At 42.4% G+C, this 288,358-nt stretch overlaps 1 protein-coding gene across 1 annotated transcript; it reads left to right on the plus strand.

Moving 5' to 3' along the window:
* Positions 1-38,695: 38,695 nt before the first annotated feature.
* On the plus strand, positions 38,696-199,193 carry LOC126162186 (sodium/potassium-transporting ATPase subunit beta-2). The gene is made up of 7 exons (XM_049918512.1): positions 38,696-38,950; positions 158,781-158,921; positions 172,709-172,828; positions 177,695-177,876; positions 179,431-179,538; positions 192,355-192,523; positions 197,585-199,193. Exons 1-7 carry the CDS (start codon positions 38,824-38,826, stop codon positions 197,686-197,688), a joined length of 951 nt encoding a protein of 316 aa, XP_049774469.1. The 5' UTR covers positions 38,696-38,823; the 3' UTR covers positions 197,689-199,193.
* The last annotated feature ends 89,165 nt before the right edge of the window (positions 199,194-288,358 follow it).

Raw genomic sequence — 288,358 nt, forward strand, 5'->3', positions numbered from 1 at the left:
ACTAGGACTACCAAAGATCATATTGATGCGCTCTTGGTTGGCGTGGCGGGGGGTAGGTGTGGAGGGGGTAAATGTTCGGGCTTGTGCAAATGTCCGGGGCTGTCGCTAACGTTTCCTGTTATATTGTAGATCTCTGAGGTTGCTGACAGTCCTAAACAAAAGACAGTCAATACGAATGTCAACGATGTGTACCGATCACAACTTCGGAGCGAAGATCAACTTATCTTGGTTATACTGCACACACAAACACACACACACACACACACACACACAAACGCGCCAGCGCAGTACCTTCCCTTGCGTGCCTGCCCATCGCATCACGTCGGTCAACCATGTCACGTCCACTGGTCGTGCCGCGGCAGAAAATTATAATGACCATGCGATTTAATATACGTGTGCGGTATGAAACTCTGGTGTTGACTTATTCCAGCGAGGCAAAAAAAAAAAAAAAAAAATCCCTGGGAGGTGCCGGAACGTCGTTCCGACGCATTCCGTCCGAAATTCAGCCCTGGGTATGTGGAAGGAACATCAGAGTATCTCTTAGTCTGTAAATATTCCTTTTTTGTTTTTATGGCAAGTTCTGCATCTTTGGGTATCTCCCCATCAGCGATCTGTCTGACTGAAGAATACACCACGGATATGTCAGTGTTTGCGTGGTGGGACACCATCGAGCGGTATGTGCTCATCTTGCAATCTGCTGGGAGCAGTCTCAGTGAGCTGTGTGTGTGGCGTTTGAGCTGTCAGACGTCAGGATGGCTTCACATCGTGGTGCTGAGGCCACGACCCGGCCCCTCCCGTTATTAGGGCGGAAGCGGCAGCTACACCCCTCTCGCTAGCTGCCTCGCTTTCAGCTGGGAGCTGCCCTGCTTCCAGTCGAGGGCCGACTCCGGGACCCTTATTAGCGCACACAGCAAGAACACACTGCGCTTGTTGGCACCGATTAGCGTGCTTTGTTAAACAGCTCCAGCAGCAAGTCAATTCTGAGTGCTTGAGCCCTTTACAAGCTTATTACGACTGTGTTGTCGGTACAGCTGTTACACAGAAATATTCAGTCAGTTACGTCCAATGGATAATCTCTGTTGTTCTCATTCCTATATTTAAAACTGCATCTATATTCTACGAATGACTAGAAACTGAGTAACAGAGAGTACTTTTGGAACCAAATATAAGGGTTTGTTCCCACTGATTGCGACAACGAGCAATAATTATTCATTTTTAGGGTTCTGTATCTCAATCTGTAAGAACGGGACCCTTTCAGGGTCACTCTGTTGTCCGTCTGTCAGATTCTTAAGAACCCTTTTTTAAGGGCAGGGTAGACTTATCGAGTTGAAATTTATGTCTCACAATAAAGTCTACTGTCCCTTTGCGGCGTAAAACATTTAAGCTTCTAAGCTAATGTGATCAAAAAAAATCTATGTTCTGACACTCACAAACTCACTCCTCAAAACCTGTAGGGTACTTCCCTTTGTCCTACATTCATGACATTTGACAAGGAGCAATTTTAGAGCACAAATAACGGAAAAATATCCAAAATTGTTAACTTGTAATTATATCACATTGATTTTTTTGTTACTTGTTATCTCCCTATCTGTCCGCCCTTCTGTTAAGGTACTTCTCACTGTAAGTTTTACATCAAGTTTTAAAGAAGCGTAACGCGAAATTGTAAGATAGACTCGGTCGTAGGTAAGACAGATGACGGACTTTGGTTTATTGGTAGAATAGCGGGAAAATGTACTCAGTCTACAACAGACATTACCGAGAAATACGACAATGCAGTGCCTGTGTTGTCCAGAGGTGCGTTGCAACGTTCCTTCGGACATGCATGCGTTATAATGCTCCCTGTAAAAATCTAGAAATATAATACAGCTCTCTATATATGTCGGAAGGGTATAAAATTTTAGTGGCTTGGGCGAAATCATAGACCACAAGGTTCAATTATGGGTCTGCTCCTATTCCTTATGTATACGAATGACTTTCTACATAACATATAACCCTCAGAATTCGTATTTCTTGCAGGTGATGCTAGTGTTTCGTAAATAATATTAGAGAGAAAGCAAACAGAAGAGTTCCGAAAGAATTAGCACAGGTCAGTGGCGGATACAAGAAGAACTCAAGAAGGGGGCGCTGAAGATATCTTGAACTACCTTTACTTTTACCGTAATAAAAAATAATCAGGTAACATGCCAAGTTTAAGAAAGTTTTATTTAAACTGATTATACACATTTACAAGACAATGCCGTCTTATGGTATAAAAAAGTTACAATTGTGGTTCTCTTCCGTAAGTGATGAATTCTATGTGCCTATTCTTCTTGGCAAATTGATTAATTACATGGTCAATAGGACAATCAATGTCAGGGTGAGTGTACAACAGAGCTAAGCCAGTAAGTCGATCCTCATTCATTGTCGACCTCAGCCATGTCTTTGTAGCCGCAATGTCGAAAAACTTCTTTCTACTGTAGCAGCAGATGCAGGTAAATAAGCAAATATTTTGTACAGCTTGTGCAAAGTAGGATAGTCAGATCTAGGACAAACATACAAAGCTTGCATAACATCATCACGCTCGTTAAGGGCGTTTACGCTCGTTCGCTTGCATTGAAGAATCTCTCTCATTAGTCTCTTTTTAATCACAAAGAGTGATTCTTCTTCAAAGAACGGGTGGCATTGCAGGCTGCCTCGCAAGGGGGTACAGGTAAACGTATGAAGTTGAAATTTATGTCACACGCTAAGGTCTACGGTCACTTTTCGGCACAAAAATTTAAGCTTCTAAATCAATGTAATCAAAAGATATGGTCATTTATGTCACGTATTCTGAAATCTTGCCAGTATCGATTTCGATAACAGGCAAAAATCGCTGAAATTCTCGATTCCTGGGTTGGAGGAATTATCTATATAGGGTCCTTCTTATTATTGCTTAAAAACAATTGAAGCGATATAGACCCCGCTGCGACAAGTAATTTAATACATGTCACATGGGCACTCATTTATAGGGAAATATCCCAAAAGTGAATGACAAATGTTGAACATGTGACGTTGCCAAATGACGTACCTCTCACCACGTGCGACGGTTAGGCTTTTGGATCCTACGCTCGCCGGTAGGGGGCGCTGCTACATATTGCTGCACAACGGTGCAAATTTCGAACACCTTTTGTAAATGTGATCTCCGGTAAACCAGAAGTTACAAAATTACTCTCCTTGCTGTAACCAAGCAAAAACTGTTCTTTATCTGTGTTTCTTTCCTTTTTTCCCTTCTTTTCTTCCTTTGCAGACATCATTTGCTAAAGAAAACGCAGGTCATTTAGTGATAACGACGGAAGTCGAAAGCTTAAACTCATTTACTTATAACGCAATGAGGTAGGTTTTTGTTGTAAAGTACTTTGCTATGAACCAGCGGAGACTCCGAGACCGGTAAATAAAATAATAAATCTTACCTCAATGTAAACACGTAACTGTCTAACGAGCTGAAAATAATACTGTCTGCCAGACGAAAGACTGGAATGCTGAGTCCCACACTCTAAAGTCTCGCACGTAGACCACACCGACTTGAATACTTGACTTGGGTTGGGATGAGACCGATAGGTTCAAACTCTGCACGTATGGCGACGCACGTGATCTGGAGACGTCACATGTTCAACATTTTTTATCCACTTTTGGGATGTGTCCCAACATTTGCGGCCCCATGTGTCTTGTAAAAAATTACTTGTACCAGCGGCGTCTGCATCGCCTCGTGGGGAACAACTGAGGAGCTACTCGACTGATTAGTAGTGGTTCCAATATTACGAAACCCGACGACGTCTAGGAGAGCGATGTGCTTACCCCAGGCCCATCCATATCGCATCCAGTGACGCCACTGGCAGAGGATGACACGGCGGTCGGTCGGTCCTAGCTGGCCCATTTAGGTCTCGAACAAGGAACTCTAAAGGAGCAGTTTGTTCGGGGCTGAAGAATATCAACAGGCGTCCATCTGAAAAGTGGTTTTCATGATTTCATGAGTAGCTATTCATTAGATATTAGACACGTTTCTTCCACTATATAGCAGTTAAGACTTTTGTGAATTTACGTTACACTTTTTCGCGAGGCAGGCGAGCCAATCATCTTTCGTGCTGCCCTTCTTCGATCGAAGGAAAGAAGAAAGATTAGGGTTTAGCGTTTCTTCGACATTAAGTTAATTAAAGACGGGGTATAAGCTGTAACTGGTGGTGGGGGAATACTGGTTGTGTTATTTTCAAAGGAACTATTACAACTTTCGTCTTGTGCGATTTACCGAATTCACGGATACCCTAAATCTGGATCACCAGACATCTGAACCACTTCCCTCCCGAATCCGAGTTTTATGTGTTAGCCACTGCGTCATCTCGCTCTGTGTTGTGTCACCATTGTACGTACCAGGTGTGGATCCCACATACTTCATCATCATATGCTTAACATGAAATATTGATCTCTGTTTAGTAATTTCCTTTTTCACGATTATGTGACGCATACACTTTGCTCACAAGCTTAAGATAATACAATGTGCAACTGTTCTCTTACTTCATTCCTTAATTTATCTGCAACCTTATGCAACTACCTGTACTGGTTGGTATTATGTTATTACATATTACCACTGTATATAAGACTTGGACCACCCCCTTTTTTGGTTACATGTTTCATACTGGTACCATTGTTTTCTGTACACAGGGCCTGAAGATGGCGTAGAAAATCGCCGAAACTGGTAGCCATATAAAACGAGTTTGGAAATTAGACGGCTGAAAAGTGTTTGATTTGACATCCTGTAGCGAGCAGCCGAGTCCCGCAACCATCTCTGAAAAGATGAATATACAGATACTTCATCATTATTCCATCAAAAACCGCATAAGCGTTTTGTGGGCAATATCTTTTAGTCTTTTGTATGAAGACCTCAGTTTCTCAGTAACCTACCAATAAAATGAAATCAGCCATAAGCTTTGTCTGCAGCATCCCCCTACATTGTGGTTGCCAGGATTTCGTACGGTTATGACTCATTACTCCTGTAATTAAAGATTTCAACATTTACCAGTTTAGTGAATTATACAAATCCATATACCTTTACATTAAGGACTAGTTGCCAGTCCTTGTACCATGCAGATATTTTGTCCAGATGTAACTCAAGATTACTAGAATTGTTAAGCGATGACTCTTGCGATGTGAAAAGTCAAATTACCGGCAGCGGTGGCCGTGCGGTTCTAGGCGCTCCAGTCCGGAGCCGCGCTGCTGCTACGGTCGCAGGTTCGAATCCTGCCTCGGGCATGGGTGTGTGTGATGTCCTTAGGTTAGTTAGGTTTAAGTAGTTGTAAGTTCTAGGGGACTGATGACGACAGCAGTTGAGTCCCATAGTGCTCAGAGCCATTTGAACCATTTTTTTTTATAATGTCAAATTACAAGAAATATTTTTCAATTAATCGTTAATAGCCCCGATACACTTCCAAGGGACACTTCAAGTATTAGTTTTGGACCTGTGAATCGTTCACTAACAAAGATGCTAAGGGTTGTTAGTCTAGCCGTAAACATGGCTAATATCACATATGAACGCAGTTTCTTTGATGGACGTCGGTGTGACTTCGAATCAAACGTTCTCCTGAACTCTATAAAGATTGAATCCACTTTTTATCGCTCTGCGTACCTCTTAAGCTAGTGGGGTTTGATATGATGGGTGTTTTCGGTGTCCATGGAGACAATCATTGTATTCAAACTCTGTATTATTCATTAAATTCTTTAAATGCTATGCAACGAATAAAACTATCATAAAAAAAACAGAAATATTAATTTTCAATACCCGGTACTGTAAAGTACAGGAACTCAGCCACTTAGTCCGGTTAGGACAAGACCTCATTTTCGAACACGAGAATCTACATGGTCAGCTGGAGGATTGCCAGTAATAACTGTCAGTCAGCCACCACAGTGATATTCTGAATGAAACTATATGTCTGACGTCAATTGTGGTTTTGACAAATGCATTTTGCTGAATAAACTTTTATGCGATAACGCTACCTCAAAGATAAAAGAGTGTTATATTTATTTAGTTATCACTGTTTTTCTTACAATCTCCGTGTAGAAATCATTGGAAGCGCTTTGTTGTAAGTAACTGTAGTGTCTACCTTTATATCATTTTCCCATTTATTAATTACCATTTAAGTTGACTTGCTCTTGAGTGTGCATTTGTATCTACGCATCTATAACGTAAATATCTCCTCCTTCGTTACTTTCTGCATGTGAAGGCTAATTTCAGGAACTACTGTGGGGATTTGAATACCATTTTCGCTAATAGATAGCCTTATTGATTAGGAATATTTCTGTATATAATTTATAATTACGTTAATGATGGGTGTGTAATACACGTATTGTTATCTGTTCCATATTTAATTGGGGTTTTGAGTGACGTTTCGTGGCCAAGGATGGAGATACGAGCTGGACAGTTACAGAGGAGGCGGTATCTGGCGGAAAAAGCAGTAAACAGACGCCATAACTCCAGAGAGCAGCGAAGGATGACCATAACCTATTTACATGTATGTACAGGGCGTTCCGAAAAGTCATGCCACCGAATTTTTGATTCTTTTCTCAATTTCGGCTGATGTATTGCTTGTCACGTATATTACTCGGTTGACTTTCCGCTTTGATGACGCAAGTTGCAACCACCTGTCGCAAGAGGGCTCTTGAACTGAAGTGTCTAACATGGCAGTGCAGAAAGTAACTAAATTGATTTTTGAGATGAAGCGTGCTGCAGTCGAGTTTCTAACCGCAGATAACGTGCTTCGAATTGAAATCCACATATGGACCACCTTCTCCTTGAACATGACGATACCAGGATCACACACGAACGCTGTAACATCTGCAGCAATCCGACGCCATGGGTTCACTGTCATCGATCATCCTCCATGCAGTCCCGACTTGGCCCCATCCCATTTTCACCTGTTTCCGAAACTTAAGGAACTCCGTCGAAGACTTTACTTTGATAGTGATGAAGTGGTGCAAGCAGGGGTGAAGTTGTGGTACCACCAATGAAGTCAAACAGTCTACAGTGACAGTGTCAACAAACTAGTCTCTCACTGGGAAAAATGTGTTCGTCGCCTGCGTTACTATGCTGAGAAATAACTATGTAGACAAGAGAAATAAAAATGAAGACTTTTAATAACGTTCATTTTATTTAAAAAGCTTTAAGAGTTTTCGCATAAAAATTTGGAGTCGTTGCTTTTCAGCACGCCCTCGTGCATATCATAAATTAAATTAGCCCACCGCCTTTCTCTGTCTGTATGTGAATGCTAATCTGACCGACTACTGTAGGTATGCTTTTTTAGTAATAGATGGACTGAGTCATGAGGAGGGTTTGTACGTATAAACCATTTCCGCTAGCCAGAGAGGTGGTCCGGCAGTAGATACAGAGTGCTGCCCACGCGTAGTTGGGACAGGTCGCCGCTACTAAATAATGGAATTGGGAGCACCAGCTGCGAGAATATGATAACATTGTCACAAATAAAAGTGTTTTGCATCATGGTTATAAATAATTTACAAATCAATAGTATTAATGAAATTAAATAATGATGTGGACATCATTAATTAAAAAATAAAAGCTCGAATTATATCCGGCCAACTTTGATGGGTGTGCTGCAGTGCAAGTCATTTACCTAGCGATGGTCGGGACGCTGATGGCGTAGCCGATTTCGGGTTGGAGTCAGCTGGCAGCATCTTGCGGTGACGAGGTCAGGGCCACAGCTGCGCTGGGTGTCCGGAGTGGGAGGTAGAGACGCTGAGAAACCATGTCTGATCAAGACTTTCGTCGAGATCCGCACATGGGCGTCTCCAGGTGAAATCTCTACTATCAGGTCTCCAAATCAAGTCCCCCACACCAGGACGATCTCTGCTCTAGCGTCCTGCGGAGATCTCTCCCTGGGCCTGACGGTGCACTCGACTGGTCAGCTCTTATTCTTCTTCTGGGCAATCAAATAATTTTGCAACATCTTTGTATACCGTCCACAATTCCATTGGGACAGAGACAATGTAAAAACGCCAAGACAGTTGTTCCCAGAGGGCATTCCTTCACTTGGTAGGTCACGTTACGTCTATTGAGTGTTGACGTCTCGTGTTCTGTGCTCGTGTAAACCGGCCATCTGTGAATTCGAAAAGCGCCCTTAAATCTGCAAACGTTTGCTTCCACTCCAGCCTAAGAATATTGGTGCGGATCGTTGACCAGTCTGTTAGCCATTACGATATACAGTAGAGGCTGAAGAGCGCACTGTGGCTTTCATCGGTTCCAAACTGAACAGCTATTACCGCTTCGGTTCCAGGCGGTTTTTGTGTCTGAGCGGCTGGATGAGTGCATCGTCTGGCCGATTATTACAGTAAGTGACTCTCTTAGCATCACTTAGCTGCTAATTATGCAATGCATTACATTTCACACTTTCTATATAGCAATAGAACAACTAGTAACTACTAAATAGAAAAGATAAGACGGTACCTTAGAACTTCTGAAACAAAATGCAAAGAGACTGACCTGACTACATTTCTGTTTACTACAGGAAAATTGTTAAAAGAGACAAGAATAGGAGAAAAGTGACCAAGATACACTCCTGGAAATTGAAATAAGAACACCGTGAATTCATTGTCCCAGGAAGGGGAAACTTTATTGACACATTCCTGGGGTCAGATACATCACATGATCACACTGACAGAACCACAGGCACATAGACACAGGCAACAGAGCATGCACAATGTCGGCACTAGTACAGTGTATATCCACCTTTCGCAGCAATGCAGGCTGCTATTCTTCCATGGAGACGATCGTAGAGATGCTGGATGTAGTCCTGTGGAACGGGTTGCCATGCCATTTCCACCTGGCGCCTCAGTTGGACCAGCGTTCGTGCTGGACGTGCAGACCGTGTGAGACGACGCTTCATCCAGTCCCAAACATGCTCAATGGGGGACAGATCCGGAGATCTTGCTGGCCAGGGTAGTTGACTTACACCTTCTAGAGCACGTTGGGTGGCACGGGATACATGCGGACGTGCATTGTCCTGTTGGAACAGCAAGTTCCCTTGCCGGTCTAGGAATGGTAGAACGATGGGTTCGATGACGGTTTGGATGTACCGTGCACTATTCAGTGTCCCCTCGACGATCACCAGTGGTGTACGGCCAGTGTAGGAGATCGCTCCCCACACCATGATGCCGGGTGTTGGCCCTGTGTGCCTCGGTCGTATGCAGTCCTGATTGTGGCGCTCACCTGCACGGCGCCAAACACGCATACGACCATCATTGGCACCAAGGCAGAAGCGACTCTCATCGCTGCAGACGACACGTCTCCATTCGTCCCTCCATTCACGCCTGTCGCGACACCACTGGAGGCGGGCTGCACGATGTTGGGGCGTGAGCGGAAGACGGCCTAACGGTGTGCGGGACCGTAGCCCAGCTTCATGGAGACGGTTGCGAATGGTCCTCGCCGATACCCCAGGAGCAACAGTGTCCCTAATTTGCTGGGAAGTGGCGGTGCGGTCCCCTACGGCACTGCGTAGGATCCTACGGTCTTGGCGTGCATCCGTGCGTCGCTGCGGTCCGGTCCCAGGTCGACGGGCACGTGCACCTTCCGCCGACCACTGGCGACAACATCGATGTACTGTGGAGACCTCACGCCCCACGTGTTGAGCAATTCGGCGGTACGTCCACCCGGCCTCCCGCATGCCCACTATACGCCCTCGCTCAAAGTCCGTCAACTGCACATACGGTTCCCATCCACGCTGTCGCGGCGTGCTACCTGTGTTAAGGCCGGTTCCCACTAGGGCTGCCGCGCGTCAAAACCGCGCGTCAGCGGCGTGGTTGCCATGGAAACGGCGTCAGCGGCAAGGCGCGGCGGGCTCTGCGTCGCGGTTTGACCATGTCGAACCGCTTCCGCTGCCGCGTGACGCGCCCCAGGTGCGCGCCGCCAATCACAGAACGCGCTGAGCGTGACGTCAGGTACGCAACCCCGGGCCACAAGAACTTTCGCCGAACCGCTGGCGCGGACGCGGTGGCACCTATGAAATACTTATCATCCGATTCCAAGGAAACTATTCGGTAGAAAAATTTGATTCTTGGGCATGTTACAGCCTGATATCTTCTCTCGATAAAGGGCCGAATTTCTTTCCGATATTCGTCGTGGTTACTTGCTGTATCGCATTTACGTAAACCTTTACACGAAATTTTAATGAGTGTGCAGAGGTAAAAACGCATTGCGTGGACTTTGCGTACAGTTCATTTTAGGTAATACATTATTGCGTATGAAATTTAGTCAACATATCGAAATTGTTTTTAAAGCTGAGAGCAGATCGATAGCTATCACCGTTCTCGAGATATTGAATGGTATGTCGGCGGACGGGCTGTGCGGTGACCGCGCGTGGGTCGCTCGCGACGCGACCGATACTTCGTCCTGCTCGTTGTAAACCATGTGGTTGTATCAACTGCAAATTTCGTAAACGGTTCAAGAAATCTAAAAGCGTTTTTTTGCAAACGATAACTTGTAAAAAGTCATGTATTTCGTTGCATGATAAATATCCAAAATCTGTTTATCTACCGAGATATGAAAGAAACTACAGTTTTTCAGAAGGGATAGATGATTTATTTTAAACAGCATTTAATAGCGTGTGTAATGAGAAGTTAAACAGAAACTAATTTGCTGGTATGTCATAAGATGTAATTTGCTAAGTATCTACAGCTACTGATTATTTCCTTTGGTAAGTAACAAACGTTTTTTTTCTTTATCGAGTGTACTTTATTGGTTCAAGACGCGTTTCGCCTTTTACTTTAAGGCATTTTCGGTGGAATCTAGAATGATTCAGTTTTGTTTTAAATGCATAACTGATTACTTACAGTGAATCGAGTTTTTGGCGGACATATACGTTTCCCCTCACCTGGTCACATGCTGGAGGTTGAACTAAAACTTATATTATGGAACATAAGCACATTTTCATGTTCGCTCTTTTTTCTTCTGTCACTAGCTGTAGACATTTTACCGAAAACACTGATTTGAAGTCGTAACTACAGTGTGTTCACCTCATGCCCCTTCCTGTTTGGTTTGTTTATGTACATGTTGCCAACCTAAAGAATTATATGCCGAAATTGTTTGTTTATTTCTGTTCTCCTTATATCTGTATATGTGTGGGGCTAGCCTGTGATAGTTATAGAAAGTTGAAAGTGAATGCAGTAGTTGTCAGACAGTGGTTGAAAGGTTTGGTGTTCAGCTGATTTCAGTTTTGGTTTAAATGTTTTGTGGAGGAGTGCATGGAAGACTAAATTCACTGCTTACATTAACAGATAAAATAGTAGAATAGCGTTTGAACAAATGATTATTATCAGAATACTATCACCCAACCCCTTTGTCCTCACTCTTTGACGCCTCATAATATGACCTGTCAACTTACCCCTCTTGTAGTCAAAGTTGTGCCGTAATTTCCTCTTCCTACTCTATTTAATTCCGTACCTCTTCTTTAGTTACACGATCCTCATATCTAATCCTCAGCATTCTTATTGATCACCACGTTTTGAAAGCGTCCATTGTCTTCTCGACAGAACTGTTCATCGCCCACGTTTCACTTACAAGGCTGCACTCCACACAAATACCTTCGTAAAATAGTACCCAGTCATTACAATTTATATTCCATGTGAACAAATTTTCTTTTTCAGAACGCTTTTCTTGTTATTCACAGTCTTCATTTTATATCCTCTCTACTTCTGCCTTCTCAATTACTGCTTCCCTTTCAAGTCATTGAAGTCTTAGAAATGCAGTTTGGTTTCTGTACAAGTTGTAGATAATCTTGTGTCCTTGTGTTTTATCGATGACATCTCCAGAGCTTCAAAGAATGTTTTAATTAAGATTGTCAAAACCTTTCTCTAAACATGCAAATGCTATAAACACAGTTTCGCTGTTCTTCAGTGTGTCTACTTAGTTAAGTGGTAGGATCAGAATTGCCTTGCGTGTTCAGACATCTCACAGGAATCTAACATTGTACTTACGTTAGTTTGTACAACCCCTCCCCCTCTCCTGTCTACATATTCCTTCCACTATGTAGCCTTCTCTTATTTGCTTAGTTCTGGCTTGCCAAATGAGTTCTTGACAGTTGTTTCTCCTTTGAGCAAAGTTTTCTTTGTTCTTTCTCATTTTCATTCCCTTATGTTTTCCAAGTGCAAAATCACATTGAAGTTTGGACTTTCTGTCAACATCATGTTTAGACATTTCTATTTCCAATGGCCTACTTTATTTGCTGCATTTTTATATTTTTCCCTCTTGTCAGATTTAATATTTCACGTTTTATCTAACGATTTCTACTGTACCTTCTTCCCGTTCTCATACTCTGCTGTATTCACCACTTCTTCTCTCAAAGATATCCATTCGTATTCTAGCGGATTCCTTCCTCTGTTTCAGTCAGTCGTTGCATTACGCTAACTTTAAGATTATCGAAAAACTGTGGGTATTGACTTATTCAAGTTCCATTTCCTTAATTTGCTACCGTTTACTGTCTCTTTAGTTGTAAACTGCAGCTCGTAACTAATAAAGTACTGTAGGTTTGCGTCTGCACCGGGAAATGTCTTATAATTTCAAATCTGGTTTCGAAAACTTTGTTTCAAATATGTATTATTCTTTAATGATTCTTAAGCAATGTGCTAGATCGTGAACAACGATGAACGGTAGTCATGAAATCTGTTTATGGTGAAATGAGAAAACATGCATAATGGAATATGTGAAAGAGTACATTGTATAGAAAATGAAAAATTGGTATGTCTTCACCCAACTAGATATAGTTTTTCAAACGCACCGCGCGTTTCAGTGGGTCCTGCCCCGTACCTCAGTGGCTGTCCGTCATTGGCTACCGCTAACGTCTGACGCTTCCAGATGGGAACGCCAATTCCGCGAGCCGCCGCGTCAACGCGGAAAACGCTTGCCGCTGCCGTTTCCGCACGCCGCGCTGCCGCGCTCTAGTGGGAACCGGCCTTTAAAGACTGCGATGGAGCTCCGTATGCCACGGCAAACTGGCTGACACTGACGGCGGCGGTGCACAAATGCTGCGCAGCTAGCGCCATTCGACGGCCAACACCGCGGTTCCTGGTGTGTCCGCTGTGCCGTGCGTGTGATCATTGCTTGTACAGCCCTCTCGCAGTGTCCAGAGCAAGTATGGTGGGTCTGACACACCGGTGTCAATGTGTTCTTTTTTCCATTTCCAGGAGTGTATATATGTATAAGGTATTCTGCTGACAATCCACAGGAAATGGTGGGATGTCAGTGTGACTTCCACACACATACTCGTCATAGGTGGATATGTAAATCGCGATTATGTCGCAGTTGGTAAATCATTAGAGTTGCAATTCTCCGTGACAGGTAACAATGGACAGCGCTCACTTACGACCACAACAAGGGATGCTTGCCGTACACGTCGTAACCCCTTCACAACTACGCCTAGCATCCGAGAACAAGTGGACTACTTGCAACATTCTGTGTCATCCCACAACATTGGTCAGAGACTAGCAGCAGCCGGACTAGGGTGTTACTGACACAAGCATAGATTGCCGTCAACACCACAAGACAGACTGTCGTGTTTGGATTGGTGCCATGACCGAGAAGCAGGGACTGCTGACGAATGACGTCATACTGTTTTTAGCGAGGGATCATTGTCCAGCGCCACACTGGATGATCGTAATTGATGAGTATTATTGCGATCTGGAGACAGGTCCCTCTCTTCCAGTGTTTTGTAGAGGAACAGCCGTGTTACTGCTGGCTAGCGGCGTCATAGTGTGGGGAGCCACAGGGTAGAACTTTAGGTCACTGCCGGTAGTGACTGAAGAAACTCTAACGGCATAATGGTATATCATGGATATCCTGCACCCTCATGTGTTATCTCTCATGCGACAGTATAGTGGTGCCACATTTCAAGAGGGCAGTGTTCGTCCGAAAAGGGCACATGTCTGCATGGTGCTGAGAATACAACTTGGACAGCAAGGCCCCGTGGATCCGTCCCCGACAGAACATATGTGGGACCAGCTAGGACGTCAACTCTGTCCCAAGTGCCAGAATCAAGAATATCAAAGACGAGTTACAACAGGTGCTTGCCTGAGGTGAGGATACAACGGCTGTGTTAGACCCTTCCCAACCGAAACAGTGCATGCATCCACATCTACATCTACATCTACATCCAAACTCCACAAGCCACCTGACGGTGTGTGGCGGAGGGTACCTAGAGTACCTCTATCGGTTCTCCCTTCTATTCCAGTCTCGTATTGTTCGTGAAAAGAAGGATTGTCGGTATGCTTCTGTGCGGGCTCTAATCTCTCTGATTTTATCCTCATGGTCTCTTCGCGAGATATACGTAGGAGGGAGCAATATACTGCTTGACTCTTCGGTGAAGGGATGTTCTCGACACTTTAACAAAAGCCCGTACCGAGCTACTGAGCGTCTCTCCTGCAGAGTCTTCCACTGGAGTTTATCTATCATCTCCGTAACGCTTTCGCGATTACTAAGTGATCCCGTAACGAAGCGCGCCGCTCTCCGTTGGATCTTCTCTATCTCCTCTATCAACCCTATCTGGTACGGATCCCACACTGCCGAGCAGTATTCAAGCAGTGGGCGAACAAGCGTACTGTAACCTACTTCCTTTGTTTTCGGATTGCTTTTCCTTAGGATTCTTCCTATGAATCTCAGTCTGGCATCTGCTTTACCAACGATCAACTTTATATGATCATTCCATTTTAAATCACTCCTAATGCGTACTCCCAGATAATTTATGGAATTAACTCCTTCCGGTTGCTGACCTGCTATTTTGTAGCTAAATGATAAGGGATCTATCTTTCTATGTATTAGCAGCACATTACACTTGTCTACGTTGAGATTCAATTGCCATTCCCTGCACCATGCGTCAATTCGCTGCAGATCCTCCTGTATTTCAGTGCAATTTTCCATTGTTACAACCTCTCGATACACCACAGCATCATCTGCAAAAAGCTTCAGTGAACTTCCGATGTCATCCACAAGGTGATTTATGTATATTGTGAATAGCAACGGTCCTATGACACTCCCCTGCGACACACCTGAAATCACTCTTACTTCGGAAGACTTCTCTCCATTGAGAATGATATGCTGCGTTCTGTTATCTAGGAACTTTTCAATCCAATCACACAATTGGTCTGATAGTCCATATGCTCTGACTTCTCTCTATTGAGAATGACATGCTGCGTTCTGTTATCTAGGAACTCTTCAATCCAATCACACAATTGGTCTGATAGTCCATATGCTCTTACTTTGTTCATTAAACGACTGTGGGGAACTGTATCGAACGCCTTGCGGAAGTCAAGAAACACGGCATCTACCTGTGAACGTCTTTTTCGAAACCCATGCTGATTCCTACAGAGTAGATTTCTAGTCTCCAGAAAAGTCATTATACTCGAACATAATACGTGTTCCAAAATTCTGCAACTGATCGACGTTAGAGATATAGGTCTATAGTTCTACACATCTGTTCGACGTCCCTTCTTGAAAACGGGGATGACCTGTGCCCTTTTCCAATCCTTTGGAACGCTACGCTCTTCTAGAGACCTACGGTACACCGCTGCAAGAAGGGGGGCAAGTTCCTTCGCGTACTCTGTGTAAAATCGAACTGGTATCCCATCAGGTCCAGCGGCCTTTCCTCTTTTGAACGATTTTAATTCTATACCTCTGTCGTCTAGTTCGATATCTACCATTTTGTCATCTGTGCGACAATCTAGAGAAGGAACTACAGTGAAGTCTTCCTCTGTGAAACAGCGTTGGAAAAAGACATTTAGTATTTCGGCCTTTAGTCTGTCATCCTCTATTTCAGTACCATTTTGGTCACAGAGTGTCTGGACATTTTGATTTGATCCACCTACGGCTTTGATATAAGACCAAAATTTCTGAGGATTTTCTGCCAAGTCAGTACATAGAACTTTACTTTCGAATTCATTGAATGCCTCTCGCATAGCCCTCCTCACACTACATTTTGCTTCGCGTAATTTTTGTTTGTGTGCAAGGCTTTGGCTATGTTTATATTTGCTGTGAAGTTCCCTTTGCTTCCGCAGCAGTTTTATAGCTCGGTTGTTGTACCACGGTGGCTCTTTTCCATCTCTTACGATCTTGCTTGGCACATACTCATCTAACGCATATTGTACGACGGTTTTGAACTTTGTCCACTGATCCTCAACACTATCTGTACTTGAGACAAAACTTTTGTGTTGAGCTGTCAGGTACTCTGTAATCTGCTTTTTGTCACTTTTGCTAAACAGAAAAATCTTCCTACCTTTTTTAATATTTCTATTTACGGCTGAAATCATCGATGCAGTAACCGCTTTATGATCGCTAATTCCCTGTTCTGCGTTAACTGTTTCAAATAGTTCGGGTCTGTTTGTCGCCAGAAGGTCTAATATGTTATCGCCACGAGTCGGTTCTCTGTTCAACTGCTCAGGGTAGTTTTCAGATGAAGCACTTAAAAAAATTTCACTGGATTCTTTGTCCCTGCCACCCGTTATGAACGTTTGAGTCTCCCAGTCTATATCCGGCAAATTAAAAGCTCCACCCAGAACTAAAACATGGCACACCAGAGGGATGCGACGTTGGCTCATACTGCCAAGTACTTTGTAGTTTTAACTAGATTTTGTAACCACTGAAATATTAAATGAGGGGACAAACTTCAGGCGATGATTCCCGACGGGAAAAGGAACATAGGAGTTCATATCAACGTACGTTTGGAAATGTACGGCGAGTCTGCAATATAGCAATTAGTATTCGTACAATACATTAGATTGTACGTACGTACACAGTCTTCGTGTGTTGACAACAGGAAATCCATAGGAAATAGCTGAATCATCATATTAGCAGCGGTTAGTACCAGTGTTTGTGCAAGGCTTTTTGGGGATCATCTCCTTGGACCACTTGTTTTGCCACAACGCCTCAACAGCCACGAATATGTGGAATTGCTACACAACATTTTGACTCATTTGCTGGAGAATGAGCCTTTAACAAAATGACAGGTAACGTGGCTGATGCGTGATGGACCACCAGCCCACTTCATTATCGTTGTTCGCCAACATCCAAGCAACATCTTGCCCTTGCGTGTGGCCATCTCAATCACCGGACTTAAACCCACTTGATTTTTACTTGCAGAAAAGAATTTTGTATCTCGAACCAATTGCTGATGTGCAGATCCTTGAATAGTATACCTGTGTAACCTGTTATGAAATATATTTACAGCCTGGAACATTCGAAAGAGTGAGGCAATCTATGTGACGTCTGAACGCTTGCTTTGTATCCCATGGCGGTCACGTTGGACATGGAAGAAATTAATATCATGTAAAATGTAATTGATTTAAGTACTTCATTGCTTTATTAAAGGCTCATCATTCATTTCTAGAAATATTTTGATATGAACTCCTTTGTTCCTTTTCTACGAGTACAAGGCTTTTAGTATTCGTTATATTCCTATCTCTGCATGCAGGTAGTAGTCTCGTCTAAGGAGCCATCACAGCTACATTTACCAATTAGTCGTTCATTTTGATGGTGTCGCCCACGTCGTTAGCCAAGTAACAACGCACCAAAACACCATAATAGAATATTTTGGCATATTTCTTCACGAACAAATGTGTCAACTTTGTTTGGTATGTTTTGCGGGATGTGCCTGCTGCATCACTGATGAAAGTAATGTCCTTCTACAATGGAACCCATTGAATGGCTCTTTCTGGTAGCCTGTTGGGTCTTTTCGGAACATCAATTTGTCAATCTGCCAAAGTTTTTTCGTGCACCCACCTCGAGGTTCAAACAGCGGGTTCAGTGGCTATGGTATCTGATAGCGACGTAGCTGTTGCTTGTCATTGTAGAAAAGCGGTATGATTTGCGCAGCTTGCGTGAAGGAATCTACACCGCCCAGAAATGCTGCCTCTGTCTGCCCAAGGAATAATACAGAAGGTTTGAAAACTATACAACCGGCTTCATGAGACTGTATCTTTTATGTGTATGAAGATAGAAACTTGGGTAAATTTAAATTCATGCATCGAAACTAAGAGTCTAGCTTGGCGCCAGTTGTAAGGCCCCCTTGTATGTGGGTACCAATAGAGGCCTCCCTGAGCAGCTAGCTGTTTCGTTACCCAATGTCCGTCGAGTTTTGTTGAAAATAACATACAACAAAATGCGTTTTGCGTTCTCCGTTTCAACAGTAGATGAGAAAATTTTGCTTTCTGTCTATTATAGTTATATTCACTCTCATTTGACGTATGGGACAATCTTGTGGGGAAATAATTGCTACTCAAAATGCTTATTTACAGCCCAGAAAAAAGCTGTCTGACTGATATGTAAAGTACCACCCAGAACTCACTGTAGGGAATTATTTATTAAACTTAATATTATGACCTTGCCATGTATGTACATATTTCAGTATCTCTTGTACATTAAAAAGAACTTGTCTAATTTTGATCTGAATTCTGATGTACATAGTTATAACACACGACACTGTAATGATGTAAGAAAAGACTACTGCTCATATACCAAAACTCTAAACAGCTTCAAACACACATCTGTAAAGCTATTTAATAAACTACCAGAGTCAGTTAAGAGTCTGGAGCTGAAAAAATTTAAGATATTTGTAAGAACTTTATTAATTCAAAATTGTTTTTATACAATGGAAGATACCTGTGAGCATACTTTCTAACATAGATTAATTATTTGTGTATTTATTGTCATTGTTGTTTGTACACTTATTAACGTTGCTTATACAAGCTTTACATCCCTGTAAATGTTTTGTTTTTGGGCAATAAAAATCAATCAATAAATCAATCAAACAGCTGCAATTCAGTTAGAACTGTATGCCATCGAGAGCATGGTACTGCACCTCCTACAATTCAGAGCATTCGATGACAGTACCAGACATATAAGAGGGGCGTTGAATAAGCTATGCAACTTTTTTTTCTCAGCCACTTTCGACTTCTGTATGACACCGCAAGGCCTCACATATGTCTGCACCCCCAAGAGCAGTTCAAGAAACATCATTGGACTGTTCTTCCTCACCCGCCCTACAACCCGAGTCTCGCACCTTCTGACTTCCATCTGTTTGGCCCGATGAACGATGCACTGCATGGGAAGCAGTAGGTGGATGACGGTAATGTTATTGATGCAGCAAGGCGTTGGATCCGATGTCGATCAGCAGAGTAACGCCATACAGGCATACAGGCCCTCCCAGTTAGGTGGCGAAGACCTTCGCATTGAATGGAGATTATGTTGAAAAATAGGATTTTGTAGCCAAAAGAATATGGAATAATATGTTGTACTGGAGTCCTGAATAAAACCAACCTGCTTTCAGAAATAAGTGTTGCATTACTTATTGAACGCCCCTTGTAAGTGGAAGTTGACAGTTCGTCCTCATGTGGTGATTCAAGAAGTACAGAACACACATTTAAACTTTCAACTAGCCATCATATGTTAACATAATTTCTACTGTCGTAATATATATTTACTTCTCACCACTTATTTTGTCCTCTGTGTATACCACAATATTTACTCGCACATAATATCACTTAAGTAACTTTTCCTATCAAAACGGTTGCTACATTTGTCTACTTTATTTGTACTTAATACTCATAGAATGTTCAATGCATATAATGTAATGTTAATTTTTTTTGTAAATTTTCCATTGTCAAACAGATGTGTATATTGTAATGTTTCTTTGGCACTGTTGCATTTGTCATTGTCTAGGGTCTATGGCGTTTGTAATATCATCATCTTTGTGTACAGTTTCCCCTGAGGCAAAAACGTTTTTGTGTGTGTGTGGTGAATTAAGCAATGTGACTGTACACAAAACAATGCAAACCAAATGCTGGAAACTAATTTTCGGTCACGAGTTTATATGTTAAGGCCTGAATCGACTTTTCTAACACCGTTAAATATAGATTTTGCGATGTTGAAATGTTTTACACGAATGGCCTCTGGAGATCGGCAGTTCCTGTTTCTGATTTAATTAGCACGATGACTGTTTCTCTTGAGTTAAATATAGGAAGGTTACAACTTGTTGGTCCGTCCAGTATTTCTCCTTATCCGTCACTCCATCGCTCCGGCCACATTAGCAGACATTTTTAAGAGCAAGTAGGAACCTGACAATGCAAGTACGTTTCAAAAACAGTGGATCGTTCACATGGGAGAGAATATCGAGCGTGGAAGAGGAAATTAGTGAGCTAGAACGACATTTCCGGAATCGAGATTGGAGTGTTTACCCGACCAATCAGAATCGGTAGTTGGAAATGATATCTGTGATATCAAAAACTCCGGATGGAAATAGCATCACACTACATAACTCATGTGTGTTGCTTTTTGGTTCTTCTTTGTAGCAAGGTGGTTGACGTCGGAGACAATGTTGTAATCTGTCAAAAAATACTAAGAACAGTTTATGTTACGGATGTCAGAGAAACACTTTGTAGAGAGTGTAGAAACTTGGCCGAGAAAGGTTTTACTTCTTGTCTGCTTCCCGATGATCGGGCTGCGGAATTCGAGTAGCTTCAGACGTAATTGCAGAATGGAGCGAGATGGTAAATGTAAATGTCGTGTGACTAGGGCCTCCAGTCGGGTAGATCGTTCGCCGGGTGCAAGTCTTTCGGTTTGACGCCACTTCGGCGACTTGCGCGTCGAAGCGAGATGGTGTAGTGATGGGAGAGGAGGGGAGCTGAGATGAAGTTCTATTCGAATATTACAATATTTTCCCTAAAATACTGCATCACAGAAAATTCCCTCAATAACACCACGGTAGATTTCTTATTCCTGCTCAGTTGCAGCTAATACTTCCCTTCAAACTGAAAACTGAAGGTGCTGTTACCTAGTTAGGAAGCTAAACGAATGTTTTCGATCGAACTGAAATCCTCATTTGCATGGAAGAATTTGAAACAGGAAGACCCATTAAGAGAAAACGTACATCGCATTTTGATAATCTACGATGTAAATGGACGGTCTGATTAGAATACGGAAAGCTCGATTGTACTGTGCATGATGACGGTAATCGCTATAACTCTTTTACACGACACTGGATTGATGTGTTGAACTTTAAACATGAAAGTACAAATCTGAAATTAATACAAAGCTTGGCGTACACTGAATAAGAGTAGAGCAGAACCGAGAGTGCACTGAAAGCAAAAGTGGGTTCTCGGGCAGTTAACGCCGAGGAACTAACTAAGCGACAGCTTAGCGCTGTTTTGCAATGATGGAGCCGCGCTGATAAGTCAGAAACCAGGACTTCAATTAACGACACGCGTCCCAGCTGCACTGGCAATACTTTTTATAGCGCCCGCTCTGCTCGTATTGTTTCTTATGACCAGCAGCATTATGGCGATCCATAACACGGTCGATGATGTGAATTATTTACAGCAGAGGGTAGCTCCAGTTTCCTGTTGCCTCTCCATTCTTCTACCAGATGGACTGAGGATTCAACCTTTATTACTCGTTCTTGCGGTGAAGAACAGAATGCTGCGCACCGAGAGTTTTTGATGAGAAGCAGCTGAATCAAAGCAGATTTGACATTCAGTGTTTTTAGTTTTTATGTAATATATTGTAGCAATAATTTCTATGTATATTTCATGATCCATCGAACTATGTCACTTGGCAATGATACATTATGCGAACATTGCCGACGTTCTTAAGATTTGCACATCAGTGTACTATCGTGCTTTTCCTGCGACTGTTTGAAACCTATGTATTATGAAGTGGCAAAGTTACGACAGTAGACAAAACCAACTGCCGACGCTATAAAACTTGTTGTTAATTTTCAGCAAATTTATTTGTTGTTCTGTTACATTGGAAGATGAAGCAGTAACAGTAAAAATCTGCAGTTGTTTTTGAAGAGATCAGTTTATTGAAAATGACTTCTCGCTTAGCAAAGTGTATGGTGAAACATGCAAGAGCAGAATATACCCTAGTATAAACATCTCATTTTCTAATATGTTTTCTGACTTGTCTGTAACGCACTGAAGTTTTTGGTTTGACTGCAAGTACTCTTATTGTACATCATGTCTGTGTCTAATGTGGTGTTCTCGTATCACACTACAGAGACCTTCAAGCCGTAGGATTTTGTGTAATTAATACATCTGTGACGACAGTCTACTCGACAATTGAATTGACAACTTTGAAATTTATATTATTTACCATGTAATCGAAAATCTGTCAGAGCTATCTAAATCTACTGTATCCGGAGTCATGGCAGTATTCGCTTTCTAAGTACGGTAGTGGTAGAAAAATTAACCTTACAGGTTGAGACAAAATGTAGTTGCAGACTGTTGTGACCCCTGTAACTTCTGCCACGAAAGTATTTATTAAGCTTAATTTACGTTTAGTGGTAGAGAACCCGCTTAGGACGAAGCAGCACGATGGAAACTACATGTAAAAGTGTAAAACAATTCATAGTGAAAATATGTGACCAGAATTTTCGTAGCGTTTGTGGGCCATACACAACTTAATTCTCTTTGGATGCAAGTCGAGTTATTCTACAAGCTGCAGTCACCGACGATCGACGTTACCTGACGGTTTGTATGTAGATCATTCGTGCAGAACTCCACTTTTTCCACCCATAGAGTCAAGCATGGTGGTAAATGTCATACTCACATCCAGGAACCCACCTTCCGTTACACTAAGCTCCACCTTTCACTTCTTGATGTAATTCTTCCTGTACTCCAGTTCTACCAGCACTGATTTGCAGCTGCTGTTAGGACAGGCCATCGCTTCAATTGTCATCTCTGTTCATAACGGTGTAATTTGATTGATGACACAGAAAGAAATCCACGTAGAGTTTACACGTGTTGCATGCCACTGCTGCCTGCATGGTAATCTTATGCACCTTTGGTGAATTTCCACTCCCAAGAACAACTCTTGCGGTTCTCTATGGTGCTTATAACACTATACATTTCATGATAATGAACATTACCAGCACTCAGTACTCAATATTTTGCGTTATGCTTGCGTAACTCTAACTATAATAAGACAAGTGCGACGTGTTAATGAATTAAGTTAACATACTTGTTACAAAAGAAGGAAGATTAGGGTGAACTCCCCGTCGGCATCGAGGTCATCAGAGACAAGGGAAAAGTTGGCATTCAGGAACGAGAAGTGAAGAATATCGGTCGTGCCCTTTCAAAGGAACCATCCCAGTATTCACGTTAATAGTGGCTCTGAGCACTATGGGACTTAACAGCTATGGTCATCAGTCCCCTAGAACTTAGAACTACTTAAACCTAACTAATCTAAGGACAGCACACAACACCCAGTCATCACGAGGCAGAGAAAATCCCTGACCCTGCCGGGAATCGAACCCGGGAACCCGGGCGTGGGAAGCGAGAACGCTACCACGTTAATAGTTTTAGGGAAATCACGGAAAACGTAAATCTTTATGACCAGACGGGGATTTGAACCGTCGTCCTCCCTAACACAAGTTTAGTTCCTTAACTATGTACCACCCCGCTAGCAACCTTGTTACAGCCAACAGGAATGCAAAATCTGTGACTATTACATTGAACGTGTGATGGCGTTTATGACATCTGGGACTTCACGGAATAAATGTTCATGTCCAAAATTTTATTGGCTAAGGAAGTAGAGAAGATGGCTGTGATCAAGAGAACAGGCCAATTTTCTGATCAGAATTCCAGAAGTCTTGTGTAGTAAATGAATGTGACACTGATGGTGATTTGTCCATGGAAATGTTAAGCTTAGCGGTCCTGTTAGGTTAGTTGAGTCGAATATGCGATGTGCTGGAACCGAGTTACCGTACTAATACAGCACAAAGTTACTGATAACTTACTCAAGCGACCATCACAGTCATCCAATGATACAAGCACAAACTTGACGCATTGCGCTGAAGAAGGGAAATGGAGGTTTCTCATTATTGCAGTATGTCACACGAACATCTGTAAAAATTGATCCGAAAATTTTGGTTCGGCTGTTGACTGGACAGAAAATACTCCCCTACTTCCGCAGCTGTGTTCCTATCTGTGGTGCATATTTGAGCATTGGATACCTATTGAAAATGGTTCAGCAACCGCGAGAAAAACTTTGGGTCGTGACCATATCACAACACAGCTTAACTTTTGTATTTTACAGCATAATTACACCATTACTGCAACATATCCCCCACTCTAACATGAATGTCTTATTTAGCGCCTTACCAAACATAGCCAATTTTTGTCATATTTGTATGTCAGATCAACCACATTTTTAAATGAGATATCCGACTGGTCATCAAAAGATTAATGTTTCATGTGCATTCATGGCGATTAAAAATCAAATGGAGTTTCCAGAAAGATTAAAATTAAACCACCTGACAGATATAAAATCCGTAAAATCCTAATCCTTGTCTTCCGGGAAGATCTCTTAACCAGATTTTCTAAGTAACTGAAAGCTATAGGCCATTGTAACTGAAAATGCATCAGCCTTAGGAAAAAATAAAAATAAAAACTTCCTTTGGAATTTACTGGTCGAGATGGCTTAGCGGTATGACGCCGAACTCTTGTTTGGGTGAAGAGAGGTTCATGTCCTTTTTGAACATACAGGGTGACAATTATTGTACTTGTATTGAAATTACAAGTCTCAAATTGACAACCGAAGATCAGGACAATGACAAAATATTATAACAGGTATATTACAGATATAACAAAATCCTATAGAAAAATTGACACAACTGTTGGGGTGCTACTGAAGCAAAGGGTCCAATTTCAAATTCACATCAGCACTCAGAATTAAACAAATATATTGGTAAAATGTGCAAAATAATGGTAAGACATGGAATATCTATTCTAATATAAAGGATGGAAATCTCAAAACATCTACACAGAAACCAGGGGTGGGGGATTTTCTGTCTGCCCAGGCGTGGAGTAACATCCATTTCCCGAGGCCGCATATCGCCCTGTCACTGTTCACCAACCTCTCTGGATCCTACAATTCGCTATTACTAGGCTGGTGTGGCAATAAAAGCTTTCAACACTACAGACTGCTGGAGGCAATTTCAAACCATCCTCTCACGTACATGCGTTTGGTACAAGAACATACAAGGCAAATGGGTACGAAGTGGCTTGTGTACGGGAAAATAAATGAGCAGAGATTGTTCTTCCCTTGAACTACTTAAACGTAACTAACCTAAGGACACCACACACATTCATGTGCGAGGCAGGATTCGAACCTGCAAACGTAGCGGTCGGGCGGTTCCAGACTGAAGCGCCTAGAACCGCCTGGCCACACCGGCCGGCACACCACTTGCATCTTACAATAAATAGATTAAATGTATTCGTAACTGCGATTATGGACAATCCTCAGCTATAGAATAGAATGAAATGACGACAGTGAAAATCCGTGCCAGACGGGGACTCGAACCCGGATTTCCTACTTATCGCGAGCGATCGCCTTATCATTTGGCTCTCCGTGCGCGATTTACGGCCACACCCAAACTTTCATATGTCGTCAACCCTGCGTCTACAGCCTATACTTATACATCCTTTATGTATATTCCCGTACGAGAGAGACATTTTTCTTGAATATGGCTTCCCCGGTGTCGGCGGATAAATACGACATTGCAGTGCCTATGTTATACTGAATTACTATGCAAAGTTCCTTTGGACATGCATCGTAATTCAGAATAAGACAGGCACTACAATATCGTATCGTATCGTATCGCTTGCATCTTAAGACGCGAAGTGCTCTTAATATTTATGAAACGGATTTAACTGAACCGTTTCAGTAGTTACGAAGTACATTACGTTTAAATATAGGCATGCGGTGTGGTTCAGTGGATGACTGAAAGAATTTATCTTTTAAGATTTGGGGTCGGATCCCCAATTGGTCCTCGGTTTCTTGGTTTCTCTCAATTATCCTTCTTTCATCTCCGACACTGATTTGCTAAAGTGAAAAATGCCAAGTTTCACCGTCGTACAAAGTTCATGTCAAAGTGGTTAAGGGACTCCGGAAAGGCTCAAAATCATGAAAAGTTCAATTTTTACTTTTTTGCGTTTTCTGAATCTGCAGACTATTACCTTTTAATAGATATATAATTTATTCAATTCCGAAGACTACAACTATTTTTAAATTTTTTTTGAAATGTGTTCTACATGGGCGTGACCCACTGTGGCGCTGTTAAACTGCTGTCAAATGGTGTTATTATTAACGTCCGTGCTCATCAGGTACATTTTAGTGATGTGAGATAAAGTATGTGTTGTGGCTAATCTATTTTCAGAGACTTAGCAGCACCTGAACTGTTGAAAAAGTGTATTCACGGAAAAACTCAAAACTCCAATGAAAGTGTAAATAGTGTTATATGGTCGAGAATCCCCAAGACTGTATTTGTTGGAATAGAAACACTTCACTTTGGTGTGTATGATGCTGTTGCGACTTTCAATGACGGCAACATTGTAAGGTGCAAGGTATTTAGAAATATGCGAATGAAGATAGGTTCTAACATGGTACGAGCGATGCTTGCTTTAGACAAGGAACGCCTTCGGGCTGCAGACAGGGCTGTAAAGAGTCTAGAAATACAAGCAAGAGTAAACAGGAGGAGGAACAAGAGGAAGCTGGAGGAGGAGTTTGCAGAGGATGAAGATAATCCATCCTATGGACCTGGAATGCACTAAAAAGTTAATCCAATCTTTGTCACTCGATTCCTAAAACTTTTATTTTCTCATACTAATTACATGTTTTCTAAGGATCTTCCAAACATATTTGTTTCAAACTTTCAGTAAATGTTACACAGTACCTTCTGCATAATTTAACACAGCCTTTTTCCAGAAAACTGTATATTTTTGAATATATAAATAAAAAATTGCAAAAAAATGTTGTGAATTTTCATTACAATTGGAAAAAAATCATGTTTAATAACTGAACTAAAATTATGTAAAATCCCTGTGTTAAGTTGTAGCCCATATTCCAATAAATAATCTGTAAAAAGTTCAACTTCCTATCTCAAATACTTTGTGAGGAAAGATGTAATTTATAAGCGTTATTTTAACATTGCAAGTATAGGGCGTTCCGGAGCCCCTTAAGTCAGCTATAATGCCGAAGACGACGAGGACGAAGGTAACTTGTGCATGATGTGTCACAGCTAAGTAACACAATTCGATGAAGCTTGGACCGTACATAGAAATAACTGCTACACTGTAGTACAGAAGGTAAATGAAAGAAACATGCAATGATACGAACAGAAATCATAATTTTATTGAAATACAAGAATTACCACGGATGGCAGTGGAAGCTGTGCAATGTGCTTCCATTTGGCCACAAGACTGGTAATGAGTTTTTGTGGTGGAGTGTTCCATTCTTCCACCAAGGCGGTTGACAACTGTCACATTTACATTGATGCATGTAGACTTCTTCCCAATGTGTCCCACACGTGCTCAATGCGATTGAAGGCTGTGAAACAGGCAAGCCAGTACAGTCATCGAATAACCTTTCTTTTCAAGAGCTTCTCCAGCTGCGGTGTCCGACATACTCGTGCGTTGTGATCCATAAAATTGGAAAGGAGTATAGTATCAAAATAACGTTGACCATTGAATCTACTGTGTTCAGAGATTTGTGATGAGGCCAAGAGTATAGAGACTGGACCAAGGAGGAGTGTGGGGTCACGTGCTCTTCTCGGATGAGAGCAGATTGAGTCTGCGTAGTGATTCTGGACGTACCCTCACACAGCGAGGGGTGGGAACACGTAAAGCACCCAGGAGCATTGTCGAACATGGTCGGCTAGGTCCTCCAAGTGGTGTGGGGTGGAGAGTCATAACGCTGCAGGGCCGTACTGACATCGCCATACTGACCTTCAAATCTTGAAACACGGTCAACGTTATTGTGCCACTGTACTAGTTACTCATGTTGTCTTTTCAAGGATGCATTCGGGGCTGTCTTCGTCTGGATGACAATGCGCGACCGCATCGAATAACGCGGGTGGAGGAGCGCGGAACTAGTGGATATTTCGCGAATGGAGTGACCCGCTCACTTCCCCAACTTAAATTCCATAAAGCACATGTGGGATGCGTTTGGAAGACGTATTGCAGCACGCCCAAGTGTACGAATAAACATTCAGCAGTTGTCAATCGCGCTACTGGAGGAATGGAACGCCCTACCACATGAACTCCTTACGAGTCTTTTGGGCAGCATGAGAGCACGTTACAGAGCGCGCATCACTGTCCGTGGTGATCGCACACCCTACTAAAAACCATGACCCGCGCTTTTTATTGTCCAGGGGACCCTCATAAATCTCCGTGAATTCAGTGTTATTGTTACTCTCCAATAAAACTTCATTTATCTTCGTTTCACTGCCTATTTCTTTCAGTTACGTTCTGTTCTATACTGTAGAATTTCTATCTGTGTTGTAATTTACATTGAGCTATGCTACTTGGCGGTGACACACCACGCAATAGGTATTTTCATCCTTTAGTTCTCCACACTAGTGTAATTAGCTAGAGCGAACACTTCTGTCTTGTTAAGTGGAAGAAGCAATCGATTCATTGTTGTCAATTTGTTTTCCCGTTTTTCACATCAAACTAACAATATTACTCTTACATTAAATTGAGTCACGATCTTCAAACCTTTCCATCACCTAAAGTTTTCGTGCACTTAAGGAACAAGATCTCTGTACAACCAACTAAATACAAAGCAAGTTTTATGTCCGCTGATGAGACAGAACATTCTAAACACTGCCCACTCCGATACTGTATGCTGCTTGTTGCCGTTCCAAGCACGTCTTGCGTTAAGGAAAGTATCAGAAGTAAGACGAATGGAGAATCACTATAGTGACGACACCGGTTGCAAGTGGGGAAACACACTGACATTAAGTGTCTCTGACAGAAGGGTCGCCGGCCGTTGTGGCCGAGCAGTTGTAGGTGCTTCAGTCTGGAACCGAGCGACCGCTACGGTCGCAGGTTCATATCCTGCCTCGGGCATGGATGTGTGTGATGTCCTTACGTTAGTTAGGTTTAAGTAGTTCAAAGTTCTAGGGGACGGACGACCTTAGATGTTAAGTCCCATAGTGCTCAGAGCCATTTGAACAGAAGGGTCATTCCGTGTCAACTCACCTAGGCCTCCATGCTCTACCATACGAGCTTTCGTTGAAACTTTTATGTGAACATTTGCGCATATCTCCAATGAACACTGACGAAGTTTAATATTCGTCGAAGCAGTACTAGCCGAGATATAGTCGCATGTTCGACTGATGCGCTACTTTGCGTTGATCGAACGTGAATTCCTTACGAATTGGAGCTGTTGTAGCTCGGGCAATATGTTTTTAAAAGAAATGAAATTTGGCCGACTTGTTCAACTTTATGTGTTCTCTTAAGAATTAATAATGAACAGAATTTTACAACCGATATTCAGCCAAAAGTTTAGGTGAAATCGCCCGAAAAAAATCGGCACCCAAAAAACTTACAATGTTTGGCTTCTTATATCTCAGAGACTAAAAGTATGAGGAACGTGAAACTTAGCATGTAGTAACCTAACAACACAAGGTTTTCAAATATAAAGTTTCATTTATGTGTCACTTTCCAATACTGAATAAATTAAGTGCAGAGTTGAAGATTTTGTGAAAAGTTCAAAAATGCTGTACTTTAGTCCTGGTTTTGCAAAAAGCTGTGTTCTATAAAGCTCTCCAAACTAGGTTTATTAGAAAGAGCATGATTGTTGATTATCCAGCGCGAGTTAAGTATTATAGATAATCTGAATCAAATTTGGGGACGAAAGTCGCGGCACAAAAAAATGTAAACTTTGGATTCTAATATCTCGCAGAGTCAAAGCATGCTGAACATGACACGTAATACGCAACAGCTCGGGAGCACAAGGGTTCAGAATACAATATTTCAATCACCTACTATTTTCCAATAATCTACAAATTTGTCGAAAAGATGATGATTTTTGTGAAAGTGAAATAGATAGTATATCTGACACTTCTTTTGCAAATACCGTTTTCTATTAAGGCTTCAAAATCATTCTCACTCGAAACAACGTGTTTTAAGCTCCCCCAGAACAATGGGCTTAATTTCCAATATGGGCTAACAATACTACATAAACTGAGGCCAAGTAGCCGGAAAAATCGCGCTGAGAATAAAGCTTTAATTTTGGCTTCTTATATCTCGTTGGTTAAAGGCATGATAAACATGAACCTTTGAACACAACAATTTAGCAACGTACGCTTTTCCAGTATAAAACTTCATTCACGTATTGCTTTCCAAGTTTCTACAATATCGTTTCAAACTTAAATTTCGAAAAATTTACAAAGATAGATCACATTCAATTTTCTCTAAGTAAATTTGTTTTCCATAACTGATTTCACAGTTGGGATGAGCGTGTTTTCAACCATCCAGAAAATCGCGTTCGATTTTCAAACGTGCGCTAGCAGTACCTGAAAAAGACGGACAAATTTGAGGGAATGTGCCACGATAGCAGGCTACGTCGCAACAAGCTGTTGTCCGTGTTTTGTTGCATGTGGTTTTTATTTTTAAATTGACAGGTCATGCCTCACTCTACTCGGTTGGTCCATGATGACATTGTCGTTATCGGTTCAAGAACATGAACCAGCAACCCCACCACCATAGAGGTCACGCTATTCCAGCCACAGAGGGGTTTCATCATCTACGTTCCAAAGCCTGCAATTTGGTTTGCTCATTGGGCACAAGTGCGAATATTCACATAAAATTTCATCGAAATCCTTGACGGTCGATGTTGTTCCGAAATTTGGAGATTTGACATGGAATGACGAAAAGGGCAGACTTTTACCATCCGACGCTCGACAACGAGTGTCTCGGCAATGACCGGTCGGTTTTTGGCGTGCTACTGTCGTGAGAAACTGTGGAAAATGGTTGAAGGACGGTGAAACCACTACTGGACGACAGGGTATTGGAGGTCCTCGTCTCATATGGAGCGTGGAGGCAGAATGCTTGCCTGCTCCGTAAAACAGAATAGGTGATCTGTGGCAGATACGGCGATAGAGTACAATGATGGTGCGAGCACAAGTGTTTGGGAACACGTGTTCAGCGCATTCCACAGGAAACGACCCCTATATGTTCCCATGTTGACCCAGAAAACATCGTAAATGATGACTGCAGCGGGCATGAGATCATCGAAATTGGGCCGTTGATCGCCTGGTCGAATGACTCACGTTTCTTCTTGCACCAGATCGATGCTCGTGACAGGGTACACTGTCGTCTAGATGAACGGCTCTCCACGAATGCTGTCCGGGGGTGGGGGCGGGGGGGGGGGGGGGCGCAGTATTACGCTAAGGGCATCATGCATATGGGCTTCCACGTGACCTACACAGTCTGACTGTCCCCCAATAACAATACCCGGCACATCGGCTACAAACAGGCAGATACGTAAAAAATTTCGATGACGAATGTCGATAATGAGTTTCACCATCCGAAACATTGGGACGAGACTGTTTTGGCAGCCTTAGGACACCTTTGAGGGAAGTGTTGCAATTCGAGTGATTTCTTCCTGTGCTTTGAACTTTCAGCCTCGCATACGAGCAGCAACATAAAGCTGCTATGTGATAACGTTTGTCACTTTTAATTTAATACATGTCAAGTGTTAAGCCGAGAACAGCTGACGTGCCCGCATTTGGAACGTGAGTGGTAATACGACACATTGTGAAACAGCGTCCAGCTGATTTATTTACACATTCGTAAAGACGCAGCTGTAAAAATAATTAAATATACACTTACTGACAGTTTTATAACATTACAGTATACCGTATCTCCTTGATTTTTTCCCCTACATATGACTGGCGTGTTACGTAATGTGAAACAGAACATTTCGGACTTGGTCTGCCTCAGAAATTTGAGATTTTAAGCCTTTATTTTATGCCGTATTTCCTCAACTGCTCTGCAGTGATTTTCACCAATCAGGGATACATCGCGAAGATTTTATCAGTACTGTGTGTAATAGAAGACTCGTCTCAAACAAAACACATTGCCGGGAAGAGAAATTATGTACGCTTCCATAAATTTTATTTATACAGACTAGCAGTTCCTGGCCACGCGTTGCTGTGAGGCAATCAGGTTAAGTAGAAAAGAAAGAAAAGAGAAAGCACACGTTTCTAAAATATATGAGAATTCGATATAAGTCCTAATCACCTCCTTCCCCCCCCCCCTCCCGTCTCGCCCATCTCCTCCTCCCCTTCTCTTTGTCCAACTCCTCTTTCCTCCTCCTTTCTCTGTCCATCACCTCCTCCCTTCTTTTCCAATCCCTCTTCACCCCCCGCCTCCCTTTCTGTACATCTCCTCCTGTCCCTCTCTCTCTCTCTCTCTCTCTCTCTCCCTTTCTCTGTCCATCACCTTCTCCCCATTTCTATGTCCATCTTCTCCTCTCCCCCCTCCCTCTCTCTCCATCTCCCTCTGCCCCCTCTCTCTTTACATCTCCCCCTTTCCGCTTTCTGTGTTCATTTTCTCTCGTCCCTCTATCCCTCTATTTTTTCAGATCTTGAGCCTTGTTTATTGTTACTGCAAATTCAGATTCTATAGTAGTATTCTAATCATAAGCTGATAGCCATATATACAACGTTCCTGTGTGTTAAAAGAACTATCTTATATTTCAGGGGACAATAGTGTGCACCAAAACAAGGCAAAAATGTCTTACGTACATGCGTCCTATAAAGCATACTTTCTGACATATGACACGTGAACACGTGTTCATGGGAGGTGCTCTTCTGATGTCATCCACGGCAATGCATTACTTGTCCTTCTACAAAAGACTACCCGATAATTAATGTTAATTACAACCACTGGAATGGAATACTGCGAGTTAGGAAGGCATCAGGAACATGTGGTTGCAAATACGAGCACCGTTGTTGCACTGACGCTCTGTGTCATACCAGCGTCAAAAGCGTGCTGGAATACTGCCGTGCAGTAGTGATGTAAACATTAATTGACTCAGTGGTCTGCAGTGAGTTGTTCCGTTTACGTTGTGTGATTGTACTGTAGTTTTGTTACAGCTGATTACTTTAGCGTACATTTCTACTAATTCCGAGTGAGTACCGTGATGTCTGGCCTACTTACAGGTCACGTTTAAAGTACATGTTACCGTGATGTTCGTGGTGTGATACAAAATGTTTTCTCTCTTGCAGATACTGTGACACAGCCTAGCAATCGAGACCTTTTATTTCACGAGCGAAATGATAGACATGATTTACTGCTATGATTTACCTGATGGAGTTAATCTGAGAGTCCGTAAACTGTACACTGAACGATTACTAGCACGCTAGGTACTATCTGTTAAGCTGTTCTCCCGATTGTTCCAGCGTCTTGCAGAAACACGTTCGGTAACACCCACCAAAGTAGACAGCGGAAAGCCTCGTTCAGTTCGCACGCCTGAAATGGAGAAGCGTGTTCTAGGTGCAGTGGACGACAATCCTGGAACCAGCGTGCGACGAATAGCAGCAGCTGAAGGTGTTGGCCATCCTCTGGTCTGGGCAATACACACGAAATCCCGGTGCAGCTGATATCATTTGTTCATTCCCTTTCTTTCCTTCCCACTTCCTCTTCAATTTACACAACCTTCATTTTCCTCCTTGTCACAAACTCGATAGCAATTCCTACTGTTGTCGATATTGACATCGCGTTTGCAGAAAACTTCTGAGATGAGCCAGGACCGCCTAAAAAAAGAAGATGCTGGATGAGCACTACCCGCAGCACGACAGTATTTTTAACAAACTGTCACATAGATTTGGATAATGATTTAATACCGGTACTCAATATTTCTTAGAAAAATTGCTGAACAGAATTTCGTTGTGTACTATTGTATTAAGCACAGAACTCTGTAGCGTTTAGAATTTGCGGTCTTCGTTATAACCGGACTCCGTAGGCAGTGGAGCTTGTATATGAAGCATCATGTTGTACTTCTACTATTTTCGACTCTCGAATAACTTCACCATCCATTACTGAAATAATTTCACTAAATAAGTTCGAAAATTGGAAAAGAAACGGACCGAAAGCAATTTTGCTCAGCAGGTACGAGATTATATTGATCATAACGTGACATACAATGAAAACATAACGTTTAATTTGCAGTAGTCTTAAATCTTAAACTTTATTCAGAAGTGTTTTTGTCATTCATTGCCTTAAGTATCATTCTGCGCTACGACAACCCAGCTGTTGCGAAGCTTTTCACTCCCGTGCACAACTGCTTTCTCAATAGTCCCTATTCTGTCAATAAATCTGACATGTGTGTCTCAGTAAATACCGAACAGCCGGCACACATAAGTGGTGTACGCCTACTCGTTTGCTCTTCGCGTAACACAACATAAAACATGATCCGACCCACATGCTGGTTCCGGTGAAACCTTACATCCCTTAGAGGTGAAAGGCCAGGTTAGAGGCAGACCAACATAATCGGTTGTCCTGCCAGGATTCCATACCCCGAACTTATACCGTTTCCAGACCTGCTCTTTACTGTGCAATAGAGTTGACTGTGATGTGGTTTTAAGCATCCTTTGCAAGTTTATGAACATTGCTTGACGACATTTAAGGAGCCATAGCAATGGAGGTAACTGGACACACGACAAGAGGACAGTCGTATCAAATGTACAAAGATAATCGCAGCACATGCCAAGACCGTACAAAACAACTTTTGTTAAATGTTTTTGTTTTGTCATTTTGGCCTGAGGACAAGATTTATACCACGAAACATGTCACTTCATTGAATAATATAAGTAGCTAACAATTTTATGACTGGTAGCGGTCTCTGAAAAACTTTCTCACGCATATAAATCACATATAGTAAAGCTAAGACCATTGAAGTCAATCTGCCGGTAGACCATGAAACGTAAGGTAAGGAAAGAATAAGAAAACATAATAGTTATTTAGACATTGCGCCTTTTGCTTTCTCTTTTCTTATGAGCTTTTTTTTGTTATAGAGGCTTTGCGTATATATTTTTCAGTTCTCAGTTATCTCAGTGCCCTCCATGACGCATCAGATGCAAGTCACATCCTAAACGCTCTGCAAAGCTTTGAATTCAGACCAAGATCGGCTTAATTCTTACCGTACGTTCAATGTTTAACCCTAACAATACCAAGACATTTTCCATAACGCCCACACGAAAAAATTAAAAAATAACATTCATTAATTGCTGTTGAATTACGTTAACAACATAGCTTTTAAAGAGCTGCTTATGTGTAAGTAATGACCATAACCCGAAAATACGCTTTACCACACTCTAAGCAGTATCAGAGCACAATCTGTAACGTGTACAAACGATTTCACAATCACCACAAAAATGTTTTAAAAATGCGAATTTAGTTCATTGTTGTTGACTTTTACTCGCAACATACTTTGTAAAGAGACACTGATGTGCAAGTAAGGCCCTGAACCTAGAAATATTGTGTACGACATTCCTTTGGTGAAAGTGACAATCACTACGCAGACTTAAATTTTTGGGTTAAATTTCACTGAAAAATTTAAAGCGTATATTGAATGTGGAAGTGGAATCCATTAAAAAGAGTATTTTTTCAGAATTTTAAAATGTAAAATAACTGACAGCATTACAATATTTTCAACAGGTGGACATAAAGTACCACCCCCGCAACCCCCCTCTTTTTGGTATTGCGAGGGTTAAGAGACGATATACAAGAACTCACATTTTGACCTAATTTCAGACTAAGATTCTACCTAAAAAAGCGCCGTTAGAGTTGTTTAGCTTCGACATCAGGCGGGATACGACACAATTTAACTTGTGGTTTTCTGTAAGAGTTTATCAGCCAGTTCTGCAAGATAGCAGCTGTTCTGGCCCGAAGAACACATCATCAGAAAAGTGACATAATTCTGCTGCCTAAGAAGTGAGATCATACCAGATGTCTGGAACAAGACTATCACTTAAAGCAGCCGACATATAAGAAGAAAACTTTCTTTGATAAATGATATCCCGTAGCCTCAAATACTGATATGGAAGTTAAAACAATGTACGATTGGGGTACACCAATGCTCAGAAGTAATTTTTGCTACGCAGAAAAAATAAAAAATGAAAACTTAGGGAACGTGGAACTTCAAAATATTTTCAAAATTTAGCCGTACAGGTAAAGTAGGAGAATGAAGAGGCACAAGAAATAATGGCATCCCCTTATCAGAGGAAGGAACGGGAAAATTTCACTACATGTTGAAGGAACAGGTAGAGAAATAAAGTTACAGGATTACACGAAGAGGGTGTTGTGTGATGTCCTTAGGTTAGGTAGGTTTAAGTAGTTCTAAGTTCTAGGGGACTGATGACCATAGATGTTAAGTCCCATAGTGCTCAGAGCCATTTGAACCATTTTTTTTATTACACGAAGAGATGAATAAGTGCAACGTAATATCGAAATTTGTAATGTATCGGATTTTGTTTAAGTCTTAATTTACGAAAAATTGTTACAATATGAAACACAGTATTACATAACCCAATCTCATTGTAAAATAAAGCAGTGCTTTCGTCTGTAGTTAAGATGGAGTTCTGTAATTCTGAATTCTAGTGAATGATTAACTGTTCATAGTAAATATTAATATGTGACTGGCTGGTTGTGAAGGAGGAAAGTAATGCGGATCGAAGAGTGAGTCTAGTGAGAATATTGCAGTGATGGATGTAAAACAGGCGTTATGCGGATTGGATTTAGCGTAGTATAAAATGAGAATTTTGGTAATCAAACCGTGATTATGGAGCTGACAGCAGCTGATTCAACGGATAGATATCTACACAGATTTATGGATTAGCGAGCTGCAGTGCCTTTGGAAGACAATACGTAATTTGTGAAGATGTGTGTCGACAGGCAGTAGTCAGCGGCTCACATTCAACGCGGATTTTGTTACTGAAGTTTATGAATTTTGTAACATACCTGGGAGTGTACTAGGAGTGTGAGAAGGAATAGGGATTTTATCAGCTAGTAAAGCGTCTGTGCGGGAGGGAGAAGATGGCTAAGGACGTGTCGCTGAGTTATCTGATAGGGTTGGTAGAACCTGACAAAAGTAAGATTAGATAGGGTATGGATTTTTGCTGTATAAGTTTTGATGAAAATTTGTAATTCGTATTCGACCCACGGCATTTTTCTGCGTCATTCATAATGAAGAGTTTTTAAATAAACTTACCAGTCGGCATTCTCTGGAAACTTAATCTCAGCTGTGATAGTATGTGTGATAATAAATTGAATCCGATATGACTTAAATAATGAAAAGTTGCACCAGTTACTTATTTTTCATGCTTATCACCACACGTTTCGAAAACTTGTTCATATTTTCAACTGCATTTATTCAAATAAATATTTTTTGTGATGTCTGTATATGTGATTTTTTTCCCTTACTTGCACTGTAGTTGTCTTTTTGAGGTTATACTGCAATCCGAAAATCGGACAAATAAACCTTGTGGCGTTTATTTTAAATGCTGATGTTAGATATAGAATTTTTGTTTCTTTACTTACAAGTATTGTGCCTCCACCATTACACAGAGTATCCCACACACGCAAATCGCCACTTCCGCTGTTTGCGTTTGTAGTCAAAACATACTGTATAGATATTACCACAGTATGGTTTCACAGAGAGGTGTCACATTACATAAATAACTTAGTCAATTATAAAATTTATTACATCATTATCGCCAATTCAGCTATGGATTATATTTCTGTTTTGTTGTAGATGTTGAGTAGAGTCTATGGGGAAATGTGCATATTTACGGAAATTACTACAGTTAGCACATGCAGAAGAAATCCGCTTTCTAGTTTGTCATTGAGAATTTCTTCTGCTTGCTTTATGTGGTGTACAAAAATTTCCATCTCCTCCATTAAATCCACTGTACGTGATTTTTGGAAGTGGTGGGTTCTCTTAAAACTTTTTGTAGGTTTTTGAAAGGGTGTCCAGTGTTTTCATGTGTGTTGCTATTGCTGATTTTGTAAATTGGTGATGTGTGTAACAGTTGATGTGTTCAGTGCATCTAATTTGGAAGTTCCTGCCAGTTTGTCCCATGTAGTAGAGTGACCAAGTTATACATGTGATTTTGTACATTCATGAGTTTAGAGAATTTATCTTTTTTTTATTATCTAAGGTTTGGACTAATTTCTGTTATAGTTTGTTGTTTGTGGAGAAAGCTACTTTCACTGTATTTGACCTAAGTAGGTTTGTTATTTTTTTAGAATTGTTACATTCATAACGTATGCTGAGCAAATATTTGGTTGTGTTATTGGTTCCTTCTAAAGATCCAGAAATTTCTTTCTTTTTTTGTTACTTGTTTCTCCATTTTACCTATCACTGAGCTAGGGAAGTCATTATCGACTGCAGTTTGTTTGATGATGTGTAATTCTTTCTCCCTGTCCTGGAATTTGATAGTTATGTGTAGGGTGGTAAAAGCTAAAGCAGCTTATCCTAATATTCTTATCTAAGGCTGATAGTTTCGTTGTTAGCTACCAGAGGTTATACCAGGATGGGAAACTGCTTGGCTTAAGGTCGGCAGTCTAAAGACTGACGAATTAAACCAATGTATGAACGAATTATTCGTGCAGTCCATCAGCAGAACAAAGCGAAAATCTTATTGTTATAGTAATCTTTATTGTAAATGGATCGTTAAATGTTCGGATGTTTGTTGACACATTTCTTGGCGTGAGCTCCTGAAGCAGCTTAAGGAAGGAGTGGATGCGTCTTACGAGCGGTGCGCGACGTCCACTCTCGTCCGCGAATGGTTCGCGCCCGCGGCCGCTCGATGGCAGCACCGGCGCGGCGGCGCTCTAAGCGGACATTGCGCACGCGTATTCGGCGACGAGCGGGCCTGATATAATATCCCCGCGCTCCCGGCAACCCTCTTGCACCTGGCCGGCTGTCCGAGAGGGTGCTGAACAGTTCTTGTCAGGAAACACACACAGGGGACAGACATGGCAGAGAAGCAAGTCGAGCAATTCTACGCACCGCCACCCAAGCTCGGAAAATGGGAAGCCTTTTCGATCTTCTTATGGAACCCCGAGACGCACCAATTCCTCGGCCGCACCGGCGCTAGTTGGGGTAAGTCTCTCTCACATTTCGCTTTCAGCCCTCTTTTGCATGTTGTACGGCAATATTATAGTGCAGCAATTCCGAAAACACTAGAATGCGATCCCGCTCGTGGTTTCCGCGCGAAAGCTCTGCTTCTTTTGGAGCAGGGGTGCAGAAAGTCCTGGAACAGAGGTGAGGAGTACTGTAGTGTGCTTATTCATCAACACAAAGATCAATCTAGAAAATATTTGACAACGAAATGCTTCTCATGTAGCGCCCGAGTGCGATTTAAGCAACAATTTTGTTTACAACATGCACAATAAGAACTTGGCAATAGCCTCTGTAACTGTCACTGGTTAGGAAGCGCTGTGTAACACGCTGTCATTTCTTTTGCATAGCTGTAACAATATAAACGCTGTAGACATTTTGCTTATAATATTTTCATGCGCTTTCAGCCAAAGCGCCTATCGCGCGCAGAAGAGGCAATTTCAGACTGGTGATACGATGCGAAGGACACAACTAGCTCTAGTGTGCGCTGTGCGCTGCAGTTTCACTTCAAAGTAGTTCATGCCATGCCGCCACTGACAGAGTCTGCCATGCACTGGTATTTGAACAAGAGCCCACGTCAGAAGCGCAATCGGTTGGTAACTGGCGGTTGACTTGTTTTAAGTCCCCTTTGCTTGTCCGAAATCGCTGCTTGCACCTACAAAGGAAAATGAAGATGAAAAGTTGGAATTTAAGATGTTATCGATAACTAGGTCACGAGTGATGAAGCGCTTGCTCGGAATCAGGTGAGGGTAGCGGCTGTATTCGATCGTAGTAACCAGTCAAGAATTTGCCTTAAAATATTTAGGGTATCCACGGTAAATCTGTATCATCGTGTTCATAATCTCTTTGTCACTCGATACAACTAAGTTATTTCCTTCAGAAAGAAGTTTCGTAATTCTTGCGCAACATACTCTATGCTCCTTCCGCGACTGGTTCGCACACGCACAGCAAGTATCCTACGACTCCGCCTTTATTCCTCTTCGTTTCACACTCTCATTACGCAAGCAATTAAGATTTGCTGGTCATGTATTGTAATTCGCTTCCTCTTTTACGTTAGAGTGAGCCAATAGAAGTGTCTGTGAATCACATATTTGTCAAAATTATGTAATATTTATAATCCGGATTGTCAGTCACTGCCCACAAAATTAAAAATCTTTTGCCGCCTATTACTTATGTATGAACAACCATTCTTGAGTACCTGCGCCAGGATAACTGGCACTCGTCACATGTAGCAATTATCTTATGCAATTGCCTTGCGAGTAAGGATTCCTATCTACGCAGACATGATTCAACTTTATAGTTACAATGAAAAATGTCTACCACATAATTTGATGATTCCAAAGCTTTCAAAAATACTAAACTGTATTCCCATTCTTCAGTGCTCTGTACACGCGCAAGTCAATACGGCTTAAGTGCTGGATCGGTACTGTTGGTCTCGACATGAATAGTCTGTGTGCCTGGTTCCAAAGCCCGCCCAACTGAGCAAGCTGGAGCAATTTTTAGGAATCTGGATGAGAAGGTTTTAGGAAGCACTGAAGTTAAGATGTTCTTCCGACTATTCGAATTTATATTTTTGTGATGTAGGTAGCGAGTGTAGGGGCAGCTCCTTCTACATCCTTGTCCATCGGACCCATGCTCCACCTCTAATCGTTATGCCGTGAACGATGTGTTAATCTCTTACTTCTCTTCCCATATTTTTCCTTTTACAATATTCCCCCCTCCACTGGTGTCTCTATTGTCCTCTCTTTTCGACCTGGTTCCACGGAATACCTTGCATCAATGTATCTCACTTACTGGTGGCGACTTTCCAGAATTATTTTTCCTTTCCAGTTCTTCGCTTTAGGTCTTCGCTTGGAATGTAATCGCTCATTTCGTTCTTAAAATGATAAAATGTTATAGTGCACCGCTTCTTAGTTATATTTATTCCTTTTATTTTTATTCCTTCAAAAAAAATGGTTCAAATGGCTCTGAGCACTATGGGACTTAACATCTGTGGTCATCAGTCCCCTAGAACTTAGAACTACTTAAACCTAACTAACCTAAGGACATCACACACATCCATGCCCGAGGCAGGATTCGAACCTGCGACCTAGCGGTCACGCAGTTCCAGACTGAAGCGCCTAGAACCGCAGGGCCACACCGGCCGGCTTTATTCCTTCAGTTCCTCGATAGCACAAGTTCGCTCAAATGCAGTACTGTGTTCCGAACGTGCAACAGCAGATTCATTTGCTTTACCTCTACATAAATTATACTAATATATTTTTGTATTAAGCAGCGAAATATTTTCCTTTCTTCGGAAATGTACTTCGCCGAATTCATAATACTGTACTTTTTTCCAGTTCTTTGAAATGTTTATATAGTGTATGGCAGTACTAAGAATATTATTGTTCAAGGCTCTGTTTACGGAAATTCTTTAATTTTTATCTTTTCCCATGAGTCAGCATATCGACCCAGGCGCTCAGCTGTTGAATACTCTCAACCAAGTATTCGACTTTGCTCTTTTGGAAAATTTTAACCATTACAGTAGTAATTTAGTGGATTATTGCTACAGAATAATGGTTGGCATACGGAGCGAGCGAGTAGATCGAGAGCTTTGAAATAATTTAGCATTTTTGAAAAGCAGTTGTACGGAGCGCGGAGGACCACATCAGTATGGAGACCTATGAAAATCCGGGAGAACTCTTGCAAAATGATTTGAGGCTCGAGATTATTAGCAGTGAACGCTCACAAATAGTTTTTCCGTTAATATTACTCTGGATGGTGAGAAATTTTCAGATACACAACTGATTTTAGATGTCCTCCAGGGGAACATGATACGACCGTCATTGTTCTCGTTTTATGATAATTAAGCGACCGATAATATTAGTTACGGTTTCAGACTTTGTACAAATTAGAGGGATGCCTATGAACGAGTGTTATCCGAAGAAATGGAAGTAATATCCACTGTGATTTTGATACACATCAGCCTTATGGAAAAATTTGCGTCTCCCGTCTCACGCAGAGATATGTTAAGTTGTGTGCTTCACAAAATATGAAAATATAGTGAGATTTGAGAACAATAGGAATGAATTGTAAATGTAGTCAGTGATTTTATTCAAATACCTAGGAGTAAAAATCTGTGAGAACACAAAGATCACAGCCGGCCGCTGGTGGCCGAGCGGTTCTAGGCGCTTCAGTCCGGAACCACGCAACTGCTACGGTCGCAGGTTCGAATCCTGCCTCGGGCATGGATGTGTGTGATGTCCTTAGGTTAGTTAGGCTTCAGTAGTTCTAAGTTCTAGGGGACTGATGACCTCAGATGTTAAGTCCCATAGTGCTCAGAGCCATTTGAACCATTTGAACAAAGATCACATAACCCATCGTAGGTACAGTACGTGAGTAGCTCAGATTTGTTGAGAGGGTGCTGAGAGACTGTACTTTGCCAAAGGAATTTCTTTCATAACACATCACATATATATGAATAATAGTTAAGTGCGTGGAAACTGTATCCCATAGAATTATGATAGCATATCGGACATACAGGTAATCGGATAGAAGGCGGATCTGTTTTACTGGCGAGAAACTGTAAGTGAAGTACCACATAATGTGGAGCAGAAAACACTTCATGAAAGACAAAAACACTGACGTACAAAATTTAAAGAAAGATGAAAGTTTCGCACCATGTGTCACTGCCAAGTAACATAACTCGATAAAACTTGGGCCGTACATAGAAATAACCGCTACAGTAGAGTAAAGAAGGTAACTGAAAAAAATACACAATGAGACGACCAGAAATGACATTGTTATTGAATGACAATAATAACATTGAAGTCATCGCGACCCATGTTGGTCCCCATGGACTTTATAAAAAGCGGGACATCGTTCTTAATAGGGTGTGCGGTCATCATGGATGGCAGTGCAACTTTCTCTCATGCTGGTCATTAGGCCGGTAAAGAGTTCTTGTGGTGGGGCGTTCCATTCTTCCACCAGAGTGGTTGACAACCGCTGAATGGTTTTGGTGCAAGTGGACGCACTACAATACGTCTTCCTACGCATACCACACATGCTCAATGGGATCCAAGTCAGGAGGACGACCAGGCCAGTCAGTTTCCCGAATATCCTCCGATTGCAGGAGCTCCTACACCTGCGTTGTTCGATACGATAGTCATCCACAAAAATGAAGTCAGGGCCGAATGAACCTCTGAAAAGACGCACGTCGGAAAGCAGTTCAGTGCCACAACAACGTAGACTTATGAGTGAAACGTGTTCAATGATTTGGAGGACAGTACGCCTGTGCAACATTGTGCCTCCGGCACCGTAAAACTAGGATCATGAAACGATCATGTTCAATAAAAGAGGCATTACGTTTTCGCACTTCTCGCCATATGAGGTTACGTGCAGCACTGTCGAACAATGGTGGCACTTGTGTTATGATGTGGGGAGGCGTAATGTTGGATGGGCGTACTGACCTCCAAATGATTGAACACTCACTGATCAAATTTATTTTGGCACTGTATTCCTCCACCATCTGCATTCGGCCCTTACTTCATATTTATGGTGACATCGGACAGCGAAGGCGGAGGAGCTGTTGGATAGTCGACGAATAGAATGTCCTGGCCATTCTCCCGTCTTCAGTCCCATCGGGCACGTGTGGGATGCATTGGAGAGACGTATTGCAACACGTCCACACGTACTATCGACCATCTAGCAGTGGTCAGCCGCTTTGGTGGAAGAATAGGATGCCCTGCGACATGAGGTCGTTACCAATCTTGTGGCCAGCATAGTAGCACGTTGCAGAGCATCCACTGCCGTCCGTGGTGATCACACACGCTATTATGAACTACGTCCCACCTTTCTTAATGCCCAGGGGACCGTCACGAATAGCGCTGGCGTAACTATTATTATTGTCTTTAAATAAAAGTATTATTTCTGTTTGTCTCATCGGGTGTTTCTTTGTGTTATCTTCTGCGCTATACTGTAGTACTTATTCCTATTTGTGGTCCAAGTTTCATTGAGCTGGTTATTCATCAGTGACGCATCATGCGAAAACTACTTTTGTTCTTAACTTTTGATCACCAGTGCATGCGCTTTTGAGTGTTCAGCTCAGTTGTTGCTTTCTCTCATCTGGCAAAAAATTACATCTAAAATTCAAACAACCGACATCCACGCTAGATTACTTATCTACCTACCACTTCTGTAAGTATCTCAAAGGTAAAATTAGCTTAGTAACAGCTTGCATAGAAGTAAATAAGTTGCCGTTCTCCCTACACTCTACCAGTGAATGAAACGCTATTAATTTGTGATACATTGTATAATGAAAATAATCGTCTAAGATTGATACGATGTGAATCTTCGGTGTGAAACTCGCCGCCCACGGCGAACACTTTTGCGGCCCATCCTTGTGAGTGATCGCAGTAGTGTTTTTTTCTACTCGCACGATGCTATCCAGTGCTGACATAATTGACAGCAGTGAAACAGTGTGTATGTGTCAACTGGTTGTATGAAATCAGATCAAGAAGATGGATAGCCGTAGAGACGTATTATAAATGAAATGAAGTGACTGAAGTTGGTCGACCTGTTGGTGTACCAACGCAAATTGTCCAATCTGTCTGCAATAAATAGTGCACCACTCGCAGCTATATAACATAGCGTAAGAAGAATGGTCGTACAAACGACAAAACTGACAGAGAACGGAGACGAGCTTCACCACGTGTCAATGACAGTCCACTTGGAAACCGACAGAAACTTCGGCTGTCATTGACTGCCCATCTATCTCAACAAGTTTCCGAGCGAACATTGTCAAGAGAAATGCATGTAATGAGTATTTAGAACCGGTGTGCTCGGGAAAGGCCATTGCTCACAGCGGCACCTGAAGCTGCACGTCTTCAGTGGTCCAAAAAAAATGCAGATACTGGACAGTGTCTGACTGGAATGTCGCTCGACGAATTGTGTATCGCCTCTTTTCACATGACGTAAGGCGACGAGCGCAGGCATTGTAGCTCCAATGTATGTCGAGTGTATCTCAGGACGGAACGGTTCTGTGGTGTTTGGGGATCGTTTCTTCTTCTATGACTTGGGCCTACTTATTCAGGGAACTGTGAAGATGAGCTAGGCTTCAGAATGAATTTTCTCTTTGCGGTGGAGTGTCTGATACTTTGGAACTTACTGGCAGTTTGAAACTGTGTGTCGGATCGGATCTCGGATCTGGGACGTTTTCCTTTCGCGAGAAAGCCCTCGTTAGGATGATTAATTCAGCATCAGTGTTGAAATCATGGCCCAGTCACTTTTCACTATGCAAAAAGCACTGACATTGACGCGTTTCGAAGCAGCAAACCAACATCATTAGAATTATTTTACAAGTGTCTTATGAAACCGATAAAACAAAGTTCTTGATGACCAAGTGTTGCCCTCTTTTGTACAACTTTGTGATGACTATTGTGTTGAGACTTCTATTATCTAAGATGTCAGTAATAGTTTTCGTGGGTGGATGTATATGTTATTGATTTGACAAACCTTTCGGAACCCTGTCGCCTCTCGATTGGCTGGCAAAATCACCCCCTATTCATCCCACGGAAATAGTCTGCAAGTGGGTGGAACCGTTGTCGTCAACGCCCCCCGCAGTTTGGTAAGTTCCCATCCTCGCCGGACTGAAGCCGTTGTCTAGACCAGAAGCAGTTGTATTACGTGATGTCTCCAGGTGGTTATACTTTGTCTGCTATGGTTATGTAGGAGTAGTGGAACTACCCTTTCAGTATTAGTTGACTAATAAATGGATTCATCCTGTACTGACTTCGTCACTACTTCTGTACATGAGGCAGAAGTCACATTGCTAATCTAGGTTTGAAGTTGACTACGTAATGTCGTTAATAAAACCACAAGCAGCTCCAGAGCCAAATAACAGTGATTTGTCTGAGTTGATTTGTCTGATGTGCGTTAACAGTAAACGTTTCTCTTTCATTAAACCAGAAAAAATGAGGTTATTCACGTTGCGACGATTAGTCGTGCCGTTAGTGTGAAAGGAAAGAAGAAAATATTAATTTTCTTTCAAAGATTCCAGTATTCTACGGTTCACAAATATTTCGGCTCTTTGCATTCAGTATTACCCAGTCGAAACTAAAATGGTACTACCTTTTTAGTATGCCTATTCCCTGCCGTGGACTCGAACTAAGAATGGAGGTTGCAGCACCTGTAGACGACAAGTCGGTCTGTCGTCGAAACAGAATTAAGAACTCTGGTGAACATTCGAAAGCACACCAATCACACCAAGCAAAAGTGAGAGATCAAATGGAAAATTGCCGACGAACTTCAAAAATTCAAAGAAAAATGACAGTTTTGCCGTGAACCTGCAATTCGTTGAAAATTCGAGTTATTGATCCACAGGAACCTACGACTCGGTATGGCCCTCGAGTCTGACATGCCTGATGTGGACGAAGCTGGACACTCTGCACGCGCCGAGCGGTTCTAGACGCTTCAGTCTGAAACCGCGCGACCGCTACGGTAGCAGCTTCGAATCCTGCCTCAGGCATGGATGTGTGTGATGTCCTTAGGTTAGTTAGGTTTAAGTAGTTCTAAGTTCTAGGGGACTGATGACCTCAGATGTTAAGTCCCATAGCGCTCAGAGCCGAACCATTTTTGAACACCGCACGCACTGTGGTGGACGGGTGTCTTCCATACGTAATCAGCATGGTTTCAGAAAACATCGTTCTTGTGCAACGCAGCTAGCTCTTTATTCGCACAAAGTAATGGCCGCTGTCGACAGGGGATCTCAAGTTGATTCCGTATTTCTAGATTTCCGGAAAGCTTTTGACACCGTTCCTCACAAGCGACTTCTAATCAAGCTGCGGGGGTATGGGGTATCGTCTCAGTTGTGCGACTGCATTCGTGATTTCCTGTCAGGAAGGTCGCAGTTCGTAGTAATAGACGGCAAATCATCGAGTAAAACTGAAGTGATATCAGGTGTTCCCCAGGGAACCGTCCTGGGACCTCTGCTGTTCCTGATCTATATAAATGACCTGGGTGACAATCCGAGCAGTTCTCTTAGGTTGTTCGCAGATGATGCTGTAATTTACCGTCTAGTAAGGTCATCCGAAGACCAGTATCAGTTGCAAAGCGATTTAGAAAAGATTGCTGTATGGTGTGGCAGGTAGCAGTTGACGCTAAATAACGAAAAGTGTGAGGTGATACACATGAGTTCCAAAAGAAATCCGTTGGAATTCGATTACTCGATAAATAGTACAATTCTCAAGGCTGTCAATTCAACTAACTACCTGGGTGTTAAAATTACGAACAACTTCAGTTGGAAAGAGCACATAGAAAATATTGTGGGGAAGGCGAGCCAAAGGTTGCGTTTCATTGGCAGGACACTTAGAAGATGCAACAAGTCCACTAAAGAGACAGCTTACACTACACTCGTTCGTCCTCTGTTAGAATATTGTTGCGCGGTGTGGTATCCTTACCAGGTGGGATTGACGGAGGACATCGAAAGGGTGCAAAAAAGGGCAGCTCGTTTTGCATTATCACGTAATAGGGGAGAGAGTGTGGCAGATATGATACGCGAGTTGGGATGGAAGTCATTAAAGCAAAGACGTTTTTCTTCGCGGCGAGATCTATTTACGAAATTTCAGTCACCAACTTTCTCTTCCGAATGCGAAAATATTTTGTTGAGCCCAACCTACATAGGTAGGAATGATCATCAAAATAAAATAAGAGAAATCAGAGCTCGAACAGAAAGGTTTAGGTGTTCGTTTTTCCCGCGCGCTGTTCGGGAGTGGAACGGTAGAGAGATAGTATGATTGTGGTTCGATGAACCCTCTGCCAAGCACTTAAATGTGAATAGCAGAGTAATGATGTAGATGTAGATGTAGATGACTCCTTTTAAAAGCTCGCCGCTCGGCTGACTTGGGCAGGCGGATACCTTAGGAGTGGCGGGTGCAGGTGCAGCCAGACAAACGACAAGCAGCAGCGCAGCGGAGAACGGAAGTAGCGTGGCGGCACTTCAGCGTGCCGTGGCGCGCGCCGCCCTCTCCAATCCGTCAATACCGGGGCAGCCGGCGCCTAGGCCGCCGCGGCCGCCGACGCACTATGGATCGGCCAGAGCGCTGCAGTGGGTCTCTGGCTGCACGGCCGAGGGGCGGGCACTGCGCCCGAGCAGCATTCTCCGACTCCCGTGCGGCCTATGTCCTTTATTGTTCTCTATACAAATGAATTAATGACTTTTAGCTGCTAGTGGGCATTGATTTTCATCAATGGAGAAATTGAAAGTTTCTGCCGACCGAGATTCGAACCAGGGTCTCCTGGTTACTAGGCAGATATTCTGACCACTGACCCACTTAGACACGGTGGTCATCGCAACTGCGCGGACTGCCCTAGCTCGCTTCCCGTCAAACGCAAATTCTCAACTTACCCGCATGCTACTGACGTGGCGCCCTGCCCATTGTCGTTACTCGCTGCGTTTCGCAGATTCCTATAAGAGTTGGAGCGTGGTGTGCATCTGCACTGAAGGTTTCTTTGATCAGCCTCGCCCTAATTATATATCTGCTGTCTGTTCTTTTCGGACATAGATCTGACGGGAGGTGTGCTGTGGTAGTCCAAATGGCCTGGTGGCAGTCGCATCTCCACTGGATACATCTAGCGGCATCGCCTTTATGCACCACGTGTGGCGTGTGAGGCACCGATGGCCATCCACTTGTCTGCGGCGAAGCGAGCGATATTTGCGTTTGGTTTTTTTTATCTTTATTCAATCTAATAATGTCATACATAATAACCCACCACCTTATACATTAGTGGGGCTTAAGATCTACAATACAATTCAGTGATATTAGCAGCACTTTCTAATTCTAATTTTAACCTTCTTACGTGCTACAGGGCCCGCAGCTCGTGGTCGTGCAGTAGCGTTCTCGCGTCCCACGCTCGGGTTCCCGGGTTCGATTCCCGGCGGGGTCAGGGATTTTCTCTGCCTCGTGATGGCTGGGTGTTGTGTGCTGTCCTTATGTTAGTTAGGTTTAAGTAGTTCTAAGTTCTAGGGGACTTATGACCACAGCAGCTGAGTCCCATAGTGCTCAGAGCCATTTGAACCATTTGAACGTGCTACAGGAAATGATAAGTTAGTTGTTCAATGGGTAAGAACTTATCTCTACTCTAATCTATTCTAGAAGCTACTTCCTGCAGCGTTACAGACGTGCCAGTCAATATATAAACCTGCTTTCTTTGGCCGTGCCTACCGAGCTAATCCCAGTTCAAATGGTTCAAATGGCTCTGAGCACTATGGGACTTAACATCTCAGGTCATCAGTCCCCTAGAACTTAGAACTACTTAAAGCTTACTAACCTAAGGACATCACACACATCCATGCCCGAGGCAGGATTCGAACCTGCGACCGTAGCGGTCGCGCGGTTCCAGACCGAAGCGCCTAGAACCACTCGGCCACCAGCGGCCGGCCTAATCCCAGTGGGCGTGCCCCTGGCACGCGGCTGGCCTTTGGAAAATCGTTGCAGGTTCGGTTTGGAGATGTTCTGATCTCCTTCCTACTGAAAATTGTCTATCTACTAAGTCATTATCGGTGTGCAGTTGTCAAGTCCGACATATCTGCGCACCTTCCCCTTGTTTCAGGACGTGGCTTATTCCTACCGTTACGGTGATTGGCCAATCCACGCCCTGGCGGAATGGGATAGGTCGCATTAAGTCATGTCGTGATCAATAGTTCATATATTTTCCCTTCGATATTCCCGCAGGACTTTTGCCGATACCTCACTGGCAAGGCGGTTTATGATCTCAAATGTGGTCGGGTTCCTGATTAAGTGATAGATGTCATTGTTTGGTAGCTGGTGCCTTAGGTCAGTGGCTACGTCATCGAAAATAGGGCACTCGTAGATCACGTGGTCCGGAGTGCCCATTTAAGCTCCGCAGTCACACGAGGGGGCAGCCCTTTTCCCAAACCGGCATAGATATGCCGGGTACGGTCCATGACCTGTGAGGAAGTGCAGCAGTCCCTTACTTGGTTGGAAGTGCGAGTGTTGGAGTCGTTCTTTGATGTTTAGCAGCGGTTGGTGAGTCCTTCTGCCTGTTTCCTCTCTGTCCCAGAGTTCTTGCCACAGTTCTTCTCCTCTTCTTTTGATTGCAAACTTATTCCCCACCCGCACCCCCAGAATGCTCTCGGTTTTGCCGTTTGGTTTACCAGATGTTGGAGTTCATCACAGACATGACTCCTGTGAGCATCACCGCACAAGTGCTTGTCTTCCGGATACGGACTATTTCCCGCCGGCGAAGATCCATTCAGTGACTTGGATTAGGTGGAACAGCGCCCACTACCTGTTTGATGGCGGTGACAAACAAGCCCTCGACTTCTGACAATACCTTAACTACCGACATCGTGCAGTTGTCGAGAACCCTAAATACCAAAATCATTTCTCGAACTCTGGAGTGCTTTCGGCAATCCCCCTTCGCAACTGGATCATCCATTCCAGGAGCAGCTGACATAGCTCCTTCCTTCATTTTACAGATTCGATCCCCTCAACGGTTATTGAACACACTTGCAAGTAGACCTGCATCGATGGTCTACTGATGCGTCGCCACAACATGGATATCCTCCCGCTGATGTCGAAAGCGTTTGCCAGTCTTTGCGAGGACGTCATGGTGCGAAGGAGACGGATTAAAAAACAAAAATAAAAAAATACCTCCCTGTATTCTCTGTTCCTGTTTTTAATAGGCGTTATTGACATCTTTATTCATAGGGGCTAACGCCTGAACTAGTGGAGCTTTTTGGGGGGCTTCTCCTTAAGTTTCGGGTAATAGTTTTGGTGGCTTTCGCTACTCCTCTTTTTTAGACTTGGGTGTATTTGGGACTTAAAAAATGTAGTCAGAGCATCTGTCCAGTAAGCAGGAGATACCACATACACTTCATTATTGTGCGGAGTGATGTCGAGGGTATAGTCATACATCACAGAAGAGTATATGTCTGAATCTGTTGTACGCCCCGCCGCCTCTTGGCTCTTCTTCGCGACCACTCCTCGGAGTAAATGAACACTGGCGAAACGATGGTGTAGTACCTGACAGCACACTGGACAAAAAGTTAAGTCACCCTCAGGACCCTCAGGAGACTTCACTCTAGCCATGATAATGGCTTCTATCCACGATAATGGACTCAGTTATGCGAGGAATAGCTTCCACAAGTTTATTCAGGTATACCACACCCAGCTGAAGCCGCTCATTGATGATAAGTTAACGCGGAGCTACCAAATTGCGGTGATTTTAATTGTCCCCAGCCAAATGCTTGCCCCAACTTATTCGATGTGAGCAGTTCGCCTGTCCTCAACTTCCAGGTAGAAGTGCTGCCAAACGGCAGCGAGGCAGTGGCTACCGCTGTAGGCGGTGTACGTGTCTTGTGTTCTGCGGGAACCCCGTCGAATGCGTGGCAGGGGAGCGCGCCAGGCACACGCCGACGCCACTCACTGCACCGTGTGCGGGGGATTACACTGTGGCCGGCCATTGGTGAGGGCTTCCCTTGTCACGCACCGCTGCCCCTGTTGCGTCGGGTTTCACCAACGTGTGCACTATTCACTTACCCAAAACTATCTGCAATGGCTGTAGAGTCTCGTTGATAGAAAATGGCTCTGAGCACTATGGGACTTAACATCTCAGGTCATCAGTCCCCTAGAACTTAGATGCAAAGATGTTAACTTCGTTGTTTTTGTTATGTTCGTACGTTATGTGCAATAACATAGATCAAGAGGCAACGTTATCTGCAGGATACTTTTACTAGTGTGGATTTATAGTGCAGTGTTTCATTTCACTCAAATGAACAAATGAAGTACCACACAGTTATGAAGTTCTTGTTTTGGACAGTTTATTGGCAATCTGTGTTACTTTTCGTCGAGGACGCGGTTGTCCATAGAAAGATGACAGCGTTAGAAACTCCTTACGAAAAGTGGAGATAGTTGTCGATGATCAGTGCCATTAAAAATATTGGCGTTTGAATCTATAAAAGGGCAGTTAAATGAAGAGGTGACAGATTGAAAAAAAAAAAAAGGATAAGTGCGAATATGACTCGCTCTCCGAGGATTCCGTATAAACTTAGTTATGTATTTAGACACTTCATCCATCCTGGGAATTGATAATTTCGACAATTCTTGCCTGTTATCGATATCGGTACTGGCAAGATATCAAAATATGTGTCGTAAATGGCTGTATCTTTTGTTTGCATTCACATAGAAGCTTAAACTTTTTACACCGCCCAAGGACTGTCAGAGACTGTCAGAGACTGTCAGAGACAGCAAAGGACTTGGAAAAGCAGTTGAACGGAATGGATGGTGTCTTGAAGGGAGGATATAAGATGAACATCAACAAAAGCAAAACAAGGATAATGGAATGTAGTCGAATTAAGTCGGGTGATGCTGAGGGAATTAGATTAGGAAATGAGACACTTAAAGTAGTAAAGGAGTTTTGCTATTTGGGGAGTAAAATAACTGATGATGGTCGAAGTAGAGAGGATATTAAATGTAGACTGGCAATGGCAAGGAAAGCGTTTCTGAAGAAGAGAAATTTGTTAACATCGAGTATAGATTTAAGTGTCAGGAAGTCATTTCTGAAAGTATTTGTATGGAGTGTAGCCATGTATGGAAGTGAAACATGGACGGTAAATAGTTTGGACAAGAAGAGAATAGAAGCTTTTGAAATGTGGTGCTACAGAAGAATGCTGAAGATTAGATGGGTAGATCACATAACTAATGAGGAAGTATTGAATAGGATTGGGGAGAAGAGAAGTTTCAAAAATGTCTCTGAGCACTATGGGACTTAACATCTATGGTCATCAGTCCCCTAGAACTTAGAACTACTTAAACCTAACTAACCTAAGGACAGCACACAACACCCAGCCATCAAGAGAAGTTTGTGGCACGACCAGAAGAAGGGATCGGTTGGTAGGACATGTTCTGAGGCATCAAGGGATCACCAATTTAGCATTGGAGGGCAGTGTGGAGGGTAAAAATCGTAGGGGGAGACCAAGAGATGAATATACTAAGCAAATTCAGAAGGATGTAGGTTGCAGTAGGTACTGGGAGATGAAGAAGCTTGCACAGGATAGAGTAGCATGGAGAGCTGCATCAAACCAGTCTCAGGACTGAAGACCACAACAACAACAACAAGGACTGTAGACTTTAGTGCTGACAAACGAGAATTTAAATTTCATACGTCTACCCATTCTCAGAAAACTGTGTCTTAACAGGCGGACTGGAGGCTGATGTTTGGTTGGATGATGGCGGATTTCTGGGTCAGGAAGAGAGATCCTATTGAAGTTTCATTGGGATAGGAGATTGAGGGTGTGCAGGTATAGGCAGAAGTCCGATATGGGAGGAATTGGCAAAACGATGAGGTTTTGGTATTCGAGTCTACAGGATGTATAGAATTTGCAAAGATGCTTCATGCGTTTAAAGAGAGAGGGGAACATTAGCAAATGGTTTATTGACTAAAAAGAAAGGCTGTTTTGTTGTTTATTAATAAATTCCACGAGTGAACCGTATTTGAAACGAAAATAAGTAATGGATAACACTTTCCAAATATTCAGTCGATTTTCACAATAGAAAAACGTAGAGATTTCTCGTATTTCTGAAATCGGGAAAAGGAATAAAACCCAAACCAATAACAATGGACGGTTATAAAAAATAGCAATACAGAAACATCCTATGCATAAGATTGATCATAATAAACATTTTTCCACTCTCGCGGCTCGTACGATCATTATTCTAACTTCGCTACTGTTCTTTCTACATCTCTTGAGAAAGATATGTTTGCTACTCAGAAACACGTGACCCGTACTGTACGCTGTACGTAGCAGGCGCTGACGCGAAAACATTGTGGTCTCTCGTGAGCTGCAACAGCTATTCGCTGTCACACAGAAATATATAGCCATGATATATCATTTAGCAAGACAGCTACAGTAACGAAACAATTTCCTGGAGTGCATCGTAACTGGAGGTCTCTTGATACATTGGCGGTAACAAATAAATCGCGGAGCAGGTCGGTTATTTAAACATATTGTCGACCTGAAATTCTTGCTGGCACGATTAGCTCCTTCCGAACTCAAATTCAGCTGTCGCAAAATCGAGGATGAAGAGGGTTCCACAAATAACTCTAAGGTAAAAGCGTTTCTTTGAAGCCGAAGCACTGACTTGTGACGGTCTAAACATCCAACAGACAAGATGAAACAGTTTCCGGGAAAAGCTAATGGTGACTCAGGATGACAGTGCGTCATTTAAGCAATATATTCCTCTATAATGAGCACGGTAAATTCGTAAACCTTATATCTTATAAACTCAACAATAATTCATGAAAAAAGTGTTTTGTCGCCAGAAGATATGTGATAATGTCGTTTCCATTTTAGTAAAGAGAGCCGACAAGAGAGGGAATCAGACGGCAATAGAGCGATTTGTGGAAGAAAATAAAGCACAGAATTTATCACATTGCCAATAAAATTTAGTTATGTAACGTGAGAAAGGTAAAGTTCCGTATTCTGGCCCTAAAGGTTCATTCGGGCCCGCCCGACCGCCATGTCACCCTCTGACAATAGCGTCATCGGATGCGGAATAAATGGGCATGTGGTCAGTACACTGCTCTCCTGATCGTTGTCGGGTTTCTGGGCCTTTGAACTCCTACTGATCGGTCGAGCAGTTCCTCAGTTGGCCTCTCGAGGCTGGGTGCAACCGAACAAGAAAGGAAGTCCCTGCCAGCACAGGAAATCGAATCCGAGTCCCCAGCGTGGCAATCAACAGCGCTGAGGCGAACTGTTTAGCTGTACGACCAATCTATATGAAGATAAAAGAAAAAAACAATGAAATAAAAATCGAAGAAATCACAAAAAGTATAAAACCCATCGATTTGCATTGAGGAAATGTTGCCGTTTTCAAATATGATGTACAAATATAATCGACGCGTTGCGGAAGCACTCAGCGAGTGTTTTTATTCCAGTACACATGCAAAACGACACGCAATATTCTTTTCACATAAACATCTCCAAATAAATGTCTGGGATGCCACCATCCATTTATGAAGGTGAGTCCAATGAAATCCTTAAATTTGTAATAACAAATCAAAATTTCGCACCGTTATCCTGTAAGTTGGTAAGCGTGCTACAAACAGCGTGCAGAATGGCCTGTAGGTGGCAGCATAGTGCAGATGCACATATATCGTCGCAGTATCAGTATAAAGATGGCCGCCCCACTTGCGACTTACACCAGGGAAGAATAGTGTTCTGTTATTCGGCTTTTGCGTAGTGAATGTGTGAAACCTATTGAAATTCATCAACGAATGAAGGTTCAGTACGGTGATGCATGTTTGTCACAGCAGCAAGTCTACGAATGCAGTAGGAAGTTCGCAAACAGTGTGACTTCAGTGGAAGATGATCCTCGTCCAGGTCGGGCACAACGGGTTGTGACTTCACAGAACATTGCTGCAGTTGAAGCCATAGTGAAGGATAACCGCCGAGTGACACTGAATGACATTGCAGCATGTTTACAGATTAGTCATGGGTCAGCACACCACATTGTGGATGATGTGCTCCAGTTTCACAAAGTGTCTGCAAGATCGATGCCACGGCAGCTCACTCCTGAAGTGAGAGAACGACGTGTTGATGCTTGTGAAGAACTTCTACGGCGCTTTGAACGATAAGGTGGTGGCTTCCTTGCAAGAATCGTTACTAGGGACGAAACCTGGGTTCACTTCCACGAACCGGAAACTAAGAGAGCGAGCGAGGAATGGCACCATTCCTCATCACCAAGTGATTTCCTTATATTTGGACCACGCAATGTAAGGAAAGGAGCTCAGTTCTGATGAAGAGGTACACCAAGCAGTGCATGAGTGTTTGCGCGGACTACCAAAACAATTTTTTTCTAAAGGAATTTATGCACTTTGTAAGCGCTAGAGGACTTGCATTGAGCGTGGGGGAGATTACGTTGAAAAGTGATACAGCTTTGTACTACTTCCTCACAATAAATAATATTTAAAAAAATATTTACGGTTTTCATTTGACTCACCTTCGTATTACATGTAACATAGTCAGATGATTGAGAACAGGACGGATGCGATGCAAGAGTAAATAAGTGAAATGTTGCTATACCGAAGACGAAATAAGGAGGTAAGATTTATTCTTCTTAATCTGCAGGAACTTGCAGGAAAATGTAGAATTTCTCTCTCCTGCTCTCTTTCTCTTAGGTACTACTATTTGAATTTCCATCTTTGCTTCATTCTCGAGTAATTAAATATGCGGCGTGGCTCACGGCAAGGTCACAGAATAATTTCCACGACAAGAAGATACTGTGGAGGAAAACAGAATTTCAGAATATGTTAGTGGTGTCGAAACTGGAAGTGTAAGTAATATTGTATCAAGGGCGTTAGACAGTCGGTAACTCATTATGCAACAACTCATACCGGTTTCAGAGATTAAAAAAAAAAATCTTGAAGGATGAATAGTCGCTCCATACGAAATAAAAAGAAGACAGTCGTAACTCCTTGAGCAATTATTCCCCTAGTTCTTACCATTATCTGAATTTAGTTTTACTCCTTCAGGATTACAACAACCTGTCTTGCCATTGTGAATCGTCAGCTTTGTCTATAAACTTCCGTCTGTACGTAATATTTGTGTCAACAGTGCTATAAAAAGATGCAGGATTTTCGTTGCAAGCAAGCCTAGACTGGATTAGTTCTTATCTGAGATAGGCGTTAATTTGGTTTTAAGTCACTGTTAGGTCCAGTTAAGTGTTTCTATTGTTAGATCGATTTTTGTTGTAGGTCACCACCGCCGCAAGGAAATTTCGCCACCATGTAGAAGAATTAAAATCCCACATATGCCATAAGCTAAGTCTAATTTTTAACTTGGATAGATTTATGAAGACAACCCACTCGGCGCGGCGTTATTTGTTCTTAATACGTGGCTTTATTAACAGTGGCTGTTGGATGCTTTTATTTAATGGTAAGAATTAACCTGTCTTAGACAATTATCGGTATCGTGTTTTCTCTTGAGGTAATTTAATATCTGGAGGCACGACAATTAACGTATTTTAAGTCGTCACTTATTGTATTGTATTGTATGTTAACCGGGGATCTAGAAACGACGGAGAGGCTCCGTCCCCACCGCAGCCGCAGTGGTCCACAACCCCACGACGACTACCGCAGATCACTTCACCCCTCCGCCACCCCACACCGAACCCAGGGTTATTGTGTGATTCGGCCCCCGGTGGACCCCCCAGGGAACGTCTCACACCAGACGAATGTAACCCTTATGTTTGCGTACGCGTACGTGGAGAACTTGTTTGCGCAGCAATCGCCGACATAGTGTAACTGAGGCGGAATAAGGGGAACCAGCCCGCATTTGCCGAGGCAGATTGAAAACCACCTAAAAACCATCCATAGACTGGCCGGTTCACCGGTCCTCGACACAAATCCGCCGACGGATTCGTGCCTGGGACCAGGCGCTCCTTCCCGCCCGGAAAGCCGTGCCTTAGACCGCACGGCCAACAGGGCGGGCTAAGTCGTCACGTAACTCCACGTTAACAGCAGATATGGAAACTCTGCAATATCTCTTCATTGCTCATTGCTGCAAGGAACAATTCTGGAAAATCATTATAAAGCAAAAATGCGAAATGAATTTGGTGTTAATTTGCGCATCCTTCATCTAGCGTTTCCTATGACACACTGTTCTTGTTAAAGCGAAGACATAATTTACAAAATTGTATTTAAATGATCATGATACTGGTCTGGCATACATTAAACGAAGTTGTCCATAACTGGAAGGTCTGTTAGGATTACAGAATGAGAAAATATTTACCATTTATTGTAGTGGAGCAGTTAGCATAATTTTCTGGCATTTATTAACTGAAACTGAAAAAAAAACATGTGAATAGAAATTAGAGGAGAGCATGACTCGTACGTCTTTGCTGCAAGCATAGCAGCAGATGCCATAACGGGGCCAAGATGCTCTGTACCGCACGTGAAGACCTCAGCAACATTGCTAACAGCGAAACAATCTACTCCGCTTCAGAGTATTTCAAAAGTATCGCCGAATTATTACTCGAAAGAATCAAAGGGTTAAAAGGCACTGCTGTGGAATTCCTGAAAGTTAGGGAAGGTAGACGACGTACGGAAATAGTTCGGATTACTTAACAACAAAATATGTCGTTCAGTAGGGAAATACACTGTGCGTCAGAAGCATGTAAATGACTACATTCACATCAGATTGTTTCCCAACACACTATAGTGTGTAGACTTAATACCGTGGTCAACGACATTCCCGAAGTTAAAGAACGGGGAGAAGAGCTGTCTCCTGTTCGGCTCTCATTATACGTTAAAATGGCTGTGTCAGAGGACTGGAAGTCAGCGATATTCGTAGAAAACGAACCATCAGTTTTAGAAATGTGATAAATAAAATCGCTGCCTAGTGAGCTCATAATTATATTATTTCTTCAGCTTGTCGCCATCAGATATTCTAACTTTCTTGGCAACGAAGAAGCTGATTCCTAAGCTACATGGCGTGGGACACTGCTCAGGCTGCGATTGTCTTGAGCGAGTCCATATCGTACCTTGTTTCAGTGTTGCGTGAAAGTCATTATATCTGTATAACTGATGAGCCTGCCTCTTGCCTCTGTAATGAACAGAGAGACAGCTTCCCTGCAGCTTGCCTGAGGGCAGCGTTCGCAGGTCCTTGCAACCTAGCAGTAACATGTATTAGGGGGGCAGAGTGGGACGGGTTTCCGGGGCCACACTCGTTAACGTCTTGCGCTGAGGTTAAGTAATCCGAGAGCGCACTTTAATTGTCGGGCAAGGACGCGTCTGCAGACGACGGACCCAGCCTGTCAGCTGTCGTCTGCCGTGCCTCGCAGCACGTGATGAGACGCGCGCGTCAGTCAATGTACAGCAACAACTCTCGCACAAATCACTCCGATTCCAACCGACACTCATTATTATTATTAGTATTATTATTGCGATGATAATTATCGTTGTGATATCGTCCAAAAATCGCGGAGCCACACCACAGATGTCAAAGCGCATCGATACCACAGACATTAGCGGTGTCTCGTTGCAGTCCTCTACGTCAAATGGGATAGGATCTCAGCACATGATCGCCCTCGCACAGAGGTCATTATAGAGCTGAGTGTGGAAGTTCGTGAGTTCGTGAGTTCAACTGAAGCAGTCGCCATCATCGAATAGGACTTAAGTGTTACTCAGGTCTCAGTTGGAAATATACTTTTGTAAAAGTTGAACATGTCCGCCCTCGGTAGCTGAGTGGTCAGCGCGACAGAATGTCAATCCTAAGGGTCCAGGTTCGATTCCCGGCTGGGTTGGAGATTTTCCCCGCTCAGGAAGTGGGTGTTGTGTTGTCCTAATCATCATCGTTTCATCCACATCGATGCGCATGTCACCAAAGTGGCGTCGAATCGAAAGACTTGCAACCGGCGTACGGTCTACCCGACGGGAGGACTTAGTCACACGACATTTACATTTAACGTTGAACATCATCCAAGGCGAGCCAAAAAGGACTTTACAGCTTTGGATAACTGAGATAACTTAAAGAATCGGTAGGTGTGTCATTTTGTAGCAAACAATCTCAAGATTGAGTCACGTAGTGCATCAGTACCACATTCCACCACCAGGAGGGGCAGCGTAGTGCACAGTTAAAATGGCTACTTCCACTGGTGCGTAGCGTGCTCGCTGCGTGTTTTATGTATCTGGATATGCTTGAAAACTTTTTAATACCACAGATCGATGAAGATGACCGAGGTGGGATGGTTTACTACCAGCAAGACCAACTCATTTCCTTACTGAAGTTCGAGGTTTCCTCTATAATCACTTCCCAGATCGGTGGATTGGCCGTGAAGGGCCAATCGCAAGGCCACCTTGCTGCCCAGACTTGAAACAACTGATCGAACGTATGCTGCCGTTGTACAAGTTACGCCCGATTAGCTGCAGCGATTGTGGGAAGAAACTGATCTTTGCCACATTACAAATGGTAGACACGTGGAACCAAAATGACACTTTCATGTGAAACGTGAGGTTGTTTGCTACAAAATGACAGATCTACCAATACTGTATGTCATCTCAATAAATTTCTATATCATTCCAAAGTTGTAAAGTTCTTTTTGACTCACTCTGTACTTCAGGAGTGGTTGAAATGGTTCAAATGGCTCTAAGCACCATGGGACTTAACATCTGAGGTCATCAGTCCCCTAGACTTAGAACTACTAAAACCCAACTAACCTAAGGACATCACACACATCCATGCCCGAGGCAAGATTCGAACTTGCGACTGTAGCAGCCGCGTGGTTCCATACTGCAGCGCCTAGAACCGCTCGGCCACAGCGGCCGGCTTCAGGAGGGGATTTTGTTAATTAGTGCATCAAGTGATGCTTTAATAGTCAGTGACAGTCGTAAATTATCAAGCACTCCTGTGGAACAGAATTGTATCGAGTTATAAAAATTCTTTTGACATTCATGTAATAAAGTGAACTAATATTTCATATGTTGTAGTTCAGATGTGCCATCTCCCAGAGCAAAGAACCCTGCTATGGCCGGACGACTGTAGTTTCGTTTGGTCATAAAAATCGTAAAACATCACATAACTGGTGTTAATGATTAAACTTTCATTCCATTCGGAACTGACGTCCAACATGAGTATGAGGTGTGATCTGCACGGGCACGGTTTGCCTCTTGTATCTGTCGCTGCCGCATCTTGAGGAATTGATACTGAAACCTGAAACACACGTTGTGACAGTAAATGAAGATCGCTGGCTGGAAGCTGCTATGAAAGCATACATACTATTAAAACGTGAACTTCCAGGAAAAACATAAATAACGTCCTCAAACCATGCACAGACACACACACACACACACACACACACACATACACACACAAAATGAAAATCACGTTGTCAGATCTAAAACTTTCGATGGGAAGGGAAGAAGCAGTGGAAAAATAATACAATAGATAGGTGCGACAGGGTGATCGCTGGACTAAATGAGATGAGCCACTCGGCAACTCACTTCATAAACTCTACGACACTGATCCCGTCGGCTAAGACAGAGTGCGGATCCCTACTTAAATTGTTTCTCTTGCTTATCACAATATAAAATGTACTCTGTTAAAATGTGGCTTACAGTGATTTTCACGCCACAGAGATGACAGACTGTGAGGAGGTAGGGGTGGGTTACCTGGGGATTCATCTCGCCGGAGTACGATGCCTTGTGTTGGGGGGACAGTGCCCAGTTCAGAGGCGGGTGAAGACGCTTCATTGCGCCGAAGTGGCTGGCATGAGGATCTCCACGGCCGAATAGCTGACTTCACCAACTGCTGCTCATCGTCCCTCACTGCCGGTCTTTCCTTCTCCCACAACTGCGTGGATTGCCGACTAAACAGCGAAACGATAGCCTGCAAGCGAATGAGCCGCTGTGTCACGTTGTGTTCCCTGCGGGCGTCCTTGGCGTCTTGGTCTGCTTGTTCATTTCCGCAAATTCCCACTTGTCCTCGTACCCAGCAGAATGATAAGTGCTTACGTCGCTGTTTTAAAATGTACAATTGGTCATGTATTAACGGGATCATTTTCTCTGCAGAGTACGTGTACTGCAACGATTGTAGGATCATGACTGAATCGGAGCAGAGGAGAAATTGTTTGCCCAGAAGACGATTCAAATGCTCCAATGCCTTCACGACTGCAAGGAGCCCTGTCATCGCTGTTCTCCCACCTGAGGCATCACTGCACCCCATCTTATCCGTTAATGCTACAGAAATACAGGTATTGGCCAACTCTTCCCTGATTCTCGTGTGTGAGCCTCCGGGTACTGCTTTTGTTCAGCACTCCGCGTCTCGATTACCAGAGCGCTCTGAATAAGCCATTGTCCGTCGGCATTACGCTTCCTGCGTTTCGGCAGCAGTCGGTAGTCGATACGGAAGCCGCAGAGCTGAGGTGGCGGGTGACGCGCGGCCAACTGGTCGCCTAGCTATCAACGGATGCTGGCGCGGCGGTCTGCGATAAAGCACTGGCCGTGCCGCAGCCGAGCAAAACAGCGACAGGCGGTGACGTCAGCCGTAGTTTTTATTCACCAGTTGAAAGTAACGACTCCATGTACAGCAGGACCGAGGAAGCCAGTCTTCTAAGGAATCAGTCCATCATCCTTCCTGTGATATTTGTGGAATTCAGATCCAGGAAACATCTGCAGCAGTTCTTCTTTCATTACTAATATCAGGTTGCAGACATGCGCAATGTAATGGATATTATGCAATGGCTGAAAACTTCTTTGTGTTTCTGTCACCTAAGATATCGTCGTCGTCTGCTCTCATTAGACCTGAGCTTTCTTGAGCAGCACCTGACTGACCCTGCTGTCATACACTGAAGCGCCAAAGAAACTGCTATAGGTATGCATATTCAAATGCGGAGATACGTATATAAACTGGCAGATACGGCGCTGCGGTCGGCACCGCCTATGTAAGGCAACAAGTGTCTGGCGCAGTTTTAGATCGGTTATTGCTGCTACAATGGCAGATGGTAAAGATATAAGTGAGTTTGAACGTGGTATTATAGTCGACGCACGAGCAATGGGACACAGCATCGCCGAGGTAGCGATGAAGTGGGGTTTTCCCGTACGATCATTTCACGAGTATTCCTTGAATATCAGGAATCCTATAAAACATCAAATTCCGACATCGCTGCTGCCGGAGAAAGATCCTGCAAGAACGGGACCAAAGACGACTGAGGAGAATCGTTTAATGTGATACAAGTGCAACCCTTCCGCAAATTGGTGAAGATTTCAGTTCTGAGCCATTCACAAGTGTCGGAGTGCGAAACATTCAATGAAACATCATCGATATGGGCCTTTGGAGCCGAAGGCCCACTTGTCTACTCTTGCTGACAGCATTGACACAAAGCTTTATGCCTCACCTGCACCCCTCAACACCGACATTGGACTGTTGATGACTGGAAACATGTTGCCTGGTCGGACGAGTCTCATTTCAAATCGTATCGGGGGGATGGACTTGTAAGAGTATGTAGGCAACCTCATGAACCCATGGACCCTACATGTCAGCAAGGGACTGTTGAAACTGGTGGAGCCTCTCTAATGGTGTAGGGCGTGTCAGTTGGAGTGATATGGGACCCCTAATACATCCAGATACGACTCGGACAGGTGACGCGTACATAAGCATCTGTCTGATCACCTGCATCCATTAATGCCCATTGTGCATACCGGCGGACTAGGGCGATTCCAGCAGAACAATACGCCTTTCCACCTCACACTTCCAGAAATGCTACATAGTGGCTCCAGGAATGCTCTTCTGAGTTTAAGCACTTCCGCTGCACACCGAACCCCCCAGACATGAACATTATTGAGCGTATCTGGGATGCCCTGCAACTTGATATTCAGAAGAGTTAACCACCCGCTCGTACTCTTACGAATTTATGGACAGCCCGGCAAGATTCATGGTGTCAATTCTCTCCAGCAGTACTTCAGACATTAGTCGAGTCCATACCACGTCGTGTTGCGGCACTTCTGCGTGATCGCTGGCCTTACACGATATCAGGCAGCGTATCAGTTTCTTTGGCTCGCCAGTGTATGTTATAAGTGATCGAGGGATCATAATACTGAAGCTGAAGAGAAGTCATTGAGAGAAAATCGTCCCCAAGATCGGAAAGCAAAAAACATGTACGCGTCGTCTTGCATATTACATCCACTGGTCAATGACACGTCCAACACTGAACATTGCATAATTTGTTTGACTAGGCTCATGTATAGTATTTATTAATCACCCCTGTTATCTTTTTAACGCCTGTAAGCATTGTGTTTAAGAATGCAAACTATACGCTTTGGATCTATTCTGTTTGTTGACCGATGGCAAAAATAATCAGACATCAAATGTTCATCGTAGCCTATTTGGGTCTGGACAGTGCTTTATCGTGTCTATACGGAAAGTAGAACGCTTTTTGTAAGGATACGGACAAATAGATTCATGCTCAATCGTCGTTACGTGCCTTTCGGCATTAATTTTAGGCGACAATGCTTTTCTTTTCTCATTAAAGAAAGAAAGGAAAGGAAGGAAGAAAGTTTCCAATTTAGCACCCTGTTGGCGTCCAAGTAATTAGGGAAGAAATGCAAGCTCGAATTTCGTAAGGACGGGGAAGAAACAGGACTCTACCTCGTTTAGCTGCAGGTAAAGAACTTAAGGGAATACGTATTACAGTCGACCAGTGAATTGGAAAGCTCGCAGGTTTTAAGTTACCTCTGTCGGTGCAATCTCCAATGGCAGAAAACAGTAAACTAAGCCCAGCAAAATATCTGCAAATATGTAGATGAACTATGTAAGTCGGGTTATTATCCAAGGCACATTCAGTGTACCCATACTTTAGTAAATGTTATACACACCTGCGCCTCTGTCGTACGACAGAATATTATTAGATAGTGAATAAACGGTCGCCATAATTTAACTGGTGATTTTGTTGCACTTTCACGTCTCTACTTCAACAAGGCAACTGTACATTGATTAATTCGGTGTCTTCTCGGTGCTTATCTAACTTTTTGTCCGGTTAACGACCTAACCTGTGAATCTTTCAGTGTACGTAGTCAACATGTGATCCTGAATGAAATTTTCACTCTGCACTGGCGTGTCAGATGATATGAAACTTCCTGACAAATTAAAATTGTATGTCGGATCGATACTCGAACTCGGGTCCTTTGCCTGTAGAGGACATCTGTCTACCACCCGAGCACGCCAAGGTCGATTCAGGACCCGTCCTCACAGCTGTACTTGCGCCAGTATCTCGTCTCCTACATTTCACACTTCACAGAAGTTCTTCTGCGAACCTTGCAAGACCAGAACTTCTGGAAGAAAGGATACTGTGGAGGGATTGCTTAGCCACAGCCTGGGGGTACGTTTCCAGAATGAAATTTTCACTCTGCAGCGGAGTGCGCCCTGATATGAATGATGATGATATGACTTCAGCGCACATTCCGCTGCAGAGTGAAAATTTCATTCTGGAAACATCGCCCAGACTGTGGCTAAGCCATGTCTCTGCAATATCCTTTCTTCCAGAAGTGCTAACCTTGCAAGGTTCGCAGGAGAAGTTTTGTGAAGTTTAGAAGGTAGGATACGAGGTACGGTAGGAAGTAAAGCTGTGAGGACGTGTCCTGAATCGTGCTTGGGTAGCTGAGTCACTGGAGCACTTGCACGAGGAAGGCAAAGGTCCCGAGTTCGAGTCTCGGTCTGGCACACAGTTTTAATCTGCTAGGCAGTTTCATGTGATCCTGAGTTTCAGTCTCTTGTTCCTCAGAGTACAATCCTCCAAAATTTCATTACTTCGGTAATTGGAGATGTAGCAGTTAAAAATTATGTGATGTAGTGTGCATTCATGCTTCTTTTTGTAGAAGCTTAATCCAATATTAGTGTGAACAGGGCCATGCATAATGCTGCATTTATTTAAACAAAGTCGCATTTGGGAAATAACTTCTGGACATTCTGCTTCATATTTTTTGAGCTTTCTATTCGTGACTTAGGGTGACGGCCGGAATAGTGCCTTAAACAAGGCAGAGTCCTACTTCCTTCTCCGTCCTTAAAAAAATTCGAGTTTGCACTTCTTCCTTAATGACTTGGACGTCAACAGTGCTCTAAATTGGAAACTTTCTTCGTTCCTTTCCTTTCTTTCATTTGTAAGAGAAGAAAAGCATTATCGCCTAAAATTAATACCGAGAGACACATAAAGACAATTCAGCATGAACCTGTTTGTCCGTATTCTTACAAAAAACCTTTTTACTTTGCGCTTAGACATGATAAAGGGCTGTCCAGACACACACAGGGAGTCCATTACTTAACGTGCAGTTTGCGTGACGGAAAGGCTCCAGGAAAGAGGAGAGCGCTGTGTAAGGCGATGGTCACGCACTGAGGCGTTTTATAAACATGACGCCGTTAACAGTGAGGACCTCGAGTAAAGGAAATAGCATTTAAGACGCTGCAGCTACTTAACTTTACTGCTCTGTCATTAGAGGTGCCTGTGAAATGTGCAGACGGCAACGCTGCAAAAATCGTAACCCATAAACATGGTAGTTAACACAGTTGGCAGGGGACTGAAATGGGAGGTTCCGGAAGCAGTGCTTCTTTCTTAACGCTAAACTTTGTTGGGAGAATTAAGAGAATCGATATTCGAGGGACACTGTACAACAGCTATGCTGCCTCTATAGTAAATATCGTGTAGAGGCTTTATGACTAAGAGGAAAGAGATTAGTGCTCGTGCCGATGCTAACAGACTTCCTTCTTTGTTCTGTACGCAAATGGAGTAGGATGTGAGATGGCTAATATTTATGCGAAGCTGTTTCCCTCATGCACAGTGAAGTTGCTTGTGGAGCATAGTTGTAGATGCAGACAGGAAGCAGGTAACCAAACAAGGTGATATTGCTTTAATTTTTTTTATTTGCAGTGTTACATTTACACGATCATGAGTTCCGCTTCAAAGTGCCATCATCAAATGTTTTAATGTTATACAGTGCCTAAGATGGCATACTGTCGTATTTAAAATACACTATAAGACACATTGTCTAAGGGTCAATATTGTTTAGTGGTATGGATTTACTTCTCGTCTTGGCAAGTATACGTGTAAAATGGTGAGAGGTATACTAATTACTAAATAGATAAAATCCTACCGGTTAACAAATAAAACCTGCAACTAAAGGCTTTGCTCTATTGAAGTCTGCAGTTTCAGGTCTCAGGAAGCGGAGCAAGATGCAAGTCAATGAGAATATAGTTCACACTTGGTTTATAATGATCAGCCATATCCCCAGCTAACGGCATGGAACATTAATCGTGCTTTCATTGTTTAGACAAATGCAGAAGGGCGTCGCGTTGTTCCGGTTTTTTCTCCGCCGACTTATTGCAACAGAAAGTATGTCTGTGTTGATGAATCGTGTTTGTATTTCCATATCCCCGGATGCTTACCATGACATCAGAGTGCGTTTAGTAGAGTGTCCGGAGCTTTTGGTTCTTCAGAGCGTCTGAGCCGCGATTGGGACATGGGTTAATGCTGTCACTAGCTATTTATACATGTTTCTTAGCACTCTAATACTGCCTTGCAGAATAACAATAATACTAATGATGAAAATCACAATAGTGCAATTATTTCGCAAATGACGAGAGAAAATGAGGAAATAACATGAACGAACGTGTAATAAGGGACGTCGAATAACATATGATCAGGAGACGTCATCATTAATTACAAGGAAATGCAACGGGCAATGGACTCCAAGTAGACTCAACATCTGAATTAAAGCAAATACTTCTCAAGCAAGAGCTGAAACAGGTAGAAATGTTGGCTGACACAGACTTCAGAATTTATTTTTATGCTGGTGAGTTGTTTATAATTAACTACAAAGTAAATATGAGCTACAGTTCACGTTCGACTCCCTGCTTCACAGAAAATCTTTGTGAAGGTTTAATGTACTCCATTATTCGAAAGAAAATTTGAAAGAGACGGAAGTTCCTCGTAAACGTGGTCGAAAAATCTGTTCGTCTTTCTGATATTTGATGGCCTTAAAAGTCTAGATATACATCACTTCTAACAGCAATTCCTGTCAGAGTCAGCAAGAAATTGCAATTCAGTATTTTGAAACGTAAGACATAACTGAAATGAGAATTGTTAAAACATGTACTTTTAAACTCTTACTATACTGTATGGGATACGTTAGTTTCATTTATATTTTTCCTAATAGGTACATGATTTTCTGTTTAGGTTTCTGGACGCCTAAGAATTATGGCGTCCATGTTTCAATCTTGTTATCTTCGAAAACATTCGTCCCACTTACATTTGCCTATTTTTTTTGACTGCCGTTTCATATACTGTATCATACAGAGTGAACATACATTTGAAACGTACAGGCACCCCCCCCCCCTCCCCCTCCCACGAGGTGGTATTCGAACCCACAGTCTTCACTTTGTGACACAGTGACACTAGAAAATGAATACAGAGGTCACCTGTCCACCAACTGGTGGAGACTGAAGCAAAGGGTGACACAACTCGGCATCGCTCGCATGTTAGGTCTCTGACACTCAGACCGAAAACGTTTTCCAGAAGTTGAAACAGTAAAATTCAAAAAGTCTATCACATGCTTGTGTTTATTTTGAGAACGTGCCAAGAGCGTCTGTAATATAGCCTTTTCATTTTTCTGTCATGAAACAGATTATGAGAATGTAAAGTTGCTTGTTCAGGTAGCATCCCAATTTGCCTTATCTCTTCGTAAGAGCTTATATCTAAAAGATACGCGGGTGCTAGAAAAATACTACGTAATCTTTCTCAAACAAGTGCTCTCCAACTTCTGTCAGTTGGCATCAGCGGAGTATATTTCCAAAGCTGTCCACTTAAGATTATGTTATCACATATTTTCTGTGGAATCGTTATCTTTTCGATTAACGTACCATGAGCTTCGAAGAATTAACGCTGTCCATATACAGTACATGTATCATATGCTGTGCTGCACTATTTACATGTAGTGTCTACATGAGGTAAACATTCACAGAGACAAAAATGCGAAAAAATTGTATGAACTATAAAGAACTCAGAATACGCGGTGCCGCTCTCGTCTGCAATTTGTCGCAGTGTACCTCTGCTTCCATACCATGCTTACCGTCACTCACATGCATCTCTATTAGGCTAAGTCATTTGATACACCCCGCTAGATAAATACCATGAACTCTTTTGGATACCGCATAGCTTTCATAAACTAGAACAGCAACATCATATTAGCTACTCACTTCTTACTGATTCTTACCTGTTGCCATGCCCACACCAATGCATCCCTTATTTTTTTACCTACGCACGCTCTGTATTCTGTTTTGAGACAGCTTTTAGAGACATTCCGCCCTATCTCTGTATCGTTTCTATAGCCTGTAGCCCGTACCCTACTTTGTCCTAACCACAATTAAGTTTCAGCACTCATATAACTTCCAGAACAAATCATCTTCATTCCCACTCCAACCTCCTTCTCTCCAACTATAGCAATCGACAACTTTCGCTCTTCGTCCTACTACAGCCTTGGATTGATGCACTAGGCTTCACCGAGCAGTCATGATCAACAAATTAAATATACTTTTTAAGAGCACTGCCTGTATATGACGAAGTCGGATCATTTTCGTCAGTGTGTCTCTAGCAATGGTGCATGGAAGTGAAATATGGATCATAGATCAACTGTAAGAAATTAAGTACAGAGACAATGTACGAATATACTAGGTGCACCTGAAAGGTTCGGTGATTCGTCTCAGAAACTAAAGAAAACAAGAGTTACAAACAAAATACCTCTGCCGGCCTTCGAAGTTATCGTAGTTAATTACAACACGTTTCTGACATCAGTTATAATACGGTTGGAAGCTGTTTGCAAACGCTTTTTGTGGAAACGACCCTAGCGCTGTGGTCACACGTTGTTGGATGTCCGCATCATTTCAGGAAATGAGACCTGGTACTACCAATACTATTCGAGGATCAAGCGACAGTCAATTGCATGGTGTTCATCGTCTTCCTCGTCTCCTATAGAAAGTCTGCTGATACAATTCAAAATTAAGACGATGTTGATCGTCAACAGAAAGGATTTCATCCATCATGAAAGGGAGGCGGGGAAGACGATGAACACCATGCCGGAGGATAGTAGTGTTTAACGTCCCGTCGACAACGAGGTCATTAGAGACGGAGCGCAAGCTCGGGTGATGGAAGGATGGGGAAGGAAATCGGCCGTGCCCTTTCAAAGGAACCATCCCGGCATTTGCCTGAAGCGATTTAGGGAAATCACGGAAAACCTAAATCAGGATGGCCGGAGACGGGATTGAACCGTCGTCCTCCCGAATGCGAGTCCAGTGTGAACACCATGCCACTGAGTGCCACTTGTTCTCCGGACCGTATTAGTAGCAGCAGGTCGCACCTCCTGTAGTGATGCAGATATCCGACAACGTGTGACCACTGTGCTTCGAGCAATTCCACAAGAAGCGTTTCTGACAATTTCCAATAGCTTTACGACCGATGTCAGAAGTGTATTGTGGCTGATGGTGATTACTTTGGAGAGTAGTAAATGTATTTTGTTTGTAAGTCTTGTTTCCATTATTTTCTGAGACCATTCACGGAACTTTACACAGGCACCTTGCAGCATGTAGCATGTAGCAGTGATAGTAGTATACTAAAAGTGCTAGTAGTAGTCACCATTTCTGAAGGCTGGCTTGATGCAGCTCTCCACGTTGGTCAATCTTGCGCAAGTCTGATAATATCTGCATAACTACTGCACTGTATGTCCATTTGAAACTGCTTAGCGTATTCATTCCTTGGTCTCCCTCTATAACTCTCCTCTTCAAACCTTCCTGACTTCCCACAATTACCAAATGAACTATTCCTGGATGCCTCAAAACGTGTCCTATTACCTTATACATTCTAAAAGCTTTATTCTTCCCACTGCGATTCGGTTGTTCTTCATTAATTACCAGATGCAACACCTAACCTTTAGCTCGTCAACATCGACGTTGGACTATTGATGACTGGAAACATTTTGCCTGGTCGGACGAGTCTCGTTTCAAATTTTATCGAACTCATGGACGTATACGGGTATGGAGACAACATTATGAAGCTATGGACCCTGCTTGTCAGCAGGGGACTGTTCAAACTGGAAAAGCCTCTGTTATGGCGTGGGGTGTGTGCAGTTGAAGTGATATGGGACCCCTCATGTGGGACTCTGACAGGTGACACGTACGTAAGCATCCTGTCTTATCACCTGCATCCATTGGTGTCCATTATGTAACCCGACGGACTTGAGCAATTCCAGCCAGACAATGTGACACCTTACACGTCCAGAATTGCCACAGAGTGACTCCAGGAACACTCTAATGTTCTAATGTGTGTGAATTCCTAAGGGAACAAACTGTTGAGGTCATCGGTCCCTAGACTTACACACTACTTAAACTAACTTATACCAAGAAGAGCATACACACCCATGCGCGAGGGAGGACTCGAACCTTCGTCGGGAGCTGCCGCGCATTCCTTGGCATGGGGCCTCAAACCGCGCGGCCACTCTGCACGGCCAGGAGCACTCTTCTGATTTTAAACACTTCCGCTGGACACCAAACTCCCCAGATATGAATATTATTGAACATATCTGCGATGCCTTGCAACATGCTGTTCAGAAGAGATCTCCACCCTCTCGTACTCTTACGGATTTATGGACAGCCCTGCAGGATTCATAGCCTCAATTCCCTCCAGTACTACTTCAGACATTATTTGAAACCATGCCATGTCGTGGCCGCGCGGGACTAGCCGAGCGGTCTATGGCGCTGCAGTCATTATCTGTGAGGCTGGTCCCGGCGGAGGTTCGAGTCCTCCCTCGTGCATGGGTGCGTGTGTTTGTCCTTAGGATAATTTAGGTCAAGTAGTGTGTAAGCTTAGGGACTGATGACCTTAGCAGCTACGTCCCATAAGATTAAAAAAAAATGCCATGTCGTGTTTCGGCACTTCTGCGTACTCGCGGAGGCTTTATCGATATTAGGCAGGTGTACCAGTTCCTTTGGCTCCTCAGCGTGGTTCTGCAGAGCAGTTTTCCTTTTGCTGCACCCACCCACGTGATGTGTAGCGTTATTTCCTCTCGCACAGGGGTCTCTCGGTGGAGCTGGTGCAGGTGGTAGCGCGGTGTGTGTGTGGGTCGGCCTTGAGGCGGCGCGGTGCGCTGCAGGCCTGGGCGCAGTGGCGCTGCCGGGTATCGATCGGCGCAACACGGCCGCCGCCGCTGTCCCCGCCTGCCCGTCGCTGTCTCTGTCCCGAGGCCGCGCCGCCGCAGCCGGCAGGGATAGCGCCCCGGGTCGTTGCTAGGGCGCCGCACCGCCAAACACCGGCGTATCCGTTATCGATACGTCATGCTTAACCTCAGGCTATCGACGTAGCCCAAGTGCCAGGGCTTACAGTCGTATTCTCTCCTTTAATCCATTGCTATCCAACAGTAGCATCCAGTGACACTTGAACCGGATTACTCCTTATCTTGACCGCGCCGAACAACTTTTGCTCCAGAACCAACATAAAATAAATATCAATGAAATGTTCAAATGTGTGTGAAATCTTATGGGACTTAACTGCTATGGTCATCAGTTCCTAAGCTTACACACTACTTAACCTAAATTAGCCTAAGGACAAACACACACACCCATGCCCTAGGGAGGACTCGAACCTCCGCTGGGACCAGCCGCACAGTCCCTGACTGCAGCGCCTCAGACCGCTCGGCTAATCCCGCGCGGCATCAACGAAATGTTCTGTAGCTATCGCGAGCGGGGGACGTTAACCAACATCACTGTCATTCTTGTAACTTTGTTCGTTGTGGATATACGAACAGCACAACGTCTTCTTTTGAGTAATAACCAACACCTTTTATTCGGTATTTGAGCGTATGGCACTGGTGGCCGGGAGGCCCCTCGCGGTGCGGTTCGGCCGCCGCTCCACAAATTCTTTAACGCCACTACGGCGAATTGCGAGTGAATGAGGATGAAATGATGATGAAAGACACACCCAGTCATCTCGAGGCAGAGAAAATCCCTGACCCCACCGGGAATCGAACCCGGGATCCCGTGCGCGGGAAGCGAGAACGCTACCGCAAGACGACGAGCTGCGGACTTTTATTCGGTAATCTACTTCTTCTCCTTAACACCTCTCTAAAAACTCATCACAGAGTACGATTTACGAAAACATGGTGTGATTAAAAACTTATCACAAAACTGACTTGGCTCTCCTACTACGAAGTGTAGGCATCCACGATAACTCAACTTGTCAGTTGCTAGAGATTTTTTTTTAAACTGAGTCGTCGGTTGACGTGGCTATCTACAAATTCCTCTCATGTGCCAACCTCTTCATCTCACAGTACCCCTTGCAACCTACGTCATCAATTATTTGCTGGATGTGTTCCAATCTCTTCCTTCCTCTGCATGTTCTACCCTCTACAACTCCATCTATTAACATGGAAGTTGTCACCGGATGTCTTAAAAGATTTACTATCATCCTGACCCTTCTGCTTGTCAGTGTTTTCCGTATATTCTTTTCTTCCCCGATTCTAGGGAGAACCTCCTCATACCTTGCCTTATCAGTCCACTTAATTTTCAGCATTCTTTTAGAGCACCACATCTCAAATGCTTCGATGCTCTTCTGTTCCGGTTTTCCCACAAGCCGTGTTTCACTAACATACGATGCTGTGCTCCAGACGTACATTCCCAGAAATTTCTTCCTCAAATTAAGGCCTGTATTTCATATGAGCAGACTTCTCTTTGCCAGTCTGCTTTTCCTGCCTTCATTGCTCCGTCCTTCATGGGTTCTTTTGGTGCCAAGATAGGAGAATTCCTTAACTTCATCTACTTCATGACCACCAACCCAGATGTTAAGTTTCTCGCTGTTCTCGTTTCTCCTACTTCTCATTACTTTCGTCTTTCTTCGATTTACTTTCAGTCCATATTATGTATTCATTAGTCTGTTCATTCCATTCAACACATCCCGAAATCCTTTTTCACTTTTGCTGAGTATACCGATGCCATCAGCTAATCTTTCCTTGAAAACTAATCGCCTTGAATTTTAATCCGACAGTTGAAACTGTCACTGCTTCTTCGATGTATAGGTTGAACAGTTGTGGCGAAAGACTACATCTCTGTCTTACACCATTTTTAATACGAGCAATTCGTTCTTGGTCTTCCCCTGTTTATTATTTCCGTTCGGTTCTTGTACATATTTTACGAGGGATTGCCCAGAAAGTAATGCACTGCATTTTTTTTCAACAATTCTTCATTGAACATAATGAGAATTACACACACGAAATAATGGTGATTTATCTGCACATCCTATTTTTCCGCGTAATCTCCATCCCGTTCTATGTTCTTCCTACAGCGCGCAACAAGGGCGTGTATGCCCTGTCGGTACCAATCCTTGATCTGGTGGCGGAGCCAGTGCTTCACTGTCTGAATCACCTCCTCATTGACCTCAAAATGTCTTCCACTAATAGCATCCTTTAATGGCCCAAACAAGTGGAAGTCCGATGGAGCCAGGTGAGGGCTGTCTGGTGCGACAGCCGTGGATGGTCTCCCCGGCCGCTGCAAATCACGGAGCTCCGCCCAACCGCCTTCTGATGACCTCACCCTCCGTGCCCAGCGACTAACTGTCTTCGGTCGACAGCAGATGCTCCATAGACTTTGCACAAGCGTTTGTGAATATTCCTCTGTTTCTTCCTCTGCATTGAGAAACTCAATGGCGGCACGTCGCTTGTAACGTACATTACCTACAGTTGCCATTTTGAAACTGTCCGGCAGCTACACTATCCGTCCGAAGTGATGGAAACTTGGCGCGCTCACTCAGGAGCCTTCAAAAAATACATACCTAACGTTCGCATTCGTAGCATTGTTTTCGGCTGAGAAAAAAAATGCAGTCATTAGTTTCTGGGCAATCCTCGATTACCCGTTTTTTTCTATAGCTTACCCCTATTTTTCTCAGAATTTCGAACATCTTGCACCATTTTACGATGTCAAATGCTTTTTCCAGGTCGACAAATCCTATGATCGTGTCTTGGTTTTTCTTCAGTCTTGTTTCCATTGTCAGCCGCAACGCCTGATGCTCATCTAACATATCCTCAACTTTCTTTTCCATTCTTATGTACATTATTCTTGTCAACAACTTGGATGCATGAGCTGTTACGCTGATTGTACGATAATTCTCGCTCTTGTCGGCTCTTGCAATATCCGGAATTGTGTGGATTAATTTTTTCCGGAAGCCAGATGGTATATCGCCAGTCTCATAATTTCTACACACTAACATGAACAGTCGTTTTGTTGCCACTTTCCCCCAATGATTTTAGAAATTCCGTTGGGGTGTTATCTATCACTTCTGCCTTATTTGATATAAAATATTTCAAAGCTCTTTTAAATTCTGATTCTAGCACTGCATCCCTTATCTCTTCCCCATCGACTCTGTTTCTTCTTCTTTAACGGCATTAGACAATTCCTCCCTTCATAGACGCCTTCAGTGTACTCTTTCCACCTATCTGCTATCAGTGGAATTCCCATTGCGATCTTAATGTTGCAGCCTTTGCTCTTAATTTCACCGAAGGCTGTTTGAATTTTCAGTATGCTGAGCTAGTCGTTCCGCTGAAAGTAAACAAAAGGGAAAACAAGGAAAATGCACATTCAGTCAACCATCTTCAGTTGAAGGTGTGTATGAGTACAATGTAGGTCAAAGAAGAGAAAGTAGACATGTTACTCATTTATGGAGAATGTAAGTAGTAATTGCAATTTTTTTCCTTTTTTTTTTTTTTTGACAACAGGGGTACGTTACTCTCTATATGAATAAAAACGTACTGGACATTTGGTACAGTGCTGCACTACTTTTAAACGACATGTTGAGTATAGTAAAAAACAGTCGTTGATTAAAAAGTACATTGACATTACTTCTCCTTTCCTGTGATTGAAGGTAAGCGTGACAAGATAAACACACTGCACTTGTCGAGGTAAGCCATATAAATGCTGAGTAATGAAACAACAAGATCTCTCGGCTTTATTTCAAACCAACTATTTTACAAGTCGCAAATTAATGTGGTGTTAAAAAAGTCAGGTATACACTTTTAATTTTCAGAATAAGTCCTAACTATCTGTGACAAAATAATTCATTGTTATTTGCGGCTGTACTTAAGTTATTACGCAATGTCATTTTTGGGTAACACCACGTCTGCAACGAGTTGAGAACCCTATTGTACTTGTCTGCACTAGAGGCAGAATCTGAAGAAAGAGCTTATGCGGTGGTCGGTCAGACTTGTTCGAATAGCACAAGCTTGCTGGTAGGCTAGTCAGTTTAAATGAAGCCATCAAAGCGGCACTGTGTTGATGTTACGTAACGGGCTGATAAGCGATGACTGCACTTACCAGCGGATCATCACACACAGCTCCGCTTATCTGCTCGCACTCTCGCTCTGAAATATTTTCGATGGCAGAATCAATATCGCTGCGGCGCTCAAAAACAGGGTTGATCCCTGCTTATTTGATTCCTTAGATGGAAAAAGATGGTTACATTTTAAATGACTCACTGTCTCACTGTTCTCGCTGTCTTCACAGCCATTACGTACGGACGACCTTGTGCAAGGAAGAAGAAGTAAATCAGGAGTCTCCAATTTTTAAAAAATCTCCTAGAGTAATTCTTATAGTGATGGGAAAACAACGGGACATGGATTAGCTGCCATCTTTTCAAACGGATCATTCCGAGTTAAGGGTAGCCGGACGGGGATATGAACCACTCTCCCCTTGAGTGCGGTCCCCAACACACGTCCAGCGTCTGAAACGCTGCGGCACACCTCGCTAGATCTCAGTAGCAGAATATGAAAGTTAGAACATACTACTGATCTGGACAATCCTACGTTCTCCCTACCTTTCGAGGAGATAAGCTACTGTTTTGGATTTCTGGGACCATCTCAGACACGGCGCCTAGACTGCACTGTTTGATGCTATTTTCAGTATAATTAATATAATTTGTTTAGAGATTTCATAATCGTGTTGATCAGTGTCCTTATAAAATTATTCTGAGATGATGTAAAAATTGCCAACAGCAGTGGAGTAAAATCTCGTTCCAATCTCCTGCTGCCTTACACATGCTGAAGCTCTCATTTCTGAAACTAATATGCATCGCTAGAGAACTAAGCGCCGGACTCCTCTAACAGTATTTCTTCAAGATTGGAAAGTATTCTCTGCTTAAAACAACAGTGCTTTCCACAAGATCACAGAGATCATTTCCAAAATCAGTTAAAGCATTTTAGCCGTACCGTTCATGAAACAAGTGTAAAACTGACGCTCTCTCATTAAGAAGTTATAACGAAACTACAGAATTACTTATCTTGTCTGCTTTCCCGTGTACTCGACTGATCATTTGAGGCGACACGGCAGTTAGTATATTGGATTCGTTATTTAGAAAAGGGCGATTCACATCCTTATCGAGACTTAGCTGTTTGACTACATCGTTGCCCTACATTACGTTAAATTCCTGGGATGGTTAACTGAGCAGAACACGGCCTTTTCCTTCCCCCTTCCTGTACGCAGTAATGTACTTTTCTTGAGTAACCAGAATCTCGATGTCTGCATTACAGCAGCAGTTCGAGCCTTAATTAATGCCATGCCTCTGACGTCTCTGTCAGAACAGTAAGAACTGTGTAGCTACGAGGAATAGTCATCATTTCTCGATATGACTATATCCTTTGCTCTTCACCAACAACGTGCTTAGTAAGCCCTGGTTTAACTGCTGCTGACGCATGATATATAAGGAAAAAACTTTCAGTGAGTTTCCTTTATGCGATGCTTTGAGGTCCATGTCTTTTCGGTCAAGTTAGAACTCAGTTTGGGATTTGATGAATCTTTAAACAGGAAGAGATGGTGGTGGTCATTTAGTCTTGAACAGAGAACATCCCGATTATCGCCTACAGTATTTAATAAAAGCTGTAAAAGACCTAATCCATCACGAAAGTACCTATAACCAACACTGATTCGTATGAGCTAACTGCATGCGTTTACGGACAGAGGAAAGAAGTCTGTCATCGTTAAGGAGGAAGGATGGCGGACAGCTGACTGTGACAGAAGCATGTAAACAACCTCATAATTTCAAACGTTAGGAAGCGTAATTTCTAAGAAGGTCGGAGGGTAAATTCGTCAAGGGAAAAGCCATGAACACGATGCACAAGAAAGTAATGTTGCACAATTCTTAAGACAGTGGATTCTTATTTAACAAAAACTGAGTTCAAATCACCGTCGATCCCTCCTAATTTAGTTTGCTATAATTTGTATAATTTTCTCTTGATGAATGTGAGAACTGTTCCTTAAAAAGAACACAGTTGTTCATGTCCATCTTCTTTCTCTCATTTCTAATAACACTGTTGTTGACAAGTCACACTGCAGACTTTCTTTCTTCTTTTGTAATTCATAACAGCTAATTTACTTTCACTACTGAAATCAAAACACCATTTCCTAGCTATAAACTCACCTCTACGTTCTTGACCCACACAACAAATACATGGAAATAATGAACTATCGAAATACAGTCACCTCTTTCGCCGACATAAAGCCGTGTTTTATGCATGAGTCCTTCGTCTAAATGAAAGAAACCTTCCTGGTCCGTCCCTAAAGAATAGAAGTTCAAGACTGGTAAATCATGAAAGAACTTTGTCAAAGGAATTGCAACTTTGAGTCTTATTCCCTTAGTGTCTTCTCGAGTAGTTTCTCCCAGCGTACTCAGTATAAGACTCGTAAGTCACAGGACCCGTTATAACCAGAGTTTTTGAGAAGTGACTCTAAAATTACTTGACCTTATAGAATGCAATTAACATAGCCCTTGATGTTTACTGGTTCGGATAAATTAACTGGTTGTAAAAATACAGCTTTCAGTGCCTGAAAAATTTATGCAGCTCTTTTTCTCGGCCAGTTGAGATTTTTGTGCTAGAGCAAAGGGAGAGAAGCCCCGTTACTCATGTGGAATGTGATAGTCAAAGGAATGGAGAGGATGATGTAGTCCATCTTCCTCATGTAGTGCTAGCAACTATAGAAATTGATGCATCTCTCTTGCAGTAGCGGGAAAAATTGGTCAACAAATTTCGTAAAAGTACATAGGATATCTGCCAATTGGGATTCTCTCCATCCCCTGCAATTCTGCTGGCACAAATGGCTGGGAAGAACCGCCGCTCTATAATTGCCCAAGTATCAAACAGCCCGCTCTGTACCTTGGAGTAGAGACTGAAAAATTTCAAAAAAGGACGGGAGGTAACGAAACGATATATACAAAATTCGAGGAGGTAGAGATTGTCTTGAAAAATCAACTGAGGATAGGAATCTACATCCGAAAAAGTCATCCGATTACGCTACAAAGCGGCGAAATTATGGGAGCCAACGCCTGTCTCCAGGCCAGCCCCTTTGGCAGGAAACGTTTGTACGTTGATGGATCGCAAAGGGGAAGTCTCGCGGAAATCAGGACATAGGGAGAAGCGGATCGCGTCGACGCCCGAAAAGAAACTGCAGGCACCATTGAGTCTGGCTGCGGCAGGGGCGTCTGTGTCCAGACGCACTGCGCTGCCAAACGGGTGGCCTAGCGGCAGGCGAAAACCAACAATTTCTTCGCACTGTAGCATCGCCGGCATTAGGTGTACTACATGTTTAAAATGCAGATGATTAGCATTTACGCGCAGTCGTACAAGAAAGTAGTAGTAATGCCAGTTACGCTATCTGATCAAAAGTATCCAGGCACCTATGATGTTTTTTGAGTGGTGAATCTACTGATTGCTTTGATGAGGCCCGCCACGGTGAATACCTCTTCAACTCAGAAAACCACTTGCAACCATCGTCCCTAATTATTTGTTGGCTGCATTCCAGTCTCTGTCTTTGTCTACCATTTGTACTCTCTACAGCTCTGTCCATTACGGGAATTCCCAAACATCTCCTCTGACGGAACTGATAATCCTAGTACTTTCAAATGGTTCAAATGGCTCTCAGCACTATGGGACTTAACTTCTGAGGTCATCACTCCCCTAGAACTCAGAACTACTTAAACCTAACTAACCAAAGGACATCACACACATCCATGCCCGAGGCAGGATTCGAACCTGCGACCATAACGGTCACACAGTTCCTAGTACTCTGGTTGAGCACATTGGCCTTGGCCAGGAATGCTTTTTTTGTCAGCGCTACTCTGCATTTTATGTCCTCCTTGCTTCGTCCACCATTAGTTATTTTGCTGCTCAGGTAGCAGAATTCCTTAACTACTCCGTGATCCACAATTGCGATGTTAAGTGCCTCGTTGTTCTCATTTCTGCCCCTTCTCATTCCTTTCGTCTTTCTTCGACTTATCCTCAATCCGGTATTCTGTACTCATTAAACCATTACATTCAACAGAGTTTGTAATTCTTCTTCAACTTCACTGACGATAGTAATGTCATCAGCGAATCTTGTCTTGATATTCTTTCACGCTGGGTTTTAATCCTTTGAAAGGACACGGCCAATTTCCTTCTCCACACTTGACACAATCCGAACTTATGTTCCTTCTCTAATGACCTCAGTGTCGGCGGGACAGTAAACCCAATCTCCTTCCTTCCATCTTTCTTTCTAAATTGTAAACCCACTCGCGAACCTGTACAGTCGAGGCGAGATGCGGGCCGCTGGGACGCGGGCTATCGATCAGCGGCGCAATGGACGGCCACCGTCGGTCTCCTGGGTCGTGGAGTGCATTTCCATCAGCACCGGCAATTCTCACGTAGCAGCCTCACCCTACACCCACATTACTCCTAAGTGCATGCGGCTGTCACGCCCCACTCACAGTAATGTTATCTCGTAAACGGCAAAGCACGTTTGTGACAGGTCCGCGTAGCCTAAATTGATATTAGCAGCCTTCATTGAATTAACACGTTCACTGCCGCCCGCATAGTGATGGGTGTTTCACCGCCAGGCCGCCGGGCACACGGCGTTACGCCTAACAAGGCACTCCTTCAGTGCGAGGTCGCAAGTTCAGTCTTTAGTAAGAGTTGTATTAACAATTATGTCAAGAAAAATATTAATTACTAATGATTCACCATGTGCATCTACATCCACATCTACATCCATACTCCGCAAGCCACCTGACGGTGTGTGGCGGAGGGTAGTACCTCTATCGGTTCTCCCTTCTATTACAGTTTCGTATTGTTCGTGGAAAGACACATTCTCGGTATGGCTCTGTGTGGGCTCTAATCTCTCTGATTTTATCCTCATGGTCTCTTTGCGAGATATACGTAGGAGGCAGCAATATACTGCTTGACTCCTCGGTGAAGGTATGCTCTCGAAACTTGAACAAAAGCCCGTACCGCGCTACTGAGCGTCTCTCCCGCAAACTCTTCCTCTGGAGTTTATCTATCATCTCCATAATGCTTTCGCGATTACTAAATGATCCTGTAACGAAGCGCGCTGCTCTCCGTTGGATCTTCTCTATCTCTTCTATCAACCCTATCTGGTACGGATCCCACACTGGTGAGCAATATTCAAGCAATGGGCAAACAAGTGTACTGTAACCTACTTCCTTTGTTTTGCGGATTGCATCTCCTTAGGATTCTTCCCATGAATTTCAGTCTGGCATCTCCTTTACCGACGATCAACTTTATATGATCATTCCATTTTAAATCACTCCTAATGCCTACTCCCAGATAATTTATGGAATTAACTGCTTCCAGTTGCTGGCCTGCTATATTGTAGCTAAATGATAAGGGATCTTTCTTTCTATGTATTCGCAGCACATTACACTTGTCTACATTGAGATTCAATTGCCATTCCCTACACCACGCGTCAATTCGTTGCAGATCCTCCTGCATTTCAGTACAATTTTCCATTGTTACAACCTCTCGATATACTACAGCATCATCCGCAAAAAGCCTCAGTGAACTTCCGATGTTATCCACAAGGTCATTTATGTATATTGTGAATAGCAACGGTCCTACGACACTCCCCTGCGGCACACCTGAAATCACTCTTACTTCGGAAGACTTCTCTCCATTGAGAATGACATGCTGCGTTCTGTTATCTAGGAACTCTTCAATCCAATCACACAATTGGTCTGATAGCCCATATGCTCTTACTTTGTTCATTAAACGACTGTGGGGAACTGTATCGAACGCCTTGCGGAAGTCAAGAAACACGGCATCTACCTGGGAAACAGTGTCTATGGCCCTCTGAGTCTCGTGGACAAATAGCGCGAGCTGGGTTTCACACGATCGTCTTTTACGAAACCCATGCTCATTCCTACAGAGTAGATTTCTAGTCTCCAGAAAAGTCATTATACTCGAACATAAATACGTGTTCCAAAATTCTACAACTGATCGACGTTAGAGATATAGGTTTATAGTTCTGCACATCTGTGGACGAAAGAAAATGTGCGTCCAAAAGGTGTAGAGATGAACGTTCAATGGGATGCATGTATTACACTCCACAAATTGGACATCATTGACATTCAAGAAATGTTCAAAACAAACCATTTGAGGTGTGGTAGGTCATAAGGACACACCGAAATCACAATGGTAATCTGTTGTAGTTGCCACACACTTTATTCAATCATAAAGCATTATCAAATAACAATCACAATAACAAAGGCGATTAACTTATAAAGCCAGATCACTTGGATAAATGACGAACAAATTTCTTTAACTAGAACAAGACCCATAAAAACTTGAAAATTGAATATAACTAGTTGAACTAACTCAGATAAACTCCGTTACTTAGGTGGAACTAATATCCACACGATTCCTATCAGAAATCTAATTACTTCCAATCAGCTAAAGAATACATTTAAGTGACAGAACACAGATCTTGTAAGATTTGGCTAGCCAACATCGGTAAATAAAACACTATTCCTAAAAGCTTTATTACAATAAAATCACTTCCACGTCTAAGGAGGCGCTTTAATTTGACCAAACAAATTTTCAAGTTTACTTAACTCAGTAGATTAATCAACAATGTTGTTAAAACCATTACTACTAGAACAATACCACATGACAATAGCCCCTAAAATGAGGCCGCTTCAATACTGCGTGTGAATTTGTGATAGACGTGAGCACACCAAAGGATTTTAATCAATACAAGAGACCCACGAGACAGCAAATCAAATAAAAATGTACTCAACTTTGCACTGCAGTTCAGCTTCGGACACAATAACTCTTCACGGGAAGGATGGAATCACAAGACAGTAACAACACAACCCGAGATGTACCGTGGTACTCTGCTCCCAGTTTGCTCACGTCGACCACTGCCAATCACCTGCGACACAAAACACATCAGCGGCGGACAATATTCAGAGGCATGAGGTACACAAACTTGTCCAGAGAACAGGTGATCAATACTTTCAATGAAATCAGCCTCCGTGAGTTACTTGGGCAGTCACGGCCCTTAAAATGTGATAAACCAATTCGCAAAAGGACCACTAAAATAATGTCCTAAAATTAAATGACAAGAATTATCTTAAACGCCAAACTACAATAATGGGCAACAAAGTAGAATGGGAGAAATATCTCGGCATGGCTTGGAACGCCAGACACCGAATTACGCACTATTCGTTGCACTTCTAGCTAGGTATTTAGCCATGTTTCATGTCGGTTTGTTGGACGTAGCCACACTTCCTTAACTGCCGCCAAGTATCAAGTCATGACAACGAGTTGCGTGATAAACAACTAGAACAATTACAAATAGTTTTTAGTATACTGACATGTTCACTTAAGAAGTATGCAACCCACCGAAGCAACTCGACGACTCCAATTCATTAGGCCTGTGTAGCTTGTAACAGACTCGAAGGAACTTGCCATTCCAACCTCTAAGAAAACCAAGTCACCATGGGCAATGGATCGGCGTTGCACGAGTCAACACGCCGTAGCGGCTGGCCACGCTCCTTCGTCGTGCCGACTCGGCCTCTCCGCGTGCACCATCAAGATTGAAGGCGAACTCCTTGGGAGCTACAAACCGTTTACCAAGGTATCCACTCTTAAAGAATGGGTATAGAATCATATTGGTGTAACGGGGTGATGAGAACTGATAGAATGTGATAGCATGCAACCGAATGCGAAACAGTCTCTCGTGGAACTTATCGTAAAACTGGCTGTCCTTTAAAGCGTAGATGCAGATAGAGCGATAATTTGTTTTATAGACGCGTATAAAACAAACATTCAGAGTGCTCATACCATAGTTGTACTTCTCTTTGTCCCATTTTCCCATTCTTGCTTGCTGTGAGGTAAATATTGCCTATTGCCTTTGGATGATCGCTCACACGTGAAAGAACCGTAGGGGGAAGAGCACCTCCTACTGTTCGCAACACAATAAATAACTTTCTAGCCAATTTACCATCCAGATTAAAAGTCGGTATAATTGTATACTAAGCCGTTAACGCTTTTATGTTAGCTGATCTTGATACAACTTTCTTGTTACCTCCAATTTCCAGTGCACCTTTCATATGCGCTTCCCGATTGGTTGGAGATGAAAACAAATTCCTTACTAATCGATGATATATGTTTATTTATCTCATTTACAAATCTTCGTGCCGATTCAGCAGTTTGCGATGCATCGACAGGTTGACGCTTTGTTTGAAATTTCGTTTCTTCCTGTTCTGTAACACTGTTTGAAGTTATGCAACCATCCATGCTTCCCTTGAAATCTCTGTAATCTATGTTCCGCGCAATTTGATGAGCATAACGTAGTAAATAACTTTCACTCATGTCTTATAAATTCTGTCGAACATCCTTGAAATGCACAAACACCAGTTTTTGTAACTAGTGCGCCTTGTCCTCCCTTGAATACCCGTAATTATTGCGGATAAACTCGAAATCTGTTAGTAACTGTTCTTCTACTATGATGAGGATGATATTCCATGTACCTAATTGTGTTTAGTACATGCTCCTTGCACGACGATTATCCTTTACTAGTTTGCACTGGAATCGGGATTTTTGACACCCTGTCCGACAAGGACGATGAACTACATGACTCAACTCTTGTTTCAATAACACTGCGACATGTTAAGCACTTATCGTCATCATTGTACTCGTCATGTACATTGTCCGCACAGTCGGGCGTATACGACACCATACCTTCCACTGACCCACCTTAAACGTTATTATTTCATCTGCCACTTCATTCTCACTCTGCGAAATTCTTTGGGTTCCTTTCTGACGAATTGCAAACCTCGGAAAGTGTTGTTGCAGATATAATGCAACGTTTACTTTGTTTACCTTTGCCATTGCTCTACTTTATATGAAAACTACCAGCGCTGTAGCACTGTTATGACTTAATCGTTGACTCAGCAGTTCATCTAGGCCCCATAGCCACATGCTATGCTCACCGTTGTGTACCTTCAGTCCCACCCCCCGTTGCCCTTAGCAGCCAGTATTGTGGTTGCATGACAGACAATATTTGGTGTGTCGGATACGGTAAACATTACTGGCCTTTTGCGACCACGCGCTCAACTGGTTACTTGTAAATGAGCCTCTGTTGTGGCCGGCGGCGGCATCGTAGCAGTCAACGTGTTAATAGAGCTACAAGTGATACTGTGCATCAACTGGAGCAAAAGATCATTGCGTTGTCTAGCGTCACATCTGGAAGTAGCTTATCTTTCCGAGTAGTGAGTCCATGCGCTACTCCAAACCAGTCTCCACTCGCGGAAACTTGTCCGTACCTACCTTTTAGAACATTTTTTCCGCAAAAATTAGTATCCCAAATCCTTTCTATACTGTAGGTACATTCTACATGCTGTGTTCCTTAGTCACCTTTGCCATTCCTTGTGGCATCGTAGTTTTGTGTCTTACAACTGGTCAAATCAATCTTGCCAGCTATAACCTGTTAGCTGTCGGGAAAGTTTTGTGCTCCCGTCTGCAACAGCCTGTCCCTTTGATGTGGTCATGCAGGTAGTTTGGAGATACCACAGGGAGTGGAAGTGTGCTTCAGTGCAGATATCTTGGGAGTGCCTCACTGAGTGGACACAATTTTCAGTTGTTTATCATGTGTAATCGAATAAACGCATAGTCAATGTATTCGCATTTGTGGCTACGAGCAACCTCCAACTGTACAATGGAATAAAGACACTGAAAACATGATCCCGGATTTCCGGCCTGTAGCGAGTGGTTGCCTTAACAATTTCGGCTAACCGTGGACCCTACACGACCAGACCCAGTCTGGCACAAATTTTCAGTGTCGACATTCCATTCTACAGCTGGAGATTGCCTGTATTCGTAACTAATAATGCATTTCATGTATTTCATAACGTCTGTGGTCCCCACTCTGCTTGTTCCTTCTCACATGCATGCATGCCCAATGTAACATTGAATCGTACTTCTTACAAACAGGCATTGCAGTACCGTACACTACTGGCCATTAAAATTGCTACACCAAGAAGAAATGCAGATGATAAACGGGTATTCATTGGACAAATATATTGTACTAGAACTGACATGTGATTACATTTTCACGCAATTTGAGTGCATAGATCCTGAGAAATCAGTACCCAGAACTACCACCTCTGGCCTTTGATACGCCTGGGCATTGAGTCAAACAGAGCTTGGGTGGCGTGTAGAGGTACAGCTGCCCATGCAGCTTCAACACGATACCACAGTTCATCAAGAGTGGTGGCTGGCGTATTGTGACGAGCCAGTTGCTCGTCCACGATTGACTAGACGTTTTCAATTGGTGAGAGATCTGGAGAATGTGCTGGCCAGGGCAGCAGTCGAACATTTTCTGTATCCAGAAAGGCCCATACAGCACCTGTAACAAGTGGTAGTGCATTATCCTGCTGAAATGTAGGTTTTCGTAGGGATCGAATGAAGGATAGACTCACGGGTCGTAACACATCTGAAATGTAACGTCCACTGTTCAAAGTGCCGTCAGTGCGAACAAGAGGTGACCCAGACGTGTAACCAATGGCACCCAACACGATCACGCAGGGTGATACGCCAGTATGGCGATGACGAATACACGCTTCCAATGTGCGTTCACCGCGATGTCGCCAAACACGGATGCGACCATCATGATGTTGTAAACAGAACCTGGATTCATCCGAAAAAATGACGTTTTGCCATTCATGCACCCAGGTTCGTCGATGAGTACACCATCGCAGGCGCTCCTGTCTGTGATGCAGCGACAAGGGTAACCGCAGCCATGGTCTCCGAGCTGATAATCCATGCTGCTGCAAACGTCGTCTAACTGTTCGTGTAGATGGTTCTTGTCTTGGAAACGTCCCCATCTGTTGACTCAGGGATCGAGACGTGGCTGCACGATCCGTTACAGCCATGCGGATGCCTGTCATCTAGACTGCTAGTGATACGAGGCCGGCGTTCGCTATTACCCTCCTGAACCCACCGATTCCATATTCTGCTAACAGTCATTGGATCTCAACAACGCGAGCAGCAATGTCGCGATACGATAAACCGCAATCGCGATAGGCTACAATCCGACCTTTATCAAAGTCGGAAACGTGATGATAGGAATTTCTCCTCCTTACACGAGGCATCCCAACAACGTTTCACCAGGAAACGCCGGTCAACTGCTGTTTGTGTATGAGAAATCGGTTGGAAACTTTTCTCATGTCAGCACGTTGTAGGTGTTGCCATCGGCGGCAACCTTGTGTGAATGCTCTGAAAAGCTAATGATTTGCATATCACAGCATTTTCTCCCTGTCGGTTAAATTTCGCGTCTGTAGCACGTCATCTTCGTGGTGTAGCTATTTTAATGGCCAATAGTGTATTTATCCGCCGATAAGATCCTAGCGACTTTCAGTTAAAATGTATCTCTCTACGGGAATTACAGTAAGTGTACGAGTGCAAGCTAATGACGCATGAACGGCGACATATGGAAGTTTGGGTCTGGCGTGAAGCGGGCACGGATTGCCGAAACCGTTAAGGCGACCTCTAGCGACAGTCGGGAAATTCGAGTTCGAGTCCAGGCCGGCACAAATTTTCAATGTCGTCGTTTGATCCTACAGTATTCGCAGCTGCAAATACATTTCCATTCTTTCATTACGGCTGTAGTCGCCGCAATGCCTGTTCTTCGTACATGCATACATGTCCGATGGAACGTTGCATCATACTTCTTACAAACACAGTCACTGCAATATCTTAGAATAAATGTAATTTCTATGTAAAACACATTGCGTTTTTGCTTTACCATTTGATTGGAAATGAGGGGAGGGCAGCGGGTACTCTCACGCTATATGCTCAAAAACTAACACTGGATTAGGAGGCTTGCTGTTGAACAGTTTGCGTCACTGCTAGACTTCAGCAGAAATAAACAGACGAATAAAAGGGTCATGCATCACTTTTGAAGAACTAAACAGTTCGAAAATAAGCTCCCAATAGAGTCTGAAAATGGAAGTTTACAATTTATGCACATCACCAAAAATTTTAATTGGAAAAACGATCAAACACTGAAGGCTGTTCAATGCGCAACAGAGATATGCATGTGGATAATTACTGGAAGAGGCAGAAAAACCAACAGATAGGTCAGGGAACAGACTATGACTGCAGTGACAATGAAATGACGCCTGGCGGGGCCTGTAGCCAGGAGAATGAACGGACCAGGAAATTTCTTTGTGGAGATACGATATGATCTAGACGATCTAATGGAAAGTGGGCAGACGAAATTAGATAACGTATAGATGGAACATAGCTGAATACGGTAAGCCATGTAAACATCTAGAGGATTCCTTTAGCCATCAGTGAACTAGCATGTGAGGTTGGTAGTAGGAAAGGGGAATGGTCGATTACGGTTTATTTGGAAAATTCCAAGAAAGGATAGCTCGACTTTAAAGGTCACCGAGTGTAGAACACAGGAGAGGCCCATTCTCGAGTTCTCCTCGAGTGTTTGGGATCCCCTTAACGTCGGATTAAAGAAAGAAATCGAAACATTTGAGAAGCGTGCTGCTACATACTTTATCGGAATGTTCCATCGAACGCGAATGTTATGGACAAGCTAAGAATTCAAATGGGAATCCCTGGAGGGAAAACGACGATCTTTTCGTGAAACAGTATTGAGAGAATTTAGAGTCGGCTTTTGCGCCTGACTGCATAACAGTTCTACTCCCGCCAAAGTACACTTCGCGTTACGAGCGCGAAGACAAGAGAAACTTGGGATCGCAGGGAGCCATATAGTCAGTCGTTTTCCCTCGCTCCATCAGTGAGTAGAGAAGGGTAGAGTTTTACGTGGCTTCGGCATCTATTCTATTAGAGCAGGGTTTCGGAAACGACGATGTTAAACATGTTTAAAAATTGTACTATGATTTGTGTGTTATTACTTATGATTTACAATTGAAGTAGTCACTGAATAAAACAAGTTTTTCTGATTTTTGAAAATTTTATAGGTCTACAAAATAAACACGGTGTTCCATCAGAGTACCAAGATTCTCAAATTGCTCACTCAGAGAAAAGTTTGGGAACCCATGCATTAGAGAACGATCAGTAGATGTGGTCAACCAAGTCTACCCACTAATGAATACTGACAGTTGCTAGTAGTTTTGATGTAATGATTACGTTGTTGATTGACACTAGCAAGCATGTTCGAGATTCAACGCTTATTGCGCCGCAGCCATCGTTTAACTCAGGCTTTCTTCTTTTGTTTTCATATGACAACGACCACAAAAGCATTAAATAGTAAGACTAGGAAACAATGCAGTTTTGTAATTGCTGTCCTAGAATAGTAAATGAAGGTAATAAGTCAGTCACAGTTTTCATCTAATTTTTTTCCAGTCAGATTCATGCTCATACAGATTTCCGAGCGTGCAGTTACCATAAAAAAGAGCCCTCACTGTGTACAAGACCGACAGAAAAGTATGTGCTAACTTAACATGCATCTACAATCTCACAGTCACACAACCGTTTAGTGTGAAAATTTTCACGACGTTTGTTTTGGGATTACGAAACGATACTAAAAGTATTCCGAAGACGAAGCTGGAACGATGGCGCAGTATCTGTAAACAAGATAAGGAAGTCTTCTGCTGCGGGTTTTCTTGCGCTGCGCCAACCGTTCGCCTCTCAGAACTCCGCCAGCGGCAGACACGTTCATAAGAACCGCGCACTGCTGATTACGCGGGAACTCCACTCCTCTGACTTCCTTCGAAGCTTCAGAAGGTCAGAAGCGATAACGGTCACCACACAACGCGAAGTTACTTTGCTCAGAGTTTTTCATATTTTCCTTCTCAGTAGGCACGATAGAATGTGTCGAATACAGCAGATTTTCGATTGGACGCATTATACATAAAATTCTTGGCTTCGCTAAGACCTATCAACAACATTTCGATCCCTCGGATATTGTAGCGCGCTAGCTTGCGAGACAGGATAATCCACTTGTCAGATTAACAATCGTGGCCGGGGCAACCAACCAGTCCATGGTGTCTTGACAGATTCCGTGCTGTGTTTCCATTTCTGCTTAAAAAAACACAACTCATAACTAGTTAAAACATACAATAGTTTATACGAGTCACAGACAAATTGTGTACACGATTTCCCGTCCTATCTTATGTTAAGTGTTCGCTATGGAGACATGTTGGATACCCAGCCACAAAAATTATATTACATCTAATGATTAAGTGGCCCTCACGTACGAACCTATAAGAAACGCTACGATAAGAAAAATAGATGGCTGACTCCGTGCGCTGCGCCCGCGTTCAGTTAAGGCTCGAACAGACTAAGCTCGCTGAGGAATAACTGCTCAATATCCAAAGTTCTCCCGTAGCAGTACAGACGAGCGTTGGAACGACATGATGGTTTAATCTTACTACCTTTGTCGAGCAACAGCTATAGCTAAAGCGGTCTATTAAATTTATGCAAGTTCTTACATTTTTAAGGCGCCAGACCACGGACGTAGTCACTTTGATTCTATGTCCTTAAATATAAAAATTACGTCTTTCGCTGTGCACTTCATATGATTATCAAGCGAGAACGGGATATATTAGGTAAGTAGACTTTTGGGAATATCGATGTGACTGGTATCGTGTCACGCAAGATAGGACACCAGCAGCATAGTTTCGCACTGTTCTGCAGCACGATTTTAATCAGTCACTAGGTTTTAGTTACATGGTGGTTACTGCCAGCGATTGGTAGACTTCCGGATTCGTGGATTTTCTGTCTCGCACACCGGTCACAACACCCTAATCATTTTTATGGATGTATTCTCATATTTTGATTTATGTTGCTCCAATGGGCAGCGTGGGTAAGCTGCCGGACTGGATTATTCATGAGAATTCTCGATGCGCGTAGAATGCTAGACAGAATAAGGTCGCCAACTTAGCACCGTTGTCTAGCTTACCCTGAAATGAGAATAAGCCGTTTCTGACAATTTCTTAAAATGGTAAGCGTGAAAGAAGTATGTGAATGACTAGACCAGAACGTATCAAGAGCTATTACCTCGAAACAGATGTGTTTTGTGTCATAAGCTTGTACAATTTTTTTCTGTCTCTCTTTCCTGTCGAAGTTTGTACCATTATTTATCTGAGCTATTGCCCACTTGAGCTCGCTCTGCCACTCCGTGTGTGGTGATGTATTGTCTAATGGTGTTACGTTACAGCGTGAATAAAATAAGACTGTGGTGACACATAACAGTGGAAGGGGGTATTGTTGCCAGCGAGCAGCCAACCGCGCTTGACACGGCTTTCTATTTATTTTCAAAACAGCTAAGACGGACACCACGTGGCGGTCGAGAAAAAGCTACGACTGGCCAGCGCCTTACACCTACCGCGGTACTCGCTGAAAAGTCAATCACAACGTTATTCTATTCGAACTGTCCAACAGCATTCGCCAAATTTTTCAACACTACATAAAATGTATTCGGAGTTGAGAATACGAACAACCACCGGATGTACAAGGGAATCAGGACAATGAAAATCTGTGCCGGACCGAGACTCGAACCCCGAGTTCCTGAATTTGGCAAGCGGTTCCCTTAACCGCTTTGGCTACCCGTGCACGCCTCATGGCCAAACCCAAACTTCCACATGTCGTCGTTCCTGCGTCACAACCTGTACTCTTGCCCACACTATGCAATTCCCGTACTGGGAAGGACATTTTAGTTGAAACTCGCTGCCTGGGATCGGCGAGTAAATACGATACTGCAGTGGCTCTGTTGTTAAGAAGAACGATGCAATCTTCTTCTGGCGTGCATGCATTTCCTTTGACTTTCACTTCGTCTTTTTCAGTGCTCGCGCTAATACGAAAGCTGAACGTGTCTGATTACCACGGGTGAATGGAGGAATCCAGAATTTCCGCTCTTTTTGAAGCTTACTCAGATACCGTTACGTAACGAGAGTATTACGAACTGCATAGCTTGGCTTTGTCATGCACACTGGCAAAAATCAGCACTTCTGAAATGGTCGCACGCCGCAAAAGAGTTGCACCAGTTTCATCAGTGGACGAAGAACGTGCAACGCAACTCTCATCCAGCTGTAGCTAAAATGTCGCGTTGCTGTCGCGCTGCAGTTGCGTTGCGCCAGTGGACGAACAGCCTGATACTGTGGTACAGATACTTCAACAGTCTCTGTCGTCTGATGCATCTCCTGTACGCCTAAGGCCAAGCAGTACCTCAGCCTATGGGAGATGTCGCTGGTGTGTTTTTACTGCAGTGGCTACCCGTTGGTAAACGCTTCCACCTGTAATGATGGAACAAATTTTTGTCTCCATTAGGTTCCCGGCAAGTGGAAGGTAAGTGGTGGCATACAGTTATTGTTTGCTATTGGACTGGATGAAAACACAACCCCCCCCCCCCCTCCAATAGTGTTCCACGGAACAAGGTAATTATGGGATTCGTGCAAAGCAAAGGGTCGTTACATTTGATGGCCCCTTCTAAGTTATTCGAGGGGACGTTATGCTGACAACAGAATTAACTTTTTCTTTAGTTTCATTTTCTACAGGAATAACACCAGAAACCCAAAGTATTTGTCTCAGAAATCCACTCTATAAACCTAGACTGACAATGTACGCTGAGAGACGGGCATGTTTTCTACGTCACTAATATTGTTTCTTTTTCCTCATACTTGCTTTGCAAGCCACCGTATGGTGCACAAACATCTATGGACACCAGTTCCAAAGTTGTGTGTGGCCAGTGCCAGAGTGTAGGGATGCGTACTCACTGTCACAGCACGCTCTCGCTGTTGAGTCATCTTATTATTACACTACGGTCTCGATACCTGCTAGTCTGCTGATCCGGATAGATCCAGATAACGCTCTTGGCACGGAGGAACGAAGCAAGCCAGTTTCATTCAAGTAACCCGGTAATCTATGAATGACCGACGACTGCAACCAGGCAGTCGGGATGAGTAGCCGGGTGTCCGGTGCAATAACAAAGACACACTGTTGAGTCATTCTTGTTTACATGTTGCAGTGTAGTCTCGAAACCCGTTACTCTGCCAAGCCGGATGGATCCGGATAGGGCTCTCGGCTTGCAGAGACGTAACAAAACCGCTTTGTCCAATTAACACGGAAATCTGTGAGCGTCAGGAGACGGCAACCCGTGCGATAAACGGCGGATCCGGATCGGGTCCGGTTTCGTCCAGTTCCGCTAAACAGCTGCGTCGGTAGCTGCCGTGAGGCGGCGTCTTTTATCTTCAACACAACACAGCTAATGGGCGTGGTGGACAAACTCAATGACGTCACTCCATCTCATTAGTAGTACGCTCAGCTTTATTCATTCAGCATTATTCCGTAGTAAAACAGCACAGGAAAAATGTATACACCTTTTGACTGTTTGTATGTGGATGTACTCATGCCTCCTTATTCAATTAGAACTTTACGTCTGTTATTTTTTGTTTTGAATTAACGCTGAAAAGCTATCTTCTGACTGATGATAGAGAAATCATTCACCTGAGAAGTTGAGGAAGTCAGTATTTCGAGCCCTGATCGAGACATCACCTCATACACTTGGAAGTAATACTGTGAGTGGTTCAAAGAAATGCTTTTCAACTCCTGAAGCTTACGTGTTAATCTTTACCTCACAAACTTCTCCACTTGCGAGTAGTTCGTAATAATTATTGGCTGTCTATTACCCTCACTTTCATATACTTAGTTGTGTCTAAATAGTGCAGGTGTGTGTGTGTGTGTGTGTGTGTGTGTGTGTGTGTAGGGCGTTTCAAAGCCTTTGCATTAAACGCCTAGAGACAAAACGTTCACACTAAGCACCCCGGCGACCCTAGGAGTCTTATTTATGTTTATGCCCCTGAGAAGTGGCAGGATGTACTATGTAAAAATAGTGTGTGCAATGAGTGTTGCCTACAACACAGTCATCTGCTCTGCATGGAAGGAAAAGGACAAGAAAAATTAAAGTTCCTGATTCACTTCTAAACTATTTCTCCCCGCTTAGAGAAGCGCATTATTGAAAATCTATCTATCGGTTTACTGGGGTGGGTAGTTTGCAGATGCAGCGCACCTTGTTAGTACACTCTCCTAGTTCAGTTCAATGAAATCTCGTCCTTACAGGGCAGCGAATTCATTAGAAAGACGCCTAGCGCAACCGGGAAGCATCAGTGAAAATTTTGTCTCTAACAGAAGTTCCTTCCCATGACGCTATCTATCACCTCTAGACGTTTGAAGCAAAGGCTTTGAAATATCTTGTATACAGAGGTTTATTCAGCTTCCCCTACCGCTGTCGTTTTATGCAACTGGCAAATTCTATCTGCCCTACAAACACCACGAGCGAGATTTTCATATCCCTTCGCTCGCTAAGGGAAAATTATCAGTCCAACAGAAAAATGAAAAAGACCTTTCTTGTAAGATATTTAACGTAGTTAAAATCTGTACTGGGCATACGTTTTAGCTGGAGGCCACCGTTTTCGAGTTATTCAAGACAAATGTACAATATTGACCTTCAAATGCACCTCCACCCCCACACTCATTCTTCACCAGTCAGGATTCCTAGTATATTGCTCGTGGAATTCCGTCCTACCACTGTCCAAAATTTTCGACTCTACGAACTAATCCCGGTATCCGACCTCTATGGTCTCTCTTGAATGGGCTATTACACCACCAGCTGCTTAGTTAACAATACTAATTTAAAAGTGCACGACAGACTAATAAAAGAAAAACGACTTTTGTGAACGTTATATTGAAACTAATTACGTTGATAATTCGATCCAAACTTAACGCTTACATGCACAGAAGCTTCATATTCAGAAGGCCTGACGAATACGATGTAATTGTTTATCTTATGCTGTTAAAATTCACAAAACTGTTTGGTAAAAATTACAAATTTTACAAGCTGTAAGGGCTCGACCAAGTCGGTGGCATCATACGACCAGTCAATGAAGACCAAGAAAGGTCGAATGTGGGCAGTATTTCGTGCATAGTTTTTGTACAGTGATAGGACGGAGTGTCATGAAAAACATACTAGATATCCTGATCAGTGGGGGCTGAATGTCGGACGGCGTTTGAAGGTAACTTTTGTACATTTTTCTTGAATAACTCGAAAACCGTGGTCTTCAGAGAAAACATATAGCAGTATAAAAGTTAGCTACGTTAAATTTCCTACAAAAAGAGATCCTGCTCATTTTTTTCTGCAGGACTAATAGTTTGCGGTCAGCGAGCAAGAGAATATGAAAATCTCGCGCATGGTTTTGAGGTCCAGGTAGAACATTACGGGTTGCATAAAACGACAGCTGCAGGGGCAACTGAACCACCCTGTATAAACGGGGTGTTCCAGGAGGAATATGCAGTATTCGTGGATATGGCAGGAGCGATTGTACATAGGGACATATGCCCTATTCCGGATGTTTTCCATGGTAGAATACATTGAATGTATATTGTTTTTTGTTTTCTGTAGTATTCAATACAGAAAAATGGTTTTTAAAGCACAATTTTACGTGCCAATTCGATAGTGCGGTCCCAAATTAGTCTACTTGCAATGTTTATATGTATTTATGAGCAGTGACAGTAAAACACGAAGAATGACCAGTACTTCAGCAGGGACAGCACCACGCTGGACCGCGCTATTACCACCTAGCAGCAGCTGGTTATTCTTGACGTTTCGCCGGCCGCGGTGGTCGTGCGGTTCTAGGCGCTACAGTCTGGAACCGCGCTACTGCTACGGTCGCAGGTTCGAATCCTGCCTCGGGCATGGATGTGTGTGATGTCCTTAGGTTAGTTAGGTTTACGTAGTTCTAAGTTCTATGGGACTGATGACCTCAGATGTTAAGTCCCATAGTGCTCAGAACCCTTTGAACCATACGAGCCATCAACATATCAGTTAAACTGTAGGTTAAGTGTTTGCTGGAACAGGAGCAAAGTCAATGAGCACGAAGGGAGAAACTCTTGTTTACTATTTTTCGTCTCATTGACTCTCTTTAAGGTTAGTTTGATTGTACAGCGTATGTGTTCTTGTATCAGTAATAGCTGATTGCTCCCATCCCGGTTTCAGCGCCATCTGGACAAAGACCTTTCAATTGGTTTCGGTAAGGTGAACTCGTTATGAGATATTTCTGTTTCATCGCGCTGTGTTTATCTTCGTTGAGCAGCTGTCAGCAAGCAGCCAATTGAGGAGTCCGCCAGCGTGCTCAGTTATTTATATCTCGGCTGCCAATTGACAACCGTCAAACAAATATGACCTATTGTCGCAAACATACGAGAGACGGACGGGGTAACGAAACATGCGTTTGCCCCTTTCGGTCTTCACTGCAGAAACCTACAGAGATCCCTGCGGTATGAAGCCTGTCTTGCATCTCTGACCTCGACTAGGAGTATCTACAGATTTACGCGGATAGGAAATTACGCACTTGATAACACTCAACAAAAGTCTTCGCAGTGGGAATTAGAGCTCATAGACGAGTACTGTAAAGAGGAAACCGCCATCTCTTCTTGTTCTTATTCGCCTTCAGAGCCTTAAATTTACAAATAACTGCAGAAAACAGTCTAGAGTTCATAGAATAATTTTATTTTTTAAAATTGATCATCTTCAGAACATTATTCCACGCTGGCTGCTGGAGATGGTGGAACCGAGCATGAACCGCTCTAGGATGGCATGAAGTACAACTGCGTGTGATTCGTTTTGCAGGTAACTCCTCGCAAAGGTAGTACTGTAATCATCTCTTCCAAGAAAATGTAATAAGTGAAAAGAAACGCAAATGATGAGGTATCAAGCAATACAGATTGAGCCGGCCAGGGTAGCCGAGCGGTTCTAGGCGCTACAGTCTGGAACCGCGCGACCGCTACGGTCGCAGGTTCGAATCCTGCCTCGGGCATGGATGTGTGTGATGCCCTTAGGTTAGTTAGGTTTAAGTAGTTCTAAGTTCTAGGGGACTGATGACCTCAGAAGTTAAGTCCCATAGTCCTCAGAGCCATTTGAACCAATACAAATTGATCGAAGATCAAGTTTCGTTACTGCCGAACGTGTAGATGCTACTCCGAGGTGAAAAGAGATTGCTACTACAGAGGAAACCATGGCGGACTGCATCAGAAAATCTGCCCAAAGGGTATTGGTTGATGATAAACCATCACTTTTTGTTTAGTGTACCGTCAGAATCTAGTCGCAGAATAAATCAAAGTCGCACACAAAGAGTGGTCCCAAATTAAATGTGATCTCTGCCACACTATAATTGGATACAAGCGTCCTAAAGAAACAGTTAAGTCTAGGAGTTTCGGAAACATTTTTCGAATGGGGTAGTGCAATAATTAATATACTGGACTCCCGCTTCGGTTATTCTGACTTAGATTTCATGTGCCTTCTCTAAATCATTTCAAGTGAATGCTACGCTGTTTCTTCACCAGCGCCAAGGCCTCGTCTCCAGGTACCAATACGTTGAAACATTAAAGAATTCTCAATAGCTTCTTGAGCATGCTGCGTTGTGTGTCCTTCAAGGGAACGAAACATATCTAGGAAAGTAAGGTTGGACTTGTGTAAAGAAAGACTGCAGCCCCTAAACAGCAGACGCAATATTTCAGTATGGACTTCCTGGCGGTCCTAAGATCTGGAAAACTTGCAAACTCTGAGTGGCTTAATAGCCAGCTAGGGAGTTACTAAAGGAGAGTATACTGCGCACATGTTTCAAAGTGACTGGATCGAAAGAGTCCTATAACATGAACCGCACTGTACTTAAAATGTAAAAGATCAGTGTGTATGGTAACAGTAAATTTCAGTTTTGTAACCTTTACTGCATGTTGGCATAAGTACAGATGACTTCGTAATATGGAATTACTTAATCTACTGCGAAATGCACGTTTATAACATTTATAAATTTAGATAATACTTTTGACAAGGTTGACTAGAAAAGACTCTGTGAAATTCTGAATGTATCAGGGACAAAATAAAGGGAACGAAAGTTATGTACAGCTTTGACAGAAACCAGTAGAGAAGCGAGTGAGACGGCTGTACCCTGCCTCCAGTGTATTTCATTGTGTACCAGTGAGAAATATGAAAGAGAATTAAAGGTTGGCGAGAAGAAGTAAGAACTCTGAAGTTTGGTGATGCCACTGTAATTCTGCTAAAGACGGCAAAGGACTCATAATAGCAGTTGATTGGAAGTTTTAGTGTCTCGAAAAAAGATTATAAGACGAACGTAAACAAAAGCAAAGCAAGGATAGCACAATGTAGTCGAATTAATTCAAGTTATGCTGAGGAAATTAGATTAGAAAACGACACACTAAAAGTGGTAAATGAGTTTCGCTCTCTGGATAGAAAAATGTTGATTGCTATAGAGGATATAAAGTGATGTCCGGCTATATCAAGAAAAACATTTGTGAAAAACAGGAATTTGTTAGCATTTAGCGTAAATTTAAATATAGAAGGTCTTCTCTGAAGTTATTTGTCTCACGTGTAGTCTTTCACTGAAGTCAGGCGCCACCGATAAATAGTTCAGACAAAAAGATAATAGAAACTTTTGAAATGTGATGGTAGATACGAAACGTATGGCACAACATGACTAAACGAAGGGACCAACGAAGAGTCCATTTGGTAACGAACGAAAATTTGTGAGGCTGGGTGGTAATAATTGTAGAGGACGGAGTCCGGAGCTTGACCACGACAAAAACGTTTGGGGATGCAGGTTACAGCAGTTACGTAGAGATGAAGAAGCTTGCTCAGAATAGATTAGCGTGGTGATCTTCATCAAACTAACCTTCAGATTTAGAAATACAACAACAAGTATTTATGTACTTATTGGCATAGGTACTGAAAAATTCATAACGTAGTATTTTCCTAACTACTGTACAGTGTACTATGTCAAGGTTACAGAGAGGGAGAATCAGTGTACCAGGAAACACGTGCACTAGTATTGCACAAGGCGCCACAGACAATGAACGAAGATTCAGCAGCACAAACAAACTTGGTGCTGCTGTCCTATTAACTTGTTTACGCAGGTCGCCGTCTCAGTAATAACGATGTTAAGACGAGCTCTCGAATGGACAGCGCGGGTTGCAAAACCTCGCCGTTACCGCCTGCGCCTGGCTGGCACATTATCGCAGACGTGCGATCGATAGCTCGCACTCACGCAAGACTTGCAAAACGGACGACGTGCACCACGCTCAGATGTTCCAGGCGACGCTACGCTGTGAGGTGTAGATGGCAGAAAAAGTAATAATAATAATATGGCGAGCAGATTTGGCAGAAACCGTATATCATATTCCTCTAATCGCAACGAGAGTGTTCTCGCACCTGGTCAAGATTTTATAGCTGTGAGGCTGAACTGTTGGTTAGAGAGGATGATGCAACTTTAAAATGTTCAACTTTTTATAGAAAATATGATCTGTATACTGATGATCAGTTTCCTGCTCTCTGGACAGGTCGTTACTGTTTCTATGTTTTTGCAGCAATCGCTTCCTTTTTCAGCCTGTTTCAGTTGCACCCACTGAACAGATCGTCAAGACTGAATCCTCTCCCGTCTTTTCTTTCTCTTCTTCTGCACTTATCCTAAAGCTGGATTTGCGCTCCATATTCCCTTAGTATATAACAATACTAGCTTCTTTTGTAACGGTCAGTTACGTCCGGTAATTGTCATATAACACCTGTAATCTTAGAAATGAATGTTCGTAAAAATGACTTTCATTCTCTATATAATTTTCTTTACCATGTAATGTCTGGAATTAAGCTCACCTTTTACATGTTCCAGTACTTCCTTGGTGACGACAGACTTGAACACGTGATTTAGAATAATTGATATGCAATTCAAACTTTTTCTTACCAGGCTCCTATTAGTGCGTCTTAATTTTGCGAGTGGATGGAGGATCTCTTTATTATCTCAGCTTTCTGTTAATCTTCTCCTGAACATAAGTAGCTGTACATTTCGATGCTTCACTTTTTACAGCAGAAGTATTTTTTGGGTACTCAGAAATTTTGAACTCTTTCGCGTTTACAGCTTAGTAGAATCCTTCATTCAAAATAAAGAGCTGCACTATTTTCTTTGAAGCAAAGAGGCAAAATTAATAGCGAGTGAAATAAAAATAGAAAAATTACCTATTTCAAGCTCTTTTAAGCAGTCGACTTCTTCTGTATTAGTTTTTCTTCAATGTTATTGGCAGTTTACACTCAGTGAAATAAAACATAATCCATATGGATTATTAAAAAAGTTAAATAATCAGAATCTTATATCAGAATCTATATAACAGTTGGAACTGCAAAGCAATTCTTTTGTGTTTTTCTCACACAGGGTTCGTATTGCTTAAAGTAAAATTTATTGAACTAGGAATGAAATTTTTCTGCTTTTATGAATATGTCCACATTTGGTGTAGCACTACGTATGACAGCAAAAACCTCTGAGGTGTTCTTCAGCAACCTTCTTGTTTTAATGAGTATTGTTTTCAAAATTACTTCTGTCAACACTTTGAGCCGTTTACGGTACAATGTAGACCACCGGTCTACCATCGATATAAATCCATCCAGGTGACAGCTGACTGCCACACACACACACACACACACACACACACACACACAGAGAGAGAGAGAGAGAGAGAGAGAGAGAGAGAGAGAGAGAGAGAGAGTGAGAGTGAGAGAGAGACGGTGGGTGTAGTATCCGTGAACGTGCTGTCCTTGTGCAGAATGTCCTTGTGCGCGCGATGTATCTGAGTTTGACCGAAGGCAGAGCATTTGGGAAACTGCACGACTTTTCGGGTGTTCAGGATACAAGCTAGCGTCGGCTCCATTATGCTCCGGGGAACATTCACGTGGGCGTCCATTGTCCCAGAGTTTCGTAGACTACTTGCAGACCACGTACACCACTTTATGACGATCATGTTTCCCGACTGAAGTGGCAATTTTCAACAACATAATGCACAATGTCACAAGGCCAGGAGTATAATGGAGTGGCCGGAGGAACGCAGTGTCGGGTTCCATTTGATGTCCTGGCTCTCCAACTCACCAAATCCGAATCCGATCGAACATTTCTGGAATGTGATTGAACGTGGCGCCAGAGCTAATCGCCTCCCTCCCGGAATTTACGGGAATTAGGTGATGTGTGTGCAGGTATGTGCCAGCTCCCTCCAGCGACCTACTAAGCCTCATTGCTTTCATACCACGACGCGTCGCCACTGTTACCCGTGCCAAAGGTGGACATGTCGGCTATTAGATAGGTAGCCATAATGTTCTTGCTCGTTAGTGTAGATCTCTGCTGTAATTCAGTAGGTGGCAGTATTACCGGCCAGACTGATAAAGTTTCAGGTAGATAGAGAGACATTTGAAGAAATTTAGCCATACCCTTCACCGTGCCCACTATAGTCTCGCTTCTTACTTATACTGATGGGTGTACAAAAAGTTGCATTTGAGGAGGAAAATGTGCAACACATTCTCGATTCTATAGCAGAGACGGACACGCTGAACATGCCTTCCCCTTGCTTAATCATGTTCATTGCGTCAGTGTCAATAACTTCCCTCGCTGCTTCTTGTTTCCAGCAATTTTCTTTTTGCGGTTTTCTTCTGCGTTCTATTGACTCTTGGAAATAGATAGGCAGTTGTTTTTCCTACACCAGAACTATTGCAATATGTCACACTGGACCTTTCTCCAGAATATTCTTTCACCAAACGCTTCGTCACGTTAAATGAATTCGACACGGCCGTTCTTATTACAAGCTCCCAGATTGTGCCTGCTATAACACGTGAATGACAAATAACTGGTCACATAACATGAAAAATTAAAATTTATGAATGAGGGTAAAAGATACGAGCCGTGGTCTTTCTGTATGGAACCAACCCAATATTCGTGCGGGAAACTAAATTAAGGTGGCCTGACGGAGACAGAAAATAAAACTCCAGTACCTTAACAACTGCTTAACTCGCTAACATCGGCGTAGTTCCTTTGATAAGGAATTAGAAGATATCCTTCCCATATATCTCGTTACCTCCTTCCCCTTCCTACCACGCAAAATTCGATCATGTGTACCGTCTCCAATGACTTCGTCGATAAACACTGTTTTCCCTAATAACTGCATCTCTCAGTACAGACGTTGGGCAGAATGCTGAAAGTGACGATAAATTCTCGTAAATGCAGACTGTTTCGATGCCCAAAGGTACGAGGCATCCAGCGCATCAGTTCCTCAGTTCCATATGCCAGGGTCTGTGGCACTACAGGTATAAGTGCCTAGAGTAATTGCTGTTGCCTGGTATTGTTAGTCCTACTTCAAGCAACACTTCTCGTTTCCTTGTCCCTAAAGCAAAACAGTCAGGCAAATAAAAATTCTCAGGAGACAATTATCAATATCTTCCACATCAATTAACAAAAAAAAAACAACAAAAAAACGAGATCCCACGCCCGGGTTCCAGGGTTCGATTCCCGGTGGGGTCAGGGATTTTCTCTGCCTCGTGATGACTGGGTGTTGTGTGATGTCCTTAGGTTAGTTAGGTTTAAGTAGTTCTAAGTTCTAGGGGACTGATGACCATAGATGTTAAGGATGTTAAGTCCCATAGTGCTCAGAGCCATTTGAACCAAAAAAACGAGAAAATTGTAAAGCGAAAAATTGTGGAGCATATGATTCGGAAACAAAATGCGACGTTCATTTCGCATTCTTGTACTGTGACTGAGATTTGTTTGTTAAGCGATCGTATTACGAGTTTATCTCGTAAAAGGAATTTTCCGAATGTGATAATATCCCGTCAGTTGACTATAATGATCTGCAGAAAACACAACACAACACTTATCAGGTACTGGCGTTATCCTTCGCTGAATATTACACAAAACAGTAACACAAACACTTCACTGCGGTGGTAATGAGTGACAGATTTTCAGTTAGAGACTGATAATCAGCATGAATTCGACGTACTTCAGTAATGGACGGCTGCTTTCATAATGATTTTCTTATCAACACGTAAGTATTGATAACTTAGTAACACATCGCTGCTTTTGAAGTAAGAGAGTCCATGTCTTCTTTGAAGCGTATAAATGAGTTGAATGATGAATGTGGCTATTTGATAGAGAACGGTGCGCAACTTGAGCCTACAGCATTTCTGTTTTTGTCTATTTCTCGTTAAGAAAACCCTTGTGTGTGACACTTCAAGAAACAAGGCAATTCACTTCAAGAACGCACAATGCTTTATAACTCTCAAAAGAGAAAATAACGTCGTTCTCTCTTATGAGATAGGTAATCAACCACGAGACAGATGAAAGAAAAGTAAACTGTTTATTATTCCAAAAGTAATCGCTATAACTTTTAACACATCTATCCCACTTGAGGTAAGACGGTCAGTGCCTTTATGGAAAAATGTTTGCGGTTTCCTAAACCACTATGATTGTACTCAGGCGTGCACCTGTTCGCACGAAGCAAATCGACAGCTGGAGTGGATTTCTTCAGGGTTCCAAAAATATGGAAATCGCATGGAGAGAGAACTTTATGGAGGATGTTTAAGGGCTTCCCAGCGAAACTTCTGCAGCGTAAGTCGAAACAACCTTGACAACATGCGGGACCGAACAAATGTTGCGAAAGCTTTGTGGAGACATCTTCGGCGCAGGATCTTCCTTTATGGGTAATCTGCATATTGTTCTATTAAAACTGAATCAGAGATTTTTCGAAGCCTTTCACTAATTATTTTACTGTAGATCTTATAAGATTCCACTGCATGATTTGTATCACTTCAGTTTTGATTTAAAACTTCAGAGTATATTCATTCTTCTGCTATTTCACCAGACTAATTATTTTACTGTAGATCTTATAAGATTCCACTGCATGATTTGTGGTACTTCAATCTCCATTTAAAACTTTAGAGCGTATTCATTCTTCTGCTATTTTACTTGACACATGTTTCAAGAATGGAGCATTCTGAATTCTAGAAATGTTCCCCATATATTATCAGTTCTGAGTTAATTCCATCTCATCCAGGTGCTTTACTATTTTTTGCTTTCTCTAGAATCCCAGTTTTTGTCAAGTCTGTTAGATCTGTCCCTACTTGTATTTTTCTCTCCCGTTGGCTCCTCTGTATTGGATTATACCGTAATTTCTGACAGTGATTCACCCAGTCTTCTGAAGGAATGATATTTATATTTGCAGTACCTTTATCGGTTCCTTTGAAGTGTCTGATCAATTTACATGCCATTTCCTGCCCGCCAAGTATATCATGTTCAACTCGATTTATAAACGTATTCCACGAAAATCTGTCTGTCTCTTTTAGTATTTTTTGGTTTCATTTTTTATTTTATTATATTTTCCTGCAGCTTCCTCGGTCTGTTTCTACAAGAACCCCCCAATGTTATATTTTTCTTTTCTATGGCTTTTTCTGTCTCTTCGTTCCAAATTTAAATCCCCTTTCCCGATTCGTTTTGTGTCCTTCACCTAGGACTTCTTTAGTGACATGTATTACGATACTGTTAATGTTGAACTATATAATTAAACTTTCAGTCCTCTTCTTTATTCTTAGCTATTTCATTATGGACGCATTAATTTATAATTATCCCAATAGCTAGGAAGAAATCCGTCCCATCTTGAGAAAACCATAAGTGAGGAAAATAAATTTTTATTGGTTGGCAGGCTGAGGGAACGGGGAAGGGGGGAGGGAGAGAGTTGTCACATCTGTCTTGTTGCCATGTACACCTTGAGAAAGGTCATGAAGGTGAGTTGGCAGAGTACAGCAGAAATACCGCAGGCGGAGAAGCCAGCGTTTCCAATCACGTTCTACAAAGTCACGCGTTGTTACGGCAACACGCTCACCTTGGCAGGTGGTCTGTCTGCAGACAAGCAACATCGTAATGAGCTGTATCAGTCCTGTCTGCGGAACTGTACCGTATCTACTTTGCGTCCCGCCGACGCTCGCACACTTCACCTTTCCTTCTTTAAGAACTGTCATTAGACACAAAATACCGTCTTAATAACTAGTGACGGTTAACAGCGCTTATTTTGTATGCGTCAAAGCGCGAAGAATACGTCTCTGAGCTGTTTAAGAAAACACTGTCATTGTTTATACTCATTACACTCTTTCACTCAGGTGCTAACTGTCTAGCTCGTGAGGCACCACTTAAAAAGCATAACTATCACTTGAAATAGATTTGATTTGTTAAGTTTTGCTCATTTATCTCTGCCAAGTAGAACTATTCTCCGGCAGCCACCAAGGCTCGATTATTTTACATTCTATTTTGAAAATTTTAACTTCCCTCAACCAGAAAAGAAATTTCAAAATTGTGTGACCGGCGCACCACCGCACCTGCCACACAGTAAGTTGAGTCGTGTTTCTGAAAGTATGTATACCACGTAGAATGCAGAGTTCTTTTGAACTATGAGGATATATGAGGGGCGTTCAGTAAGTAATTCAATACTTTTTTTTTCTAAAAACGGGTTGGATTCCTATACACCATTTTATTCCCCACTCTTTTGGCTACAAGGCCCTATTTTTCTGCATAATCGCTGTTCAATGCGACGGTCTTACGCCATCTTACTGGGAGGGCCTGTCAAGTCCATGTCTTGTTGAGTCAGCAACCTCGCCATCATCCACGTGCTACTTTCCGTGGAAGGCATCTTTCGTTGAGCCAAATACACAGAAGTTTGAAGTGGATGAGAATGAACAGTCCAATGAAGTTTTTGAGCTTCTATGGGGTGCGCACACTTGTGTGAGGGCTTTCGTTGTCATGGAGGAGAAGTTCGTTTACGTTTTTGTGGCGACGAAGACGCGGAAGTCGTTTCTTCGATTTCCGAGGGCAATAAAGTACATTTCAGAGCTCATCGTTGCACCGTGATGGTGGAAATCAAACAGAACAACACATTCAATTGGGTAATTGCGTAAATAGTTCTTTACTACATCCAAAAGCTTTCTTCGCCTCCGAGGTTGAAGCTTAGAGAAATATTTGATACGTGTTGTTGTATGTATCTCTTTTTGTTGCTATATTTGAACTATCGATTTACATTGCAGATTCTAGTTCTTCAGAAGCGTCTTAACTGATACAGCGGTGAACCTGTAAATCGACGACGACTTGAGACTGAATTCTAAGCTTATTTTCCTTTCCATCGTATTTCTGCTGCTGTCTTATGCTGCTCCTGTTGCCGCTACGGTACGGTAATAAGTGGCACGAACAGAGTAATACATCATAATGAAAACTGATCATACTTATGCTAGTACAATATCTCGATACTGCTTCTGGATGACGTAAATAGTGCCCGTTGGAAATATTGGTCCCAAACTAGCTGGAATGTCAATGCCTTCTGGCTAGAGCGATTTAGAGTTGTACCGTCCTTTTCATGGCACCGACGCTATTGCAGAACTACGAGACGTAAACACGGTCAATACCAGGAACTTGTCATTCCTGCCGTTTCCTCTTAAGAGACTACGGAGAAACCTGTAGTTTTGATGTTATACCCAGTAGCAGAGTGTATTTGAAGAAAAAGAAACAAAGCTTCTTTGATTTCAGAAAATCACACCATTCGTTTGAATATATTTTAGGGCGTAAATCGACTCTGTTTCATATATTCCACACTAATTCGGCGCTCAGACAGAGCAAATATCTAGCTGTTTTAATAACGAAAATATTGCTTGGAACTGTATTTCACTTACATAGTGCAGTGCCGCGCACATGATAGATTGCATCATAATTAATAACGAAAATTGACGGGGTCGAGTGTATTCAACAACAAAAAAGAAAACTTCCTGTAACATGAGTCTACAAACAAACTGGTTGCGAGATGACTGCGAATCTTCGGTTACGAAGTCTAACTGATGTCAGTGTGAAATATTGTCCTAGTTAGTAGAAATGTATTTTATGTACACTTGTCGAAACACCATTGCGTAAAGAACGTACTTCTCTTTTACAGGTTGTATACCAGGTAATTACGCAATGGTGTTACAAACTTTCGTGGATGATGGAGAAGGGCACATGTATCAATATAAGGGGCCCTGGTGAAGAGCTGAACGACTCAAAAGTTACAAGCGAAAGTCATTCTGATACTTGTGACAGTAGAATGCATGTGCCGGTACTGAAACGATTGAGGCTAGTCAAGTTTCGGGCGGTAGTATGGACTACAACAAGAAAAAATTATGTAGTAAACGTGGGCTCTAAACTGCACACCTCAACAGCTATGAGCACTTGTTCACCTTCGATTCTGTGAAACACTTCTCTTTTACTGGAAGCTCTTTAGTTTTCATATATTTGGAGGAGCTATTAAGTACCAAAACAAGAAAAAAAGTCTAGTAAGTATAGGCTGTAAAACGCATACCTTAACAGCAAAAGAGCACTTTCTCAGAAGAAGAGATATGTCTCACAGTACCGAATATGAACAAGTGCTCGTCACAGCCCTGAAGGTGTGCATCATAGAGTTCATGTTTATTGGGTTACTTTTTTTGTTTTGGTCCATACTACTACCTCTGTCGCCTATACTGCAGTCTTAGCAACAACAGTATTCCAGTGTCAGTGGTATCAGAAGGATTTTTGCTTATGATTTCCGACTCTGCTATTTTCGGGTGGGAGTCCCTTTCCTCAAACTGATACATTTATTCTTCTCTGCCATCCTTGAAAGTATTTCCATCACCACAAAATCCATAAAGTCAAATCCAGGTTGCAAAGTCGTAATCGTCTATGGATTCATAGAGAGCTTCTGTAACAAGAGTACCACGATCCTGTGCTGCGACAGTCAGGTCGGTGGTTTAGCGCTGCCCCAGGATAGCTGGTGTGCATTTCTTAGAACTCAACTCCATGAATGTCGCAACGAGGCTGCTTGGGACGTGGCTTCGCCAGAATTTCACAGCTCCTGTGGCCTCTTCAGCGGCCCGGCCGTAGACCCGGTGTTTAATAACCGTGCCCGCAGTGTTGACAGCATGGAAAGGAAGGGGACAGGATGAGAGAGAAAGGGGTGGTCAAAGGGGCGCAGTGGGCGGGGTATCCGCTAACGAAGGCGCTGCGCCGGTAATGAGGCCAGGGCGTGCGTCAGGACACTGCCGGCACGAAAGCGCGGCGCAGGTCTGTCCAGGGTTCTCTGTGGCGCGGCGCAACAGGAGAGCGGCTGGTGATCCAATTAAGTGCATCTTTTTCTGTTTTTTTCCCTTCACATGGAGCGTTTATCCCAACCACTGTGAAATATTGATGGTGGCTGCAAATTTTTGTTGCCGCTTAAACAACTCCTCAGTAAACAGCTTGTTCGCATACTACACTAACGGCGTCAGTGCTCCCACTCGATATATGCAACTTTACTGGTGGAACAGCGATCAATACTGACCTTGTCATTTCTCTTTTATGGGTGTTTGGTCATAGCCTAAGGCATGTCTTACTGCCTAACATTTCGTCTACTAATAGTGGAGACGTCACCAGAGACTAGAAAGACGTGGTGTGTAACCTTTAAAACTTAAGCAAGCTCGACAGGCGAGATTTTTACGCGTAACCAAGCAACGACCAGATCGTGACGTCATCCGATAAAGATCGTACACTTGCCCCAACGTGTGCTGTGGAGCTTGTTGCATTGTACAAACGTTGGCTTTGTTTTCTTTTTAAGCACTTAACTCTCAGCACTCCCACTTTCAGTCTTCCTTCTTTTCCATTAAAGTTGTTTCCATGTTTTTTTTTTCTTTTTTTTTTCTTTACCTCTGTGCACATCTTAGCATTGTAATGATTGGACCCTGACAAAACTATGTTATCAGAGACTCGAATTTGGTGGTTCCCAGGACGCACTGTACGATATGCTAATCCGTTTTACCCAGACAACAATTGCTCTTGTGTTCTTTAAGCCGTTTGTTGCTTCTTTTAACAATTCTTATGTACACTTGACCGCATGTGCAAGGAATTTTGTATGTTTCAACCGGTGCAAACAACCAGTGTAATGTTCAAATATTCACGTACTTTAAGACAGGTTGTGGGCTAAACAAAGGAAACTGCGTTATCTCTTTGGCAGTGCATGATCCGTAACACTTGTCGGCATGACGTTGTGGTATTTGTCAGCGGGCAGGTGACGTCATGACCTGACCGTTGCTTGGTTACGGTACGTATAAACAGTTAAATCTGAAAATCTACTAACTACGTCTTTACATCCAGCATTAAGAAGCGAAACGTTAAGATGCTGAAACATGCCTTACAACGAAGAGTCACCAACTTGACCTCATATTTTAGAGATAAATAAGCACATTTGTAAGATATCAATCCCAACAATCGATGCTGCTCCAAAATTTGAGCCATTATTCTGATACCATAGCTGTGACCTTCTGAAAATAGGTACCAGTCGTTTGCCATTCGCTCCGCCTGGTGGAGCGCAAAGTATCACTATACAGTACAGGGGAGTGACAGGCAGAGCCCTCCTATTCACGAGATGTAGAAGTCGCGGACTGAGGAGAGAGAGGCGGACACATCCACCCAACGTATTTTGATATCTTGTCAGAGAACACATTCTATGCGAAAATTAGCAAGCAATATGAGTACATAATATGTCAACTACATGCACATATATGTTCAGTAGTATTTCAACAATAATCTTGTACTGATATCCTGCAGCTATTTATACGCCTCAAAATATTAACGAGGAAAAATAAGCAACTGAAGAATTATAATGAAATGAAGTTAATGATAACTATGTCAGTCACGGTGAAGAGCAGCGGGTCTCATACAAATCTGCTTCGCTTGAACATAAGCTTTAAAATCCAAAGAAAAAACCCACAACAGCGATGTTAATAATTAACAAACACTAAAAGCTACACTGCATTTGTGAAATGCAACATAAAAGTGATCAAAGCAATGAGATCTCTGCCACTAGCTACAGATTAGAAACCGCGCACTTTGAGACAGTGAACAAAGGATATTACCGATGACAGTAGAGTACTTCACAAATCTCTAACTCAGTCCACTGTGCAGTACTTCGCGCTCGGACACTAAGCGGCTACAGTGAGGCGTGCCGAGCGACAACCGGTGCTCGAGGAAGTTTAAAAGCTGTTACGTTCAGGAGGTCTCAGTGGTGTGCTGCCAGAACTATGGCCCAAATATTCACGCGGGATCAACAGCTGGGGCTGACAACTCGAAAGTGTGCTTTTTTCTCCTTAAAATATGAGGTTACGTTGATGAAGATTACTTGTTAGATCACGACCTAACGTCCATAAAAAATATATTACAACATATGGAAATACCGATCGTGAGCCGGCCGGTGTGGCCGTGCGGTTAAAGGCGCTTCAGTCTGGAACCGCGTGACCGCTACGGTCGCAGGTTCGAATCCTGCCTCGGGCATGGATGTGTGTGATGTCCTTAGGTTAGTTAGGTTTAGTTAGTTCTAAGTTCTAGGCGACTGATGACCTCAGAAGTTGAGTCGCATAGTGCTCAGAGCCATTTGAACCGATCGTGAAAGCCTGCACTGGATGATAATGTTTTGCGGTTACATTTGATGTCTTCATTCTGTTAGAACATTTTCCTCGCCGAAATTTAATTTATTTCATTAAAATAGACCATTGAATTGTTACTTCAGTGTCCATCGTCCTACCGTTCAACATATTCTGATCTCGTCTATAGAACTGGAATTGAGGAACATTATTGATACACTCGTCTCAGGGTAATAACAGAAGATTAGGCTCTAACGTCTCATCAGCTATGGCCACTTCTGATACGACCTGCTCTACATAATTACGAGCGACTCGTCTGGGCCGAATGTGGTTAACTGTGTTTGAAACTAATTCCACAGTAACAAAAAAATGTTTCACATCGGTGTGGGTCCACAACTGTCATACACTTTTTCTACAGAAATGTACCAACCAGGTTAACATCACAAGAGAACATAGATTGTCAGGAGTTTCTTCCTGATTCCTTGTGACCTTTGCTTTCCATTCGTCCATTACATCATCCCCTCGCACTTATCGAACGGGCTTACTACGATGAAAACGTTAAATAGACTGGATTCCAAAGTCGACATCGCTAACACTCCGTAGTGCTCTGAGTATTTGTAAGAAGGAGCTTCCCGGGTGACGAGACGTTAGTTAGCTCCAATAGCGTGAGCAGACAGTCACCAGCTAACCCGAAGTTTCTTGACGGGTACTGCTTGCTTCTTTCGATGATGACGACAGCGACCGAAGAGAAACTACAGAGACAAAAATGGTTCAAATGACTCTGAGCACTATGGGACTTAACTGCTAAGGTCATCAGTCCCCTAGAACTTAGAACTACTTAAAACTAACCAACCTAAGGACATCACACACATCCATGCCCGAGGCAGGATTCGAACCTGCGACCGTAGCGGTCGCGCGGTTCAAGACTGAAGCGCCTAGAACCGCTCAACCACTCCGGCCGGCAATACAGACACACTAACAGCCTGTAACCCAAGAAAGCTCCATAATACTTTGCTACATGCCCTCCGCACATATTAGAACGTACACCCATTTCTGACGTCGCTATACAGCGGAGATTCAGTGACGCTACGTCAGCAGGGAAAACACGAATCATGACCGTGGAAGAGTAATTTCAGGAGAATGCAGGACGGTATAAAATTTATGGCTATCTATATTACGACAGTTTCATTCCTGCTCTCTATAAACTTCAGTAACATTACACCTATAAACTTGTGACATTATACTCAATGTTTTGTCTGAAAATTACTTCGAGCAGGTAGGGAACCAGGTCGCGAGAGTAACTACACGCTCCAATAGCGTGAGCAGTCAGTCACCAGCTAACCCGAAGATTCTCGACGGGTACTGCTTGCTTCTTTCGATGATGACGACAGCGACCGAAGAGAAGCTACAGAGACAAAAATGGTTCAAATGACTCTGAGCCATTTACAAACAGACCAAAACTTTTGGAATCAACTAACATAGAGGAGGGCATCAGTGATCATAAAGCTGTCCGACAAATACGTCCCGAGCAAGATGTTCAGGTTGGCAAACACCTACCGTGGTGAAATATTCGTCTTAGAAAGTTCCTACGGGAGGAGAGAGAGCTTCATCACAGAATCTAGCTGACAAAAAGTAAACGAATCAAAAATGAGTGTAAGGAGAGCAATGAGACAAGCGTTCAACGATTTTGAAAGTAAAATTTTGCACAACCGTTCTGATTGAAAACCCTTATAACTTATAGTCATGTAAAATCTGCAACCGTATCGAAATCATCTACTCTGTTGCTCTGTGACCGTATTGTTACTGAGACGGAAGATGACAGACAGAAACCTGAAATACTGAATTCGGTCTCCCAAACTCAGCTCGCTCGGTTCGTCCATGAGATCCACAGCGCTGTAGACAACGGCGCTCAGTCTGACGCCGTGTTCGAAGATTTTATACAGTTTCACAATGTCGTTTTGTGAAGAAAATACAAGCTTACCGAGTATCGGAACAGATTTGTGATTGGATTAAAGACTCCCTTGCAGATAGAACTCAACACGTCGCCCTTAACGGAACAGATGGTTTAAATGGCTCTAAGCATAATGAGACTTAACATCTGAGCTCATCAGTCCCTTAGAACTTAGAATTACTTAAACGTAACTAACCTAAGTATATCACACACATCTGTGCCCCAAGCAGGATTCGAACCTGCGACCGTAGCAGCCGCGTTGTTCCGGACTGAAGCGCCTAGAACCACTCGGTCACCAAGGCCGGCTTAACGGAACAGAATCAACAGACTTAAAGCCAATTTCAGGAGTAACTCAAGGAAGTGTGACAAGATCTTACTGTCTCCAATAGATATAAATGGTCTAGTGGATAACGCCGAAACTTCCATGAGGCTGACTGCAGATGATGCGGTTGCAATGCCAGAAGACTGTAGCGAACACCAGGAAGACCGAAGGGACTGGCAGTTGTTCCTTGACATGAGTAAATCATTTACTCGAATCTTCCAGAATGTTTGCAAACCAATCGCGAACAATTGTGGCCTCGTGACATGGCACATTGTCATCCATAAAAATTCCATCGTTGTTTGGGGGCATGAAGTCCATGAATGGCTGAAAATGGTTTCGAAGTAGCCAAACATAACCATTTCCAGTCAATTATCGGTTCAAATGGACCACAAGACCCAGTTGGTTCCATATGAACACAATACAAACAATTCTGGAGCCACCACCAGCTTGCTCAGTTCCTTGTTGCCAACTTGGGTCTATAGCTTCTTGGGGTCAGCACCACACTTGAACGCCACCATCATCTCTTAACAATTGAAATCGGGACTCATCGGATCATTCTAAGGTTTTTCAGTCGTCTAGGGTCCACTGTGTGATAATGGAGATGGAGAGGGTTGTATGGGGGCACGACGGCAAGGCTCTCAAGCCCGCTCAGTAACAGATTGATACGGGTGTCAAGAAAAGACTCAGAACAGTAAGATAAAACAGAACGTAAAACACAGGTAACAAGCTTGGAAAAATATGTGCCTACCCACACCGAAGCGTGAGACGAAGCATGCTATCAGCAGTAAAACATGGACAACACAGGAAGAAAGTGGTAGAGGGAGCTAAAACAATATAGCAGATGGAAGTGGCTGGCTGAACGCAAGGAAAAAAGGGAGGAGCCAGCCACTCTGCGATACACTAAAACCTCCAGCCTAAAAGTTCAGGCCAGAGTCCAGACACATCACAAAACTTTAAAACCCTAGACACACACATCTCATCATTAGCTAAAACATAGGGCAGATCCCCATTAACTTGTGCTTCTGCCCTGGCATCGCGGTATGAAATGCAGTCTGTTAAAATGTGCCGGACAGAGATGTGCACACCACAAGCATCACAAAACGGGGGAATCTCCCACCGTAATAGAAACTTATGTGTGAGAGGACAGTGCACAATCCGAAGACGCGTGAGGGTCACTTCTTCCCGCCTGAGCAACCAACCGATATGGTCACGAAACTAGGAGTGGCGCAGCAGGTATGTCGTGCTGTTAGCAAAGGCACTCATGTCGGTCGTCTGCTGCCATGGCCCGTTAATGCCAAATTTCGCCCCACTGTCCTAATGGATACGTTCGTCGTACATACCGAATTAATTTTTGCGGTTATTTCAGGCAGTGCTGCTTGTCTGTTAGCAAAGACAACTGTACACAAACGTCGCTGCTCTCGGTCATTAAGTGAAGGCTGTCGGCCACTGCATTGTCCGTGGTGAGAGGTAATGCCTGAAATCTGGTATTCTCGGCACACGCTTGACGCTGTCGATCTCGGAATGTTGAGCGATTTCCGAAATGGAATGTCCCATGCGTCTAGTCCAACTTCCATTCCGCGTTCAAACTATTAATTCCCGTCTAGAGGTGCTAATCACGTCGAAAACCTATTCACATGAGTCACATGAGTACAAATGATAGCTCCGCCAATGCACTTCCCTTTTATTCCGTGTATATGCAATACTACCGCCATCTGTATATGGGCATATTGCTATCCCATGACTTCTGTCATCTCAGTATAGACTAATTCATCAGCGAAAGAAATGGCTTATAAAACACTTGTTCGGCCGATTCTGGAATATTGCTCGTTAGTCTGGGACCCTTGAAAGGTTGGATTAGTAGCTGAGCTACGCAACATCCAACGAAGATCGGCACGTTATCTGGCGGTACTATTTAGTCGACTCGAGAGAATTATGGAAATGCTCACCAAATCCAGTTGCAGACGCTACAAGAGAGGTCTTGTGCAATACGAAGAGGATGGCTACTGAAATTCCGAGAAAGTGCTTTCAGGAAAGAATCGGGCAACATATTGTTTCTTCCCACCTACGTCTCATCAAGTCACCGCAACTAGAAAATCCGAGAAATTAGAGATGATAATGAAGTTTACTAACAACCACTCTTATCACACGGCACTCGCGAATGGAACAAGGACGGATCAGATAGTAGTACCGGAAGTACCCTCTGCCACACACTGTAAGGTTGTTTGCGGAGTATAAATGTAATAGTAAATGAACACCCAGCAAGTGATTACTAAACTTTCCCTAGATATTGCAAAAACGATGTTTCATACACTAGTCGTAAGTCGGAGTTTTCTTCTGGGAATATTTTGATTCCAGCATAGGCCTTAGCTGTTCTCATAAAGCTGCTTCGTCTAACTTATTTTTTTCTTCCTGTCTATTGCACGACGTTTGTCCTGCGGGCACACACGACTGTTACTATGGCTCTTCGTCGCCAACTGGACCGCTACTTCGTGCAGTAGACGCGGAGTCCTGCAGTGTTCAGGCCGACATCTAGTGTCAATAGACCATGTCTCCTACTGTCTTCTAAGAGTGTTTCATACTGTGACTAAACTACTTTGCGCATTCCTACTGTATCTGCTTTGCTTGCGTAGACGACTACCTTTCAATTATCATCTTTTTTTGGACATCCTATCCCAGAATATTAGTTACGATATTAAGCGTACTGATGTGTATTAGCGTTCAAAAAGTTACCATAATTGACGACCTTTGAAATGACGCTTAAGCAGACACTTGCTCAGAAGACATGTTCTCGATTTACATTTTCTCATGTTTCTTTGAATTCATTGTAACATTGCTGCGTTGTATATTGGATTTACACTATAGATTTATTCAAAATATTCGTCTAAACTATCTGCAGTTTTAAGTACATTGTTTTTCTTGGAAAATAGTGCATCTCTATCGTGTCTAGAACAAACTCTCAGTGAAGAAATACCCTTGCGTTAAGTACTAATATCAAACTAATATGCGGTAACATTAGCGGCAAATCATGATCATATCACTCGGGAATGAAACATCTAGCAGTTTCATTGAGATTTATCCTTTTCTACCGAATGCTGCATTTGGAGTAACTATTGCAAATTAGAATGAAATAGTTAATTTCATTCGTCTGTAGTAATGCATGACATTCGGGGGGGTTCCGGGGAAGGAAGTGCTACGGCTTAATTCAGAAACGATTAGTCTGATCACGTCACCTGCTGCGTTTTCCAGTTCATCACATGCTGATAACAAGACTTCCTTACGTATCGCTAGAAATAATTGTCTACTACATAATTTGTTTGGTCTTATATTTCCATTTTTGTCTTTCAAACCTGGAGGTTAGCGCTTCCTCCATCTCATCTAATCTATTTAATGTTATAGCATTCGTAAACTGAAAATGTTAATATAGTCTCGCATGTACGGTGATGGGTGTTTCGTTACCTGTGATGTGTCCTCATATGCTAATGGAGCAATAAGCAGTAAACACGTTACACTCTAGAGGCAAGGATAGAAATTAAAAAGTATCGATTCCAACAGCACTCTGAAAGTGAAACGCAACGCCTGAGAGAGGAAGAGCAACTTGCTGGAATCGACACTCAAGCGAGCTTCCATTAAACAACTCGCCATTGAGAGAAATTTTATATCCTATTATCCACACTACTGTTTCAAATACTGCTGCCTACTAGATTTCATCGTTGGAAGTAATATAACAGTTCGTTAGCCGTATAGTAACTCTTTATAGTGCCTTTGTTCTTTGTTTGTTCCGATCCAGCGTGCCTTCTTTAAGATCTCGAAAAGACACGGCTGTTGTTGTCTTGGAAACCGGTAGTGTCCACAGCATAATCATCATGGAGATATAGTAAGAAGGCCAACACCTAGTCACCGATGATGTTGAAATAAACATCCTGGTTCATGCTAACGGTAACTTTAATGAGTGGTCCCAAGTCATAATATGAATGTCAGCACCAAAACATCACTGAACCACCTACGGCCTGAAATATACCCTCTACAGACTACGGCTTAAACGCCTCACTAAGCCGTCGGCGCAGTCGACGCATTTGAAAAGAAGCAAAACTGCTACTCGCCAGACCACACCACATGCCCCTAGTCACCATCTGTCCAGTTTCTGTGTCGTTTGTCCCAGTGAATTTGTGCAACTTCATGTGAAGTTGTGAGTAGTGGCCTTTCGCTAAGTACACGAGGCTATATGTCCATTGCATGCAGTTCTCTTCGCAATTTTCTGTCAGAAACTAATTGAGACAGACTTGCATTCACCGGTAGCAGCCACTCCTGTCGAATCTGTAACCTATTTTCACTGACAAGGTGTGACAACCGTCTACAGTTCCTACCGGTTACGATATTTTTACCACCTCTGTTTTTACGCTTTGATACAGGATGACAAGTGACACACCATCACCTGTCACCGGGGCCCACGGGAAATAAGCGACCCTGCAAATAACTTGTGACGTCACAGTAGTTGCCTCGCCCGACATACAATGCGAACGCTCGGGTACGTCCGGAGCCAGGAGGGAAATCAGTATGTCAATGAAAAAGTTATGAAGAGCGTGAGTGTATTTAAATATATTAGACTGGTCTAAAATAATAACTCGCTTCCCACTGGAGACACTCGCTGCAACTCGTAAGAGCTGTAGCGTCATGTGCTGCGCCGCACTCTACAGAGCCTAAATAACTCGGTGGCTTCGTTGTAGAAACGCTTGACAGTCCGCGTTGATACACCAAAAAAAGAGGGAAACAATTACGGCGTTGTCTTGGATACCTCCAAAGACAATAGGTCATTCCTGTCACTCTGTCATGCCTTCACATCAAAGTACGTCCACACAAGCACCATTTCACTACAGACTTTAAGTCATCTGTAAAGGGTCACAAGACGGCCTGGTAACCGTTCTGCAACATCTACAGCGCTCCAAAATGATAAGTGCTCTCTGTAGGGAGGATGGGGGGCTAATATCTTGTCCGGTGAGCTTAAGTGAATGTAGATCATATAGGACCATGTAAGCAGTTGAATCTAGGCAGCCCGGCCGCGGTGGTCTAGAGGTTCTGGCGCTGCAGTCCGGAACCGCGGGACTGCTACGGTCGCAGGTTCGAATCCTGCCTCGGGCATGGGTGTGTGTGATGTCCTTAGGTTAGTTAGGTTTAAGTAGTTCTAAGTTCTAGGGGACTTATGACCTAAGATGTTGAGTCCCATAGTGCTCAGAGCCATTTGAACCATTTGAATCTAGGCAGCCTGTTTTGAAGGTATTATTCTTCTAATTGGCAGTGCAGAGGCCTATCCTTGGATCCTGTTCATTCCTTCCACCCCACAGGGGCTCTCACATGATTCTGTGTGACTACATTCCAGGAGCGAGGGGGCATCGTGACTGCTGTAGCCCGGCTAGTGCCCATCCAGCAGGGGCGTCTGTTTCTCCACGGTGTTCTCTGGGCGCCTCACACTGTTTACCAGCACCAGTGTGTAAGCGCGCGCACAGAAATAACCGCTCAGGCTACTCGCTTCCCGTGTGCACTCGCCTTTCGATCAGCGTGGGTTTCTGTCAGTCTGTTTATTTCCATAATGCTACACCCAATGTCAGCTGCGTTTCTTGTCTGTGTCAGATAAGCTGTGCTATTAAGCAATAATGGTCTACCGAATGGGATGGAACAGAATGCATATACTTGACGTAGCCAGGATTTAGTACATTGATTGGCAGTCCCCAATTAGGGGGCTCTAATTTCCTGAAATCGCTCACGTATTGAGGTAGACAAGCTTGGGGAAAGCATTACCCGTAGTTCACGTTGCTTTACTCTTCATGACCGTCATGGCTCATGCAGTAGCGCTCGGAGATGATCTTACAGACAGCCCATACAGGGCTTCTGTTCTCTGGCACGTCTGTCGATACCTAACTCAGGTCTGATACCTGATCTTAAATTTGACTAGGTAGCTTTCATTGCCCTATCACTATGAGAAAATTTCCAGCTATATGAAAAATAAAACGAAACCATCAGCCGTTGTAATAAAATCAAAATAGTTGCTCAGCAAGATCAATAAGGTATAAAAATGAGCCCTATATCAAGGCATACAGAAAAATAGAAAAGGTCCAACTAAGATTTCAATCCACAACCCCGTTTGTTCGCAATACGTTCTTCAGTATATTCGAACAAAGCTATTTCATCTTGCCACCTTCCAGAGAACGCGACCTTTAAAACGTCTTCTTTCTGCGGAATTTTATAAAAAGTAGCCTGAAAGGGAACAAAAATTAGGCAAGCCACTAAACATAAACCACAGCAAATGGAAGATAGCCGAGAAAACGTGCTCACTAGCAGCTTAAGAGAATTTTAACAGTAACCCACACCGTGATACACATCGCTTCTCTTCCAGCATCTGCCACTGGAGCTTCTGAGAATCTCCATGGCGCTTTTGCTCTCACTACATGAACCTCTAGCTAAACCCGTCGCTCTTCTTCGGATCTTCTCTATTTCTTCTATCACTCCTGCCTGGTACAGATCCCAGGATGACGAGCACCACTCAATTATTAGTCGAATGATGGTTTTGTAATCTACTGTCTTTATGGATGGACTACACTTCCTGATGATTCTTCCAGTAAACCTCAGTCTGGCAGCTGCCTTACTTGCTACTAGTTTTATGTGGTCGTTTCACTTTAAATAGCTCCATGCGCGTACATACTTAGTGCCCCGCGTGATGGGGACACTATTAATGTAGGATAGCAGACAAAGCATGCCGTCAGTAGGCAGTTTCATATCCATTACGCTATGTTTAGTTACCACGAAAGGTTAGGACGGATTGTGGGCGGAAAATTCGGCCTTTGAATTTCGACTGTACTTAAAGTGAGAAAACAAGAGAGATTACATGAGGTAGGCTTTCAAGGCCGGTATTTGCGTTCTCGGTGAATTTTGTTTTATGTATGTTAGACCGTGGGCCAAGGCTAATTGGGAGGCGAAACGTTAAGCACATAAATATGCCGTAGACCGTGCACCCTGTTACGGAACTAACTGAACATTTGCGTTAATATAGCAATACAGCAGGCATCGCCTATCGGGGACACAGCGATCGTTGCAATTAATATTCAGATAAAACAGCTACAAGTCGTCCACAATTCTATTCACTACTGGACGAAAAACCCGGCATTGCCCGGGTATTCATTTTGCCAATTCCTATTACAAACGAAAACGAGAAATGAACTGTCTTATGTAGTGAGGTATCGAAAAAATTTCGTTTCTATGTATTCGTGAAGCCGTGTTTTAAATTATGAAACATTCGTACAAGTAAATGTGCATAATGCATAAATATACAAGTACAGCATCCAAACCAAATTAAGAAACATAATCCTGAATAGTTTCTGTACGCAGTTTTGTAAACGTCCCTCTCGCAACATCTCTTCATAGCTCTGTAGACGGATACCGTTTTCGCCTACAGCCGTTTGCGCTTCGCAGTTGAAAGCTGTCAAAACCGTTGCCAGATGTCAGGCATTTCTTTAATTAGACTCGACTGTACGAGTGCTTAGTAGTTAACAATAAATTTATTAAAAATGTATGCATGATGTGGCAATTTTCCACGCATATTAGTTTTATTACGTCATACCTCTTGAACTATAGGTCGTACAATGATGTATTTGTGGAAGTATATATATATGGATATGTACAAGTTACTTCATATTTTTAATTATTTTAGTTATGACTAACCTTTTATAATGTTCTGATTTGACAACTTGGCGTGAGGTTCAACGTAAACTGAACTCTTTTCATAACAATAAGATTGTTAAGATCTGAATATGAAAGTGAAGTCAGTCGAAACAGGTTGCCTTAGCGCATTCCTCGCCAAGAGAAGTTTACTAGGATCAAACATAGGCATTAGTTTGAAGAAACAAATTTTGAGAATGTACATTTGGAACACATCATTGTATGGTAGCGAAAAATGGACTGTGGAAAACCAGAAAAGAAGAGAATCTAAGCATTTGAGATGTGGTGCTACAGAAAGATGTTGAAAATTAGGTGGACTGATAAGGTAAGGCAGGAGGAAGTTCTCCGCAGAGTCGGTGAGGAAAGGAGTGCATGGGGAACACTAACAAGGAGAAGGGACAGATTGATAGTACACCTGTTAAGACAACAGGGAATATCTTCTGTGGTACTAAAAGGAACCGTAGAGGGTAAAAACTGTAGAGGAAGACAGAGACTGGAATATATACAGCAAATAATGGAGCACGCAGGTTGCAAGTGCTACTCTGAAATGAGAAGGTTGGCGAAGGAGAAAGATTTTTAACGGGGTGCATCAAACCAGTCAGAAAACTGATGACTAAGAAAGATAAAATAATAATACTATGATATAATAATAATTAATTGATGACCTCGAGATAGATCCATCATATGCAACAATAAAAAGGATAAAGGAAAACCGGGAGAACTGGAGAGTGCAGAAATCGCAATTATGGACATTCCTAACGGGCAAAACACACAGCATCACCCCCATGAAAATACAGGTTGTCACAAAATTATATCCACCAATTTTGAGGAACTGTAGGGCGTATAGTGAAGAAGAAATTGATGGTCCAGCAAGTTCATACAACGATGGCACAGAGCATTATATTAATACGTTGAACAGTCTGCAACCAAACCCTCCTTCGACACCAAACTTTTGGTCGTATGCTCTGCAGTGTTGTTATGGCAGGGGTGTACGTATTCGAAGCCATCTAACGCAATGAATGCTGTCAATCCCACTGCATGGAGTATTACGATCCGTCAGCGTACAGTCTCACTTTCACGATTCAATGGTGGACTAGAAACCCCTATATTTTTAAACTCCCTGGCTCCCTTGGGCTACGTTTCCAGACGCGGTTCCCATCTATAGTTCGCTCCTCGAGACACCATTTAAAGCCGTTCTAAATTAATCGTAGCGTTTCGTTAGACCAACCATGAATTGCTCTCCGGTGCTAACGTCTCCATCTCAGGATAGCACTTACATCGAACTACCTCAATTATTAGTTGGATGTATTCCACTATCTGTCTTACCATACAGTTTTTATCTTCCACAGCTGCCTCAACTACCATGGAAGTTATTTCTTGATGTCTTCACACATGTCCTATCATATTGTCCCTCCTCGTTGTCAGTGTCCTCCACTTATTCATTTCCTCGCCGATTTTGCGGGGAAACTCTTCATTACTTACCTTATTAGTCCTCCTAATTTTCGACAACCTTCTGCAGCACCAAATCTCAAATGTTTTAAATCTCTTCTTTCCCGGTTTCTCCAAGTCGACGGTTCACTTCCATACAACGTTCTCCATACAGACATTCTCAGAAATTTATTCCTCAAGTTAAGGTTGATGTTTCATAATAGTAACCTCTTTTGACAAGGAATCCCCTCTTTCTCTGTGATGGTGTGGATTTTATGTCCTCCTTGCTTTGTCCGGCATGCGTTATTTTGCTTCCAAGTAAGCAGAGTTCCTTCACTTCATCACTTTCTTGATCCCAAATTCTAATGTTAAGTTTATCACTAATCTCATTTATGCTTCTTATTACTTTCGCCTTTCTTCGATTTATTCTGAGCCCATATTGTTTGCTCAGCAGACTGTTCATTCCAATAAGAAAGCCCTGCAGTTCTTTCTCGCTTTCACTAAGGATAGCAGTGTCATTAACGCATCTCATCATTGATATTATTTCACCCTGCATTTCAGTCCCACTCCTGAACCTGTCTCTTATTTCTGTCATAACTTCTTCGATGTACAGATTGAACAGTAGGGGAGAAAGACTCCAGTCCTGTCTTACACCTGCTTTAATCCGAGCCCTTCGTTACTGATCTTCCATTTTTATTGTCCCATGATGTATATCTTTCCCTATAGCTTATAGTCTATATCCCCCAAAGTTTCGAATATCGTCACCATTTTGGACTGTAGATCTCTTTTTCTAGGTCGACAAATCCCCTGACGATGTGTTGGTTTTTGTTCATCATTGCTTCCATTTTCAGTCGCAACATCAGAACAGCCTCTTTGATGCCCTTTACCTTTAGCAAAGTCAAGCTGATGGTGACCTAAGGTGTGCTGAATTTTCTTTACCCTCCTTCTGCTCCTCATTTCGTCAGCAACTTGAATATATGAACTGTTAAGCTGATTGTGCGTTGGTTCTCCCACTTACCTGCCACTTATATCTTCGGAATAGTGTGGACGATGATTTTGCACCCTATTTAAGAGGGTGCGCTGAACAGTAACGCCTCCGAATTTAACCTAACTTTTTAAAAATAAAATAAACATTATTAATATTCTACGTGACTACATATTTATCTCTCAGCATTGTCAGCCTGGTGAGGAACACATTTCTCCGAATGAGAGACCAGTTTGTTGATACAGTCACGGCAGAATGTTTGACTTCGTTGTTGTGAGGCACATCTTCAGCTCTGCTGCCGGCCGCTGTGACCGAGCGGTTCTGGGCGCTTCAGTCCAGAACCGCGCTGCTGCTACGGTCGCAGGTTCGAATCCTGCCTCGGGCATGGATGTGTGTGATGTCCTTAGGTTAGTTAGGTTTAAGTAGTTCTAAGTTCTAGGGGACTGATGACCACAGATGTTAAGTCCCATAGTGCTCAGAGCCATTTGAACCATTTGAACTGATGACCTCAGATGTTAAGTCCCATAGTGCTTAGAGCCATTTGAACCATTTTTTCACCTCTGCTTGCATCGCTTCATAACTATCAAGGTGAGGTCCTCGAAGGTGTCGTTTAAGTTTTGGAAGAAAATTAAAATCGATTGGTACCGAGACTGGACTGTACGCAGGAGATCGATGACAGCGAACCCGAGGTGTCAGTTTGCTGCATATGTCACAGCGCTCGTGTATGGTCTGGTATTCTCATGCTGAAGGAAAGGGTGCTCCACGTGGAGGCACGTTTTCTGCCGTTAGAAGCACTACGCTTCTCACGCACCGGCGTAGTTACTTCATATACAGCCATGTTGCACGCTACAACCCGGAGCCCCCTATAGGCAGAGGGCTGCAAATACTTAGACATGAAGAACAGAGATGTAGGATGTTAATAACGTTTGTTTAATTTAAAAAGTTTCAAGAGTTTACACATAGTAAATTCTAAGGCGTTACTTTTCAGCACGCCCTCGTATGGTAGAAAACGGGACATTTATGAGTCACCGGTCCAGTTTCATTCTTCATTTCTACATATTTATTTCTCAACGTAGTGATCGTGGAGCCGAAGACATTTCTGCCAACGAGAGGCCGGACGCGAGGTGTGAATGCGAGGTGAGCGTTTCCGCCGCCCTGACCAGGGTCAGGTGAGGCCGGCGTGCCGCGGCAGGGGCAGCGCCGCAGCGGGGGCGCCTGCTCTGCGCCGCGCCGCGCCGCGCCGCGCCGCGCCGCGCTCACGTCGGATCGATGCCTCCGGCGCTGCGCCTAGCGCCCGGCAACCCGGCGCGCTCCTCCCCGCTGCAGGTGGACCAGCCCACCGCCGTCGCTGCCGTCCTAAATGTGTGCTCCATCTCTCTTCCTACTATTCGTTTCTTTCAGATGCTTAAACTGAATTACACTGCTGCCACAAAACTGTTTGTTTTGGCTGGTCTGTCTCCAGTGGGAAATCCTCTAACGGACAATGAGGGATTGTAAGGAGTTGCAGCGTCTGAGTTTTTAAATTATACGATGCGTAACAAAAAATAAATAAATTATGCCACCACTCTAGCAGCATATGATTGCTTCATCAGAGACGCAGCCCGGTTAATTTAAATCTCTGTTACAGTTCTGGTCGCTGACTTTGCTCTCATACAGGAAGACGAAATGTATTTTATTAGATACTTCCGGTTCTGGCAATGCAAGACGCGAATATTTTTTACGAACGATTAAGTCGCAGTTTTGTGCGGTGAGATTGAAGAGAATGAATGTCCTTATATTGTGATGAGCATTACAATAAGCAACGGTCTAATTGTTTTACTATCCGTAATATTACTACTAAATGAGTTTTATGTTGCAGTGTGACATTTTTTGTTAGTTTTAATGAAGCAGCAGGACACATGTACCAGAAAAGAACCTCATTCTAGTGTGCTATCTCTATCTAAATAGATTTTTAACTGTTGGAAATAAGCTTTCAACAACTTTCAGTTCTGGTTGGTCTACAGAAGAACCAATTTTGCCTACATGTTCGCAAGGTTTAGTGAACTACGCTCCCTACCGAAGGGATGCAGTGTATCGTTCGAGCCGCGACTCACTTTAGTCTTGCACCGGCGAGATACTCTTAATCAGCAGTGACTCCCTGAGTAGTCTTCAGGCTATGGACCAGTGCTACCCTCAGAGCCCATTGGTTGTGAATATCCAGGATTTCGTTTTTTACCTCCATCAAGTTGGACGGTCGATCGTCTTTCAAATGGTTCAAATGGCTCTGAGCTCTATGAGACTTAACTTCTGATGTCATCAGTCCACTAGAACTTAGAACTACTTTAAACCTAACTAACCTAAGGACATCACACATCCATGACCGAGCAGGATTTGAACATGCGACCGTAGCGGTCGCGCGGTTCCAGACTTTAGCGCCTAGAACCGCTCGGCCACCCCGGCCGGCCGATGGTCTTTGTCTGGGCCCCAGGTCACGTTGTGATCCCAGGGAACGAATGTGCTGACAGGTTGGCCAAGTTGATTGCCAGGATGCCGTCTTTCGAGATGGAGGTACCGGAACCACATCTTCGGCCGACGACATGCCGGGAATTGTTGCAAGTTTGGAACACGAATTGGTGTTCCCTGGTTCCTCTGAACAAACTACGAGCAATAAAGGAGACCACGGTCATGTGGCAATTTTGCCTTGGTGCTTCTCGCATGCCTCTCTGTCGGTTTTGCATTGACCACGCTTGGCTGATCCACGGCCACATCCTACGACGTGAGGGTCCACCCCACTACTGTTGTGGTGCTCGTCTGACGGTGGCTCACACCCTACTGTACTGTCCCAGTTTGGCAACCTTAGGACGAAACCTTAACCTTCCTGACACGGTGCCTCTGGTGCTAGTGGAGGACGCCAGAGCGACTGACCTGGTTTTACATTTTACCCGTGAATGTGGTCTCTGCACCTCACTCTGATGTGGGGCACATTGGCCTCGTCGGTCGCTTGTGGGGTTGTAGGGGTATGATGTCGCCTGCTCCAGCGTAGGGGGCCCATGGCTGCCCCTGCACGGTGGTCCGGCTTGGCTCCTGCCCTTCTCAGCTTTTTTTCTTCCAATTTTGTGTATCGCTCTTCGATTTTCTGTCTCGTTGTTATTTTTCTCTTCACTGAGATTTTATGAATTTGCTGCCTTGCTAATTTTCTTGTGGTAATGGAGGATGCAGAGGGGGCGTCTCCCGTCCCACAACATGTTCGAGGGACCTCCAGATGCTTTCTATGCGGAGCAACGCACAAACCTTTACCCTTTTACCTCTCTCTCACAGCCACTCGCTTCTAAATTTCTTGGTTTTTCCTGATTCTCGGAAACAGTAAGGTTCTTAGGATTTGTCTTTTGTTTCCTTCGCGCCGGCCAGAGTGGCCGAGCGGTTCTAGGCGCTACAGACTGGAACCGCGCGACCGCTACGGTCGCAGGTTCGAATCCTGCCTCGGGCATGGATGTGTGTGATGTCCTTAGATTAGTTACGTTTAAGTAGTTCTAACTTCTAGGGGAGTGATGACCTAAGAAGTTAAGTCCCATAGTGCTCATAGCCATCTGAACCATTTTTTTTTTTTTTTTTTTTTTTTTGTTTCCTTCCTCTCTGGGGACTACTCCCGACTCGATACATACATAGATTGGAGAGACCGAGAACCTTCTAGTTGGACCCTTTAACCCCATCTTTCCATCCATCCATTTCTGTGTGTGTAACGATTTGTTTTGCCTTTCTCATTTTGTCAAAGACAGGATTTCACATTTCATTACGTATTTAGGTAATAGGATGCAATAGAAAGATTTAAAAATGTAAAGACTCTGCTCCTTCAATGACTCTTCCACTGTGCAGAGGACTGTGGACTGTTTTGAAACTTCTTGGCTGATTAAAACTACGCTCCGGACTGGGACTGTATTTGAGTTCCATTCTGGCACATTGATTTTTATTTGAGAGGAATTTTTTTCTGTTCTTTTGTGTACAGCGGTTAATAAATGAATACTTGAATTGAAACATGTCACACTTCTCTCGATGATGATCCACATAAAGGATGTGCTAAATTTGCAACATCGAGGAAGAATACAATGCAGTAAAGAATAACTACAGTTATGCAGTATGTTTGACAAGGAGGCTGCGAAAGAACCTAAATGAGGGAGTGTACGTTGTCCACGAATGCACTCCACTTTACGAACGGGATACGCCATTTTATTTTGGCTGTCCTAGCAGTGCGCTATGGTACTCTGGCAAAGAGGTTTCAATGTGCACCAGGATATCAGCCATGTACCTGCAAACGAACAAAAAATAGTAACGTAACTTTATTTCTTCTAGATGGTAGTTAAAACTTTGACTACCTCTCGTGACATTCCATAGACGAGACCCCAGAGACCGAACAGAAGGGAATCGTTGTGCGCTGTCAGATGAATCGTGTCAGTATTTGCCTTTAGAGAAATCGCGGAAAACCTAAACGTGGATGGCCGGACGCCGTCCTCCCAAACACAAGTGTGGTACCTCGCGCTGTGGGAGACCTCACAAGTTATATTCAGTCACTTAATTCGAGGATAACACCCCTTTCCTTCGCAAACTGTAACTATTAATTGTAGGTGTCTTTAATAGATGTAAAGTCTTGATACTTGGATAACGATAATTGAAACTAACAGCTGTACTGTAATCAAACACCGCATATTAAAAACATGCTACCAGTTTCGACGCCAAAAAGCGTTATCTTCTGGCTCCAATTGTAATCTGCCATCAAATTATGAACCACAATGACGAAGACCAAAGAAGTCTTCAAATGGAAACAGGAAAAATTATTAAGCATGTCACATCAGCATATGCAACCAACAAAGTCATTTCAGAGGGAGCAAAATCAGCTGGATTCCGTCTGACCATTGGTGGGCACGTTATCGCTACGAAGACACAGAATCCAGTTTATTTTGGCCCCGCTGAACTCGACTTTGTTGGTTGCATATGCTGGCGAGACATGATTAATAAACTGTACTGTTTCCATTTGAAGACTCCATTGGTCTTTGTGATTGTCGTTCATACGTTGATGGTAAATTACACTTAGGGCTGAAGATGACGCTTTTTGGTGGCGAAACTGTTAACGCGTTTTAAATAGATGGCGTTGGATTACAGTACATCTGTTGATTTTAATCGTTATTATTCAAGTACTTCACGCCCGGCTACTGTCCCACAGTATTCGATGGATTACCAGAAAAGGGACGTCTTGAAACTCGATGCCAGCTCGTAGCCAACACCTTTAGAATAACACCAAGGGGTGAAAGAGCTCATTCGATGGACGGATCATCATCTTCAAGAAAGACTGCGAAGACGTTTAACATTTCATCCGAAACATTGGCATAAAGACTGCTGGTTACGAATTGTACGCCACAATTTGTTGTCCCCTGCCATGCAAATAACAGCTACGTAGATTTCTTCCATCACCAAGATTGGAAACATATCCGCGAGATGAACGCCATCGCGGAGGCGGGTTAATATAACACTATCAGCAACTATAGGTGTGTGAAACAGATGTCATATCTCAAGAAAAAAAGTATGGTCCGCGTTATATGAACGATGGTAGATGCCGCATTTGTTGATTTCTCACCAAAAGAAAATGCGAAAGCAAATTTTTCTTCAATAAGCTTTAAGTACAAAATGTTTTATCACTGCGTAATATTCGTGATTTTCCATTGCTATGAAACTTGTCACACGAGTCACTTCAAACAGCTGCCTACAGACAAAAGCAAAATTGTTACAACGATTATACTTTCCAACAGTCATGTCGTTTAACAAAAGTTAGCGGTACCTCGCAGAAAGTTCCAGACTTATCACTCACTTTAGAATCTTCCATTTCCATCTGATCTTTTTTTTTTATTTACGAGACACTACGCATTTCTTCACCATTTGCAGCCATCTTTCTCTGTTGGTATCCACGGGACAGCAAACAGTCTTATAAAGTTTCCTTCTGTGTCCCACAGGCCACTTGAAAGTGAGTGAGTTTGCCTGATCACCTACCACCTATCTAGCTGTTGTTGGCACCTCATGAAGGGCCGCTGTCGAGAATAGCCTACCGGATTCCACGAGTCAGTAAATCTTTAATTCAGTGAGATGTTTACGACGCGGTGCTATGCCACATCACGTTTCTATTGCCATTCAATACTGAAAGGCCCATCGGACTGACTCGGTCTTTTGAACGCGAGTAGATGAACCGAGCTGTACCGCTTGGCTACGAGACAGCTGCACGTTACCGCAATTAGCTCCGACTACGGCTCTGCGTAAACACTATTAGCAGGGGTCCGTAACTAGCGTCGTCACGACACACACACTGAGTAGGCGTGCTCCAACTGGGTCGGATTTGACGCCTTTGTAAAAGCACAGCGAAATCTTTCGTGCGAAGCAGTGCACCCAAATCAGACCTACACACATCCAGAATCAAATAAGCTGGTACATACTTTGTAGGTTGAACATCTTGTTCGTGTTGCTACTCGCATCACAGTAGGTCTGCTATGTTTGTGAAGACACAGTTCTAGTGACCAGTTGTAGTTAATAAGAATAGCCCGGAACGTCAACCTCAGCTGTGAGAAGCAAACGCAACTCTTCCTACAATATTCAGAATTTATTTGGCTGAGGATAGAGAATGTAAAAACCAGACACCACGGTATATTGTACAAGTGAATACTTGACAAGGAACTTCTCGATTGAGAAATGCAATTTAGTTCAGTAGTAGAATTGTTGACGAGTATTCTTGCTTTCCGTTGCAACACGCTGTCCCGCCACGTAAACCAGCCCGTCCAAGCTCTGATAGCAAACTTACACGAAAAGGAGGAAGTGTGACCAGGGTTTCAAATGGTTCAAATGGTTCTGAGCACTATGGGACTTAAACATCTGAGGAAAATGGCTCTGAGCACTATGGGACGTAACATCTGAGGTCATCAGTCTCCTAGAACTTAAAGCTACTGAAACCTAACTAACCCAAGGACATCACACACATCCACGCCCGAGGCAGGATTCTAACCTGCGACCGCAGCGGTCACGCGGTTCCAGACTGAAGTGCCTAGAGCCACTCGGCCACGCCGGCCTGCGACCAGGCTTTAATGACAAGCGAGTCAGTAATACGACTAGGGTTATATTCTGAATGATTTTATAGCAGAAATCCTGAGTCTCTAGTGGCTAGTTACAGAGCAGTTCGTTCCGTTTGTTATCCCAGTTACCTTTCCGATATTAACTGCACACGATTCCAGATCCGTGCATTAAGATACGACTGACTTGCCTGCCAAGAGAATATTTCCTTTGCTTCCTGGAACTAGGATGTTAACTACATAATTTTTAGCGAGCCTCTCCGACTTCCCACAGTTAGCACTAAGTATTTACGGCCTCAGGGCTTCTAAAATATATACACATATCTTCCTCATGAATCAGTCTGCCCATTAGTGAAAAACACATCAAAATCCCTACAATAGATCCTGAGATAATACTTCGTATACGGATAAATATACTTGACAGCGAACTTATTGTATTTATAATATGTAGCAATTACACGTCCTATTACCCCTTCGCCATCAGACTTCAGTTGGCTACTGCTTGGACCCATGCCGGATTATATTCCCTGTAGTGTTGTACATCGACTGTGACAGACTCAAAGGCGTACCCAGTGAAGTGAAACTGCAATCTCCGCCCCTCCCATCCCCATACTTTCCCCGTTAGAGAAACAAATATGGTTTTCGCAACCCATTTTTGCATCCTACAAAGCCCACAGACAGACGTATCCTTTCAGTATCAGTTTGTAGAAAGCCAGAACTTGTCATGTACAACGATTAATATAAAGTGAATAACAGCCATTTATTATGAAATTTCAAATATTGTAGGTAGTAGTTACCTACTCTTTCGTAACAAACTCCAAACTCTACTCCATGACACCCCTCCCTCACTCCCCCCCCCCCCGCCACCTCACACACACACACACATACCTAGCTCAGACGCTAAGCCACTTGACCGAGTCTGAAGGGGTGTTTTCTCTTGCGGAGTTAGCCAAAACTCTTAGCTAAAAACAGTCCACGCTGCTGAAATGTACAATATTTCGTGGTCGTGGTTATCGGCATATTTAACACTCCTTGTGATATGTTGTATCGTTACGTCCTGTTGTGTCATATAACACAGTTTTTGCATTATTCCTTCTTCTGTAAGATTTATATGTGTTCCTGTAAACTTGACTGCATAGTGCCATTCCGAGTTCAAGTCTAAGTGTGAAGATACGAGCCGTAATTTAACTGTTGTGTCAACAGTGAGTACCGCGAATCAGTGAAACTTTCTCTTTTCCTCTAAATACCGTTTTATGTGGATATTCAAATAGAATAGAAATCAAATTTCACGAACTGCAATGGTTGCCACAACTTTGTTATTGCTCTTTGTATGTACTTTTGTATGTTCCTAGTTTTCATCTCCAGCTGTGTTAACTCACAGTTATAACCGTCTTCCGTATGAGTTGATTGAGTGAAACTGCTATGCCTGTAACGACTAAAACACATTCAAAGACAATGAAGAGTAGTCATGAAATGTAAGCGGTCAGAGTAACGGCGTGGAAACGACCGCCCGTTACGATAGAAATGCATTGCTGGTTATCAATAGCCAGAGTATGAAAGGCCCGCACAATAGGCTATAAAACTAAAGGCAGCGTATTGAGAAAATCAATACCCAACGACTTCGGACAAAACCGCAATATCGCTACTGAGAGTTAGCGGCGTCATAGTCACGAAATTCTCTATTGTAGAAGTTAAACTTGTTGTAAAGACAGTCAAGTTTTCTGCTGCAGCCACCGTTCTGACGTGTGTAGAAGTGTGAACGTGCAGGCTAATGTGAACCGGAACAATCCCTGTAAAGGAAAAGTAGGGAATAATAACATTGAACGTTCCGTCGACGATGAGACCATTAGAGACGTAGCACTATCTTGGATTCCAGAAGGCTGAAGAAGGAAATCTACTGTGCTATTTTTTGAAGAAGCTTCCCGGCACTTGCCTTAATGTAAGGAAAACGAGGCGGGGGAATTGAAACGGCCCCCTCCTGAATAAGAGTCTCGTGTCATTTCACTGCGCTGGTTTGCTCGGTAAATAGTCCTCGTGTGGATATAACTTCATGTAATGGTCATCCAATCGAAGATGTAAATGTGTTACTTCACAGGGAGTGTAGGAGTCGTACGACAGTGTTTAAGAGGTAGAAGGGACGCTTAGGCATATCTCTTGCTGTAAAACTCAGAATAAGAACCTCTTCTTTTCACAGCTCTTTCAGTGGCGACGAAAAGTATAGGCTTCTCTGTTGTTGTCTGTCTATACGTAGCACGCATTATTACGACATATTTTATGTCAGCTCATGATGACCGCCATGTGTCAACACCTGATATGTTATACAAGCTGCGTGGAAGATCAGTTTTACGTCAGTCATTCCTTACCGTCAACATAGGAAAAACAAGGCTAATGGAATATCGTCGAAGTACATCAGATCAATCTGAGGGGAAATGCTTAGTAAATGAGATCCTAAATGTAGTAGATAAGTTTTTACTATTTAGACGATATTGCAGATTGTTGACGCCAAAAAAGAAAAAAAAAGTTGCTGAGAAAGTATTACGGAGTCTTCTGTGAAGGTACTGGTCTTGCTACCTGTCAGACGTGTTATATCACCGGGCAAGCGATCAAAAAATTTTTGCAGCATTGTGCACTCCTTTGTTTTTGCTAAAAACAGCGTTGATGTCGCGTAATGAATGTCATTTTTCCTTCTGGTATTGTAATTGAACTGTAGTGGATTACTTATAACAAACTTCATGGTAGAATAAATGTGCTGTGAAGCAATAGTCAGAATGCCCAATTCCTTAAACAAGTGTCTACAAGACGGTCGTGACTGGCCACCACATATGATTCTTGGAGCACGTTTTTGAGCAATGAAGACTTTCTTTCTTCAAGATGAGTTACTCGAGAACATTATTTCATAGGACATTATCGAATGAAAATATGTAAAATATAGACCTAAGACTGAGTTTTGGTGAACCCCGTATATGATTTCTCCCCAGTCAGAAGCCTACGGAGTCATGTCAACTTACCGATTTGTCTTTCCTCATGATTTGCAATGAGGCTGAATTACGTTGTTTTCTGAGATCCAAAACATGCTTTTTTCTGGCCGAAATTCCCATCGATAGCCGGCCGCGGTGGCCGAGCGGTTCTAGGCGCTTCAGTTCGGAACCGCGCTGCTGCTACGGTCGCAGGTTCGAATCCTGCCTCGGGCATGGATGTGTGTGATGTCCTTAGGTTAGTTAAGTTTAGGTAGTTCTAAGTTCTAGGGGACTGATGACCTCAGACGTTAAGTCCCATAGTGCTCAAAGCCATTTGAATTATTTGCTCATCGATATGGACACCTAAGAATTTTGAAGTTTCCACACTATTTATTATTTCCTCACCATTTGTTACACTTATCGTTAGTGTAGTACCCTAATTGTGCAGAACTGTGTTGTGACTTTTTAAAATTGACCGTGAGACCTTTCGCAGGAACACAGAATAATAGTTTGAAGGCCTTTTTTTTACTATTTTCTCTGTTTCTGTATGTACACTTAGTTTAGAAAAGATATCTGTACGGTGCGAAAATTGGCAATTGACCATAAATAACGAAAAGTGTGAGGTCGTCCACATGAGTGCTAAAAGGAATCCGTTAAACTTCGATTACTCGGTACATTAGTTGAATATAAAGATCGTTAAATCAGCTAAATGCCTAGGAACTGCAATTACGGACGACTTCTATAGGAATGAATTCATGGAAAATGTTGTGGGGAAGGGTAACCAAAGACTGCGTTTTATTGGCAGGACAATTACAAAATGTCACAGATCTCCTAAAGAGGCTGCCTACACTATGCTTGTCCGTCCTGTTTTAGAATACTGCTGCGCCGTGTGGGATGTTTACCATATAGTATTGACGGCGTACATCCAGAAATATCAAAAAAGGGCAGGATGCTTTGTATTATAGTGTAGTAGGGGGAAAGTGTCACGGAAATGATACAGATCTGGAATGGACATCATTAAAAGAAAGTCGTTTTTCGTTGTGGCAGAATATTCTCACGAAATTTGAATCACCAACTTTCTTCTGAATATGAAAATATTTTGTTGACGCCAGCCTACATAAGGAGAAACGATCATCATAATAAAATAAGGAAAATCAGTGCTCCCACGGAAATCTATAGGTGTTCGTTTTTTCCGCGCTGTACGAGATTGGAATAACAGAGAATTATTGTGAGGTGGTTCGATGAACCCTCTGCCAGGTACTTAAATGTTATTTGCAGAGTATCCATGTAGATGTAGATGTAGATTGATTACAACACTAGTGTCATCTGCTAAAAGAAATAGTTCTGCTTGTTGTATAAAGATCATTTACATGGATGAGGAAGAATAGTGGACGTAAGACTTAGCTTTGGTGAAACCCGTACCTGATTTCCCCCCAGTCACAATTATGTCCCCGGACTGTACTGGTTGAATTACTAAATTCAGCTTTCTGCATTATCCATTGTTTGGCTGTACCATCAGTCCTTAAAACAGCAATTTATCTAGGATAATACTGTGATTAACACAGTACATGCCACATGGGATCACCAATAGTTGATAAAATTCGCCACTGCTGGAACTTTACCCTCTTTGACCCGAAGGTTGGTGGTCGGCCCATTTTTACGACTTGGCTGAAGTGCTTCCTCTACCTCTTGCAGAGAAAGAGACGCGTGGGCGCCCCGCACGCAGCTGGCACGGACTCGGTCCTCCATAAACACGCGCGGCCTCGAGTCGTGCTTCCGGCGACCGCAGCGTGGCGTATGCACTGTGCAGCGTGCGGCGCTGAGTCACGCCTCCTGCGACGCTGTTGTCGCTATCGCAACTGCCGGCCGCGCTGCACGCGCGCAGCTCTTCTGGCACGGGAGGCAGCTGTTTCACAGAACACGCTGCGCTTTTAGCGGGACTCCTTCAAATTTGTATACTCTCTAGCTCGCGCAGGCTTCAGACGACGGACAGTAAATGCATGCGAACTCTAAGAGACAGAGCCTTTGTACCTGATGTCATGACGTGGCATAGCATCTATTAATATAAACTGAGACATTTGAATTCCGACAAATACGCAATAAAATACTATCGCGTTGCTGTGCAAGTTATTCTGCAGGGCATTGCGACACATCCGGAAGCACAGTCTGCTTCCAGTATTATGACGAAGTTACCTTCTTCTACATACAGGGCGTTACAAAAAGGTACGGCCAAACTTTCAGGAAGCATTCCTCACACACAAATAAAGAAAAGATGTTATGTGGACATGTGTCCGGAAACGTTTAATTTCCATGTTAGAGCTTATTTTAGTTTGTATGTACTGTACTTCCTCGATTCACCGCCAGTTAGCCCAATTGAAGGAAGGTAATGTTGACTTCGGTGTTTGTGTTGACATGCGACAAAATCAGTACGTAGCATCAACAGGTTAGTGTTCATCACGAACGTGGTTTTGCAGTCAGTGCAATGTTTACAAATGCGGAGGTGGCAGATGCCCATTTGATGTATGGATTAGCACGGGGCAATAGCCGTGGCGCGGTACGTTTGTATCGAGACAGATTTCTACAACGAAGATGTCCCGACAGGAAGACGTTCGAAGCAATTGATCGGCGCCTTAGGGAGCACGGAACATTCCAGCCTATGACTCGAGACTGGGGCAGACCTAGAACGACGTGTACACCTGCAATGGACGAGGCAATTCTTCGTGCAGTTGACGATAACCCTAATGTCAGTGTCAGAGAAGTTGCTGCTGTACAAGGTAACGTTGACCACGTCACTGTATGGAGAGTGTTACGGGAGAACCAGTTGTTTCCGTACCATGTACAGCGTGTGCAGGCACTATCAGCCGCTGATTGGCCTCCACGGGTTCACTTCTGCGAATGGTTCATCCAACAATGTGTCAATTCTCATTTCAATGCAAATGTGTGTTTCCATTCCATGATTAATGTGATTTGAAGAGAAGTAATAAAATGAGCTCTAACATGGAAAGTAAGCGTTTCCGGACACATGTCCACATAACATATTTTCTTTCTTTGTGTGTGAGGAATGTTTCCTGAAAGTTTGGCCGTACCTTTTTGTAACACCCTGTATAACAGGGTTAAGAAGAATCCCACTTTTTGAGAGATAACAGCAGGGACCAAAGCAAGACAAAAATGTCCAGTGAATATGGACTCCAAAGTGCATACCCTTCGAGCTATGAGCACTTGTTCATCTTCGCTACTGCGAAATGCATCTCTTCTACTGCAACCTCTTTGCTACTGCGCACGATCTACAGACTGCGGTGAACAAATGAAGACACATTATTCTTTTACTGCGTTCTGGTTATTTCTCAGCATACAGGACACGGGCTCGGCGGCTGCATCCATTTGCTAGAATAACAGAAGATCAAGTCTGCCATTTCTTTTTGTGGAATAATGGACTTCCATTATACTGGCAAATGTGATGATAAAACTAGAATGTAAAAGTATTTCACAAACTTATCAGAACACAAACTGGTTCCGTTAAAACTAATATATGTGCTGCATTTACCAGAACTGTGGGTATGGCTAAAAAGTTCAAATGGCTCTGAGCACTATGGGACTCAACATCTTAGGTCATAAGTCCCCTAGAACTTAGAACTACTTAAACCTAACTAACCTAAGGACATCACACACACCCATGCCCGAGGCAGGATTCGAACCTGTGACCGTAGCATGTGGGTATGGTTCACAGTAACAATAATAACAGTTATTTACGGCATACTTTATCCATGGACAATAACAGAGGATTGTCTTCCTTAGTTTATTGCATTCTGTAGGTTCGTTCGTAATATCAAAGAGCTTGTAGTAGAAGGGATGTGTTTCACAGCAGTGAAAATGCACCAATGTTTATGGCTCTTAATGTATGCACTTTACAACACATGTTTACTGGACATTTTGTCTCGTTTTGGTCCATACTATTACCTCCAAAAATACGGAATACTTTTTTTTAGCATCCTATATTCTTCGCGACCATCTCACAATGTGTGGGAGGGTCCTTCTGATACCACTTACCGATTCCCCCTCCTCTCTTTCACTCGCGAATTGTGTGTGGAAAGAATGATAGTCGGTAAATCTCCGTATTAGCGCTAATTTCTCCAGTTATCTCGTTGTGGTCATTTCGTAAGATGTACGTGGCAAGAAGTAATATGTTACGAGACTGTTCTTGGAACGTATGCTCTCGAAAAAAATGGTTCAAATGGCTCTGAGCACTATGGGACTTAACTTCTGAGGTCATCAGTCCCCTAGAACTTTGAAGTACTTAAACCTAACTAACCTAAGGACATCACACACATCCATGCCCGAGGCAGGATTCGAACTTGCGACCGTAGCGGTCACGCGGTTTCAGACTGAAGCGCCTAGAACCTCACGGCCGCAGCGGCCGGCGTACGCTCTCGAAATTTCAATGGTAAACATCTCTGGAACGCACAACACCTCTCGTGTAGCGTCTGCCACGGGTGTTTCTTAAGCATCTCCGTAACGCTCTCGTGCCGACTAAACGATCCCGCGACGAAGCACTCCGCTCTTCGTAAGATCTTGTCTATCTCTTCCATTAATTCAACTTGCTAAGAGTCCCAGACTTATGAAAAATCCTCAAGATCCGGTAACACATCAATTTACTTCGTGGATGAGTTACATTTCCTTAAGATTTACTCAGCATGGTATCTGCTTTTCTTACAATTTTTTTAATGTGGTAATTCGACTTTATGTTGCTGCTGATGGTTAAGCCTAACTGTTTCGCAGTAGTTACTATTTCTAGCGATTTGCCACCAATAGTTTGATAGAGTCGGGTCTATAGACGTGTATACGCGTAATACGTTACATCTGCTTGTGTTCAGTTTCAACTATCAGTCCCTTCAGCAGTCGTCGATGCCTTGAACGTCTTTCTTAAACAGTAAAATTACTTATAAATGTTTGTTGTCGTTAGTACAGTTCCATGTGGCTTCCGCTTATTTTTCTTCACACATTTAATCGACTCCCCAAAGGACGATTACGCAGCAATATTTCACCGATGACGAGGGCGAGCAAGCCGGGTTTGGCCTTATATAAAGATTCTCAACATTTAGAGATACCACCAACCCAAATCAGGGTAGCAACACCTTGATTTGAACCGCACTCCTAATTAATAGTGTTGTGGATTGGCAGGAGAGCTAACACCGGGTTACTAGAGGAAGCCGAAAGGCACGCGTTTAGCTCCCGCAGGCTGGCGTGAGGTCTGGAACAGGTCAAGGAAATTAGACTAGCAAAAAAGGACGTAGCTGTGGAATACTTAACTTTAATCCATAAATGGTGAACATCGCTCTTGACGGTACATGTTTTACAGCATCAATAGTAACTGGTAATGGCGCCTTGCTAGGTCGTAGCAAATGAAGTAGCTGAAGGCTATGCGAACTATCGTCTCGGCAAATGAGAGCGTATTTTGTCAGTGAACCATCGCTAGCAAAGTCGGCTGTACAACTGGGGCGAGTGCTAGTAAGTCTCTCTAGTCCTGCCGTGTGGCGGCGCTCGGTCTGCAATCACTGATAGTGGCGACACGCGGGTCCGACGTATACTAACGGACCGCGGCCGATTTAAAGGCTACCACCTAGCAAATGTGGTGTCTGGCGGTGACACCACAAATAGCGTCCAGCTAACGGAAATCAGCTCTCCCTTTCTTATCTAATTCAATGAAGAACAGTAGGTAAAGCAAGTGTGACACCTTCCTTGATTCTGTCGAAACGTCCAATCTAGTACACACAAACGCTCCGTTTATTTATATACAGGGTGAACCCGATTTCCAACAAATCTACACACGCCCATTCGACTTCGACATTGCCTACTGTGACTCATAACTCTACAAAACCTTACACCGCCCAGCAGACCAATGACCGACGTTTGTACCACTGCAGTGTTGTGCATTCGTTTTTGTGATGGCTGGCTTCTGGCCAGAAGCACGGCTAAGAAAAACGAATCCCGTCTCCTCTCGTTGGGTAGTTATGTCAGTAACTCCGGTACATGAGCTGCAATTGAAGTCGTCTGCAGTAGTTTACGAGGATGTTTCGTTCGTCTGCAATTCCCGCACAATGCTTGTGAAGTCTGTAGCCCACACCAGTTAAATCCCAAGGCCTACTAAAGCGATGACAGGGCTTGAAGCTTCCATGACGTCCACATTTCATAATAACTGTTGACCTACAGCTGCTATGAAATCTGACAGAATACCAGAACTTGTAGGCCTCCTCATGGCCTCTTGACTGCAAAGCGTATTCCGCAACAGCTGACCTGCGTGTTGTTCTCCTTCTACAGTTTTCCTTACGTTCTTAGTAGCCACATACATGTCTCCACAATTACTTCGTGTTCTGGAAATTCCTTCATTTTCTGTGCTTCCCGGGCATTCTTGGTCGACCTGAGGGATTCATTTATCTTCCTGGTGGGTTTAGAAACGATATTCCGTTTCTTGAAGATCTCCCCTACTCCGTCAGTGACGTCTGTAATGAACGGTAGGAAATCTTTCGATTTCACAGACGGCTGTACACGAGCATGACCTTTGCATTGCTGTTTTAACGCTCCTTTTTTTCAGCGAATGAAACGATGGATTTCTCGAAGAAATTCATTTCATCACGGCATAATAGCCTGGAACATTTTTACAAATTTGTCATTCTCGGTCACGAAAGTTTACATTTTACAGCTTTGTAATTTTTTTTGTTTCCTTACTTGTGAACTAGAATAATTTATGTCGTAACGTTAACACAACAACACGTCGAGTGTTCTGGAGTGTACGAGGGGCGTTCAGTAAATAATGCAACATACTTTTATCTTCTAAAAGCGGGTTGGTTTTATTCAGGATTCCAGTACACCATATTATACCGCATCCCTTTTGCCTACAAAACCGTACTTTCCAACATGATCTGCGTTCAACACAACGATCTTACGCCATTCACTGTGAGGGCCTGTATGCTCGCATGGTACCGCTCTACTGGTCGACGTCGGAGCTGCATCAGTAACCTTCCCTCGTTGACGTGCATCATTCATTGTGCTGAGCGGATTGTAGTCGGAAGGTGCGCCATCCGGGATGTAGGGGGGACGAGGAAGAGCAGCCCAGTGAAGTTTTGTGAGCTCCTCTCGGGTGTGTAGATTTTCGCGAACCCTTGCGTGTTTAACTGTGATCTGTCGGCCATCTATAATGAGAATACCCTCGCATTCCAACATTGCAGGAGTCAAAGCTGTGTGGGGCCGGCCGGCAAGTGGGAAATCGGACATCTTGTTGCGATGGTAACAGACACCTCGCCCAACGACTCACCGTGCTTTTGTTCACTACTAGATCTCCGTAGACATTTTCCAAACGTTTGTGAATATCTGCGATGGTATGGTTTTCCGCCAAAAGAAACTCAGTGACAGCTCTCTGCTTGGAACGCATCTCTGTTCCAGGCGCTATTTTGAAAGCTTCGTTTACAACCGCCACCAACAGGAACTTCATGAAACTATGAGGGCTGAAGTGGGAAAATAACACGATATCCGGCAGCAAATTCCGCACTTTTCAACCGACACTGGCTGACCAAAAAATGTGTTGCATTACTTATCAAACGCTGCTCGTAGTATGAAACTCTTGACAACTCCGAAACGTGTACACACAGTTCCGCTGAATCGAGGAGCGGGACACATCCTGGGGGCCCGTTCTGAATGTGGTTCGCGCTGCCGTCGTCCATTATCGCTCGGCTAATTGTGAAGCTCGGCGCGCACGCGCTGCTTGCGTAAACGCGACGCGGCTCCGCCTGGCTTGACCTGGCCTCCACGCGTTATCGCGACCTTCGCCTGCGACACCTGTCTAACTGCACACAGCGCACTGTTCACCGCCCCACTGGTCGTTTTACGTGAGCTGATACTCCAGTCTATATGCACCATGTCGTTCGCTATAAGTATCCACTCCCCTACCGCCGTCGTAACTCTTACGCAAGTCAGTACACCCACCAGACTTTCAAAAAGGTCTCGGCACTGTTCAATACTTGACACGTAACGTCTGCCACTGGATTCTGACAGCACTTCTGTGATGCTGAATAAACAGACGTGTGATGGTTCGTGCTTCAACTCTTCGTTTGAATTAACTCCACAAGAGGCTCACTCTCTGAAGTTCTGAAGGTAGCAGCGGTAATACACAGGTAGAGAAGCGTTATTTACACCTTGCGCAGAAAGCAGACGACTGTTGAACGAGACGAGAGACATAAAGCGAAACACTGCTTGAGAAGGAAGTGAGACATAGCTGTAGTCTATCCCCGATCTAAATAGTCCGCAAGCCATTGTATGGTGCGTGGCGGAGGGTAGCTCGTACCACTACTAGCCATTTCCCCTGCTGTTCCACGCGCAAACACAGTGAGGGTAAAGGACTGTCTATATGCTACCCTACGAAGTCCCAGTTTTCTTATGTTCGTGGTCCTTACGCGAAATGTAACTACCTGCTGTCAGCCTCAAATGTCGGTTCTCTAAATTTTCTCAGTAAAGCTCCACGAGGAGAACGTCGTCTTCCCTCCACGGATTTCCAAAAAAATGGCTCTGAGCACTATGGGACTCAACATCTTAGGTCATAAGTCCCCTAGAACTTAGACCTACTTAAACCTAACTAACCTAAGGACATCACACACACCCATGCCCGAGGCAGGATTCGAACCTGCGACCGTAGCAGTCCCTCGGTTCCGGACTGCAGCGCCAGAACCGCTAGACCACCGCGGCCGGCCACGGATTTCCACTTGAGTTCACGAAGCATCTCCGAAATACTCTCGTGTTGTTCGAACCTACCGCTAACAGATCTAGCAGTCCGCCTCTGAAGTGCTTCGATGTCCTCTTGGTGGCGGTCTCCAACACTCGAGCAGCGCTCAGGTTAGGGTATCACTAGTGTACTTACTTGGTCTCCTTTACAAGTAAGCTACACTTTCCTACAATTCTCCCAAAAGGCTAAAGTTCCATTCACCTTCTCTATTATCATCGTTACCTGCTCGTTCCATTTCACATCGTCTTGCAACGTTACGCCAAGATAGTTAATCGACGTGGCTGTGTCAAGCAGCGCACCACTGATACTGTATTAGAACAAGACAACGTGGTTTTCCTTCTCATCTGCACTAACTTACGTTTTTCTACATTTAGGGCCAGCTGCCACCCATCAAACTGACTAGAAATGTTCCTTCTGCAGTCATTCAGTGACGACACTCTCCCATACACCAGAGCAAAGCAAACAGCAGACAGCCACAGATTGCTTCTCACCCCACCTGTCAGATCATTTATGTGTACAGAGAATAAGAGTGGCCTCCCGACGCGGTACCCTTGTCCCTGACACTCGCCATCGAGGACAACGTACTAGCTTCTATTACTTAAGAAGTCTTCGAGCGCCGGCCGCGGTGGCCGTGCGGTTCTAGGCGCTCCAGTCCGGAGCCGCGCTGTTGCTACGGTCGCAGGTTCGAATCCTGCCTCGGGCATGGGTGTATGTGATGTCCTTAGGTTAGTTAGGTTTAAGTAGTTCTAAGTTCTAGGGGACTGATGACCACAGCAGTTGAGTCCCATAGTGCTCAGAGCCATTTGAACCATTTGAAGTCTTCGAGCCACTCACATACCTGAGGACCTAATCGATATTCTCGGATTTTCGTTAACAGTCTGCAGTGGGGCACCATGTCAAACGCTTTCCAAAAATCTACAAATATCGTATCTGCCCGTTGCCGTTTATCCACAGTTCGCAGGATATTACGTTGAGTAAAGGACAGGCTGAGTTTCTAATTACGATTATTCGTATTGACGGTCATATGTCTGGCTTTTCACCATATCTGTGCCCTCATGCACTACTTCTTTTCTGGTTTTCAAGTTTCAGGCGATGATCAGCTTATTTCGGTTTCATAAAATATCTTAACTCCGCCCACTAATCTTCAAATGTTCAAATGTGTGTGATATCTTTGGGACTTAACTGCTAAGGTCATCAGTCCCTAAGCTTACACACTACTTAACCTAAATTATCCTAAGGACAAACACACACACCCATGCCCGAGGGAGGACTCGAACCTCCGCCGGGACCAGCCGCACACTAATTTTCCTCGAAAAGTTTATAATCTAAAGCTTCGTGTAAGGCACTGGCCTCGACATACGCAGAATACTTGCTTTTCGTTTTGCTGTGTACAACTCCCTCTGTTGTAGCTTTCACATCCAGCTTTCCATAATAAATTTCACACCCACTTCTGTCCTAATGTACGCGCTTGTGATTTCATCCTCACTGATTTGACGAACTTAATTTCTAATACTTCTAATAGCCTAAGATCCTTCTTTTATAGAGCCCAATATTTTACTCCAGATAACGAGGCAGAAGCTGATATTACTTTATAAAGCACTAACCTTTCTGCCTTCCTTAGTGAAATCTAAAGTAGGACGGTTCTTGGGTGACATAATCTTCACAAACATTGTATAGATGTACCTCTATTTTATTTTTGATCACCTGGACGTGTTACAGGATGAAGACGTGAAAATGTGCAGAATTAGCTGCGGTTGCATGCAGACATCATCGTCCAAGTACTTCGTAACGAGAAAATCAGACACTTTGCCACGTATTTACCAGCGTACCTACGTTCACTAACTCGTTCTGTAGGAAACTACAGGAAAGCCGTCTTTCTGCGTCTTATTGAACCTATATATCGTAGAAGTAACAAGGGAATTAAGAGAATGGTCCCCTCGCCACTCCACTGTTAGTACTGTCGCCTGCCATCCGTGAGTGCCTACTGCACGTTGACATCGAGCACAGGCGGTGGTCACATTAATGTGACTGGGCGTGTAAAATCAAATGATGTCGGATTGCTCGTAACACTGCGCGCCGATCAACAGAGTCCATTCGGATAACTGTTATGATATTACAAAAACGTAGCGTTTCCTATTCACTTTTCCAAAGGTAAGTCAGATCCGGAGCCTTATTTTTAACCATTCACGCATACGTGAAGCTACTATCCTAACGACGCATACGCGTATGTCGTCAGGTGCTCGGCAGTAATAAAAGCGGCGGAAGCCTTAAACAGTGGGCGGTGAGCAGGAGCGTGGCCGTCGATTGATTGGAGCCTCACCCTCACCCCCGACCCCACACGCCGCTGTCGATCGCCGGCGGTTATTTGCAGTGGGCCATTATGGCGCGATGCGATGTGGGTCAGCGGCGCGCGCATGCGCCGTGACCTTTCGCGTCGCCACGCCGCTAACACATCGATGCTCCCACCCCCGTCTCCACCCCCACCCCTCAGGGCTTCCGGAAGGACGGGTGCCGCCAGCAGCGACGCCGACCAGTTGTCCTTCGAAGCTCCCGTCCATGTCGGGAAGGCTGTTACGCAGCCCCGAGCGAAGCTCTGCATACTTGTGCCTCTCGAAAACTTCCTCAGACTGCAACAGATTTGTGACGCGCCTACTCGTTCTCGATAGAAAACCAGGGTACCTTCAGTCTGAAACTTCCTCAAACTTCTACTGCAACGTGGGCACCCTGTCATACATCACCCTCTCTCCCAACAGAGATTCCAAACACTCGGGAACTTCTCTTCCCTCGTGCTTGCACTCTGCATCTATATCTGCGTAAATATTCCGCAAACCATTATAATGGTTACTGTGGAGGCACATACTAAACCAGCACCATTTATCCATTTTCCTCCTTCATTAGCCATATTGCGACAGAGGAACGTGTGTTCAACGCACCGAAGCGTTTTTGTCTCATATTTGGAAGTACACTACTTTCCACATGAGATTCAGCATCGTTCCTGTAGTGTGTTCCACTGAAGATTGGTGGGCACTCCTGTGACTCGATGGTCATCAGATATCTACTCACATTACTAAATTAAAGTGGTCACCTCGGATTTTCTGTATTTATGCCAAGGCTTATCTCAAGAAGCACAGTAGGGATTTTGATACGGTCTTCACTAATAGTCAGAGCAATTCACGAGGAAATTTTGTACAAGATGTGGAAAGAAGTAACGAGACTGATTTTTTATCTAACAAAGTTTTTTTTTTTTAACAACAATATTGTCCTCTTCAAAGGCAGTTGTATATCGGAGGAGTCGTTGTTCCCAGTTCAAAAAATGGTTCAAATGGCTCTGGACACTATTGGACTTAACACCTGAGGTCATCAGTCCCTTAGAACTTAGAACTACTTAAACCTAACCAAACTAAGGACATCACACACATCCATGCCCGAGGCAGCATTCGAACCTGCGACCGTAGCGGTCGCGCGGTTCCAGAATGAAGCGTCTAGAACCGCTCGGTCACAGAGGCCGTCGTTGTTCCCAGTCTTGGGAAGGCTTGCAACTGTTGGAGCCTTTAACATGTTGGTCACGTTCTTCTGAATATACTCCAGAGACCCAAAATGACCTCCTTTTAAGACATTTTTCACCTTCGGGAAAATAAAAAAGTCACAAGGACTCAAATGGAACAGCAAGGATGCCTTTTGAGGTCAAAAATTCACTGACGGAATCGCCGTGTGACATCGGGCGTTCTCATGATGCAGCATCCACTTGTCTGCAATGTCCAGTCTCAATCGATTCATCCTTTTCCTGAGCCTTTTAAGGACATATTTGTGAAACATTTGGTTGACATTTCTGCTGGAGGTTTGCTCTCACATGAACACGAATACGTTCGACGTTTTCATCGGATTTGAAACTGGAGACCTGCCTGAGCGAGGTTCACCTTCGATGTTTCCCCGGCCTTCCGAAAGTAATTTGTGCCTGCGAATAACGTGTGCTCTTGATAAGTATTTCCCGTAGGGCTGTTTGGACTTCTCAAAGGTCACATTTGCGGATACTTTAATTTTAACACAAAACATGATGGTAAATGTCGTGTGACTAGGGCCTCCCGTCTGGTAGACCGTTCGTCGGGTGCAAGTCTTCCGATTTGACGCCACTTCGGCGATTTGCGCGTCGATGGAGAGAAATGATGATGAGTAGGTAAACACAGTCCTTGAGTGGAGAAAATCTCCGACCCAGCCGGGAATCGAACCAGGGCCCTTAGGATTGACATTCTGTCGCGCTGAACACTCAGCTACCTGGGGTGGACAACATGATGGTATGTCTGCATGTGAAGGCCAATCTCGGAAACTGCTAGAGACATTTTGATACAGCCTTCACTATTCACAAAGAAGGTTTGTGTATATAATTTATTAATATTTCGTGCAAATTGGCTGAACTATGATGGTGTGTGACAGTGAAATCGTGCCTCCTGCGAATTTTCCTGGTGTGCGCTACTGAAATCTTCAAGTTATAGTAGAATTCAATCTTATAACGTTGACCTCTCTACGAAGTGGACCGTCAACAAAATCATCGCTGCGCCACACAAGTCGTCCGGCCGTTCGTACTTAAGCGAAGCCCGTCGGCAGCCGGAACAGGTCCTTAGTACTATCTACAAAGAAACGCCGCGAACTGTGCAGTACGTGGTTGTATCTCTCTCTCTCTCTCTCTCTCTGTGCCCGTTTATCTGTCTTTAAGTCAACATGGAAAGAACCCAACGTTGATAGTAGTTACGAATCAGATGGGAGAGTGTTTTGAAGAAGGAAGGTTGGAAGATTAGGGTTTAACATCCCGTGGACGTCAAGGTCAATAGAGACGGGAGTATTTTGAAGGCGACCGCCTTCGTAAATTAATATTGCAATACGTTATTATTCTTCTAGTGAATCGCGGCCTTGCATCTGCATTCACCGTAATTAAACTTATATGGTCATTCCACCTTTAATTTCTCCGCACACATATCTGTACATGATTCTTTGGGGCTGAGTCCAGTGAGCGCTCGGTGATTATGTAATCAAATCTTAGTGGATATTTCTGATCACTTACATAAGTGATATTACATTTGTTTTTATCGATGGTCAGCTGCCAGTCACCAGTGCACCTAGCGCTGATCATCGGCGGGTCTTTTTTGCATTTCGCAACAGCTTCCTAATGGTAGGTTCCAGATACTAGCGTTATGTCTGGAAGTGTAGCAAGTTCAGTATATATCTGCTTTATCGGTGTTAGTAATGGAATTGAATTTAGTTGGATTGTAAATTGATACTTGAGATTCAATACTATAAATAAAATTCTGGAAAGCGGAGTAAACAAAAAAAAAACAAAAAATTGAGTTACTGGTTAAAGTAAAACAGGTGAAAGAAGTTGCTATTGAAAAACGAAAGACAAACGTTGAGGATAGGAAATGTATACGTAGCAAGTACTGAAACGTGTGAATTACATGATGGGATCATGCTGACGGCAGCAGATACACAAATACGAACAGATGAGTACAGGCTGTAGAGGAACAGATAACTTCCATCCGAAGAGAAATATCTGTGTGGCAGCTTTCAAAATTTGTGCGGCTGAGAATGTTGAACATTAATGGAGACCTAAAATCCCTAACTTGTTAGTGTTTTATTTTGGTTTTTATTTTTGTTGGAAGATAATGTTCCACTCTTTTTAATACAGATTCTGGCACACACGGTTTAATTATGTCACTAATTTGTACTAAAATTCTTATTTCTTGGTCTGTGGCTGGTATAGCAGCGCGAATGTAGTGAAGTGCACCGGCAGCAATGAAGTTGGTCATGCAGTGACGATAATTCTTTGTTTTATGTACATTGCCGGAAAAATAATACATCCTTGTAGAGGTTTCCAGTCCACTCAAGGTTTATTATTGCCATAGTGCATATGCAGTACATGAAATCATTACATTTAATATCAATAGCATAAGCAGTTCTCAGAACCAGGTATCGATCCAAGCTGGAACACCCATATTAGTCCGCAGAGTAGTCCTCACGGGCGACAATGCAGGCGCAATGCTGGCAGCCAATTGATCGTACGGATGGCGAATATTGTTTTGGGATATGTTATTCCATACCTGCTCGAACTGTTCACGTAGTTGTGCAAGAGTTGCTGGTTGATGAATCGCACGAGTGACTTCTCTTCCCATGATATCCCACAAGTGCTAGAATGGACACAAGTCTGGAGATTGTTTGCTGGCGAGGGAAGTTGTTGAACGTCGAGTATGTTGAGATTCATGGGCAGCGAATGATCGAGCATTATCCTATTGGAACACACATCACCTTCCTATTGCAAGAAGGGCCAAAAACCGTTTCTAACAACATTCTGCACGTACTGAACGTTGGTTAGCATCCCCTCCAGAAACACCAACGGTCGGAGTTGCAGCTTATCGCACCACAGACTGTACGGCCTAGAGTGGGGCCGGTGAGTCCTGAACGAATGCGCTCTATGAGACACCAGGTCTACATCATACATACAAACGACCATCCCTTGCATGCAGGCAGAATCTGCTTTCATCCCCGAAGAACACGACACGCCATTCTGTCTTCCAAGTGACCCTCCGGCGTCATCAGTTGAGCCGTGCACGTCGATGCTGTGGCGTAAGTGCAAGACGGGCTAGGGTTGTGGGTGGTAATAACCAGTTCGCAACAGTTCGTGTTGACACGTCTAGGCTCACAAATCCTCTAATGTGTGCTGTGATATCTGTACAGACTGCCACTGCTGCCCTTAAAACACATCCTGGAGGGCTTCTGTACTGCGTGGACGTCCAGAACCTCGTCTGCAGAGTTGAGACTGTTCACCGCTGATAACCAGCATCGTTGCACAAATGACGAAGCACGTCCAACTTGTGTGGCAGTTCTCCGAAAGGACCATCCCGCCACTCTCAGAGCCCAATCTGACTCCTTTTAAACTCGCTCACTTGGCTGTAGGAAGTACGAGTGAGTCTCCATGGCATAGTTGCCAGCTTGCTTCACACGTTTGCACCCATTAAAGGGTAGACACAGACGGCGCTCTGGTAGCCATTCCACTACGCTGTCTGCTGGCAGATGACGATGAAATCATTATGAGCACATATACTATCCTTTCCAGGTGCACTAATTTTCTTCCGACAATGCACATATGCAGTCACATGTATGTGGTCTATATTCGTTTACGAGGGTGACACACTGTATTCTATTTCAGAATGTAGCACACTCTATTTATCATCGCATAACCTGTGAAAAGATGGTGCTGCACTCCTGTACAGTCCTTACTATCTACAACTGCCTATGCCGCCAAATAAACAATTCGCCTGACTACAACACTTCCAAATATCACGCTTACAACGCCATGGACGAAAGAGTAAACTGTCGACTAGAGCACACCTGAGTACTATATCAAATGTGCAAACTGGTCGGAAAAACAGATGTCTGCTTGCCAGTTGACAACTTTCGTTACAAGACACAGTCGTGATCCAGTTGATAGTTCGCTCGTTAATGCGTGTAGTATCTCGAGCTGAGCGGACGTTGCACAATACCGAGTTCTATACACCACAACGACTACGAAAACCAACAACTGACGCGTCTCGAGCGATTGTTCTGTCGCTATATCTTAATTCGAGTAGAGATCCTCTCCAATAGTTGACAACTATGTCTCACCCTTTTAGAGTCTGGAAGTCCACGTTTGCTAATTTCTTTCGACTACAAGAACGATGTCTGGATTTAGTGCTATCTTGACAATTCCACAACAGTATCGCTAACGGTGACTAGAGAACATATAACGCGACTGAAATCCCTCCAGCCGAACCCCTCACCCTGTGAACTCCTACAATTATGGCGATTCGAGCTCTCCCACTTCCCTCGACTCATTCCGACAGAAATCGACTGTGGTACTAATACACTTATATTCCGCTGGTAGCAAACTGCTATGTCACATCCAGCGAATTGAGTTGCATGTCCAGAACTGTTTCTTGTTTCGAAACTAATAATATATTTTTGCAAATCAGAATCAGTATTTCTGATTCATCCAAATTTCTATACTTGACAATGTAAACATTTTACATACAACACATCGTCAGCACCGATATCATTCAAGAAATCTATCGAAAAATTGGTACATCGATACTTTCGCCGACTCTGATTCCTCATGCAACTTGAAAGTTTAAGAAGACACTAAAGCTCAGAATCCTATAGTACAGAAAGAGTGACACTGACGAAGAAAGGTTAACTTCCGACGTTATCAGCCGCGCCGCCACCGTCACGGCAGCGTCAGACTGTTTCACCGAGAATCCTTCACTTTGACTTTCAGTTCCACTGACGGCCTCTGTGAGCGCCGTCATTTGAAATGCACTGTGGAGTACATTGGCCTTCCGTTCCATTTCGTTGTGTTCCGTAACGTCCAGCGCGAATGGAATTTTACGTTTATACTCGGCCAGCTACATTACGGTGAGTGACGGAAGGCACTTGTATTACTATCTTCATTTCCCCCATCCCTTTTCCATTCGCGATTACTGCATGGAAAGAACGACTGTCTATAGAAGCCAGTATGAACTCTCGTTTCTGTAATTTTCTGGTCATTGTGATTTCGCGAGACATGTGCCGAAGGAAGTAATATATTGTTTGAATCTTCTTGGAACGTAAATTTTTAAAATTCCAGCAGTAAACCTCTTCGTGATGTACAACGCCTCTCCTGTAGAGACTGCAGCTGGAGTTTTTTGAGAACTTCCGTGCTAACTAAACGATCTCGTAACGAAAAGCATATCTCTTCTTTGGATTTTCTCTATCTCTTCTATTATCCAAACTGACAGGGCGTCTCCTATTGACGAGCATTTCTCAAAATTCAAAGAAGTGCTCTGCAAGCCACTTCTTTCGGGGATGAATTAAATTCCCTTTTCTTATAACGAATCTCAGCTCTTCATCTGCTTCTCCTGCATCTACTTTTATACGATTATGTCGCTCCAGGCGGATACTTATATATATATATATATATATATATATATATATATATATATATATGTGTGTGTGTGTGTGTGTGTGTGTGTGTGTGTGTGTGTGTGTGTGTGTGTGTTTGTGTGACGATTATTACTGTTTCCAGCTATTCATCGCCAATAGCGTAATTGAATATTAAAGGATCTCTTCTCCTGTTCATACGCAATACGTCACATATATTTACGTTCAGGACCAATTGTCATTCACTGCTTCAAACGTGGATCCTCTTGCATGTCTTCCTGCATTTCGCTATAGTTTTGTACCGTTCCCCTCTTACATAAAAGAGCATCGTATGCGAACAGCATCAAGGAGCTTTTCACGTTCTCTTCTATAGATGGTGTTTTACAGAAATAGTAAATATTTTAGAAGGTGGTAGTGTAGACTAATGCGAGTAAAATATTCCATGCGGCATGTGGCCGATTTTGATAGGTTACAGAGAGAAGTTTTCATGACACATGTTGGTACACCAGTAGCAATAGATTTGTTTATAGATTGTCATTTTTGTTTTGAAGTTCAAATTGTGAAATTGAGTCTGAGTTTACATAACTGAATTTTTCAGCTGATATTGCGATTTGTTTGCCAATTCTGCTATATAATTTGAGCTTGTTGCATCGTCTTAAAGGGAACCGTTATTTAGACCCATGAAAATGAGTTTCTAACATTACTGGAGGAGGTTCCTTTTGGTTAGAAGGATGGATCTGTTCTTCCAGCACGACGAGGCCCCTGTAGATTCTAGTCGTCAATCGACACATCATTTAAACGTAACGTTTCCCAAATGGTGGATCGGCGGAAATGGTCACGCTTCTTGGTGGCCATGGTCCCAAGACTTCTCACCTTTAGCTTTCTTCCTGTCAGAATGGTCCTCAAGGCAAAATCTACCACAAAAAAGTAAACACATGAGACAAATTGATCATTCGGCTTCTAGCTAAATGGAAACCATAGCGAAAATCAAAAATGTTTTGTTTGCAACAGTTACTACACCATTCAGACACTTCTGCACATAGTCACCGCTCCGACTCAGATATTTTTTCAGCAGCGTTAAACAACTGCCGCGTCGATTGGCCGCGCGGTTAGAGGCGCCATGTGACGAACTGCGCGGCCCCTCCCGCCGGAGGTTCGAGTCCTCCCTCGGGCATGTGTGTGTGTGTTGTCCTTAGCTTAACTTAGTTTAAGTTAGATTAAGTAGTGTGCAAGTATACGGACCGATGAACCTCAGCAGTTTGGTCCCTTAGGAATTCACACACATTTGAAACAACTTTCCAATACCATCGTCATAGAACGCAGTCGCCTGTGCTTTCCGCGAATTCTCTGCGCTGAGCTGTAGCTAGTTTCCTAAGCCAAAATGTTGTCTTCATAGCCAGCGGTTCATGTAATTTGTAAATTTGTGATAACATCGTATGGGACCAAACTGCTGAGGTCATCGGTCCCTAAGCTTACGCACTATTTAATCTAACTTAAACAAACTTACGCTAAGGACGACACACACACACCCATGCCAGAGGGAGGACTCGAACCTCCGTCGGGGGAAGCCGCGCGGAACGTGACAAGACGCCCCAGGCTGCGCGGCTACCCCGAGCGGCAGCGGTTCATGTGAACAGAGATGAAACACTGAACGAACAGAGTCCGGCCTGTGTGAAGGGTGAACAAACATGGGTGGTCAGACGCTTCCCATCGAAAACGCTGCAGGAGCGTCCTCATTGACCCTGCAGCGTGCGACTGAAAAATGTCATGAAGAAGCAAATGTAAATTATGTGGAATGCATTGGGCTACAGATCGGATCTTACTTTCCGAATAGCCCTTGCATTGTTGGTAATATGCCAGAGAGCCGGCAGTGTCGCTCACAATCCAGTAATCTGCTCCACGTGAAAGGGAATAGACCGAGTTCCTGATCCGCTTAGAGACGGTCAGTCTTAAGACGTACACGCTGAAAACCACTCTGTCAATTTACTGGGATAAGTAGTAAGCAGAGGCAGCGCTCCTAATTAGTAGGCCATGCTACTTCTGTGAAATTTCGTCGTCAAAGGGCCAACGAATTCAACGGAAAGACGCCTAGTGTTGCCAGGCAGCATGAGCGAACCTTTTTGGCTCTAACGGAAGTTGTTCCCCACGACTTTATCTACCGCCCCTAGACGTCGCAAGTATTGCAGACAGTAACGGCAGGCAGTGTACTCAACTACGGCCTAGACTACCGTTGTGTAACGCAGGTCTCGAGACGGGACGGGATTGTGGGAGGGGCGATAGAGCCGCCGCGATATGCGGCTGTGGCGGCGAGCCTGGGGCCGGCGGCGGATCAATAGGCCGTGACGTCAGAGGCGGCGGCAGCGGCGCCCGTATCGACCGCGGTGTAGCGGCGCCCGGCCGCCCGGCGGCTGCGGACGCAGCGCCGTCTGCAGAGGTACCAACAGCGGCCACCCACGAGAAACCCTCACCTCAAGCAGTCAGCAGCCGGAGCGATCGATGCTGGCTCACTGCTGGGCAACTTCGGCGAAAACTATCCAGAACTATCGAACTGGGGACCTAAAAAAGGGAAGGAAGATTAAGGTTTAACGTCCCTCCAAAAATGGTTCAAATGGCTCTGAGCACTGTGGGACTTAACATCTGAGGTCATCAGTCCCCTAGAACTTAGAACTACTTAAACCTAACTAACCTAAGGACATCGCACACACATCCATGCCCGAGGCAGTAATCGAACCTGCGACCGTAGCGGTCGCACGGTTACAGACTGAAGCGCCTACAACCGCTCGGCCACACCGGCCGTCAACGTCTCTCCGGCGACACGCTCACCACTGACGGTGTATAAGTTTGGGGAAGGATAGGTGAAGGAAGCATTCCGACATTTGCCTCGAGCGATTTCCGGAAATCTCGAAAGGACTAAATCTGGAGCTTGGGACCACTGTTTTCAGAATGTGATTCCAGGGTCTTGCAAGAGCAATATCTCTGAAATATCAAAACAGCGGCCTCGATATCTGTCTTAATATTATCCACCTTATGGATGTGAGGTCATGAGAGACGCAAAAAATTCGTAGGCTTCGCGAGATACACTACTGGCCATTAAAATTGCTACACCACGAAGATGACGTGGTACAGACGCGAAATTTAGTCGACAGGAAGAAGATGCTGTGATATGCAAATGATTAGCTTTTCAGAGCATTCACACAAGGTTGGCGCCGGTGGCGACACCTACAACGTGCTGACATGAGGAAAGTTTCCAACCGATTTCTCATATCGGCAGTTGACCGGCGTTGCCTGGTGAAACGTTGTGAAGCCTCGTGTAATGAGGAGAAATGCGTACCATCACGTTTCCGACTTTGAGAAAGGTCGGATTGTTGCCTATCGCGATTGCGGTTTATTGTATCGCGACATTGCTGCTCGCCTTGGTCGAGATCCAGTGACTGTTAACAGAATATGGAATCGGTAGGTTCAGGAGGGTAATACGGAACGCCATGCAGGATCCGAACGGCCTCGTATCACTAACAGTCGAGATGACAGGCATCTTATCCGCATGGCTGTAACGGATCGTGCAGCCACGTCTCGATCCCTGAGCCAACAGATGGGGACGTTTGCAAGACAGCAACCATCTGCACGAACAGTTCGACGACGTTTGCAGCAGCATGGACTATCAGCTCGGAGACCATGGCTGCAGTTACCCTTGACGCTGCATCACAGACAGGAGCGCCTGCGATGGTGTACTCAACGACGAACATCATTTTTTCGGATGAATCCAGGTTCTGTTTACATCATCTTGATGGTCGCATCCGTGTTTGGCGACATCGCGGTGAACGCACACTGGAAGCGTGTATTCGTCATCGCCATACTGGCGTATCACCCAGCGTGATGGTATGGGGTGCCATTGGTTACACGTTTCGGTCACCTCTTGCTCGCAATGACGGCACTTTAAACTGTGGACATTACATTTGAGATGTGTTACGACCCGTGGCTCTACCCTTCATTAGATCCCTGCGAAACCCTACATTTCAGCAGGATAATGCACGACCGCATGTTGCAGGTCCTGTACGTGCCTTTCTGGATACAGAAAATGTTTAACTGCTGCCCTGGCCAGCACATTCTCCCTGATGTCTCACCAATTGAAAACGTCTGGTCAATGGTGGCCGAGCAACTGGCTCGTCACAATACGCCAGTCACTGCTCTTGATGAACTGTGGTATCGAGTTAAAGCTGCATGGGCAGCCTTCCAAGCTCTGTTTGACGCCATGCCCAGGCGTATCAAGGCTGTTATTACGGCCAGAGGTAGTTGTTCTGGGTACTGATTTCTCAGGATCTATGCACCCAAATTGCATGAAAATGTAATCACATGTCAGTTCTAGTATAATATATTTGTCCAATGAATAACCGTTTATCATCTTCATTTCTTCTTGGTGTAGCAATTTTAATGGCCAGTAGTGTATATATTTATCTTACATCCTAATTTTACTGCTTAACATTCCTGTATATGCGGGATTTCTATCAGTTTTCTAAATTACATACAGTTGTGTAAATTTGGGCGTACAGTACATTATTGTTTCTTTCTGGCCTCAACAATCGGTCTAGTTTGCCGCGCGCCAGCGTGCAGCAAGAGTTGCTGTTGTGTGGGAGTAGGCTTTGGAGAGTCTCGCCGTGTGGACACACGTCCGCGAGATTGTTCGCGCTTTGTAGGTCTGCTTTCATCGCTTCATCACTATCAAAGTCAAGTTCTCGTAGGTATTTTTTAAGTTTTAGAAACAGATGAAAATCTGATGGGGCCAAGTGGGGACTGCATAGAGGTTGGTCGACGACAGTGAACTCAAGGTGTCGGCTTGTTGCAGACGCCATAGCACTCGCATGTATTCTGACTTTGTCATGCTGAAGGAGGGGGTGCTCCATTTGTGGACAAACTCTTCGAATTCGTGCTTTCAGTTTTCTGTACCATATTTCTGCAATGGTGGCCTGTACGTGCTCTCGTGACGTGCCATACTTACCTGACATCTGTGCATGTGTTATCCGAAGATTTATGAGCTCATCAAATCGATAAAGATGAATCTCCTCGGCTGCCATATGAGGTCGTCCACTCTCCACACACGTTGAGGTTATCACAACGGTTTCCTTCATTATAAGCGTGAACAAGCCAACGTCGCACATTACTGACGTCGATACAATCGTCACCATACACAGCTTTTATTGTTCTATCAGTTTTCTAAATTAAAAGCTCTCCTGCAACTTTAAGGTTGCAGTACAATACTGTTCGTTTCTGGACTCAACAATGGATCTGGTTTGGCACGCACGAGTGCGCAGCACTTGTTGTGTGGGAGTACGCTTGGGAGGAGAGTCACTGTGTGGGCACACGTCTGCTTGTCAGGAGACCACATTGGTCTGCAGAGTTTATTTTGTAGAACGTTCTGATTTGCATTACGTGTGGGAATGGCGATATACGAGTGCGTGCTGAAAAGTAATGCATCCGAATTTTTTACGTGAAAACTCTTCAAGCTTTTTAAATAAAACGAACTTTACTGACGTTCTATATGTTTATTCTTCACTCTACATATTTATTTCTCAATATAGTCACCCTGGCGATAGATCTCTTTGTTGATACCGTCACTGTGGAATGTCTGAATTTGTTGACGGAACCACAACCTCACCTCTGCTTGCACCGCTTCATCGCTATCAAAGTGAATTCCTCGAAGGCTTTCTTTAAGTTACGGAAACAGATGAAAAGGCGTCGGATTATTGCAGATGTCGCAGCTCTCGTGCGCGGTGTGACATTGTCATGCTGAAGAGAAGGGTGCTCCACTTATGGAAGAACTCTTCGAATTCGTGCTTTCAGTTTTCTGCTTCTTAGTTCTGCGTAGATGGCCAGTATACGCTCTCATGATATCACGAACAACCTATCGTCGCACATTACTAATGTCGATACAATCAGCACCGTACATGGCTTTCATTCTCCTGTGGATTTCAGTTGGAGGCACTTTATCTGCGGTTAGAAACTCGATTAAAGCACTCTGTTTCTCACGCACCGCCATGTTACACGTTAGAATTCAGGGTCTTCTATCCCAGAGGGTGGCAACTTGCGTCAGCAAAGAAGGAAAGTCGTCTGAGTAATATGACTCGTAATACCTCAGCCGATATTGGCTACAGAATAAAAAACTTAGGCATCACTTTTCAGCACACCCTTGAATTACTGGCTCGCGGTTTTTAAGGAAATTAAAAATTGTGACGATGGATTTCTTTAAACAGCACGTTCCACTAATAGACAGACCTCCACACATCTAGCAACTTAAAGAAGAATGTAGTAATTTACTGGCCACAATTATTTATATAAGAATGTAAAAACTAGTAGAAATCGATCCGGGGATGATCAATTTGGGTTCTGGTGAAGTGTACGAGCACTTGAAACAATACTGACCGTAGATTGAGAGAAATGTTTTGACACTGTAGACTGGAATATTCTCTGAAATTTTGAAGGTAGCCGAGATAAAATACAGAGCGCGAAACATTTCTGCAACTTCACCAGAAACTAAACGGCAGTAACAAGGAGTCCAAGGACATGAAAGGGAAGCACTTAGCACTGATTTCATTGAATCTGTAAGCAAACCGTAAACCAATCCAAAGAGAACTTGGGAAAGGAAAGTAAAATTCACAAGTAACAAATGTAAAAAAGCTGATGTTTCCTGATGGTACTGTAATGCTGTCAAGATGTTGTCTCGAACTGAGGTTAAGAGATGAATATCAATCAACGAAAGTAAAATAAGGATAATAGAGTGTAGTCAAATTAAATCAGGCGATACTGAGGGAATTACATTAGAAAGGCGATATATAGAATTGCAGATTTAGTTTTGCTATTTTCCCAGCAAAATAAATGGCGGTTGAAGAAGTAAAGAGGATATAATATGCGGAATGACGACAGTAAAAACGCATTTCTGAAAAAGAGAAACTTCTTGACCCTGAGTATGAATTTGTGAAGGAAATGATCTGGAGTGTAGCGTTTTACGGAGATGAAACGTTGACAGCAGAAAGTTACGACAAGAAGACAGTAAAAACTTCATCAATGCGGTACTGCAAGAAGATTACATGAACACATCGCATAACTAATAAGGAGGAACTGAACATAGTTGTGGAAAAAGGAAATTCCTATCACAACCTGAGTAAAAGGAGAGTTCGGTTGGTGGGACACATCCTGAGGCATGAGGGAACAATCAGTTTGGTAACTGAAGGAAGTATTGGGCGGAGGAGGCAAAACCTGTAGAGGGAGAACAAGGCTTGCACTAAAGCAAGCAGGTTGAAGTTAGTGGTTGTTAAGTTAATCGTTATGTTTATTCAGCGTGTGACACACAATACAGCAATCTCAACACACAGCTACTCAATTTGAGAGTCAAGCTCTAAACGTCCGGCTGTTTCTGTTGATGTTCCATATTGTAACATGAAAAGTAACTATCATTTAACAACGTTATCCGGACGAAAAATTCTCTTCTTGTTTTTAAATGTCCAGTTCACATTGCTCTTTTCAATTCCCACACATTACAACCTCTAATATTATGGAAGGGAGCTGTTGGTAGATTGATGCATTTAGTGTCCAATGCGCACATCACTACATGACATGAACTGGCGATTTCAAATAAGGCAAGACGTTCTTGTTGATATTAGTTTATTTTATGGTTGTACTCTGCAACTTCAAACACGTCCGACTGCTGATTTCAACACTGATAAATGATGAGATCTTGACTCTCGAGACACGCAGCCGTGTGTCACCACTGCTTCATTGTGTGCTGAGTAAACGGAACGATATTCGTAACCCACTTGTTTCATCATCAGACTCCTTCTTCATCACCAACTGCACACGAATAACACATGTATGTCACAATAAAGCGAGTAAGTTGCCACTTTGACATATGAACCTCTTTTTAAGCTTACAAATGTCCTTCAGTGACGACCTTAGCTATAATTTTATGCATTTTACTGCACGCACAATGAAGACGGATAATTACTTTTGCTCCAGCCGCAGCCGCAGATGAAAGAATCAGCAGTTTGGGTGACCGAGTTTATGTGGAAGGAAAGGGGTGGACGGAATGGGGGGAGGGAGACACTGCTTTCATCACCAACTTCGTATCCCAACGCTGACCTGTAGTGATATTAACTTCAAATTTCATGTGTGTTCTATGCCCGACGCTGTTGACAAGACGCTAATGTCGAAAGGACAAGTAGTATATACATTCGTAAGAGAAACACAATAGCTTATAAAACTTCTTCGTAAACATCATATTGTACGAAAACCTCATTGAAATGGAAACAAGTAGGACTTAAAAATGGAAATTCTTTAGAAACGTAAAAGTATTCAAACAAATTTATTTATTTTATGTGCTTTTAGAACTCTTCCTCCTGGAAATTATAGGCAAATCGCCTTTGTTTCTTTAAAAAAAACTTTATACATTATATCTAAATAATATTGTTGCATTCAATTTTGTAATATCACTGAACTCTAAAATTACATTGATCTTGATTGTCCTCTGATTAGTTGGCTGTATTTTTGTTTTCTTCTGTTTCAGCAAAAATTCTCCTTTTCTACGTCCTGTTCTACACATGTCTGGCTGGTTTTTTCTCCGCGATGCTTGCCATTTTCTACCAGACTCTGGACATGAGGATCCCGAAACGAGAGCTAGATGGATCCTTAATCGGAGACAACCCAGGTAAATCTCAGCGGCCGTACCTTCTGTACTTTGTCTTATTTTCTGCACATTTCACTTACTCACTGGCCACAACAACTAATTTTTTCTCCAAGCATCTAGCAGGCTATTGTTTCTCATAACACATGTAATGTAAAGCAGTTCTGGCAGACACTCGAGTGTCACTAAATGACAATGTAATAATAACTACCACTTTCTCATAAGTATAATAGATGAATTTTGGTTTGTCAGTATTGTCGGTCAACTTTCAGGGACATGTTGACAAAGTGGAACTTCTGACTCAACGACAGCGAAGACAGTGACGTTTAAGATATCCCCATATGTTCTACAGGGGATTCAAAGGATCGAAATCGCTATTTTATCCAGATCACCCATTTTACGAAAAGCCTGACAGTCGAAGCTTTTCTATTAAAATCTGCCACATTGTTTAAATTGATTTTCACAGATAACGCTTCCTTTCAGTACAGGGACCACTAACGGAAGAAGTTCAAACAAGTACGCTCTCTATTTTCCGTCTTCACCACGCGTAAGAAACTGGAGGATTATGGATGCTCTGCCAGAGGAAACCTTTGAAATACCGAAGTTTTCCGTCCGTCTGCATTCTTGTAGAAGTTAATGGTATTCCTCTAGCTGAAGTGCTGTCACTTAGAAGGACAGCATGCTAACCCGGTACGTCCTGAAGAAATTATTTCTCAAAATTCGCAAAATTTGTAACTTACGTTAACGGACGTTCACTATGGTCAAAACACCGTGTTCGTTTTGGACAGTATGTCTGCCAGATACTAGGCATTTCCCCAGTTTTCCATCCGTCGACGCTCCTTGAAAGAATTGTTTAAGTATCGTGTTGAAATTTAGTGGGAAGTGGCAAAACGAAGACCGTAGTGAACTTTGCCACACTCTACATATCCAACGCACTGCACAGTTTGTGGTGGTTGGTACTTCGCACCACTGTTAGTGCATCTGTATCCTGTTTCATTCGGTCATTGAGCAAGAGGAAATTGCATGTTTGTTTACCTCTGGACGCACCCTAACGTTCCTTATTCTCATCATCCCTAAGCGAAACACACGATGTTGGCAGCAAAAAATGTCGCAAAGCCTTTTTCGAATACTCGTACCGTAAAATCATCCATCAGCGATTAGTGGAAACAACGTCGCATTTCTTTCAAGGACCCCCATTTCAGATACCCGAGTGTCTATATTTCGCATCGGATATACTGATATGCTGCCAACGGTCTTGCCACAGTGGAAAGTTAAGCGCTGTCGGATTTGGCTATCACTTGGATGGGTGATCGCCCTAGTCTGCCGAGCGCTCTTGGTTATCGCGGTGCAGTAAGCCATTGCGAAGCCAGTGCGGAGATACTTAATTGAGAAGTAGCGGCTCCACTCACGGATACTGACTATAGCCAAGAGAGCGATGCGCTGACCACCTACCCCTGCATATCCACATCTAGTGACGCCTATAGGCTGAGGGTGACACGGCGATCGGTCGATACCGTTGGACCTTTAAGACCTTTTCGAACGGAGTTTGTTCGTTTGTATATCCATCTGCTACTGTAACTGTTCTAACAGCGCGTCTCTACATGCGTACGATTTATGCTGCCATGCTTACTTGGTGAGGAGTTCATGCGCCCAGACAATACTCCGAAATTGGTAGCGATTCCAATAACAAATGAGTAGCACTTCCTCGCAACTCTCCAGTAAACCTCATTTTTCCCTATTACTGATTTTACTCGCTCAGCCCCTTCATGTCGCTTCTAGATATTTAAGCAATTTGACGGTCTACAGGAGCTCACCGATTATCTCTTAATCGAGTAGTATCGAGTTATCCTTACTATAGTCAAAGGACGATGAATACTTGTGCACACCATCATGGTCATTGAACACTCTGATGATGATGTTGTTCCTATCTGATAACGCAAGAAATGGCTCTGAGCACTATGGGACTCGACATCTTAGGTCATAAGTCCCCTAGAACTTAGAACTACTTAAACCTAACTAACCTAAGGACATCACACACACCCATGCCCGAGGCAGGATTCGAACCTGCGACCGTAGCAGTCCCGCGGTTCCGGACTGCAGCGCCAGAACCTCTAGACCACCGCGGCCGGCGATAGCGCAAGAGATAGTGTTAACATTCTTTGGGGCAACGCCGATTTACGTTGCCAGCTGCTATGTTTGTTTTGTTTGCAGATGATGCAAACATTCCAATAAATAGCAAACAAAGTCAGGTTTTAGAAATGGCTGCTAATCAAATTTTCACTGACATTAATAAATGGTTTAAAGCCTATTCACTGTCATTAAACTTTGAAAAAACTCCTCTATATGCAGTTCAGAACCTGTAAGAGATTTCTTTCCAGCATGCGTATAACATATGAAGAGATGCAGATAGAAATGGTTGACAGTGTTAAATTTATGGGATTATAACCCGACAATAAATTTAGTTAGGAAGGGCATACTACAGAACTGCTGAAGCGCCTAAACAAGTCTCATTTGCCGTGCGAATGAATTCAGATGTAGAATATGTAAGTATAAAAAGGGCTTGCATACTTTGCGTACTTTCATTCCATTATGTCATATGGGATCATATTCTGGGGTAACTCGTCAAACCGAGCGAAAGTTTTTAGAGTGCAAAAGCGTGTAGTAAGACTCGTTTGTGGTGTAAGTGGAAGAATATCGTGTTAAAAGAACAAGGTATTCTGACCACTGTTTCTCACAGTCAGTATACTTATTCCTTAAGGAAATTTGTTGCACATAATATGTATCTGTTTTCCATCCAATAGCTCAATATATAGTATCAATACCAGGAATTATAACAATCTACGTGAAGACCTAAAATCATTTACCTTGGTCTAAAAATCATTTACCGTGGTCCAATACTCAGGAACACATATTTTCAATAAATTGCCAGCAACCGTTAAAAGCTTGGTTTCATATAAAGCACAATTTAAACAGAGTTTGAAAGACCTTTTGGTAGGCAACTCCTTCCACTTAACAGATGAATATTTCAACAAGGACTCAGGTCAGCTTAAGTAAAAACGTCTGTTAGAGTTCAGTTTTGACAGTACTTGGTCATAACAGTCAACATTATGTATTTTGTGAATGATAAATTTATTAAAAGTGCATAACTATGCTTCATTCTGACAGTGTATTAATTCTGTAAATATCATCAGTTCTTCATTCTGACAGTGTATTAATTCTGTAAATATTATCAGTTCCAGTTCACTATAATGTATTTACGTATCTTGACACTCTCCTGACAAATGATCAAGGCAGTGAGTATTACATTCAGATGTTCTATGTTTTTATGTTATAATTTCTCGCATGTTCCACATCCACGAGAATCATCTAATTTTTGGGTTTGTGGAACGAAAACCGAATCTAATCTAATCTGCTCTAATCTAATCTAATCCTTGGAGCACAGCCGATGTTATCGTCGTTTTTGTTTGAGCATTCGCCGTCCAGTATAATGTAATAAGTTCTTCAAAAACCATGCGGAAAATCGCTTACTCGTTAAGATACTCACTACGATCGCACCTACTCATACATTACTAGTAGCGAAAAGTGTCGAACGTCTTTTCAAAATGTAGGAAGAAGGAATATACCTGTTTATATGCATCTACCATTTGTGTGATATCGTATGTGTATAAGGAAGCTGTGTTTCACACACAAAGCTTTTATTAAATCTGTGCCGATTCTATAACCGAAGCACAAAGAACGTCACAATGTTCCCGCTTAAAACGTGCTTTAAAATTCCGCGAAGTCGGATATTAGCATTACTGTTAACTACTGTATGCATGTGGCACTTTATTCTTTTTGTAAACAGGAGTGATCCGCTCAGTTTCCTGTCGCGCGAGATTATTCGCCGTCAAAGAGATCCTTGTTAACTTGAACTTTAAAAAGGGCTATTGCCCAGCGTGTTCAATATAAAATACATTGGTACATAAAACTTAAGGTCGAGAATAACTTCCGTATAATATCTCTGTGCCAACTAACTTAGCTCGATGAAATTTGGATCATACATAGAAAGAAATGCTACAGCGTAGTACAGAACATAACTGAAAGAAATACGCAACGGGACGAACAGAAATGACACTTTTATTCAAAGACAATACTCACATTGAAGTCATCGTTACTCATAATGGTTTCCTAGACAGGGCATGGTTCTTAATAACGTGTGTAATGACCACGGACGACAGCGCATGTTCTGTAACGTGCTTCAGGCCGGCCACAAAGTTGGTAAAAAGTTTTCGTTGTATGACGTTCCCATTCCTCCACAGGTGCGGTTGAAAACTGTTGGATGGTGGGTGGTGAATGCGGACGTGTTGCAATACGACTCCCCAACGCATACCACACACTCTCGATGGAATCTATACGATATTTCAGTTCCTGTGCTGTTCAGCGCTACCATGCAATGTTCTCTGGGACCTGCATGGATGCATGCCCAAAGATACATTGCGTGGTACTTCTGAGCAATACAGGCACGGCAATATCGTATTTATCCGCCGACACCGGGCAAGCGACTTACTGTTAAAAATGTCTCCCTTGTATGAGAGTATACATAATGGATGTACAGTCGCGGACAAAACGAGCGAGACACCTCGCCTTTTCGTTATGCTGATCCGCACAGCTTTAAAGTCTGCTACACAGCATAACAGGCAAGGCGACGAAGCGCTACCAACATACTATGCACAGGCGTGAAATTGAGAAACTATCCGAACTTTGTCAGACTGTTTTCAATCATGTGTAAGACTATATTAATGCTGATTAGTGTGTTAAACATAACACGTAAATATAAGATATAAATGAAAGTAGAAACGCTTGTTAGTATGAACTGTACTAATAAAAATTAATTTCTGCTTATCGAGATAACATAACTGTTTTAGTAAGACAAAGTACCCCAGATCGTTACGAATTAGCAATGCGCATTCGACCGCGAAACAGTTGTGTCAACGTTCAGACCAGTCATACTGGATTACCGTTGCGTAAATTTTCTTAACAAACGCCCGTATCTTTAGATTGCGTTGACATAGAAGCTCACTTTTTTACGCCACCAAGGGACCGTATACCGCAGGAAGTGCGATATATTTCCGCTTACTATGTCTGCCCATACTCGAGGTAAATGGGGTTTATGGGTTGGGTAGAAAGATAGACGGTCAAGAAAGTGAAACTATTAGGGTTCCATTTTTTACGATTTAGGTGACGAAATCCTAACAACGAAAAGAGCTATGACAGTTACTGGAGATGAGGGCCGCATAAATAATTCACCCTACTCTTTATTCGAAATGTTCTAGTTGCAGTCGATACATCAGCATATTCAAATGGTTCAAATGGCTCTGAGCACTATGGGCCTCAACATCTTAGGTCATAAGTCCCCTAGAACTTAGAACTACTTAAACCTAACTAACCTAAGGACATCACACACACCCATGCCCGAGGCAGGATTCGAACCTGCGACCGTAGCAATCCCGCGGTTCCGGACTGCAGCGCCAGAACCGCTAGACCACCGCGGCCGGCCATCAGCATATTAATTGTAGCTACGCTTTCGATCCAAATAACGTTTACAGGAATGCAAATAAAAACCATTTGCCTATACACGTGGTAATTCAGATCCCAGTATTAATGCCACCGCGTTTTGGAAGTGCGAGCATTCCCATAGCTTATGAAACACTTCGGCTGATGAACGTTTCCTGGTTGTGGCGAGTCTAGTGGAGAATTCGAAACATTGTAGAATACGTTTGGCAGATATGTCGCCGTTTATTTCATGGGGTGGTGCAGAATCATCCTACTAAATTTACTCGCTAATAACAGTATTTTGTTATTCCGATAAACATCCCGACTGATTGTCCCATAAACGGTGGCATAAAGATAGAAAATTCATGTTTTTGAGTTCAGAAAGCTCTATGCAACAGAAACCTGCACATCATTTTGCCATTTTCATTGCGAAATTACCGGCGTATACATGTCTGGGGTAATAATAAAGGGCTGTTTGCCTGGGTTGACTGCTACAGTAGTGAAAGGTGTTTGCTACTGCATGGGAGGTCTGGTTTGTTTTCGGTTCTAATCTCGATGGAGGCAGATAGACTATCAATAAAGCAATTTTAAGAAATTCTCGAGCCCCCATTACGTTTTATTGCTAGCTTTATTCTGTACCAGCGCCCTGTGGATGTCAATATGAAACTCTTGTAGAATTTCATACTTGTTACTGCCTACTTTTTCCGCATCTGTCTATAACCGAATTGACTTAAGTGTGGCACTGAATGATTTTTAACTGAATTTCGCTATGAATCTTCACGCATTGCTAAATTTGCACACTTTCATGGTAGGTCAGCAACGGTAATCCAGTATGACTGGTCTGAACTTGACGCAGACCGTTTCGCGGTCGAATGTGCATAATATTTTGCTAATTCGTAACGATCTGGGGTACTTTGTCTTACTAAAACAGTTATGTTATCCCGATAAGAAGGGAATTCATTTTTATTAGTACAGTTCATACTAACTAGCGTTTCTTCTTTCATTTATATCTTATGTTTACGTGTTGTGTTTAACACAATAATCAGCATTAATATAGTCTTACACATGATTGCAAACAGTCTGACAAAGTTCGGCTAGTTTTTCAATTTCACGCCTGTGCATAGTATGTTGGTAGCACTTCGTCGCCTTGCCTGGTATGCTGTGTAGCAGACTTTAAAGCTGTGCGGATCAGCAAAACGAAAAAGCTAGGGGTCTCGCTCGTTTTGTCCACCACTGTACCAGTGCAGATTGCAGACATATGGTTGAAGACGTATGGAAGTTTGGGTCTGATCTTGAAGCGTGCATGGATAGCCAAATGGTAAGGCGATGAGTGAGAAATCCAGGTTTGAGTCCCGTTCCGTTACAAATTTTCGCTGTCGTCATTCCGTTATACAGGTGAATGGTTATCTCTATTCGCAACTACTAATACATTTCACAATGAGATTTAAGTCGGCGGAATGGGCATGCCAGTTCATTCGTCGAACATAATCTCTTTCAAAGAGCTCCTCCACATGGGCAATTCGATGTAAACGCACAATGTTGCCCACAAAAATGAAGTCAGGGCCCAACGCACCCCCCAAATAGACGCCTGTGAGAAAGCAGTACAGTATCAAAATAACATTGTGAGATTAGCGTACAGTGTTCAAAGATCTGGAAGTCCGCAGACCATGCAATATTATGTCTCCCCATACCATACCAAATGGACCAGAAAATGGTCACGTCCGACAATGCACGAGGTACCTCACGTGGCGAAAGGTGGGAACATTAATTCACTCAGCATCATTGTCTAACATTATCGAAGTGCTGTAGTTCAGAGATGTGTTGACAGTGAAAATGCAGGAGATCTCGAGCTGTGCCAGAAATGTCAGAGGTGATCTCACAAAGTGTGCTATTTTCCATTTTAATCTTCAAATCTTGTTCATTTATTAGATTCAGAGACTTGGAAAAGATATCCTTAGAAATTTCAAACTCTTCCAAAAAATTTAGATTTTTGCCTTGTTGGCTACGTGAAGGATGATTTGAGGTGCTGGGCAGTAAATGAACAAGCCTGTACTCCATAGTCCAGTCGGTGTATTTCTTCCTCTTGTTATTTTTAATTTATTTATTTATTATTGGCTTTAATAGCAATTCATACTTACACCAGCTTTTAATTTCCCCAGATAGTCTGATGATGCCTAGAACAAGCGAAACGTGTCACATGTGAAGATTAAATAAAATTCTGTCTGTGCAAACAAGACTGCTTTTTCTGTTCTATAAATATTTTGCTACTTACATGCTGCAACCGACGAACGGGAATGTGGTATAGTTCTTACAATTTGGGATTTCGTCGTAAGCCTCTGCATTTGAAAGCAAATTCATACATTTTCTCCTTATCACCGCATCCAACGTGTCCAACTTGCCATATTTTTTCTGGCATATGATTTGCCCTTCAGGTATCGGCAGAGGAAGAATGTAACAGCTGCAAATCGGGGCTTCTCATTGGCCAATCAGCATTTCCGCGACGCCCGATAACCCTAGCAGGAAAAGCATTACCGAGTCATGTGCGTGATATGATGCGAAATTGGATGGCGCCTCATTCTACATCGCATCCTCTTATCATTTCATGTTGTAACAGTAGGCTGAACGACTGTTTCTAGCACTGCAATTAACTTCCTGCATTCATCGAATCACGAAGAATTTATTAAACCGGAAGAGAAGTACAACATGCATTTGCAGAGGGCCGTGATTCAAGTTAATCAATTGTAAACTCCGAATTTTATGCGCTAGGAGTCCAAAATTAGCAGTTGTGGCCATTAATAGACACATCGAAATGGAAAGCTTCATCTAGCCATCAAATGTTATTCAAGATTTTAGTTTCTCCTTCGTACCGCGCTGAAATGCATTCAGCAAACTGCATCCTGAAAAGACGCTGCCTGCTCTAGCAATGTTGGGGCAGGCACGATTTCCATGGACACCAATTTATGTTCCACATAGCGTGCTAAGACGAACACGATACCAAATTAAAGTCTGTTTAGAAAAGCAGCTTTAAATTATTCTCTGAAAGCTGTTCTTTGCCAATCACGCTGCATTTTTGTGAGAAACCGTTACAAGGAAACATCTAATTCACTTTCACTTCACGTTTGTTAATCGTTTTCCCATCCAATGTCACGAGTCCCCCTTTTGCCCTTCTCCACCGTCGCTATCCATTATTGGCGGTTTGTCATAATTCAGCCCAAAATCTAAAATTTCAATATTCATTCTAGAACCGATTAGTGACAGGGAGAGTAGCCGATATAGAAGAGGCGATCAAAAAGTTTGAGTTTGAGGGCGTTGCTGCAGCGGTATGCAGTAGGAAAGGGATTAGTATGGCACTCGTGTCTTTCTAATGTGTGTGCGATAAATGGGGGAATGTGGACTCTGGCCACATTATTACCAAATGCGTCCAAGTAGGACCAAAGTGCTGTTATTTTCTTGGATGCCAAACGACAAACACCGGTAGACCAATTGGAGAATGAAGACCGCGTATGAGACAGCATGTCTGCCGAGAACTACCTCTGTGGAATGGTGCGCCGATTCTGTGCCGGTTGCGACTCGGCACAAGACGCCAGTCCATCCCCTCATCCAGGGGGAGACACTCGAACACCCCCCAACCCCCTAAAGTACAGATTCACCCCATGCCATTATCGCCCCTTGGTCCCTTAAAAAAGGCATTGAATGGTCGACGATTCCTGTCGGATGAGGGTGCGAAGCAGGCATTTGCAGATTTCTTCACGCAGCCGGACACCAGGTTTTACCAATTTGGAGCATCAATGGGGTGATTGCCTCACTGCCAATGCTCACGGCGATTTTTCCCGTATATATAACTCGTGAAACAAATAAATATACATTACTCATACCACCCAGTGTAAGTCTACCCGCAGTGCTTGTCTAGCCCAATCTCTAAGAAGATCTGAAATGTGATCGGTTCATAAAATTAATCGTCCTCTGTGAAGTAAATAACTTGAGCCACCTACTAAACCTAGGTTTTCCATTCTAAGTTGGCTTACCAGTTTTAGACGAATAAGCATAAATGCCAATAACGTAGATTAACTAACTGAGCCATGATCTTTGTGACAGTAAAGAAGAATTAGTGGTAGACACTGTGAAGGAGATCTCAGAAATGTTAATCTTTTTTTTTTCTTGTAAGTACCTGCTTATGAACAAGTCTATTCTATTGCTACACTGCCACCGTAATGTAGTCATCACGTTACTATACGGCGTTTCAGCTAGGCTATCTTCTCTATAGTTCCCTTAGGTTTCTTTATTTTGTACTGTATTCTGTAAACAGATTTTTCCTCTTTTCGTTGTAAATAACTTCCTGTAATTAATTAAAAATTAGAAACTGATTCTGATCTACCTCCATTGTCATTTTCTATCACATGGTCGAATGTATGTACCAGATTGAGTGAGATGTTGATTTTATTTTTAGTGTCATCTTAGTGGGTGACAAAGGAACTGAAATTGAGGGTAGAAAAGTAAAAGCAGAAATATAGAACCGGAACTACTTTTTCAAATATTTATTTTTTGAGGAAGATACAAAAGTAGTTGCAGATTACTTCTCACTCCACTGCAAAGTTAGTGATATAGATGTTAGTTTCAGGGGCGTTGATGACCAGGTAAAACCGCTAAAATCGGACCAAGCTCCAGGGTCCTGTGGGATCCCTGGCAGATTCTGTTCAGAATTTTCAGCTGAGTTCCCTGACCCCATTAAAAAGGCTCTTTGAAAAACTGTAAATAGTGTAGATTTGGTTCCAGGTGGTCATGTCTCCCTCCAGCACTGGTGTAAGTCATGACAGTGAAGTTGGTTGTATGGAATCAGCACGTCAAGACTGAGTTATGTGGAGACATGACAGAATGGCAGAAATGAGCTATATAGTGCTTGGAAGTGAACATTACAAGATTGCAAGTAAATCTGCCAATTTGTTGGCGAATCGGTGTGGGCTATCCCACATGTCTACAAGGAATGGTGTACTACTACCAGTCATGTAACACAGTGTAAGAACAGAGGTCAGCAAAAGATTCTAACCGACAGGGACCAGAGAGGAATTTCATGCCTTGTCAATGACAATCAGTTTCAAAAGTGACAGGAACTGCCACTGTCAACAAATGCCAGTCCATCTCAGCCACCACCCAAGTGAATGTTGCCATGAGTAACACATAATGAGCATTTTGGATTCAGGTACTTCAAAAAAGACTGCTGTTCAAAATGTGCATCAAGCTGCATGTTTTCAGTTTACAAAGCAACACAGAAACCAGATAGTAACTGTAGTGTGGACCTACAAGTCACAATCTCGCCTCTTTAAAAATGATGCAAGGAGTCACATGCACAGCTGGCCCAATACAACATTTAATCCATAGTGTGTGGAGTGTGCAGTTCAGGCAAGAGGGGGTACTATGATGTTTTTGAGGTATTTTTTGTACCATGACTTGTGCTCACTCATTCAGCTAACTGTGAGCATGAACCAAGATGTTTATTTTATTATTCTTGGTGGCCAAATGTTGGCCTTTCTACTGCATCTGCATGATGTGAATGCAGTGTATGCACACTTCATTTAAGGTGACAGCAGCCATGTTCAAATGACTTCACTTATATGTTCCTGTTTAGAAAACACAGGCACCATACCAAACCCACTGAAACACTTGATCTTATTCCCACTGCAAATGTCAGAACTATCTGGAACAGCGGTTGGAACACAGCAATCACCATCCCCACAATTTTGGAGCTCAACAAGATCTAATCATCAATGAGTGGTTACAACTGGATATGGACTGCCTGAAGAAATTTTGGTATGTCTTCCTCAACAGACTGAGGCCATTATAGAGGATAGAGGAGGTGTTATACAATGAATATCAAAGCATCTCATGGGGTGACTAATGCTTTGTCATGACTGCCTATATTTAGGGGTTATGGTATGATAAATTGGTGATCAAAAACTTGTTGGTTGAGATTTCCATACAATTTATCTATGTAGAAGAGTGTCCATTTGTTTGTTTGTAATTCATTCAAATCTACAGTTTTATGCTGATCTTAATGAAATTTTGAATACTTCACATTCAAGACAAGAGGAAGGTCAGTGCCTTGAGAAACGTTATCAGACATCTCAAAAAGTACTTGACTGACTTACTTCAAAGTTCTTGGATGATTCACTTCACATTTCTACATTAAGATGAAACACTGAAGAAAATTAATGAAAAATTTAATACCTAACAAACAAAATATGCTGTTCAGTACTAAGCAATTGCAATTTTCCAAGTGGCTTGCACTTGCTATGAGTTTCAATAAGGCAAAGGACCTAACACTTTCCATGGCAAATATTAAACATCCCAGAAACACCGCGCACTGCAGCTAATATAAAATGGAAAAGAATTTCAGAAAGTAGTGGAGAAAATACTGGTTTATGTGAGGGTGATGCATGAAAAACAGAACTTATGCTAGTAGTAGGTGGAAAAAAATGCTGAAATTAATGTTGAACAGAGAAAACTAGAAGGAGTCTAGAGCACAGATATGTAGGAAATCCAGAGAGAATGAATAGAATTATGGAAATGAAATAAATACATGACTAGCAATGTCAAAGTTGAGATTTACAAAGAATAGGAAGGAATTTGCGGCAGTGTTGATTTCAAACTAGTAAACCAACATAGAAAATATTTTATATAAAGTGTTATCAAAAGGAAAGTTGCTACTCACCATGTACAGGAGATGCTGAATAGCAGATAGGTACAACAAAACGACTGTCACACATATGGCTTTTGGCCAGTAAGGCCTTCATCAAAAATAGACCCCCCCCCCCCCCACACACACACACACACACAGACAGACGAAACTCACACACATGACCACAGTGTCAGGCAACGGGAACCACACTGAGTGTGGTTTCAGTTGCTTGAGACTGCAGTCATTGTGTGTCAGTTGAAATTGAGTGTGTGTGTGTGTGTGTGTGTGTGTGTGTGTGTGTGTGTGTGTGTGTGCGCACCTATATGTGCATGTGTGTGTGACTGTCTCTATTTTTGATGAAACTGGTCAAAACTTTATGTGTGACAGTCTTTTTGTCGTATCTATTTGCGACTCAGCATCTCTGCTATACAGTGAGTAACAACTTTCCTTTTCATGATTTTGTTACATTCCATCCTGGATTTTCCATTGTCTGATTATATAGAGTGTTCTATTACATTGTGTATGGTGCAGAAATGTGAGAAGAGGGAAAAAACTGGAAGCTTTGGAAATGAGAATATGGTGTAGATAGAAAACAAACAATTGGTGAAAAAAATGCCAAAAAGAGTGACAGTACAATCAGTAATGAAAAACAAGAGCTAAAAACTGGACCTGGGATATTTTAAAATGATTGGCTTTACAAAAGATGTATTGAAGTACATGTGCTGGGAAAAAAAGTAGCTACTAGGTAATTAGAAGGAAGGTTGCAAGTACAGTAGAAAGAAAAAGGAAGCAATGGATCACAAGAAATGGCTACAGCAAGAACTTGCTCATAGAGCAGAAGACTAATGAACAAATTAACACCACATTTAATGCTTACATTTCTTGCAGTAACAGATAAAGGACTTTTTGAAGACTCATACTTCACTTTCAAATTCTGTTAATACATTTCACTTACTTTCCAAGCTTCACAGAAGTTCTCCTGCATACTTCAGTCAACTAAGGTCCTTGAAATAAATATTTTCACAGATAAATAGTTCAGATACAGACTAGGGTAATGTTTCCAGAAGGTACATTTCATTCTGAAGAAGAGTGTACATTGTTTCAAAACTTCTGACAGACTAAAACTTTTAACTTGTTAGGAAATATTGAAACACCACACCCCTTGCTTTAGAGAGAATGATCCATTCTGTATACTTGACACAAGTTTCTATATCATTTTTCTTAAGTAAGATATGAACTAGTAATATGCCTAACCATTCAAATGCACAAATGTAACTTCTCCAATTGGTCACTGTAATTAAAATAGAGAAAAGAGTGGAGACCTCTAATAATGTAACTAAACAATTTTCCACTTGGGAAAACAAAATTTATTTTTGTCAGAGAATTTTTTATCCATTTGGTAACTGCAATGCCTGCTTACTGATCTAACTTTAAATTATGGAAAAAACACAGAAGATAGGTACCTGTAACAGCTTGTTGATTTAATGAGAAACTGGACAATGTGTTTGGAATTTCATAATAAATATGAAGCAAAGAGTTCAATGGCCTTCAGTGTCTTCAGTGTCTGTGTAAACAACTTCTCATAAGTTGTACATTTTGATTTCAGGTCTGGGTTTCCGTCCAATGCCTCCAGAGTCAAACGTCGAGAGTACTCTCATCTGGTACAAGGGATCAGATGAGAATAACTATAAATATTGGGTAGAAGAGCTTGACAAATTTTTAGAGCGTAAGTACACTACAAGTCTACTGAGACTATGTTATTAAAAGAACATCAGATGACATACACATTGAATGAGTTGTCTGAAATTTCTGCTAACATGAGGTAAATGAATACAATGCTCACTGGAATACAAATATAACTGAGGTCTTAAACTCAAAGATAATATCAATTTAAACTGCTGGATATTAACTGATGACCTTATCTTCTTCCAACATTATTCAGAAACATCAAGGAAAAGTTAAATCACTACAGGAAACAGCACATAAAATCACCCTCAGAATATCCTTTCACAAATATAAATTATTTTAACTGACACACCACACATAAACAAAATAACAGTAGAAGAACAGGAGATCAAAATCATAGAGAAATTTATTTATGTGAAATCAGGACATATAATGTCAATGAAGAATATGACACAGCATAAAAAGTAAACTGTCAAACTCACAATATATAATAAAGAATACATACAACAAAAAAGACTTGTCAACAGCCATGAAATTTAAATACTACAAAAAAGCTACACAACCAAAATTTAAATACATAAGTGAAACTATTTTCAAAACAGCTATCATTGTAGAAATAGAGAGAATACTTGAGACTTGAAGAAGAATAATTATAACATGCATAAACAAAAAATACCAAGAAAATGGAGAATAGTTGTACGAAAGTCTACAAGATAATGGTACTGGTAGTGAGCACAATAATGAAAAAAATACTTTTTGTTCTTTACATGTGTAATTAGGACAACAGAAAACAGAATCATGAGGAGAACAATGGAGAAACTGTGGGACAGTAAGAAGTGCCAACAGGTGTGTTTACTACTGAATTGTCAGTTTAATTACTCATCTTTACAAAATACTGACTCAATTATTTATAGAAGAATGGAAAAATTGGTAGAAGCTGGCTTAGGAAACAGCAGTTTGGGATGCAGATAAATTTAGGAACATGCAAAGCTGCACTTTATGTCTTCTCCTAGAAGATAGGTTGAAGAAAGGCAAACCTGTGTTTATATGATTTGTGGATTAGTTATCGTCCATGTTTCACTTCCATACATGGCAACACTCCATACAAATACTTTCAGAAATGACTTCCTGACACTTAAATCTATACTTGATGTTAACAAATTTCTCTTCTTTAGAAACGCTTTCCTTGCCACTGCCAGTCTACATTTTATATCCTCTCTACCATCATCAGTTATTTTGCTCCCCAAATAGCAAAACTCCTTTACTACTTTAAGTGTCTCATTTCCTAATCTAATTCCCTCAGCATCACCTGACTTGATTCGAATACATTCCATTATCCTCATTTTGCTTTTGTTGATGTTCATCTTACATCCTCCTTTCAAGGCACTGTCCATTCCATTCAACTGCTCTTCCAAGTCCTTTGCTGTCTCTGACAGAATTACAATGTCATCGGCAAACCTCAATGTTTTTATTTCTTCTCCATGAACTTTAATACCTACTCCGAATTTTTCTTTTGTTTCCTTTACTGCTTGCTCAATATACAGATTGAATAACATCGGGGACAGGCTACAACCCTGTCTCACTCCCTTCCCAACCGCTGCTTCCCTTTCATGCCCCTCGACTCTTATAACTGCCATCTGGTTTCTGTACAAATTGTAAATATTCTTTCGTTCCCTGTATTTTACCCCTGCCACCTTTAGAATTTGAAAGAGAGTATTCCAGTCAACATTGTCAAAAGCTTTTTTCTAAGTCTACAAATGCTAGAAATGTAGGTTTGCCTTTCCTTAATCTATTTTCTAAGACAAGTCATAGGGTCAGTATTGCCTCACATGTTCCAACATTTCTGCAGAATCCAAACTGATCTTCCCCGAGGTCGGCTTCTATCAGTTTTTCCATTCATCTGTAAAGAATTCGCGTTAGTATTTTGCAGCTGTGACTTATTAAACTGATAGTTTGGTAATTTTCATATCTGTCAGCACCTGCTTTCTTTGGGATTGGAATTATTATATTCTTCTTGAAGTCTGATGGTATTTCACCTGTCTCAGACATCTTGCTCACCAGATGGTAGAGTTTTGTCAGGACTGGCCCTCCCAAGGCCGTCAGTAGTTCCAATGGAATGTTGTCTACTCCCGGGGCCTTGTTTCGACTCAGGTCTTTCAGTGCTCTGTCAAACTCTTCACGCAGTATCATATCTCCCATTTCATCTTCATTTACATTCTCTTCCATTTCCATAATGTTGTCCTCAAGTACATTGCCCTTGTATAGGCCCTCTATATACTCCTTCCAACTTTCTGCTTTCCCTTCTTTGCTTAGAACTGGGTTTCCATCTGAGCTCTTGATATTCATACAAGTGTCTCTCTTTTCTCCAAAGGTCTCTTTAATTTTCCTGTAGGCAGTATCTGTCTTACCCCTAGTGAGATAAGCCTCTACATCCTTACATTTGTCCTCTAGCCATCCCTGCTTAGCCATTTTGCACTTCCTGTCGATCTCATTTTTGAGATGTTTGTATTCCCTTTTGCCTGCTTCATTTACTGCATTTTTATATTTTCTCCTTTCATCAATTAAATTCAATAGTTCTTCTGTTACCCAAGGATTTCTACTAGCCCTCGTCTTTTTACCTACTTGATCCTCTGCTGCCTTCACTACTTCATCCCTCAGAGCTACCCATTTTTCTTCTACTGTATTTCTTTCCCCCATTCCTGTCAATTGTTCCCTTATGCTCTCCCTGAAACTCTGTACAACCTCTGGTTTAGTCAGTTTATCCAGGTCCCATCTCCTTAAATTCCCACCTTTTTGCAGTTTCTTCAGTTTTAATCTACAGTTCATAACCAATAGATTGTGGTCAGAGTCCACATCTGCCCCTGGAAATGTCTTACAATTTAAAATCTGGTTCCTAAATCTCTGTCTTACCATTATATAATCTATCTGATACCTTCTAGTATCTCCAGGCTTCTTCCATGTATACAACCTTCTTTCATGATTCCTGAACCAAGTGTTAGCTATGATTAAGTTATGCTCTGCGCAAAATTCTACCAGACGGCTTCCTCTTTCATTTCTCTCCCCCAATCCATATTCACCCACTATATTTCCTTCTCTCCCTTTTCCTACTCTCGAATTCCAGTCACCCATGACTATTAAATTATTGTCTCCCTTCACTACCTGAATAATTTCTTTTATCTCATCATACATTTCATCAATTTCTTCATCATCTGCAGAGCTAGTTGGCATATAAACTTGTACTACTGTAGTAGGCATGGGCTTCGTGTCTATCTTGGTCACAATAATGCGTTCACTATGCTGTTGGTAGTAGCTTACCCACACTCCTATTTTTTTAATTCATTATTAAACCTACTCCTGCGTTACCCCTATTTGATTTTGTATTTATAACCCTGTATTCACCTGACCAGAAGTCTTGTTCCTCCTGCCACCAAACTTCACTAATTCCCACTATATCTAACTTTAACCTATCCATTTCCCTTTTTAAATTTTCTAACCTACCTGCCCGATTAAGGGATCTGACATTCCACGCTCCAATCCGTAGAATGCCAGTTTTCTTTCTCTTGATAACGACGTCCTCTTGAGTAGTCCCCGCCCAGAGATCTGAATGGGGGACTATTTTACCTCTGGAATATTTTACCCAAGAGGATGCCTTCATCATTTAACAATACAGTAATGCTGCATGCCCTCAGGAAAAATTACAGCCGTAGCTTCCCCTTGCTTTCAGCCGTTCGCAGTACCAGCACAGCAAGGCTGTTTTGGTTAGTGTTTCAAGGCCAGATCAGTCAGTCATCCAGACTGTTGCCCCTGCAACTACTGAAAAGGCTGCTGCCCCTCTTCAGGAATACATGTTTGTCTGGCCTCTCAACAGATACCCCTCCGTTGTGGTTGCACCTACGGTATGGCCATCTTTATCAGCTAGGCACGCAAGCCTCCCCACCAACGGCAAGGTCCATGGTTCATGTTCATGTTTTCTAAATTTTCTACAAAATCATTGTCCTCACCAGTATCTTTATGTTGTCTTACAACTTTCAAAATTGTAGACAGAGCTTTCTGGTGCCATATCAGAAGTCTTTTCATGATCTTCTGCCATGTTTTTCTCACTGCTTCAAATGCCTTTTTCTAATAATGTGGCATCTTCTTCTCCTAAAAGAAGGTTATCTTCATCACTGTCATTTGCATAGAGTACTTTAAGAATTTCCTCATCCTTTAGAAAGTCCTGCCTTTTTCTGTAAGATATGTGAAAGTAAATATTTTGAAGTACTGTTTTATACTCTGAAAACATGTGGTCACTCAAATAAATATTAAATTCAATGAGGACATTTACTTATTAATTTGCACTGTATTCTAATTGAAAGGAAATAGAAATATGTACTCATAACATTTCAAACCACAGAAGTACTGGTACATAAAAATGTATTTGCCCCTCATAAAATAATTAGCTCTATTATCTATGAACTTCAAGTGAAGTGATACAGAAATATCTAAATATATTAAGATACTTATGTTGTCACTATTCTTTCCCATTCCAACAAATTATTCTTAAAAAATCAGCAAGATATTAAAAACAAAAGTGACACAAAGCAAGAAATATTCACAATATTATTCCCTCTCAAAAGAACATTTACATTCATAGTTGAAGCACAAGAAAAATAGGAACAATGAAACCAAGCTTCCTCAAGAACACGTAATTTTTAAAAATAAAATCTGAGATATCTGTCATTCATGAATAGTTTTAGAAAGGGACAATATGCCCCATGTACTTGAAACAGTTAAGAAGTATCAGAAATATCCCAGTAATGCAATAAATTGCAACAGAAAATTTACTCATAGCCAGATACAACTGTAAAACAGTACTGTTTCCAAAGAACATAATCTTTTACACTTGCATGTTACTGATTTATTGCAGCATACAGAAAGCCTGGCCAATCAGCAAGTATAGGACAGAACATTCAGACATGCTCCTATGACAATGAGCCAGCTGATGGGAAAGTCTGTGAAGTTGATGTAAATGATTTTGCTCCTTGCACTGAGGCAAACAACTATAACTACCCCAAATCTGCTCCATGTATATTCCTTAAGCTGAATAAGGTATGTATCCTTCTAATTAATTGTGGAAAAAATCCAAGAAACCCTGTTTATAAAATACTGTTGATAACATAAAATGAGAAATATTAATAGAAAATGAACTCATAGATCTTTAAGGTTTGCATTTATGTTCTCTGCTCAATGGTCATTAGGGTGGCATGCATGAAGAATAGCCTCAAATAAATTACAAGAGACTGATTAATTGAATTTAGTTGCTAGACTATTTTATGATATATTGGGTCCTCAGAAAATTATGAAGTATGATTTAGGAAATATTGTATTGCAATAAATCATGAAAGATTAATGCAGATACCAATTTATTAAAAATAAATTTATAAATCTGTTAAAAATGAAATACAATTACAATCAGTCAAAAAAGATCATGATAAATACACTAGGAATATTTCACTAAACTGATCATATTTGCTGTATTGTGCTGGTTTGTGTGAATACTTAATACCACAAATAGTTGATGATATCTCCAAACAAAGTATCTCTTCTCTATTGTGACCCAACACAGTATATGTATCTCTGTTTAGTTCAGTAAAAAATCTTAGATACTGTATAAACTGAGCAGAACATTAATAGGATGTAGGGAAGAAAAGGGTTCTGCAAATGCTATTCTGGCTCCATTAAGGTAAAAAAATCTGCAAACAAAATGACTAAACTGAAAAAATGCTGAAAATGTAAAAGAATTTGTCCTTGTGAAACTGAATGCAAAACATAATTTTTTTGTGGGGAAACATTACTGCCTGTAGACGAATATGTTACAGATAAATATAAGTTGTTGAAGTCATAATCACTACAGAAATTCTCCACCAATGTAAGTAAATCAGCCCCAAATCAATCTGAAAGGGAGCCAGATTCCAAGAGTACTAGTATCAATATTTGACTTATGACTGCCGATTGCTATGCTGAATAATTAAATGTTTGGCTTATGAGCAAAGACACAAACCAAATATTTGTGTTACATATGAGTAGCATGTTATGGAGTGTCCATGAGGAATGTGGAGCAGGAAATAATATTGATCATAAGGTATGCATCAAAGTAATTAATCAATTATGAGGAAAATGTGTAATTTATGTGATGATAACTTAGTTTGTGGAAATATTTTAGAAATAATAAAATCAGAGTACTTACAAAACCTAGAAGTGTATCACTTTATCCACAATCTTTAAGTGAAATACTGATTCTTACACAGTGTATTCAAAGTTTGATGTATTGCTGTTTACAAGAGACAAAATTAATACCACTAAAAATTATATGTGCTACATGATTAATGTATCATAGTTCTGTCAACTGTTAACTGAAAATTCTATTTCTAATTGTATCGTCTTCTGAATAATTTCTTCTTAATACTAGAGAACAGCAATCTCTAAATAGTGGGTAAGATTTGTGTAATGTTACTGGGTTTTAATAAATGGTTTATCCAACAAGACTTACAGATATAAATATTTCTAGAGTGTATTTGAGCAGTAGGACAGATGAGTATGAAATATTCTGTAAACTAATCATGATTTTTCATGTTGTAATAAGCAAAGTTTATCTTCTTACAGATATTTAACTGGATGCCTGTGTTTTACAATGACACTGACCTACCTGAAAAGATGCCTCAAGATCTAAAGGTTCATATTCGCGAGGAGAAATTGCGGAATCCAAGAACGGTATGTCAATGGATGTTTAATAAATTTAACTACTTAGATGCAAAAAATGCAGAAAAAGGTTAGTTTTATTGGTGTTATCTTGATAATCTGACACCTTATCTGACCCCTGCTGAAATTGTCTATAAGGTGGTGGACTATCGTTGAGTTGTTGTTGTCCCTTGCGTATACAAAATAGTGCTGCTGCATGAATAAAAGCATTATGATCGATGTATTTGTTATTTATCTGTACTGAAGCATCCAGAGAGTAGGATGTTACAGAGAGTGCTGTATCAATGTCAAGTTTAGAGGTGGAGGAGGCCAACCATTGATTGTCCAAAAGCTGTGGGTATGCTGACTCCAAGGGTAGATTTCTGTCTGACACCTGAAAGTGTTATTAAAACAGTATAACAGTTTTAAACACCTGTTGTCCACAGAATACAACAGATGTTCAGGCAGGGTAGGCAATAGTGTACCACCTTGTAACACACTTGTCAGCACTTGACATGCAGTCAGTGGCACATCAGCTCAGCAGCAGCAACATCTTGAAGCTGGTCGCCTCACCTGCATTTGCACTTAGCTGCATCTGCACCAAGTGAGGCTGCACACAGCTTCCATGAGATGATGAATAGGGCACCCATGACCCCATTGAGACAGTGCTAAGAAGGTGTCCACCATCTCTGCTCAGAATATGTGAAGATGTGCAGAGGAGTGCCATGGTCTCCCATCAGGAAAGAGAGAGACTTGATCATTGAAATCTGTCACAGATACAGAGACGAGCAGAAAAAGCAGTGACTCACCTACACAATGACAGATGATGATCTAGATCAGGTCCTGTTGGTTAGACCTCCAGAAGGCTTGCCACATGCTGATGGACACAGCTCCCCATTAGTCTAGACTCTATAGCTGGCACTACAGCTGACAATCACCAAAACTACACAGACAGGACTTGCTGCTCCATAGAAGACTGAAGGCAGCTGCTCGACTGACATAGGCCTCTCTCTTGATGGGAAAGCTGCAAACTGAATAGAACTCCACCAGAACATAAGTAGTATTTATAAAGGATGAGCTCATGTGCTCTGTGGTGGGGTGGAAATGACATCATTTGCTTACTTTTTCCTGTTTGATCAGCCCTCTTGGCCATTATAAAATTTCGTAACTTTACTTTTTGGGTCTTCTATCTGCCATGACAGTAAACTGAATAGTTAGTCTTGTGTTCTTCTCAAGCTTTCTTGAGACACTCTGCACAGTCATCATTATCACAGTATCCCTCCATCAGCCCACCCGGTTAGCCATGTGGTCTAACACAGTGCTTTCCGGGCAAGAAGGCATGCTGGTCCTCAGCACGAATCCATCTGGCAGATTACTGTTGAGGTCCGGTAGTCTTTGGATGGTTTTTAAGACAATTTTCCATCTGCCTCAGAAAATGCGGGCTGGTTCCCCTTATTCCGCCCGCGTTACACTATGTCAGTGATTGCTGCGCAAACACTTTCTCCACGTAAGCGTACACCATAATTACTCTACCATGCAAAAATTGGGGTTATACTTCTCTGGTGTGAGACATTCCCGGGGGATTTGGTGGAGGGGAGGGGGGGGGGATGGACTACCACTGAGGGCTATGGCAGGGACGAAGCCTCTTCTTCATTTCTAGGTCCCACGTTCCATACAATACAATATTATCCCTCTCTCACTATGATGTTACTTTGATACAAGCACTATGATGTTACTTTGCTCAAGCACTCAGCCCATTCATAATGTCACAATAAATCCTGTGTTTCCTGCTCACCGCTGGTGAATAATTCTCACTGACATTCCACCTGGCTATTGAGCTGTGGTGCTCTGCTTCTTGCAGAGCCAGGGAAGAACTTTGAAATTTTTCTGGCTCCACCAAGTATATTACTCTACAGTGGAACATGCCCCCAGTCTTGAAGAAATTTGCCTCAGATTTCTCTGAGGTAACTCTGAAACAGTCCTGACATAGATGCACAGAACAAAATTTATACAACATTCCCAATTCCTCACAATCAATCTGCTTGAAACCACAAAGCAGCTGAATTAGGTTCTTAATTCCAAAATCTTATTTACTTAAATTCAGTGCAGGGAACTCATATTCTTACTTTTTATACACTAATACAATCATTTTTCACATACCGGTCATAACCATTCTATAATCCACAATCTTGTTTACTCTTCCTCACTTAACAAGTAATTGAGTACTGTAATGATTTCTTAACTATCCTTACTTCTATTTATAAATCATTCTACTGATATTTGATACACAGGTGGTACATAAGGGGGTAAATTTTTTCACTCATGATATATGTATGTCACTTAAAGCATAACCAAAACCAGTACAGCATTAGAATCTGTGACACTTAAGGTCAACAAAGTCTGGTATTGGTATTGCTTCTCACGATACTGTTGTATACATTGAAACATCTGCTCCACAATGATTTGTCTGTATTGTAATGATATGAAATTGTCTATGGAATTTAGGTGGTTTGGTTTTAAGGTCTGACTTAGGTATGTTAGGTTCTGGGCTGGAGACACATCTAGTGGTTTCTCCTGGCAGTACAACATAGGTTGTGTCAGATTTATGACAGTCATTCCAGTGATAATAGCTAATAGCATACCCACTATGACATGGTTCATACTGTTGATTAACATTCCACTATCATGTAGCTCAATCCTTGTCATACCTCTTGGCTTCCCTTCATTGTATCAATTTACAATCACCACTTCTGGACAAAACACTGAGTAAAACCAGTCAATGCCCATTTTTAGAAAATAAGGGGTTTGGCAACAATGCTTACCTCTGACATTCAGCTGATTCTGGCTTACCCTAAAACAGTTGTATTTCACCCTAGCCTGAACCATCCTAGTTGGGCAGACCATAAAACACTCTCTTTGGTAACCTTGTAGCTCCTCTGTTGATATTATCAAATATTTAAACAAAATGAATCATACTGCTTGCTTACAATAAAATGCATTGTCCATTCAAAATAGTGGTTAACACACATGCTCAGAACATCATCTGCACTCACTCTCCTTCCTCTTTCAAAAAGTGTGTGTATACCAGTCACTATGCTGGTCACATAACAACAATAGCCTACATCCTGTCCTTAAAAGAGCAGTGTCTGGAAAGTAAGTACCATTTCATTATACTGCCATCACAACACTACTGTTTCAGTTCCACACATTAATCTCTCTGGTTCATTGTCTTTCCACTGATGCCATTACAGCTGGATTGTATTGTTTTTACATTTGTCGGTGATCATTCATGATGCCTAATGTGATATCTGAGCAATCTGCAATACAGTTTTTGAATGCAAAGAATGTTAAGCCACCTGAAATTTGTCATCAGCCTGTAGAAATTTATGGTGAAAATTTAATGACTGATGGAAAGGTTAGAAAGTGGATTGGAGAATTCAGTGATGGATGAACCAATGTTACGCATGGAGTGGGTGACCTTCTGTTGTCAATTATGGTTTGGTTGAGAAAGGTAATGAGAAAACTCGTGAAACATAACAGTTCACAATAAGAGTTCTTTGCGATGATTTTCCATAAATTTCAGAAACTGTTTTGCATGAGATTATCAAAAATCAATTAAATTTTTACAAATTATGTTCGCATTGGGTTCCAAAAATGCTTACGGATATCCACAAAATTAAGCATCTTGGTAGAGCTTAAACGTTTATTACCTGATGCAGCGGAGAGGGAAATGAAGTCTGAAATTCTTAAACGGAATTGTGGCCAATGATGAAACCTGGGTTTTTAATGTCACTTCAGAATCAAAACAACAGTTGATGGAGTGGAGGCACTCATGATCCCCCCAAAAAACAAAAATTCAAAACAATTTTCTGGGCACAAAAATGCATGTACTCTGTGTTTTGGGATGGATGGATATTCTGCTTGCTGCATTGCTTCTCAGAGGTGAAACTATCAGTGCAGTATGATACTATGAAACACTGAGAAAACTTCAGCAAGCAATTCAAAATGAAAGATGTGGAATGCTCAGTCAAGGCTTGTGTCGCTTCATTATAATGCATGGTCCCACTCTGCAGTGCTACTGAAAACCATATTCAGCAGTTCGTTTGGAAGCAGCCTACTGACTACCACTTGTTCTTGAACCTGAGGCATGATTTTGGAGGAAAGCACTTTGACAGTGATGACAGAGTACAAAATGGTGTTAAGCAGTGGCTGTCTTCTCTGGGGTCCCCTATGGAAACGGCATAGAATAGTTGGTTTCCGTCTATGAGGAATGTCTGAACAATGGTGGCAGCTATGTAGAAAAATAGATTAAGAAGTGCTCTTTCTCATAAAAATAAATTTTGGTTTGAAAAAAATGCTTTTATGAGTTTTTTCTCAATTGTACTTACTTTCCAGGCATGCCTCATAACTTAAAATGCTAGAAACAACAACAACAAAAAAAAGTTCCCCAAAACACAAAATGCCATAATAACAAAATATACATGTATTACATCCTGAAAATTTTAAAACAGTGACACATAAAATAAACTATTTCCCATATAATTGACAAAACTTTTCATGAACCCATGTCATTCAGTTATTCTATGAAATGGTCTAAATTCATACAGCACTTGTGTTCCTTTATTATTGACTTCCAGTCTTTTTCCATTTTTCTTGGGTTCAACATCCTGCACCAGGAATGGCACTGGTACTTGTGCTAAAGTGTCTACACAATAGAGATTTTCATTAGCTGTTGCAACTTGAAGTTGACAGGAGATGTCATCGCTATGACCTGTTCAGGAATTTCTTTGTCTTGCCCTTTGGTGTGTAAGTGTTCATCAATAAAACCCACTGTCCATCTCTATATTTAGGTAACTTACTGACACAATGTTTTGTCTGTTCTTGTTGCTTGGGCATTTTTGTACTTGCTTGCCAAGTTTCTTAACTGAGTCATTTTTTTTTTTTTTTTTTTTTTTCACAGTTTAGGCTTCATTAATTCAAAAGATGTGCATTCTTCTTACTGTATCTTACCTCATAGGGTGAAAGCCCAATATTATTGTCTATTTTAGATTTATATGAGGGCATGACAAATGAAAAGTAGACATCCCAATCATTATGATTTACATTTACATAATAACTAAACATTTTTCAAACTGTGCAATGAACACATTCGATTCTTCCATTTCATTGAGGATGGTGAGAGCATGTCCTTAGCATATGAATTTATAGTAAATGGCACAGCTATATCATCAGAAAAAGCATAAAATTAGTGTCCTGATCTGTGATTATTTTGTTGGGAGTACTGAATTTTAAAATCCAATTGTTCATCACATCCTCAGCCACCGTATTAGCCTTTTGATTTAGGACTGCAATTATTGCTACATGAAGTGAATGGGATGTATCATAGTCAGTATCTAATGGTTATCAGCTGGTCTTCAGCTGATGGTCAGAATATTGGAACCTACCATTTTAAATGGTTGGGACACTTCCAGCGACCTTTGTAGTGGAACCAAGGCCAGTTAGAGATCATTTTTCCACACAAGTGAATTGACATTTAGCACTACCCCCTCCATTTTTTCTTTAGACTTCTACCTATGTTAGTTTTCACTACTAATTGTGAACTGCTTGCTCTTGGGTACCCTGGTGCCCTACTCAACTTAGCACCCAAAGTGGCCATTATTAATTGTGATACGTACTGTACACAAATTTTACAGTTGTGTCACTCTGCTGCCCATCATAGGTTTGTGTCCCAAGTGGTGGCTTGTGCTGCTTGGGCCTTAAATTGGCCATGTGTGGAACTAATTGATGAGTAGGAACTGCATGCTGTGTGCATGGTATAAAGTTTCTAACATTTTGTTCCATGTCTTGTTTCTATGTTCTCCACTAAAATTTTTTGGCTGCCCATTGATCAGTTGCTCAATCAGCATGCTCAAAGACTTGATAGAACATGGTTATGTGCTTACCTCAGTACTTTGTCTTCAAAAGTTGCAGCATCACCACTCATGGTCCGCACTTCGTCATTCTGCATGGCAAGCCTTCTTATACTACAAACTGTGGCTGTGCTCAAAATACTTGTCACCATCAACAGCCTATGTGTTCTGCCATTCCAGTAAGCTTCTACCAAGTGCTGGAGTATACTTGAGCATTTCAACTTAAGCCATCACCATTGTCATATTTTTTGCCTGGTTTATGCACTATCTATTCATATTCACTTAATTTCAGAGCCCAATGTGCCAATCCTTTTAACAGGTCTTTTAATCCCAGTAGTACTGTAGATGACCCAACACCTCTTTTTCCATAGTAGAATAATTTCATTCTGCTTTATTTAATTGTCTTGATCCATATGCCAACAGGTGTTCCTTACCATTCACACATTGGTTAAAGATACACTTGATTGCTAAACTGCTTGCATTACAATAAAAAATAAACTCTTTTTCCAAAGTTTGGAAAAACCCATATGGTAATTGATGTTAAAGCCTCATTTAAATTATCAAATGCTGTTTGCTTGTCAGTAGGCCATTGAAACTTTGCTCCTTTCTTTAACAGCTCAGCAATTTTGGCAAAACCTCTAAAAAGATTTCAGTTATAATTACAAAGATCAAGTTATGATTAAAGCTCTTTTGTTGTCTGTGGTGGCAAAAAGTCATATGTTGCAGAAATTAAACATGTATCAGTTTTAACACCTTCTTGGCTAATGATATGCCCCAGATAATTCACTGCCATCACAGCAAAGTGACATTTATCCACATTCAGTGTCAGGCATGCTCCACATAATCTCTTGAACACCTCCTGCATTCATTCTACATATCCCTCCAGATTTTTGAAAACACAATTATGTCATTGAGATAACCAATGCTCTATTTCAGTTTTAGTCCTCTAAGTACTCCATCAAATAGCCTGGCACATTATTGAGATAAAAATAGCTTTCTGTAATATTGGTTTTGACTCAATGGATCATAAATAGGGTCTTGGGCTGGTCTTCTGGAATTAGTTCCAACTAGTGATAATCACTTTTTAAATCCATTGTAGAAAAGCATTTGTCTTCACCTAAGTTGTCCAATGTCTCCATTACAATATGTATTGGCTATACATCACTGATAATTCTTGTGTTTAGGTACCTGTAGTCACAGTAAAACCTATATGCTATGGTACTATCTAGTGATTTCAGTCAGACAATTGCAATAGTTGTACCCCAAAGGCTACCACTATGTCAATAATGGCATGAGCCAATTACTGGTCAATAAATTCTTCCATTATCAGTCGCAGATATTTCTGGACTCTGTGCTGTTTCCTATATACTGGAACATTATTTCCAGTTGGCATATGTTACATGACTGGTTTAGTTTTAGTTGTTATCACTGGTAAAAGTCTACCAGGATGAAACAGCTCTGTATTAATCAATCACAATGTTCTTGCACCTGGTAGTGGCAGCACTTTGGTCAACTCATGTATTTACTTGTGTGCTTGATGCTGTTCAAAATGAGGTCTGCTGTTTTAATGGCCAGACAACTTGCACTTAAAGCTATTTGGAATTCCACGGTGTACACAACAGTTTAAAAAATTGACTTTTTTTATTTACTGTAATGTTATCAGGCATTTCCGATAATGGCCATGGGAGGCAAAGTGCAATAATACCATGGCAAGTTAGTAAATAATAGTAACAAAGCTTCCATCATTGCTGTATCTCTTTGTTCCAAATGTTGTAGATTTTTATGTGATGCAGATGCTTTGATTGTTTGCATGTGGCAAAGGTCACCACCATAACTATCCAGATTGTCTTCTTCTAGAATACCTAAGTTGGCAACCAGTAATCCCCTTGCCAGATTTACATTGCCCTTATGATTATCTGTGCACATCAGAACCATATAATCTGCATCTAATTCCTGTTTATTCACTACACTGTGAAGTACAAAACAGTGTGACTCGTCTAGCTTGTCATTGCATTCCAATGTCTCTACAACATGTAATACTTCATTTGGAAAGTTAGTACTCACAATCATATAGGCTACCTTCCTTGTACCTCTCAGTGCTTTATCATATGAATTGATCTTTAGTGCAAGAGTCTGCAAATTATTTGGTACCACCTTCAAAGGTAGTCAATGTTGTGATGATGTAGCGTTTGCAGCAGTCATGGCCAGAGGAAACAATGTCCCACTCAGTTTGACTGTATACTGTGAAAAGTAAAAATCTGCATGATGCGTATCCAGAAAGTTAAGTCCTAGGCTCACACAGTAATCCTCACCAATATGTGGCAACACTTCTGAATGCTCCTGTAATCCTTTTCCTCCAATGTTAAAAATGGGCAGCGTTGTTTAAAGAACACTTGTCTTGATGCTTCCTGTCTAGTTTGCTACTTCAACAAACATGTGCCCAGTGTACCACTTCCTCACATTTGTAACACTTTGCTTGGTGGCATTGCTTCTTGATGTGGCTCATACATCCATGCCTGTAACATTTTACATCTGGGGAAAATATGCTTTGGTCATTTCAGCCTTAGGTAGAAATGTCAGTTTCCTCAAGCTGTTTGGTAACTCTAGTAGCAGTGACTAAATCACCTTCCATTTTGACACTCTCAATATGCCACTTGAAAGTCACCACAAAAATGTATGTAATAACCTGTTTTCTACCTCCTGTAGAATAACTCTCTCTGTATTCACAAGCTGCATCAGTTCATAGGTTCACACATTAATTTTTGTAATCTTGTCTAAAAATGATTCTACTGATTCATTGTGCTTTTCTAACAGACCATTAATCTATTCCCTAAAAAGCCTCAACTTTTCTAGTAATGGTACCACTGCTAAAGTGTGTTAGCAGCAGTTCAGACATCAGCACTTTATTTAATCCTTCATAGTATGACATACATTCTTGCATTATCAACCAACCATAACAGAATCAAAGCAAGCATGTTTCATCCATGCAATAACCTAATCTAGTGGCAGTCTTCACTTCATTAATAAATACAGACACATCTATTGTCTTTCTTGAAAAAGGAGTCACTAGACTAGCTGTTACAGGCACTACAGCAGGAACAGGTACATTTAACAAGCTTTTTGCTTCTACTGACTTGCATTGTAATAGACTAGTTCCGGTTTGTAAAGTGTCTACCTCTTTCTGTACTGCAGCAATACTTTATGACAGGTCCAGCCAAATGCTGCACTGTGTGCAGACGTGCAGAAGTGCTGCACATGTGCACACGTGTGTGACAGCAAGTGACAGCGACATCTGTTATTAGACATGTGTCCTAAATGAATGGCGGCGGCTCCACTTCCCAGTTTATGTGGTACACGCAACAGCTTGTTTGTGAAAGATTTTTCTCAGTGATGAAAATTAATAAATCAAGGTTTCGATCAAGCAACTGCTTGCATTGTCAATGAACCATGCTTTTGCGCCCGATTTTATTTATATCATTTCTCATGACGAGTGATAAACGTGTTTGGATTTATTCCTTTCATAATTAAAAATTATTGTTTACTAATTGTGCATTATTGCCTCATTCTGCTCCATGTTACATTATTATCAGGAAAATTGGTCATTAAACCGATTGTTCCAATGTATACTTACATTTAGGAGTTTTTATTAGTGTGAGAAGGGCTACGTTCAGCTGAAGTCGATAAAACATAACATTCATCTAATTGTTGGTTACTATGGAGATTTCAGATGGAACTGATGAAAGATATAGCAATAATGGTATTGAAATAACAGGTGATCATCAAGAGGTCTGCGGTTATCATTCTGTTCAGAGGTCAGTGAGACAGAAATTATGTGGGTGTAACTGAGGGCACCGAGAATTAGTTATAGGAAACCTTGCATTAGTTTAATGTTATTTGAAATCATGAATAAGGTTAGTTGGAAGTCGCTAAGTGCTCTCTTTCTTAAATACTAGATCAAAAACATTACGCGTATTTACATGCCATCAGTCAAGCTGCCTTAATAAAAACCCACGAGTGTTAACTGTATTGCTTGTCTTACTGGGTTAAACTGTTAACATAAAAGTAGACGTCTCAATGAGCAGACTGTGACAGTAATGTTTAATATGTGAAATACCTTCCTATGGTTGGCTTGCATGCTGTGGAAACAGCACAAGAATGCGCCAGTACAGAGTATCCCAGCAAGTGGATAAAGCGACATCTATGCATAGAAACATGCACTTCATGAACGCTGATGGCTGCGGCATGCACGCTGTGACCCGGAAGTTGCACATGTGCAGGAGCACCGCATGCGTGTAGAACTTCTGGCCGGCCCTGCTTTATGACAATGATGATACTTGCCCTACCAGAAGCACAACTGCTTCATGCATTATCACCACAGATGTTCCTGGTAGTTTTTTAGCCTCCATCTGACAATTACACAAATTATGAGAGATTACTGCTGCAAGAATACAGACAGAGACATTGTAAAATGAGTCTTTGTGTCTTATTATGGCCCACTGAGATTAATTACACTGCTGTGTTTTATGGTCAACCCTTCTACAAGTATCATATGCAACTGGAACTACCTTTGTATATGGCAACTCATGACCAGACAAATTGGAATCTAACAGAACACAAGCACCATTCCCTGGAATTGCCCCTGAATTGTGACAGGTTAGTAGGCTCTCAAAGTTTTACAAAAGTTACTTTCAGGTTTGCAGGACTGTCCCACCAAGCAGTAATGGCCACAACATACAAAACAAAAGCCAATTGAAGACACCCTTACCTATCTATAGTGTTGTACTGCTAGGTGAGGCTGCAGTTGTGATGCTGTAGCCAGATACATCTCTGATGTCAGATGCCTTCTTACAGCAACAGTTCTGACACCAAATGTAGCATCCTGGTGGTAGGGGGGGTATGGTGAGCAGTGTGCTGAGGTCAGGCCAAAGCCAATGACTGGCCACTCACGAAATATGTGTACCACTAACTCAGAGGATAGATGCCTATCTGACACACAAAGGCATTATTAAAACAGTATTACAATATTAAACATCTATTGTCCACAAAATGCTACACTTGATGTTTCAACATCCAGGCAGCCAGCATGGGCAGAGATGGCTGTAGCAGATGACAATATGCTCCAAGACCCTGCTGGTTAGACCTACAGAAGGTCGGCCTGATAGTGACAGATAAAGCTTCCCAACAGTCTTGACTTAGTAATTGGTGCTGCAGCTTACAGCGACCAAGTGCTGCCAGACAGGACATGTCACTTGACCGATGATCAAAGGCAATTAGACAATCAGATGGTCAACTAATGTAGGCCCCCCCTCTTAATAGTATGGCTGCAAACTGAATAGAACTCCACCAGAATCAAAGTAGTATTTATACAGGACGAGCTAATGTACTCTGTTATGATAGGAACACAATGTCATCATTTGTCCTGGCTTTGTTTGGTCAGCTCTCTTGGTCACTTCAGGATTTCACAGCTTCAATACCTATTCTCCAATGTCAGTATACTAAATAGTTAATCTTGCATCCAGCTTAAGCTTGCTTGTGACACTGCTCAGTCACGATTATGACGATATCCCTCCATTGCCAAGATGTCAGTTTGCTACATTGTATACTTGAGCACTCAGCCCACAAACAGTGTTGCAATAGCTTATTTGTTTGTTGCTGCACCATAGGCAAAACTTTCTCACTGGCATTCCACCTCGCTATTGACCTGTGGTTTTCTGCCTCTTACATTACCAATGAAAAACTGTGAAGTATTTCTGGCTGCACAAAGTATACTATTTCACTGTTCAACAGTACCATATGATGCACTTCCCTTGTTATAGTTAAATACTTTACAGTTATAGTTTATGTCAACCTTACACAAAACAATTGTCTCAGTTTGGAGTCATTAATTCAGCAGTTGTAAATTGTTGTCTATTTATTCTTTCACATAAGATTTCAAACAGATTTTCAAAATGTCATGAGTAAATACCGGACACAAAATACAGAGCTATTTCCTTTCTCTGGTTCCGTCACACATTCCAAAGGGCTCCCCTATTGTTACCTCAAAACATGTCAACAAGAAAATGATGCTAGATGGAATGAGACTAAAACTGTACTGAAGAAACTGACACCAAACAGATATAAGATATGTAAGTGTTCTTGAACAATCCAGAACAATCTATTAATCAAAATACAGTTCACATAACTTTTTTTAGATTATTTGTGAGATTTATTTTGTGTAATATTTGCTGATGATATGTATCTATGTGAAAGTTTTTGGGAATAATATCAAATGACAAAGGTTATAAAATTTGTAAATATTAAATTTATAAACATCTTGCTATGTTGTAATTTCAATTAATTATCAATAGTAAAATAAATAAAAATGTAAATAGAAACATATGTTTTATCTACATTTAAAACTGAATGCTAAAAATAACCAAATTAATGTAGATTTGTTTTAAGAGTATTTGGTGTGATTATTTGCCAACTAGTTTTCAGAGTCCAAGATCAAAGTACAAAACTATATTGCCATTTAAATAAAATTGTTGCCAAAGAACCAGAAAAATTAATAAACATTCACAAAGATGTATTACATAATTTACATATGAAAAATGAAAACCAGTTTACATCTGGCCAGAATTTATGTGGTATCATGAAGTTTGTTTACTGATCAAAAGTCCAGTATGACTGGACTCATTATAATGAAGACCAGAATACTCTAACCCATATTCATACTTGCAGAACTAGTTTTTTGAGGGTGGATGTTATGTTGAAAATGAATAACCTCTTTTATCCACAACAATGAAAGTTATCTTAGCACTTAATTTCTTGATTTCTTGAAAGGTATCATCTAGACATTCTTACTTTTGAACCAGTTATCTGTACATGGTGCAATTTTGTGTTTATGTCTGAGATGAAACACAACTTAATACTGATTTCAAATACCGTTTTTTCCTGCCAGATCAACACAGTATGGGTAAGCTGTGAAGGTGAAAATCCAGCAGATGTTGAGAATATTGGCCCCATACAGTACATCCCACGCCGAGGATTTCCTGGATACTTCTTTCCATTCAAAAATTATGAGGGATACCTAAGCCCACTTGTTGCTGTTTTCTTCGAGAGGCCTGTCCGTAAGTACTTTAGCAGGGTTTGCAGCAAATTGTAAAATGAATTACAGGTGTATTGCAAATGCCTATTTTCTTACAGGTAAAAGTATCTTCACAAGTCATGGTAAATGGCTTAACACACACACACACACACACACACACACACACACACACACACACACACACACACACACACACAATTAAAATTAACCACCCCGAACTGAAAACACATAACTAGAAGTTAGAATTAGCTTACTTGTTTTGTGTCAAAAGAATTGCATATTCTGTTTAATATAAAAGAGAGAAAGATGTTATTATACTGCATACAGATTTTTTCTAACAGCTCCTCATCCACCTTCCTAAGAGATCTCCTCTGTGATGGGATGTATGGAACATAATTGGTAAATAAATGAATGAAATACATTGTTGAGATCATGTTTAGAGTAAGCCTCCTATATTAATTTTCTTTTATTTGTGTTTTTGAACCAAGTGATCAAAAATATCATTCATCTCTTGTAAATTGTTAGGAGATGGTTTGTGAATGCTGGCATGGTGTATAATAATATGCTGGTATGCCAAATGAATGAAGTGATCAGCAAGGAGAGGGTAAGGTGGAAACTAAGCCTGTCTGCTTGATTTGCAGAAAATTTTGTGTACAAGGCTGTACACAGCCTGATGCTAGGGAGGCCAGATCATCCACCCCCTTTCTCCAACCCCCCTCCCCCTCCCCCATGTACTCTAGAAGTAATATCCATGAAAGAAATTCATATCCTGTTCCAGACAGACAGAGAATTCAATTTCAGTTTTAAGAAAGCAACATATAATTATACTGACTAGTAGCAAGTGTAGCCACATTCATGAAAACTGGTTCATCATTTACCACAAAACTAGCATGAGTTTCATAAAATGAATTTTATTGTACACCCTTTATAACTGAATGTCCTTAGTGCAGAGGCTTGTGAGACTTTATTCATTGAATAATTCTGTTTCCTCCAACCCTTCCTTTTCTTTTATCAAATGATGGAATGTTTGGGTCTGAGAAGTACATTTTTTAAATATGTAGTGATAATACCTATGATCTGATAAACTAGATTTTTTTCTTAACTTTGTCTTTCTGCACCTTGTACAAGTCTTAGATGGCTTGTGTGTTATCTATTTGACGTAAAAGTAAAAAATCTACCTAACATTTCTATTAATTGAGATGGGGAATGTCTAAAAATTGTATGTAGATCTGGGTTATGCCTGGCTCACTTGTTTCCCAAAGCAAGTCTAAACACATTTTATCTTCCCTCAAAGATCACATATTTTCTAATATGACAAGAAACAGTATGTTTTACTGAAATGCTTCTAATATGACAAGAAACAGTATGTTTTACTGAAATGCTCTGATTCAGCAGTATCTCCTCCTCTTAATTTATTTAACAATAGATTAGGCAATATAAATATTTGCTTTCATTTATCCCAATGCTCTGAAAGTCTCATTAATTTACTGTTATTAATTCTGACAGTGTCATTTGCTAAGAGTACTAAGTTATACTTCATGAGGCACTTCCTTTTCTGCCACTTTCCTCTCTATGGCATTTGTTGTGAAAGAATAATGCCATCATCCTGTATAGAGCCATAAACCATTATATGAACTGCAAACTACAATATTTTAGTGCCCACCAAATCTAACACAAGCAAGAAAAAATAACTTGATAAAAGGCATCAAAGCCAGCAAGAAGAAGCAGATGCCTTGTTTGACGTGGCAAAAGAATAATTTGTTATAAATAAAATGAAAATGAATTAAGAAAAAACACAAAATTAATATGTAGCCTCGGCAACAAAGGATATCTAAACTGAGTAGGGGTTGTGAAACTTCTAGAGTTTATACTGGACAGTGACTCACTTCACAAGACCACACTGCACACAGGTGTGACAAATTGTCACCAGTCACGTACTTCCTGAGAAAACTGAAATAGGTGCTAACTGATCAGTATCTCCTAATAGTATATTATTCATTGTTTCACTGCCATATCAGCTATGGCCTGTTACTATAAACTCACTCTACAGGGTGAAAGAGTATTATTACTTTAAAAAAAAAAGCAATTAAGATCTTAACATAAAGTAGGAGACAGGAGCACTGCAGGCCATCATGCACAAAATTTGGAATAATGACTGTTGATAGACACTATGTATTTCTGTGCTGCCTTCATGTTAAGGAATATATAGATTCCTTAACACTTACAGCACGGTGCCCGTACGCCACATGAGCGCGGCCGCCCTGACGTTGGCAACAGCGCCCGTATACCATATGGGTGAGCCTTTATTTGGCTCCGTAAGTGCATTTAGCACGTCTCCGAAGCAGTTTCGTCAACTAATGTGGAGGTATTTCATTCATCTTCCGCAAGAGGCACGCACTTACCGGCTATCTCATTCTGGGAGCGGCTGTGAGCACTGCAAAGACGAAGTTACCTGCAGTTCATTCACAGGTGTTTACGAGTGTGAAAATATCGCACAGCGAGTTGACGGAGGCAGAGATCTTAGGTATTCTTTATGGAGGATCTGAAATTGACGATTCTGACAAAGAGGATTTGTACTCTCCAGACGAAAGTACAAGTGATGATTCAGGCATGTATATGTCTCAATTCATAAAGTGAAGAGTTCATTACCGCATTTGGTATTGTGAGTAATGTTTATTACTTCACTTGCATTTAGTACCTTTTAGTACCAATCTTAGCATTATTTTTTTTCTGTGCAGACAGTGGTACAGACCATCAGTCACCATCTGTGGTACCTGGTCGTGAGCACAAAGAGCGAGATTGGTCGGAACTAGACAATCAGCCAGCACTGCCGGATTTCCAGGAAGTAGTTGGTGTAGCATTGCATTTTTCAGATGCCACTCAGGAGCTTCGATATTTTAGTTATTTCTTTGATGATGACCTTATTCGCTGAAACGAATCTGTACACTGGTAACGTTATTACGACAATGAAATGCAAAGGTAGCCTGAAAATAAACTCAGTTTGGCATAACTGGTCTGCAGTAAAATTGCAAGAGACTTACTGGTCTCTCAGTATTATTTTGCATATGTGCATCGTCAAATTGCCAAAAATCAGTGATTATAGGTCAACAGACCCATTTCCGCAGACAGGATTTGCCAGTAAATTGTTGAGTCGCGTCCAGGCGTGAATCTGACAATAGATGAGGCAATGTGTCCCTTTCGTGGTAGAACAAGCTTCTGAGTATACGTGAAAAACAAACCCAATAAATATGGAATAAAATTGTATGCTCTCTGTGATTCATCAACTAGTTATAAGCTAAACTGTGATATATATACAGGTTCTGCAGGCAGTGTTGACAATAGTATCCAGGGCCTTGTAAAAAGGTTGTGTTCACAGTACTTTGGCAAATAAAATTGCATTTATATGGATAGGTACTACGCCAGTCCATCTCTTTTGGACATGTTGTGGGAAAATAAAGCTCTTGGAGTTTGAACTGTAATGAAAAAAAAGGAAGGTTTGCGATGAATATTCAGAACACTAAAACTAAAAAAAAAGATAGTTTTTCAAAGGAAACACCATCTCTTGGCAGTGAAGTGGAAGTCAAAACGAGATGTTTTTTTGTCTTTCCATAAAGCATAAGTCTACCAGCAGTAGTATTCAAGTGAGGGCCAAAGGTGGAATAGCTGAAATTGTAAAGCCAGACGTTATTATCGATTACAATAATAATAAAGCTGGGGTTGACAGAGCAGATCAGTTCTCCAGCTATTATCTGTTTCCCTGAAAAACTTTGAAGTGGTGGTAAAAGCTGTTTTTCCACTTGTTTATCATGTCAACTGTCAACATTTTTATTTTATATAAAGAGAACACTAGGAAGAATGTATCCCTAGTAGACTTTATTCACAGAGTGGGGAAGAAATTGGCTGAGAAGGGCAGAAATATTTTTCAGCAACAAGCCGCTTCATCCGCACAAATTGAGAGGACATTTGCAAGGCACTTTCCAGAGAAGGTCCCACAAACAAGGTGAATACTACTAGGATTGCAAAGTATGTTCAGACAGGGGGAAGAAAGAGACGGGTAAGCGCACCATGAAGGAAAGTAGATGGTGGTGCAAGGACTGTGGCGTTGGCCTTTGCGTCCCACAGTGTTTCCAGGATTTTCACACAAAGGCTAACTACATCTGAACTATTAAAATACTCTAGTTCACAGGTATCTGCAGTTAGACAGTCCAGTGACATTTTTTTTTTTTTTTTAAATTTAAATACAGTAATAATGGCACTACTCAAGAGAGAGAGATCATGTAAAACTTTTTTATCCACAATATTCTTGTGTCTTCTTTTTTTAATTATAACACCCATTTGTATTTTATATTGTAAAATAAACTCATATTCATCTAAAGCTCTTACTTTTTCCTTTTAAATGATGCAAGAACCATATTCCTATCATTTTTCTGTTCTTTGCAATCTAATTTCAAACATCCATTAAATATGCCAGTTCACAGCCAAGTGCCAGGTGTAAAGAGGGCAGTGTTGAAAGTGTTAAACAACAGACATGGCATACAGGACCACAACACATGTGACAGTGAGAGCATAAACATACCAAACTGTCGACTGTCCAAAACAAGAGATGGCTTTCTGATTATTGACCTGAGAATGTTCGGACCACAACCTATGGAAGTGTAGGTCCTGCCAATGAAGCAGTTCAGGAACAAAATTTCAAGAGACTTAAAACTACATCTGCTTTAGTCCATCTAGGATATTTTTTACTGTGAAGAAAGTGAATGGATTTGCTGAACTTTCTCCAAAAATACAGAATCTTTCAGAGAATTCAAATGTCAATAGCAGATTAAATACATATGTAATAAAACGCTTAATCTTTTAATTTTTAAGTTGTTGCATATTACTGGTATATGTCAATTTTATAATTTTCAACACAGTGAAAGTTCTATACAGCCACGGTTGGTAAATGACACAGACTTCGTAATAAAGTAACAGCTTGTAACACAGCAAATTAAAAGGGTATTAAGTTTCAGTATTGTAATGTACTTATAGAAACAGGGTTGTGCATTATCCATGATATTTGTCATTCATATTTTCCTTATTCCAGATGGTGTATTGGTCAACATTGAGTGCAAGGCCTGGGCTCAAAACATTGTACATGACAGAATTGAAAGGCGAGGTTCAGTGCACTTTGAATTAATGGTTGACTAAATGAAACTTTATGGAGATGAATCAGTGTAAGTGTGACCTAGAATGAGAGGAAAAGTGCCATCATGAAGAGATTAAGTTTTCAACAGGAGATATGTGTTGCAGTTACCAGCAAGATGGAGAAAGGTCCTTCACTTCATTGTTATAAGTACTAGTACTTATGTAGTACCATGAAGTAATAATGTAGACAAAGTTAGAAATGTCTGCTTTGGAAGTAAAATTTTACATTTCAGTTTATTTTTACCATCATCATCAGTGGTGAAGTATCATTTTGGATATTATTGATCATGAATGTGTTGTTTGTGATGTTATTTTTCTAAAGTAGTAATGCTATGGACTGCTGATTGCTTACAGTTTCATTATAAATATTTGTAAATATATATTTGTTTCAGCACACTATTTATATTCCATTACAGTTGTACACAAATGTTTTATATGTGTCAATGATACTTAAATAGTTATAGTGCATAAATGAGATGAGATGCTGAATGTATTTATCTTATTTTAAATCAAGTGTATGTACACAATATGAATGTGTGATTAAAATAAAGTGTTAAATTTGTGATTCACTAATGTTAAACTGTTGCGTTGATATGTGTAAATAAAACATATAATGCTAATGAAATGTTTCAAATGTAGAGTAACATACAGAAACTGCCTTTAATAGTAGTATTACTTTTAATTGTTCATTCCTGGTGGTGCGATATGTACAGAAATACTGCATGATTCTTTTAAAAGAATCTACTGTATAAATTTTGTAAGATTGTCTTGGTAGTAATTTCATGTAAGACCTCATACAAGGCTGCACACAAAAACCTGCTGCAAGGTACGAAGTTTATTTTTGATGCATACCTGTTAGCGTAAAGAGAAGTATGAAAGTGCAGTTCTATTGTTACATATGCAGCAAACAGCTGATTACCTTTGCAAATGTGTAACCAGAACAAACACTTTGTTGTAATAAAATGATAACACAGAATGGAAATTTATTGTAATGTTATTGTTATATGAAATTTGAATGCTCCACATTCACATTCAGTAAACTATAATATTTCTAAATAAATGATTGATTAGTAAAACAATTTGCAGCTTTGAGTTGGTGTAGATACCAACACTTACAGTTGATCCTTTTTTTTTACAGTGTCACAGAGATAATTCTTTTGTATGTGCTACAAATAATGAAGTTATTTGAAAAAAAGTTATTTAAATCTTTTTGTATGTACATTGAGTTTATGTTAGTCATGAGTCTTTTATTTGTACGTAATAATTTTGGATAAGCAGGAGAAAGGCTTAATATTCTTATTGAAAATAGATCAAGTATATTCATAGATTTTCTTTAAGTACGGCTCAATGAATTTTCCATGTGGTCTGGTCGAAGGATGAGTTATAATTTAGTTAACTGAAAGTAGGAATATGATGCTGTAACAAAACTTTGATACTATGCATCTAATGAATGTAAAAAAATGATTGCCATTATTCTCAGAAGGAGCAATAAACATTGTTCCTAAGAATATATATTTCTTCCTTTCTGTTCTCATTATGCAATTCAGTAGTTACTGATCATTAAACATTATACTCTGTTTCTGGGGATATATTCACAGTGTGCACATGTCTCATCAATTACAGCATAAACAGAACAACTACAAACATGAAGATAGATTTCTATACACAACGCAAATATATGCTATCTGTCACCTTTCATTCTCTTATGTAATGTGGACTGGGAGACCAGAGATGATGACATCATTTATAAAACAAACTGGCAAAAATTATTCATTCTACAGTACCTACCTACCCGTAATTTAAAAAGAAAAAAAGACATAAAATTCAATCTCAAACTAGTGATTGTATTATTTGGAAAAGAAACACCTCACTTATGGCCATTCAAAAATCAGGGACATATCTGAATGTTTTTAAAACATGTTTCACATGGATTAAGGTGCCTTTAACAAAATATGAACAATACATGCAGAAATTTACAGAGCTGTAAAGAGAAAGAAGGATTAGTCACTTCAGAATTTATACAGCAAAGAGATTGGAGGTATGGACTCTTAAATATGCTCTGTGTGTGTGTGTGTGTGTGTGTGTGTGTGTGTGTGTGTGTGTGTGTGTGTGTGTGTGTGTTAGTGAGCAGGTGGGTGGATGGGTGTGTGGGCGTGTGTGCATGAATGTGTGTGCACCTACTTAAAAAAAAAAAGTCCAAAAACTAGTGTAAACTGTTTTCTATTACACATTTTGTTGCACCATATACCATTTGTCTAGATAGTCAGTTGTCAGTTGCCTTCCTTTTATTTTATGTTATTTTCCATCCAGTAACTTCCATTATTGTTCTACCATATTTTATTTTACATACCACTTTTGTTACTGTTGTAACATATATTTCTACTTCAACTTTTGCTTGTGTCTATCTTGTACACCATATGAATCTCAGTGCAAGAGAGAATTTTTGCATTCAACAAATTAAGAAATTTTGTGAATAAATCTTTCACTTGGCAATAGACTGTCCATTGGTTTGAAACTGGTGATCAGATTAAAATTGTGTGCCACACTGGTACTCAAACCCGTAACCTTGCATTTTGTAGGCAATGCCCATACACACAGAGTTATCCAGGAATCTACTTCAATCAGTGCCTCTCCAATTTTCCAAACTTCACAGAAGTGCTCCTTCATACCTTATTGGACTAACACTTCTAGAAGAAAGTACGTGGCAGACAAGTCACTTCTGCTTGTTATCATATGTCCTCTCATACTTCTGATTACCTACTTCAGACTTACATAAACTCCACAGCACATAGTGGAAGAACAATTGTTTCTGTAGCTAATGCTAGAGACCACTAAAACAGTGTCCAAAATCTCAACTCTGAAATTCTGGTCTTCTTGGGACCACCTCTGTATTCACTAAGAAAATCAAGAAAATGACTCACCACTCCCCAATAGAAGTGTAAATATAACCCTGCAACATACTATTAACTCTAGATCCATATCACAGTTTCTTTTTCTCATTGATCTTTGTGTTTTCTACTGCATCCTAGGGTCACATCGTCTCCCTCCCTCCGTTTCCTACCTTTATCATCTTATGACACACTTCAAAAAAAGTTTTGCATCACCTCGGTTCCAAGAGTTCCACAACCTGTACAGAAAATTGGAACATAGATCAACATAAACATCATTTCCTCACTTTTTATTGCTCATGAAAACCACACATTGCACCTTGTACCACCTTACAGTGAGATCTTCAGAGGTGGTGGTCCAGATTGCTGTACACACCGGTATCTCTAATACCCAGTATCCCATCCTCTTGCATTGATGCATGCCTGTATTTGACATGGCATACTATCCATAAGTTCATCAAGGCACTGTTGGTCCAGGCTGTCTCACTCCCTCAGAGTGGTTGGCTGCTCAGGCATGTTTGATAGGGTTCATGTCTGGAGAACATGTTGGCCACTATAGTTGAGCGATGTCATTATACTGAAGGAAGTCATTCACAAGATGTGCATGGTGGGGGTGTGAATTGTTGTCCATGAAGATGAATGCCTCACCAATATGCTGCCAATATGATTGTCCTATCGGTCGGAGGAAGTCATTCACATATTGTACATCTGTTATGGCGCCTTCCATGACATACGTTGGCCGCACATAACGCCACCTCGAAACAGCAGGGAAGTTCCACCTTGCTGCACTTGCTGGACACTGTGTCTAAGGCATTCAGCCTGACTGGGCTGCCTCCAAACACGTCTCCAACAATAGTCTGGTTGGAGGTATATGCAACACTCATTGGTGAAGAGAATGTGATTCCAAACCTGAGTGGTCCATTTGGCATGTTGTTGGGCCCATCTGTTCCGTGCAACACAGTGCCATGATTGCAAAGAAGGACCCTGCCATGGGTGTTGGGAGAGAAGTTGTGCATCATGCATCCTATTGCGCACAGTTTGAGTCATAACATGAAGTCCTGTGGCTGCACAAAAATCATTATTCAACATGGTGGCATTGCTGTCAGTGTTCCTCCGAGCCATAATCCATAGGTAGTGGTCATCCACTACAATAGTAGTCCTTGGGGAGCCTGTATCTCCTCCATGTCCGAACAACATTGCTTTGGTTCACTCCAAGATGCCTGGACATGATCGAACCACAGTATTGACCACCTGAACTACAGACATGAGCCATGTACCTCTTTCCTGGTGGAATGATTGAAACTGATCGGCTGTCACTGTATAACAGGCACTGCTCACACATGGTTGTTTACATCTTTGGGCAGATTTAGTGACATCTCTGAACAGTCAAAGGGACTGTGTCTGTGATACAATATCCACAATCAATGAATATTCAGGAGTTCTGGGAACCAGGGTGATGCAAAACGTTTTTTGATGTGTGTAGTTTCAAACTATTCACTTCTACCCTACCAGATATGGGACAGGCAACCACACTTCAATAGATGAATGCTCATACACACACACACACACACTCACACACACACACACACACACACACACAGAGAGAGAGAGAGAGAGAGAGAGAGAGAGAGAGAGAGAGAGAGAGTCAGAGTTTGTATTAGAGCTGTAGAATGTGTTGTTTCCATCCCATTTATCACCATAATATCACATCTATCATTATAATATCACATCAATACTAATTATCTATACACTCCTATTCCATAGCTTATGTGGCTGGTAGGCTTCCTTCAAGATATAGATGCTTTGTGTAAATCAAACATGATCAGCAATGGACTTTACAATACCAGATTAATGTTCACTCATATAGGGTAGCAGCCTACAACATGGAACAGACAAGAGTGTCTAGCAATAATTAGAACTCTGTCCTCCCCTGGTAGCTGAGTGGTCAGCACGACAGAATGTCATATCTAATGGCCCGGGTTCGATTCCCAGCTGGGTCAGAGATTTTCTCCGCTCAGGGACAGGGTGTTGTGTTGTTCTTATCATCATCATTTCATCCCCATTGACACACATATCACTGCAGTGGTGTCAGCTCGAAAGACTTGCACCAGGTGAACGGTCTATCCGACGGGAGGCCCTAGCCACAAGGCATTTCCATTTCCACTGGAACTCTTTCAAACTAGCTGTTTCCTGAGATTAATATGATGTGTACAAACTGCATCTCAATGTATACCTGAGCTTGTTAAATAGCTCTATGAAAAAATACATACTGTATGGCTCATAGACAGTATGGCACACCTATATGTCTTGATAGAAGAAGAGTAAGAGCTTTATTAAGTTTTCAACATTTACGCCAGAACAGTTTCATCTGTATTCCTCACAACAACACTTAATTTTTATGATTCTCAATCTAGTAAACCCAACAACTTATTTTATTACAGTACAGAGTATGTAAAAATTTATATTTGGGAGGTAGGTTACAAAATTTTAAAAGGTAATCAACAGGTTGAAGTTAGATATAGTGGGGATCAGTGAATTCAGGAATGAGGAACAGGACTTCAGGTCAAGTTAGTGCAGGGTTATAAATACAAAATCAAATAGTGGTAATGCAGAAGTAGTTATAATAATCAATAAGAATATGGATTCAGGTAAGCTACTATGAACAGCATAGTGAACACATTGTCGTATCCAAGATAGACTCAAAGCCAACAACCAACACAGTAGTACATGTTTTATACCCACTAGCTCTGCAGATGAAAAGACTGAAGAAATGCACGAGAAGATGAAAGAAATTATTCAGATAGTTAAGGAAGGCTAAAATTTAATTGTGATGGGGGACTGGAAATTGATAGTAGGAAAAGCAGGAAAAATAGTAGGTGAATATGGACTGGGGGAAATGAATGAAAGAGGAATTTTTTGGTAGAATTTTGTGTAGAGAACAATTTAATCATCACTAACACTTGGTTTAAGGATTGTGAAAGAATGTTGTAAACATGGAAGAGATGTGAAGACACTGGAAGGTTTCAGACTGATTACACAAGGGCTGTCCAGAAAGTTTCCTATGTTTTGGTCTAGCATAGTGGTAGCTGGGTCTACAGCCATCATCTTGATGCCATAACGTTCCTACACTCAGTAACCATCCAGCAGCAGTAGCGTGTGGTCTGTGTTCGTACTACTTTGCATTCTGTGATGTGTTAAAATGTGTGCTACAATATAAAATCTGGCCACTTGTGAGTCATGTTCTGTGATTAGGTATTTATTGGCAAACCAACTGAAATTTATCATTCCTTTGTGATGTGCATGGAAAATAAATAATGAGTAAAAGCCAAGTGAGGCAATGGGTTATTGAGTTTAAAAATGACCACACCAATGCTCAAAGTGAATACTGCAGTGGTAGGCTTAGTCTTGTGGCTTATTAACTGGTGATGAAAATCATCATCTAACAATTATGGAACTTTCATAACATTTTTCCCTAATTTCATGGAGTTTGATGCATGAAATTGAGGCAGAGAAACTCGGTTACTGCAAATTTTGTGCTACATGAGTTCTCAATATCCTAATGGAACATCACAAAAAATAGAGATTGGCACTGACCTCCATGGAAGATTGTGAGAAAAACGGTAACAAAGTTAACAATTGTATCATAGTTGGGGATGAGACTTGGGTGAAGTATGTCAAATGTGAAACAAAAAGGCAGTTGACAGAATGAGGGGGGGGGGGGGGGGACATACATTTTCCCAGGAAACAAAGAAAGTGTTTGCAAATGCTACTAGCTAGATAGATCATTGCTACTGTGTTTTGGGACTCTAAGGAAGTGATTCTCATTGATTTCCTGGAATGTGGTACAACAATTAACTCAGAAATGTATTGTTAGAAACTGACAAAGGTAAGAAGGGTGATACAGAATAGTAGCAGGGAAAACAGCACAAAAGTTTTGTTTTTGCACAATGCACGTGCACACATGATCAGTCATACTCAAGAGTTCCTACAGGGTTGTGGATGGGTGGTATCTGATCATTGACCATAGAACCTTGATTTGTCACCAAGGAACTATCATCTCTTCCCAGCAATGAAGACATGGCTCACTAGACAACATTGCATGCCAGTATAAACTAGTAGCAGCAATTGTAGGCAGAAGATTTTTACATAGATGGTATTTCTACACAGATGATTTTTCCATATTGCTAATTTTTTATTTCAAAATGTCTTTTACTTTTTGGATATCCCTTGTACAATGGTAAGACAGAGATTTCATAAGCACTCTGTAAACTGTAAGATGTTTCCAGTGGCAGATGTGAGTTCTGGCCACCATTTTTTTGTTATGAACTGTAGAGTAAAGCTGAATAAATTGCAAAACGCTAATACATTAAGGAGATGGGGCCTGGAGAAGTTGAAAGTACTAGAGGTTGTTGAGAGTTTCAGAGGGAGCATTAGGCAATGATTGACTGAAAAGGGGAAGGGAATACACAACAAGATGAATGGGTAGCTTTGGAAAATGAAACAGTGGGGGCAGCAGAGGATCAAATAGGTAAAAACACAAGGCCTAACTAAAATACTTGGGTATCACAGGAAATATTGAATTTCATTAATGAAAGGAGAAAATATAACAATGCAGCAGATGAAGCAGGCAAAAGGGAATATAAAGATATAAAAATGAGATTGACAGTAAGTGCAAACTTGTTAAGAGGTATGGCTAGAGGATAAATGTAAGGGTGTAAAAGAACATATTATGAGTGGAAAGATAGATTATGTATGCAAGAAAATTGGAGAGGTCTTTTAAGGAAAGGGAAGTAGCTGTATGAATATCAAGTGCACAGATGGAAAACGAGTCCTAAGCAAAGAAGGGAAAGCTAAAAGGTGGAATGATTGTACAGAGGGTTTATACAAAGAAGGTGAACTTGCAGGCAACATTATAGAAATGGAAAAGGTGTGGATGCAGAGGTTGTAGGAGACATAATACTGTGAAAATAATCTGACAGGGCACTGAAAGACCTAAGTCAAGACAAACCCCCCAGGAGTAGACGGCACTCTGTTGGACCTATTGATAGCCATGGGAGAGCCAGCCATGACAAAACTCTTCCATCTGATGTGCAAGATATATATGACTGTCAAAATATCCTCAAACTTTAAGAAGAAGGTAATAATTTCAATTCAAAGAAAGCAGTTGCTGAAAGTTGTAAATATTACTGAACTATCAGTTTAACAAGTCACGGTTGCAAAATACTAACAAAAATTACTGTATTTAGAGAAGAATGAAAAAACTGGTAGAAGCTGACCTTGGGAAGATCATTTTGTGTTCCAAAGAAATGTGAGCACACATGAGGTAATACTTCCATGATTTGCACTCCAGCCTGTTGGAGGTGTATACATCACTACCAGGGGTCATGGGGCCTGTGAGCTGAGAAATTTGCTGTGTGCAACTTTGTAATGGACTTGCATGTACTGAGATTTCAGCACACACCTTGCAATGCACATTTGATAGGTATTTTCTGAGAATCACTGCTTCTGTGATTCATGTATATGTTAAGAGATACAGTGAATTTACCTGAGGATATATAGTAGGAACACAGCTGGATCTTCTTCTTCTTCTTCTTCTTCTTCTCCTCCTCCTCCTCCTCCTCCTCCTGTCTCTCTCTCTCTCTCTCTCTCTCTCTCTCTCTCTCTCTCTCTCTCTCTCTCTCTCTATTTTTTGTTAAATGGTCTACTGTTTGTATGCTGACACATTAGTTGCTGTAAATAAAGCTGTCCAATATATGAAACATATTCATAGTTCTACCTGTGATGTGTTGTTGCAACATGCAGGTTATGGCGTTTGGACTGTGAGAGAAAGTGTTTCCTGTAACCAGAGAGATTTGGTTGTGTACATATGTGCACAAAGTACACAATGGTGTTCAATCAGTCTCACTGGAAATTTGGAAACACATTCCCTCATACATATACATCAAAGGATTACTGAGACTTTGTGTCATATAGTGGTCAGCCATATATCTGTGCAATATGCTGTTACACCAAAATTTCACTAATAGGAGGCCTGTCCAGCTGCCTAGGAAGTATTTGGTTAGCAACATTGATAGACCTCATAGAGTGATACTGTTATTGAGTGAACTAGTAGATGGAACTTTATCCCTAACCACAAAAAGGACATAAGTGCATGTTGTGAAAGCTCTCATACACAATGAACAGCTGCTGTCCGCAGAGCCAGGATTGGTTGGCCATATTATCTAGAGGGACAATTCAGAAAGTAGATCAGGTCCTGCTATGTTAGTGAACACAGGTCACACAGGAGCTGTGTGGTGGACATGTTTCCAAATCTGTCATCAACCGTTAATCTGCTAAGCCTGTATTCCAGAGACTATGTGAAGTATTTGATTAGACAGACCTTAAGCGCTGCACAGCTATGTGTGTGTAAAGCATCCTCTACAATTACTGACTGAGTTTCACTCGTGTGTGATGGCATAGTGGAATTCCTTGGCTGTTGAAAATTTCTTATTCCAGCCCACTGAGATATGGTCAGTGTTATGTGATTTTCCACAATTGACAGGGGGTGTAAATTGTTAAAGCAAAAGAATACTTGCTTCCTTGAAGGCTGCTGCACTGCATGTCCAGCTGGTGTATGATGAGGGACTGTTTTAATTAAAGATGAAGTGTTTTCTAATTCATGAGGTGACGTTCATCATGTCTAAGCTATGTTATATCTTTGGATTCTGTTAAGTGGTTCGTATCTTTGGATTCTATTAAGCAAATTTCTGTTTTCCTTAACAGGGTGTACACACGGGCAAGGAAAAAAAATTCCCGGATTTTTCCCAGATTTCCTGGTTAAAAATACATTTTCTCCCAGGTGAAAATATATTTTTTCTGTGTTAAGTGACAGTATACTTTCCCCCAGAATTGTGAAAGTTATCAATCCTTTGAATAGCTATAGTTTTATACACCGGCGTAGAATTTCTCGGCAGTTTAGAAAACGAAACTCAGAGGAAAATAAAACACATTTTGGAAAGATCTTTGATGTGTAGCAACATGTACGCTGCATATTTTTGTATTATGAAAGAATAAATGCGAATTCCACCAAACACCGCAGGTTACTTTGCAAAGCATTGAAATCAAGACTGTGATGCGCTTTTGTAAGCATCACAGCTCATGTCACATGATCTGATCTTGCCAGCCAATGTCAGCGGATATTCAGAGTATAGAACACATGATTTAGTCAGCCAATAGCAACATCACAGTTGTGTAGCACGAACACACAAATAGGAAAAGTTAAGGTTTTAAATTAATATATATAGTTTTGCTACAAGATAAATCAAAGCTTTCGCATATAATATTGGTCTCGAAGATTTGTGGGGACATAGAGCCACTGGCTCACCCCCCAATAATATCCCTACCGTACCACAGCAGAACAACTGATCTTTGCCAGATCAGTTTTCTGTAGCATGCGCTCTATGCTACACGCATTGCATATACGCTGCGAGAATAAAAGTATTCGTAGTAAGTGACGAGAGTGTGAGTGATTATTTATTGTCTTAATTAGCACGCCCACTCTCCACTACCTGTAGATTAATAAGCTGCAAGAGATGTTAAGATTTCACATATAATGTTGGCCCTTTTTGAGCGTGTTACACTTTAAGATACATCACACAAATGTGCCAGTAAAATGTTTATTAATGACATAAATCTCTGATCTTCTGTGCTCAAAATTCTTCTAAATGGCTCATACTCAAAGAGTTGATTTTTAAATGAGACTCAAACACTGTGATTTAAGAAATTCATCATACATTCCTGCACATTTTTCATATTGCGTAAAAGGAAATTTACTTTGAAAGTTAACGCTTTTCAAACCACCATTTGCAATATTTCCCCGTGGCCTTTTAGAAATAGGTTCGTTTCAGCAGTTGCCAGAGAGTGCCAGGTAACTGGCATCACTGTGCTTGCATTCTATGATGATGTAGGAAGTCCTTATGTTCATACATGTAAAGCATTAAAAGATCTTACAATATTTCATAAAAGAAACAAGACATCAGAGGATACTCCAAGAGCATCGGAATTTTGTGAACCACACTAAATTGTGTAATTTGGCTTATAGTGCACATTCGCATGTCCAGATTCCCAATGAAGTAGGCCTCGACCTTATATTAAGCTTTTCAGTGCGTTTTTTGGGATGTAAACTTTCTTGGAGTACCAGTACTGTATTATCTCATGTTTGGTTCTTTATTATGGCATAATGCCATACATACTAGAAAATTAAAACATGCATTTGAAGTGCAGCAAACAGTTGAAACTAGCCAATAACATGTAATTAAACACTTCATTTCAAATAAATTGACTGCCTCAACAGAAAATGTTTACAAAATCCAAATTTCCTTAGCAACTGACAAAAAAACTTCATTGTTCTGCAAGGCGACTAGTGCTTGACTGTCAGAAAGATGAAAATAAAATAAGATCTGAAAGTAATAACATTTTAGCCCTCTTTAATTATATGAATGTATTGTAATTCACTTGGTAGCCCCCGGCCACAGAAATTTTTTGTTTTCATTTGACATGAGAGCAGTAAATGAAGAGGAAACAGCAAAATCTTTAAACGTAAACATTGGCCACGTTGAGACAACTCACCTCCCCCTTACAACTCAGACTGCTCGGCATTTTAGTTATCATGCCTTTATTCTCCGGTTAGGCGTTATTATGCATTTGTACAATGTGTTTTCCATGCTCCTCCCAGAACTGAACTTAAGCAGCTACTATCCGGTGACTGTACAACTGGCCCTTACCAGTGTAGCGATCTGGCCAAAACATTTCTGTCAAAATTTCATTTTCTTGGATACACCGAGGAGATAATACATAACCTTTCTTATCTGTTAGTCCTGTTTGTCATTTATTTCCACTCTGGAAGTCTGAGTCTATGGATTTTACTAGTAATTTTAACAAAGCTGATCATTCGCAAACCCAGTTCGGCTTTGTTCCGTTCAGCTCGTATAGCCCTCTCCCCTTTCATCTGCAGGAAAGTTTATTTCTAGATGCGATCGGGATTACTCTGGCAGAGATATCATGTACACTATGCACGCATTCAAAAATCAACTTATGATTCATTCAGAAATCAACTTAGAATTTGTTGAAAAATAGAAAAAATCAGCAAGGATGGATTTCAAAGCCATATGAATAACCGTTAGAGCAACGTGTGCTGGATCCTAGGCGCTTTGTGAAACAAGGTTTTCTTTTCCCTCAAGAACATGAATTTAGTACCCTCCCCTCCCCCTGAAATTGCCACCCAGGACAGACTCCTTGGCTTGTTGCCCCCACCCCCCCACCCTCCCCCATCCATTAGATCTGGGTCTGTTCTGATGCACTTGTGTGAATCTAGCAAATTGGGTGTGCCAGTAAAATTTTCCCAGTTAGTATCTGGCTGCTTGCTGCTACTGCTTATTCAGCTAACAGCCACTGTTCTGTAAACAGAAGCATATATTATATAAAGGTATCAATGTTTTGAAAACCAGCAGACGGATTTCAATCCAGATACATGATTTACTTGTGCACCAATAGGCTCATCTAGGAAATGGAGTAGAAGTAACTTTTTCAGAGATTTAATTGTTAACCTTTTACCGTATGTCCAACTTAACATAATAATAGGCATGGATTTTAATTGTGTGCTGTGGAAAGAAAAACAGGTGCCAAATTTCAATGCATCTGTTGAGTTGGAAGTTTTAATTAAAGATCTCAGTATGGTAAACACTTGGGCTTCCTTCGACCTACACATCAAACATTACACATATGTTTATAGACTTTCCACAAGCAGCCTAGATTGAATCTACTTCAATACAATGTTTATGTCTAATGTAATAGATTGTGAGTACTGGCATGTGAACTTTTTGGATCACGTCACCTACCATACAACTTTCATACATGTGAAGCAAACAATCTTTGTTGATCAAGGCACTTGGCAGTTCAACACTTCACTATTGCATGATAACAGACAGTAAATCGAAGAAACTGGGCCAAATATTTCCAATTTCAATCACGATACAAGGAGTAAAGTGTTTTGTGAGTCCAGTACATTAAATGGGAATTAAGGAAAATGCATCATTCAGTGTTCCAGCAACATATCATAGTTTTGTTTTGTTTTGCTTTAGGGTGCAAAAAACAACTGGGGTCATACGCATCCAAGTCAAACTATAGAACACAAAGACAGAGAGGATTTAAAAAATGACTATATGTCGGTCCAAATTGATATAATAGAAGACAGCTAAAAACAAGCACATGGAAAAAGGGCTAAAAAAAGACACCATACAGAAACTGAGGTCCAAAACTAAAACTTAAATGGCCTTCACCATATTGTTTCAGTGGATAAAAAGTAAAACACGGTCGACAGCCCGCGTGTCATTTGCTAAAACGAATGATAACTCAGACGGCAAACCCAAATGGGAACGTAAAAGGTTAAAAAAATGGACATTCCATCAGGAAGTGGCGACATTTAAAACTTGATGGCTAAAAGGGCAGTGCCCAATATGCAGCCAAGTTAAAATAACCTCCTCCCAGCAAGAGGGCCACTGGGAGAGGCTTAATAAGATGGAGCTTATTCCCATTAAGGGGGGACGACTGGAAATGCCAGAGGGACACCACCTCCTAACAGACGGCAATGCAGAGATCATCTGAAGGAATATAGGTATTCAAGGGCTGAGGTACGAGGACTGCAGCTTTGGCAGCAGCGTCAGCAGCCTCATTTCCTGGCAGACCAACATGACCAGGAACCCACAGAAACATCACACTGGCTCCACCAAGAGTGAGCAGTTGACAGTTTTCCTGGATGCACTGCACTAAGGGATGGATGATGTACAACACACATAGACTTTGAAGGGCACTGAGTGACTCTGAGCAGAGGACACAACTGAAAAGATTGTGTCGCCAGATGTACTCCGTGGCCTCATACAGGGTGAAGAGCTCAGCTGTAAATACTGAGCAGTATGCTGGAAGCTGGTATCAAAAGATGTGGGTGCCAATGACGAAGGCACACCAGACCCCACTGTCAGTCCAAGAGCCATCAGTGTATACAAAGGTTCTGTTGCGAAGTTCCACGCAAAGGTCATGAAACTGAAGGTGATAGACCGAGGCATGATTAGTGTCCTTAGGAAGTGAAAGAAGGCCAAGGTTAACATGGGCCACTTCACCCAAACCCAAGGTGGTGAAGGGTTCACACCCATTGGGAAAGGGGCAGGTAGTGTTAAGTTAAGCCACCGTAGCTAGTGCCAAAAGTGCAAAAGTGGACTCCAGGAGGTAACAGAAAAGAAGGACGAGCCACATACTGACAATCAAAGGAATCATCAAAGAAGGAGGCATAGGATGGGTGACCACGCATGGCAGACAAACGGAATGCATACCTGCTGAGGAGAGAGTCACGGAAGTAGAACAGGGGTAGTTCAGCAGTTTCAGCATACAGACTCTCAACCAGGCTGGTAAAAAAAGCACCAATGGCCAAACAGATGCCACAATGGTGGATAGTGTTGTGACAGCATAAGACAGATGTCCATGCAGGCACATAAATAAAGTACCCATAGTTGAGTTTCGAATGGACAAGGGACCGGTACAAATGGAGGAGGGTGGTTCGATCGGCACCCCAGGAAGTACCATTGAGGACACGTAGGGCATTGAGGAACCGCGTACAGCGGGCTGCCTCCTATCGAGCATGATTCCCAGGAATTTTGTAGTTTCAGTGAATGGTAGGGCAACAGATCCTAAAAGATGGTGGGAGAAACCACTTGCTTTGCCAGAAATTCATACAGACGGTTTTGTCAGCTGAAAAGCAAAAGCCATTGTCAATGCGATCAAGACACTGCTGAAGACACCACTCAGGGAGGCTGGTCCATGGAGAACTGCAATAGATGACAAAATCATCAACAAAAAGGGAGCCAGAGATGCCTGGTGGGAGACAGACCAGTATAGGGTTAATGGCTATAGCAAAGAGGACGATGCTCAGGACGGAACCCTGAGGCACACCATTTTCCTGGATAAAGGTGTCTGACAAGGCAGAACCCACATGCACCTTGGGTGTTGTAGGCCTTCTCCAAATTGAAAAACATGGCCACAGTCTGGGATTTCCATAGAAAACCATTCATGACATGAGTGGACAAAGTAGCGAGATGGTCAACTGCAGAACGCCATGCTCGAAATCCACACTGTGCATTCGTCAGTAAATTGAGAGACTCAAGCCACCATACCAGCTGGCCATGAATCAAACGTTCCATTACCTTGCAAATGCAACTGGTAAGAGAGATGGGGCAGTAGCTAGAAGAAATGTTTTTGTCCTTACCAAGCTTAGGTATGGGTATGACAGTGGCTTCACGCCAGTGTCTGAGAAATATGCCCTCTGCCCAGATGCGGTTGTACATGTTAAGCAGAAAGTGCTTTCCCGCAAGAGAAAGGTGCTGCAACATCTGAATGTGGATGGCGTCCAGCCCTGGGGTGGAGGATCAGGATGAACTGAGAGCATGATTGAGGTCCCTCATAGTAATGGCAGCATTGTAGCACTCACAATCCAGAGAAGAGAAGGGTATCACCTGAGTCACCTCCACCCGTTTCTGATGGAGGAAGGCAGGGTGATAGTGGGAAGAGCTCGAAACTTCTGCAAAATGGTGGCCCAAGGTGTTGGAGATAGCAATAGAATCCATGATAACATCGTTTGCTAGTGTGAGACCGGAAATAGTGGAACGGATATTGGTCCAAGAGAGCTGTCGGAGGTTGGTGCACATGACAGAGGAAGGGGTGAAACTGTTAAAAAACTAGTGAATGAAATCCAGCTAGCTCATTTGCTATCCTGAATAATGTGATGACACTTTGCATCCATCTGTTTATAATGATTGTAGTTTGTGGTTGTAGGATGATGGTTAAAAATGTGGAGAGTTTGTCTCCGTATGCAAATTGCATCATAGCATGCCTCAGTCCACCAAGGAACTGGGACACGATATGGTAAAGAGGAAGTGCGAGGAATGGAACGTTCTGCAACAGTAAGGATAATGTTGTTGAGATAGTCCACCTGGTCATCACAACTGGGGAAATCCTATTCATTGAAGGTCACCAGGGAGGAATAAAGCTGCCAGTCAGCCTTAGTAAGCTGCCATTTTGGTGTGCATGTGGATGGGGTAGGAGTCAGAAAATGGAGAGCACATGGGAAATGCTCACTCTAGTAGGTGTCAGAAAGAGTGGACCACTCAAGACGATGGGCAAGCTGGGCAGTGCAAAAGGATAGGTCCAAATGGGAATAGGTGTGCGAGGAGTCAGAAAGGAATGTGGGTGCTCCAGTATTAAGGCAGAAGAGGTTAAGTTGGTTAAGAAGGTCAACGAAGAGGCCACCTCTCTGACAGGTCCTGGGGGAACCCCAAAGGTGATGATGTGCGTTAAAGTCACCTAGTAGCAAAAATGGGGGAGGTAGCTGCCCAGTAAGTTGAAGGAAGTCTACCCTGGTGACACTGAATGAGAGAGGTACATAAATGGTACAGAGGGAGAAAGTCAGGTGAGGAAGGGAAAGTTAAACTGCAACAGCTTGAAGATGGGTAGTCAGTTAAATGGGTTGACTATGAATGTCATCCAATATGAGCAGCATGACGCCCCCATGAATCGAATGCCAACTTCAGAGGGAAGGCCAGACCAAATTGGTAAGTAATGTGAAAGCTCAAAGCGGTCGTGAGAGCACCATTTCATTTCCTGAAGGCAGAGGACAAGGGGAAGCTGTGATGCTAAAAGCAGTTGTAAATCCTCTTTGTGAAACCAAAGGTTGCAAACATTCCATTGGAGGACAGTCATGAGGAGGAAGAGATGTAGGGGTGTCAACTCGGCAGCCACCGAGTGACAGCTGGTGTAGAGTCGCTACTACAGGGCACGGAAGCAGGAGGAACCTGCTCCATGGGGTCCACAGAAGCATCGGCTTGCTCATGCAGTCAGTCTGTGGAGTCCAACACTGAAAAATGGTTGGTGGTGTGCAGCGGTGAGACAGAGGCCAGCAGGGCTAAGGTACCACATAGTGACACTGTAGAACAGGATCTTTGAGTTGGTGAAGTAGAAGACTGTTTGCCTTTGGTGGACTTCTTCAAGCCTTTCCGGTTACAGGAATACTCAGGTGTCTGGCTGGAGGGATGGAAGAAGTCTTCATGGGAGTACTCCTTCTGTCCTTTCCTGCCTACTGGTTGTGTAGCTGGTGGCTTCGCTCCTTGAGGTGAGAGTTTGATGATTTGTTGCAAAGGAGGATGGGGGTTGGTTCAGGTGGCTCTGAGCACTATGGGACTTAACTTCTAAGGTTTTCAGTCCCCTAGAACTTAGAACTACTTAAACCTAACTAACCTAAGGACATCACACACATCTGTGCCCGAGGCAGGATTCGAACCCGTGACCGTAGCAGTCGTGCGGTTCCAGACTGTAGTGCCTAGAACCACTCAGCCACCCCGGCCGGGATGGGGGTTGGTGATGCTATCTTGACACTGGGCGATTTCACAACCTCAGAGCTGAACCTGAGGTCACATGTGTGCATGTCCTTCATGGACTGAAGTGTAACAAGAACAGAACTATAGGTGCCAGACAGGAGAACACAGGGTTTGCAACTAGCCAGTAACTTGCAGGCTATTGGGTAAGGCACTTTTTCCTTTACCCAAATCTCTTGGACAGCCCACTCATCAAGATACATGGGACAATCCCGAGAGGAGGTGGCATGGTCACCATTGCAGTTGATACAGTGGGGAGAAGGAATTGGACAATCGCCCTTGTGTGCATCCCCACCACAGGTTACACATTTGTCTGGGTGTCAACAAGATGTTATAGTGTGGTTGAAATGATGACACTGGTAGCAGTGCATCAGGTTTGGAATGTACGACCGGACTGTGAAATTTCGTAGCCTGCTTTGATCTTGGACAGAACCACCATTCTATTAAAGGTGAGAAAAAGAGTGTGGGTAGGCACTAAGGAGGAATCTACCTTTTTCATTACATGATGGATGGCAGCAACACCCTGGTCAGAAAGGTAAGATTGGATTTCAGCCTCAGTTAGACCATCGAGCAGCCTGGTGCTGCAAATTACACCATGTGAAGAATTCAAAGTTCTATGGGTCTCCACACAAACAGGATAGCTGTGGAGAAGCGAGGCAGCAAGCAATTGTGCTTGAGAATCAGAAGCAGTTTCCAAAAGCAAAGTGCCATTCCATAAACAAGAGCAAGATTTCACAGGGACAACAACTGCACCAACATCTTTCTGGATAATAAATGGATTTACCATGGCAAAAGGACTGACCACCTTCAGTACGTGTGACCATGAGGAACCGTGGTACAGCAGGAATGGTCTTTGAATCATTAGCCTCATTATGTTTACATTTTGTAGACGTTGATTGGAAAGATGATTCTCTCTTCACCAAAAAATTCCCCCATGATTGCCAGCATCTCCGATGGCACGCTCCTTCCAACTGGGGGCTCCCTTCACAAGGAGGTGCACCTGTCTTAGGTGATTGTTCACACCTCAGGTCACACCTCCCAAACAACTGACAGAGGGACCAATCAGCAATTTGGGAAGGCTGCAGCTCAGGCAATCACCCCTCCCTGGACCTGGCCTGTACCAGGGGGTACGTGCAAACTTTACCTGTTGACCCGGGGCTGGGAATTACACATTACTCACCTGTTATGCATCAGATGCATGGGCCAGTCTTCAGGAACACACAGAGAGGAAGAAGAAAAAGAGGAATCTCTAACACTGAAATGGAGGAAGGGAAACAAAGAAAGGAAATGGGAGTGAAAAACAAATATGAGACTGTTCTATTGTCAGCAACAGACAATGCAGTACATTCCCAATAACATCCTAGACATGTTCCCCAAGGGAGGGGAAAAAGAATAGCAAGAGGACAGACATGCAGCACAGAAGGGAAAAAAATGCTGTAAAGGTTGGGGCCCCGTGGTAGCCAAGCATGAACCCACCAAAGAGTGGTGAGCCCCCTGGGGGGATATAGCACAGTGGCAGAAACATGACTTGTATGGCAGCACTGACAAATAAAATATTAAATATAAACTGGACAAACTAGAAAATAACTGCTTTGGCTTGGAAATCTGTGGCTAGAAGGTCATGAAATATGGTAGACATTTTGTAGTAAAGCACTTTGCTGTTCCACATTGTCAGAGAAGTACTATGCCAAACCTTATGCAGAATAAGATGTTGACTTGGTGGCCAGTGAGGTACTTCTATTGAATAGCCCCACCAAATTAAGTTTTGCAAATAACCTATAAACTTAACTTGTCAAAAAAAGAAATTATGATCAAATAAGTACTGCGAGAATAAGTAACTGGGCCAGATGGCCTCCCAGTTGAATTTTATTCATGGGTGTGGAACACAATTGGCATTGAGATGACAGAAACATATGATGAACAGTTAACAGTAAACCACATTTACTGAGGAGATGGTGGCACTTTTTCAGAAACATTCAAAAAGAGTGAGGTTACAAGATTTTAGACCAGTAACACTTCCAAATGCCAAATTTGAAATTCTCACATACATAATAAATATCAGATTATAGCTACTCCTACAAAATAATTATATCTAAAACTAGTGCCCAAATAGGACAATCAATGTTTGGTACTCTGTGCAAATGTAGAGACATTATTGATTTAACATACATACATAAGTGCCAGCTCCCATTAGTGCTTTTGGATTTTAATAAAGCATTTGACAAAATAATTCATGCCTTATACCTAGAACTGTGAGGAAAATGGGTTTTGATGACAAATTTGTACAGATACGAGGGTTGTTTTTTTAAGTAAGAGCCATTTTTATTTTTTAAAAAAGATACAAATACTTTTGTAAAAAAACTTTTATTTTCTGATTCTACACACTTTTACCTATTTTTCTACATAGTTGCCTTGTTTATTTAAGCACTTGTCATACTGTACAACTAAGTTTTTAATTCCCTCTTCAAAGAATTCGGCCACCTGCTCCGACAGCCAAGAGTTCACGGCCGCTTTCACTTCATCGTCGTCATTGAAGCGCTGCCCGCCAAGATGGTGTTTCAGTTACCGGAAAAGGTGAAAATCGCTAGGAGCAAGGTTGGGGCTGTATGGTGCATGGTCCAAAACTTCCCAGCTAAAAGAATCAATCAAATCCCGAGTCTTTTGAGAGGTGTGAGGCCTAGCATTATTGTGCAGGTGCAAAACTCCTTTTGTCAGCATGCCACACCTTTTGTTTTGAATTGCTCTGCGGAGCTTCTTTAGAGTTGCACAGTAGGCATCTGAGTTGATTGTCATTCCTTGTGGCTTTGACCTTGACAGGTGAGGTTGTGTGTCGCCATTCCATCGATAGTCGCTTGCTTTCGGGAGTGATATGGGATACCCATGTTTCATCTCCAGTGACAATTTGACTCAACATGTCATCCCCTTCTTCCTCGTAACGAATCAAAAAGTCCAATGAAGTGGCAAATCTCCTCCCTTTGTGGTCCTCTGTGAGAAGTCTGGGTACCCACCGAGAACACAGTTTCTTAAAGTTTAGGTTTTCAGACACAATTTTGTACAAAACCAATCTTGAAACTTGTGGAAATTCCAAAGAAAGAGTGGAAATTGTGAATCTTCTGTCCTCACGAATCTTTGTTTCAACTGCAGCCACCAAATCATCAGTGATCACAGAGGGCCAGCCTGAGCGTTCTTCGTCATGGAAGTTTTGACGGCCATTTTTAAACTCTCTAACCCATTGACGCACTTTACCTTCACTCATTGCATTCAAGCCATAAACTTCTGTTAACTGACGATGAATTTCTGCAGCTGATAGGCTTCTCGCGGTCAAAAACAGTATCACTGACCATATCTCACACACGGCGGGCGATTCAATAATCGAAAACAGTATAAAGTAGCACAGCGATGCGTACACATCAGCTACAGAGCTGCAACTTGCATCAGTGTGAACAGGAAGGATGCCAGCAAGTGGCGCGGTGGCTTGTTGCAGCGTCCGCGTGAACTACGGGACTATACGCGTGAACGGCCCTTACTTAAAAAACAACCCTCGTAATTTGAAAATGTATTAGTGGAACCTTTTCAAGGGTCAAGATTAATGGTCAGTTAAATGGGCCTGTACAGATCAATCAATCAGTTCAGTAGGGATATCTTCTGCCAGTGATCTTATATGCTAACACTATGGAATCATTACTTTGAAATCTACGTATGACATTAAAGGGACTACAAGTAGGCCCTATTTAATGGCGAAACTGTGTGTCATGCTTATTCAAACAATGTAGGTGTTACTATAAATACAACTGGGGAAATGAATGAGCTCAGATGAATCCTGCCAGAATGTACTAGTTATTATGGCACAAAACTTAATCTTCAAAAACTTACACACATATGGGCTCATACAGCAACAATGTAGATGTGACTAGAGGTAATGGCAGGAAGACTTCAACTAGGAATGTAGTTAGTCAAAATCCATGTGAAATGATACAACTAATTAGTTAAAGAAGCTATATGTCATTTGTAACATGCTCCTAGAAAACAACGTTTAAGCTTTAGATCGTCTTCAAAAAGTACTGTTTATTACTTCTTAAGTGTTAAATAATTTCAATAATACAGTAGCTGTAGCACTGATACCATCAAATATAGCATACAAAATGTTGATGGATGTGTGCTGGTACATGTGGGAAGGAAACATTTTCAAAGTTTCCTTCAAGATGGCAATGCTGCAAAGGAATGGGGATGGCTTGGACCTCAAAGGCTTCCAGATATACAGTAATGCCATATTCCTTAACTGGATCCCAAAAATAATGGAAGTAAATGAGCAAGGGATAACACAACACATAATGCAAACTTTGAGACCTGTGGACAGCATTGTATCATGCAATTCTGGCCATATGAATGCAGAGATAGACTACATACACAAATATTTCATAGAATTTAGTTACATTCATCTTGACCCGAAGCAAACTACAACCAAGAAGATCTATGAATCACTCACAGCACAGCATTTACAAAACCCCCTTGAGATGAAGTATTCCAGAAAAAAACTGGAAAAATATTTGGAATGATGTTTCCTACCTAGTAGAGTAAGTGCTACTTGGTATGTCATCAGTGAGACCATCCCTCTATAAAATAATGCTGCAAGTTCATTGCCATCACTGCCAGTTGATTGAATCTGTGGAACACTTATTCCTTAGTGATGACAAAATAAGAATCTAGGATTTGTCCAGGAAAAGGTAGCCTTCAAGAAAAGAATCATTGTGATCACCATAACAATGAATGACACCCTCTGTCTGACCTGAAACCATTACCCAAGTGCAAAACACACGTTACATTTTCTGCACTTTGTAGTAGTTCACAAACCATTCATTCTAGAGGACATTATATTCGATATTACTGGAGAGCCTCACCAGCTGCAGTACATACCAGTTACAAGACTCACCTTCAGATCGCCATGAAAAGATACACCTAAATACTGTAATAATAAGAAAATGAGAACCAAATTCAGTGGCACTGAGATGGAGGGTCGGTGTGATAACCAGGTCAAGGTCATTGAGATGCAGGGCCACTACAGAAATCAAAATCAAGGTCACTTTTGGTATCATGAGGCAATTGAGCTTTCTGTCTTTATTTTCATCTGCTCCCCAGCAATGGCATGATGTAACCTGTGATGTGATGCCACCGCTGCATTTTGGGCAACTGTGAATGCAGGTGACTGAACCACAGTGGGAATATGAGAGGTACAGTCTTCCCCAACGTGTGGCATGGTCACCACACCACAGTGAGAGTTCTGGAACAGGTAAAGATCTAGAACAATGTTATGTTTCCCTTGGACCAACTGGAATCGAGTTCCCTCTCCCCTTTTTCATTACTGAAGTGGACATTTGTGCTCTGTACCCAGTAGTGAGAAGCTCATGTTTGTTTGGGATCAGGGAGCAGACTTTTTCTTTACATAAAATAATAATAACAAATTAATGTCAGGTTTATCGTAAACAACAATGTTTTCCCAACCACTCCTCTCAGCCTGCTCCCTCTCTCTCTCTAGAACAGTTTATCATTTGCACTCCCAGAGTGATAGGATCAGGGTTCTTTCTTAGTAAATAATAACTGGCATATAATGAAAATTCTGGTTTATAAATAATGATTTTTTTACTGAACAGTTTTTCAGTTACTTTACAACACATTATCCTTATACTTCACTAGAAAAATCTATATACACTGATACAAAAAAATTTCAACACAAAAAAATAACTAATGTAGAGTAATAAAATTTCAGGAATACATTTATCTAGGTAATGTATTTAAGCAATTATGATTGCAAGACCATAAGTTAATGGAAGAGTGAAATAAGCCACTACAAATGTGAAATGCTGCTACATCATTAATAACAAGTGTGATTGCTACAATGTTGATCACAAGTATGTAAACATGCATGCATTGTGTTGTACAGGTGCCAGATTTCAATTTCCAGGATTTAGCTCCATGCTTGTTGCACTTCGTCAGTTAATACAAGGATGGTTAATGTTGTTTGTGGATGTGACACTGCAGTTGTCATCTGGTGGTGTCTCATATGAGCTCAGTTGGAGACAGATCACGTGGTCGAGCAGGCCATGGCAACATGTCAACACTCTGTAGAGCATGTTGGGTTACATTAGTGGTATGTTATCCCATTGCAAAACACCCCATAGAATGTTGTTAATGAATGGCAGCACAACAGGACAAATCACCAGAGTGACATACAAATTTTCAGTAAGGATGAATGGGATAAGCATGAGAGTGCTCCTGCTGCCATATAAAATCTTAGCCCAGACCATAGCTCCAGGTGTAGGTCCAGGGTGTCTAATACACAGATAGGTTGATTGCAAACCTTGAAATTGCCCCCTTTTAATTAAAACATGGCTATCACTGGTACTGAGGCAGAACCAGCTTTCATCAGAAAACACAGCAGACCACCACACTTCCCTCCACTGGGCTCTTGCTTGACACCATTGATGTCTCAAAAAGTGGTGTTTTGAAAAAAGGTATTGTCCGATGACTGCCATGGGTCTGGAGAAAATGATCTGGAAATTCGAAAAGACGTGCTTTTTTGGTGTGCAACCTGGTAGAGAGAAGAAACAAACTGATTCAACGTCAGTAGAAGCAATGGCCACAGCAATATAGGAGGAGACGAGTGGTGGTGTGCAAATGTGTAGTGCTCGGTGAATTGCCCAAACATTGGACATACCCATGAGCATGGTGCATAAAGTCCTACAAAACATTCTTCTTTGCAATCCATTCAAAATTACCCATGTACATGAGTTGCTTACAGTTGACCTGATGGCAAGAGCATTTGCTTTAGAATTTCTTGGTCACATGGAAGTGGACAATGATTGACCATGAAAGATTTTGTGGACAGACAAAGCCTACTTCCATCTGACAGGATATGTCAATACACAGAATTGTCAAACATGGGCAATGGAAAATTCACACACAAATCAACCATTACCACTTTGTCCTGAAAAGGTCACTGTGGTGTGGGTGTATGACATCATTTATCATAGGGCCATATTTTTTCAAAGAGACAAGTACTTCCTGTCCTGTTACCTGTACCATCACTGGTAAGCACTATGAGTGTCTTTTGGCAACCACGTCATTCCAGCTCGCCAACAGTGAGGATGTGTAGATGGGATCATTTTTATGCGAGATGGTGCACCTCTGCACATTGAAAATCCAGTTAAGCAGCTGCTGAAGTGCCATTTTGGAAATGCTAGAATTATCAGCCACCATTTTCCTACAGTCTGGACATCCTGATCATCTGATCTTAATCCGTGTGACTTCTAGCTTTCGGGCTATCTGAAAGATGTTGTATTCAGTGTTCTGATTGCAAACATAGCTGCATTGAAGACACAGATTGCACAACACATTCTGAACGTGACACCAGAAACACTTAGATCAGTTGTGGAATATGTTGTTTCTCGATTTCAATTTGTTGCAGAAAATGGTGGACAGCATATTGAACATGTTTTGCGCCAGTCACACAGAAATTAATAATATGATTTGATTTTTATTGATGCTTTTTATCTGGTTTTTGGCCTCAGGTCAATTAACACCTGATGTGATTGATGCTTTTCATGTGGTTTTTGACCACAGGACAATTAAAAACCAATTTTTCCCATCCAATGTGATGTGACCTTGCCATGGTGGATGGGGACACATAACTAACAGTCTCACACCTGTACATCCACGCACACTGAGTAGTACAGTTTGTTTAAGATCAAACGTACACTTTAGGTATTGTTGTATGGATCATTTGTCATTTGTAGTCGACCACTATTAAATTATGATGCTTACAGCACTATCTTTTGCTACATTTTGTAACTATTTATTTTTCTTCTGCTATGTTTTCCCCCTTCTCCAATAATATTCTACTGCAATTTGACGTCATTCTGACCAGTGCTGTTATTTCTATAGCAGTTTGAAAGTTTAACTTTAATTACAATCACCCTATACATCTCTTTGATGACTCAAGCAAATATTTGGTAAAGAAGACAAAAAAATGATTTTACATATGTTTCAGATAATGTGCAAATACTTTTAACTTTTTCCACTATTTTTTTCTTCTGCCATACGTTTTCCCCCTTCTCTGATAATATTCTGTTGCAATTTGATGTCATTCTGACCAGTGGTGTTATTTCTACAGCATTTGCAAGTTTAACTTTAATTATAATCACCCTGTACATTCATATGTATTCCAAATAGCAATATTCTTAGGGGTTTTATGCAACCATGACACTTTCTCATATCCCTTGACATGAGCAATGCTTTCTGTGTGATTAGAGTTTCAAAGGGATATCACAATATCTTTGCATGCCAGTCCATCATCGTCATCAAACCATGCCATTGCTTTTCAAGTTGGGGAAAATGTCGTTAATACAAATCCAGCATCAGTGAATGTGATAAATGCTACATCCTTAAACACAAATGTTCACGCTCATTGTGTCCACTACAGAATTCATTCTTTTAGGGGTCATCATGAAACGTCTCAGTTGTGAAGCATCACCTTTATGTGTCAGTAACAATATATCCTTCTTATTCTTCCTCTTCTTCTCCTCCTCTTCCAACTCCATAAGTCATGTGTGAGAGCTGATCAATACCTGCTGTTACCAGACAGAGAATGATCTCACTCCAAGTGATCTCACTTTAGCAGTCATAATTTCTGACAAATAGCCTTCCTTACCTCTTTGATTTGGCATGTTGTCAACATGCTGATGCATAATGAACCAAAGTCATGATAGCATCCATCTCATACAGTCTTATGTAGGGTTTTCTCAGTCACATCAATCTTTGTATTTATTACTCAGGTTAGCCTTGGAAGGATTTCATTGTTTTCTTACAAATGTTTCTTTTTGCATTATTTACAGGAGTTTTTTTTAATATTTTCTAATGTTCTTTCAATTCCATGGGCCCCGTCAGTTGTAAGTTTCATACCATCTTCCAGACTTGCATTTCCATAGTACAATATTGGTAAGTTTCATTGACCTTCAACATACGGCTCACATTGCTGCAATCTGTCATTCAGCTGCTCCACCTTGGATTTATAAACCCAACCTTTTGTAGCTGTTGCCTTCATAATACTAACCAATTCCATTAATCTTTCACCAGTTGTGGCAATTATTTTATCAACTTTTGCCTGAGTGCATTACTCTTGGAATGAGTGTACTGTAATTGTGTGAATTTGTCCATAGCGTACAGTATACTGATACGGTTACATATTGATAGACCATTTTTAAAGGGAATTCCTGGAAGTTTCATCCATATCATCCATCATTCAATTTTCTTGTTTTGTCAATGACCAGAAGCCATAATGCATGTGATTCTGCAATTTCCGCATGTGGAAATAAATTCATTGAATGTCATGTCAGTTCCTACATGCACTTCATAAATGTGTTTTAAATTCATACTATGCTGTTTGAAAGTGACAAAGAGATTCACATTATTCCTCACAAATTGCTTCAGAGTCATGGAATGTGTGTGGATCAAATAAAGGACAGCCTAAAAAAATATTTCTGTACTTGATCCTGGTTTTGCACTATAATATCATCAAATATGAAAACACTGTTGGACTTTACTTTCTTAGGAGGTGAGATATCACTGCTTTTGCTGAATATCTGATAGATTACTTGATTGATACCATACAGAATCTCCTGTATTACCTGGTATTAGGGTTAAAGTAATGTTTATAAGAATATCTAAACTTGTAAAAAGTGGAGCCCATCAAAATATGTTAATAATAAGATGAAAACATTGGTCTCCCCACAGTCAGATGGGCTACCAATTAAATCATATAAATTATTGGGAAGCCATAATCAATTCTTCTTTTTCTTCTTCTTCTTCTTCTTCTTCTTCTTCTTCTCCTTCTCCTAGTTCTCAGTATCACTGCAGGACCAGTTGTTTACAATTAGGCTCTTGTGATAAAGGTGTTTTGTCCACTTGACAATGATGATGACAATGTGTTTACTCTAGCATACAGGGGATTTTATAGTGAACACACATAGAGCTCTTACTGTTTTTTACGTACAAACGTTTCAATATAGCAAGATATATGAACATACTTAAATATGAGTACAGTTCTGTACCTAAATCTGGCACAGTTTGTTCATTCATACTGATTTGCATTGATGCACAATGTGAATTGTAAAGTTAAGCAATGGTTTCTTCTGATGGACGAGGAGTTGTACATGCTAACTCCAACAGACTGCCCCATATTTTTTTCATAGAATTGTTAGACATGTGGTTACCAGCTTAGTCAACAGTGCAGAGCATGCTGGATTGTGTAACTGCTTTACATTAGATTCTTAAAAGTGTCCCCTTGTATATGGGTGCATTTTAATCATGTGAAATCGCCTGCAGAGATCTTATGATCAACCAGTATCACTATTGGGTAGTGAGCATTTCCATGGAACAAAGTAGAAATTTGCATTGATGTACTGCATAGGTTTATATACTCATCTGCAAATAACATGACTCTGGTAACACTATATTGTGGATTTTCAAAAACCACTACTGGATAGAATTCATGATTTGACATCACTCCCACAATGATGTGTTTGATGTCACTGATGTTAAGACTGTAAGTCATGTTAAACAACATTAATTTCACATTGGGTGGCATCTCCTCACATGAGGGCTGTACTATAGAGACGAGTGCTGCCATGCATTTCAATGTGTTTACACATCAGTCATTCAAAGAGTTGAAAATCTGGTTAATGGAAACTGTATTCTTTTTAAGACTGCTTATCGTAGAAGTACCTACACCGTACATGACTCTCTTGTGCTTTGACATTTTTAAACACAGACACAAAATGGTACAGCAATTGGCAACTGTCTAACTCAAACAATAATGAAACACATGGGGTAGAGGTTGCATGGGGTGGGGCCAGGTAGTGCCAGCATGATATGTCCATCCACACACTGACTAGACTACAAAGAGGTTTACTCATGGTTGACAATCCAGATAATCACGAATCCATATAACTGAGGTCAGGATAAGCGAGTCTCCACTGTACTGACTGCTGCCAGAGGAAGGAAATGGTGCCCTCAACTCTGTGGGCTGAGCTGGCTCAGGTAGCTTCCACAGCTGTTGTAGTAGTGAAGGTGACAGCGACAGCAGTGGTGGCAATGGGTGGGACAAGTGGCCATTGTGCTGCTGACCGGTGCATTTTTTCTCAGATTAGAACTAGGCAAAATACTGTCTTAAAGCTACTATCCTCATATATCTATGAGCAGGAGAGGTCTCTCATTCTCATATCCTGTATACCAATGATCCCACCTGATTCATTATCCATTCATTTTAAGCCACTCCAATTCCCAATAAAGTTATCATTGGCAATAACAATATATAGCATCCACATTTTAATGTTCTAAAAACCAAAGAAATTTGCGGGCATTTATAATGTAAAATTTACATAAGTATGACCTCAAAATTAAAAAAATATGACATATAAGTTTATTCAAAAACATTCTTGTTGATTAAATTTTTATATGCCATGTAATATAAAATTCACTTCTGAAAAAATTGTGTTTGGTACTTACTGTTTGGAGTGTTTGACATTAACTACTACTTATTTTTAGAATGTCTACATGTTTTTGAAAAACATGCAGTAGAATGAAAATAATAACACTTATCCAACTCATAAAACCATGTCTTTACTACTTCATACCACTAGTCTAAAGTATTCCTAAATTAGTTAACACATCCTGTCAGTCTTCAGTTTCTGCAGAGTTGCAATGGATCACAAAGTCCATTTTCAGGTTTTCCATTTTCAAAGAACTATGGTTGTCACTGAGGATAATATTGTACCTGGAAAAGCTCCTCGCTTATCATAGGAGCATATTTAGAGACAGCTTGGTCACTGCAAGCCATTGTTGGTTCATTACTTCAAATGCTGTGGCATTTCCAGAAAGACTGTCACTAATTTTGCATACTGTAGAAAATCCACAAGTGTGCTGGAGAGCACTTTGTAATTTATTGCTCATTTTGTCAGCCACATGACCATGAGCTCAACCCAACTCATTCTGCACATGTTGCACAATATCCAAGGCATCTCACAGTTGAGTATCAGCAGCTTCCAGTCATGTGATGGATTTGGTACTGCTGAAAAGTTGGTGTTTGACCTATGCCAAAGTTTCCAGATAAGGTATCTGTAAAGACCTCTTTCACATTTTTAGCAGCACTTGATTTATCACTATCAAGTTCACAATAGGCTGTCTTTATTCTCATGTAGATGGTGCAATAATACTCAGCAGTGGTAAGCCATGAACTCCTTCTGCCTGATCAGGCTCAGGAAGGAGGTGCAGTGAAGCCTGTTGCTTGAATTTCTGCAGCTTTCACATAGGTTTTCTTGCCACAGGAAATTAATTTGTTCACATCATGGTAATTTGATTGCACCTCTTCTGCAGCTCTGTGTAATGCATGTTCAAGTCAAGTGACAAATGGCATACTGGGGTAGAGAATCTGAAGTACTTTGTTTGCTTTAGCTATGCGTGAAACACCATATGTTACTGTGAGGCACACTCAGAAAGTAAGTTTCCTGATGTTGTTTACTTTAAAGTAGACATATTTAGTTGGGAAAATTGTGGATGTGCAACAGATCTTTGACATAACAATCAAATACTGGCTGAATAGACCTGCCTGGTGCCAGTACTGTGTCAGCAGTGCCCCAAAATGGCGTCTCTTATCTGTTCTCTCATCGCCTGCGAGTCAGTCTGCGATAAGATTCCTTAATGCACAAAACCTAGTGTCCATCAAAATTTATCGTCAGCTTTGTCAGATGGGTCTATGGACAGAACTTAATAAATGAAGAGATGGTGCATCACTGGTGTAGGGTTTTTCTCCAAAGCTCATCAAAGTGTCAATGATGAAGAGTGCAGTTGGTGACCATCCCTCATCAATAAACACCTGGTTGAGCTGGTGTGGTAGCACATCCTGGAGAGCTGCTGCTTCATGATTATGGAGCTCTGCAGCTATTTCCTGCAGATATCATGATCCTTTTTGCATGAAATTGTCACTAAGCACCTACTGTTCAAGAAATTGTGTGCCACATGAGTACTGAAAAACCTGACACCCAAGCACAAAACAAAATAATTTGGAGTTGCACCAACATTTCTGCAGGGGTATTATGATGATGGTGACAAGTTTCATCTTTTCCTACATCTCAAGAAATTCCTGTCCTTGAGCCAGCGTTTTGACAATGATTAAGAGCTGAAGACAACTGTTACATGCTGGTTCTGTTCACAGGTGGCAGACCTCTACAACACAGGAATACAAAACTTGATCTCATGGTACAACAAGTGTTTCGATTCTTTTGGTGACTAGGTCAAAAAATAGCTCAAACATTGCTGTACCTGTTGTCAATGAAGCTTTTCGTGTAACTATGTTGTCTTTGTCAAAAAAATGGAGAAACTTACTTTGTGGATGCTCCTCACAGTAGCAAAATGTTGTCACTGTTCGTATCATCTGGCCACAGTAACTTCAAGCAGTTGTCACACAAAATGGCAACTGTCGAGTTGTTTATGCTCTCGAAAGCTTCACCTGTCAGCAGGAACAATTCTCTAGGCCAATAAGCTTTGAGAACATGAATAATAACATTTGAAACACAACACACACCCACATAAGTGGTTTCATCTACGCTCACTCAAAACTTTTGGTCAGCACCAGTAATATGTATTTCACTGAGCACCTCTTCATAGCACACAGATAAATAGCTATTTCTTCTTGGCTTTGCCACATGTTGAAGGCACTCACCACAGCACTCCTCAAACATGCGACAAGTCATGCAGTTTCCAAAATGCTGGTGCCGAGCCTCCAGGCCATCACAATCTGCCCTCAATCAGACACAGATAGATTGTGTGCCTTCTGCATTCTACACATGGACATTACGGTCAGTAGAAGTAGAAGTAGAACTTTATTGTCTCATAACACACAATTTCAAGTCATTTAATTAAAAGTACAGGAGACTCTTCAAAACACAAAAATTGGTTTACAATTTTCCTTATAATACCAGTAATATAATATACAGTACTGAATAATTACTTAATTAAGCAGTTAAGAACTTTTCTTCAAAAGTAACAAACTTTTAAGATTAACTGTCCTAAGTACTTGCTCTCTCTTGCTCAAATTTTCAGGTTGTCATTTATGAATTCTTCTACTGAATAGTAACATTTTCTGCTCTAGTTTCTCATATAAGAATTTTTCCAGTGTTTCTAAACTTATGCCGAGCAATTCTCTTCCCATCAATTTTTCATAAATTTTCATACCCATATAATGTGGAGTTTGAGCATAAAGTTTTAAACAGTGGGAGGGCAGCATAACATTATTTTGATTTCTGGTGTTGTAATCATGTTGAAAATGATTTGCTACAAATAAATCGGGGTTACTGTGTACAAAGATAATAAGCTCATTTATGTATAGTGAGGGCACACTTAGCACCATATACTCAGATTTTTTAGGAGTGGGTGAAATTATTTTCTTCATCCTAATTATGCATATTTCTAATGACGGTTTTCTGAAGTTTTAGTATTCGACACATATGATTTGAGGTACCCCAAAATACAATTTCATACCTTATTACTGACTCAGAGTAGCTGTGATATACCACTTCACTAAACTACATGCACTGTGCATGTGTCTGACTAGGAAAGTAGCAATCATTCTTTGCCAGATGATGCTGCTATCAACTAGACAGGTTTATATAGATAGTAGGTCACTGGCCCTAATGCTCTGGCTGATCAGTGTACTTCAACTGTAGTAGTAGTAGTAGTAGTAGTAGTAGTAGCTTTATTTAAAATAAGCTAATTCGTATACACATATATTTACGACTTCTAGTTAGAGACAGTCATTAGATTTACTTTGGATACACAATACTTTTCTACAAATAACATACTAAATAATGTAATGCCACACTGTTCACTCATAACTCACTATCAGTTACTGCACACACTATACGCACATTGTTTCAAAACACTTCACTCACTACACACACACACACACACACACACACACACACTGGTGATATCTGGGCCATTTTCTGTACCGCAGCTTCCCATTTGCTATCCGGAAAAACTGAGTCAGCATCCCTCCATAATGAGTGAGATAATAATAATAGCATGTGACGAGGGCCTCCCGTCGGATAGACCGCTCGCCTGGTGCAAGTCTTTTGATTTGACGCCACTTCGGTGACTTGCGCGTCAATGGGGATGAAATTATGATGATTAGGACAACACAACACCCAGTCCCTGAGCGGAGAAAATCTCTGACCCAGCCAGGAATCAAACCCGGGCCCTTAGGATTGACAGTCTGTCGTGCTGACCAGTCAGCTACTGGGGGCGGACAATGAGTGAGATGATGAGCTCAGATAGAGGAAGAGGTGTTAGTATTGTGCTATACATAGCTTGGGGGTAAGTATTTCTAGAAAGGAAAAAAGAAGGAATCAAACATAAAGTGAAGGTGTTATGTAGAATGTTGGATGTTTTATAATCAGTATTATTATTATTTGTTTGTATAACATTTTTTTATCAAACGCCTACTCTGTTTTATTTAAGTAATCCTTCAATGTATAAAATGTGTTGCATAACAGGTACTTTTTATCTGCCTTTTAAAATAAGTGTATTTTTGCAATTTCTTTAATCTCTTTTGTTAATTTATTGTACAGTTTTATTCCTTGGTAGAAAATGCTGATTTGAATGTTACATTTATTTTTTCTTGGTAAATGTAAGTTGAGTCTATCGCTTGTTGCATGGTCATGGACAGAGCTGTTTGTGCAGTAATTACCATTGTTATTTTTTATGTGTACAACTGACTGGTAAATATATTCACATGGAGCAGTTAAACTCCCCATTGTTTTTACAGATCTTTACAATGAGCCTGACTAGTATTTTTGATTATTATTCTTATGGATCTTTTCTGGAGTTTGAAAATTGTATTCGTATTTTGTGTGTTTGTTCCCCAAAAAGAACTGAGTGTACATATGAATAATATGTAACTAAAAGACATTGTGTGTTACACACTGATCATAGGATTCTAAGGGCATAACATGCTGATGACATTCTGTTTGCAAGTACCTTTGTGGGTTCACACCATTTCAACTGAGAATCAATATTAATTCTTAGAAATTTTACATTTCTTACACAATCTATAGAGGTGCTATCCACACTTAATTTAACATTGTCGTTTTTCCTCTTCAAACTGAAATTCATGGCATTAGTTTTCTTTATATTCAATGTCACTTTATTGCTTATTGATTAATCATAAACTTCCTTGAGAGTTTCATTTGCTTCCTTGGGAAGCAGTTCTCTTGTTTTCTCAGTGACTGTAATATTTCTGTCATCAGCGAAGAGAATTTTTCCACCATGAGTAACACTACTGGGGAAGTCATTAATGTATATCAGGAATAGTATTGGTCCTAATATGCTACCTTGCAGAACACATATATTAATGCATTTTGGTTCTGATAAGTGTTTTACTAAATGTTAAGATCTATTTGAAGTATGTGTTATCTCTACTCTTTGTACCTTGTCAGCTAGGTATGATCGAAACCAGTCATTAGCTACTCCTCTTATTCCTAATGCTTCTAATTTATTTAATAGACTCTTGTGGTCAGCTGTACCAAACGTCTTAGAAAGATCCAAAAATATGCCTGTGACACACTCATCTTTATCAAGAGCATCAAGTATAACTTTTGTGAATTCTGATATGGCTGATTCCATATTTTTGCCACTTCGGAAACTAAACTGTGATTCGCTTAAAAGATTGTATTTATTCATTAATCTTTATTCATTAATCTTTCATAATTGCTTCTATTATTTTTGAGAATGCTGACAGCAGGAAAATGGGCCAGTAATTTTCTGTCTTCTGCATTACCTTTCTTAAGCATAGGTTCAACTCTTGCCCTTTTTGACTGCTCTGCAAATGTCCCTGATGTGAAGGATTCATTTATTACATTTTCCTATGAATTGTTTCAGTTGCAAAAATGTTCAGAGAAAGATTGGAAAAAAGCAATATGAGTCACTTAAGAATGAAATAAATAGGAATTGCAGGGAAGGCAGGCTGAAACATCTGCAGTAAAAATGTAAACTGAAAAGAAATGTCATCCAAAGGAGGCAACATTAAGAGTGCAATGGAAATTCAACTGTTAAATGCTGAGAAGACAGGAGAAGATAAGTAGATGCCACCTTGACGATGGGGAGAAGTTTTCTGTTGATTCTGTAGAAGAAGAAATGGAAACTGATTCAGAAAACGTAAGGTTCATGTATCAGAGATTAATAGAGCATTACAAGACCGTCGAAGTAAGGCAACAGGGATGGAAAACACTCTTTCGGTATTTTGAAATCATTTGGAGAAATGGTAACAAACGACTTTTCAAGTAATTATGTAGAATCTATGAAATGGAGACATACCATCAGACCGTTGGAAAAAGAGCATTCATACAACTTCAAAGGCAGCTACGGACAGATGAGTGCTAGGATTCAACGGCTCATGCATCAAAGCTGCTGACAATAATAACACACAGAAAAATGGAAAATAAAATTGAGAAGCTCTTAGATGACGATCAATTTGGCTTTAGGAATTGACACCCAGGAGACAGTTCTGGCCTTGCGCTTGATACTGGAAGCAATACTTAAGAAAAATCAAAGTACCTTCATAGGATTTATTAACCTAAAGAAATCGTTCGATAGTGTTAAATGGTTCAAGGTATTCGAAATTCTGAGAAAACTGGGAGTAGATTATAGGGAAACATGGGAAATACACAATACATTGAACATCCAAGGGGGAACAATAAGAAAGGAAAACCAAGTATGAAACACTCAGATTAAAAAGTGTGTTAGACAGGGAAGGAGTCTTTCACCGCTACCTACTGCTCAATCCCTACATTGAAGGAGCAATAAAGGGTATAAAAGAAAGGTTCAAGTATGGGACTAAATTTCATGGTGAAAGAGTGTTGATAATAAGATTCACTGAGGAGAAACATAAAAGAGAGTTGTTTCTGGAGAGGGTCCGCCTTAAGCATAACACAATTTTTATCGATTCTTTTATTTCCCAAGACATGTCTAGCTGAAGTTTCAGCATCATCAGCGGGCTTTTGTTACCTTTCTGTTAAAAAGGAAAAACGCTGTTTACTACTTTTTGTTGTTGTGGTCTTCAGTCCAGAGACTGGTTCTTCTGAATCTGCTGAATAGTAAATTGGTGATCCCGTGATGCCTCAGAACATGTCCCATCAACCTATCCCTTCTTCTAGTCAAGTTGTGCCACAAATTATTCTTCTCCCCAATTCTATTCAATACCTCCTCATTAGTTATGTGATCTACCCATCTAATCTTCAGCATTCTTCTGTAGCACCACATTTTGAAAGCTTCTAATTCTCTTCTTGTACAACTCGTCCAAGTTTCACTTCCATACATGGCTACACTCCATACAAATACTTTCAGAAACGACTTCGCCGGCCGGTGTGGCCGTGCGGTTAAAGGCGCTTCAGTCTGGAACCGCGTGACCGCTACGGTCGCAGGTTCGAATCCTGCCTCGGGCATGGATGTGTGTGATGTCCTTAGGTTAGTTAGGTTTAATTAGTTGTAAGTTCTAGGCGACTGATGACCTCAGAAGTTAAGTCGCATAGTGCTCAGAGCCATTTTCAGAAACGACTTCCTGACACTTAAATCTACACTTGATGTTAACAAATTTCTCTTCTTCAGAAACTCTTTCCTTGCCATTGCCTGTATACATTTTATATCCTCTCTACTTCGACCATCATCAGTTATTTTGATCCTCACATAGCAAAACTCATCTACTACCGTACTTTAAGTGTCTCATTTCCTATTCTAATTCCCTCAGCATCATCCAACTTAATTCGACTACATTCCATTATCTTCGTTTTGATTTTGTCGATGTGCATCTTATATCCCCCTTTAAAGCACTATCCATTCTGTTCAACTGCTCTTCCAAGTCCTTTGCTGTCTCTGACAGAATTACAATGTCATCGGCAAACCTCAAAGTTTTTACATCTTCTCCATGGATTTTAATACCTACTCCAAATTTTTCTTTTGTTTCGTTTACTGCTAGCTCAATATACAGATTGAATAACATCGGGGATAGGCTACAACCCTGTCTCACTCCCTTCCCACCAATGCTTCCCTTTCATGCCCCTCGACTCTTATAACTGCCATCTGCTTTCTGTACAAAGTGTAAATAGCCTTTCGCTCCCTGTATTTTACCCCTGCCACCTTCAGAATTTGAAAGAGCATATTCCAGTCAACATTGTCAAAAGCTTTCTCTAAGTCTACAAATGCTAGAAACATAGGTTTGCCATTCATTAACCTATCTTCTAAGATAAGTCCTAGGATCAGTATTGCCTCACATGTTCCAACATTTCTACGGAATCCAAACTGATCTTCCCCAAGGTCGGTTTCTACCAGTTTTTCCATTCGTCAGTGAAGAGTTCGCGTTATTATTTTGCAGCTGTGAGTTATTAAACTGATAGTTTGGTAATTTTCACATCTGTAAACACCTACTTTCTTTGGGATTGGAATTATTATATTGTTCTTGAAGTCTGAGGATATTCCACCTGTCTCATACATCTTGCTCACCAGTAGAGTTTTGTCAGGGCTGGCTCTCCCAAGGCTGTCAGCAGTTCTAATGGAACATTGTCTACTCCCGGGGCCTTGTTTCGGCTCAGGTCTTTCAGTGCTCTGTCAAGCTCTTCACGCAGTATCATATTTCCCATTTCATCTTCATGTACATTCTCTTCCATTTCCATAACATTGTCCTCAAGTACATCGCCCTTATATAGACCCTCTATATACTCCTTCCACCTTTATGCTTTCCTTTCTTCGCTTAGAACTAGGTTTCCATCTGAGCTCTTGATATTCATACAAGTGGTTCTCTTTTCACTTTACTACTTGTACACAAATAAATTTAAGTTATTAAGACAGTATTTGCAAATTTGAAACACAGAGAAAGTTTTATATATATATTATACCTTGTTACCAGGTGGTATGGTTTCCCTGGATTTTTATGTTTTTTATTGCAGCTGTTTTCTTTCAGAAACGGTCAAGCACTGTATGAGTCACAGCTGGAAATCGGACAAATTTGCGCGACCTTGTTGCGACGATGACAGATGCCTCCCCCAGCGACTCACCGCACTTTCGTTGACTGCTATGTCTCCATAGACATTCTTGAAGCACCTATGAATAATTTCGATGCTCTGGTTTTCTGCCAAAAGAAACTCAGTGACAGCTCTCTGCTTGGAACGCACCTCCGGTATAGGCACCATTTTCAAGGCTACGTATAGCACCGCCATCTTTGGGCACTCCATGAAACTATAGGAACTAACTTACGATGTCCGACAACAAATTCCGCATTTCCCAACCGAAATTGACTGAGAAAAGAAATTTGTTGCGTTAAATATTCAACGTTACACACTACCATGTCACAAGCAACACTTCCGAGCTCTCTAGCGGCAGAGGGTGGCAAATGTATAGACATGGAGAATAACGATGTAGAGTGTTAATGACGTTTGTTCTGTAATTCTTGAAGTTTTCCCGGCGTAGTGAATATTCTATGAGCTTTCTTGTGGGGAATTGCGCGCATCATGTTCGCAACTTTGTTGACTTTGTCAATAGACTGAAGTCACTTAAGATAAATGAAACTGACTTATTAGTGAGCTTCAATGTCATCTCACTTTTCGTTAAGGTTGCACTTATGGACTCTTTGTCACTCATCAGCAATAAGTTCACTGCCGATATAACAGCACTTTTTCATCATGTACTTTACTCAAGTTACTTTTTATTTAACAATGAACGTTTTGAGGAAACTGGTGCCATGGGCAGCTCTCTCTCCCCTCTGGTAGCAAGCTTTTTGATAGAAGACTCTGAGGGAAGGGTACTTGATTCGACAGAACTTAAACAGAGAATCTTCGGGCGATATGTGAAATCAGTCCACAAGAACATCCAGTTTACGATGGAAATAGAGAAGGATGGTTGCTTACCGTTTTTTTTTTCTTTTTTTGATGTCTTGGTTAGCAGGAAAGTGGATGGGTCATTAGAGCATTCTGTCTACCGTATGCCCACACATACTGACCTCTATTTGCAAGGGTCGAGCTACCATCACGCTTCAACAACTACTGGCGTCGCGTCCTTAGAACGTTGGTGCACCGGGCACATTTTGTTTCTGATGGAGATAGCCTTACAAAGGAGCTTGAACGTCTACAATCGGAGTTCAAAAATAATGTTTCCTGTCCACATCAGATTAGTACCGAGTTAAGGAGGAAGAAACATGACCAACCACAACATCAAGAAGATAAGGAACTGATCAAGTTCAGGGAGTTCCTTCCATACGTCAGCTACCTTCTCTCTAAACCGGGCAGGATCCTAAGGAAATATCAAGCTAAAGTAATCCTCTGTCCACCGGAGACGAATGGTGCTCTTCTCGGTTCGGTAGTGGACTATCTAGGACCGCGGGAGGCCAGAATTTACGATATTCCTTGCCAGTATGTCAAAGCTTACATAGATCAGACGATGCGCACACTACATGAAAGGTCCGTTGAAGATGAACGCCATACTCGCCTTTCGCAGCTCAATAAGTCGGCCTTAGCTGAGCATTGTATTACCACAGGACACTCTAAAGATTATTCTGCCACAAAATCTTGGCCCCAGCGAGATCCTTTTGGGGTCAAGTAATTAAAGAATCTGTGGAAATACATCTAACACAAGATCTTATAAATCGTGGCGGCGGCTTCCAAATGGACAACGCTTCGGATCCGGTGATCTCTTTAATTTCTTCTAAGAGAAAACATTTTATGCGCAATGACAAGTCTGGTGGCATCTGACGTTTGTTTTTAGCGCCGCGAATTCATGTTCCGACGGAGGGTGAACAGTTACTTTCACCTTTATGCATCCGCCTGCGCGCCACGAATGGAATAGTATTTGTAGAGGGAGCGGATTTCGATAGGGGACGCTCCTGTGAAGGCCGCCAATGCGCATGCGTCTCCGCGCCAATTTTTGGTCTAAAGCCGACACCGAGAACTAGCAGTCTTCCGACCCCCCCTCACCCTTCCATCCAGCGTTTTCTCCCCTTACCCACTCCTTGATTCCATTCTCTCCCCCCCCCCCCGAGTCCTTTTTCTTTCCCCACCACTGTCTTCCCCACTCCTTTTCTCGCGTCTGCCCTGCTCCACCCCCCTTTCCCTGTGCCCTCTCCCTCCATCAGCTCCCCCCCTCGTCCCCCCCCCACCCCACTCATCTGTCCGGGTCCTTCGACTGTCGCCCTGTTTTTTAATTGTGCCTGTCTATTTCCTGAGTGTTTTTAATCAGTATCACTGACCTCTTTGTTTTTAATGTTTTCTTCACAACTTTTTCGCCTTGTACCAGTTTTTAACAGTCACCGTTTTATCACCTCTTTTTATTGTTATGTCTCCTGTTTTTTTTAACTTTATCTGTAGGCTGCAGAGCGGCGTATTAAGCTGCTTGCCAGACCCCCCCCCTCTGGGGGAGGGGGAACCGAAATACAATAAAGAAAAAAAAACTATCAGTCTTCAGTGGCGGACACTCACCCGAGCCGCGCGGTGTGGCCATGTGGTTTGAGGTGCCATGTCAGGGATTGTGCGGCCCCTCCCACCAGAGGTTCAAGTCCTCCCTCGGCTTTGTGTGTTGTTCTTAGCTTAAGTTAGTTTAAGTAGTGTACATGTCTAGGGACCGAAGACCTCAGTAGTTTGGTCCCTTATGAATTCACACACATTTGAACACTCACCCGGCTGGTCCCGGCGGAGGTTCGAGTCCTCCCTCGGGCATGTGTGTGTTTGTTTGTCCTTAGGATAATTTAGGTTAAGTAGTGTGTAAGCTTAGGGACTGATGACCTTAGCAGTTGAGTCCCATAAGATTTCACACACATTCGAACATTTTTGAACACTCACCTGAAGATGGCTGGACGGTTGCCGGCTGAAATATTGTGGCAAGAAGTCAACATGATGCGGCTGTAATCTCAAAACCTCATAGAATAATGTTTGTTTTATTACAAAGCTTTCAGGTATAAGTTTTCACATAAGAAATCGAGAAGCAGTACATTTCAGCACACCCTCGTACTTTACGAATGGATCATGTCTTAAGTAAGGTCCATTTCTCACCGAAACTGCATGTACAGACTATTCGCAGTCTCACTCCACCGTGGACAGGTGGCACGGTGCTCTCGATCTACATCTACATCTACCTCTATATCTACATAGCTACTGCACATATCACACTAAGTGCGTGGTAAAAAGTTCATGGAACCACCTTCACAATAATTCTCTGTTATTCCTCTCTCGAACAGCGCGCGTAAAAACTTAACACCTGTATCTTTCTGTGGGAGCTTTGATTTCCCTTATTGTATTAGGATGATCGTTTCTCCCTATGTAGATCAGCGTCAACAAAAATTGTCGCATTCGGAGCAGAAAGCTGGTGACTGCAATTTCTTGAAAATATCCCGCTGCGACGATAAACGCCTTTACTTTAATTATGTCCACTGCAAATCTTGTATCATGTCCGTGACACTCTCTCCCCTACATCTCGATAATCCAGAACGTGCAGCCGTTCTTTCAGTTTCCTCGATGTACTCCATTAATCCTATCTGGTAAGGATCACAAACCACGCAGCAGTACTCCAAAACAGGACGGACAAGCGCAGTGTAGACAGTCTCTTGAGGCTTGTAAGTGTTCTGCCAATGAAACGCAGTCTTTGGTTCGCCTACCGCACAACATTTTCTATGTGTTCTTTCCAATTTAAGTTGTGTGTAGTTGTAATAACTAGGCACTTAGCTGACTTTGCGGCCCTTAGATCTGATTGCTTTATCAAAAAAATGGTTCAATGGCTCTGAGCGCTATGGGACTTAACATCTGAGGTCATCAGTCCCCTAGAACTACGTACACCTAACTAACCTAAGGACATCACACACATCAATGCCCGAAGCAGGATTCGAACCTGCGACCGCGGGGGCCGTGCGGTTCCACACTGAAGTGCCTAGAACCGCTCGGCCACAACGGCCGGCGATTGCTTTATCGAGTAACCGAAGTTTAACGGATTTGTTTCAGCACTCATGTGGATGATCTCACACATTTCATTACTTAGTGTCAAATGTTCAAATGTGTGTGAAATCTTATGGGACTTAACTGCTAAGGTCATCAGTCCCTAAGCTTACACACTACTTGACCTAGCCGGCTGGAGTGGCCGAGCGGTTCTAGGGGCTACGATTTGGAACCGCGCGACCTCTACGGTCGCAGGTTCGAATCCTGCCTCGGGCATGGATGTGTGTGATGTCCTTAGGTTAGTTCGGTTTAAGTAGTTCTAAGTTCTAGGGGACTGATGACCTCAGAAGTTAAGTCCCATAATGCTCAGAGCCATTTTTGAACTACTTAACCTAAATTATCCTAAGGACAAACACACACACCCATGCCCGAGGGAGGATTCGAACCTCCGCCGGGACCAGCCGCACAGTCCATGACTGCAGCGCCTGAGACCGCTCGGCTAAACCCGCGCGGCATTTAGTGTCAATTGCCAATTTTTGCACAATACAGATATCTTATCGGAAACGTTCTGCAATTTTTTTGGTCTTTTGATGACCTTACTAGACGACAAACCACAGCATTATCTGCAAACAACATAAGACGACTGCTCAGATTGCCTCCTAAATTTAAATACAGAATAGCAAAGGACCTATTAGACTACCTCGGCAACGGCAGAAATCACTTCTGTTTTACTCGATGACTTTCCGTCCCTTAATACCGACTGTGACCTCTCTGGCAGGAAATCACGAATCCAGTCGCGTGACTTGTGACGACATTCTATAAGCACTCAATTTGATTACTAGCCGCTTGTGAGGCTAGCGCGGTGTGCTGGGGCTGGTCACGTCGCCCCTTCCGACCTGACCAGAGAGAAGAAAGAGACGGCCGTGGTTTGGAGCCGGCCGGCGCCGGCACGCGGCTGCCGAGCTGCGGGGTCGTGGACGGCGGCCGGCCGAAGTCCGCCGATAGCGGCGGGTCGCCGGTTCAGCGGCCGGCGCGCCCCGTCTGCCGCGTACGTATCGAGCGCCAGTGGCCGGCCAACCCGCCAGCCTCCGTGCGCTACGCTACGCGCACGTGACCCTGGCTCCGACATTAGAGACGCTGCGCTTACGCTGCCCGGAGTTCAGCACTCTCCTGCCTGGTCGTGATCTCGTGCCTCAACCCTCTTAACTGCTCACGACGCATGTACGAGGGTCACTCCAAAAGAAATGAACACTATTTTTTTTTTTAAATCCATCTTTCATTCTACATGTTTGAAAGTTTTACAGTGTGTAGATACATCCTTTAGGAACAATATTTTCATTTCTCCACATAATTTCCATCTCTCTCGACTGCATTACGCCATCTTGGAACCAGCGCCTGTATACTCGCACGGTAAAATTCTGGACCAACCTGTTGGAGCCACTGTTTGGCAGCGTGCACAAGGGAGTCATCATCTTCAAACCATATTCCACGAAGAGAGTCTTTCAGTTTCCCAGAGAGATGATAGTCACATGGAGCCAGGTCAGGACTATAAGGCGGGTGTTTCAGTGTTGTCCATCCGAGTTTTGTGATCGCTTCCATGGTTTTTGTCTGACATGTGGCTGTACATTGTCGTGCAACAGCAAAACATCCTGCTTTTGCCGATGTGGTCGAACACGACTCAGTCGAGCTTGAAGTTTCTTCAGTGTTGTCACATATGCATCAGAATTTATGGTGATTCCACTTGGCATGATGTCCATAAGCAAGAGTCCTTCGGAATCGAAAAACACCGTAGCCATAACTTTTCCGGCAGAAGGTGTGGTTTTGAATTTTTTTTTTTTATCTTGGATGAATTTGCATGATGCCACTACATTGAATGCCTGTTCGTCTCTGGCGAAAAATGATGGAGCCATGTTTCATCACCTGTCACAGTTCTTCCAAGAAATTCATCTCCACCATTCTCGTACTGTTTCAAAAGTTCTCTGCATACCGTTTTTCTTGTTTCTTTGTGAGCCACTGTCAGCATCCTGGGAACCCACCTGGCACAAACCTTTTTTAACGCCAACACTTTCGGTATTCTGCAAACACTTCCTTCCTCTATCCCAAGGTAGCGTGACAACTCGTTCACTGTGATGCGTCTGTCAGCAGTCATCAGTTCGTTAACTCTCTGCTCACTGTCTGGACTGTGTGCAGTACGAGGCCTGCCGCTGCGAGGACAATCCTCAATATTGTCGTGCCCGCATTTATCACGTAACGTGCTTGCCTACCGAATAAATGTACTGCGATCGACAGCAGCATCTCTATACACCCTTTTCAACCTCTTGTGGATGTTTTCCACTGTTTCGTTTTCACAGTACAGAAATTCTATGACAGCACGTTGCTTCTGACGAACGTCAAGTGTAGCAGCCATCTTGAAGACGTGCTGTGACGGCGCCACTCACGGGAACAGGTTGAACTAGGTTTGAAAACAAGCGGGAAGGATGTATCTACACACCGTAAAACTTTCACACATGCAGAATGAAAACTGTATTTTTACAAATATAGTGTGCGTTTCTTTTGGAGTGACCCTCGAATCCGTAACGAATTTGCCCCGCCCCCCCCTCCCTCTTTGCTATACACCAGTCTATCAATCCAAGGGTATAACGAAGATATCTTACAACATCTGCAAAAGATATGCTGACGGGGAAAAAATCGCAGTACTACAAAATAACTGAGAAGAGGAATGAAATTTCAAGAATACATTTCTATATATTGAAGTAATTAACGTTGCAAGATCATAGGTTAATGTAAGTGCGAGATAAGCCATTGCAAATATGAAATTCTGGTTCATTAATGACTGGTGTAAGTGCAAGATTATTGAATGCAAGCACGCAGGCGTGGATTCATTGTGTTCTGCAGATTCCGGGTGTCAGTTTGTGGGATGGAGCTCCTCGCCTGTTGCACTTGGTCACTCAGTACATGGTCGGTTAATGCTGATTGTTGATGACGCTGGAGTTGTCGTCCGGTGATATCCTATATATGCTCGACTGGAGACACACCTGGTGATCGAGCAGGCGAAGGCAACATGTCGACACTCTGTAGATAATGTTGGTTTACAACAGTGTTTGTGGGTGAGCGTTATCCTGTTGGAAAACACCCCCTGGAAGTCCGTTCGTCAAAGGCAGTACAGTGGGTCGAATCACAAGACTGACGTGTAATTCTGCACTCAGGGTGCGTGGGATACCCACGAGACTGCCCTGCTGTCACACAAAATCGCACCCCAGACCATAACTGCAGGTGTAGGTTCAGTGGGTCTAGGACGCAAACTATTTGGGTACAAGTCCCCAACTGGCCTCCTCCTAACCAAAACACAGCCACCACTGGCACTGAGGCAGAACCACTTTTCATCAGAAAACACAACAGATCTCCACTCTGCCCTCCAATGAGCACTCGCTTGACACCTATGATGTCGCAAATGGTTGTGGTTTGGGATCAGTGGAATGAAAACCACAGGGCGTCTGACTCGGAGCTGTTCTTGAAGTAATCGATTTGTAACAGTTCATTCTGTCACTGAGGTGCCAACTGCTGCTCAGACTGCTGCTGCAGACGCTGTACGATGCGCCAGAGCCGTACGCCGAACACGACGCACTTCCTTCTCGGTAGTGCCTCGTGGCCGTCCGGAGCCCCGACTGTTGCGACTGTACATTCTCGTGACCACAGCTGCCACCAGTCATGAACAATGGGTACATTCCTGCCATGTTTTTCTGCATTATAGCGGAAGGAACAACCAGCTTTCCGTAACCGTATTACACGATCTCATTCAGATTCAGTGATGTGCTGACAAGGGCGTCTTTGTCGGCTTAAAGGCATTCTTGACTAACTTCAACTCACCACTTATAACCTCAAAAGTAACAGTCGCTAACAACAGCTACAGCGTGTATTTAAAGAAAACCTGATATGCATCCTCATAGATGCGCTACTAGTGACACTCTCATGAAAATGACGAGAAATTTGAATAGACATCATTTTTCAGATATAGAAATATGCCTAGAACTTCCGTTTATGTCTCACAACTCCTTGGTGTTGCAATTTTTTTTCCGTCAGTGTATTACGAACAAAGTGTCTAAGTGGTTTACCACAAACAGACTAACAGTAAATCGCCAGAAAACAGTATTCATAAATTTCCATATAGGCCGAAAAGCGTTTGACGCGGTGCCTCACTGCAGACTGTTAACGACTGTGCGAGTACACGGAATGGATTCCCAGATATGTGGGTGGCTCGAAGACTTCTTAAGTAATAGAAACCAACACGTTGTCCTCGACGACGAATGTTCATCGGAGACACTGATAACGTCAGGAGAACCGTACGCTATTATTTTCTATAAACACAAATGATCTGACGGACAGGCTGGGCAGCAGTATGCGGCTGTTTGCCAATGATGTTTGGTGTACGGGAAGTTGTCGCCACTGTGTAACTGTAGGAAGATGCAAGATGACCGAGATAATATTTCTAGTTCGTGTGGTGGATGGAAACTAGCTCTAAATGTAGAGAAATATAAGTTAATGCATATGAGTAGGAGAAACAATCCCGTAATGTTCGAATGCAGCATAATTACTGTGTTGCTTGATACAGCCTTGTCGATTAAATATGCAGGCTTAACGTTGCAAAGAGATGTGAAACGGAAGGAGCATGTAAGGATTGTAGTGGGGAAGGCGAATGGTCGACTTCTATTTATTGGGAAGCCTTTAGGAAAGTTTGGTTCATCTGTAATGGAGACCGCGAATAGAGCAATATTGCGACCCATTCTTGAGTACTACTCGAGTGTTTGGGATCCCCACCAGACATCAAAGCAGGTCAGAGGTGGGCTGCTAGATATGTTACTGGTAGGTTCGAATAACATGCAATTATTACCAAGGTACTTCGTGACACCAAATGTAGACCCATGAAAGGAAGGGCTCGTTCTTTTCGAAGCACATTATTGACAGAATTTAGAGAACCGGCATTTGAGCCTGATTGCAGAACGATTATACTGCCGCCAACTAACATTTTGCGTAAGGCCCACGATTATGAAATAAAAGAAATTAGGCTTCGTACAGAAGCACATAATAGTCGATTTTCCATCGCTTTGTTTGCGAGTGGAACAGGAAAGGAAATGATTGGCAGTGGCACAAGGTACTCTCTGCCACACACCATAAGGTGCCTCACGGAGTTTTATGTAGATCCAAATGAAATAAAAATGTTGCACAAGCAGTAATGTGCACGGATGACCAAAACCTTAGTGTTGTTACTCATACCAAATTTCTTGGGATTCATATTCAAGAAAAACATGGTTTAAATTCTCGTATCACATCCCTAAATTGAAAACAAGCAAAAATGATCTATATGGTAGGAATTCTTTGAAACAATACTGGTGCTGAAGCAATCAGGGCAGCATACTTTACTCTTGTTCATTCATTACCGATGTACAGTCTAATTTTCTGAGGAAATGTAGATCAGATCAGAACTGGTTTCAGGAAATAAAATACAATTACAAGAATAATGAAACAAGCAAGCAGAATAGAACCATACAAACCTTTCTTTAAATATCTAAAAGCATAGCCCGTTCCCTACATTTCTGAACTGGAAGTGGTTATGGTTCAAATGGCTCTGAGCACTATGGGACTTAACTTCTGAGGTCATCAGTCCCCTAAAACTTAGCACTACTTAAACCTAACTAACCTAAGGACATTACACACACCCATGCCCAAGGCAGGATTCGAACCTGCGACCGTAGTGGTCGCGCGGTTCCAGACTGTAGCGCCTAGAACCGCTCAGCCACCCCGGCCGGCGAAGTGGTTATGTAAATTACCAAAAGTATACTGAGAAAACTGTCTTACTAAAAAAAAAAAAAGATGCCTATGATTACAGTACAGGTCAAACAGCTCCATATACGTTACTCATTATAACACCCCCACTTTGTCACAGAGGTGTATATGATGCAGAAACGAAAGTACACAACAGATTACCAGACATATAAACTCTTTATGAAAAACATATCTTTCAAAACACTGTGACACCGCATTTACTGCAAAACTACTTTTAATACATATATGTCGCGCGGGGTAGCCGCGCGGCCTGGGGGGCCTTGTCACGGTCCGCGCGGCTCACCCCGTCGGAGGTTCGAGTCCTCCCTCGGGCATGGGTGTGTGCGTGTTGTTCTTAGCATAAGTTAGTTTAAGTTAGGTTAAGTAGTGCGTAACCTTAGGGACCGATGATTTCAGCAGTTTGGTTCCACAAAACCTTACTACAAAATACATGTATCTCAGTATCCTACGATGGTAACAAGTAATTCATACTTTTAATTGGAGAAATAAGTTGCAAACATACAGTATATACTCAAATTTGTGAGTATTCATAACGAGTATATGCATCCAATTTGTTATAAGAATTTAAATAACATGTATTTTCAAATTGTAAAATCAACAGTTAAAAGACTTTCTGTGCAATATCTTGTGTACGATGTATGTACCTTATATGAGATTTATATGGGCAAATAAATAAATACAAAAATTACGTACATTATAAAATGAAAAAATGGCTCTGAGCACTATGGGACTTAACATCTATGGTCATCAGTCCCCTAGAACTCAGAACTACTTAAACCTAACTAACCTAAGGACAGCACACAACACCCAGTCATCACGAGGCAGAGAAAATCCCTGACCCCGCCGGGAATCGAACCCGGGAACCCGTGCGTGGGAAGCGAGAGCACTACCGCACGACCACGTGCTGCGGACATTATAAAATGAAGCCCACAAGAAACTGGTATAGGCATGCGTCTTCAAGTACAGGGATAAATAAACAGGCAGAATACGGCGCGGCGGCCGGCAACGCCTATATCAGACAACAAGTGTCTGGCGCAGTTGTTAGATCGGTTACTGCTGCTACAATGGCAGGTTATCATGATTTAAGTGAGTTTGAACGTGTAGTTATAATCGGCGCATGAGCGATGGGACACAGCATCACCGATGTAGCGATGAAGTGGGATTTTCCCGTGCGACAATTTCACGAGTGTACCGTGAACATCAGGGATCAGGTAAAACATCAATCTCCGACATCGGTGCGGCCGGGAAAATATCCTGCAAGGACGGGACCAACGACGACTGAAGAGAATCGTTCAACGTAAAAGAAGTGCAACCCTTCCGCAAATTGCTGCAGATTTCAATGCTGGACCTTCAACAAATATCAGCGAGCGAACCATTCAATGAAACGTCACCGATATGGGCTTTCGGAGCCGAAGACACGCTCGTGTACCCTTGTTGACAACATGGCACAAAGCTTTAGGCTTCGCCTGGCCCCGTCAACACCGACATTGGACTGTTGATACTGGAAACATGTTGCCTGGTTGGACAAGTCTCGTTTCAAATTGTATCGAGCGGATGGAAGTACAGGGCTATTACAAATGATTGAAGCGATTTCATATATTCACTGTAGCTGCATTCATTGACATATGGTCACGACTCACTACAGATACGTAGAAAAACTCATAAAGTTTTGTTCGGCTGAAGCCGCACTTCAGGTTTCTGCCGCCAGAGCGCTCGAGAGCGCAGTGAGACAAAATGGCGACAGGAGCCGAGAAAGCGTATGTCGTGCTTGAAATGCACTCACATCAGTCAGTCATAACAGTGCAACGACACTTGAGGACGAAGTTCAACAAAGATCCACCAACTGCTAACTCCATCGGCGATGGTATGCGCGGTTTAAAGCTTCTGGATGCCTCTGTAAGGGGAAATCAACGGGTCGGCCTGCAGTGAGCGAAGAAACTGTTGAACGCGTGCGGGCAAGTTTCACGCGTAGCCCGCGGAAGTCGACGAATAAAGCAAGCAGGGAGCTAAACGTACCACAGCCGATGGTTTGGAAAATCTTACGGAAAAGGCTAAAGCAGAAGCCTTACCGTTTACAATTGCTACAAGCCCTGACACCCGATGACAAAGTCAAACGCTTTGAATTTTCGGCGCGGTTGCAACAGCTCATGGAAGAGGACGCGTTCAGTGCGAAACTTGTTTTCAGTGATGAAGCAACATTTTTTCTTAATGGTGAAGCGAGCAGACACAATGTGCGAATCTGGGCGGTAGAGAATCCTCACGCATTCGTGCAGCAAATTCGCAATTCACCAAAAGTTAACGTGTTTTGTGCAATCTCACAGTTTAAAGTTTACGGCCCCTTTTTCTTTTGCGAAAAAAACGTTACAGGACACGTGTATCTGGACATGCTGGAAAATTGGCTCATGCCACAACTGGAGACCGACAGCGCCGACTTCGTCTTTCAACAGAATGGTGCTCCACCCCACTTCCATCATGATGTTCGGCATTTCTTAAACAGGAGATTGGAAAACCGATGGATCGGTCGTGGTGGAGATCATGATCAGCAATTCATGTCTTGGCCTCCACGCTCTCCCGACTTAACCCCATGCGATTTCTTTCTGTGGGGTTATGTGAAAGATTCAGTGTTTAAACCTCCTCTACCAAGAAACGTGCCAGAACTGCGAGCTCGCATCAACGATGCTTTCGAACTCATTGATGGGGACATGCTGCGCCGAGTGTGGGAGGAACTTGATTATCGACTTGATGTCTGCCGAATCACTAAAGGGGCACATATCGAACATTTGTGAATGCCTAAAAAAACTTTTGAGTTTTTGTATGTGTGTGCAAAGCATTGTGAAAATATCTCATATAATAAAGTTATTGTAGAGCTGTGAAATCGCTTCAATCATTTGTAATAACCCTGTATACTGTATGGAGACAGCCACATGAATCCATGGACCCTGCATGTTAGCAGGGGACTATTCAAACTGTGTTGTTCGCAACTATAATATTTAACTCTGATCAAACAGGCGGAAAGAAGTATGATTTTTCGGGAATCTTCACTGTGTTGCTGTTCAAACATATTGTTGGATTAATCACGAAGAGTATCGTGTCTTGTAACGCAAGATAATTATCTGTTTATGTCGCATTGTTTAAAAGAGGGTAGGATTGCCTTTGGATAGATTGTTCGACATTTGGACGAGTTTTGTTATAGCAATCCACAAAATGCTCTCTTCGGAGCGCCGTTACTTGCTCTACTTTCTGGTCCTAGTGACTCCGTGAGGCTCCTAACTGCTGCCTTTAATAAAACTGATACAGAACGTGTCTTTGTCAGGCTGACTGCCGTGATAAAGACGACTCTTTGTGTTAAACGCATCCTATTTAGACTTTCATATATAAAGCGAGCGCCAGTAATAGACGTCGTGAACTCGTACGTGATAGCGAAAGGCATGACTTGGACGATGAAATTGGTACACTGATAACTTGTTGGAAAAAGGACAGCCAAGGCGGTGTGCTAAAACATAGGACAAAACCCCAGCAGGGGCAGTCGGTATTTATGTCAGCTTAAGATAACTGAGCAGTTCATCTGTGCCACAGACGTCTCGTCACAATGATATCGCCCTGACGGTTTCCACACACTTGTATATAGGAAGTTCTTCAGTATAATGGCCATCAAAAAGAGAACGTCGAAAGTTTAAAGAATCCTAGTCACGGTAATGAGCATGCGGAACGGAAATGCAGCAATACTAGGCAAGGGACCGTTGTGGAAAACGTGGTGAGGCAGCGACTTCGGGTACCAGTTAAATGCCCTGCCGATGTCATAAGAAGTACTTAACGAATCCTGAATGCAAGTTTTGGTGGTTCCCTGACGCCACTGATTATGATTCGAATTAGTAGCCCAGTCTTCGGCTTCCTTTTTTCTGGTTAGTCCTACGGTATTTTCTGATCCGTAACTTGACTTTCAATTCTGCAACACCAAACCGCACTCGGTGAACTGATAGGGAGCAAGGATCTGGGAGCAATAAGATGTTGAGTGAAAACAAAATAATTCCCGAAAGAAAATTATTTATTTTCTTAGAACAGAGTCCTGTTTTAATTTGCAAAAGTAAGTAACATCTGTTCGTACCCAATATTTTATTAAATGTTTCTCAAACAACAGTTCCTGCAATACAAATCATCAGGTAGCTGAAACTGGAAATAAAGTATACATCTGTGAACGACAGAATAGATAATATCACAAATGAATATCAAAACACATGCATGAAAGAATTAATAGTAATATATTTACATATACGGCTGTGAAGCGACCAGGGGGAATGTTATTCATTAAAATGTACAGTACGAAAATATAAAGAGATGATTTATTCCTTTTTTACAACAGTTTTTATAATATTCATTAACAGGTGCCCAAAACTTTAAATAATATAGACATCTATAAAGAAAACAGGGCAGACTGTAACTTGGATTATTATTAAAACACTTATATAGAACTATTAGTAAAATTTAAAAAAAAAAATACATGCGGAGCTGTAAAGAACCAGAGGTGACTGCTGTCCCATTGCTTTGTACGATCATGGAGAGTAGAAAATTTTAAATGTCAACGCCTGTGAAGCAGACTTTTGCATCAACAAACATCAGCCATATAGATCAGAACACTAGTTTAAAAAAAGAATTTGGTAACTTTACATTAATAGCTGTGAAGCAGTCTCACTAATATTCGTAATCATAGAAAACAGGAAACAAATAACGATCACATAGACAAGAAAATTTGTTATTGAAAAATCTTAACATCACATAGACAGTTGTGAAGCAGACAAAAGGAATTACTATTTCACTAATAAGGTTAATCATAGAAAACAGAACATCTAAAATAATATACACGTCTGTGAAGCAGACTGAGGGCGTTACGAATCACTTTTATGAGCAACAAAATCCCAAGCACCCGAAGAGCCCAGAGCTCATGAATTAGATACTTACAGTAACGGCTCAATTTTGGTCGACCTCCCAGACAGTATGAAGGAAATAACATTGCTCTCAAATGGCACAAGTAGCTCTAAGCACTATGGGACTTAACATCTGAGGTCATCAGTCCCCTAGACTCAGAACTACTTAAACCTAACTAAGGACATCACACACATCCATGCCCGAGGCAGGATACGAGCCTGCGACCGTAGCAGCAGCGCGCTTCCGGACTGAAGCTCCTAGAACTGCTCGACCACAGCGGCCGGCAACATTGCTCTATGTATGTCAGTATCAAATACATTTATCCAAATGATGAAAGTGGCGAACAAAATAATACCGAGTAATAGGCACTGAATAAAACTGTATTGAGTAAGCCGGCCGAAGTGGCCGTGCGGTTAAAGGCGCTGCAGTCTGGAACCGCAAGACCGCTCCGGTCGCAGGTTCGAATCCTGCCTCGGGCATGGCTGTTTGTGATGTCCTTAGGTTAGTTAGGTTTAACTAGTTCTAAGTTCTAGGGGACTAATGACCTCAGAAGTTGAGTCCCATAGTGCTCAGAGCCATTTGAACCATTTTTTTGTATTGAGTAGTAAGATGCAAGAACGACAGATTCTGGTTGTGTATCTTGTCCGACTCAAACATCACTGTAAACATCGAGGAACACAATCCGTCCTCGTCTTAAACGTGGGATATGAAACGTAACAACACAGCCCATCAAAAGAGAAAAATGGATACGGTGCCTCGATAAGAGATTAGGCCATTATGAAAAGTACTTGCCGCCCTGCAGTGTTATCGCATTTATTATCAACACTGTGAAAGTAATAATTGCTGTTCTCTGTGGTAATTAGCAGCTATGGCACGAAATTACTCTCGGTGGAATTATGATAGGGTAAAGTGTGAAAAGGTCGCAAATGCGTTAATTCACTGAAACACAACAGTTTCAGTGGCCACGGATCAGCAACTACGTTTCTCAACTACCAACACGTATCTGCGTCCAGGAATACCTTAAATCCTGATAGTAGTCGAATTATCCCTGCTGTGAATCCAATTTTGCTTGGATGTTCAAGTAATCTGCAGTTACTAGTACGTACACAGGGTGATTTTTTCCCACCGCATATAAACTCTAGGAATTGATCAATGAGAAGATAAGGAACCAAAAAAAAAAGACCTAGTGAACTTATGTCCGGAAATTCATGGTTTCCATGCTAGAGACCATTTATTCAATCATACCTCGTTACAGAGACTGCGGTCTAATACGCGCTGTACTATGCAGAAATAGTTACAGCTGCATGGTTTCCTCCTAGAGGGTGGTACTGTTCCTCATACGTTATGCTCTAGCACCCTCTCCTGTCATAGTAATCAGTAATGTTGTATCCGTTTCACTTCTCTTGCTGACTCGCCTTGTAGTGTGTGTGATACAGCGTTCTATATTCGAATCGAGAGCTTGCCGATATGGTGTTTACTTAGGAAAGGCAAATGGCAACGGGCGGCGGGCAGCGAGATTGTTTCAGGAGACCTATCCCCACCAACAGCCACAGCATTCAATGTTTGCAGCTTGTTCCACCGTTTGTCTGTCACAGGGTCGTTTCAGAAAGCAGGAAATCATGAAGAACACACCCGAAATGTTCGGACAAGAGACTTGGAGGAAAATGTTATTAATAATGTGGAAGGCGACCGCCTTGTCAGTACCAGACTGTTGGCCCACCAGTACTGGGTAGGCCAGACGACCATATGGAAGATTCCGCAAGACAATTGTTATTACCCTTATCGTTTACAGCGTATGCAGAGCTTAATAGCGACAGAGTTTCCTTATCGGGAGCAGTTTCGTCACCGGTTTCTTCACCAGGTAACTACGATTCCAGGATCTGAGTGATCCACCTATACACAGATGAGGCCACCTTTACGCGAAGTGGTATCTTCAACTTCTATAACAGTCGTCTGTGGCATAGTATGCGGAACCGCTATGGTATGGTGACAGCGATAAACAGCATCGGTGCAGCCGGAATGTGTGGGACGGGATAATAGGTGACCATATTTTGGGACCTGTCTTCCGTCCACGTCGCCTAACAGGCCGTAACTATTGGCGTTTCTTGCAGGTGACTTTGCCTTCATTGGTGGAAGAAGTGCCATTGATGATTCGAAAGGTTATGTGGATGCTGCATGATGGTGCTCCAGCCCACTTCGCCGTTAGCGTCCGGACGCATCTCAATCGTGTCTTCCCTGGTCGATGGATCGGACGAGGGGGACCAGTTGCGTGGCCTGCTCGTGCACCGGATCTCAGTCCGTGCGATGTCTGGTTATGGGGCCATCTGGAAGGCGTCGTGTATGCAGAGACCACTCCAAATGTGGAGACACTGGAGCAGCGTATTCGTGCTGCCTTTCACGCTGTTCGGATGCAGCCTGGCTGATGTGGACGTGATAGACAGAACATGCAAAGGCACTAACACGTATGCGCTGAGGCACATGGAAACCATTTCCAACACTTATTGTAACTGTGTCTTCGTGATACAGCCGTATTTAGACCGCAGTCTCTGTAACAATGTATGATTAAATAAATGGTCTCTAACATGGAAACCATGCATTTCCGGACGTAAGTTCATTAGACTTTTTTCGTTCCGTATCTTCTCATCGATCAATCCCTAGAGTTTGCTCACGGTGGAAAAAATCATCCTGTATGTTTGCTTGTACACCCCTGGAAATGGAAAAAAGAACACATTGACACCGGTGTGTCAGACCCACCATACTTGCTCCGGACACTGCGAGAGGGCTGTACAAGCAATGATCACACGCACGGCACAGCGGACACACCAGGAACCGCGGTGTTGGCCGTCGAATGGCGCTAGCTGCGCAGCATTTGTGCACCGCCGCTGTCAGTGTCAGCCAGTTTGCCGTGGCATACGGAGCTCCATCGCAGTCTTTAACACTGGTAGCATGCCGCGACAGCGTGGACGTGAACCGTATGTGCAGTTGACGGACTTTGAGCGAGGGCGTATAGTGGGCATGAGGGAGGCCGGGTGGACGTACCGCCGAATTGCTCAACACGTGGGGCGTGAGGTCTCCACAGTACATCGATGTTGTCGCCAGTGGTCGGCGGAAGGTGCACGTGCCCGTAGACCTGGGACCGGACCGCAGCGAAGCACGGATGCACGCCAAGACCGTAGGATCCTACGCAGTGCCGTAGGGGACCGCACCGCCACTTCCCAGCAAATTAGGGACACTGTTGCTCCTGGGGTATCGGCGAGGACCATTCGCAACCGTCTCCATGAAGCTGCGCTACGGTCCCGCACACCGTTAGGCCGTCTTCCGCTTACGCCCCAACATCGTGCAGCCCGCCTCCAGTGGTGTCGCGACAGGCGTGAATGGAGGGACGAATGGAGACGTGTCGTCTTCAGCGATGAGAGTCGCTTCTGCCTTGGTGCCAATGATGGTCGTATGCGTGTTTGGCGCCGTGCAGGTGAGCGCCACAATCAGGACTGCATACGACCGAGGCACACAGGGCCAACACCCGGCATCATGGTGTGGGGAGCCATCTCCTACACTGGCCGTACACCACTGGTGATCGTCGAGGGGACACTGAATAGTGCACGGTACATCCAAACCGTCATCGAACCCATCGTTCTACCATTCCTAGACCGGCAAGGGAACTTGCTGTTCCAACAGGACAATGCACGTCCGCATGTATCCCGTGCCACCCAACGTGCTCTAGAAGGTGTAAGTCAACTACCCTGGCCAGCAAGATCTCCGGATCTGTCCCCCATTGAGCATGTTTGGGACTGGATGAAGCGTCGTCTCACGCGGTTTGCACGTCCAGCACGAACGCTGGTCCAACTGAGGCGCCAGGTGGAAATGGCATGGCAAGCCGTTCCACAGGACTACATCCAGCATCTCTACGATCGTCTCCATGGGAGAATAGCAGCCTGCATTGCTGCGAAAGGTGGATATACACTGTACTAGTGCCGACATTGTGCATGCTCTGTTGCATGTGTCTATGTGCCTGTGGTTCTGTCAGTGTGATCATGTGATGTATCTGACCCCAGGAATGTGTCAATAAAGTTTCCCCTTCCTGGGACAATGAATTCACGGTGTTCTTATTTCAATTTCCAGGAGTGTAGTTATCCCGTTCCCTCTTATGATCAATGCCATTTCATTAGAAATCAACCTTTGCTTGTCTTCTCATCGCGACGAGGATTTAACAAGCGACGTGACAGTAATTATCCTAGCGACTCCTTCTTTTGTAGTGAATGTAATTCACGCTCCTTTTTTTATTATATCCCTTCTTCAATTCAGGACTTTTCGTACTGTCTGCTTTTGAAGTATGTCTCTATTTACTTGCTATGTCCTTCTGCAGACATTGTAGTTGTAGTGAGGTTGTTGCACTGCTCGATACTCTCATCGAGGGTCGTAATAATTCTATATCTATATAACATTACTACGTTCCCAGCAGAGTGAAAGCCGCATATTTGTAAAAGATTCAACTCGTATTTGGGTGGCTCGCGGTCGAAATCCTCCTGTAACCACCTGGTTTACGTTATCCGAGGTTTCCCTAAATCACTTCATGCGAATCCTGAGCTTCTGTCACCAATGTACACCTACATCTACATGGTCACTCTGCAATTCACACTTAAGTGCCTGGCAGAGGGTTCATCGAACAATTTTCATACTACTACTCTACCATTCCTCTCTCGAATGGCGCGTGGGAAAAAGGAACACCTAAATCTATCCGTTTGAGCTCTGATTTCTCTTATGTTATCTCGGACTGAACAAGCTTGACGGATAAACACTGCTTTTACATCTGATTTTACATCTGGTCGTGTGTAAAGTACACCAGCAGCAAAAAACAGTCAATACCGTCACTGCGCGATAGCGACGGAAATGTTACCCACGATGGTGCCTCTAAAGCGGAGTTACTAAATAAAGTTTTCCGTAATTCTTCCACGAAAGAAGACGAAGTAAATATTCCAGAATTCGAAACCAGAACAGCTATTAGTATGAGTGACATAAAAACAGATATCTTAGGCGTATTTTAAAAGGATTTAAGTCAACTGATACACATTTGTGAGAAATTGAGAAATACTTTTTGAATTGTGCGATAACTTTATATGAGTACTTTTATTGGCATCGTTACGTTACGTTAGGCAAATGAGATTGCCAACAAGGCTTTGAATTACTAATGTTACATTCTGCTAACGTAATTAAAACCTGGAAACTGACTCCTTTTAAAAATACGCCAACGGAAAAAAAATCGTAGCACAAAAAATAATGTAGAGTAAAGAAATTTCGGGAATAAGTCAGTCTAGGTAACACATTTAAGTGATTAATATTGCAAGATCACAGTATAATATACGTGCGAGATAAGTCACTGCAAATGTGAAATGTTGACACATTAGTAAGCGGTGTAATCGCCAGAATGTTGAATGGTGTCGTGGTTGCAAAGATGGACCTCGCCATGTACGTCGGGAGTGAAGTCGTGCATCATGCATCCTATTGTGCACAGTTTGAGTCGTAACACGACGTCCTGTAGCTGCACGAAAAGCGTTATTCAGCATGGTGGCGTTGCTGTCAGGGTTCCTCCGAGCCATAATCCGTAGGTAGCGGTCATCCATTGCAGTAGTAGCCCTTGGGCGGCCTGAGCGAGTCATGTCATAGATAATTCCTGTCTCTCTGTATCTCCTCCATGTCCGAACAACATCGCTTTTTTTCACTCCGAGATGACTGGACACTTCCCTTGTTGAGATCTCTTCCTGGCACAAAGTAACAATGCGGACGCGATCGGACCGCGTTGTTGTCCGGCTACGCATGGTTGAACTACGGTCAACACGAGCCGTGTACCTCCTTCCTGGTGGAGTGACTGGAACTGATCGACTGTGGGCGGGTTCCGTGACATCTCTGAACAGTCAACTGGACTGTGTCTATGATACAATATGTACAGTCAACGTCTATCTTCAGGAGTTATGGAAACCGGGATGATGCAAAACATGTTTTGATGTATGTAGATTCCAGTGGTCTCGGAATGGATAAATACAAATTCTGTATGGTTTTCAGTCGGACTCTTATATCATTCTTTCTGCAGAATAGTAGCAAGTTCATACAAAGATATTGCAGGTAGATAGCAATCATTCAGTGTTTTCTCCAAAGTAGACATCAAAGGCTCGAGAATATTGACGTCTGATGACTGTGGTGGCCAGGGCAGATGCGACAATTCATCCTGGTGTTCACAAAACCAGTCCTGGACGATGCGATCTGCGAGAACAGGGTGTATCCGTCGTCCTGGAAGACAGCATCACCGTTAGGGAACAAACATTGTGAATGGGATGGACCTGATCAGCCAAAATTGTCACATAATCCTTGGCGGTAACATGATCTTGCAGAGTCATCATAGGGCCCATGGGATACCACAACACGGCTGGCCAAATCATCACTGAACCCTCGCTGTGTTTCAGTTTGCGGAAGTAAACTCGGCTAAAAGTTGGAAAACAGTCTGAAATACCTACGACAAAATGACTTTCCTTCATTGTTACACAGTCCAGGTTTTCCCTAGGCACCACTTTTTCCCTGTTACGGGCATTTGCATCACTGATGAATGCTTTCGGAGTTCCAGCTTATGGAGCTCCTTTCTTGTTTTTCCGCTCCTTTCTTGTTTTTTCGCTGCTGACAGGATTCGCACATGCGACATTCAGTTCGGGAGTGACTTTTGCAGCTGTCATTCTCTTATTTTTCGTTAAAATCCTCTTCAATGACCGTCCGTGACGATCACTCAACGCACACTTTCGTCTGCGTTGTGACTTAACGGATGATGTTTTTTCCACTTTCTCTGTATGCAGTATAAACCTTCGATACCGTGCCTCTTGAAACACCGAACACTTGGGTTATTTTGGTTACGGAAGCGCCCACCATACGAACACCAGCAATTGGACAACGTGCGAATTAACTTAGGCGCTTCACCCCGGAACCGCGCTGCTGCTACGGTCGCAGGTTCGAATCCTGCCTCGAGCATAGATGTATGTGATGTCCTTATGTTAGTTAGGTTTACTTAGTTCTAAGTCTAGGGGACTTATGACATCAGATGTTAAGTCCAATAGTGCTTAGAGCCATTTGAACCATTTTTGAATTCACTTAGCTACGACATAATGCACTCGCAATTACACAAAACTCCGTTGTGGCCATGACTGACGCTTGCAACGTATTGAAAACATTGTAGAGGCACCATTCGTGGTCAAAGACAACAGCGCAGTCTGCAGGCTTGACTGGTACCTGCATAGATGTCCAAGAATGCATTTTTTTGCCCAAGACCTTTAGTTTAGTAGTTAGAAGTACTGACTAATTAAGGACGTTATTATTTAAAATCGTAAGCGATGCACGCGATTTGCGTAAACCAAGTTTCAGTCAACAGTGCAGGAGAAGTACTATCGGATGAGCTACTCGGAATTTCCGCTGTCACTCTCTAACTCTAATGGTGTAAGTAGGCTGTTTAGGTTTTTATGTTGGTAACGCCACGTAGCGCTCCTTATGAAAATCACTGGCTGTGCTGTGTGCAGTCTGTGGTTGGTTTGCATTGTTGGAATATTGTAGTGTTGGGCAGTTGGATGTGAACAGCACGTAGCGTTGCGCAGTTAGAGGTGAGCCGCCAGCAGTGGTGGATGTGGGGAGAGAGATGGCGGAGTTTTGAGAGCGGATTATCTGGACGTTTGTCCATCAGAGACAGTAAATTTGTAAGACTGGATGTCATGAACTGATACATATATTATGACTTTTGAACACTATTAAGGTAAATACATTGTTTGTTCTCTATCAAATGGTTCAAATGGCTCTGAGCACTATGGGACTTAACGTCTGTGGTCATAAGTCCTCTAGAACTTAGAACTACTTAAACCTAACTAACCTAAGGACATCACACAACACCCAGTCATCACGAGGCAGAGAAAATCCCTGACCCCGCCGGGAATCGAACCAGGGAACCCGGGCGTGGGAAGCGAGAACGCTACCGCACGACCACGAGCTGCGGACTGTTCTCTATCAAAATCTTTCATTTGCTAACTATGCCTATCAGTAGTTAGTGCCTTCAGTAGTTTGATTCTTTTAGTTAGCTGGCAGTAGTGGCGCTCGCTGTATTGCAGTAGTTCGAGTAACGAAGATTTTTGTGAGGTAAGTGATTTGTGAAAGGTATAGGTTAATGTTAGTCAGGGCCATTCTTTTGTATGCATTATTGAAAGTCAGATTGCGTTGCGCTAAAAATATTGTGTGTCAGTTTAGTGTTGATCAGAATAGCTAAAGAGCGAAATGTCTCAGTACGTTCAGTTCTGCTCAGCTGTTTGAAAATCAAATAATATAAGAGGTTTATCAGCACGGTAATTCATTAATTTTTCTAAGGGGACGTTTCAATGGGAGCACAAAAACACTGCATAAATTAAATGAAACACTTAAATATATTTAACAACAACGGTAACTAAGGCAGTATGTACTCAGCGATGAAATCATATGTTGTTTAATAAAGAGTTTTTATTAACTGCTCGTAGTTTAATTACAATTAGGGTACTCTTGAAATGGACAGTGTCTTGAAAGGAGGATATAAGATGTACATCAACAAAAGCAAAACGAGGATAATGGAATGTAGTCGAATTAAGTCGGGTGATGCTGAGGAAATTAGATTAGGAAATGAGACACTTAAAGTAGTAAAGGAGTTTTGCTATTTAGGGAGTAAAATAACCGATGATGGTCGAAGTAGAGAGGATATAAAATGTAGACTGGCAATGGCAAGGAAAGCGTTTCTCAAGAAGAGAAATTTGTTAACATCGAGTATAGATTTAAGTGTCAGGAAGTCGTTTCTGAAAGTATTTGTATGAAGTGTAGCCATGTATGGAAGTGAAACACGGACGATAACTAGTTTGGACAAGAAGAGAATAGAAGCTTTCGAAATGTGGTGCTACAGAAGAATGCTGAAGATAAGGTGGGTAGATCACGTAACTAATGAGGAGGTATTGAATAGGATTGGGGAGAAGAGAAGTTTGTGGCACAACTTGACTAGAAGAAGGGATCGGTTGGTAGGACATGTTTTGAGGCATCAAGGGATCACAAATTTAGCATTGGAGGGCAGTGTGGAGGGTAAAAATCGTAGAGGGAGACCAAGAGATGAATACACTAAGCAGATTCAGAAGGGTGTAGGTTGCAGTAGATACTGGGAGATGAAGAAGCTTGCACAGGATAGAGTAGCATGGAGAGCTGCATCAAACCAGTCTCAGGACTGAAGACCACAACAACAACAACTCTTTCTATTTAGCCCATTAATTAACGTGAACCAGTGCCACATCAAAAAGAACCTCAGCCAAAAACTATGAACGCAGCTGAAAAGTTGATGCCAAAACATTTACATTATATATGTACATTGCATATATAGTTACTGTAATAGCGTTTAGGTTGACCATAGTTTTGTTATTTTTCACGTGTTTTGCTCAGTAACCGTGAGAGGCACCTTAGAGTCTCGTTGTTTTTGGCTCATATGCCTGCAATCAAGACACCCTTTACCCGCATCTCATCCCTTCTCTCGACGCCTCTTCGATTGCGGTCTGAACCGCGATCCCCGGCACTGCACGAGTTTTTCTTACAGGTGGCTGAGGAAAACCTTTCAGAGACACCGCCGCTCAGAATCGACACGGAAAGTTCTTTAGGAGGTGAAACCTCCTGGCCGATTAGGGGGAGGTTTACTATCTTTTGGTTCAAAAAATCGATTTTTTGAAATTGCTTTTTTGGATCCATAAAAGTGTTTAGAATCAAGCTCTGAAACGGTTTTTCCGAATACGGAACGGAAATGTTTGTTATTCGGGGTTGAATGAAAAAATGCACCTGCCTAAAATCGGCCTTTTTCAAGCACCAGTTTTTTTCTTTCGGAGGATGAGTTATTGTACCGGTGCTTTGGAGGAAATACAAAATTCAAGTGAAAGTCTGAACGCGTGTGTTCGGAAGTTATCCCCCAGGCATATACATTCTGGTGCGAAGACTGTGGAGATTACGACTTTCCTGGCAGTGAGCAGCTTCAACGAAGGGTATTCAGCAATTCTGAAGACCATGACAACGATGGGCGTCACCCTGGGACTCTATTGGACGCAGTTCGCCAAGCGTTCGGACGACCACCGGATTCAAGCGGCCGAAAACCGCTTGTCACCGGCCGTACAAACGGCTCTGGAGCAGCGCAGGATGACCCAGATTGAGCACAATGCTCTCTATGAGGAAGTGGAAGGACTAGTTCAAGGACCCGGAATAGCAGATTGAACGTCGTTGCATAATATTGCATTTATATGTAGCCAAAACTTCAAACGCGTTTTTTTCGAAATGACTTTTTTTTTTATCATGCGGTATGGTAACTTCAAATCTACTGAACCGATTGGCATGATTCTTTGTTTCCGACGAAGCTAACTAAATTGTCTAGGAGTTGTACCACTTTTATTCTGATCCATCAACTATAAATATTTTTACTTGGTCGACGAAGTCGAAAAATCGATGACAAAAACCCTATTTTTTTCAAATGACCGCAATTTTGTTTCCTATGGTCCAAATAACTTAAGCTAGGTACATCTCCTAGAGAATCTTATATACTTCGCTAACGTCAACTCATTTTGATTTCAGACGAGCCGGCTGACCTGTGAGTTACCGCTCGTGGAGGTCTACATCGAAATTTTGTTTCGTTCTGACGGTACATCAGCCTTTGCTCTTAGACATTTCCGGTCGAAAAAATTCCAGTTTTTAGAGAACATATCAATAAACATTTTGTCCAAATTTGACATTGATATCTATAACACATCCCGAGAAAAAAATTCTCAAAGAAGATGCTTTTTTCGGGCCAAAGATAGTAAACCTCCCCTTGAAATGGTGTACAGGACAGAGACTCGAACTCGAGACCTTTGTCTTCTCGAGCAAGTGCTCTACCATCTTTTTTTTCTTTTTTTTTTTTTTTGTCAGGGGGCAGAGTGGGCAGGGGTCGTAGTGGGAGGCCTGGCCACGGTGTCCCCGTCTCCTGACAGGGTAAGGGAGAGGCAGCGGGAAGAAAACATTGTACATTTATATAATGTTTTTTATTAGTAACAATAATTTTATTTATGCATTTAATTTTAATGTCCCAAAATAAAAATCATATATGAAAAAGAAGGGAAAGAAATATAGAGCCGAAGTGACATCCTCGTCACTTCACTGGGAGTAAATCCTTTTCCTCGAAACAACGTAAACCTGGGACTCCCCACCGCTTCGGGGGGTTATGAAACATGCTGCCTAGAAAGTTCGCAAAATGCGTTTTATATTTAGAGTGGCGGCGGATGATTTCGTGTTGTTCTAGTAGATAAAGCCAATAGTCCACGCCCGATATCAAGGTCCGCGAGAGCACGTAGTGCGATGCGTGTCCTCCAATCCATCGGATTATCGATGTTTTTTGTGAGGGGAAAAAGACAGCATGAGAGAAAAATAAAGCGTCCGTCGTGATCGTGGATTCGTCGGTGCGTCGGAGGAGGGCCATGTTGCGTAGCGTCAGCCGCCAAACATCCTTTGCCTCACCGCACTGTAGAGGATGTTCGTCGGTGTCCTGCATGCCACATATAAGGCAGAGCGGGGAATCTACCATGCGAATGTCGTACAATCGTTGGCGGTTAACTGTCTTGCGGTCGATTAATGTATATCATGACGATCGCGCTGCTGTGGTGAGGAGAGGCGTATGGACAGCTCGCCAAATCTGTCGCCAGTCTCGCGTTGAGTATTTAAGTTCGACAACGTTGCTGCCATGATGACGCTGCAAGTATCGATATATCTCACGGGTAGTGGGGATTCTTGTAGAAGGTATCTGTAACTGAACATAACTAAAAGCAACAAAGAATCGCGCGACGTGAGAAAAAGAGGGCGATATTGTGCCTATCGCAAAGGGGCGGTTCAAAGGACGTGGGAAGAAGCACATCCAGGATTGCCGACGTGATGGCGTGTTGCCGTTAGTTCCAAGTTCGTAGCGTCGCTCGCAGATATAGAGCTAGAGCCTTGTTCCGCACATCCGTGAGGTTAAGTCCTCCAGAATGGAATGGGAGAGTTAAAGTCTCGTATTTGATCTTAAACAACATTCCTTGGCTGACATAGTATCCAAAGGCCGCCATTAATCTGTCAGCAATACCATGTGGCATTGGCAGTACCTGTGCCAGGTGCGGCAGTAGCGAGGCCAGGTGAACATTAGTGTAGTCCACCCCTTGGAGCAGGTCGTGCGTTCGGAGTGAATTGTTGCGTATGTGCAGTCGGACGTGCTGAAGGAGACGTCGATAGATCGCCGCCGCTGATTACAATAGCGATCGGGTGAATAACACACCTAAGCATCGCAAGATGTCCACCGTCGTAAACGGACTGTGCAGAGCGTCCAGCCCTCGACCGATGTGCATGATCTTGGTTTTATTCATGTTGACCCTACTTCCAGCAGCTACTCCGTACGTAGTAAGAAGGGTAACCACCTTATTTACTTCGTTCTCCGACCGGACGAGTATCATCAAGTCGTCGGCATATGCACGACACGTGAAGGAGCTCGGACGGAGTCGGACGCCTGTTAGAGTCCGTCTAAGAGTCTGCATCAATGGTTCGAGCGCTATTGTAAACAGTATCATCGACAAGGGACATCCTTTCCTAACTGAGCTTCAAACAGGAATCGTTCCTGCCTCCCTGCCATTGACTCTCACCGTCGAAGAAGCGCCGCGAAGGAGGCGCATGAGGACGGTAATAAAATCCTGTGGTATCGCCATGCGTCGCATGGTCGAGTCAAGGAAATCATGGTAGATCCTGCCAAAGGCACGATTAAAATCCACCGATACGAACGCCGCTCGCATGCGACAAGCTTCCGTCAGGGAAATTACGTCACGGTATTCGCCGAGGATAGAATGTATGTTGCTCCGAACCCCTAGACAAGCCTGGTCTGGTGGTGTTGTCTTGGATATTACAGTCTTGAGCCTTGCCGCCAACATTCGCGCAAAGATCTTATAGTCAGTATTGAGCATCGTGAGCGGTGTAAATTGATGGGCGCTGACACTCGCTGTCGATTTCGGTATTGGTATAAGCAGTCCCGCCATGAACTGCGACGGAACGTCCGTGTCAGGGCTCAATAACTTATTATACATCAATACCAACCGAGACATCATTAGATCCGTAAATGCGCGATAAAATCCGAGTGTCAACCCTTCTGGCCCAAGGGATTTATGCACCGCATCCTTCGTGAGTGCGCCCCGGATGTCATCTTCCGTTAGGGGTTCCAATAGCGCCTCTGCATCCGGACCATCCACCTCCGTTTGTCGCAAAATTTCTTCTCCTGTCCGATTGTCCGTCGGCGTCCGAGTGAAAAGGAGGCGGTAATGCTCCAGAAACTCAGCAGCAATGTCCTGTTGTGACGTCAAGGGCCGACCATCGTCATCATGGAGCACTGTGATCAGGGACAGGCGATTACGCGTATGTCCCTTCGACACATGATGCATGCTAATACGTTCTCCATCGACGTTGTCCATGCAGCGAGCACGGATCGAAAGTCCCTCCAGTCGACGTCTCGTAATCGATAATATGCAGGCCTGAATGCGATGGACTGCCGCTTGACGCTCGGGCGATGGGGCCATGAAGGACAGGTTGCGGAGCACCATGTAGTAATAATCAAGTGTATCTCGGAGCCGTTTCGCTTTTTCCTTGCCATACGTTATGAGAGCTCCTCGTATCGCCGGTTTTGCACATTGCAGCCACCATGAAAGAACCGTACGGTGCAGCGGCAGACGACGAGTGCATGTCTGCCATGTTTCTTCGATCCACTGGTGATATTCGAGATCAACCAATAAGGATGAATTAAGTTTCCAGGAACTACGACTCCGCCAGACCCGCTGCCGTGGGAGGGTTAACGTGCATAAATATGCAAGGTGATCCGTAAAAGCTGTGGGCCAACGTTCAGCAGCCAACACGTGATCCCTTAGTCTGTCAGAAACATAAATCCGACCCAGCCGGCTCGCCGAGTGGCTAGTAAAATACGTGTAGCCCTCTCGCTGCCCATGGATCTTTTCCCATGTGTCCACTAGGGTCATGTCCCGGCAGATCGTGTTCAATGCGTGGCAGGAGCTGAAATTAGGGGTTTGATCCTTCGGTGTGAGTACACAGTTAAAATCCCCCCCTACCAAGATGTAGTCATACCTCCCAAGGAATAGGGGGACAATCTCCTCCGAGTAGAATCGTGCATGCGCCTGCCGATTGTCAGAACCGGAGGGTGCATAGATGTTGACGATGCGAATGCCGTTCACGGTCATAGCCAAACCCCGAGCCGAAGGAAGGTAATCGAGGTCACACATCGGAATCCCTTCCCGGACTAGTACCGCTGTGCCACGTCCTCCATCTGGAGTCGGCACTAGATAAGTGTTGTATCCATGCATGTCGGAAAAAGCAGCATTGCAGGTTTCCTGCAACAGCAGAATATCAACGTCTGTGGCGTAAATCATGTCCCGGAGAAGCTGCATCTTTGCGAGCGAACGTGCGGTGTTAATGTTCACTGTGCCCACCTTATATGCTTGGTCCGTTGTCGTTGTCATACTCGTGTCATGTCATTGAGAACTCCAAGGGCTTTAGTCCACTATTCGTGCTCAGAGGGGTGCCCGCCAACGGGTTGCCCTCCGTTGTTGTCGTTCCGTGGTGTGCATCCTGTAAGTGAGTTGTCATCATTTGGAGGTGGCAGTTCCTGTATGTCTTCGACAGGTTCCGCCCAGTCGCAGTGGTCATCAATCCGAGAAACGTTCTCTGATGTATTTCGATGTGGCGGCCGGGACATTGGTGTCCCTGACTCCTTCGTCGGCAGCGCTGGGTCAGTCGGTGTCAGTGCAGAGGGACCGTCTGAAAGGCAGGACATCCGGTCACCATCTGACGGAATCCTGTCAGCGTCCTCTAAAGGCACGTGTTCTGTGTCAGACAGTTGTTCGGCTAGGATAACTTCCATGTCCCCTAGGCTAAGAGGGGACGTGTCACTCGAACTATGGCGACGCTTTTTGCGACGCTTCGGCGATCGTTGTTTGCGTGCCCTGCCCTCTGCTGCCTCACTATGTTCGTCGATCGTTCGTTGGTCCGTTGCCGGCGCCACTGTCACGACCTCTACTTCAACGCCGCGTGCTACATGTGAGTTTTCAGAAGGTTCCTCCCTCACCTGACCTGACGTGGGACTAGGGACATTCTCCGGGTCACCTCCATGCTCCCGTAACTCGGTCTGCTCTTGCATAAACACGTCCTTGTCACGCTCCGAACTAGGCAACACCTCCCGGCGGGCCACCAACACGTACGTCATCGGCAGTTGCTTGGGAACTTCTCGCTGTGACGCTTCTCCATGTGGCAGTTCCACGACGCGGCGTTGTATGCACTCTGAGCGGATATGTCCTTCTCCACCACAGGCAGAACAGGTGCGTGGCTGGCCATCGTAAATCACAATAGCTCGACATCCTCCAATGTATAAATAAGAAGGGATCTGTTTAGTAAGGACGATCCACACCTGTCGGACGCCGTTTAGCACAAGATAGGTGCTGAAACTTGCCCAGCGTTCAGGCGTATGACTAAGTATCGTTCCATATGGTCGCAGCGAGTCAGTAACCATCGATTCTGGCACCTCAAACGGCAATTCAAAGATCCGAATCACCCTCACACCCAATCCGGAAGGAGCTACTGTTACATCGTTGATATGGCCATCAGAGTGTCGAAATTTAAATCCTCTTTGAGCAGCGGAGAGAGTTCTTTCACACGCAGCTTCATCGGTCATCTTTATGTACATTGCACTGCTGACAATGGACAGGTGTATTCCAATTATGTCTGCAGCAGGTAAACTAACGTCTTCCCTCAAAAAACGCTCTATTTCGAAAGCTTTGGGTCTGGCATATTCGTTGTCGAACGTAAACTGGAGCGTAGTCTTTCGAAAATCGTGTGCCATGGCGATCGAGTCAGACAACAACACGCGCGAGTACCAGCGGTGTAAACACTTCCTCGTCCACGCGCGCCCGCGGCCGGGACAACAGGTCCGTGCCGCGCCACCGCCTAAAGCAGACTCGCCATCTGAGCTACCCAAGCACGACTAAAGACCCATCCTCAAGCTTCAATTCTGCCAGTACCTCGGCTTCTACCTTCCAAACTTCACAGAAGCTCTTCTGCGAACCTTGCAGAACTGGCGCTCCTGGAAGAAACGATATTGCGGAGGCATGCCTTAGCCACAGCCTGGTGGATATTTCCAGAATGAGATTTTCACTCTGCAGCGGAGTGTGCGCTGATATGAAACCTCTTGGCAGAGGTCCCGAGTTCGAATCTCGGTCCGGCACACAGTTTTAATCTGCCAGGATGTTTCATATCAGCACATATTCCGCTGCAGAGTGAAAGTCTCATTCTGGTCTCAGGAGGTGTAAATGCCCCAAGGGAAGGGATGATTTCATTGACGCCATTTAAGCTACCCTCTAAGGCCTATTTGTGTCGATTCTGAGTCTCGGACAGGGGGAGGGGTATGAAATGTTTCCTTCGGCCACCCGTAAAAGAAAACTGCGTGATTTCAACGTTGTGCATCGCGGTTTTGACCTCCATCACAGAGGCGTAAAGAGAAGGAGTGAGACGTGGGTAAGGTGAGATGCAGCGAATATATCTCTTGTTACACGTCCAAGGTGGCGTTGGGCAGAATTGTAGTGAAATTTTTGCGAATATGGTATCATTAATCAACATTACACCTCACGTGAAAGTATGAGCTTCAGCCTTTTTTTCGCATGTGTGGACACCTTGCTGTCTGGGAGGGTCGCTGAGCCAGATGTAGCAGGGCACCAAGCTTTTTGCGCCATTACAGAGGCACTTTCTGCATCACAATGGGATAAAATGACGGGCTTTCAAAATAGCGATCCTACGATTCCTTTTCTCAGTGTATAATATCAGTGCGTCACAGTTGGAATCGGTCAGTTAATACCTGTGAGTAGCAATTTGTCAGGATATGAAATGGAACGATCACTTAGTCTCAATCGTAGGTAAAGCAGCTGACAGAATGCGATTAGTAGAATACTAGGGAAATGCAATCAGTCTACAAAGGAGACTGCATATGAAAAACTCGTGCGACCCATCCTACAATGTTGCTCCAGTGTATGGCACCCGTTCCAAATAGGTCTAACACGAAATATTGAACTGATACAAAGAAGGGCAGCACGAACGGTCACAGGTTTGTTCGACCTATTGAAGAGTGTTACGAAGATGTTGAAAGAAATGAAATTGCAGACGCTTCAAGATAGATGCGCTATCGCGTGAAAGTTTCTGGAACCAACTTTGAGTAATTAACCTAAGAATTTATTATAAACCTCTACATATAGCTCCCATTGGGATCGTGAGGACAAGACCAAACTAATTACAACACGCACAGCAGCACTGAACCGATTATTCTCCCGCGATCCATACGTAAATGGAACGGGAGAAAGCTCTAATAACCGATACAATGAGACGTACCATCTCCCACGCACTCCACTTTGGTTTGCAAGATATGGATGCAGACGTAGACTTTTAATAGTTCAATCGATTCCGGAGGTGTGTTTGATTGAATAACTTATAAATTCATAACATATACGTGTATTTGTATTTTCTAAATTTGTACGAAGGCAGCATTCACTTCTGAACAAGCATGACCACATTCACCTCGTGACAAGCTTTTTAGCGTCACATTGCAACACTGTTTTCTTGAATAAATGACTACAGTTTAAAAGCGAGAGGAAATCTTGGCCTACTGTGCCACGAGTAGTAAGCGGATTTAGAACTGTCGTTGAAAATGGGTGAGAGATGCTATAAAAGAACGACGTCTGGATTGACCAGTCAGATCTAACTGTCCCCCTATATATTTCACCACAGGAATTTTGATTATGGTGGGTTGGTTTCTACTACATATACGGGGCAGCTGTAGTGAACGGTGTTTTTGGATCAAAATAATCCAAAATATGGTATAAATTTCACGCAAAATGTCAGATACTGCCCCAATTGCTCATGGTCTACTTTTCGACGACTTCAGTGTGTTCAAGCAAGTAGTATATGTCATCGGTTTGTGGGGCTCCTGACCCCCAGGTAAATCTTTAATCCCCATGTTGAGAGGTTAACACAGGTACTTGTGTGGATGGCATCTCGTGTATTCCTTACAGAGATAATGTTTCTCAGCTATGTGGATGGTGCCATGGTGTTACTTGACAGTGTGAAGTTGTGAATAACAAGTTGCTTTGGGGCCTTCCTGTCACATATAAAATAATCTATGGCTCACCTCGAAAATTAACCACGGTGTCAGAAATTTACCCAAAATAAGGTAAGCTCAGTAGATATTTAATACAGTGACTAATCAGTGTCTCAATGTCCGCCCCCGGTAGCTGAGTGGTCAGCGCGACAGACTGTCAATCCTAAGGGCCCGGGTTCGATTCCCGGCTGGGTCTGCTCAGGGACTGGATGTTGTGTTGTCCTAATCATCATCATTTCATCTCCATCGACGCGCAAGTCGCCGAAGTGGTGTCAAATCGAAAGACTTGCACCAGGCGAGCGGTCTACCCGACGGGAGGCCCTCGTCACACGCCATTATTTATTAGTGTCTCAATACCTGCAAAACGTTGAGTGCAGAGAAAGTGCAGGCTTGGATCCGATCACATGGTCATCTCAAAGTCCTCTGATATCCGATGTGTTGCCCATCTTGTGCAAGATTGTCATTCAAATGGTCAATCAAACTGGATGATACAACGATAGTCTACCATGCTAAGTTATTTCACTCATTTCCACGAGGAGTTAGATACGTTCCATTCAGTTGTTCATCCAAAAGGGAGCTTCCATTTACCATTCTAACAACTGAAGTGAACCTTCCTTAATGAGAAGTAAAAAATGGCAGTGGTGTAGAACATCAGTGTGGACCAAAGAGAAAGTATGTTTGCGGTCGATGATATTCAGCCAAGATGCGCAGTTCCTGTACTACTGATTGGAAGGACTGTTGATTTAGCGACCCAATCAGGCTGTCTGCTGTGCTCGTGAGTTCACTGTGGGATTGTTACAGATGGTGGTGGTCTTGTTGGATTTGGGCTACTCAACAGTACAGGCATCAGCGCCCTTACTGGGAATCAGGATGCCAATCTCGTATGGGGAAGAGAGCAGGGATTTGTGAGGCCTGCCCACACATGCTAAGCTACTTATAATGTATGAAAATCTACGTATCAGTTGTAAAACTAGCGTTTATAGTACACGACACTGTGACACTAAAATCGATGAGTAAAAATTACAAACTGCCAGGTCCACTCAGTTCTCTCTGACCTCTCCCCAACACATTAGGGATGAGGTGTGGAATTTCACTGTATTTTAAACATGTGTTTCACTGTGATTGCAGTCTTTCTCAGCGTATTCCACTGGTGAATTCTTGTCGGGTTATCAGTGACAAGACGACGCCACCACTAGGCTGAAGAGTTCATCATGTGTTTCACTGGTGTCGGCATCGTCGGGCACAGTGGGCAGGTCTCTAGGCATACTGAGGATTGCACTTAAGTCACTGCATATGCAGTTAGTGCATACTGTAGTGAAAGTGTTATATTACAGTCATCACATATTTGTGGATTTTCCCTCTGGAGGGGGAAACTGAGTGATAATGGCCAGTGTTCTATTCTCAGTCACCATCATTTCCTCCCATTGGCGTGGTACACATGACGTCCTCAGTACCTGAGTGATCGACCGCAGCTCGTTGTTTGCCATTTCCACCATTCGTTGTACCACTGACACGATTCATTTGTCAGTGAGGTTATGGAGAAAAGCACACGTAATTGTGCCATCTCTACTTGCTTCTTTGGCTGCTTTGTCGGCTGTTTCGTTTCTTCGTCTCACAATGTGCCTTGATACCCAGTAAAAGCCCTCTACTTGCCTTGGTTTTGGATGTGCTATGAAGCGCCATGGATGATCTGAACCATTTCCTCTCCTGGATACACCTGTTGTACCGCTTGTCACCGAGTCAGAGCAGGTGACAAACATACTTTTGTGATGTCTTCGTATCTGTTCCAGCGCTTTCAGGACTCGTATAACTCCACAAAATGATATGTTAATTGTTCCGGAAGGAGAACTCTGTAAGCCCTCTCAGGAGAAACTGCTGAACAGCTTAGTGCATTCCTTTGCTTAGATCCATCCGTATTTAAAACGATAAAGTCTTGGTACATTCTTAAAATTGAAGAAAGCCAACTTTTTAAAACGTAATTTGGAGTAAAAGATTCCTTCCTCTATTTCCAGTTTTAAATCAGTTTCGGTCTGTGAAGACGGCAAAATGACAGTTTATTCCATCCCTAGCTGCTTATTCCGATATACTCAAATCCGCGAGACACTCTTCAGTGCGCGACCTCGAATAGCTTGTTCACATGCAGATCTCTGATCATCCGCTCAAATTCTGGCTGGTCCGCAACATTAAATTTCAATGATTGACAGTGCTAATATTTTAAGGACCTGTTTAGCCATAAGAGGGGCCTCCCGTATTTGGAGTAGTTGTTCAGCAGCTTCTCCACACAGACTCTGAACTGGCCTGATCCGACAGGCTCTAGTTGATAGCCTAATACCCTCATGGTGGACAGCGTTTAGCATCTTGAGATAGGAGACACGTGCTGACTGACGAACTACGTTGCCATAATCTAGCCGGGTCTTCAGGGGACGGGACCTGTCAGCACCCATGCTTTTCCGCCGAGGGATTTCAAAATATTCGATCATTTAATCTTTGTTTGTAGGCCTTTCAAGGTTGACAGCCGTTTAATTTCGTGTTAAATATCAGTTACAAAAAGCACACATAGCCCTTACAATTTAAAATATTGTCCCTCATCGTGAGCTATCGTTGGTAAAAAAATTTTACGTACATCGTTAAAATTTACACAAATAGTTTTCTCTAATGAGGACCCAGCAGCAGTTTTACTGGCCCTTTTCTTCAGCCTGCTGTTGGTTAGCTCTGGTAACCTCGTTGTTGTAAGAGTGGATGAAGAGTAGATAATTTCGAAGTCATCTACAAACAATGAACTTTTAACAGCACTTCTGACTGGGGATGATATGACATTGACAGCTATGGCAACCAGTGTTGCACTGAGCTGACTGCCTCGAGGACTGCACTCCGACAGGACATCGTCAACATGTTAGTGGTAGTAGCAGGCGTCCTCGTAGTCACCATTCATGAATCTGTCAAAGGATGTAGCGCCAAGTTGTGTCATACCCTTTTGCAAGGTCAAAAAACACGTCGAATAAATGGTTTAGGCTTGAGAAAGACTACTGTATAGCCATCTCCAATAGAATGAAGTTGTCAAAAGTGGAACGATATCTTCTGAAACCTCACAGCAGCACTTGGTATTCTGGAATTCAAGGAGCCATACGAGCTGGCAGTTCACCATTCGCTTGATAATCTTTCCCCTGTCAGCTGGTAAGAGCTACAATCCAGTAACTGTTACGGCTGATAGAATCCTTACCTGGTTTCCACTAAGGAATTAATCTTGCCTTTTTCCTAGCGTCACGATGCTGTTCAGCAAATTGTATCTTACTGAAACAATATAGGAATTTGGGTGCAGAATACAGATGCGGCAGCATGGTATAATGAATCTGATCCAGGTCAGGGGCCGTATCTCTAGCTGCGGGCAGAGACGATTCCATTTCCCACATGGACAATGGATGGTTGTAGGCTTCTCATTATATGATAAGAAGCTGAGCCATCTCATCTCCACAGTTCTACGGAATGCCTGGCACTCGGGAGTTTGTGTGGTTGACATCAACATGTGAAAAAGGAGATCAGCCATATCTAGACGAGTTCACAAAAACCCCGTTTTTCAAAATGCTTGGAGGGGAGGTGTAATGTCTTTACCGGAAAACCTCCTTATAGATTACGACATTTGCGTAGTTTATGTCGGTCGATTAATGGAATTTATGAATTCCTGCCAGGAGTTTACCTTCTTTAATCTCTCGCCATGCTTTCGCTCCCGCAATCCCGAAGACGCTAAGATTATGTATTGCTGGATGGCGTTCGAATTTCCGCAGACCTGCGCACCTGATTCTGATTGACGAGCAGAATTCTGACCAGATGGTCTCCTGACTGCTACAATTTGGTATGTATTCTTCGGCAGTTCGGTGGATCACACAGGTAATATGGGGCACGGTGGATCACACAGGTAATATGGGGCACGGTGGATCACACAGGTAATATGGGGCACCATCCACTGTACACTTACTTTCTGTTCGAGTACGAATCGTGTCCAGTCTACCCTTTTAAACCCCCACTTTTGTGGTTTCCTGTCTGTCACTGCCCTATTCATCACGTGGATCCCCACCGCAAAGTGGTCGCTGGGATAAAGATCTGCAGCCTCTTTCCAATGAGACAAGTTTGCGAGAACAAGAGAGCAGAAGCAAAGGTGAATTGTAGAAAAATGTGTCATCTGACCAGAATTCGAAAAGCATGTGTCCTCCAAATGGACGAGTCTCTAAATGACTCGATCCCTGGGGCATGTGTTTGCAGGTTCCTACAGTACATTGTATAATGTCCCCCATTACGAGGAATTTGCTGGGAAATTCCTGAAAACCCCATTTCAATGCATCTAAATGTGATAGAAAGTATAAATAATACACTATGATCTTAACAGTTGAAAGCACTTCCACTTCGCTTTCTTGTATGTCAGTGGTATGAAGGTCTGGAGAGGAATGGTATCTGTCGCTGACGAAAACAGCCGCCCCATCCTGAGCCCTTTGTCTGAGAAGATTGTAACAATTTAGCACAGGTGTGTCAGTGATTTTGAAATAAGTTTCCTGCAAGCAGATATCCATTGGTTTCTCATGGCACAAGGGTTTCAATTCTTCCAAATATTGTTTGTTTTTCTCTGTAATACATAAATCCCCGTGGAATTCATTTATTGGTGGGATTTTGTCTTCCCCCTTCTCTTTTGCCGACAGTGATCTACCAAAGATGTTTGGGAGAACATTGGAAAGATCCAATCTTCTGGTTCCTCGACCGGAACATCTATGTCCTTAAATCACTAAGCGAGGTGGTGCAATGGTTAACACACTGGACTTGGATTAGGGAGGAGACGGTTCAAACTGGCAACTGACCATTCTGTTTTAGGTTTTCCATGATTTCCCTAAAGCGCTTCACATAAATCCGGGGCGGTTCCTTTGATAGGGCACGGCCGATTTTCTTCCCCATCACTGAATCATTCCGAACTTGTGCTTCATTTCTCTCCCTAGTGGTTTTTCTCAATCTTCCTTCTGTCTACAATAAAATCACCATTGGAATGAATGAACACTCGTCAATCCGATGGTTTAACTGCTACTTTCATTGGTTTTGTTGGCTCCATGTTGTGCGCTTTTCTTTAGTTAGTGGTGTTAATTTTATGAGTAAAGGTTGTAACTTGTCTATTGTACTGCCGACATCTATTAGTTAAGTTCAACGTGTCTGTCACATGTGAGCAGTCTTCCCGTTAATCGATTATCTGAGCAATCACCACTGTTCTGCTACGCCAGTTTACCTTAGCCAAGGTCTTTGGGCAAGCAGGACTCCGCATTGCAAGATAGCTGTAGACACAGTGTCAGTGTGTGGGTGTTACGTTGACGAGTTGGGCAACGGATTGATCTGACAAGTACACTTTGGCTCCTGCAATAAGCAATTACCACCCCACACTACTACAGATGTCAGACAGACGCTCCTAACATACCAAAAAGAAATGCCTGAAAAACTTTCAGTAATAAATATCTTCTGGAGTCGTCCGCTATAAGGAAAAGACACAAAAATATTCTATTTTCTTACGTAACTAATGGGATACTTGGGTACTGGAGTATTGCTAGTTAGTGTAAGAAAAACATTAAACGAACGGAAAATATTATTTATTGTAAAATTTAAGAAATTCAAGTGAAACTTTTATTTGTAAACTGATACACAAATTTCTGGGTTCTTTTCAGAATAGGAGGTTACCTTTTATGGATACGACTCCTGTTAATGACATTTATACACAAAGTGTGGGAAAGCTCTTTTATCCCTTTTCTTTAAGAATGTTATTTACTCGGCAGAATGGCTGAGAGCCGTGCCTACTCAACTTGAATAATTATCCGACTGAATTTTTCTAAGTACGGTCGAGGCTGTCGAGAGAGAAATATAATGGAGTGACGCAAATGAAGTATGTTATTTCTTATTGAGGAAAGATGGGCCTCACCTATGCTGTAGCGCACAATACCGTGAGCTGCGACGACTGCTGCCTGCGTCGCTCACCGCTGAAAAATAACAAAACTATCTCTTTCTATCTGGATTGACCTTCGTCAATCGAAGTCTCACTACGACTTGATGAAGTCAGCGACTGCCCCTAGTCTAACTATTGGTGTGGTACACCGGTCAGATAACAAATCCGCCGCGATGCCACTCATTGTTCGCTTGCAGGTGCTAACTAATACTCTGTGTTCACACCGCACATTAAGTGTCAGAGCCAACACAGTGACAAACGGTTAATTGCGAGCAACTCAATATAGATATCACTCCAATTTGCTAGTGACAGAGGTGCTCTCTGAGTGCAGTACTGAGTAGAGACTTTGTTCCTCGCTCTCTGTGTACACACATGAGCGCACTCGCTCCCACTACGTGTTCCCACTACAATAGCATCATCGGAACGAGTTCCTTCCATGCAAAAAGCGAAAGGGTGTATCATCCGCTGTCTTTGCCTCACTCCTCTGGCTCATTGCGTCAGAAATAGTTCACCAATCAGTGTTACCCTCACAAATGGGAGAATGTCAAGCTGACCAATCTGGAAATATATAGCATCTGCATTATGCATTTACTGTCCACTTGTGAGAACTCTGAAACCGCGCACTAGGTCTGTCAAAAAATGCTTATACTGGGGCTCTTCCAAACAATACAGCGGGTTTTGCTTTTAAGGTGAACACGCAGCCCATTATCCCTTTTCTCTGGTAAAAACTTTTTTAGTCCTTGGGCGGTCGGCCGGCCAGCCAGCACAGCTGCATGATAACTCACCCTCCTACAGACTTTCCAGTGGGCTGGTTACCTCTGCTGAACAAAAACTCCTGTGACCATCGTGTCTTGAATGTTTGTGTGTGCCAGCCTCGACTTTTTAATCTCGGTGCGCACTTGCGATTTATTTATTGTATTTGCATATCGATTAAATGGAAATATGTAAAATTGAATCTACCCTATCTAGTTTCAGCTCAAATGAAACATCTTGATATGCAGAATACGATGGTGAGGTCAGAATATGTAAGAAATGAAGGTCACAATACCACACCACCTTACATATACCCCCCCCCCCTTGTGACAAAATTTTTGTTTCGGGTTTGTCAATGCTGAGGAAAACATTTACAAAGTCAGGCAAAAGTTGTTCTTTCGGATTTTCCAGTTAACTTTCTCAGCCATTATTAACAATTTTTGTAATTATTTCATTATAGCTATTGTTTCTAGTTTCTAATAATATAATTTGTGTTTTTTTGCTAGGCAGAAATGAACTTTACAAAAATTAGTTTTCTTTGTCATTGCCATTATGTGTCTCTGTTTTTCTTTTTAATTTTCTAAAGTTGTTTTACAATCCTTTCTTTATCTAAACTCGTTAGTGTACAGTGTGTTATGTCTTGGTGTGGTTATCTCTTTTCTTTAGTTAGGCTTTGCACTAATGTTCGCAAAAGCTCTGTTGTGTTACTTTGTTTTATTTATTTAGGCATTATCTTTGCTTTTATGTGTCACAGTTCTTTTTTTGTGTGTAAAGATGCAGAAGCGTTTCCTCTTAATGCTATCCTTGGTATTAATATTATTACCTCAGAAAGGTGTTTTTGAATGTTACTTAAAGAAGAAAAATCCTGCATAAATCCTTTTCTAAATTTACATATAAAAGAAATAAATAGACTCTCCATGAGTTTGTGAGATTATGTAACTATACTAAGTTTCTTTACAAAAGGTTTTAAGGTATCTTTAAATTATGGAATTTATATATATAATAAAAATAATTACTTTACCAAAGAAAGAGATGAAAAATATCATATTACAAATGTATATAATTTTCATAAATCTACATTTGTTTTAGTATAGAGAGAATTTACACTCCTGGAAATGGAAAAAAGAACACATTGACACCGGTGTGTCAGACCCACCATACTTGCTCCGGACACTGCGAGAGGGCTGTACAAGCAATGATCACACGCACGGCACAGCGGACACACCAGGAACCGCGGTGTTGGCCGTCGAATGGCGCTAGCTGCGCAGCATTTGTGCACCGCCGCCGTCAGTGTCAGCCAGTTTGCCGTGGCATACGGAGCTCCATCGCAGACTTTAACACTGGTAGCATGCCGTGACAGCGTGGACGTGAACCGTATGTGCAGTTGACGGACTTTGAGCGAGGGCGTATAGTGGGCATGCGGGAGGCCGGGTGGACGTACCGCCGAATTGCTCAACACGTGGGGCGTGAGGTCTCCACAGTACATCGATGTTGTCGCCAGTGGTCGGCGGAAGGTGCACATGCCCGTCGACCTGGGACCGGACCGCAGCGACGCACGGATGCACGCCAAGACCGTAGGATCCTACGCAGTGCCGTAGGGGACCGCACCGCCACTTCCCAGCAAATTAGGGACACTGTTGCTCCTGGGGTATCGGCGAGGACCTTTCGCAACCGTCTCCATGAAGCTGGGCTACGGTCCCGCACACCGTTAGGCCGTCTTCCGCTCACGCCCCAACATCGTGCAGCCCGCCTCCAGTGGTGTCGCGACAGGCGTGAATGGAGGGACGAATGGAGACGTGTCGTTTTCAGCGATGAGAGTCGCTTCTGCCTTGGTGCCAATGATGGTCGTATGCGTGTTTGGCGCCGTGCAGGTGAGCGCCACAATCAGGACTGCATACGACCGAGGCACACAGGGCCAACACCTGGCATCATGGTGTGGGGAGCGATCTCCTACACTGGCCGTACACCACTGGTGATCGTCCAGGGGACACTGAATAGTGCACGGTACATCCAAACCGTCATCGAACCCATCGTTCTACCATTCCTAGACCGGCAAGGGAACTTGCTGTTCCAACAGGACAATGCACGTCCGCATGTATCCCGTGCCACCCAACGTGCTCTAGAAGGTGTAAGTCAACTACCCTGGCCAGCAAGATCTCCGGATCTGTCCCCCATTGAGCATGTTTGGGACTGGATGAAGCGTCGTCTCACGCGGTCTGCACGTCCAGCACGAACGCTGGTCCAACTGAGGCGCCAGGTGGAAATGGCATGGCAAGCCGTTCCACAGGACTACATCCAGCATCTCTACGATCGTCTCCATGGGAGAATAGCAGCCTGCATTGCTGCGAAAGGTGGATATACACTGTACTATTGCCGACATTGTGCATGCTCTGTTGCCTGTGTCGTGTCTATGTGCCTGTGGTTCTGTCAGTGTGATCATGTGATGTATCTGACCCCAGGAATGTGTCAATAAAGTTTCTCCTTCCTGGGACAATGAATTCACGGTGTTCTCATTTCAATTTCCAGGAGTGTATTTATTTATTTATTTATTGAAATAGTTTTGCGTTTTGTGCTGTTCTGTCAGTTTCTGTGCTTGACGATCCCCATTGAAATACTGGAAGGTGTCGACTCATTTATATGGGTGTCACAAATTATGTGAGAAGCACTATAGAATGCGATTCTGGGTCTAATTTATTGATGTTGTCATCATGAAGTGGTACTTCTAGCTGATTGTTGTTGATGACTGTGGTTTACTGAATATACAGTGATGTCCTCATACTCGTTTACTTTTATATCTGGTGCAGTATGGCAGTTCAATGATTGTAGTAAGTTGATGATTGCCGATGAGTGTCACCTATTATACACTCCTGGAAATTGAAATAAGAACACCGTGAATTCATTGTCCCAGGAAGGGGAAACTTTATTGACACATTCCTGGGGTCAGATGCATCACATGATCACACTGACAGAACCACAGGCACATAGACACAGGCAACAGAGCATGCACAATGTCGGCACTAGTACAGTGTATATCCACCTTTCGCAGCAATGCAGGCTGCTATTCTCCTATGGAGACGATCGTAGAGATGCTGGATGTAGTCCTGTGGAACGGCTTGCCATGCCATTTCCACCTGGCGCCTCAGTTGGACCAGCGTTCGTGCTGGACGTGCAGACCGCGTGAGACGACGCTTCATCCAGTCCCAAACATGCTCAATGGGGGACAGATCCGGAGATCTTGCTGGCCAGGGTAGTTGACTTACACCTTCTAGAGCACGTTGGGTGGCACGGGATACATGCGGACGTGCATTGTCCTGTTGGAACAGCAAGTTCCCTTGCCAGTCTAGGAATGGTAGAACGATGGGTTCGATGACGGTTTGGATGTACCGTGCACTATTCAGTGTCCCCTCGACGATTACCAGTGGTGTACGGCCAGTGTAGGAGATCGCTCCCCACACCATGATGCCAGGTGTTGGCCCTGTGTGCCTCGGTCGTATGCAGTCCTGATTGTGGCGCTCACCTGCACGGCGCCAAACACGCATACGACCATAATTGGCACCAAGGCAGAAGCGACTCTCATCGCTGAAGACGACACGTCTCCATTCGTCCCTCCATTCACGCCTGTCGCGACACCACTGGAGGCGGGCTGCACGATGTTGGGGCGTGAGCGGAAGACGGCCTAACGGTGTGCGGGACCGTAGCCCAGCTTCATGGAGACGGTTGCGAATGGTCCTCGCCGATACCCCAGGAGCAACAGTGTCCCTAATTTGCTGGGAAGTGGCGGTGCGGTCCCCTACGGCACTGCGTAGGATCCTACGGTCTTGGCGTGCATCCGTGCGTCGCTGCAATCCGGTCTCAGGTCGACGGGCACGTGCACCTTCCGCCGACCACTGGCGACAACATCGGTGTACTGTGGAGACCTCACGCCCCACGTGTTGAGCAATTCGGCGGTACGTCCACCCGGCCTCCCGCATGCCCACTATACGCCCTCGCTCAAAGTCCGTCAACTGCACATACGGTTCACGTCCACGCTGTCGCGGCATGCTACCAGTGTTAAAGACTGCGATGGAGCTCCGTATGCCACGGCAAACTGGCTGACACTGACGGCGGCGGTGCACAAATGCTGCGCAGCTAGCGCCATTCGACGGCCAACACCGCGGTTCCTGGTGTGTCCGCTGTGCCGTGCGTGTGATCATTGCTTGTACAGCCCTCTCGCAGTGTCCGGAGCAAGTATGGTGGGTCTGACACACCGGTGTCAATGTGTTCTTTTTTCCATTTCCAGGAGTGTATGTGTAGTGACATCTTGGTACTCCACACCTGGTTCAGTATGGCAGTCTGGTGATGTGGTATGGAGAATGATATTCATTTAGCTTAATTCATTTCTTGATAATGTTTGTTGGTACAAGATTAATATGCTGTTTGACGTTCATTCGCATTCTTTAGACTATGCAAGTTTTATATTTTGAGAGATGACTTTAGTGGTTACCATGCCTCAAAGTTCATGGAAAGACGTTTGTAATAATTTTTAGGATAGGAGAGAAAGGTATCTTGCTCTCTTCTGCCCTTCTTCATCTTCTGTCTTCTGGTCTTCTCTTCTTTCTTGCATTCTTCTGTTCTTCTTGGGTTAGAAATATGTGAATTTTAATGTAGGAGAGATATAGGATTTGTAGGATCTGACTGCCTTTCCCAAATATTATTTCTTGTACCTTCATTATAGTCTCGTCATATCATGATTCTCCCCACACTCGTCCATCGAGTAGCAGTGTCATGACATATTAAAGGTCTGGGCTGCGCTTTGTCCTCCTGAAGTCCAACCTGGATGCCCTGCATTTCCAGTATCACATTGGTCTTCAAGTTGTTATCATTGCCTTAAGTGCTTTCTCAATAAGTCTGTACCCTCTCCGTCGCTATCTCGAAGCATCTGGTGTTGAGGGAGCTGGTGCTTGATGTTGTTGGTGATGTCCCTCTGATGCGTAGATTTTTTCTTTGTTTTACAAGCATTTATTATTGATATTTGCAACAACTTATGACTCTATATAATGCAAAATTTTTTTATGCTTGCAAATAGATAATCTAATTAAAGCATATACATATACATATATATATATATATATATATATATATATATATATATATATATATTTTTCATAGCCTAACACTCCTTCAATCTTTTATTAGTTGTGTATCATTTATTGTTTGTATGCATGTTGCAGTGTACTCAGTGATACAAGATAATTGTTAGTCTGAGTTGTATCTCTCTTTCTTTCCTTTAATTAATGTGTTAATTTGTTGATTATTTAATTATCTTTTATTTAGTGATTAGAATAAGATATGAGATTTATTTTGCCCCTTTGTGTCTTTTCTTTTCTTTTCTTTTCTTTTACTGTTCTTTTCATCTGCATTCTTTTAAATGAATCACATGGTAGATGCCAATACATTACCTGTCTTTGGGTTTGTTAGCTCTACGGCATTTTCGTGAGTGATTCTGGAAATTATCATTGTCCCTTCATAGACTGCAAAAAAATTATGGCATTTATTTTGGCTTTTGTGTGAAAGGTAATTAGCCTTTACAAATACTTTCTGGGCCAAGGTGAAGCGTTTCTTTGTGGCAGACTTGTCTTGGGTGATCTTACATCTCATTGCTGCTGAGCGAATGTTCTGTAAGGCAGAGGCGATGATCTGTCTGTGTTGCTTTTGGGTAATCATTGGAAATTTAAGGATTTCTTTTCATTTTGTCTGGTGGATCTATATTTTTTAATACTGTAATTGGTGGATAAGTTGTGGCACTATGTGGTGTCTCATTAATTACATCTTGAAAGTCTCATAGATATAGGTCCCAAGTGCAATGGTTCTTTCTACAAAATAGTCTACAAAGTGTTCCCAAATCTTTCATGGTACTGCAGCAGGATTCCCAGTTGGTTTGTATTTAGAAATAAAGGTAGGTTTGATTTTTAATTTGTCTAATGTATTTTCCAATGCACTGATCTGTATTGAGGTCCATTATCTGAAATGATTCTTTTCACTCTCCCAACCTGTTGTATGAAATCCTTGTGAAATGCTTTACTAATTGTAAATCCAGTTGCTTTCTTTAAGGGTGTAAGTGTAGTTTACTTTGATGCTAGTTCAGTTACAACAAATATAGAGGTGAAGCTTTCCCTTGTTCATGGAATTGGACCATAGATATTGGTTGCTGCAATCTGTCTTAATTTATCAGGAATAATTGGATACATTGGTGGTCTGGTCTGATATGTTACATGTTTTGACTGTATTCATTCTTCACAACTTTTAAGAATGTGTCGAATACATCGCTTATGTTTGGGAAGTGTACTGTTTCATTTTTAGGTAACGCCTATTGGGGCCAAAATGTCCACTGTTGAAGCGGGTATAGCACATGTACTTATTATTAAGTTCGCCTGGGATGCATGCTAATCATTGTGACGTATCACCATCACGTTTAAAAATAGAATATTGTCTTTTACAACTTAATTTTTTCTAATTTCTGTGTTTCTTCTGTCAGTAAGTTTATGTTTAATCTTGAGGAGGGCCTGATCTTTGTTTTGCTCGACAGATAAATTTTTTAAGGCATTTGTGATAAAATTTTCAAATGGTACATTTTTTTAGATAATGGATAGTTCGTTCTTCTTCTTCAATGTTGATTTTCTGGTCCTCTGTGATTCCCTGAGGTAAACGAGACAGTGCATCAGCCAGAATATTTTTAGGTCCTGGTATGTATGTGATTGAAAAGTCATACTCCTGCAATACTTGCATCCATCTTGCCAAACGTCCATGTGTTAACTTAGAAGAGATTAAAGACTCAAATGCTTTATGGTCTGCATATACTCATGTTTTCCTGTCAAATAGAAAATGTCGGAATTTTTGAAATGCCCATACTATGGCTATGGCTTCTAACTCTGTTACAGAATAATTCTTTTCTGCTTTTTGATAATACTCTACATGCAAAGGCTATTGTTTTACGTACTTTCTTACCATTCTCTTCAATCTGTTGAAACAGTACCACACCTCGTCTGGTATTTGCACTATCTGTCACCAGGCAGAACTCCTGGCTTAAATCTGGATGTGACAAAATAGGAGCATTACTCAATGCCTCCTTCAATTTATGAAATTTCTCATCTGCCTGTTTGTCCCATATCCAAGGTGTGTTTTTTACTGTCAGTGCACATAGTCTAGGTGCTGCAAGAGTGTCTATCCATATAAACCTTTTGTAAAAATTTATTAACCCCAAAAATCCCCTTAAACTTTTCGCGTTGTAGGGAGTAGGAATATTATAAATAGTGTCCATCTTTTTCTCATCTGGTGTAATACCTTCTGCAGATATGTTATTTCTTAAAATTTAATTTTGGACTTTCCAAAATGCGATTTGGTAATGTTAACAGTGACCCCATATTTTATTCATAATTTGTAGAAAATTATCCAGTACATAATTATTATCTGCCCAAGTTGTTTCCACTATAAGAACATCGTCCACATAGCAAGTAATTTTTTGAAGTATGTCGAGATTCAGTATAGAGTATAGAGCTCAGACAGCGAATAAAGGCAACTGACGAAATTTTCAAACCAAGTGGTAAACGTTTGAACTGGTAGCAACGACCAAAGACCATAAAGGTTGTGTATTTTCGACATGAGCGCTCCAATTCTATTTGCCAAAAACTTGAACGCAAAGCTATGGATGAAAAGATCTGTACTCCATGAAACTTCTGAATCAACTCCTCCAATTTCTCTGGTCTATCTGTTTCTGAAATTATAATTGTATTTATTGGTCTCGAATCGAGTACCAAGCCTGTGCTCCCATCTTTCTTACTCACAATGTGTCAGGGTGAATTATATTGTGACTTGGCTGGTTCAATTATGTCGTCATCCAACATCTTCCTGGTCTCAAGAAATACTTGCTCTCGATAACTATATGGTATGGAATAAGGTGGAACACAAAAGGGTTTATGATTCTTGACCTGAAATTTGTATTGAAAATCTTTAAAGCTACCCATCTTTGGTGCAAATACCTCAGCATGTGATCTCAATATACCTTCCAATTTTTTCTCTCCTGGAGCGAAATATCATCTATTTCCTCTATCTTATTACTGATCTCTTGATGAATTTCTTCCATCATTTCTGGTGGGAGTGGGTCAAAGTTTTCCTCAAACTTATATCTATGGTGTCTCTCCTCCTCTACTACATACCCTTCTTGACTTAAATGCAATTGTGTTACTTTTCCCTGTTCCTTTTCGTCACTCAAAGTTTGAATAAAATACAGTACTACATCATCTATAGTTACAAAGCCATTGGGGTATGCAAATGTGAACCTTGCGCTCATTAATGAAATCTACACCGATTAACATATCAGCTGTAAGTTTTGGGACTATTACAAAATTCTTTTCAAACTCGTAACCTTGGCAATTGAATGAAAGACATGTTTTGTACTTCACCTCAGTTGCATTTTTTTCTAAGGCTCCAAAAACTCTTATCTTTTTTGTCCTTAAAATCGATAACTCTTTCTCTCTATTACACCTCTCAAATAGGCTTTCTGAAACAGCTTTGGCATCAGACGCCAAATGCGGCGTACTGACACCAGTAGGTGCCATATTAAAACTCGGCCGAGCTTCTCAAATGATTTATTCGTTCCCACTACAGAGCTTCGTTGACCTCAGTCCGCGTCACAGGCCCCACAATGCTGAGGCCACTGCCCCAGCGACCTGTGAAATGCAACACTGTGTCGTGCCGGCCTTGTTCGCCAGCTGTAGAGTTCCGATTACGTCTCAGTGGTCACCATGCCCATTGACTCCTCGCTGCTCCGCCGGGAGATGTTGGCCGGCCTCGCTGCTGCTTCTTCCTCGGCTGGTGTAGCTGGGAACACGGTGGCAACGACCGCCCGCGATCCAGCGTCGGGATCTGCGGACCCTCGCCACGAAAGTCTCCGGCGTGTGTCGGGATCCAAGACGACTGTCTGCGGTAGCGAGCTGAAGAGTGGCCAGCCCTGGCTGGCTGCAGACCCTGCGTTGGCCTCAGAGGGTCGAACCAAAGACCCACCGTGGACTGGGATGCTGTCGCCCAATCTGTTGCTGCGTGTAGCCTGGCAGTGTGGCGTGCGCCGCCGTCCATGATAACTGGCACACTTCAATGAATCTTGTTAGAAAATAACACCTATTTACACTCGGCTGCACGCCTTTGTTTCACTAACTCATCGCTCTGAGTCACGATTGCCCCACACCCCAGTTGCGCCAATGGGCCCCTTCTTCCTGTAACTTGCGCTATGCAAACCGCTGTGTTTACACTTTTCAGTGGTCCGTTGGCCCTGTGGCCACCATTCCACTTCGCAACCGCTGGTCGGCGTAACTTACTGCAATCCGACCCGCACCTGGCTGTAACCTGTGCGCTCCGAAATATTGCACAAAATCTAACTTCCCTATCTTAAACTGTGGTGGCGCTACACAGCAGTCACTTGACACCCACTATCTATAATTTATTGTGTCGTAATTTCACCAATATTTACCTTTAATATGGGTTGTATAATCGTGGGCGTTTCGACTTCCTTCTCTTGCATCAAGTCCTCTGCTATAGATTCGCAGCTTAACCTGTGAATATTTGTATCTTCCTTCTGTGTTTGTGTTTGCTTTTGTGTTAACACAGTGAGCAAAACCGTTTGTGATCTATCTACCTCCTTAAGTCTGTTTTCGAGCTCCTGTCTCTCTTTTTCCTCCATTTCCAATCATTCCCGGATGTATTGTCTCTCTATCTCCTCATAGTCACTCATGTTGTACATATTACGTGTCTTTTGTGTTCGTGGTGTCTGTGTTTTGTTTTCATCTGGGATACTCTGCTCTGTTCCATCACGTTCTTTTACTTGACTCTCGTCAAATATATCGCTAAGCCCTGTGAACAATTCTTCATCGCGTAATTCTTTAGCACACGGAAGTGGTGGCAGTTCATCCTCACTTCCAGAATTTTCCGACTCTGTGCTGTTTTCCCAGGCTATGTAGCGTAATTCAAGTGTATCTGGTGCTGACTCTTTATCGGAAATTTTCGTAAGTCCCTCTTTATCTGAATTGTGGCTATTGTCAATTTTTCTAATTTTGATTGATCTACTTCGAAGAAACGAATGTTCTGTTTTGATTGTGTTAATGGGTGGACGTTAGTTTGACTAACCTCTTCCGTTTTTTCCTGTCAATCTTTACGTTTTTCGTGATTCGGTGGCCCAACTCCTACTTCTGTTTTCCCTTTACTGTGTTGTTCTTGTCTCTGTGGAGCATGATTTCCTTTGTAATTATTCACGCTCTGGTCTCGCCAGTTGCTGTTTCTGGCATCGTGACCTCTTTCAAAGTACCCTTGACCGTTGGCATTTTGATTCCTAAACCCATATCCACCACTGTATGAGTGCCCATTGCCATTCCTATTTCGGTACCAACTATTCTGGTTCTCGTTTCTATGCCAGTTACCTCCATTATGCCACTGTCCTGAGCTGTTAAATTGCCTGTAATTATTATTATTAGGATTACGATTATTATTATTAGAATATTCGTTCCTAGTCCTCTCGTTTTGCTGTTCCCTTTCCTTTCTTTTTTCTTTTACCTCGTTTTCTTTAAACATGAATTCGAGCTCCCTTAAGACCTCTTTGAATTCCTTCGTATTTTCATTTTTTCCTACGGTTGCCTGTTGATACTTTACCGGTAACTTTATTCTACATAGACATTATCAGCTCTCCGTTACTGTATGGTATATCTAAGCTTTGATTATTTTTGTCCATTGTGTCAAAGAATTTTACAACGCTTTTCGCCCCTGAGTTTTGATATGGTGTCATCTGTAGTAACTCGTATTTAATTTTGTTTTGTGCCTCCTTAGACCAATATCTTCCGAGAAATGCTGTTCTGAACTGCAGGTAAGACGTAGAGGTAGCAGCGATCTTTTGCATCACCTCTGCTACTGTTCCTGACATGTGTGCACAAATAAAGTCAAGTGAGCCAAGCTTCAATGATTTGGCAAGCCTACCTGGAACTGATCGATGAATGTGCGTACATGCAAGCTACCGCCTTCTTCCTTGAAATGTTGTAATTTTCTATCAAAAAGTGATTGTATCGTACCTACTCATAAATCCGGGTTGTGGCTGATTCATAGACTCAAATAATCTGCCACTGCTTGTGTTGTCTTGCCTATTCTCTGGCAATCCACTGTCTGTCTGCATATTCTCAATTTCCTGACCCATATTTGCATCATATCGTAACATTGGTGAACAAAAGTGTTGTTCGTTTGTCTCTACTCTCGTCGTTCGCGGTACTGTACCTGTGCTACTGTTATATTGTGTCATCGGGTTTACTGGTTCAGTCGCCTGTCTTCCCATTGGTATCGGCTGACTGTATGTGTCCCGTTTTTCTAGACACTGTGCCTGGTTCTGTGGCGTGTCATGCGTCACTTTAGTCGGGGCCTTCTGTTTCGACTTCTGCGCGAGTGTTACTTCTGGTCTCTGTTCTACTTGAACTTTCTTAGACGGTGCGTGTTCATGTACTGAATTAATGCTTGACGTGTCAGTTGTTTCACTACAGGTGTAATCGGTTTCGATCTTTTCTTCGATAGTTTGTCTTAACTCCGTTCGAAGCTTTTCAAACTGATCTATTTTATTGGTCCGCTGATCATATTTTTTCAGTGCAACTTTTGCTACCTTGCTTTGAATCGCTCGTTCTTCCGAAATTTGTATTGCTGCTCGTGTGGCCTTTTTCGTAAAACGTTCCACTTTTTTGTCAACGTTTACGATGTCCAGTTGGACCTTGTCCACGTCAGTGCGTAACTGCAACTGATCTTGTGATCTATCAATTTTGGCGATCCATTCTTCCATCTGGATTTTAACCTGTTGAATCTGTGTCTTAATCTCTTGTCTCAATTCCTGATTATCCTGTTTCATTTCCTGATGCTGTTTCGTCATCTGTGTGTTAATATCCTGATTCTGTTCCGCTATTTGTGTCGTTATACTATCGTTCATTTTTTGTAACATCTCCATGATCGCGTCCTGTCCTGGAACTCTACCTTCTGCTGCACTGTGTGTTTTATATCTATTGTTTTCTACTCGGTCACTTACGTCGTTTACTGGACTGTGCTGTGACGTTTCTAAGTTCGATAACTGCGACAATCCGTTATGTCTTCTGTTCTCCCTCTGTTGCTATTTATGTTGAGGACTAGTGGCGTTTGTCAATGAACCATTTCGAGCCGCAAACAACTCCGAACACTGCCCTCTCTGTTGTGTATGTCTCATGTTTGCACGTACAGTTGCGTCTGTCACGGTACCTTTTCGCGGCGCTCGTAACTCCACAGAATTCTGTGCCTGTTGCTGAGGCATATTTAGAATGGGTACAAGAGGTTCGACGTATTCTAAATGTTTCCCCTCTTCCTCACAGTCTACTTCTCTTTGAACGTTAACTAACTGCCGGTTCATTGACTGTATTGACGCGTATTCCGTCTCTGAATATTCTCTGAATATGAGGCAAACAAACAAGTTTCCTGAGCTCGTTTCGCTGCTAATTTTTGGCATTTCCTGCATGGGCTGTCTATTTTCTGGCTCAGAATGTGCCCTACACGGAATACCGTATTCTGAAAATTCGGTGTTCTCAGGCCTTCGATTCCCATCTTTTTGATCTGTCTCAATTCTATCCAAATCTATCTGAGCCTACTGATTCTGCAGCTCACTCACTGTCCTATTCTCTGGTTGACCGTCTGTCCTATTCTCAACGAGCTCGTTTACTTGCTGTTTATGTGGTTGATTCTCACCCCATCTTGTCTACTTGCTGTCTATCACGTAACCTTTTCGCTTGCGCTCTCGTTAACATGGCTTTCAACACACCACCACCCTATCTACAAAACTGTACGACCACTTACCGGTTGGTTGAACCAACAACAACAACGTCTTGAATTCTCAGCTACTGTTCTGTCTGCTCTGCTATAGTCTCTAATCTCCACCTGAGCGCTTGCAAGGGAGTAAAAATGTTTTCTTGATTCTAACTTATTTGATACTGCGTCACAGTGCGTCTCTGCGTCACACTGCGTCTGTGCCTATCACCTGAAAATCCTATGCCCCAACACTACTCAAAAATCGTAAAAATCCAAAAATTTTCCAAGCAATAACACAAGATCTTTTTACTACAATTCTGCTGTCCTCGCTACTTGTATCTATTCTGATCCTAAATCTTTGAAAATAACTCTTTAAGACATTAAAAGAAAATTTTTCAAAGTGATAATGCACCATAACATAAATTTTTTCTCCAGTTAACTAAATTTCTTTTTTCCGAAAGGATTACAATTATGTGCTTCTTGCTTAACTTAACATTACATAAATTTCAACAAACTTTCTGAAACACACCTTTTTTTTTACTACGATTGCGACCTGCCATACCTGACTATCATCTATCACCTATTCTGACACTGTCCTATCTTGGTAACCTACCTATCTTAACTATCCTGGCAGAATCGCCAGTTTCTGTCAGAGTGCAGGTGTTATGTTGACGAGTTGTGCAACGGATTGATCTGACAAGTACCCTTTGGCCCCTGCAAGAAGCAATTTCCACCCCACACTACTACAGATGTCAGCCAGACGCTCC

The sequence above is a fragment of the Schistocerca cancellata genome, chromosome 2, assembly GCF_023864275.1.
Source record: "Schistocerca cancellata isolate TAMUIC-IGC-003103 chromosome 2, iqSchCanc2.1, whole genome shotgun sequence".
NCBI classification, from domain to species: Eukaryota; Metazoa; Arthropoda; class Insecta; order Orthoptera; family Acrididae; genus Schistocerca; species Schistocerca cancellata.

Bases quoted from the DNA above. Each gene is read 5' to 3' on its own strand.
- LOC126162186 (XM_049918512.1), top strand. From the start codon at position 38,824: ATGGCAGAGAAGCAAGTCGAGCAATTCTACGCACCGCCACCCAAGCTC. The intron at 158,922-172,708 runs GTAAATCTCAGC...TTTTGATTTCAG, and splicing joins CTTAATCGGAGACAACCCAG to GTCTGGGTTTCCGTCCAATG. The intron at 192,524-197,584 runs GTAAGTACTTTA...TCCTTATTCCAG, and splicing joins TTTCTTCGAGAGGCCTGTCC to ATGGTGTATTGGTCAACATT.